The sequence below is a fragment of the Maylandia zebra genome, linkage group LG2 (genome assembly GCF_041146795.1).
Source record: "Maylandia zebra isolate NMK-2024a linkage group LG2, Mzebra_GT3a, whole genome shotgun sequence".
NCBI lineage: Eukaryota > Metazoa > Chordata > Actinopteri > Cichliformes > Cichlidae > Maylandia > Maylandia zebra.
The window spans coordinates 46,064,082-46,331,869 of record NC_135168.1 but is presented as its reverse complement, the minus strand read 5'-3'; the positions used below and the strand labels follow the sequence as shown (position 1 = coordinate 46,331,869).

Genomic DNA, 267,788 nt, shown 5'->3' with positions numbered 1-267,788 from the left:
TCATCGGCTTGTTGTTTAGCATACTGCCACATTCAGAGCTGAAGGTTGTCATAGCAGATTATTATATGTATCAAATTCTCTTTATATACAATTTTTTGGATTCAAATGTTGCTGCTGTGCACACACGTATACTCATGGTGACCCTGAAATTATGGACCCACCCGACATAAATCCTTGTTTAACTCTTGGTTAGAATTATCCATGAATATGAGTGTGTATTTGCAGATGGACAGATGGAAGCACTCTGCAACCTTATAGTTAGGTATTATGAGACAGAGCACAATTGCTGTTGTCCCATGGAAAACCATCATGATAAAGCATAGAGTATGGCCCACTAAATTGCTATCCCCGTGCCAAGGTCTCCTTTACTTTTTGGCTTTAGTGTCGTGACAGACTGAAAAAAATGTTTCCTCAAATGTACAAGTCATTTAAACAATTCTGTTATATAAAGAAATATATGAAAGGGTTAATCCTACTATGCAAAATAAGGCAACTAGCAAACCAAAACAGCTACACTCTCCAATATGTGGTTAGCTAATCAGTTATTTAAAAGCCAGGTCGAGTCCATTAATATGGACATAAAAAAAGTTGCACCCATATTGACAATAAGTCATGGCAGTAACAACCAAGCTCAAGATGGTGATTTGGCTAATCTTAGCTCAGTTACCACTGCACTTCATCTGGACACAGTCGCCTGCAGTGATGTAATGGTGTAACTCAGGATACTGGCGATGCAGGTGCTAAGCGGCTGATGGAGTCTGAAATGTGTTCAGATAAATTAGGAGCTGATTTGCAGGTCAGTGTAAGTAATTAAAGTTTTGTGGCTTACATAGTTTTCACTAATTGAGTCATTGTGATACTAAACGCTCCAAATGCCCCCTCACCCCCGACCTTTACCCCCACCCTTTCAAGGTTGATTACCTGTTAAGTCACAGAGTTTGTATTTTGGTTTGTTGTTGCACTTTCCTCGATTAGTTCAGTTTTTATCCACTTTCTGCTTCTTTTTTTTGTTCAAGGACTAAATACTACTCCTTGGGTTTAGGAAAAGATCATGGTTTGGGTTAAGCTATGCCCAAGTGATGTGGTCCTGAACAAGCATACACGCTGGCTGGAAGTGAGAACATTGCCTTGACCCACTGCATCACAACAACAACTCCAAAAGCAAAGGACACCTTGTGCATTTCTCTCTGGAATGAGAATGGGCTGGTTGGTCTCACTTGAAAAGCTGTGTTGGAAAACAAATACAGACCTTGCTCCTTTGTATTGACAAGGCGAGTTTCAACTTTTTGCATACTGATGAATTTAGGATGAAAGACTCTGTTTGGAAAAGAATATTTTAATAGATGTTTGTTTTTTTATGCATTGCTATGGATGCATCATTTATACTACTTTTTAAATTTCTGTATTGACTGAATATAAATATATTGGACAGTATATTTTCAGATTTTAGTAAATAATGCTTTTTTTAAGTACAAGGTAAATAGCATTAAATACTGACACATATTTTGATGCTTATGCATTAAAAACAGCATCGGGATTTCATGCGTGAGTGTCGCTTCTTTTCTGGACCTCACCGAGCATTTTTCTCTTAAGATTTTGCAGCATCATATCAGCACAATGTGTCAGGCGTTTTCTACAGTCTACTGAAGAGCCAAGTGACTCCTGGGAAACAGAGTGCTGTGAAACTTCCTGTGCAGAGGTGCACTTCCTTCCCAAAGTCAATGAAGCATGAGGAGAATCCTGAAAGATGACGGACGACTGGAAGCGCTCAGATTTTTCATCTAGACCAAGTCAGAAGCCGTGACTGCCTCTCCACGATGAACCCGGTCTGCCCCACCTCTCCTTCCTCTGAGGTGGTATAGCTGCATCGAGGCAGGAGGCAGATAATGAAATCACACAGGATTATGTGTCACAATTGACCTGTATGGACCTCGTTTCTGTACTCGAAACTAGAATTGAATCCGTCGAGGTGTTTTTGCCTGTGTGAGACAGAGAAATGGAGAACACGAAAAGGGAAATCTCAGCCCTGCTCATTTTCCCCCTACATTTCAATCTCTCTTCAGCATATTCTTTTTGCATCTTTTTCTCCTTTAGCTGTGACAGTCTCTCTTCATGTGGGAAGAGGCTGCTAATGAATGTGGATGTGTGTGATGGAAATGTGTAGGTCTCCAACACAGCTTTCTCTCTGAGTGACAGAAGCTCCACAAGGGTTTAGAAGCTGGCTTAAGAGTTTTTTTTGTTTGTTTTTTTTAAAGCAAACAAGGAACATCTTTTTTCCAGATGGCCACTGCAAAATAGAGAAAACTGTACCAGTGGAAGCGTCTGCCTAAAGTACAAGTTCTTTTGAGCAGAACTATTGCTGTCTGACACAAAACAGTCCATTTATACGAAAAAAAAAGCCACACACAGAATAAAACAAAACTCCCAGAATCCAGCTTGGCCTGTTGGTTTTGTAACGGGCCTCACTGGTGGTTACGGCGCTCAATCTGTGTTTGGAAAAGTGACAAATACAAAATAAAATTTCTATCAAAGCTATCAGGATGGAAGCATGAGGACAGAGTAAATGTTTATTTTGCAAGTCTTACCGGTTTGCTAAGGCTGCTCCTATCAACCTCTGCTCTAATCTTTGAGTATCTGGTGTATACTCCAAACTAAATTGCTGTTTATTCTATTCTGTGGGTGTCAAAGCCTCCGTCTGGTGCTGAATGCTATCAGGGGAATGAGGGTCCCAGGATGCTCAACACTGCTGCTGACACAACACTATTCCTGAAAGCCCTGCCACTTGATTTGCCCAAGCAAAATGTCACAGTAATTGTGAAGATTTCTATCAATGGGAAAGAGCTGACGAGGTCCCACAGCCATCAGATCTGACAGACTTAATATGTGCTCAAATGTTGTCTGCCACACTAAAGGCTTGCAGGTTGACCAATTTTACCCGGAATGTTCCACCTCAGCTGGTATTGACCGAGCCGACGGTTTTCACTTCTGTAAATCTAGTGTGAAGTGGAGCTTTAAGGTTGTGAAATTGTGTTTTTAATAAAACGGGATTACTTCAAAATATTTTATCACACCTTTTAGCTTTTGCTTTGTATGCCATCTCAGATGGCATGAAAACAGACAGTCAGTTCATAGAAATCCCCAAATCATGGGTGTGCTTTGATCCTTCAGTCCTGCAGGATGAGTTCATATAAAATTAGTTGCTTATTTTACATTTTCTGGCATAGAACTGGGAGAAAACATCACTTCATAATGGCAGCGAAATGATAATAAAGCTGAGAAATTTGTTAAAATGTTACTATAAATATCACAACCTGCTGAATAGTTGCTAAGAAATAAGTGAGAAATCGCAACTGATTGGTTACTAATAGGCAGTGTTGGGTAAGTTACTTTAAATTAGTAACTTAGTTACATTACTAGTTACTTCTATCAAAAGTAACTCAGTTACTTCAAGTTACTCGTTACTTTCAAAGTAACTAGTTACTAGGGAAAGTATCTTTGGTTTTACTCAGACTTCTCTTGTTAATGTGTTGCTTCCGTAACTGGATACCCAACAAGATTGCCAGCTTGCTTACTTGCCACAAGTGCACTGTGCCACCTACCAATAGAAAGGAAAAGATAATGTGCATATTTCCACGAGAGAAATCCCACGCCTGGACCGTCGTTGACTGTTGCCATGATTCTAGCCTACGTCACAGCGTCACGTGCGCTTTTTACATCCAACACAAAAACTGCAGTCGTGGTGCTTTCGATTGTACTCAGAACTCTGAAATTCTGCCTTCTGAATAGGAAGATGTAGGCAACACCAGACTGCAGATGAGCTGCTTACAGAGCTGGACTGGGACAAAAAATCAGCCCGGGCATTTTGACTAGAGAGCGGCCGCCATTATAGGAAAAATCATAAAGCCTTTGAATGAAAATAAACACTGTTGTGACAGTGATGTACACTGTTCTGATGCATCAATCTATCAATCGTTTTTTGTAAGATTCAGATAATTATGTTTTAAAAGCAAGACATTTTAAATGAGAATAAGAAAGAAAAGTATTTCTTTGTGCCCCCCTCTCCCTGTTAATACCCTACCTGGCCCCCTGGCAACACTTTGCTAGACCCGCCCCTGCACAGTTACCAGCTGTCAGCTACGTAAAAAAAAGGATCCTGGTGTTATTTGTCTCTCAGAAACAGTTCATAACTTCAACTCATTCATGTCACCTAAAAGGTAAACCTGTTTCTCCATCACCTGTTCAGCTCTGATGGTTCAGTAAGGACATCTCCTGGTTTCATCTTCATGTTTCCCTCTCACCACATATCCAAACCGACATCATGACCAGCAGCTTTACAGCTGTGGCTCCAGCAAACATCAGCTGATACTAGAAATTAATATTAAATCAATTCTAACAACAGCTGATCAAGCTTAAACGTGCTGCTGTTGTTTAACGCGACCGCCACTGGTTTCTTCTTTCTGGCGCAAAGTGGGCGATAAACAAACAAGAGAGAAAAGCCGATCAGCTGATCATTGATCAGTCTCATGATTGAAGTAGAAACGGGAGAGGGAGGGGGAGAATGAGAGAAGAAGAGGCAGCTGTGCAGCTCCAGCTTTGTGTCTTTTTTGTTGTAGCTGAAGTACGGGGCAAATTGTGTTCATTTTCACCTCAAAACGAAACGCGTAATATTTTCTCTGAATATGAGACGATTCTGTTTTTTAGGGGACGGTTGGCAACTTTAATAATTAACCTTATGAACAAAATAAAGTTCAACATCAGTAACATCATAGCACCCACCCAGCTGTATAGAAACTCCGTCATGCTAGCTAGCACGCAGTACGAAAAAGTCAGCATAACAAAAATAAACTCCACCCAAACTTGGTTTATATCTGACCCAGACAGACTGCAGGTCATAACTTCTTACCTGAAGTTCAGTTCACCTGACACTCGGACCGGCGGCCGCCTCAGGTCTCTGCTTCTCCTGCCTCTTTCCCTCATCCACCTGCTGGCCTCCACCACTTACTAATGTTACTGAATCTGTGGAAGCTCCGCGATGCCACCACACGAAGTAACGAATAACGAGCCTATCTAAATCCCAGTAACGAGTAACGCGTTCTAGCATCCTCAGTGATGAGTCCCATCAGTGGGGTTTTGAAAGAATATGCTGTCCTGTAATCAACTGCGTACTGCCACTTGGATTAAATCATTTTTAAAGTTATCCCGACTGTCACAGAAAGAAAAAGGACAGTTTGTGTCTGTGTATGAAAGCAAATCAAACATAATCACAGTTTCTAGGGGCCTACGGGAGGAGCAGGAAGAACAGTCTAAAGTTAGTGTTTCCAAATGGGAAATGAGTCATCAGATGTTACAAATGTAATAAAATTATACAAATTATGTTTGCTGTGTAACAGAAGGCACGCAGCAGATTATTCTGTTTCTATGTGTTCACAGCTTTCCATGTGGATTTGTTGTTGTTGTTGTTTATTTGAGTTGGTTTGTTTTTTTGCAGCCACAACTCTGGAGCATTTTTTTCCACACCGTTTGTGGTTCATCTCTAAGGTCTACTCTTACAGCAATGCAGCAATTACAGAAAAAAATCAAACCATTAATATCCTCTTGCAGTATCATTAGGTCAGTTTAATCAAATATTCAAAACCAATGTGCATTAAGAGCTTAGGTAACTCTTAAATTCAACCATCTACAAGGCTAAATGCATTGAATTACCACCAGCTGGTTATGATATTTCCAAAAGGAGCAATTGAATAGGTGTCACTAATAAAATTCCTGATAAAAAGTGTCACTACTGGACATAAATAAACACACATTCCTGTAATGCTTCTCTATGTTTATTTAGGAGTTGAAACTGTTTTGTTTCCAACAGACTTTCAGTGTCATCAAATAATGGTGCTTACACCCAAGACACCTAAAATTGCATGTTTGAGTTCCAAGACTGAAGCAATAATGGGTAATAACAAAGCAAAAAGCTTTTGGTTTCATTTTTAGACCATAAAAAATGGAAAAAAAGTCAAGTCTAGTCAACCGAACTTACATCCAAACTAGACAAGTAAACGATTTGTGAGTGTTGTTCTGTAGAAACAGAACTGAATGTGATGTTGCACAACTTAAGGTTATTTCTGTCCTCTCATAGACCCGAAATTAACTATTTTTATTAATGTTATTAACCACAGTCTTTCCCAAACAGTTTTGTAATGACAAATTCCAAACTGCCACTGAATGAGTTTGCAGAATACACTGGTTGGGATGGTGTTTTGTTCTTTCTTTGTGTTTATTTGAAGTAAGAACGCAACTAATGGTAATTTTAAAGATAAAAGCTGGGTATTGTATATGCACTTAAGCTCGAAACAAACCATGAATTACAGACAGGAAACTAAAAACCAGTGTGAACTTTTGACTCAAATTAAGTATTGTGAGCTTTTCCACCACAGCACTAACCAGAAAGCCAAAGAACCTGCAGGAGCAATCGCACACAGTCGCAGTGACACTTTCAAAAACAAATGCTATGGTGAGCCAAACGGCTGAGAGAAATAAATGGGTACATACACGATTATTAAGCACGCCAAGAGCTGTATAAAGTTCTAGGTCGTCCATATTTGAGTAGCTTCAGTTATTCAATAATGTGGCATTTTTAAAGGTGCTTAGTTTGTTATGTCACTAGCTGGAAAGTTTGTAAAAAATTATTTATGAGCAAAGTTTTCAGTGAAGTAAGAGATTTTGAAATGAACAATATTTGCATTTTTATAGACTGTGACGATTTCTCGGATGGAGGAACAGAAGTAATGCAGTGCAGCATGTCTTAAAACATGCCTCGAATCGACCTATGCCTTTGCTTCCTTCCCACTTTCTTTCTGTATGTGCACAAGTGCAAATTATTTTCATTTTATAGGGCTGATTCTTTCGTTATGCTGCTATTCAGTCAGCTCAGCTCTTGTTTGCTAAACCTGAAAAAAGCAGAGAGAAGGTACTTGAACTCTGTTTGATCCTTCAGACAATAATACAGAAAAAAATATAAATTGTACCAACAATTTACCTACCTACACACATACATTTATCGCCTACAAACTCTATGTCCTCCAACTAAGAATGATTTGAGTGAAACATCACAGTATTTTTCATCCCAGTGTAGTATGTAATTTATTTAACAGAGGGTTTGTGTTTCAGCTTGAAATCTTTTGTGGTTCTTCACCTTTGAAATGAAAAAGGTAGGGAGGAGAGACATCTGCCTTGCTTTTAATGGGTATCACAAATGTTTTAGTAATTCCACTCCATCTGAAACTTCCCTCCCCTTCGGCACCCTCCCAAATTATAGCAATGGAATGAAGCTGAGACTCTTTGCCTTACAGAGCCTTAGTGTTTTCCCCAGCTAAGAGGATCGGAAAGATTCATCCTGTGGCTTTGCATCATGGAGGGTAGCAGTCAATCCAGCAGTCAACAGCTTCTGTGGAAAGATGTGAGTCAGATTTCTTCTTGTTATTGGTTTATAGCAATTAACTGATTATGTTTAATAATTATTGATTTTTTTTTTAACCCATGTAGAATTTGAGCTCTCTAAAGTCCAAAGAAAAGTTTTATTAGTGACTTCAAAAAAGTAATATAATCATTCAGTATTTCAGATTTAAGTTACCTTTTTTCTTTTTTTTATTCAAGAAGTGTGGCTTGATCTCTTGCTGAGTGATGAGAGTTTTGCCCTGAATATTAAATTTTTCATCTAAATCTTTTTGGATTGGCTTTTCACCTTGGCTTTCTTCTTTTATTTCCACTCTCATATGTAGTCTCATCTGGACCATTTTATTTGCTTTATATCTATAATATCTTTGCCTCTCAAATGAAAGGAGCATACAAATATACACCAAGAAATGTCTTTATTTCAGACTTTATTATAAAGGACCAAGACAGGCAGGATTTTCAGCTCTGAGATCTTTTTTTCTGCTACTTTTTTCTCACACACTTAATTTGTTGGAGAGAACTTGCAACAGAAAATGAGCACAGGGGTAAATACATTCATAGCGGTGTAATATTATATTTTTTTCTATATGTATGACAAAAGTAAACTCTTTTACCGTGCATCAAAGAAATGATGACATTTTGTTCTGCAGATATTCATGATGAATACACAGTACGTGAATAGTTATGATTAAAAGAAATCACCTGTGGCGTCTGACTTGTATTACAGAATTGCTTTAGCAGGAATTAAAATGCTCATATGAGTGTGGCCCAGTGTGATAAACCCCTGCCTCTGCTTGTTGCTTACGTGAGCTACCTTTTCTGTTGTTGTTGTGGGGTTTTTCTCATGAAAGTGCTCACTCTTTGCATGATAACAGCAGGGGGCTCCAGGCACTCTTCCTCACAAAGCTCAAGAGGAATTGCCTGGCTGATTCTGAACTCCTAAACCTTTAAACACTAGTTGGCGGGTGCTGTGCGCTCAGACTGCTTACTCTGTCTCCATCCGTGCCTTTATTTCTGTCTGTCTATTCAATCCTACATTCTTCCTCTGAGTATTCGATATTCAAAGCACAGGCAGAGAGGTTTGTCCTCTTGTTAAGTTTCCACTGCTTATGCAACCTGCCACAGGAGACCAGACGATTTCAGCCACCGTTTTTTGTTTTTTTTTCTTTCTGAGAAATTTATATTGCAAGGAATTTCTGGCTCCCTGATAGTAGCCCTCTGCTTTTCATCATGCCCTAGGAATGTGCAACACTTGCACCTCACATTTTTGTGGCTACTGTTTCTAATATGTCAAATAAAAACAGTGGCTATTCAATAATAGCAAAAGTATAATTTAGGTTTATAAGTTATCTTGAATAATGATTTCTGTGTCTTTCCTAAAGTTAAGCTGCTAATGCATTTAGCTACCAGAAATTCAATTCGTCTTCCCGTTAGTCATGCCACATGTATCCTGCAATTTAAAATAAGGAAATAAGACCAGAACAAATGCATTATTTGGAAGAATTGTGGCTAATCTTTTATCAGCATACCAGTCAAAGGTTAAAAAAAGCCATACCACTGTTATTTTTAAATAATTCCTGCATATTATACAGAACCCTTGTATGTTAAAATGCTACCTAATCTGCCAGGGTTAAATGCTATAACAACCACAGCCACAATAGAAAAAGAAAGCTGCTTTATCATCATTTAAAAGACAAGATAAGCAGGATTAATTTTGCAAACTGAAGTTGGTTCTTTTTTTTTGGACATATCTGCTTTTCTGTTGTCCTCTGAGACCTTCAAAAGGGCTCCAGTGTGAATGAGTAGCTTTCATTTTCTCCCTGCCTGAGCTCTGGTGGAACAAAAGCCTGTCTTTATTAATTTGTGGCCTTAAGCTTGGGGAATTGACTACTACAGGCAGAGTTTTAATTTGAAGAAAAGTTTAATAATTGTAACCTTTCTGTGACATGTGTAGCAATCTGTTCTTCCCTGCGCCTGGCACAGGGATGGCTATATGTTTTTGTCATCAGAATCCTGAGAGGTGGATACATTTTTCGGAGTAGCCAGATGAAATGGCAGCTGTTTGGGTTAAATGCTGTACTTGTAAATAGGAAACTGAGACAAAGAAATGATAGTGGAAGTAGCAAGTTCAGGCATTAAAGCAGACAAACTGCTTCAGAAAATAGCTAGTTCTTTGACAAAAAAAAAGGTTTAATGTGCAAACTGTGTCCATAAAAATATTAGCAGGAGAAATCAACTCGAGTCCCAAACAGCCTTTTGCAAGAAATATCCAATTGCAGAGCTTCAGCTTATGTTATGTACACCTATAATAGCAGGTTAAAGTTAAGTGAAAATGAGCAAGGCCAACCTTTACAAAACACAAAGAGTGATCTGTTGATCTCAACAAGCTGCTGCAACTAAAAATTTCAGATGTGTTTTCCACCTGTGCTTGTTTCCTGAGCACTGCATAAATTACAACTCTCCCGAGGCCCACCTTGAATTTACTAACTGTTGGGATAAGTAGCTGCAGATTTTCAGTCAGTGACTAAAAAAGCATAGTAGGTAATCCACACCAACCACATAGACATCTCTTTGATCTGTACACTAAAGCAAACACTCTATCACATTTAGTCATTACGAGGGGTTAAAGTGGGATTTGGGAGGCGGGGGGGAGAAACCCTAAGATTGTGTGTGGTGGTGCAGCGTGGGAGAAAGAATCACTTAGAAATCATTCACATTGTAATTTGTGCTGTGAGCTCCAGTAGATTTGTGTTCTGTACAGACAGGCTGACCTGTACTGCTGCTCTGAGGTTTCCTGCTCTTTCTGGATTTAGGCAAATTAATTCAGCGAGCTATAAGTTGAATAATAAGCTGGTACATGAATTGTTATTAACTAATTAAACAAATCTAGCATGAGCTAGAAAATTATGCAAATGCAAATGTCCAGTTCATGAAATAAACGAGCTAATCGTTAAAAAAACACTCATCTTGCTCTCCTGTCATCTCTTTCTTACGTGTTCCCTGCCTCTGAGAGTGAAGTTATTACATATTAACTTCTTTTCTTACAAGCTGATATTATTTGAACTGTTTGCGATTTAGCAACTAGTTCGATGCTGAAGCACAGTAGCCACAACTTTATTGCCATCTGCACCATGAAGGCATGGCAGGGATAAGAAGAAAAAAGGATTTCCTGAAAGTGGGTGAGTCACCACTGAATGGCATTCGTTTATTAATGAGCAAGTCATAAGTTAGTAACTGAGCAGCAGACAAAAAATTAACTTACTCTGCTGTACTATGTATACAATCTGTCTGTCAGATTCAATTACGGATTAACTGAAGGTGCAGGAACAGCATTCCCTTTTTAACCCCCGATCATTAGAGACTGAGCTCAGCTAGGGCACATTTCAGTCTGTGTGTTCTCCAGAAAAGACATGTTATTGTTTTTATACTGTTTTTGACTAGAGTCTGTATTAATATCAAGTAAAAGAGGAGGTTATTTTCAGCCTTTTTCATTATTCTTCTTTTTTTGTATTATTTATATTATTTGTGGCTTATGCTTTGTATTATCAATGCTTCAGTGAAGCTCTGCTCAAACCGGTTTGAGTGGCCAAGTGTAGTGCTGTACATGCTTGGCCGGCCACAGGCCGGGGCTCTTTTGTTTAAAAGCTGGATCCAGGAGACCAAAACAGTCACTGACCTTCCAGCCTACTGGATGATGCCCACTGATGTGGACAAGGTCTACACTGAGGTGGACTACAAGACAGACTCGTCCTCAGGTACAGCTAAAAAAAAAAAAAAGGCACATGGTAAGTGCATCTGTGTAGAGAATTGAATGTCAGGGATATGTGCTGGCCGCACAAGTCCGTGTGGGCACAAGCCCACACTTTCTGACCTGTCACCATACTTCAGATTTTGCTCACTCACAACCAGGCTGTTTTTCATTTAAGCCAATGTCCCTACTGCACCTTTGTGACAGTAACAGAGACAGAGGCAGGTGTGGTGAAAGCTCAGAGACAGGTATTCATGCCCTGTTTGGTGGAAATCAAGAGCTGGAATAATAGCATCTTCAAATACCCAATTATATTTGTCCACCACTGTTTCCAGAACTGCTATTGTTAACTGTGAGGAGGGTGTGGGCCCCTGTTAAAACAGCAATTGCTGTCACATTACCATTACATAGAAAGACAGACCTATGTTAGACTAAAAGCTTCATTCAAAGAAATTCATGGTATTTCAGGCATTGTTTGAGAAAGGCTGTTTTATTTAGTGCTGTAACAACTGCATTCTGCAGGCCCGTGCAGATAACAGCGACTTAAACTGGATGCAGAAGTACTACAGCTGTGCCCAAACACAAACTTGGTCAAACTGTTGTAACTTTGTAGTTTGGATGCCGACTGAATGTGTTGTGGTTTGTGTCTTACCAGACGTGGACTTTGACAGCAGCTCTGTCAGAAGGAAGCGCATTTTCACCAAGGTTTTTCTACAGTCTCCACAACACCACAGTCTAAGCCTTTAACCAAGTTACAACTGCAGTGTGCAATTGAGAGGTTCCATCACCTGTTCATAGGACCCAGTTATGCCTCCTCAACAAATGGTTCTAAGCCACATTCAGACTGATGAACTTTTGCATAGTTTGTGTCTTTTATACTTCTTTTGACCTTTTTTAAATTATTTGCCACTTCTTTTATTTGAATTGAAGTGGCATTATTAACCTTTCCATGTAGGTTGCTTTGTAACTTTAATTAAACCTGTTGTATATGTACTATATCAACAACTATAAAAAGATTCTTTATATGAAGGTACTATATGTAGCCTCAGTTCTTCAACCTAGTGATGGTTTTACAGCTTTTGGTTGCATTCATCCATACGTAGAAGAAATTTGATTTTTAACAATATCTTTATTCTTTTAACTAAAGCGAAACTCACCAACAAACTCTTCTCAGCTGAAAAATCACCACACTTCCCTTAAAACTCAAGGAGAAAAACGGGTTACCCCATATTGGACCACCTGGTTTTTTGTTTTTGTTTTTTGTCTTTTTCTTTTCTTTTATCTTTTGTCATGGAAATTGTAGTAATGTGTCTGACAGTTTCTAAGGGGTAGAATTTCTTAGAATATGTCCAATAACAGCCAGTTATAATTTAATGATGATTTAACCATTTATTACCTTTTTTCATAGAAATGATTGGCAGGCAGAAACACAAAACGCGGCCATGACAGCGCTGAAAAATTTGTCTTTGCTCTCAGTGAAGTAAGTCAACAAACCTGCTAATGGGATCCCAAACTTGTACTACATTGTTGCCATAAACCAGTCACATATTTGCATTTTCTGTATTTCATAAGACAATAATAGCTCCATGAATATATTTTCCCATTCCTTTAATATAGAAACACAAATGTTGCATAATGTTGTTAATGCAGCATATGCAGGTCACATTCATTCATATTTTATGTTATGGTTTTTAATTTCATAACAACACTGGAATATATATTAGCTGTTGCACAGCACAAAGATAATCCCTTCAAGGAAAATCAAAGAACACCATACTGACTTGTAAGGCCACGCTTGTATTTCCTGCATATGCATCGAGTCACCCTCTTTTGTTACTTCTGCGCACATTACTTCTACGCTCTCGCTCATGTCAAATTCATAATCTGCCAATAAAATCTCCAGGTAATAGTTTATGAAGAAGGCCACTGTTCTTAGTCACATGCTTGCCAGTGATATGACTTCCACAGCGTTAGGATGTGATGTCTCCTTGTAGTGTAATGCCAATAAGAAACATTAGGATGTATGTGTGCTTGTAGTGGAAAAAAATCTCTGCTCTAGCTTTCAGATCTGATGCTTTCTAAATGTAAATTTCAAGACAGTCCACAATAACTACTACATGATTGCCAAAAGCATCCACAAAATGATTTGATGTCTGTGTAGCAACTGCACCAGAGTTTCACAGCTGTAGCATCTCTGAAAGTGCTGGACACACTCTTTGTTTCAAGCATAATCCAGCATAAGGTTCACAGAGGAGCATCTATAGAGGTGTATTTTTGGGCCATCTGTGGTATGCAGAGAAGTGCAAACTTGATCTTGTCAGCTGTCAAGAAATACTCTTTATCTACTTCTGGTTGAACTTTTCCTTCAGTATCCTTCTCTCTAACAAGTGATTAATTCCAACCCACCTGTGGCTACATAAACTGTATTCCTGCTGTTCACTGGTGTTGCTCTTTGGTATAACACCCAACTGTGACTTCTGCAAAGATTCATCTGCCTGTGACCTCTGTACAGCTACATCGGGTGGCATGGCTTCATCCATCTTTGATCTCTGGCCAGCGATGTCTGGTGGCATAGCGGGTGCAGTGTTGTTCCCTGGGAGAGCTTGCTATGTATTTGTCCTCCAGTTAAACCGCTCAGTCTGTGTCGCTTTGATTTCTGTTACGCCAAGGTGCATTTCATCGGCTGGTTTGCTTTAAAAAGATATATATATATATTTATGTAGCTAAAGAAAGACCCAGAAAAAACAATCTGTCAGCAAATGTTGCTGAAGTTGATGTTTGATCTTATTACAGCTGCTGCCCACGTTATGTAAAACCTCCTTGTTACTCTCTTACTTGCAAGAGCATTTATGGCATTTGATAACAAAATAAGTATTAAACACTCACATTCATTTGGTTGTTGTTTGTTGCATAATACAGGCAATACAAAAATATGGAATATATATATATATATATATATATATATATATATGTGTGTTGCTCAAGGTTGCTAGCTGTCACCCTGTGAACTCCATCCCAAACAGGTTTGCATGGAAGACACTGAAATGTCTGCAAACACTCACCATTTACTCTCGAGTCTGTAGTGAAACTTGAAAGCGTGTGACTCAAACCAAAAATGGAGAATGCTCGTCTTCAACCAAGATGATGGGCTTCACCGCTGCAGCCATGTTTCAGTAGACACAACTTTTAGGCTGAAGGCCCACCCACAGCTTCACTACATTTTGCTGAGGAATAGTGGTGTGTGTTTGCAGACAGGTCTGTGTGCTCCATGCAATTTACTTTGAGCTTAGACCAATACCTAGGGCTTTGTTTTTATTCCAAATTGATTTGTTATTGTTCAGTTACCATCAGCAGGTGACTAATATTGCTAATATTTGGGGCATTTATAAATGCATCACATTAATAATCTTAAGTTGGTCTTTTGCAGGTTGAGGCTGGAAAAGGGAAGAAGGCGAAGTACCAAACCTACCAGCGAATTGCTCTGATTCTCGCTCTGGTCTTCCTGGTTTTGGCTCTCTGTGTTTTCAGCCTGAGATATCTGTGGGGCCCCAGCCTGGGGAAGGTAAGACTAAATATCATCTCCGTGATATATGCCAGTCATTAGCCTTATTGCCACCATCTGTGGTAAGTGGATTCTTCATGAGAGACAGATGAAAGCCGCCCTGAGTTTCCACATCAGGTTACATCAAAGAAAAAAAAAACTATGTGAGAAAGGAAAATGGATGGCCACACAAAAGAGCTCGAGGCAGTCTCTGCAGTCTGTATTGTATTCTTGTAGATTAAAAGATGTGTGGGCTATGGAAAAGACAGCTGTGTTTCGCTCTGCTCGTGTTTTGGCTGTCAGATCTGTAATTTTATGAATTCTTGGCCCAAACCACAAACCACTTTTTACTATTGTAAATGTTGCCCTGTTGCATTTATCTGCTTTCTGCTCACACTGTAAATATGGTATCACAATGACAAACCGTGATAACTCAAAGCTGACCCTAATTGCTGTTGACCAGAGTGGCTGCAGCAGGACTGAAGCCTCTTGGCAATGTAATTGGGATAAACTCTTGTCCTGGCAATTCATCTTGTAAAATCCAATTCAATCACACTTGATGGAGAATATTTTTACTCTCCTCTTTTCCCCTGATTTTCCCAAGGGACCAAAAAAGCTAATTTACTCGGGCTAGAAGGAAAAGTACAGTACATCAATAATTTCACATCTAGAAATTGGATGCTCTATACATTCTGAGCTCAGCTGGTAACGAGACAGAATGATTTAAATGAAATGATGGTTAAAAATTAGTACATATTTCAGACCTGAAATCATAAGGCTGCTTTGTGTGAACTCTAAATGGCATGAAATGAAGAGAGGGATGTATAGTCTGCTGCTGTTATACCAACATCTTTGTTGATAGCTAATAAACATTAATTCACAACATCCTTTGCCACTGTTCTTCTATGTCTGCTTCCATTGAGGTACAAATTTCAATTGCAGACAGTCCCTTCTAAGCTCAGGTTAAGCAATGTTCAGCTGCACTTCCTGTAAAGACGGTGTTGTCCACGTTCTCTCCTTTCAACATAGATATGAATCACCTTTGAGCCATCTCCTTTGTCCTTGTTAAATATTTCATGCCGGAGGTAGAGCAGTCATTATTTCCACTTTAATAAGCTGTGATCATTCTCACGTGGCACAAAATGTGTTGATGGTAGAGGTTGCCCAGGCGATGAATATCAAACCTGCGGACCCTGGGTTTTGCTTTAATAGGGTCTGGGGGGAGGCTCATTGTCTGGCCTCCGCATCAGGGAGTGAGACACAGTTACTTCAAAAGAGAGTCGCCTGTCTGTCAGATAGGAAGGAAGCTCCCTCAGTCACAGTACAACTCAGTTATGTGTTCATAAAAACAAAACTACAAACACTGCGCTGGAAATAAAGAAATTGATTGAAACAGTGGATTGATGGATGGATTGATTAATTCTCCTGCATCCTCGTAGCAGCCAATGCCTCGGTTCGTGAAAGGGTGTGAGATCATATGCAGCAGGATGCTTTTTGACTCACTAGCTAATCCTGAGCAGCGTCTGGCAGCTATGTGTATAGACCCTGGGCAGCAGAGCACAGCATTAGAAGCCGAGGGGAGGGATCCTAATCTATTTTAGGAAATAGTTGTGTGTGGGAGGGTGGGGAGGTTGTCTTATATGGGGCACAATAAGATCAGCATTCTGGGGATAGCTCAAATTCAGCTTAAGCATAAGGTTTATATGAGAGTGCCCATTTGAAATACATAGGTTTTGATATAGACAAATGCTGCACATGCTTGTACATGTAACTCTGGTTCCCCAGCTGCATGCATATGAGTTCAAATCAAGATTGGCTACAGAGTCTGCACATGCACAAAATTCGCCTCATATCAAATATTCGTGTTTTACCTCAGGCCCAATTTTGTTTTTATACACCTTGATTATTTTGTTGTGAGTTCCACATTTTTGGAAATATTAAATGTAGTGATATCACACACCTCAGGAATGCTGAATGCCACTTGCCTTTCGGTGCTCAAGTAACTAGAACATGCATTTGAATCTTGTTTAAACTCAACAGTGAGGTGAGCATTATCATGTAGGGTCTATTTACTTCTGTATCGTCTGTACTACACCTGCTCTAGGCAGAAGAATGCATCTACCCACAATAAGAGGCTGACATTCAAGACAGGAAGACAGGTTGTAAACAGTGATGGTGTCCCTCTCAGCTGTGCTGTAATGTAAGCTACCTGCATCCTTCTTTTGATTCGTTCTGGTTCGCAACTGCTCACAACTGCTATGGGTTCTCAGGATGTCTGCTGGAGACAGCAGCCCATAGCACCAAACTTTGACAACACACACAAAGCGAATAAATAACGCTTTAGAGCATAGCAAAAACATCTGTATTTAATTTGGCGGCCTCAACTGTCAATAGTAGGTGAATCAAATCCCAAAGTCCTCCACAGAGATATAAGATTCCTTCTTACGGGCTCATTTTCCACTAATCAATGTTTTCATTAGGAATGTCTTAAAATGTTTTGGAGTTCTTTATCTGCCAACAAAGATACCAATATACGAAATATTAGATAATTTTTTCCGTAAATATTAGTAAGTGACATGTCTTATTTTTCACTATGGGCCAAATATCAAAAGATAAATAAAGCCAGATCAAATTATTTTTTAGGAAACTAGAGCCAGATATGTATTTCGGGTGCAAAACAGCAAGAGTAAACGACTTCCACGTCAACAAAAAGACAAGCATATGCAACTGTTTGACCACAAATTTGTCCTAATAGCTTCATAGTGTGTTAAGTTATCATCAGCTGTTGTGTCAAATATTCAATTAATGTAATTACCCAGTATGGGGGGGATTAAATAAAAAGTCTGATTGCACAGTGTCACCAGAAAACAGAAGTTTAATAATTACTCAGTTTTAAAGTGAGTACAAAACACATTTATGAGGAACTCATTAAAAAAAGATAACACTTTAAAAGTGTAAAGCAAAAGATTCACAAGCAGAAAACGAGTTGGTTGAGAACATTCCTGATGTGGTCTCTTCACAGTTTGAAACCTGTCCTCACTGTTTCCTCCAGCTGTTTTAACAGATCCTGAATATGAGAGGTGCAAAGTAGATGCTCGAATAGCATCTTGGCGACAGTTAAAATTATACTCGAATGAAAAATACGGCGGAGCACATGATTAAAAACATGTTTTTACTTTTTAATAACCTACAGTGGATGCGCTACTCTTTGTTGGTCACAGCAACAGCTTTGCATTTAACCACCAAAGGAAGCTGAATGCGTGCTCAGATCTTATTGCTATAATACTGGGTAACGTAACTCCCTCACTGTATGTGCTCAGTCGGTAGTGCAAACTATGTACCTTTATTAAAAAAACAAATCCAAAAAGCTACTAAAACACGCATACTTATTACACACCGCATATTACATAGATCGCTGACCTTAGCATTGCAATTAGAAGTCAAAACCACAGCACAGCTTCAGCCATGAACGCTTATGTTGTCACAGTTCACCAAAGGATTGTGACCTTTATGTGGTATAAATAACCGCATAAAGGTAATTTGCTCGGTGCATTGTTTTTCAGTATGACATGATAACCACTGGAGAGCTTCTTTTAATTACCTGCAAACATATGTTATTACAGAGGCCTGGGGAAGATACCCTGCTATCATTTTCTCTGCCTGTGTGAGCTTGTGTTTGCGATAGAGAGGGAGAGAGAGAGCGAGAGGGCGTGGTTGCGCTTGTCTACATGCGATTGTTTGCGTGTCAGCGTGCATTGTGTGTTTCGGTGTGTAGATTAGGTGCCTCTGCATTCTCTTTTGGCTTACGGCAAAGTTCTGTTTACTATGTGCTCATTATTGTTCTGGGCCACAAGTCTCACTGGGGGATTTTGCCTCCTTGTAAATTAATCCTCTGTTATTACCAGTTTACATCAGCAACTCTGTGAAAATGAAATCTGGCGGTGAATCCAACAGAAAAGTGAGAATAATTTGCCTTAATTAAATTATTTTTATAAACAGTTCCTCTGACAAGAAAAAGGGATTAAACCTAGACAGTGATGTATGCTGTGCATAAAGTCTGTGGCACATAGTATACAAAATCCACATTTTCATGTCATTAAAAGTGATATATTTGGTACTATTTTTAATTCATGAACCACTTTCAGGAAGATTATTTGCAGCCAGCAGCAGACCCAGAGTAATTGTGAGGCTGTAGACATTGTAAACCAGTTTTTCCTGGGGAACCTTGAATGGCTCGCAGGTGCTATTGGTCTGTATGGCAAAACTGCCTGAGAAATACATGAATGTCAAACCAGAGGAAAGTGGTCCATTATTCAAGCTGAAATTGCATTGCTCACCTTGATTCCTTTCCCTCTCTGGTCCCAAGGTAGCTGCTGAGTTGTCGCTCCTGATGGCCTCTTAAAGGCCTCACTGTCAGGACCGGCTTCTTTAATGAACACTGCTGTGCCTGGTGCTTTTCCACTGGTCACAGGTGTATGGCTTTTCAAGGCTGGCCCCCAACCCCCACCCCCTTTGTTTATTTATCGTTCGTAGGCTGTATACACCCAGCAGACCCCACAGTGTCCAGCTGTCAACATGCAGCAGGGGAGGACACACAAGATTTGATCATGATATGTTTTTGTCTTTCTGTCTCGCTGCTGCTTTTTTTCTTACATTTTCTCAATGAATAAAAGAAGACGATGCAAACTTCTCCTCAGGAGTGTAAGGAGTTTGTTTACTCAGTCTGATGCGAAGGAATTATTATTCAGAGGAAGCAACAGGGCTTATCTAAACAGCTGGTTTGGCAGGACCTTTTGGGAGGGCTGCTTCTCAGTCAGTAATCTTTTCTGATTTTACATGTCAGGCTCATTCATTCATTAGCAGGCCAGTGTCCACTGGTGTTTCTCCCTGGCTGTTAAATTAGGCTGCAGTGGGCTCCCTCCTAAGATGATGCATTATGCCTTCTACTTGGGTAAGAGGCGGAGGGTGGGAAGGGTGGCAGACCAGGAAAAACAAAAGAGAGTTGTTTTAAATTGTTTCCAGTGGAGTGCCTGAGGCTTCATGGCAGTTGTTACACATTCCTTTCTTCTGGGATGGTGACTGCAACAGAGAGCGTGACAGCATTGCAAAGCCCACCGGGAGTCATTCATTGTGCCAGGGAGCATTTTAGTGTGTTTGTGATTTCATTTTTAGACGCCTGAATAATATTTGTGTAGGAAAGATCAGCATCTTAATTGTCAGCGCTTTATTTTGCCAATACTTCAGCAGCTCATGTGCAGCATTTTGCATGCGCGCCGCGGTGAGTTAACAGACATAAATGCACGCCTTCTTTTTCCACACTCTGTTTCCCCTTCCTCCCTGTCTCACTAGTGTGACTGCCAAGTAGACTCTCTGCTCTGTTGTACAATTTAGAATGTGATTGAGCTTTCACATCCACTTTCAGTCTCCCGGTAAGTCTGCATCTCTTCTAGGCTCAACGTGCATTCACAGCCACAATGCTAAAGCAGAAGCTGCAGACTGGAAACACACTGTTCATCTTTCCTTTCGTGATATATTTGAGACTGCAGATAGAGATGTTGCCGTTGTGTCATTACATACTCTGATGAATCATATTTTTAGAAATGAGTTAATCTCAAAATGTCAGCGTGCTCCTCTGTATTTCTGTCAGTAATTTAAAAAGTTGCATTGACTTTTGTAAGTTTTCCCCATTAATCATGCTCAATATGTGAAGAGAGAAGCAGCACCTTTAGGTCCCTGCCTGGTGCATGTCTTTATGTTAAAGAACATTCAAATAACATTAATTGATTGGACCTGTGAAGTGTGTGGAAACATTCAAAGTTGCTCATTTTAATTACATGCACATCTAGATCCACCAGGCTTGCTTTTCATTTTTATTTCGTTTTCCTTCATTGGTGGAAAAAAATGTGTAAAATCAGCAGAACACATTTTTTTTAAATTAGGACCTTTCATCCTGTGACACTTCAAGTGTTGACACAGAAAATGAGTAAAGTAAACCAGGCAGCTCAGCTTTCAGGAATGTAATGAAGCTCATTATAATTAGATATTTATGCCAGATTTTATGTAGCCATAAGTCTCGATTTAAAAAACTAATATGCCATTTTACCAGCGGTCTTATGGGCTAACCTATTGTTACAGCTTTAGTTGCATATCTGACAGTTTGAGACCTTCATCTCCAAGGATGGCAGACAAAACTATGGAAACACACACACACACACACACACACACACACACACACACATATATATACATATACACATACAGAGAAAGAGAGAGAGAGAGATACGTAAACTTATATATATTATAAGGACATATATATGGGGAGCATGTTAGCAGCAAGCAGTCCAAATTAAACAACACAAATTACTTCATTTGTCAATGCCATCTAGAACAACACATCCAAAAAATTTTGTGATCAGATACTATGAGGAACATCATTTGTCTGTGCCTTCCAAAACCATTACAAATCACAGCTGAAGAATGGATCGCTTTTATGATGTGATAATGCAGTAGCTAAGGCAAGACACTTCAATGGAAAGCAGTAAAATTTTAAAGTAGTATAACACTTTCGCAGTTCGTTATTTGCCTTGAGAGAACATTTTTAGCATGTTTTGCACGCAGTATGAGGTACTAGATCACATGCATTTGCACTTTACCATTAACATTCTTAACACCAGGTTCAGGATACTGGTTTGATTTAGCTAATATGTATCTATAAGTGGAGAATTTGGATTAACAACTTGAAAGATGCTGTCGCCAGACTCAAAAAAAAATCAATCACAAGTTTGTCACAGAGCCAACACATAGCTATGGACAGCTATTTACACTCACATTCAGACCTACAACAATTCAGAAGCACCAATTACCCTAACGTGCTATTTATTGTGAGAGGAGTACCCACAGAGAACCCACGCAGGCACAGGGACAACACGCAAACTCCACACAGAAAGGCCCTGCTGGCCTTCAGATTTAAACCCAGGACCTTCTGTGGAGGCATAGTGTGTTTGCACTGGTAAACAGTAGTTAGCACTATGCACTATTTACAGTAAATAATGTATATATAGCAATAACACAGTGAAATTACTCAGTTGCTTACATTTTTTATCATAATTCTTTTTTTTTCTTTTTTCCACACTCTGATAACTTTGGCTGTCATTTTTCTCTCTGTCCTAGACAGACTCTATGTTGTGTGTGTGTGTGTGTGTGTGTGTGTGTGTGTGCTTGCACAATTTAGCTTTGAAAGACTGCGCCTGCAGAATAGATAGACAGATATCTGGTAGACATACTTACTGTATTTATGTAGCTCACTATTGCTGTAGAAACACCCAGTGTCATAGGTTTGTCCCCATTACTGGTTAATTAATTATAATTGATACTTATGAAGACACTTGTAAGTATATTTATTAATTAAAATAAAGACGTAAGTCCTTTTGTGAATAACTAGACGTTTTCATACGTTTTATTTTGTAACATGAGGCTATTTTCCAATTCAGGGTCCCAGTAGTGATGAAACCTATCACAGCTTTCACACAGTAGGAGGTGGGTCATGTCATCAATCCATCACAGGACTGATGATATGACCTACGCATCACAATTTCAACTCATGCATTAACATGCATGTCTTTGGACTGTGGGGGGAAGCACACATGGAGAGAAAGGCCCCAGGCAGGCCTGAACCGGGAACCCTCTTCTTTTGAGGCAACACTGCACCACCTGCTTGCTGTGTTTTTTTTCCTAACTATTAATTAATTAAGTAGTAATGAAGTGTATTCATTTTAATTTGAACCGAGTGCAAAGTTCCAATATTCATTTCTGAAAATAACACCTTGATAAAATTTTAATCAAGGGTACTATCTTTAGATAATTGCCTGGAACAGTGGCTGCAACGCACTTCAGTGGTTGTTTTAATAATAGCCATCATTAACGCAATCAGTGACACCCGTACTTTCCCCACAATGACAAGTCAAAAGTATCTGGTTTAAAAAGCTCTGTGAGTTATGTTTAATTTGAAATGATGTAGAAACAAAAGTGTTCTCATGCTAGCGAGGATTTAAAGATTTGAATGGGCATGATTTATTCACAAACCAGAATGACATGTAAAGTACGAGATGAGCAGATCTTTGACAGTGAAGGAAGAAAAACTGGTGACGCTCATTAAGCAAACATGTCAGTCAAATCCAGAGGATGAAGAAGCCTATCTTTCTCTCAAAACCTCTGTCAGCCCTTCGTCAGTGTACTGCCTTTGTCACACACAAAAAAGAAGTCTGGCAGTCTGGCCAAAGTTTAACATGTATTTTTCATTTGTAAAACAGAAAGTAATGAGTAAAATGCATAAAAGATATAGTTGTGCTCTCAAATTCGAATTTGATACTTTTGTTACTACTTTGTTTTCTTTCTGATTGCTCAAAAACCTTGTACATTGACACATCGAGGGCCTTGATATCCATTATGCTTCTAAGGGCTTGGGAACCTCTTCCCTTTCAGTTCATTAGAAACTAAATGAAAACAGCCTTTAGTAACCTCGGACAATCCCATTTCATGCTATATGCACTGTATTTTCATGCTGTTAATTCCTCTCGAAATCCGTGTTTGACACACAGCATGCTGTCATTTTAAAAGAGCCATTAAAATTTAACATGCATTATATATTTCAAAGCATTTAATGCACTGAAGTATTTGTGATTTTTTTTTTTACGCTTCTGAATGTATTCACCACAAGCATGATGGATGACATCTGCTGCTAGGCTGCTGTGTCTCATTTGCCCAGAAATTGTACTTTACTTTGTCAGCTGATGTTGATAGAGCTTGTCGAGATCCTTTTCCTGCGGCAGCAGGACTGACCCACCGACCTGCATGAGCAGTTGCAACATTAGTGGATGAAATGGAAGGTGACTAATTCATGTTAAATATTGGAAGAGTGGGATGGTTGTTTAGACATTTCTGCGAGTACAAACTTGACAGTTCTTTTCTAACTGGTTACACCAAGGCTCTGAGGCTTCTTAGAGTGCGGTGTGTCCTTTTGTCTCTTGCTGAGATAATGTGGCTCTCATTAGCTGTCTGGTAGGAGCAAATAATAGCCTGGGTGAAATGTTGCAGGGTTTAATTAAAACAATGCTGTCGTACACTAAACATTAATATCAAAACTCATTCCTGCTGTGAAAGACTTTTAGGCATGTGCACATGGTCAACTCAAGCTGCTGAAGTTCAAATTGAGCATCAGAACGGGTAAGAAAGGTGATTTAAGTTATTATGAATGTGGCATGGTTGTTGGTGCAGCACTAGCTGGTCTGAGTATTTCAGAAACTGCTGATCTACTGGGTTTTTTCCTGCACAACTGTCCCCAGGATTTACAGAGAATGGTCTGAAAAACAGAGAAAATAACCAGTGGGCTGCAGTTCTCTAGCCAAAATGCCTTGCTGATGCCAGAGGTCAGAGGAGAATAGCCATACTGCTTCTAGTTGATAGGAAGGAAACAGTATTACAATTTATTACAACCAAGGTATGCAGAAGAACATCTCTGAATGCACAATAGCTTCCTGCTGTGGTGACCCCATGTGAATAAGGGAACAGCCAAATGCAGCTTCTAGCATCATTAAAGCACCACAGCCTATCTGAGTACTCTTGCTGAGCGTCTCCATCCCTGAACACATGACCACAGTGTGCCCATCTTCTGACAGCTGCTAGCAGTAGGATGTGTCACAGAGCTCAGATCATCTCAAACTGGTTTCTTGAGCTACCACAGTCACCTGATTTCAGTCCAATAGATCAGGTTTGGGATGTGGTGGAAAGAAAGATTTGCATCATGACTGTGACGCTATCACGTCCATGTGAACCAAATTCTCTGAGGAATTTTCCAGCACCTTTTCGAATCTATGCCATTAAGAACTTAAGCAGTAACAAGGTATACCTAATAAAGTGTCCAGTGAGTGTATTTATAAAGGTATCTTTAAACGGCCTCGAATAAATCATCAATCCATGTTTATTGATAACTGAAAGAGTGGCCTGTCTGTGATTTAGACTCATGCTTTGAAGACGAATCCAAAGGTCGCTGGCATTCATTAATAATTCTCTCTGTCTGTGAAATCAAAGGAAGAGAACAATTAAAAAAACTTTGTAAAACTTGACACCATGACATTTTTCTATCCTAAATTTCAATAAGCACCTTCATTTTCTTTCAAACCATAGCCACGATCCAGGGTCCAGAACACAAGTGGTTATTACAGCACCGATGGCACTGAAGGTCTCATCAGCACAGTATTAATTTTAATCCAAACTGCAATCATTGCCTGGTATTTAGCACTTGTTTCATATGACCATGAGCATTTTCCATATTCTCTTTTTTAAACTTCCATGTCCTACCATGAACAAATGAGAAATACAAGTTGAAGGATAAGTTGTTGAAAATAGGATATCATATCCTCTTCAGGATACAGCATTCTTCCAAATTATACGGAGTGGATTCAAGTTCTGCTTTCAGCCTTAAACAGACAGACTTTTAATCAAGCATTACATGGATTTACTCTAAAAAAACAAAACATCTTCAGATTTACTATGTGGGATTTATCATCTTTCTGTCATTCTCGACAAACTATCAGTGAACCTACAATAGGTCAACACCAAAATCCACATCGGTGCACGACTCAGAGTAATCGGTAAGTTGTCAGCTCTAATTATTGTAAAACTATTCAGTAAGTCTCTAAGTAAATTGCCAATAAGTGTCTCCAATACTTCCAATACTTGATCTGAACTGGCCACAAACAGGTGGTTAATGGAAATGACATTGGCTGTTAGTCAAGCAGAGGCTTTTAATGTTTATACTTTAACCAAAGCAGCCTTTTTACCACAAATGACACGGAACAAGAACCTGATCATTTACCTCAGTCAGAGAAAAACAATCACCTGCTTGTTCCCATATAAGCACATCAAATTCTCTTATTTTCTGCTCCCAGCCAGTGGTAAAAAAGACTAAAAAGTGACTAATTTGCATGTGTTTCACCAGTGGCTAAACACGATTTGGGTTTGATAAAAGATTGTGCTGAAAAAAAAAGGCTGGAAAAAAAAAAACATGTCAAATGATGATGCCCCTGAGTTTTGTGTGTGTGTGTGTGTGGGGGGGGGGGTTTAATAGCATGAGACAATGTTAAGCTGTAAAATCACAAACCCACACCATTGGGAGCATAATGTGTTTTGTTCCCCCTGTGGGTCTTCAAAGTATTTTTCAGTGTTATTAAAAAGAAGGGCAGACCAGCACTGACATGCAACCCACACAGGGGCCATGGCAACAGACCAAGAGCTTCTCATCAGTACCCATAGTCTCAGTGTGATAGCCCAGTGTCTCTGCATAGGACTATCACTCCTTCTTTTATTGTGTCTTCAAGGCAGAAGCATGGTGTAAACAATGTTTGAACAATTATGAGCCTCTGTATCTCCCAGCAGCTTTGTTAGGAATTGTTCTAACATGTCTACCTTGTTACAGGCATAGCTAGCTTGATCTGTATGTTGCAAGGTGCAGATGAAGTAGTGCTGGGGGGATTGTGAGTATGTCATATGTGTTGTGATCATTAAAGAAAAGACATGGCTGTGCTCTTGTTGGCAGCACCAATTTGATCATTGTGACTGAACCACAAATGTCTGCCCGACTTTATGCTGTTACTATTTGTAGGAGAAAGAGTCTCTTCGCATTTTTGCAGTGAGCTGAATGTACACTGACTTCTTATTGCTTTCCATGCACTTTTTATGCATAAGTTTGCAGACAGATAAATGCACTACACGCACTACTGATAAATAGCAAGGCGACTATCTATTGTCATCAGCTGGTAAATTGCCAGTGAATTTAAATGTGTCACAACCTCAATACTGGGTGAAGCCGGGCAAATGGAAAGCATTTTTGCTCTTGTGTACAACAAGAAGTTTAGCCTTCATTGACTTTTAGTAGAATGCTATTTTGACTTTTTTTTAATGGCTTAAGTGGGTTAAAAACTTTCCAGGTGCCGTTAATGCCGTTCATCTGGCCAAATTATTGCCCTGCGTCTAAATGATCCAAAGTGCAGCTTTACAGCTCTCACAATCTGTTTCTTAAATGCCACTTAGCTGCTGGATCCCAGAGTGCATGCTTGTTGATTTATTAGGAGGTGGAATGGCTGAAAACCAGCAGGGCGACAAGGAGACGTATCCACTATAGAGGTCACTCCCCTTGTGACTGTCTGCCGTATATTCCAGAAGCTTTGAGTCCGTGCTCGCAATCTTTTGTCTGCCGAGGTCTGTTTCAGATACTGAGATATGCATCTGAATGCATCTGAGTCTCTAGGGGATACCTTTGATGAATATTTCATAAACCACAACAGCCCTTTTATTACAGGAGATTGGTCGTATTCAAATAATGTGTTCACCTCAACAATAAGCAACAGGATTCATTCAGCGCTCCTGACAAGCAGCAGATTGTTCTTCAGCTCGCCACAGTGGTTACTTGGCAGGGAAAGACATAAAGGGAGGATGCAACATTGAACAATGACAGGGAAAAAAAGAGTAATGGCACGATGCAGTCATAGCCCAGGCCTTTGTGTTGTTTAACTTCCTGTCTGTTTTTTACTACTTTTTCCTTGTTGCTGATACTGTGGAATCCATATCTATCTCATGCTGGCTTGTGGAATGTGGAGAAGGTTTCATCATTTGTCATGTCCCACAAAGGTGGTTGAACACAATCATTAAAGGCTGTGTGAAATCCGTCTATTCTCTCTACCATTGGCAGTTGCAGATAAAGAAGTACACCTTTTGGACTTTTTTTTTTTGTGTTATTAAGATGAAGAGAGAGGAAAAATGCAGCATCTTCCTTCTAGTTTCAAGTTTTGCTTTAAAGGTATTTTCAAAGTGCATCAAACTTCGGTTTAATCTAAACAAGGGTAGGGCTGCTGTTACATTTCACAGAACATTCGAGTGTTTTTTGAAAACCCCATGTATGCGGCATATTTTTAGAGCAGTAGATTGGGTGTTGTGGATTTTGTAACTGCAAAAACATATGAAATAAGGAAGGAAAATGTGCACTTTTATCAAAGAGTCCCGGAAAAGATCATATTCCCTGAGCTATTGTGCAAGGAAAATATAACCCTTTGTTGTTTTCACCTTGATTTTTATTGAGATCATAGAAACAAACAACACATCGAACAACAATACGTCCCAGTCCCCGAGTTTGTTTCACAATAGTGTGTTGACCAATACTACTGAATAGCTCCCAAAGTCCCCCCTGCTCTCTTCCCTCCTGAATGCAGCTCTACTATGGGCACAGTAGCAGGCATCATGGTGATTTATTGCCAGAGAGAGCTCAAGTTGTTTAAAATGACTGGTGTGATTAGTCATATATGCTTCGGAGCTGAAAAGGGGGGAGCACAGTGCTCCTGTAAATTAACAGCAGCTGCAGACTGTAGTGGTCCACAGCAAGGTGGTCAAATGTGGTAAGCATCAGAGTTGCTGGGGGGACAAGGAGAGAAAGTGGGTCATTACATCCCTTTCAGGTATGAGTAGGCTGACAGGAGCGAGGGGTAGGCTCCGTTCAAGATTCACAGGCTCTGCAATGGATTAAATTTCAGCAATGAAAATAAAGCAGGAGAAGTATGATAGTCTTTGACTTCTGCCAAAATTCCGCTTGAGGTTCTGCTCAAATACTCTCCATGAACTATATTCCACAAGCCCTCAGATATCTTTACGCACCATTATTCCTGACAAAAAGGTGCTCTTAGAAGTACTTTTCATTTGGTAACCACATTTTTACATTTTCTTTAAAGTGTTCCTGTTTTTTGTTTGTTTTTGGGGGGCAGTTCAGCCTGAAAATGGGTCTAAAAACATTTCTTCTTCTAGCTGCCTTTATGTTAAATCAACAGAGAACAATGGTTTTCATTCTGCTTGCAGTGTTTCTCTGGAGCAAGTATGCTTATTTACTACATTTTGAAGGTTTAATGAGAAAACTAATACCACTCTTTTGTCTGTGGAATAAGTATAGATCTAATTGCAAGGAATTAGTTTAGCATGAAGACTAATGGCAGAGGGAAATCTGCTTTCCAGAAACACTGGTCATTGTGCAGTCTGCGAAAACAGGAATGTTGTTTGTTGTTGTTTTTACAGATTTTTACTACTAGAGAAAAAGTCATTTGTCTGCGTCTTTGTTTTACAATGCTATACGGCGTAAACAAACAGGATTTACTGGTGCACAAAGCCTCTCAGTATATGATTAGGATACCTATCAAGTTTTTCAATAGTATCACATCTAAGCAGATATATTTTTAGACAGTAGGTGTTGGCAGTGTGATTGGCATTGGCTTTGGCTTCACACTTTTTTACTGATTGACAGTTGGAGGCCCTAAAATTTGCTGTTGACTGTCATGGGATACCAGCTAAAGCCCTTTCATGTAGGATTATTGTAACTTGGGGATCTTGTGTGATTTACAAATGACCCCATATGTCTGTGTTTCATGCAGGTCACTTGCACAGGATAAGCAAAGTCTGTGATTTACTCAAACCTACTGACACTATCCATATATATATATACACCAAATACTGACTGGAAATCGTCTGCTATACTTCTATAGTATCTTACTAATAATAGGCCGCTACATAATCACTGTTGAGTCTGCTGAAAGACAGCAAAATATTCCTTAATACATGCATGTCATCCATCTCATGGTTCACTCTTCTCATAGATTTGAGCTTGTGCTGTTTATTGATATGAGCATTGAATTTGCCACCAAAGTGCTTTGCAAACTTTCATTTGTAACTGCGAATCGAGCCCAATGGAGCACAAATGAGGCAGAAGAAAGGTGCAAAGAAAACAAAAGAGGTGGGTAAAAAAACAATCCCCTAATTATATCACCTCTGTGTTTGCTGCAATATGATAAATTCATTTGCAGTAGGACTTTTACTTTAAGATTACATCGCAGAGGACATATAATTGCTAAAGATGCCCACTTAATACTAGTCCTATGCAAATAGGAACAATGCACAATTTCAAACAAAAGAAAAAACCAGTTTTTAAAGGTTCAGCAGAAAGTTTTATGAAAAAGGAAATGTTTCATGCCGATAATCTTTTTTCTTTTTTTGTACAAGAACGCTCAATAGCACCCTTTAATTCCAAGACAAAAATTGATTTCACATTTTTCACACCAGCACTCACCATCTCTGCTGTTCTCTTCCAGTATGATATAAACTGATTACGGACATGATCTTGTAAAGTTTGAGCGTTTTTACTGCGAGTGTAAAAACAGCTTATTTCAAGGGGCTGTCTAAATCTTCCCTCAACCTCACACCGTTAAGTATCACAAGTTCGTCGTGTTTAATGACTTTCAGGAGTGTTTCTGCGACAAAAAGCCATAACTCACTTTTTGGTAAATGCACTTTCTATTAACCTTTACTTACACTAAGGTCTGGTTTGTTGAGAATCCCCTGAACGAGATGTATTTCATATCTCTTCTTCTCCCGCAGTGGATTTGTGTGATTATTGAACATCAGTGCAAAACGGCGAGACCAGACAGAAGCTTTTGCTCTTTTCTCCTGTGAGACTGACATTTATCACTTGTGTTTTTGGTTTTCATACACGTGTCTGTGATTAAGCTCCAAAGTAACTCTGCTGGAAATATCTCACAGTGGCATCGCGCTGCCTGTGCTGGCAAGTTAAAATGAGGAAAATGCTCTATCAGACAAGAGACATGTGAGATACATTGCCAGTAGCTGTTTGTTTTAATAGTGTTAATGTGCTTTGGGAAGATGGCTCCATTAAGCTGCTGCATCTTGACACATTGTGGCTTTTTCCTTTGAAAGGCTAATGACCTTAGCATTTTGCTTAACTGGCCTTTGGCACTGGCACCTGTAAAACATTTTATCATCAAATTGATGCTTAAAGTAATTGCTTGGGTAAATTCCCAAAAGCACTTAACACCTCGCGTCAACCTAGTTTTAGCTTTCGGTTTAGTGTTACCTACACCACAAAGCCCAGTGGTGATTTTTGTTTGGAGTAAAATAACATATTAAGTTATGAGTTCAAGCTCAAATAGGCAACAGCATCTAAAACTTCTGCAGAACCAAAGGGGTTATCATCACAATCTCATAGTAGTGAGGACAAGTTTAAACCTCCACTGGTGTTTGTTGGTGCTATTGATAGAACTTCCTGCCGATAAAGAGAAGGCAAGCATGGGCACTGTTACCTAATTACTAGCATGCCCCTATTTACCTCCACATATAACAAAACCGCAGAAAGGCCCATGCTAATTACAATGCAGCAATGTTGCAGTGCCTTACACATGTTTATATTTAGAGCCAGGCCCTAATTTTGCATCCTTTCATTACACACATACTGGGCACACGGATACGGCTTCCAGACAAAAATCCAGACTACATGCTTTGGTTTTCTAATTGGAGGATGGCATTCCTCTGATTTGGCTTCCAGAAAGCTCAGTGTGGCAAATGTTAAGCATATTTTAGAGACTAAATATAAAAACGGACAGATTTGCAACAAACACGCACTTGTTCGAGCCTTAAAATGTGGACAGCTCCCAGGGCAGCTTTTGTTTTTTGTGACCTGGTTTCACAGCACCTTCATAACACCGAACCGCAACACTTGTGCTGCTGATAATTGCTGCACATTTGTGGAGCATTTAACCAACGCTGGTCCAAACTTACTTACTGAAAGACAAAAAAATCAATGAATTAACTGGAAAATCTGCATTCTGGCAACACAAATGCCTTATCTCAGCTCTGGTGATTATCAACACATGATAATCTTAAGTAGTCTTTGACAAAATAGTCCCTGTCAATTAGGATTGTTTTCTAATCCAAAACTATGTGATTTAATAGTAATGTGTGTTATAAAAACAAAAAAGGTTAGATATTGGCTACTTGCTTTCCTTATGCATTTTTAGCTTTTTATATGAATATACATAAAAAGATTTAACAGAGGCAGTGCTGATGTATTAATTATCCAATGAAAACAAGAACCTAACCTTCCCTTCAAAACAACTGATACGGCCAAATATTACTTTTTTTCTGTGAGACCAACATTTATCTTTCAAAGGGAATTACATCATATATCAAACATTACAGAGACATCAGAGTCAGTGTTAAATTACCAACAGGCTTTCTGAGATGAGACCGCTCTCCCTGGGATAACAACGGATATTGACATCTTAGGAGGCGGGCTGTTGGCTGCTAAGATGACCAGCTGGTCTCACCCGGCAAGTGAGTCCCTACATCTCATGTCAATGAGACATTGACCACAAATTTTCACAACTAAATGGTTTCCCTTTCTTGTCTTTAGAAAAAGCATTTAAAAAGTATGGTAACCACTACAGAAACAGTTCAATTTTTAACAAATCTTACACTTTGGCTGAGGATGCAAAATGTCCACATCTCTCATTTGAGGATTGTAGAATTTTATTTACAGAATATATTTTTCACAGAGAAAAATATATTTCTATTCAAAGAAATGAATAGAAAACCTATCTGTTGTTACATTTGCATATGCAAAATGTACTTTCCAGTCCCTGGGGTAATTTGATTGATTGCAGTTTTACTTTAGGGTTACAGGCATCAACCCGCAAGCAGTCCACATACAGTGTGTCATGTATTCAGTGTAGCAAAAGTTAGATACATCCATCATTTTGTCCACCATTTCAAGTTTCTAGCTGATATTTTTTCCAGGAAATTACTTTTAATTTCCTCCCTACACCTCATGAAAAAATGTGTTCCACTGTGTATATCCCAAATTTTTAATTCATGATGTTCAGCAAATATCTGTCAATAAAAATAGAAAAGCACAAGAGTGACTGAGCCCAGTGGCACTGGAAAAATGTAGCATCGAGTAAGCTGAGAAAATACTCCATCAGTACTCGTTTCAGTTTGAAGTTCATTCTGTATATCCCCGTCATCCACTCATATTCACAACCTGGAATAGTTTCTGTCTTCAAAAGCCTAAAAATGAGAAGTTTTCTTGTTAGCTGTTTTCTACTACGCAAAAAAAAGTAAAACCCAATATTACCAAAGTGGTGATTAGGCCAATAAAGCCCTATATGTGGTGATTTTAACACCAGTTATTGGCCTTCAGATATAGCTTTTGGCTGCAGCAGCCGATGTTTGTCATCAGCCAAAAGTGACTCTCAAACAGCTTCATGTTAAAAGCATTTACCTGCCAAAATACAAGGGTTTTATTATAAAGTAATCACAAGATATGCAAGGTGTTTGTCAGCGAGCTTGGCATTTAGGGCCGTCATTAATCAAAAATGCATCTACACAATAAGGCGAGAGTCATTTCTGACAGATCAGTTCATGAGCAATAACACAAGAAGGAGTGGTCACAGCGAGCTGTTAAATAAAGAGCGGCAGGTGACGGGCCTTTACAAAATAACCAACTTTTCCTTTTACTGTGTCCTGCTGCTTGTGTCCTGTGCAGCATAAGATCAGATCACAGCTGCTCAAAGGATGATGGAAAAGGCCAATTATTTTCTAGTTTCTTTATTAAAACAACATTAGTTTGTCCTTCCCTGGATCTCCGACACCTGAAGTGCAAGTGAAGCCATACTCTAATTAATTCCTGTCAAATTTCCTGCTTTTGGCTTCTGGCCCTTTGATTTGTTTCTCTGCTGGTTGCTTTTTTAGTGTAGGTATCTTTAGGCTTCCACCAATTAGAAGGTGTTTCATGTCTCTACACGATGCCTGAGCTCATCTCTGTGGTATCCAGAGTATTTCCCTGATCTGGCCAATATCTAGTAGAGGGGATTAGAAAATCTTCTCCAGGGGGGCAAAATTGACAGGAATGACAACTGAGTTGAAGGAGTCGCTGATTGATGTTAAATCCGATATTGCTCTAAAGTACAGGTTTGCAGAGATGCCGGCAGCTGAATTTGGATATCACTGCGAGGTCAGTGTTGAGGACTCAGTCGTGAGATATTGAAAAGGAGAAAAAAAGATGACTTTTTGAAATGGATGTAATTTTGTGAATGCCAGACTCTGGTTTTATGTAGACCCAAACTTTGTCATAGCTCAGTCATATTTTTAACAAAATATTTAATAAAGAATGGCTCCTTCTTGAAACGCTGACCAGTTTCATAATATAACATAACAACATGACAGAATGACAGCGATGGAAGAAAATGACTCTCTTTTCAAAGCTATCTGCCAAACACCGGCTGCTGTTTACGCGGCTGAACTAATTAAATCAGTTCACAACTCTGGCATCGGCGGGTCACATTTAATGTTATAATAATCACAGCAGCAACTGATATTGCTGTCATTGTGTCGGTATTTATGCTCACTGTGTGTTTTTATCAAAGTGACAGAAAATCCCTTTTGGGTAAATTAAATTACCCAACTTAGGCGATTGGCGTTGAAATATAATTCATGCATAGGCAGTTTGGGGTTGTTTTTTTATGTGATCTCTGTGGTGGATGTGGTGGTGTCTTCAAAAAAGTGGGGGTGCGCTCCCACCTTTGAACGCTGTACAGTAGGCTGCATAATTTTAATAATTTGCGTTTACTGTAGTGGTGCTCACATCCTGTGTCTTGTGTGGTTAAGACAGCACAAGAACCGTGGCTGAGGCCAGTAATGAACAAGAAAACCCAGTCTCCTGCTTCATGTCACTGTTGACTATTTTTAATAAACTCCAAGACCTCCAGTCCTTCCAAAAATCTAATTATCAAGTGCAGTGAGCAACTAAACTCAAGCATAAAAGGCTTAATCATGCTGTTGTTTCCATGAGTGGAGTTTGTATTACAAGAGTGGATAATGGGCAGAAAGCAAATGGAATGCATTTCCAGGAAGCATGCGTTCAATCACATTTTCAATATGCTTGTAGAATTTGAAGCTTTCATACAAAAATACAACAGTAATGGTTGTATTACTTTATTGGGTTGGGGCTTTATTTTGAAAAAAGTCAAGTATGTAAAGCGCAATATAAGCTGCAAGCGAGGAATTATAAGCACACTGAGAAAAGTGTTTCAAAATCATGATTAAGAACTGAGATGATCGGCGCTGTAGTGCACATTTTTGCTTCTTTTGTGTAAAAAGTAGGCACAGCATCCGTCAGCCCACAGTATTTTCTCTGTGTTTAAAATTCCTCTGCTGTGTTTCATCCTGATTGTGCTGGTGCTAAAAGACTTCTCTCTTCTCTTCTCTTTCAACTAAATTGTCATATACAGCATTAAGTGATTCCCATTATTTGCATGTGAATGCAGTAGGGACTGTACACCCACATACTGTATTTCTACTGTTTGCAACATGTTGCACTGCATTGTGCTGTGCTCCTTGTCAGGTTGTCTTCAGCGAGATTAATGTCATGCACTGCCAATGGGCTCATTTTAGCCTGTACAGACTAGGTTGATGACGCATTAGTGAGTGACCAGTATTTTCTAAATTGAATTTATTTTCTGTGCTGGCGCCTGTCCAGAACACGCTGCCTGTACTCGGCAGGCATCACCAAACAGCAGCCTGCATGTGTTTGGCAGCTGGAGAGCATTCCTACTTCATTTATCCAAATTCTGCAGACCTTGGGAGTTGACAGGCTTGCTAATCAGTGTCCACAAGCATAATCCCCATGGTCTCAAGACACCATACAATCCAATCCCCCCCTTTCTCTCTCTGTCTCTTTTCCTCCTTTCTCTATTTTACATATAAAATCTGTTAAAAATCACCTTGCGAGAGGAAATACATCCATAAATATGCATACCGCACGGTGTCTGTAAGAATGTGTTCATATCTGTGAAGGCCATCTGCACTGCTGTTTCTGGGTGAGAACTCCATAGCAGCTGTAATTACTTCCTTGGCGGATCCTCATTTTCAAGTAATATTTCCATAGGAACCAGTTTCTGCTTAATGTGTTTCTTAAGATTCTCCTTGGTTTCCTTTCAAGCCTTTAATTTTCTTTGGCTTCTATAAAAAAAACTTCAGTATATGTATATTTATGGTTCTCTTTAATTGCCATTATTCAAGGGGAGGAGTCATTTTTCTGGCAATAACTGTGTTCGCTGTTTGTGAAAGAGGTCAGTTTCTTCAGTTGCAATTTTAAATGTATCTGAGATGTTCCTTTTTCTTTATTCCTGAGGGGGGGAAAAACAGCAGACATTCAGAGTGCTTGGAAGACATTAGCTGTTCTCACGTGATGGCCCCTGTGAGGAGATTTGAGCTCTAAAAAAATGTGTCTGGTGCAGGCTGCCGGAGGACAAAGACCCAGCAACAGAGACAAGGGAACCAGTGAGAGAAAGAAAGCTTCCTCTGCATCACAGAAGAGAAAGCCGGGGTGATCTGGCTCTGCTTTTCTATGCCCAGCTGTTCGAAGTTAAAGCTTTGCAATAAAAAAGACGAGGAGGAAGCCAGATGATTCCTTTTATACCTGAGACAAACACTGCTGTGAATGTTTTTTTCACTTCTGGTTCTTTTAAGTGTTTGCAAACTACTGCAAAAAATATTGACTAATGATAAGAAAATCCTAGAGATAAAGGTACGGACAAAACTTATATGAACTGCAGTGAATGTGTGACTGAAATACTCAATCGTTTGACATTGTACAAACAACAGCTACAACAGAGAAGACCTAGAGATGTTAAAGTCTGTGTGACTCAGCGCTCATACAGAACAACTACGTGCAGTTTCATTGAGAGTGCTGCTCAGGGATTTTCTTAAGAATACTTCAAAAAATGTCAGCTTCTTTCAATAGTGAACAGTTAAGTGTTCCATTCAGAGTTTAAAGCAAGCACGGAAAGCATACCATCATTTTTAACCAGCTATGGTTAGGCGGTGATGTTACGACCCAGTTCAAAAGGCGATAAAATGAAGACTGGCACAAGGACTTTATTTAAACCACTAGTTAGAATCCAGAGGCAATGTGCAAAGAGAAACACAGCTATCCATCCATCGAACCATTTTATGTCACTAATCCAAGTCCAGGTCACAGGAGCAGCAGTCTAAGCAGAGAAGCTCCCTGCCCACCTCTTCCAGCTCCCCAGGGGAGACACCAATGCGTTCCCAAGCCAGCCAACAGATATAATATCTCCAGCATGTCCTCTGTCTGCCCCAGGGGCCTCTTCCAGGTAGGACATGCCCTGTACACCTCACCTAGGAGGTGCCCGGGAGGCATCCTAGTCAGATGCTCAAACCACCTCAAATGGCTCCTTATGTGGAGGGCCATATGTGGAAGAGTAGCGGCTGACCGAACTCATCATCCTATCACTTAGGGAGGCCCAGACACCATACAGAGGAAACAAATGTTTGGTTTCTCCTACCCACGATCTAAGTCACTAACCAGAGCTTGTGAGAGCTATAGAGAGGGTGGGAACATAGATCGATTTGACACAAAGCTCTGTTTTCACCACAATAGCCTGGCAGAGCGTCCACATTGCTGCAGACGTTGCTGTGTCTGAAAACACAGAACGCCTATTTTCAGGACTTTTTCTGATGCTGATTAATGTTTGTTTACTCAAATAATAATGTACATTCCTTCAGTTCAGACAAAGAAACTAAAAAAAAGTCAAACTTTTTTTATCACAAAAATTGTACGTTATATTCTTTAAAAAACACATACACTCAGCAGACACCGTTGAAATTCTGACGTCATCTCCCTGGTCCCAAGTGGTCATAGTATAATGTCAAAAACTGATGGACGTGCATCAATATTGTCTCCAGGCTGAATGGAGGTTGAGACAGATTATCGAATCATCCATCTTCTTCCATTTCACCGTCACAGTGGGGGTGGAGCCTATGTGAGCTGTCAGGGTGAGAGGTTGGGTACACCCTGTACTGCACATAGAGACAGACAACCGTACACACTCACAGCCAATTTAGACTCACCAGTAAAGCTGACATACATGTCTGTGTGCTGTGGAAGGAAGTCACAGTACCACACAGGCACAGGGGGAACATGCAGAGCCCCAGAAGGCGAGTGGATTCAAACCCATGATTGAACGCACACTGTCAGGCAAAAGTTCTGTCACCCCCACCATGTGGACCACCAACACTGCTTTTTATTTAAAAAACACACTGGTATCCTGTCATCTGCTATTAAAGGCAACTTATTATGCTTTTCCTTATTTTTTCTCAAATAGAAATACAGTGAAATCCCATATTAAACGTGGCCAAAGTTTCAAATAATGAGGACGGCATGTGTGCAAGTAATCACTATAAGCCAAAATCCCAGGATTCAGACTGCCCTAAAAGCTCTGTTTCAGACAGCCTTAATAATAATAATGACTCTCCAGAACCATAGTGGCCAGATATTAGAAGATTATAGACTTGAGTTTAAAAGTTTTAATTACAAACCGAACTTTCTGAAGTGAAATTAAATAAATATAAAACATTTTTGCAAAACGGACATTAAAATGTATAATTTTTTGTAGCTGCAATGTTACTTTCTAATGAACTTTTAAAAATGCAACATGTAAAGTCTGCAAATTCACTAATTTCTTGGGCCTTAATTGACTCTTTAGGACCTGTAAGGCAGGTGTTAAAGAGCTGATAAATTCTTTTCAAGCCTTAACACATGGGCCCCTCACAGCAGCTGACTGAAATGAAGCTAATTGATGCCTACAAAGCAGAGAAGGACTATAAAAAGATATCAAAGGGCTTCCAGCTTGCACTTTCCACTGTATAAAATGTCATTAAGAAATGGTATTGAAGAGCAACTGTGGATATCGAGGCAAGATCTAGAGGAGCAAGGAAACTGTCAGATAATACTGCTCATCTGAAAGGCAAAGCAAAACCCTCATATGGTGGCAGATGAACTCCCGTGTCAAGAAGGTTTAGCTGGCACAAAAGCGATGATGCACAAACAGCATCTACATGGAAGAGTCATCAAATGGAAACGTAACGAGTGACCTCGTCACAAAAAGTCAGCATGTGAAATATGAAAAGCAACATCTGGACATGCCAGAGAAATTTCAAAATTAGTTCTGTCGTCAGAAAGGTATGCTTGAAATAAATAAGTAGCCGTTTTACTGAAAAGAACACCTTGCCAAGTGGTGTGGAAATATGCTGCTTAAAGGGTACGGTAGTAAGTCGCTCAGAAAAGACGGCTGATGGAAGAAAAAAAAGGAAGCATGGAAACTGGCTGGATTTGAGTATGCGGCCCATACTTCACTTGCAGATCGCAGACTATCTCGAATCAACTTTGAATAATGTGTTCTACAGAAATGTCAAAGGGGTTTTTATGAGTTTGGGGGGTTGTTGTTTTTTTACTTTGAGTTTTAGTTTGAGTTTAACAGTAACTGTGACCGGACAAAGGCAGCAGCTGCTTTGCTTTCTCACTATTTTACAAATCACAGCCACATTAGTTTGAACATGATTCCACATCTCTACTCATAAGATTAGATTTAGGAAAAATCAGTTTAGCCAAGGCTTTTAAATAATGACATTTCTAGTGAGTTGTGGATGAAATGCACAATGTGAGGGGGGTTTTTTTTATTTCATTTTTTTATTTTTTTTGGTAATTGGTAATATATCTTTTGAAAATATTAAATATAAGATATATATAGATTATTTTTCATTTTACATGATTTCTTCATAAAGACCCATCAAACTGAAAGACCGGTTGGAGCTGCACGCTCGGTTGTGCGTAACTATTTTTAAATCTCTGTAGAACTGGAACCACATAAGCTAGCGCAATAATCTTTTTTGCATATAAAACCGTGGAGTTGTACTTACATCTTATGTATTCAGCTTGTCCTCGGTCACGGTTTCCTTCCACATATAGCTTTGCAAAAATTGCATAAAAAGCACTTGAAGCAACAAAAATATAATATTCCAGAAAAAGGCTTTGCCGATCCGATCAGCTGTTTGTAACACGTCCTACGTTGGAATAGACGTCAGCGCGAACTATCGCATGTCCGCCATTACCTGCCCGAAACCGGAAGAGACGTCATTTTCACATTTTTTTTACCTTCATGGCCTTATAAGCGTATGCTGGTGTTTTTAAAAGTCATGTTTGACTTTATGCTTTTCTGTATCATTTGCTTGGAACTCAAATTGCACTGCTGGAAATAGTTTATTTTGATGCACATGCTGTTCTTTTGCAAATTTGCACTATAATATTTATTTTCATTTTTCCTGCAGTATATAAAAATTGGTATCTCAAAAATAAAACTATGAAGAAACTCAAAATAAATTTCCTGCTGTGGGAAACTATTTTGTGCAACTTTTTTGTATTTACAGTTTTGAGGGATAAGCCTCTTAAATTTCTCTAACTAGAAATATATGTTAAAAAAAACCAAATTGTAGTTTATTGCACTTTTTTGCAATTTATGTAGTTATTATGGACTTAATGCATACATATTATTAAAATTTGGGCTATAATGTACGTTGTATTGATAGCAACTTGAAATGCTCCCAAAAATGGCACTACAGCATGTAAAAATATAAAGATAAGCCCTGGGTTTTAAAAGCAGAGACATTTGCGGTCTTGCTTTAACCAAGTGCATTTAATAAACTAAAGCAACCGATTAAACTGTACTATAGTGGTTCATGTATGTTTTATATGTGCATTTCAAATTTTGTCAGAATAACCAAATATTGTCAAGTAACATTTACATTATTTTAATTTTTGACATTTTTAGCATTTAATAGAAACCACAAAAGGACAACATTGCATTTCTCAGCACATGAATATATTACTATCACATGGACCCAGTTGAGCTCAAAGAAAGCACATGTCTGAATGCATATTATATAAAACACAATTCCATGAATTGCAGTCCTTGTCAAACTGAATTTTAAGCCAGCAGTCTGCTGGTGCTTTAAAACCAGCAAGGACTTTATAAGGTCCAGAACCAAAAGGACACGGTGTTCGCTGGTGTGAGTGTCTAAGCTGCTGCCCACTTCGATCTATCACTAGGCAGCCTATGGCTCCCAGGAGACCCAGTGCACTGTGCAGCCCCCGAGCCACCTTTCCCTCCCCGTCCCTCACCACCCACCAACATCACCACCCCGCCATGAGTGACAGGCATCCAGTTCCGCCTGACTGGAGCCCCTATCTTCTAACCCTCAAGGACAACTGAGAGGACATATTGTCATCATCTCATCTTCCTCATTCCCACGGCTGCCTCCTCCATAGGTGCACATATGCTTATGCGCTCTCTTCCCACGCATGCATGCACATACACGCACACGCACGCACACACAGAAACAACTGCAGCCCACTCACCTGTAACAACATCTACGTGACCTTTGCTTAATGTCCTCGAGTGACACACAAGAACCCATTCACACAAACAACCTGCAGGTCTGGCTGTGCCTGCCGCTTCTCATTCACTCCTTTCACTGTGAGTCTGTGTTTGAAACCATCTTGGTGGAGGCTGTTAAGAACCACTTCAGACAGAAACCTTGAACAGAGGAAATAAACAAGGTATTGTCTGTGAAGGCTTCCTCACAGATCGCCTCATGCTCTTGAGCTTGAATGTTTTTCTTGCTGTGGAGATCTGAATTCTTTATCGCTTACTGTACAAGAGTGTAAGGCATCTTGTGAAGTGAGAAAAGACCAGCTGGTTTGGAGGGATGTCATGCATAGTGGGGGGCTGTTTTTCAGATAAATAACAAGGTTTGGTTTGCAGTAATACTCCTTTTGCAATCAATGTGTATTTCACTATAGTACCATTGGGTTGTTTGCCGTGTAACCTTTAAGGGTTCAAATGCACGTCTCAGTTTTGAAAAATAACATCCAAAGACGTCATCGTATTGTTGTCTCTGCTCCGCGCTCTTATAAAGTAACTCTGCGAGTTGTTTTTGCACTTTAGTGTTCTCTTAGAAGTTGTAACGCTGGTGAGACAACAGGGATTTGAGACTGAACTTCAGATTAGAGGTTGTTGCTTACAGCCACAGAAGGAAACTTCACATGATGACAGGAAACTCTTTTATATTTGAAAATGTCAAATCCCAGATCTCATGAAATAGGATTTCAGAGAGCTCTGTGTGTTTCAAAGAAAAAAAACTGCTTCATTAAGAAAGACAGATTTTTTTAAATAGTGGTCATAACATAACAGGGTAAGGAGAAATATGCTTTCTGGGGATAGATGTAAATACACAGCCACATACACATAGACACAGACGCTGCTGTGCAAAAGTCTTGCACCACCCCTCATTTCTTTATATATTTTGTTTCCAGGGAGACAGACTTTCTTGCATTTTTTCATGAGCAATTGTTCCCGGGTCTTTTTCAAGTTTTTCTTTGGGGTTTTTTCTTTCACATATTCTGTTCAGTCCTTCTACCTGACCATTTCCAGAGGTATGTTTTTTGTTTTGTTTGTTTGTTTGTTTGTTTGTTAAGCCACTGTTCACACTGACCTATGAATCATTCAAGCATAAAAATGGCACCTAACTCAAGGGACGAACCAGTGTTGTATCTGCATGTAACAGACAACCAATTTTAAATTTTATCTTTAGACACTTGCTAACAGCTTGCTGCAAAAACATATAATTTGTTCCAATTTCTTAGTTGAATCAATGAAAAATGCCAAAAAATAACAGCTTTACAGGCAATAGACATACGTATTACAGTATTTTTGTACCAACAAGGTGATTTTCAAACAGCTTTTAGCTCAAAACTCAGCATGGTGTCCAGTGTGTCCTTAAAATTTTTTGTGAAAACTGAAAAAGTGAAGGAAAACAGAAACAGTGGAAGGCATAAAAGCCCATCAACACTATGTGAAAGTCATGTTCATCAGCAAAATCCTGCCACGTGACCTGAGAGATGCATCTGGCTCTTTAGTTGATCCAGCAACGGTTTGCTGAAGCCTCATCAGATAAGGTCTCACTGGAAACAGGTTGGAAAGGCCAAATTGGTAGAACTGGACTGAAAATCAGTGGCTATACGTTTTATGGAGTGATGAATCCAAATCCAAACAGTATGCTAACGCTAAACTACCCAAGAACCCAGAGTGAGGTTAAAGCTGAGCCCCAGCCCAACAGTCAGACAGACCCTGAACTTCAACAGCTAACAAAAGGATGAGCAGTCAGGCCGCAGCTTCCGCTCCTACCTGTTCATGTTTCTACAGTAGAATCATTGTAGCGATCACTTTGAAGTCACTTTGTGCTGGTTTTGTGCTAAGAGAGGCTTTGTGTAATACTAATAGAAAGATCACATGTGTGTCCTCATCAGGATAGGGATTTGTGCTGGTGTCAGGGGCTGTAGCTTCAGGTTTATGTTTAATGGTAATTATAGAACAATGCATTTCAGGTCATTAACATAAAAATATTGTAATGAATAGTATAACAAATAACTTTTTTCTGGGAGAAATTAAGCAACAACATTACTTTTAAGAAAAGTGTTCTGTGTAACCTGTGCAATAATTACTTTTTAGAGTAAGACTGAAACACTGATCAGGACAAAGAGGGGAAATACCTCCAACATGCACAAACGTTTGACCAAACAGAATGCAATTAATTTTTCTTTCTTTGTGCTGCTTAGAGATGGTGGTGGCTCTCAAAGCAAAGTCAGTGAGAACCCATAAGAGAATCGATAAGGAATCAAATCAATGAGTGATATCCATAATGGAATTAAATTGCTGAATTCTTATCAATTCCCATCCCTGAGGAGGTCAGGGGAGCAGAAACACATGGTCGATGCTCTGTCATGGTGTGAGGTCGCTTTCAGCCAGTCGTGTTGGGGATCTTGTCAGAATTGATGGAATTACGAGCACGACGAGTGGCACTGACTTCATTTTTCAGTTGGATTCCTAACACACTGCCACTGCAGTATTCCTGGATAGAAAAAACATAAAACTCAATCCTTCCACTCAATATCAGATCCTGAATAATCAGGGCCTACCTTATTTTTAAGACCTCATAGTCTTGTCACCCCAATAGACCAGTTCACTCTCAAACTGCAGGCTTACTTGTGGTTCCACGGATGGTTAAAAGTAGAATGAGAGGCAGAGACTTTAGGTTTCAGGCCCCTCTCCTGTGGAACGAGCCCCCAGTTTGGATTCAGGAGACAGACACCATCTCTACTTTTAAGATTAGGTTTAAAACTTTCCTTTTTGATAAAGTTTATTGTTAGAGCTCGATCTAATATCAATCCAAATCCAAAGAAGAGCTTTCAAAAACTAATTTTTGTCCACTGATATCTTGTTTTTTGTTGTTGTTGTTGTTGCTGCTGCTGTTGTTGCTGTTTAGCCAAATTTAGCATATGTGAAAGAAAGGGTGGACTGCTGTGTAATTATTTAGCTTGATTAGAAAGGTGTAAGGAAACCAATACCTTGTAGTTAGAGTTCCTTATGAAAGCAGTGTTCCTTTCTCCTGTTGACAATACCCAGTTCCCAAACATTATCAGCAGGGGTTGGGGTTACTGATTACATGATGAGTTTCTGTTGTTTATTTTGGTAGGTGAATCAGTCTGTTAATTAGACTGAGTTCAATTTTTTGATGATTGTTTTTACTCTTCACCTGTGTTTTTCTGGGAATCAGCTGTTAATCAGAGGCAGTGAAGACAGCTTTGCATGATTGAGGTCTGAGTAGTTAATTGAGGCGCAGTAACGGAGACCATGGAAGAGGTTTCTTTTAGTCACTGGCATTCTGTGAATATATGGATGTATAGAGTTATATATATTATAAATATAGCCATCTTTTGATCATGTCTTTCCGTTACAGGTGGAAGTGATGGGGTTCATGCAGGTGCGGCTGGAAAGGCATTAGTAAAGGATCGAATAGCAGCAGAGAGAGGAGGTGGCAGCTTGCTCCGAGGCTGTGTTTTGTTTTGTTTTATTGTAGTTTCAGTTTGTTTGGTTGAATTCCCCAGGGGCCTTTTGTTTCATTAAGATTTTTCTTAATAAATGCCACCTTTTTTGTGCACATACTCCAGCCTCAAGACCTGTTTCTTAAGTATCCTTTGAAACTTTCCGGTGCCAAACAATAACCATCGCCCCTTGCATGCAATCTTGGCAGAATACATAGACTTTTTGGCCAGTCCATTAAAACAGTTAATTCCTCTGCAGGGCATATTGTTTGTCAGATAATTTCACTAATATGCACTGAAAGGGACCAACACCAGAAACAAGGCACAGTTCAGTGCCTCATATTTGTTGAGGTGATGGCTAGTCATTTGTGTTGACATCGTCCCTTCATATTAAGCAAACTATATCCCCAAGTTAAAGCTCCAATAATGATTTAACAGTTGGAATATATGCATTTTAAACTGACATACAGTTGTCTAAATGGGGTTTGAGCTTTAGAGCCAAAACTCTATTTTTAGAAGGCTATAAATATGTTTATTTTTTTTTATATAAATTGAGCTTTTTAACATTGAAGCCTGTGATAATTAGCCTCCTAGCATACTGTACTGTTGTGGAGCTAAACAGTCAACAATTTTAAATTCAATATTGAATGCTAATGTTGTCTTGTGTCTGCTGGGTGTTCTTAGACCAGCAATTTTCTTTATGAAATTAAATGAAGTTAACAACATTCTAACTTTAAAACTTGTGCTGTCCCATCAGGCTGAAATGTTAAATAGTGTTCAGTTTAAGGTTAATCTCAAGCAACCAACAGTTAAACAAAATAACCAAGGTTCATTGTTGTTTTCCACACCATGTCAGATGGAGTTAGCTCAGACAGCACTGAGCTGAGAACGCTTATGCGATGTGGATGAAGCAAAGTGGAACGTAGCGTTGTTCAGGCAGATCGCTGCAGTGGCGTTTGCATTAGCTGATGTGCCTAAGTTGGATCGTTCATGCGTCAGAATCGCTGTCTCACTCACAGAAAGCAGTAACAATGTATCTATAATAATGTATCATTTTCATGCAGGTGTACAGCACAAGCGCTATGAGACGGCAAGTCTCGCTGTTTCTCTCCTCGTGCACGTCCTCGATGTTCTTCTTATATTTTTGCTCCTTTTCATTTATTGTACATCTTTGTTGTTGCTCATTTTCTGTGATATTTCCTTCAGAGCAGAGCCATTTCAACTAATTGTAACAATATAACCGTTTGCTAAAAATGGTCAACTTTGACAAGTGTCTCTAGCTCATGTAGTAAGACATCTTAGCCTCTTTTTTTTTCAGTCGAACTACGTGCCTTGCGTACTTTTGAATAAAAATCTTTCCCACTGCAGCTTTAATGTCACACTAGTATAATTGTCGAAGTGTTTCAAGTGCATTAAATGTCTTTGAGACCAAAATAGTCACACAGAGTGTAGCATAAATTGGAGCTTTTCCTATGTGCTGGCATTTTATCTGGCTGTTCAGTTTGACATGAAAAGCTAATTAACTTTCACAGCCTTTTTTTTTTCTATGAGAGTTGCTAAGTGATAGTTTCTATGAATTCATATTAGTCCAGAATTGAAGCAAGAAATTATGAGGAACAAGTTTTCTTTAATGCACTTTTGCTTTTTTATTTTTATTTTTTGCAACTAAAATAATGAGAGTGATCTGAAGCACTAATTATAAAGATCACCGTTGGTACGCTGAGGTGAAATATTATGTTGTGCTCCACAGTTTTCCCCTTATTGCACCATGTATCACACTACAAGTTTCCCAATGTACTGGAGCATCTATAAGTATCAAAGAAGGCCATACAGGGGCAATTCATTTCTATTTTCAGAATGCCAATTATTGTGCACAGCAGCAGCTTTGGCTATTGAGCCAGCCGAAGTCAAACTGTTGTAATACATTATTATCTATTTCAACCTGGTGCGGTGGGGAGATTCTCACTGCTGGATTTTCATCAAAAGAGATAGCCTGCTGAAAATGTAATTCACTGTTTTAGTATAAATCAATAAGCCTCGAGAATCTATTCCCCCATTCCACCTTTATGTTAATATAAAAGAAATGCTCAAATAGAACTTTAATTCACCACATGGACTTTCAGACTGTTTAATAGCCCCAATTTTATCCATAACTGCTCAATTGACACTTAAATCTCAAGCCCATCTTAATTTGGCTTCTCCTGACAATTAGAAGTTCTACTTCTCTTTAGCGCCAAGGCTACTGTGACCCATATTAATGGTGATTTATAGGCTATGCCAGTCTAACAGTGATCCATCTATTAAGAATTATATCCCATTTGATCCTTATTGCTCTGTTCTTCCTCCAAAAAAGAAAAGTCGTGCCTACATGTAACGCAGCATATTTGAATATCCTGGAAGCTGTGTATAAGTAAGCAGATGGAAAACATGTTAAAAAATGAACATGTGAAAGAGCTTAAAGTGAAAGCTAATTTTGTTAGAGCGTTAGAGGACACTCAGATGGTTCTGATGGGGGATATAAATCCTGATGGACTCCCATCTGAGTGTATTCATTAATCATGCGTCTCATTGGCGAGGCTCTGATTTGCCACTGAGACAGATGAAGATGAACTCAGCAATATATTTCTCATCATAACACAACCCTCGCATAAATATTAATAGCATATTTTCAGCTGGTGGGCATGAATCATTTTTCAGACAGGGAATTTTAAGAGCTATCCATGCGTGTCCAAGAACAGTATATAAGCAAGCAGTTGTGATAAACAACGGCGCTTTAAGGCAACAATGAAGCGAGAGTCCTAACTGTAAGGGAGATTTTAAATCTCTTTATCGTGCTTACTTCAGACAAACTTCTGTCGATACATTTTTTTATTTAACCTTACAGCTTGTCAACATAAACATCTTTAATTGCTCGAGTGCATGCTACCACTGAAGTTTAAGAAGCTGTCATTTTGAATCAGTTAGATATTGTTTTTGTTTATTTTTCAAGATATCTGGAAAATATTGCAGCCACTGTTTTAAAACTGATAACAAATGAAGCTAACTGGGAAGCTGTGATAGCTTTCTGCTACAGTGGATATTTTTATATTAACAATGGCTTATCAGGGACTGCGTAATGTAAAAGGAGTCATTTAAGCAGTTCTCTTTGGCCTTGCGGTTTTCATTCGGCACTTTTAGTTCGGTTTTTTTGGTTGCTGCACATTTCCTGCTATTTTGGTTGACTTTAATTGACCTCTTTTTCAGGCACAGCGGGCAGCCAAAACAGCACATTTTACTCCACCCAACACCCCCCTTCTCTCTCTCTCACATACACGGCCAGTTTATTAGATACACCTTGGTAGCACTGCTGCCGTCTGCTGCACACCCATGATACAAAGATCATCACAAAGGTGCTCCATTGGATTGGGATTTTTGGACTGTGGAGCTCATTTAAGTACAGTGAAGTCATTGTCACCTTCAAGAGAGCAGTTTGATTTTATTTTTGGCTTTGAGGCATGGCGTGTTATTCTGCTGCAAGCACACTTCTTATGATAGGTACAGTGTGATCGTAAAGAGAAGGACATGGCCAGCAACAACTCCAGGTAGGCTGTGGTGCCAAGAAAATATCCGCCAAATCCTTACACTGCCAGCCTGACCCACTGATAGACAGAATAGAGCCAAATGTTAAATGTCACCTCAGCAGACCAGGCAACGTAGTTCCAGTCATTTGTTGTACAGTTTTGGTGAGCCTGTGTAAATTGCAGCCTCTGTTTCCATTTTTTAGCTGACAACAATGACACCTGGTGTGGTCTTTTGCTGCTGTAGGTAATCTGCTTCAAGGTTTGACATGTGTTCAGAGATGCTCATCTGCATACTTTGGTCGTGGTTATTTGAGTTACTGTTGTCGTCCTATAGAATGAAGGCAGCAGTATCAGTATGTTAGCCTCACCTCTAACCCAATGGCAAGTGGGATAAGCTCATGATGGATGGGTGGATGGGTGGATGGGTGTTGTCTTCCTATCAGCTTTAAGGAGTCAAGGCATTCTCTTTTGATGTCTGGCATCCATAACAACAACAATTTAAATTTTATCGCACTTTTAAATTAAAAAGTTTTTCTCTTTGCACACAATAACAGATTGTTTTCATAAAAAATCATAAATTACCAGGGTCAGTATTATTAGCCCTCTGAAAAACTGATCCTTTTATTGAGCCACAGCAAAAAAAAAACCCACTGCTGTGTAATGATGTGCTTTAACGTTGCAATGCTCAAAGTGTGTAAAACCAAGTTAAAACCGATGGTTAGCGATCAATTTAAACTATAAAAGTATAAAAACTTCAACAAGCCATTTTGGACTTGAGAAAAAGAATTGTTGATGCTCATGAAGAAGAGATGGATATACAGTTATTGCCGAGTTTCCAAGTGTCAAGAACTGAAGTGAGAACTATCATCAAGAAATTCAAAGAGGGCCACACAGTACAGGATAAGCCTGGCAGAAGTAGGCAGCAAAAGATTTTAAAGATTCTGGAAAACAGCTAGTGAGAGATGTGTCTAAAGACCCCAAATTAACTTCCAAGACATTAGTGAATGACTTGTCTAAGTTGGGAATCTTAGACTCAAAGAAGACAATTGCTAGAACGCTGCACAGGAATGGACTGTGAGGTTGCAGACCGAGAAAACCTTCACTTGTGCAGAAGACTGAAGTACAATATGAATTAATTCAATTCAATTCAATTCAATTTTATTTATATAGCGCCAAATCACAACAAAAGTCGCCTCAAGGCGCTTCATAGATACAGAGAAAAACCCAACAATCATATGACCCCCTATGAGCAAGCACTTTGGCGACAGTGGGAAGGAAAAACTCCCTTTTAACAGGAAGAAACCTCCGGCAGAACCAGGCTCAGGGAGGGGCGGGGCCATCTGCTGTGATTGGTTGGGGTGAGAGAAGGAAGACAGGATAAAGACATGCTGTGGAAGAGAGACAGAGATTAATAACAGATATGATTCAGTGCAGAGAGGTCTGTTAACACATAGTGAGTGAGAAAGGTGACTGGAAAGGAAAAACTCAATGCATCATGGGAATCCCCGGCAGCCTACGTCTATTGCAGCATAACTAAGGGAGGATTCAGGGTCACCTGGTCCAGCCCTAACTATATGCTTTAGCAAAAAGGAAAGTTTGAAGCCTAATCTTGAAAGTAGAGATAGTGTCTGTCTGTTAAAATTATGCATTCTGTAATCGTGTCCTTTGGTTAGATGACATGAAACTTGAGCTCATTTTTGTGTGTATAACCCTATAGTGAAACACGGTGGTGGTGGTATTATGCTGTGGGCTGGGTCTGGAACTGGGAATCTCATGAAGATGGAAGGAATCACAAAGAGAGAAGGATACGTGAAGACTTTGAAAGGAAACCTCAAGCATCCAGTAGCAAAACTGGGTCTGGGTCGTCGCTTTGTCTTCTGTGACGACAATGGGCCAAATATACGTCACTCCTAGTGAAGGACGACATCCAGAAGTTCAAAATGAATGTTACTGACTGGATTGAGCATCCAACGTCCGTGCCAGAGGACCATCAAAATTGAAGGAAGTTCAGAGATGTGTTAGACATGTTGAAAGGTACAACAAATGACTAAAGGTTGTTATCCAGCAAAAAGGATAAACAACTGACTGTTAGCATCAGGGGAGCTAATAAGCTCGACCCTGGTAGTTTTTGGTTTCTGTGAAATCTTTTTTTGTTTCTGTGTGTAAAGTTAAATGATGTAATCCTCCGAAATAAAACTGGGATGTTTGGAAAAGCTGTGTTACCTTCCAACCCTTGACTTTTAACCCCCTCTGATACTGAGCCAGCTTACTGCAGCTTCAAGTATTTAAAACTCATATTTTTTTCTGTTCTTATCCTTTCTTATGGGAGCTGGTTTGTCATTCGACCTCATTATTCAGTCTGATGTTGTAGTCGCGTCACATGTTTTCTGCAGGTCTTTTGTATTCATCTGTTGGTTTTTTGTAATTATGGATCATTTTGATCTCCGTTCAGATGCGGGTGACATATGAAAACATATGTTTATTTAACGGTTGAATATTCTATAAACCGGCGCTCAATAGCCTGTAAATATGTGTCAATCTCATTCACACTTCTCACCATTTTGTGACAATTATTCTGCGGCTGTTGTGTTTTTTCTGGTTTTGGCACCCGAAAATGAAATTCCAATTCATAATCCTGCATTCGGTGCCACCATTGAGTCAATTGTTTTTTCCTTTCAGTGAAACAGCTGTCAATGAGAACAACACCAGACCTGCTTGAATAATTGAAAAAACTCTGAGATGTTGGCAGCGCAGCATTGTTAAATTGTAAAGCACTGTTAAGCCTTTAAAGACGGCTGAAAAATTCAGAAAATTGCTTCATTTTTGATGTTTTCACTGATCTATATTATTGAGCGATGTAAGGAATGGCGAAAGCATCGCTCGTGCATTGATCAGAGGGGCGTGTGGTTGTTTGTGTCGTTGCAGGTGTATGACCACGAGTACAAAGCTGTGGTGGATGGCGTGGAGACAGACAGTACAATGGAGATAGACCCAGTTCACCGCGTTGAAATATTTAAGATGGGAAATGGGAGTGAGGAGATTCTCGAGGTCCACGACTTCAAAAATGTAAGTAAAGGTTAAACAAGGCCATGTAAGCTATTTTTTTTCTTTTGATGAAAAACTGAAGCTGTACCCATGTCTTCTCGTCAGCAGAGGATGTTGTATGATGTTCACATCCTGCCCTTTTTTAAGAGACAATTGACAACATTTATCCTTTCTTGAAATCCTATTTTTCTTATTTCATCCTTTGTCACTCTGGATGGGAAAAAAGATGGTACAAACCTTTGAAACATCACACAGACAGAGTGATGGAAATCATTCTCACTGAGGTGTTCACGCGAGGATCAAAAACACAATTGCAAAAATACAGCACTTATGGTATCAGTAATTGATACTAAAGCAGCAGCGCACAAGGAGATTTGTTATGTGACTTTGTGCACACACACAGCAACCCAGAGCGAAGAATTCAGACCCCCATTAAAAAAATCGCTTTCTTCCCACTAATTCTATACACCAACTTTTTCACAGTACAGAGACAAACGCTATTAAGAAACCCGTCTCTATTTGTTTCTCGCACCTTTTTCAAATGCAATTTTGTCTCCAGCCGAACTCATTACCTTACCTTTCATTCCTAAATCCTGCTCGACTGTGCAGGAGGTTACACATGCTGCACCTCGGAGTAGAGAGTGTGCTGCTTGGCTGGGTAATGAATGCTCTTACTCTCACACCATTATTTACTGTGAAATGTTGAGTTGCCAGGCTGAATGTTACAGGATACACCTCATCCAAAACAAAAACCTACGCTGAATCGTTATTGTTTTTGTTACAATGGGCTTTGTGAATCTAAAATGGCTATATGACAGAAACCAGCACAGCACCGGAAAACTTTAACCCCTGCAATCAGTCTCTCTATTTCCTTTTCTCCCTCCCTGAGCCCACTCTGTGTTTGCGTGTGGGTGTATGTGTGTGTGTGTTTGTGGCCCACATACATAAACATGCGTGCCTGTTGCTTGTTCCACTTCCTGTTAGTGAAGCACATCCCCCGAGGAGATTTGTTTGATTCAGTGCTCCACCATGGAAGACTAAGTAACAAGCGAGTGAGCAGAATAATTCAAACCTCATTGTGACAAAAATCTCAGAGAAAATTTACAATTGGTTATACTAAGTGGAAGCTTTTGCACTGATGTTAGAATTGATTTTGTTTAATACAAAAAAGGGGAATGTCACATGTTATTACACAGACCAAAGCCACCTTTAAAACAATCTCCATCAAGCCCGAGGGCTGTGTGATGAATGGAAAATGAGGGGATTATACCACCAGGACTGTGAACCATTAGACTCATTTTAACAGGAGAGGAAGGAAAAATGGAGAAAGAGACATCCTGAGAGGGAATTACCAGGGTCGTTTTCACGTTAAAACGAAGTGAACAACTGAACCAAAGAACATTTAGGCAAACAGAAATTTGTTTCTGCACAAGGTTTCAAATTGGTGTTTCAATTTTATCTGCACAACAAAGCAAAGGCATAATAAAGTGAGAACAGAGTCAAAATTGGAGCATGTTAAGTAGCCATTGTGTTAAAGTTAAGTTTACTTTCTGTTGGTGTGTTCTGTTATCTCTCCAGTTGCATGATGTGTGATTGCTTTCCTTCAAACTCAACGACAGAGTTCCTTAAGAATTCTCTAAATTTTTGACATAATGATGCAAAAGTCCATCCATCCATTCACTTCCGCGACCCTGAAAAGGATAAGCAGATGGATGATGCAAAAGTGAGGCTGCCCAAGTTTTCCAACTACAAAGGCTTCAAACAATGCTCAGGTAATGTGGCCTTTCCTGTAAAGAACAAAGAACCACGCTTATTGTTTCCTGACATTTAACAAGAAATTTCAACAAATCTTTAATTTAATTCATGGAAACACGTGTGTGTGTGTGTGTGTGTGTGTGTGTGTGTGTGTGTGTGTGTGTGTGTGTGTGTGTGTGTGTGTGTGTGTGTGTGTGTGTGTCAGATTGATCCTGTTGTTTGTTAGGTGTAGATTTACAAGAATAAAAAGGTTTTGTAAATACATCAGAAAATATCAGCAGCAATGTGAAGGTCAAGCAGTTCAGCAGTTCAGCACTGCAGAGACCTCTACAATCCTTCTTTGTTAAAGCACCTTTGGCAGCAATGGCAGCCTGGAGTCTCGTTGGAAATAATCCTAGAAGTCTGGCACACCTTTCTGTTAAAAGTCACTCTTATTCTTGCAGGCAGAATCTTTAAAGTTCAACCAAGTTGGATGGAAGGAGTTGGTGCGCAGCCATTTTTCACGTTTCTTCATAAATGCTTAGTTCTATGCGGTTCTAGCCTCAGCTCTAGTTAAGCTACTTCAGGACTTTCAAACTCTTCTTGAAGCCTGCTTCAGGTTGTTGTCTAGATAAAACATAAATCTTCGCCCAAATTTGAGACCCTGAGGACTCTGGAAAAGGCCTTCACTTAAAATTGACCCATATTTTCTACATTAACCTTTTCCTTTTGCCTGACTTGTGTTCTACTCCCAGTTGCAGCACAATCCTACGACCACTGTGTTTGATAGCAGCACGGGCAGGTGTGCGAATTTTCTAATTACGTCGATTTAGTTCACAATTAGTTCAGGTAATTACAGTGGACTCAATCAAACTATTGAAGCAGCAATGATAAAAGTCAACTGTGGAGCTCAACAGTGGTATTACAAAAGATCTAAATGCTTAAGCAAATGGGATATTGTGTTCTTAATTTTATTCTCGTGGGATACTGTGTGGGGAACTGAACAGAGGTGGGACCAAGTCATTGTTTTGCAAGTCTCAAGTAAGTCTCAAGTCTTTATCCTCAAGTCTCAAGTCAAGTCTCAAGTAATGTCAGGCAAGTCAGAGTCGAGTCTCAAGTCACTGGTGTAAAAGTCCGAGTCAAGTCACAAGTCTGAAACTTTGAATTTCAAGTCCTTTCGAGTCTTTAAAAAAAAAACGAAAAAATAATGTTGCAGTTATGCTAAATGTAAATATTAGACCATGTAATTTTAAAATCTGTGTTTTTCTCAACACATGACAAAATAGTGAACTTAGAAAATATACACAAATTGTGAAATTGCACCTCTTTAAAATGCAGCTCAATTAAACCTAGCTCCAAGAATAATTTTCACCGACAGTTCTGAGATAAGCTGCATGTTATTCTTGGATGCGGTTGTAGGACCAGCTTTAAAATCGCATGACAAAAATATCATACACATTAAAAAAAACTGTATCACCAACGTAGCCTGGAAAACATTTGCTAGTTAGATGAAGTCAGCTATCTCATCGTAGCATATTTATATGCATATTTATAATTATACGGTTCTTGGAGTGAGTGCATACACTCATGAAGTTTAGTAACTTCAGGTCACTGCAACAAGCCCAGGTACAGTTTACCGACGGATGGGTGCAGGACCTTGAAATGCACCGTGTAGAACGAAAGACCATCGTACGTATCATAAGTTTACCAGTCTCACAAATTGTCGTCATAAATACACATTCGTTAACCGTTTATTAATAGGACCTTTGAGCTCAGCGGTAATTAATTAGCAGTGGAAATAATTTCTGGTAGCGTTACAGAAATGTAGCAGTGACAACAATATTGTATGCTGTAATCACCGCGCGGATAGGAGGCGGCTGGCTTGACCGCGGCTCACAAATGACGGCTCACTTTACCGCAGTCTGTAATCGCACTGGGCAATTAGTGATACAAAAAACCTGTTTTATCCTGTGAATAAAAGTATATGTTTTGGTCAATGTACCATAATAACAGAAGCGAAACGCAATATTGTGTCAGGACAATTCACTATTTATGCACAATAAATAAAGGAGCATAGCGCGACAATTTCTGTTCAGCGCCAGACTTGCTTGTAACCTATATCACCAATTATGTTAAGAAAAATGACGTATTAACTACTAAAAAACACTGACCTTCATGTAAATGCTTGGAGCAGACTAACATGTGAGCTGGAGTGTTCTGGGACGTTATATTTGATCTTTGAATGGCTGCAATCCAGTCGCGTCTTTGTTACTTCGGAAACATGGCTCGAACAATTTCTCTTCAACGACGTAATCCGATAACAACCGATCTCTTTACCCGTCGGCTTCCCGTGGCTGTCATGCGACCGGCTATTGCAGTTAATAATACAACGGCTTCTTGACATTTTTGTGTTTCTTTTTATCGCTATGTAACTGATTTTAATTGAAAGCCTGCGTGCGCTAGTACCGCTTGCCACGAGTTCCCAGAATCCTTTGCGGTTCTACCCGTGAATGACGTCACATTTTCAATCTCCATATAATATGCATGTTAAATTTTATATTTGGGGTAAAATATCAAGTCTTTTCAAGTAAACCGGTTCAAGTCCAATTCAAGTCCCAAGTCATTGGTGTAAAAGTCCAAGTCAAGTCACAAGTCTTAGAACATTTTTTCAAGTCAAGTCTAAAGTCATAAAATTAATGACTCGAGTCTGACTCGAGTCCAAGTCATGTGACTCGAGTCCACACCTCTGGAACTGAATTCACTCTGAGATGATTCCGAGCCAACAAAATAATCTGTAAATCTTCCAAGCGTCAGAAAACTTTAAGAAAGCACAATATATCCCTAGACTGTGAGAGGAAACCATAAGCAGAGCCGTCTGAAACAAGGGTGAGCAGCGTTTTTCCCTCATTTACCACCTGACCTTCATCAGGCAATGCACACCCTAAGCTATAACTCCCGCCAGCTTCGCAAGTATTTCCACATCTGACTTGGCTCAAGTTCAGACTGCAGAAGTTGTCAGTCATATGTTTTAACTTCTTATTTTCAAATAGTACTACCCTAGTTCAAGGTTGCCAGCATCCATAAATCACCACAGATGCTGGAAGCAGCAGCTGGCGAGTGCAGCCATTCTGTAATATTTATGTTAAAGTTGTGTTTTTAACAGACACTTTCTCTCAGTGTTTACTTTTTCTTTAATTCCTCTGCAGTTAACCATCAACGTCCCAGTCAAAACCTAATCTTGGTGACACTGTCCAAATGACTGATATATTAATATCTAACAATAATGCCAGGAAATCAGTACCCTCCATCAAGTCTGATGTGGATGTCCTTGACTTCACTTGAATTCGTGCTGGCTATGGCAACAACATGACTGTTTCATTGCAAATTTGGACCAGTTTGACAGAAGTGTTCTTATTTGGACAAATATCTGCAAAACATGTGTTATTGTACTACTGAAGGCTGAATCACAAAATGAGTCAAATGGGCAAAAGCAACAAAAACGATGGAGAAAGACAGATCAATCATAACTTGTTGAATTTGTAACCAATTTTCGAGAAATTTGTCAAAAAAGTGTCAGATATATATTTATGCTAAATGATCTATGTGTCGTCATACAAAAATCTTAACTTGATAGTAAAAGTAATATTTCTCTAATGTAATCCTTAAAAAAAAAATGTTCCGCAGCTGCTTATTTTTTGTGATATATTTCTGCTTCATCAACTATAAAATGTCCAAAAAAAAACCTGACAACATCAAGCCCCTTGTTAAAAATTAGTTCTCTTTTTCAGGTTCGACTTGAAAAGGCAGCTTTAGACGAGCCATTTGGCTCAAAGTTTCGTGTCCTCACTGCTGCTGTCCTTGAATGTCTTCTAACGTCTATCTTTTGGCAGCCTGCACACAGCAAGTCAGCCTCAACAGTCCTGTAAAGCTTCTGTGGCTAAACTTCAGGCACATACCACAGTCAACATTTTGACAGATAATTTAAATAATTTAGGAGTACTTTACACAATAAAACACGGAGCAACATAATCACATCCAACCTTTCTGTTTATAAGATGCTGTTTTGTACGTTTTTACTTCTTTTGTTTCATGTTAGCCAGTCGTCTTTGCAGATAGCCTTTAACCACGAGGATGTGTTGGTCAGAGGGGAATTTAGAAGAAAAAACCTGTCTTTTTTTTTGCTATACGGTCTACTGCCTCCTCTTCTCACAGCAAATAAAACGGAAGCATCAAACCTCGCCTCCAGCACTCATCCATCGAAAATTTCTTTGGAGCACTTTTGAAATTCATGACTGCAGGAAAACTTTTGATGAAGTTGAGGATAGCCTACGGTAACATAGCATCCTGCTTGGATTTCTGTGATTGACTGTGATGTCCGGATATTGTGAGGTGGACTATCAGTAACAACAAAACGTGAAGAAATCTTTAAAATTTAGAGGTTTCTTTGTTTTAGACTCATACAGGTCCACCTTGGATAGTGCCACACTGATAACGTGTAATGTATTGTGCAGGCTGTATTTAATATTTTAAACGAGATATAATTGTCATGCCGTTTAACATTTTCATGTTCCATCTCGTAAAAGGAGAGTTGCATAGTTCATGGGTAAGAAATGTCACATAATTACAGACGTTTTTGCAGGTAATGTGAAGGCATCGCCCAGACTAATGCCAGCTGACATTTGAATGAGCTGAATGATGCATGCTGTTACATGTTCTCTATTCTCTTGATAAAACTTAGATGAGCATCTTGCACGTGGATACACCAAGTGGATCTTTCAATGTTGTCTGTTAAAATGGCATTGCTTTCCCATTTCTCAGCCCTATGTTAATGTGTCTTTCTTCATTTTCTGGTTGACCAAGCCCAGTAATCTGTATCTCATCACAACATCGCCCTCTTTTCTAGCGCTGCAGCTCCCCAACACAGTAGATCCAAATTAAACAGAGACTCATCACAATAAAGCCCGGCATAAACATAATGCTTTTGTGCTTGAGACTATTATTGCCCCATCCTTTTTCCACACAGATGAAATTACATGCAGTAGATTATGACAGCCATCACTTTGTATCGTGTCTCGTACAGCTGGTATCTGGCTCTCGGAGTGACAGCACCGCTGAAAATATAGAAATAGCACCCACATGGTCAAGTTAACCAATTCAAAGGAGATGTCATAGCAATCACCGTGTAAGTGTAATTAAATTTAGATTGAATCAAGTCCATTTTCATGGTACGGCTCATACAATTTTTACTTGATGCGAGTTTAAAGCAGCTGTGGCAGATGTAGATCCCGCCGTCTGTTCTAATACTGTGTGCTGAACGAGCAGCTCTCTGCAGAAAATAAATTGGATACAATCTGATCTACTGAAAGTCTTTCAAACTTATTCCGGCTGAATATCTTAGATTAACATACAATAGCGGCGAGAGGGAATTAACAGATCTTTCTCGCCTATTGAGGCTCTGTGTGTCAGACTGAAAAGAGCCACGGTCCACATGGTGGAGGATCATCAGTGGAGCTGAAGAGAGTGACTCCACACTTGACTGCGCAGATTAAGAGAGTGACAGGGACCTATGACTGGCTAATTCAATGGGGGCAGTCTCTGTAGAAAACACTTCATTCTCAACAATGTCACTTGGCTCTCCTGTGCGATATATCCTGCTATAAAGCATTACCGAGCCACAGTGGAACACCCGCTACCTTTCTATTTCATTCAGCTTGAAAGCAAAAGCTGCGTTGCAAGAGCCAAGCAGACATCAATTTTACGCCATGACATAAAAGTTAAAAAAAAACATGAAGAAGAAGATCAAAACACACCTCTTCGTACTCATTAGGTTTTAACTTTTTAACAGCTTTGATTATCGGCAAAAAGCTGAGCATTTTAAAATGATTGCCTCAGTTCATATGAGATATCCACATCACAGACGGCTACTGAATGATACATATATCTGAATTCCTGAGTATCCCTTCATTTCTTTTTCTTTTTCAAAGGGAATCACTGGGATCCGGTTTGCTGAACATCAGAGGTGCTACATCAGGGCCCAAACTAAGAAACTACCCGCAGTGGCAGAGGTGGAGACTGAAGACACGGAGTTGCTGGTATGCCTCCTCTCTCTGTTGCATGTAGCTCGGACTCTCTTCGGTCCCGCAGAGGCTGTCATGCATACTGCAGGGAGATAACCAGAGTTGAGCACCGCAAGCGCCACACAAATCCTCGGCCTGTCCATCTTGTCCTATCTCCCCCAACCCTCTCACTGAAGAAAAACCTAGGGTTTGTGGTAACTGTAAAACCGCCTGAAAGCTACCCGAAAACCCATAGTCTCTTTGTGGCTCACATCAAATGGTGTTTGCTGTCAATCCTGAGCCAAATATTAATTTTTAATCATCTCCTCCAAAGGCTTTACCCAAATAGCCTAAAGGGGGAAGGGTGGAAGAGAGGTCTGAGGGAGAGGTAAACCATTAAAATTATATATTTTTTAAAGCTGTTTTCTTTGCAAAACTCACAAGGCTCCCTCTCCAGGTTTAGAGTGATTTATTTTCATTTTCGGGATTCCTACAGTTGTGTGTGAACTTCAGAAAAAGGAATGGAGGAAATTCAGTCAATCAAAATTCCCATTTTTTCAGTGTCACAGTGCAATTCACAGAGTGGGCTGCATGTTCAAAGAGAAAATCCTCCTCTCGAATGTCTCTACTGCTAGCATACTCTCATTTACATTTCACATTGTAGCTGAGAAGAAGTAGCTGGCAAATATCTGACGCACCCCACTCACTGCCTTATTTTAAAAACACAATAAGGCAATTGTCAGACCACTATTGGTTTTAACTTTAAGAACACAAGCTGTTACACCCCAAAAAAACCAAACACTGTTTTGTTTTAAATTCTTCTCATCTTTATAATGTCTGATCTACGTTTACAGATACTAATTGCCCAGGCAGCACCATATGTCCGTGCCATCTCTAGCTTCTTTTGTGCACTGTGAAGCCTAATTGGCTTAATTCACAGCTCCAAAGTAAATCATCTAAGGCCAGCAAAGTGATAGGACACATACCAGTAGTTAAGGAAGCCTTTCAATAAAGTAATGATTCGTTTCTAAGCTGCGGCTTGCATGAAGGTCTAATTGTAGTCTGTTCCAATCTTGCCGTAAGAGATGACACACAAGAAGAAAAGAGCTTTGACTCAACTTTCTAAGTAGTGTTAACCTGGCAGCAAACACACAGCCCTGCCCCCTACAAAGCGTTTTTCTAAACTACAACCACAGCTAACTAATTTCATATTGCGTGTTTTGAGAATGCATTATTCTCGCTTTGATTATATGAAAAGGAAACATTTATAAAAGTAAACACAGCATATCGCTGCACTGCAGGTGGTTAAGGTGGACGTTAGTATCGCAAAATCCAACATGATGCCATGTTTACTCACTGAAAAACCCCTGAAGGAATAAAGATTTAGTTCCTCCCTATAGCTTTTGAAAAACAATTGTAGGACAATAAATTAAACCGTTTTTCTTACATGCTGGTAAAAACCACAAACAAGCTGAAAACATATTTAGTGTTGCAAAGTGGCATGTAAATATAATTCTCTTCAGCCGTGGACTTCATAATCTCTAAAGATTCTGGTGTTTGAAGGAAGATTATTGTGCTGAGAGTGAGCAGAGGAGACTGATTCCAATCTCATGTCTGCGCATTTAAATTGATGCGACAGCCAGGCGCTCGTTAGCTTACCTTAGCATAACAACTGGAAACAGGAGGAAACGGAGAGCCTGTCTCTGTACAAGCATGCAAATGCCTGCACATTCAGAAATGTAGAGCAGATTGCAAACATGGCACGTTTTACCTGGAGGAACATTTTCTCCTTGTGCTTGTGCTGCTCGCCTGGTTACCTCAAAGCAATAACTAGAAGACTCCGGGAAGGTCACGGAAAACGTGTTTTTAGCTTGCAAATTTGTAATATGTGTGTAAACTAACATGATAAGATGCCATAAACATTCGTGATCTGATATTGCACACTGATCTTTTCCAGCTCACTGAAATGAATCTGTAGCTGCACACTCTGGCACGTCATCAGCTGACAGACACGACGCCGGGACTCAGCTTATCTAACTCTCTGCAAGAAGCTGCATAATTAGTCAATTCACATACATATATATATTCATCAATCAATACCACATAAATGCGATACATTATTCTCTTTATGCTCTGTCCCCTCTGTACTTAAACCACTTTACACTGTGGCTAATATTTCTGCAGGTGATGATTTTATCACAAAAAAACTAGATTACACAACAAAAATACAGTAAATACCAGGGGGGCATATTGAGGTAATAAACAGTGACCTTGGCTTGACCCCACCAAAGTCTATCCTCACATTAGACAGCAGCCCCTGCTCCATCCTCTGTGAAAATCCACCCACGTGTGACCCTGGAAAAGATCAGCACAAGTTCCTCCTCAGGTGGTGAAACACATGAAGCTCACAGGGGTGAAAGCCAGCTGCTAATGGTTCCTAGCTTAACCCCACCACAGGCTTTTAGGAAAAAGGGCTCAGAGCAGCCGTGGCAGGCTTTAGAGCTGAGGTGAAAAACAATGGAAAAAACTGCGGTAAAACTGCAAGCGGCTGATAAGAAAATGCAGCCCCTGCGAGGGAGAACCAGGTGACAAACATGAATTGTTTGCCAGGATTTTTTCCTTCCCTTTTCAATTTGCCTTCTCTATGAAACGTCTGAGGGAGTAATCCCTGAGCTTCATTCCAGTTCCCCCAGTCTGACACAGGAATCGCCATCAGCCTCCCTCACTCCCCTTAAAATTGTGAATGGATGCCGTTTGCTCCATTAAACAGCCACTTAATATGGATGACCAAAGCTCGCCCAGCAACCAAAAACCTCCCACTCAGACGACAACTACAAACAGAAAAGCAGTGTGATGAGGAAACAACACCGCTGCAGAGGCTGCGAATACGCCAAAGTCCTGCGAGCGCACAGTGCGGACTGTTTTGTGTCATTTTTGTCAGTGAATGGCAGGGTGGTTTTGTGGCACTGCAACAAAACGTTCGGTTCCTGCATTTGCTGTGTTCAGTAATAAGGTCGTGTCAAGCCAGAAAATGGGAAAGCAGAATTCATCCTTACGTCTTTGCAAAATATGGGACTCGGTGATGCTGTAACAACTCACATGGCTACTGTAGTTATAGCTGGTAAATGAACCACTAACATGCTACCCAGCCGGGAACTCGCTGACACAGGAGCTTCCTTAGTCAAAAGCTGTATCATAAAATCTACTACTGTGTCATGACTTTCCTCTTTGGGCACACTTTTTTCCCCAGCAGAGAAATATTTCATATTGCAAAAATCTCCCATAGAGGCCATTTTGGACTCAGGGTTTCGCACTATCAGGACCGTTTTGTTTGTCAGTGGCGCAAAGTTGCATGGCAAAATTCCCCAAAGGTGAACAAAGCTGAATTTTTTTCCACTCGTTTACTTTGCCACATCTGCCAAAGCAAATCCACCTGGAGAGTCGTATTTATTATTGCTGCAGAATTAGCATTTTTAAATGTTGGTGTGATCGGCACCTTTAGTGCCCTTAAGCAGGCAGCAGCACAAACATGGTAAGCTGCCTGAATATGCCTGTCAACTGAAATTCCCCACCAGGTATGTTAGATTAAAAAAGAAAACTGCCAGTGTTAGGTGCAGCGTGTGAAAGCCATTGGGTATGGCGAGAAAATCTTTGTTGATCTCTGGCAAACATAGCACACACTTTAAACAATGTGTCATGTCAACAGTGTTTCCCCCCCTTGGGACACAGTGGCAGGAGAGGGTAAATTCATTAACTACAGCACAACTGGTGTATAATTAAGTTGTGCACTGTAGGCGAAAAGCATACATACACCAGGAGAGGGCTGAACAAAACAAATTACCATCATTCCCAAGGTCCAATACTTGATAAAAAAGTTGCTTGTGTCCTAATAATATATCATTTGTCAATAGCAAAATGGAAAAGCCTTTCAAAAGTGTGTATAAACTGGTGGACTGTAATCATGTTGTCTTTGTGCTTGTCAACTGGCATTTAGAAATCCCTGCCCCATGCTAAAATGCTGACCTTTACTACCTCCCCCAAGGCGCTCTCTCCTACAAGTTATTGGAGTCGTTTCTCAACTGTGAAGTCAAAGTCATGTTGCGGGCCCCGTGTCGTGACCTCCATTTACTTTCCAGAGAAGTCTGACTTGGCTTCAATGGTTAAGAGGTCCAATTAGAGAGGGCTGTTTGTGTTGCTCGAGTTTGATTTTAATTTCTGCAGCCACAGGAACGGTGAGCACACCAGCTCTGCGGCAGAGCAACCTCTCTGCTGTAACACCACCACCCCGCTACACCAGTCTTCCGAGTCATCATTAGTCTGCTGGCCGGCGCTTAAAAGTGAGGGAAAGTGTGTCGAAAGCTTGGCTGAGCACCTCCCGCACCCAAACACATTCTTTGATGTGACAGAATGCGCTTAAGCCGCCTCTTCTTCCTTCTCCTCTTCTTCGTCTCCGCAGGTCACAGCTGTGTCGTTCGAAGACAAACAAGAAGCAGCATGAAAAGCAAAATTCTAATTCATGCGAGAGTGACAGGGGCAAACATGAGGGAGGGGGCACGACCCAATATAAATGATTCTCGCTCCCACTATAGCCCCAGGATTCTACATCAAGCTTAACTAATGTGCAATTAAGCTTTAGACTGGAAGAAAATCACCTTGTAAAAACATTTGTCAAGTGAACAGTTTTTCTGTTCTGGGCTGCTAATTAACAAGGGAATGGGAAGAAGGGTTTGTTTGTGTGTGTATTTACATATACATGAAGAAAATAAATATCCTCACTGTTAAGGGAGAGCATTACCAAATCCCCTTCATATGTCTCTATTAGACAACACTGACATGTAGTCCCTATCATTAAGCAATAATAGTTTACTTTACAGCTCATGAACTACAGTATCAACAAATTAAGCCCAGTGATAGTGCTTGGTGCCAAGCGAAGCATTGTGGCGGAGGGGGAGGGAGTAAGGGAGCATAGTTGGAGGGGTTGGTGAGGTCGTGATGTGGGGGGGGGGGATGCAAGGCTTTATTGTGTCTGTCACATTAAACGATATTGCAGCCACACTCGGAGTAATGAAGACCACTTCTAAAGTCATTTAAAAGTCAAATCATCACTGTCTGTGAATTTCAATGTATAATAGAAAGAGCATGCCGGAGGCTTGAGAAGAGGGTGACAGAGAGCAGGAGGAGGGAGTCGGGGCAGTGGGAGTCAGGAGTCGGGAAGTTGCTGTCCTCTCAGCAGACACAAAGGTGATAGATAAAATGACAAGGCTGGAGCTGCTGCTGCATGGCTCAGGGGAACAGAGTGCAAATGCATGACTATACATCGAGTGGGGCGCAGACATTTTTGCAGGGTCCGACGTGCTCTAGCTTGTGTATACATAACATATGTGTGAGTGTGTGTACTGTATGTGTTGTTTTCTAGCAGGTGGATGAGACTGGGGCCATGGATGTGAAGGTGGACGACTCCCAAGTGTGGGTTCCTGCTGAGGAGCCCATCGTTAACCCGGACTTCCTCCTTGACTCCAAGATCTGGGAGATTTGCCAGCAGCTGCCCATCCACTGGATCCATCCTTCCCCCCTGAGCGGTGAGAGCAGGGGGCATCTCTGCCTCTAAATGCAGACTATTAACACTCTCGCTGGAGGACATCTCCACAGGCCATAAGCAGGTCCATGGAGACAGCATGAGTTCCTAACCATATGAGCAGGCAGCCCAGGCTTCTCTGTTCGTGTTAGAAAAGTAGAGAGGCTGATGGTCGTGGCAAAAGGAATATTCTGATACTCTGTTTCTACAAAATTATCAGTGCAAACACAGTTTATTAAATGTATGCACTTGAAGTCTTACAGTCACAGAAAGGCTACTTTATATGATATGGTATCATACTTTACATATAAAGGTTGGATTTGGCCACTGTGATGGCACTAACTGATTAATATTTTGAGGCCTCGAGTTTGGCATTTTGCAATATTTGGGCCTTTTGGGATGTAATGGTGGACTGCTAGGTCCAGCTGTCTTCATACACTATATAAGTGCACTGCATGGCTACAGAAGCCTGTTAATTAGTGCTAACATAAAAAATAATACTAGCATTTCATTCACTAAAAGCAAGACAGGCTTTGCACAGGCTTATCTGACAGTCTGTTGTTTTAATTAATAGCACAACAGACCACAGTTTTAACAATGCTCCAAAAGAAATCAACACCACATACATCATCGTCAGAAACTTTTCACGTAATGTCATACACACCTTTCTTGAGATTTGTCCATCCTATTGGACATGGCACAACCATTGATAGTGAGGGGAAAAGCATGCCTTCTCAAATTGGTTGGTGAGCGGTTTCTGGAGGTTGCCTGCAGTGACTAGACCAAAAACATCCTTATCATTGCCTTGGTGTAGCAGGTTGCTGCGGTGATGTAGTTTTGCTGGAAGACACTGATTTGTCTGCAAACACTTGTTAGCTGATAGTCTTGCAAGAGTGTTTGTCTTCAGAGTAAAAGCTGTGCCTCTGTGCTGCAGCAAGCACATTTTAAAAGTTTTACTGAATACTGACGGTATCCAGTTCTGGTTTCTTTCACACTTCAGTTTCCCAACTGCTTGGAGAGTAGTTGGCAAGTGTTTGCAGACAAGTCAGTTTCTTCCATGCAAATTACGGGTAACTGCAGCAATCTGCCAGTGCAGCTGTGGCTCAGCAGGTAGAGTGAGTTATCTACTAAGATCAGTGGTTTAATCCCTTGTCTGCATGTCAAAGGAAGATACTGAACTGAACTGTCCCTGATCCATTCACTGGAGTGTTTGTGTGAATGTTAGATAAAAAGCACTTAGGCAGAGGAAAGAGTTGAATGGGTGAATGCGGCTCGTAGTAGAAAGAACTTTGATTGTTCAAATAAAGTAGAAAAGTGCTATGTAAGTACCAGTCTATTTACCAATGCAATCACAAGGTTTTTGCCAACTAATCAGGGAATATACATTTTTTTCCCTAGTGACCAGTGGTTGCCAGGGAAAGGTTCTTTTCAGTGACTTAAATTAGCAAATTGACGGCTAGCAGACAACTAGCAACTGTAGCAATCTATGTTAGCATCAGCTGGCCAGTGACTCTAATAATGTCATTTATATACAACTTCACCCTCTACAGTTCAACATATGGAGAAAATTAACTTCAAAGGCCTAAAATGTTTTTGTGCCTGGCTGTAAACATGTTTATTTCTGCTTCAGCATAAAGATGGACTCACTTTCAAAGCCAGCCCCGAGAGGCCATTACAGGAACTGCATGTTTTTCAAGCTTCCGACAGGTTTATTTTAGGCCCTGGAGATTAGTCTACATTGCAGATTATTTAAATGTAAATTAATGCACTGTTAAGCTCACACGTAACATATATATATATATATATATATATATATATATATATATATATATATATATATATATATATATGTATATGTCAAAGGAAGATACTGGTGCAACCACCAAGTACCCGCAGAGGGTCAGGCAAGTCCTGAGGAGTCAGCTGAATGGTAAGAACAAGATCCGGGCCATCAACACGTACGCCCTGCCCGTGATCAGGTACCCTGCTGGACAAAGGAGGAGATAGAAGCCACTGACATAAAGACAAGAAAGCTCCTTACCATGCATGGAGGGTTTCACCCCAAGTCCAGCACCCTGAGGCTGTACGCTAAGCGGAAGGAAGGGGGCCGGGGACTGGTGAGTGTCAGCACCACAGTCCAGGATGAGACAACGAACATCCAAGAATACATTGGGAAGATGGCCCCAACTGACCGAGTGCTCAGTGAATACCTCAGGCAGCAGAAACCCAAGAAAGAGGATGGAGACGAGGAACCATCATGGAAGGACAGGCCCCTGCACGGTATGTACCACCGGCAGATAGAGGAGGTGGCTGATATCCAGAAATCCTACCAGTGGCTGGACAAAGCTGGACTGAAAGACAGCACAGAGGCACTAATCATGGCAGCACAAGAACAAGCTCTGAGTACAAGATCCATAGAGGCTGGGGTCTATCACACCAGGCAAGACCCCAGGTGCAGGCTGTGTAAAGATGCCCCAGAGACAATCCAGCACATAACAGCAGGGTGCAAGATGCTAGCAGGCAAGGCATACATGGAACGCCATAACCAAGTGGCCGGCATAGTGTACAGGAACATCTGTGCTGAGTACAACCTGGAAGTCCCGAGGTCAAAATGGGAGATGCCCCCAAGGGTGGTGGAGAATGACCGAGCTAAGATCCTGTGGGACTTCCAGATACAGACGGACAAAATGGTGGTGGCTAACCAACCGGACATAGTGGTGGTAGACAAACAGAAGAAGACGGCCGTAGTGATCGATGTAGCGGTTCCCAATGACAGCAATATCAGGAAGAAGGAACACGAGAAGCTGGAGAAATACCAAGGGCTCAGAGAAGAGCTCGAGAGGATGTGGAGGGTGAAGGTAACGGTGGTCCCCGTGGTAATCGGAGCACTAGGTGCGGTGACTCCCAAGCTAGGCGAGTGGCTCCAGCAGATCCCGGGAACAACATCGGAGATCTCTGTCCAGAAGAGCGCAGTCCTGGGAACAGCTAAGATACTGCGCAGGACCCTCAAGCTCCCAGGCCTCTGGTAGAGGACCCGAGCTTGAAGGATAAACCGCCCGCAGGGGCGTGCTGGGTGTTTTTATATATATATATATATATATATATATATATATATATTTATAAAAAAATCTCTACCTATATAAAACAGTAACTTCAAAATAATGTGAAAGACAGCAATTTTCATGACAAGCATACCTTTTCAGCTTCCCTGCAGAGCTTTATAGCGAATTTCAGCTTGTTGTCTGACCCGCAAAGTTTCTCTTACATGCTCCTGTATTGTCTTAAAACTCAGTCTATCAGCCTTGAACAACATAACAGACGGGTACAGACAACAACCAGCAGCTGCTCATAGTAAAACATTCAGGAGCTATAGAGCCAAGCATTTACTTTCATTAGCTGGTAGAGGTCAAAAACAATGTTAAAGATGTTTAAGAACACAACTCAATGTGAAAAGTAATATTAAACTGCAGACTTGATGTGTAAATAAGTTATGTTAGTATAGAAAGTTTTCTATACTAACATACAAGGTAATGTCAATGTTATATCAATCACTGCTGGTTTAAAAAAGGAAAGATGAATAGTTTTAACCGAGAACACGAACACGTACGTATTGAATAGTTTGCAATTATCTTACTAAAGCGGCAGTTTTCCATGTGCTTTGAAAAATAAGCATTCCAAGAGTCGGGCTTTCATGTTAAGATGAAGATATTTGCAGCATTTGCAGTATATGAGGTGTCTACAAGGTAACAATCAGATAAATGTAGTAAAAAAAATAATATTTTCTGGGAAATGTAGTGGAAACAAAGCATGCTTTAGTCGCAAGTACAACACCTACATATATACCTCAGTAAATGTAGCCGGTTACATTCAGCCTCTTGTTTTGGTCATCTGGAGAGGGGGTTTTGGTTTTTTTCTTTCTCATAAAGATGCCAAGGCTTTATGAACTGGCATCTGTGTGTTAGTATCACAAAAGCAATAACACCATTGTTTGACAGAAGCGTGAAAAAAGCCTGGAATTAATTTCTTTTGAATGCTAGTAAGTAACATCAAGCCACTGGGAAAACACAGTGTTCAAGCCAAAATTGAATCTAAGAGCTTTCTTATTTTAATTCAAACAACAGAAAACAGTTGGAAGTATATACAGTAACATCTCTCTCTCTCGCTTTTATTCTCTCCTGCTCGTTCTGTTACTCAGATGCTGAGGTTGTAAATGTGGATACACCCGATGCCGAGGTCACAGGTCAGCGTTTTGCCCGCGACGTCCTGGACCACCTTCCCGTAAACGACTATGTAAGTGGGGCCCTCTCTGCCACGTCACCCAGGGACCACACCACGAGATACAGTAAAGTCACTTCAATCAGCCGCAGCTCTTGCCTCAACTCTTTCTGCATATAAATCGCTCACTAATTGATGTTAAAACTGACTTTGTGCACCAGAGGGCATAGCAATTGCTCTATATATCTGTTTAAGTAAGGCCAGTTCAATGAAGACTCCCTTAATGTCTCTCCATTAATTGAGAGGAATATCCAGCCTTTCAAAGGCAGCAACTTGTGCCTTACAGCCCTAGTTAGAGACTTTTTTTCTACTTCCTTTTTTTCTGAGGCACTGGAAAGCACAGTACAAAGCAGCACTTTCAAGGTCACTCATCGCTGCACAGATAAGTTACATTTATTAATAATGCTTTAATTATCAAAGCGTATAAAATAAATGGAAAGGCCAAGTGGCATATTTTGGTGTACAGCATGTAAACCACTCAATACCGTATGATTAATTATCCCTGACTCTAGGGGAAAATCACATCGCATAGTATATTACACAAGACTTATACACTCTTATACCAGCACAAAAAGCTGCAGTGTCACACTAAGAGACACCCTAAGAACAGGTGCAAGGATATATGATATATGCATATACTTGCAGTGAGCACTTACAGGTGAACAGCCACTAAAGCTAAATTCAAGGATAATGAGTCAGGCTCAGTCTCCTCCGCAGGGCTCGGAGAAACGGTGTGAGACATGCAGAGAAATGAGACATCCTATAATATTGACGTTTATCAGGCCCATCCCAGAAACAGCCTCCTGCTCAACTCTTCAATTCCCCCCCCCCCCCCCCCCAGCTCCTCTGTCCTCTTCCTCATTGTCTGTGGCAGGAGATGCAGTGCTATGCAATTAAAACATACCAGGGGATGAAAAACTCAGCTCCACTTTTGAACGTTCTGCCTCTATCAGCGGAGTAATGCATACCATTGCAATCCATTCCAGCAGCACGTCCAGGCGCTGTTTGTGGGTCCAGTGATAACAACGGCCTTTGTGGCCGGGCACAGGGCAGGCAGCAGTCTGTAATTGGGAGTCTGAACTCTCACTGCTGCCAGTGGTATGCCACATGTGTAAGTCTATTTTTTTTTCTTCATCTAAAAGTCATGCAAATGGGCACAGTATAAAAAACAAGGAAGCTCACCCGCAGAGTCTGCTACTCACAGTTTCTCTGCATTCACTTCATCTGCATTTCATAAGTCTGAATTTGAGCACCAAGCCTGTCCACAGTGCACAGAGACTGGCAGATGTATATTATGCTGAACTTTAACATGGCTGCCATGTCAGAGTGCAGTGTGTATCAGCGGTGGCCCTGGAAATTTCAAACTGAATAACGACCGCCTGACAGGCCTGAAGGGATTGCACCGCCGTCCTTGACCCACATAACAAGGATGGGCTTTCTATAAGAATTGACCTCACTCATACTCATGTAAATATGTTTGTACGTGTTGCTGCTTGTGTCCTGGGATTTGTCTTGTGTCTGGGACCTATCCTTACAAACCTCTGGCTGCTACATCCAGGGTCAGGCTAAGTGGCTGTTCATGCATAACACAGGTGCAAAAAGCTGAAGGAATTCAAATTCCGTGAATGCAGAAGTTGTTTGTGCCTCCAGAGGAATCTTTACACTGAAGCTAAAGCTCCTTATCACTTTGGTAAAGCAGCAGAGTTTACTGAAATACATGACTATCTGCTTATTCAATTACATCCAATTTCATTGTCATTCCACGTCACTGTAGAGAACAGTAAGATGAAAATCAGAGATCAGGACACGCAGCAAAGAATTTCATATGTTCCACTGTCCTGTGTGTCTACATAAAAAGACCCTTTTCGAATACAAAGCAGAGCGTGAAACAGAAATGTTATCTCTGCTGTTTTGATCCCCGGATGAATGTGATGAGCTCTGCTTTGAGATTTAATAACACATCCAGGCATGTGCTTCAAGCTCATGAGGAGCGGGGATCAGCGTGTGTGAAATAATACCAACAAGTGTGGAGATTAGAGGAGTCATGCTTTGATTCGTTACATCTTATTGAATGACTGACGCAGTTTTCTACTCTGCAGACTCATTCACATCCAGCTCCTCATAATATGCACAGAGGTGTCTGTGTTTGTGTGCAAGTTTGCATGTGTATGTGAGAATGTGTGTGATGAAATCAGATCCAGCAAGAGGGTAATGGCTTTTACTCTTCATTAATGCTGCTTGTTTGTGAGTGACTGCCTCAGATTTCCCAAGGTGAACCATTCTTATCACCGCGGCTTCCCACTAGAGACGGCGACTCAAAGCCAGAGTGATTAATATGTACCCTCCGTTTTAAAAGGATAGCTCTGATTAATTGTCTTTAAGGTACAATGCTGCCTATTGGCTGTTTGTTTTGATAAACACCGGCGTCATTTGAATAAAATATTTTCTTCATTTTCCACGCCTGAGCTCCAGATTTCGTAACACCCCAGTTTGGGCTGTGAGGAGCTGATAAGATTATCGTTGGTCCATTGACAGGTTTCGTGTTGTTCATATAACCGATTGTTGCCTGGGAGCCGATGACCTGAAACCTGCCTAAAGCAATAAATCATTAAAAGCCTACCTGTGACTGTCATAGTAATAAATCAAACCTACCTGGATATAATGCATTGCACTCTATGTGTTTTGAATATGTCTAAAGAGCAAGTAATTTGACTCAGTTTACATCAGGTGCATAGTTTTCACAAGCCAGTCATGTGGTGGATTTATTGCAGTGAGCTGCTACGTACAAGAAAACAATGTGTGTAAAACCACCGTGATTGAATGCTTACTGACGAGTGGAGGAGATGCAAGAAATCCCCAAATTCCCTAACTTAATGCAGTAGGGGACCAGAGGGACTCAGCCATGTGGTCCAGCGGGTCCTGTCCTCTTAAACAATTCACACACATTTTCTTTTCCCAGCTGCGGATGTGTTTTGTTCCGCACTATTGCACGTAGCTGAGTCATTGTAAGTGCTCGCGTTTTTTCCTGAATGTGAAGTCAGCGGAGGCCGTTGACTCCTGGAACCGAGCAGTTTAACAAGATATCACCGGATTGTCTCCAAGGATTCATTTACTAAAAGAGACTGAAATGTGGTCAAATGCATACTGAGGGCGGTTGCTACTTCAGCTCACACTGTGAGTTAAGTGGCACTTCTCCGAACCCCATTTGGAGTTGCTCTTGATCAAAGGCATGGCACTCAGCCCCCACGAGTCCATGAGGGCATGAACCAACCAGCACAATGGAAAAATCCAAGGGCCATTAATTCTACCCAATTTACCTTTCGTTTGGGTTTCATTTGGCCCCTCTATAAATTCAGAGGCAGCCAGCAAGAGCAAATGAAAGAATCCTTGTTAGGCGATCATTACTCTGCTAATTGCTTTAGGAATGTGCCATGCACTTAAAGTCAAGGTCAGGGGGAGGGCGCCAAGATGTGAGGAGCTCTAATTTGAATGCTCTATTGGAGGAGGGGCAGTCATTTTAGTGCAGAGTGTGTGCTGGGGTCGAGGGAGTTAAGAGGTCAGGGATGAAAGAAATAGTGTAATTATGCTGGTAACTTCGACCGGAGATAGTGACAGTAGAGAGGTTGCGAACGCTGGATTCAAAGTAGGGGCAGTGTGCAGCCTCCAGTCGTGCTTTTTGTGCTGCAGAAAGGTCAAGGGTATTATATCATGTTTTATGCTCCCGAGCTTAAATCAAGCTCGTTCAATCTCAGCTCAAACCGTGATCTCTTTGGCACTGCCATCAATTGATGTCACCGTTTTGCATTTTTGCAGACATCAATTCACATCTTTTCACTTTTGTTTTTGCTTTTACATATATTGCGATGACCCACAATCAAAGCTGCCTCATCAATTCATGTCAGCCCTTCCTCTTCCTCCTCTCCTGCCCTTGCCTCAGGAGGACTGGCATTTGTCATGTGTGTGATTGTAACCCTGCCCGCTCTTGTGTCCTCTGCAGAGAGATGTTGGAATCGAGCTGGATAACCGTCTGGATGAGGGCGGCTACTGCTGCCAGTACTGTCGCCGTGGTTACCGCTTCTGCCGCCGCTACCACGAGCCCCTGGGTGGCTTCAACCCCTGGCCATACTACTACCAAGGAGGCCGGGTCATCTGTCAAATTGTCATGCCGTGCAACTGGTGGATCGCCCGCATGCTCGGGAGGATCTGAGGCGCTGAGCGTGCTGTCTGGTTTTGAATCTGTTTACGTTGTAGGTGCAAATTTTTCCTTTTGATAAATATTCAAGACCACTCGTGACACCAAAGCAGTCTATTGCAGGCAACTATTAGGTAGCACTTCTAGTCAGTGTGAGTCAGTGTAAACAGTCTAAATTATGTTTGAAGCATTTTGATTCCTTCTTAAAAAGCATTGGTTGTTTACAGGTGTCTAGTTTTCTCTCCTTGTTATTTGATCCTGTTCAATGAACGCATTTAGTTTGGAAACTGAGCCACCCTAAAAAAAAACACACACACACAATCTGTCCTTACCTTACCTATTATGTCATACATTCATTTTTACTTGTATGTGTATACATATGAAAAGCTACAGCGAATACAATGCAACAGCAATTAACTATGTACTGTATGTAACCATCTGTGTGGTGCTATCACATTAAATGTGTAACAAGACATACACTTTATTAGGAAAATCATCTAGTGTAATTTAAAGCAACAGCATGTTCCATTATTGCATTATTATGTTTTCGCAGTTTTTGTTGACATCTGTTGTACTTTATGCTTATTATTGCCGTCCTGTCTGGTATTGTTGGTATGCTGGACTGCGTGACATTGAAAAGTGTTCTTATTAAAGTGGCAAAATTGTTATTAAATCACCACGTACCTCCAAATAGTGTAACCAAATGGGAGCTTGTGAGCCATTAATGCTTAGAGGTAATTTTTCCAATTTACAAATTTGATCTTTTTGTGCAGTTTTCCCAACACACTTATTAATATAATAAGCATGGATTGAAGCTAAACTTGTGTTTTCCCTTTTTCTTTGGCAATAACGATTAAAAGAATGTTAACTGTTGTTTCGCCTTTCAGTTCTGGCTGGTGATCATCTTTGTAGAGCAACACAATGCTCTTAAAGCCAAACAGGCTTCTTGTGAGAAGCACTTTAGTTAATTTTTGGAAACTAGAACTAATCAAAATGTGAAACGGTGTCTCAATATGTGACAGTGATACATGTTATGTGTAGCCCTGCATAAACTGGGACACCTGATAAGCCTATTTCTGAGTGAGGTAACACAGCTGATTGAGAACGTGGCCTCCAAATGAAAGTACTGAACTGGGCGTAGTAACAGTCTCTGGGTAAATGTTGTATTGAGTTTCTGCTAATGCAAACCAAACATTTCCTCCTGCTGCAGCATCGCATTAAAGCTGAGAAACACGAGCCATCTGGTATCACGATTTAGCTTAGCACTTATCAATTTATTCTTGACAAATCGTCTTCAAAACAAGACAATGGCTATTTTCAGCATTTTCCCCTACAGCGAATCAGTTTGAAGCACTGCAGGGAGTGAGCTGCAGGAAACAGGCTGCATACCTCCAACTTCTCAGCAAGGTAACCAACTTTCACTTAGTTGTTGGCAAACCCGTGCCATTTGCATGATTAAGCTGCTTGCACAATGATGGAAAAGACCAATTATTGCCTGATGTCTTTAAACAGCAGTTTGTCTTGTTGCTGGCCAATTTCTGTGAACTGCAGTATTAAAATGCATTGGCTATTACCACCAACAACTACAGGTGTTATCTTAAATACTGTAATACTGAAAATGTAATGCAGTATATCGCACCTAGTAAACTGATTGTCTTTCCAATGTCAACAATAGATGTACGAGCTTCAAAAAGCCAAATGTATGGCAGAGCTTTTGTATAGGATTGCGTTAGATTGCACGGTTTTCGTGCTTAGTGAGTGTTTATGTCTGACTTTTTTTCATAGCCTTTATCTTTTTCCTGCTCACATACCTACAGATAAAAGTCCATTCTGTGCCCTGTACTCCTTTGGGCCCAAAGGACAAAGCACACAACAGTAAAACAAAAACATCAAGAGAAACACATCCATACACCAAATCACAAAAAATGAAGAAATACACAGTCAACAGGGAAAATGCTACCTAAAAAGTTGCTACATCAGAAGTGCTCTGCTCTGCTTGATTTTAATAAACAGCAACACTGCTGAAGAGATCAAATCAAGAGCTATTGTGTTGCTATTATGCAAGCGACTTGTGCCACCATACCAAATATAAGATCTTCATAAAATATGTACTTAAGCGCTGATGCAGTGGCACGAACCAACTTCATAGATCCAAACACGGACGTACGCACAAAACCAACTTCAGAAAATTTGATTATGTGAGGTTAATATTCACAGTTTAAAAATATTTAAGCAAAAAAAGAAAAAAAGCAAATTATTCCAGCACGCCAATACAGAAACACGAGTCTAACCGGCACTGAAAGTTCACGACTCGCTCTGCGTATTTTAGTCACTCTTTTCTCTGTTATTTGTATCATGTAAAACAAACATTGTTTAATTAAAGATTCACAGACCTCAGCAGTCACTTCTCATGTGCTCACTGATGTGCTATCCTCCATTGTTTTCACCACTGTTGCAGTCTTCAAAATGCTTTAAATAGTGCGGCTGTTCAAACATTTTCTTATTTGCCGAGGCGATTTTAATCTCTAACGCCTCATCTCAGTGTGTCGAGCTGAAATAACTCTCATCTGCAACTAAGCAGGCGAGATAGGCATTTGTAATTGATGTTCTGTCATCACAATAACAAGGCGCATAAATGCCCAAGAGTATTCAAGCTATGTGAGGTACTCAGAAGTTAAACAGGGAGACAAAAATGGAACACTCGTGTTGTGGTAGTTTGCGTTGAAGCCCTCTGTATGTTTCTTTCTTTACTTGCTTTTTTCCAATTAAAATTTCATTGTACGAATAATCTCCGTTGTCCTATCATATGAAACAATGTGATTTCCTTGAAAGACACTTAATGCCCGGAGGGTGTTTGTCGGAAAGCTGATAGCAGTATGGGTTTTGAATCCAACTAATGCAATTGAAACAGGCAGGTCTCCTTCTCTACTCACCATTACTCCCATTCCTCATTAGCAGAATTTTTTAGCATCACATCTTGACAAGCCAAAACAGACATATATGCTTTTATTGTCCTGATTTTATAACCCGAGACTCTCTCGTGTATCGGATGTGTAATAATGCTTTGTTTACGCTAATATAAAAGTATCTCGCCTACAAAGTAAATATAGATCTTGACTCATGTTGGCTCACTCTGATGATAATGTCAAAGATATCAATAATAATTGACAGTGAAATGGATTTTGTTGAAAGAGAGGGCGAAACTTGCTATATGTAAATGTTTTATGAATATGCTCACAAATGGAGTTCAGACTGAAGCCATATTGTTATTTTTGAATCAATAATGTCAATGGCCCAGAGCAACATGTCAAGTGAAAAATACTGGCATGAGTTAACAAATACAATAATTGCAAACATACTTCAAATAAACTGACAAGTGTACTGCAAAGCCCTCGAGGCGGTTCTGAAAAGTTCATAAAATCAGTGTTTATATAATTCATTTCTCACTACTTCCTGCTAATCACATCAAATAGGCATCTGTTTATTAAAATGGATGCATTCAGCATTCGGCATGCTGCTGCTGCCGCCGCTGTTGTTGTCATTGTTGTTGTTGTTGTTGTTGTTGTGGAGCTACCGCACTCACTGTGTTAGGAAACAGTATAAAGTGTTATTTTTTCATAAGATGCTGTTAGTTGTCAGTTGTCTATCTGGCGAGGTCTCTGAGGACTCTGAGGACTCTTTTGTGTAGTCGTGAGAGTAAATTGCCATGGAAGCCCAGAGAGTCGCTGTGAATGGGATGGTTCACCCTGACTGGAGAGGCTGATACAGATATTACAGCGGGCTCCCAGAGAGCTCCTCGCGCCTGTTGGGACAAAAGTCCAATATTAACCATGAAAGTCAAATTTTAAAGTACAGATGTCTCACAATTAAAACTCATTGTAGAGGAGACCTTGAATGACACCGGATGGTGGTAATACTGCCGATGGAGGATTGCAAGAGCAAAGGTTTTAAAAACAAATAAACGGGACAACAGTCTAGTTGATGCCTTCTTATCCACATTTTGTTGCCTAGTACACACATCTACTTGTGTTGTTTTATTTTTCCATTAGACAGTCTCATGATGTAAACATTCTATTAGTACAAATTATTAAAATTGCACTATTTTCTGTTTGAAGTTAAAAACCTAAGAAATTACAAACAGGGCCGACAGACTGCAGTGAAATTTTTGCATTTTCACAGGAAAATGTCAAAATCCCAACAACTCCAAATCAGATGGTATTTGATTGTTGGCTTTTTTTAAACCCTGCATTGAGGTTAATTTGCATTCCTACTATCTATGAAGAGGTTTAGCACTGCCTGCATTAGATATGAGCCAAATCTGCGAGTGTCTGACAGTGAACTCCTTCCTTGTAGACCAGAATTAAAGAATATATCGTTTCAGCCTAAGCCCTGCACTATTTTTTCTCATGCATTTTAAATAGGAAAGCCCGCCTCCAGCACTTGTTTATCCCCGTTTAGATGGGGAGAGGAAACAAGATCGACTGCTCTGCAGGATGAACAGAGATACCGAGCATTTACCAGGTTATCACAGTTCAAAGGATTTTTGCCTACCTGGCCCGAGGAATGGCCACTTCCATTGAAGCTCACATGTGAATTAATTCTTTTTGTTACTTATCAAAAAATGCAGGGAAACTTCCCTCCCAGCTGCTTATTTTCATTTCAAATAATCGCTCCTTCGTTTCGAGACGTAAGTTGCTATTCTGGGGTGGAGGAGAGTGAAAACCAATGTATGAAGAGTGTCTGTATTTAGATTAGTGACCTGAAGGAATACTTCTCTTCGATCCAGACTGAGGCTCGGGCTCTGATGAGGACACGTGTATTACCAGTGCCATCTTGTGTAGACAAAGGTGTACTGCTGTAATATCAAAGGTTAGGTGAGGTATTTTCAACACTTTTTTTTTTTTACATCTTAAAACACGCTGTACCTCGCTGTCCTTAATACATCCACATCTGCTTCTGTGGAGTAAAGTAAAAATAAAAATGGGATCCATTTGAATCTAACTTTACCTGCATGTTGTTAATAAATTGCACAAAGCTTCAGCAGCCATAAGACAGCAGCCATCAACTCCTTTTCTTTGTAATGTTGCAGTCAGTCTGGTGACCTGATGGTTAAATAAGCTCTCCCTGTACTGTTCCTGCTACAGGCTGGAGGCACAATAATGTCAGCCGTCATCCCTCAACTGCTCCCACTGTGAGAGGCAGCATGGCACAGCAGTAAACACTCGCGCTGTGTCAGTGGCTGCAGGCGACACAGAAATAGTCCTCCTCTCCCAGGACCTGGCTCTCACTCCATCTTCAGGGTCTCTGACTCACTAACCAAAGGAATAGCACAGACATAACGGCTGCTAGTAGCCTTTCATTATTTTAGTAATCCATAAGAACCTCCGCTTACCCTATGGCAGGCAATCGATGAACCGCTCAACAGAAAAGCAAAGTGTCTGCTTGGATGTAATGGAGGGCTGTTTGTTGCCGAATGTGGAGCTTGTGCGATGATTTCATTCCCATTTCAAACCATTTTTTTCATCTGAAAAAGGTTCGGGTAGCTGTTCAGTGGCGTGAAGAAGGTTGTAATGGTGGCTGCGGCTGAACTTGGTCTTGTTTCTATGTGTGTGTGTGTGCACGCGTGTGTGTGTAACCCTATGGCAAGATTGGATTGTGTGGTACACAGCTGTGTATGTGGGTGTAGACGGAGCAAGGCACGGTAGGCAAGCCCCGACGCCAGAAGACTTCCTCAACACCACCCGCCTTCCTGACCCTGCACACACGCACACACACACACACGCACACACACATGCACAGTCACTCCAAGCCAATGTAAACCCCAAACACACAAACACTCCATCCTCACATATATAAACACATCAACATTACACATGCTTGAAAAGAATCAACCCACTTCAGTGTAACTCATTCTCGCGCCAACCACAGCTTAAACGTGCACACACACACACACACACACGCACACACACACACTTTCCACTATGCAAACTGTGATGACAGACTCGTCTGTCTTCAGCTCTGGGCATGTCACATGCTAATGTATTCATCCACCCACAGCAACTGGAGAAGCAGAGCTCTTAAGTACAGTCCAATCAGTCTCTGGCCCGCTAATGGCTCCAATCCAGTTTTCTACAGTAGCTTTTTCTTTCTCTCAAAATACCATGTGATCAAATGTCCCCCAAAGCTTAAACAACCCAACAATACAACTGAATTTTCAAGGCAGTTTCATTATCGCAACAGCGCAAATGAATGGACTTAGTAACCGCTTGGAAGCTATTTGTTTCCAAGTTTAATTCGGTTTTCTGTTTAATTTTTCCAAAAAAAATAATTTAAAAAAAGCTTGTATGACACTTTATCTGCGCCTCGCTCTATTTCCAAATCATTCTGCCAGCAAAAACAGCAACAAATAAAAAGAAAGAGAGAGAACAGTCAAAAGATAAGATTTTGCATTTAATTAGCATATTGACTTTTTCTTAAAAATCTATTCTATATTCAGCATAAAGGAGGCCATTGATAACCCAAGTCATAAGAAGCAACAAAAACATAAGCAGTGGACATACCTCAATGTTTCACAGACAGTAAAACAGTGCTCTGAGAAAAAGGAAGGGTAGATACAGGAATATATACAAAGCAAACAAGGCAGCAAATCCCCACCGAAAGACTGACAGATTTTAATGCAAATGTAACCCAGTGTACTTATTGGCTGCATGTACTTTAAAAAAAAAAGCATGTACTTTAAAAACAAGTATACATTCAGAGTGTCTTTGCAGACCCAGAGCCCTTTTGGCTGATGTGAGGTTGTAAAGTAGCGTTTAACACCTGTCCTTAGGTGCAAGTGCAGATGGAGGTCAGTATGTCTGAATGTCCTCACTCTGCAGCTACAGTCCGGCTGGAAAATACAACCAATTTAGCCGGGATACCACTCAGGATCAATATGGCTTCATCCCCGGCAGGACCAAGGGGCCAATCGGATGGCTGGCCTGAGAGGTTCTTAACCAAGTGGGACAGCAAATAAAGAAGGCACAGACTCGACTGACCCGAGCCGAGAGCAGTCGAGGAGGCGGTGAGGAGAGAAAACCAGACAAGAGGTAACAAGGTGACAGGAGTGGAGAGGAGAAAGAGGAAGGAGGGGAAAAGGAGCAAAGCTTGAAACAAGACACAAAAAAAAAAAACAGCACTGGTTCCTCTTTGTACCAAACAAATGACGAAACAGAGATAGGATTTCAAAGGCATGTGAATTGTTACATTTGATACTTTATACAGCACATACACAGCGAATATATATTTGAATGCATAGTTTCGCCTGCTTGACTGTTAAAAAAGATAAAGAGGTATGTCCGCTGATAAGAAGGAATGAAAAGAACATTCAGTACATGTTTAAATCAGAGGATATAAGAGAATATAACAGTGGAGTAATCATGCTGCACTGAACACTCGAGTCCAAAACTCAAGGAAATACCAAAGCTGATTATATGGAAAGCTATACACGTGAAAAATGTTGGTCTTACAAAAAACTACCAAATAAGCCTCCTGGTATTAACGTTCATATTCTTTGTATTTCCCCTCAGGTTTTTACATGTAAATAGAAAACAAATGTGCCTGGTTTTTACACAGAATTTAGGAATTCACAAAATAAATAAATTCACCGTGGCCTTAAAATTGAATCTCAATTGTATATTATATGTATATATATATATATATATTTATTCATTTTTATCAATAGATTCATATATATTCCATTTGATAACAACAGGATTTAAACCTCGGAGCCTCTGAGGCAGAGACTGATAAAATCTGTTTTATCTCGTGTATTCTTTCTCTCCATTTGTGCCTCCCTATCCTGCTGTGCCTTCGGTCTGCAGCTCTATACAAACAGTTTTGATGTTACACTGTCCTTGATAGACGGAAAATGCCCATTTCCATAGTAACACAGTGTTTTAAGGCCAAGGGTATTAGAGAGTGAATGCATACCTATTTTGTTTATATGAAAATAAATGCGTAATAACTTCTTGGAAGTCTGAAAGTCTGTGAAGGTATTTAGTCTGTTTTTCATCTCTTACACAGCTGCTTCCAACAAACGGTCTTGAACTGTTCTGAACTTCCGGTAAGGCACTCTTCAATTGAACTCCGAGATGTGTGGGTTTTCTTTTTTCCAGCAAACACAACATCCGTGCGAAAAGTAACTCGTACCCGATGTAAAGATCAGGTACGCTCACACATTGCCAGATGCCAAATGGTCATTGCACCATTTGGCATTCAGTCCCCGGTTTTTGGTTTCTTGCATTTTTCTTTAAACACGTGAGTCCAGTGAGATGAAAAGTTAAAAAAAAACAGCTAACTGGCACATTTGGTAGACAGGGATTCCTGGTTTATCCAATGGCTACTCTCCTAGAGGAAAAAAAGCATTTTGTGTTTGTGCATGTGTGCATATGTGTGTATTTGTGTGTGTGTGTGTGTGTGTGTGTGTGTGTGTGTGTGTGTGTGTGTGTGTGTGTGTGTGTGTGTGTGTGTGTGTGTGTGTTGGGGATTGTGTCTACAGAAAAAGAGAATCCTAAATCTGAAAAGTTACTTCTTAAAAAAACTAAACACTCCCTTGATTTTTAAAATTAGGCACATGGTCACAAATATGTTGGTAAACAATAAATCCTGAGGCTGAACTGACCAACCTTTAAAAGCTGCAAGATCCCTCGTTCTGATCTTTGATCAGATCACTGTGGTAGGTAAAGAAAATGGATTCAATTTTGGTTCAGCTTTTGTTGAAGAGTCCTGCAGCACTAAGCCTCTGCAGGTTCTGTCTTTATCTGGATAAAGTTTGCAGGCAATTGAACAGACACTGGCAGCTCCTGCAGGCCTTTGATTCCCTGCTCAGGCTGCAGGGACATCTCTCCACGCACTTCCAGCTCCTCCACAGGGGTCAGACCCTCACTAGGGCTGCTGCTCTGAGAAGAATGTCCATTAATTATAGTTTCACTTGCGCCCTCTGGGCCCTGGCTTTGACTGGTATCAATGATAACAGTCCTGTACTGCAGCTCCGCCTCCCCTGCTTCCATCTCCTCTTTTTCAAAAGTATGTGCGGCCAGTGATGGATCGCCGTTCACCATCGACTGAAAGTAGGTGGGGTCCAGCATCTCCTCTTTCACCTGCAGCCCTGAGAGGTCGCTAGATTTGAGCACAGTGGCAATTACGGTGCCGGGCTGCTGTGCCACCATGGTCTGCCCGCAGGTGGTGTTAATGGTGACAAGGCGGGGGAGACCATTGAGGTTGGAAGCGGTGGAACTAATGACTCCTGGAGGGGAAGTGCAGGAGGAGGAGGCAGATGAGCCCAGACTGGTGACCAAGAGCTGCTGCGGGAGGCCATCCTGCAGGCTGTTAGCCCCACCTGCTATGGAAGCCGTATGGATGGTAAGCACATCTTTACCACCTGCCGTCGTGGAGGGCATGGTGTGGAGGATAACCCGAGAAGGGGAGTGGCTGGAGTCCCCGTTGGCTAGAACAGTGAGGGGAACAGACTGAAGCGAGCGGGAAGATGTCAGGACCATAGGAACTGATGCAGGGGTGTTAATGGTCCTGATAAAATAAAAAAAACAGAAGATGTAGGTGAGTCTCTTCACTGTCTCTGACAGAGTTGGTGTAATTGAATATTCTCTTTATATCTTTGCAAATATATACAAGGTTTGTTTTTAACGGACACCTACTGTGAAAATTAGCGACCGCACAGCTATGAGCCTAAAAAGCACAACTAAAGCCTTTATTAAAATAACAAATTGTGCTGACAGCTGTACTGTGGAAATTATGAGTCTCTTCAATTTCTAACAGCAGACAATGTTTAACCACTAAAAAAAAAAAAAAAGTAGAATTTTGTGATAAAACAGGCAGCAGACTTGGCAACAGAAAAATAAAATGCAAAGTAAAGCTGTGCCAGAACGCAAAAAACAGAAGAAGAAGAAATGCACTTTATAAAAATCTAAAGGTGATCTGGCACTTTACTGACATCAACAACAAAAAAATGAATTATATAAAGTAAAGATTTACTTCAGCTCTGCTGGGTTGGCTGTTGCTGTGCTCACCTCACAGTTTTATTATGTATAATGAAACTCTGCATCTCAAATTCTCAAAAGGTGACATTTTGTACATACGAGGCTTCGAGATGTAATTGAGTTCCCCCTACAAGACGCCGCCACTAATATAAGAGCGATAAGCTTTGACTCAGACATTTTCTGTGAATATCAGGTCCAACGCTATGATGCATGCATGTGTGAGTATGAGTAAGATTTAAGCATAAAGCATTTAACATAAACTTAGTTTAGAATAATCAGTTTATGTATCATTTGAGATTAATAATGACATTTATATTTTAATTACCACGTTTTTTATGTTATTGGTAAGGATACCTGACTGACATGCACTTTGGTGGATGACGATTATATGATTTCTTACTTCTTACTTCATTTGTTTTACACAAAAATCACAAAGACAAGAAAGCGTGAAACACATGCGTGTCTGAAGAATTGAATGCTGGGCATATTTCGTGTCTAAGAACAATGGCTTATAAGAGTCTTGCATTTAATGCTCTTAAGAGGCAATCAGCAGAGACAAGCTAGCTGTTACCCCTTTTCTAGCCTTTGAGATTACCAGCATTTGGCACATTTTCATCACACACGACAACAGCGTCAATCTTGTAGTCTAGCTCTTCGCAAGAAAGTAAATAATCATAAGATCTGACTCAGTGTTATCTGTGTTCTCTGGTGGATATAGAGTGTATTAGAGACACCGACTCTACCATATATCAAACTCACTCTTGGGTTTTCTGTATTGCAAATCTGTTACTTTTGCTGACATATGGACAGATAGATCCAGAATAAGCTAATATCAGCCCAACTGATTTACCCATCGAGCCCTAGTTTGAAAGATCATTAAGCAGAGAATGATTTTCTGGTATCCGCTGTGGAGTAATGAAACAAAAATAAAACTACTCCTCATTTTGCTGTTGGTTCCTCTTAAAACACCTCTGGTGTTTTTCACAGTCGCTCACCTTAAAGCTTGTGCTGTTTCCTGGACTCCGGCCCCTTGGTTGGCTTGCAGCATATGAACAGACTGGAGGAGCTGCTCAGCCTGTCCACCGTTAGCTTGCTGGTAGAGACATTCATTGTTTGGCTCTTTCTTCATCTGTTTTACCGAGACGTGCTGCTGACCATGAGCTCTTCCGTGCCCTTTGGACCCTCCACGAACCACAGACCGCCCGTTGGTCGATCTCTGGTTTCCGTAGCCGACATTGGTATCAGAACCCGTCTCTTCATCCTCAATCACCACGAGGTCAGCTGGCATCTCCTTAAACTGATAGACCAGCCTCTGCCCCTCCACTTTAGCCAGGATGCCTCTCTGATAGTAGTATCTAGAAAAGAAAACAGATGTCCAACACATTATAATCATTCCTGATGGGCATTATGAATACATCTATGGAACCATGTCTTTAGGTTTCAGAGCAAAATAAAAGCTCATTTGAAGCACAGCGTTGCTCAGAAAAATGATGCTCGTATGTTCACCTGAGAGCTCTTCCCATGGTCTCATAGTTCATGTCAGGTTTGTTCTTGTGTTTGCCCCACAGCTTTGAGACAGCCTTGGAGTCCACAAGCTTAAAGATGCCTTTCTCCCGCTGTGTCCACTTGATGTATTTGGGACAGGTGTTTTTATCCTGCAGTAAGGCCAGAAGGAATTCCCACAGGTAGATGGTATTGCCTGCAAATTGGGGGGGAAATAAATTTAGTCTTGTTTTTAACTTTCAAGTGAGTCAGACGTTCGCGACGAAGCCTTGGAGCTGTGCTATAGACATCTATAATTCATTTAGTAGTACAGTTTATGAATATATGAACGCCACAGGGTTACAGGAGGAGCTGCTCTTTTATTCCAGCCATTGTATGTGTACATGCGTGCCTTGGGATGACATTAATTATATCAAGTCTGGGAGTAGATTACTCTAATTCATGAAATGCTTCGGCCAGAAGTGGTTAAAAACAGCAACGCTCCCAGTAGTCAGATGAATCCCAGACACCATGACAGGGTGATGTATATGTGTGCAACTGAACCTGCTGTCCCCAGTCCCCTCCTCTTTGAGTCACACTGTAGGGTGCAATGAGGTTTTACATGGCACACCACTAGTCTCCTTCTATCGGCAGAGCATCAACGTGCCCTCCAGCCTGCAATCACTTCTGTTTCCCTGTGAAACACAGCACTTTGAGATCCCCTCATCCATTAACTCTCCTAGATTCGACCCCACTGGACTGCAGGGGTTGAGGACTGCTGTTTGCACACTCCACATGAGGAAATGGAGCGTACACAAGAGGAGGACAGACCTTGATTTTTATTGGCTGATTATAGAAAAGTGGACTAGTTAGTGAGGCTTACCTTTGCCCTCTTTGCTCTTCTTCCTGAGTGGTAGGTTAGGGGTGGTGATGGGAGAGCAGGGACGGACCGCCCGCGGCTTTCGCACTATGATTCAAATTATGGAGTAGTGTGTTATAAGGTGAAAGGCCACAGTGAAATCATCTAATTACCTACAACAGTGAATTTTTAGTGAGGGAGTTCTAACAAGGAGGAAAAATGTCTTACCTTTGGTTTTTTTCTGAGGTTTTACGGGAAATTTTTGGGGAATCTCATCCATAGATGAGGTGTCCTCGTCTACGGACATGTCAAGGGCAACACCGTCCATCTGGTCAGGCCTCAGTGGGGCATATGTCAGGTCTGACTCAAGCAGAGTGCCATAGGTGTGAACTTAGCATAAACAAGAGATACAGAAAAGTGTTTCAAGCTGCAATTATGAACAGCGTTAGATCAAAGCTGACGTTTTTGTCACAAGCTGAAGGAGTGGAATAATAAGCATGCAAATTAACTTACGCATACGCTTCTCATCCAAAATGTTGTTCGGAGACTCCATGTTAAGAAGAGCCGCCGCTGCTTCATTTGTCTCCATGCTGTCCTCTGTGCCTGAGACTGTTGTTTCTGTCCACCAGATGACAACAAATTCATTAATAAGAAATACTCGGAGGCTAATGCTTTGCATAATTTACTTTTTTGAGAAGTGTAGGTCAAACACAGGTGAATGGCTACAAAGGTTCTTTTTTTATGTCAGCTTTCACTTACGACAAGGAGAGTACATTTTTAAAACGTTTTTCATTTTAAGGAGAAAGACTTATTTTTAAGTTAATATCGCTGAATGCATGCTTGCATGTTCTGAATTTTCAGGTAACTCACTGTTCAGTGAATAGTTTGTGGGTCAGCCTACAGATTAATTGTAATGAATTAATTCGAAGAGTACCTAAGAAGGCTGTTTGTGCTGTGCAACGGAGCAGGAATTAAATGTGTAGTTTGTAATTTTCTGGCTTTGCATCTTCCACTTGTGTGCTTTGTTAGTTTTGTTATGTCTCATTAAAATTCAGCGTTTATTGCATGTGCACCTGTGAGATCCACCCCTCCTTCCAAGATGGATGGTTCCTCAACCACATGGAGAGTGGTATCCACCATGATACCGTTGGTCACCTCATCGGACTCGAGCCCCGAGTATACTTGCAACAGATCGGCTGCGGGAACTTGCTCAACAATCACCGCTGGGAATACTGACGGGTCGTCCAGCTGCACAGAGAGCAGACACACAGACACAGAAAGGTTTGAGATGCTGTAACACTAACGATGCCCCTCGGAGGCAGAGGACCGTGGATCTTTGTACATACGTCTTTGAGTGTATATGCAATAAAAATACAATCAATCCCTCTGCTGCACGTCATAAATGTGATATAAAAACCACACGATATCAAGATAGTGTTAAAACACTGGTCTCTTATTTTTACTGCCTTGTGAAACACTGTAGATTCACACTCATTTTTAGCTAATGTGTAGGCGCATAGCATGGAGGAGAGCTCATTTCTGTGGTGCTGTATTGGTCCAGAGGAGCCTGCTGAAGAAGCCAGGAAGCAGCTGTTTGTTCTAGCCCACTTCACCTGAAGAGTTAATCTTATGTTCAGAAATGATATAAGACCAAATGAATGTTAATGCATGAAGTCATGAATTGCAGGCAAGCACACCCTTCATCATCTCCTAAATGTGCTTTGGGAATTCGCTATCTCATTTCAGGCATGGCACAATCTGATGCAGGAAGGAGCGAGGGGAAAGAGGGAATTACCAGAGTGTGGGCCAAAGTGAACTCCACCAATAGAGACCATGTCAAAAGGGCTCACTGGGCACTTGGTTTGTGTCGGTCAGAGGCTAATTCAGTCCTTTGAATATGTGCAAAATGTGGTTCTCAAAACCTGACAGTACTTCTCAAATAGTATAAAGAAAATGCAACATGAAAATCCAGTGGAATGCTGACTTAATAATCATTCAAATAAAGCATTTTATCAGCATTATATAAAGAAGTCAACTTGATGCAAAACATGTAGTCACCTGGGCACCAGCAGATGGCAGCACACTACACTTCAAAATGCTTTGAAATCATTTCTTCTGTGCCGCTGACAGGCAGACGAAGCTACTATGTTTAGCTTCGTGAGAAATGGTCTCTAAATGACAATGTGTCGGAACCTCGCTGAATTACATCAAATGATTCATGTTGTGATTTGTTTTCATTTTAGACAAACAATGTTGATCAATGAAACACCTTAAATCACATTCCTAGAGTGATGACCTGATTAAAAGGAAAGACAAAAAGGTGTGGTAGGCGGAACATGAATAAAGGCTTATCTGTCTCTTTGCACAAGTGTCCATTGTTGGTTTGGCCCTCTGGGGCATACCAGGTGTCCAGGCCTTGAGCTGGGGGGAGGCTGGGAAGAGGGGCATTCGAGTGTGCGTGGCTGCATACCCATCCCGGCTATAGTTTAACCAGGAGCCTAACCGATTGGCTCATTATTTGGACACAGTGTTAAACGGTTAGCCCCCCTTAGCAGCACTAGCGCTAATTATTCATGGATTCTTTATTAATAAGGTGTTTATGAGTCGAGGGAGGAGGTGGCCCTGCATAATGTCTACCATACCTCTACCAGATACAGACAGCTTGTGCCATCTAAGCAGAAAAACCACAAGGCTTCCTGGGACTACTAAAAACCCTGGATTTTGCTATGACTGCGAGTGCTATCAGTGTCTCACTGACATGCACTGAATATTTCCCATTAATCAGACTCTTTGGTAGACATACTATCAGAGTGCGAGACAGTGAGGCTACCCCATTTTCCCGGCTTGACTTAAATTAAGTTTTCTGTCCTTGAATAAGAACAAAGCGTGTGTCAGGAGATAAAACCGTTGCGACTATTTGTCTGCGTCTGAAACAGCAGCCTTTCCCACCCTCTCCCACTAAATGCAGACAGCCTGTGATCCCACACAGTTTGCTGACAGAGCGGCAGACACATGTTGCTGCCGTCTCCACTGTTGTTTTGATGTTAAATTGATTCTGTTTTTTTCTGTGAACAATTCAGAGTTGCATTGCTGTGCGAACCCGCTGATAATCCGGCAAGAACTATGAAAGAGTGAAACTGTTGTTTAAAGGAGTAAAACGATGAGAAGGTGGTACAAGCACCCTGCATGCAACACAAATTATACTGCACATACAACAAGTATCCTAACGGCTTCTTCCTCTTTCTTGACCTAAATAGTGTTTCTAGTAGGGAAACACAGGCGATAAAGCTCCAACCAATTTGCATTTCTGAGTTCCCCATTCTGCTTTGAAAGCACAGCATCTGTGCAGCCTGTTCCCCCACACCCCACTCTCTTCTGCTTTACCTGCCTAACCACAATGTAGTCCAACTGTCTGTACACTTTCTGTATCCGCATCACGATATTTGAGAAAGTGTAGCTGGCGTAAGTAAGAGATACCATCACGTTTAAAAGCTGCTTGTTTGCCTAAAGCCACATGCCTTTATAATGTAGCTTAAAAATGGAGGAAATTTTGGGACCCTTTTCGCGTCTCCCTACCCTCAGCTGAAGCAGATCCCGACTGTGTTCAAACTACACATTGGCTTACAAACCAATATAGCAAGGCTAATCGTTACAGAATCTACTTGGTGATTTTACTCAGCTCCGACAGCTTTACTGTGGCGAGAAAATAAAATCTTTAAATGTCTAAATGGCCGCTGCAGAAGTGCCATTGTGAGTTGTTCGTTTCAGTGTGAGTGTGGGGGTATATTCATGAGTTAGTAAATAGAGGCAAACTGCTTGTCTAACAGGCCAAGTGGGTGCAGCAAGTCACAAAACTGTAGCACTGGAACAATACAAGACCTTTTGCTGGAATTATCCCATCCCTTCTAAACAGCCTTGTAACTGGTCCATCAGGTTAGGCTTGAACTGGTGCTATTCAGGGATCCAATGACAGCCTGCCACTCTAGATACACACATACAAATACTAGGACACATAAACACACATACATCTCCACACTTACAATCAAGCCTGCTCCACAGGATTCAGACCCGGGTGTGGGGAAGAGATAACTGCACACCTGACCGAGCAATGAAAAAACACACAGGCACAAGTTGACATCGAATGCACACAGTAACCTTTGGGTAATAAACACATTCACGTCCTAGCCCCACCCTCTGCCTCCCACACACCCTAGCCTCACTGCAGGTTTTTCAGTCTTTCCATTTCTGTGCTACCGGCAGCCCGCACTCTTCTTCCCAGACCTCCTCTCGGCTCCATCCTCCTCCCTTTCTGTGTCGTCAAACTTAGAGATCACAGGCTAATCCTACCCCAGTGGCCATGCTGTTTACACTAGTTTTGTTTGTTTTGAAATGTATTTCATTTTTCAACAGGATTTCATACAGTGTGTCATGTAGGAAAAGACAGACGGTCGGCCACTGAGCTCGACGGGTTTGAACGCTAATGCAGACCCTATAAGTCGAGTCATGAAAAAAAAATCAACAACAACAGAGAGTTGCATTTGAAAAAGTGATTTCTCTGGTGAGATTGTACCTGATTGATTTCGTCCATCCCATTGCTGGCAAATTCAAACACCAGTTCACTGGGTTGTACTGCTGTCGTCATGGTAGTGGAGTTTCAAAGTCGAAGAGCAGCCTAAAAAAATCCCAGCTATAACTACTCCAGCGCAGACAGACTCAGTTTCACCTCACAAAATGGCCTCCCTGTAATCCCGTCTTTTTAATCTGAGCAGTTATTGCTCAGAGAGAGACCATGAGCCAAGTTTCAGAGGAGTCCTGTGGCCCAGGTGGGAGCAGCCTCGTCCCACTCTGACACGGAGGCTGGGCCCTGCTGCGCCTGAAGCATCTACACCTGGAAGATGGAGAGACAGAGGTGATAGGTCAGCAGTAATTCTAGTAATTTTACTAGAAAATCCTCATAAAGTGGAACTCCTGGGACTTCACATTGGTTAGATCTATAACCTGCTCAAATCTATGCAGTTTAGGCATTATCTGGGTCATGCCTAGTTTTGATCTGATGCTGAAAAATCAGATCACTGACTGGTTCCAGCCTAAAAACCTTTTTTTTAAAAAAGTCACTAATTAACAAACGTTAGTGTCACCAGGTTTAAAATTTCTTATTTACAATCTGTGCAGTTACTTTTACTGAAAATATCAATGTGAATACAAACGGTAGAGATACAAAGCGCAAATACTCCATTTACAGTGTTAATAAACAGACCGTCAACACTTGTTTAATGATCAATTAATCTGTCAGTAATGTTCCAGATTGACTGATTATGCTTTAATTAAATGCTGGAAAAAAACGTGAGCATGTAGAAAAGTTACATGCTCTTGGTGACATCATCAGACAAAAAAATTCAGGACCACCCCCCAAAAAAACAAACAATAAAAATTACTGTGATAGAATTTTCTGCTGTTTTTGAACTTGTAGGGTCGAGACCTACTTTTTTTAAACAGGATTTCTGGTAGTATTATGAGTAAATCTGTTTTCTTTTTCACCGAACTACTGCACAGTTCATTCTGATTTAAACACAGATGCCTTTTTCTGCCCCTCAGTGTGAAACACCCCTCAGCACTCTGCCTTAGATCATAAGGCTCAGCGGGGTCGATATTATGATCACATGAGCAGTCTGAGCAAACCCTCCCTTGTTTACACACACACACATGCAGACACACATACTCTCACATACACACACAGGCAAAAGATCACTCGTCTGATGCGGCTCTGGAAGCCCCTCTGTACTGACCCTCAGGGAGTTACTGTGATCACAGCCTGTGTTGAAGGGAAACTGGTGGTCATGTACTTCTTGTTGTGTATATGTGTGTGTGTCTTTAGGTGTGTCCCAGCAATCGATACCCAAAGGCAGGTTTCGGGAATGAAGGGTAGGAGGGGCTGATTTTGGGTTAAAGTATAAGTATAAACCCAGGGGCGACAAACACAGCCCCTCCCTCTTGTTTCCCAGAGATCAGAGCTGGCAGGAATAAAGAAGTAAGTTGGAAATGTTTGGTACCTTCCCCCACCTCCAAACACTCGCTATTCCTGCTTTTGCCACTGCTTCAGGGTGGAGCTTATTTGCTTTTAAATGCCTGTATGAGTGACAAACTTGCATACGAGGCCAAACTGTATTTTAAAGGAACAGAAGAGGAGGTGATAGTGAAGGACTTCTGCAGCTCATAGGGCACAGCCAGCAAACACATTAAAGTGTATTTCTCTGCTAAGCATCCAAACAGACCAGTAGCATGCAGTTACTGTCTGGAAGGCATTGCTTTGGGAAACAGAAGAGAGACGAGGAAACTTAATCAGAAGGCTAGTGTTTCACTCCAGTCAATCTTTCATGCTGTCCCTGCTGCAGCATCCATGCCCACCTCCGCCAGGGCTGGACGCTGCCGCCATCTGTCTGGAGCTCAGTGTGCTGGACTTCTTGGCATCTTTATGCTTGGTACTGTGAATTACCAGATTCAAGCCGAAGCGATATACTGTGTGAGGCTTCCAAATTAAACACATATGTCTGCTTTTTAAATCATTTGCAGTTTCCACTGGTGTACTCGTACACGTACAACAGAAGCCTTGATCCATGTTTTGCAAACTAAATGTGTGTTATCTGTATCGCATGCAATCACTCTGACAGAGCCCTGCCCAGCTTCGCAGCAGATCTGAGAAGACACGCTGCTAATCTAGCAGATGTTCTCCGCTGCAGACGTTCTTGGTTCCCCTTTTGTAGTTGCAGTTTGTGTTCGATTTATGGACGTTTATCAAGCTGTACATTTCAGCTATCAAGGACTGTGCCTATAGAAGGGTAAATAATCAGCATCCAGTCACTAGCCACTTATCAGATGACAAAAAAAATGGCTGTTATCAAATCAACAGGCATAAAGATGAAAGTAAATATAATTTATTTATTTCTCTGCTTTATGCTTGTGTTTATGTGCAGTTTGCTACAATGTACCAGACTATGTCAGTGGTTGCATGTACTTTCTATATTCCTGTCAGAGCTTCATTGATCTGGATGACCCAGTTGGCAAAGTGCTAACAGCAGACTGGGATACAAGAGAGCCAGCCATTAGTCAGACGCAGCCTGCACATTATCCCCCAGCACATGATAACAGCTGCCTTGTCCCAGCACAGGGGCAGGGTTGTAACTGCATTTACTACGTCATAAAGAGGAGAAGACGAGGACAGTGAAGGGAGGGATTTTACTGGGATGTTAGTGAATGCATAATAGTCTACAGAGCAAATAGACTGCCTGTGATTCGCTATGGGTGGGGCCTTCTTTTGCCAGACTTGAATTTTTCTGCGTGGTTACCAGGTGGGGCGTTCTGGTGAGGTTTAATGGCTTAATGCTAGTGTGTGCAAGGTTTGACTCCAACCAGACACATGTGTTTTTTTGGTTTTTTTCCATGTCATCCTGTCTGAATATGTCCTTGTGAAAAGAAAACTATATGCTATAACATATTAATAACTACTTAAAATGTGCACTCATTTATTTTGGAGGGGGATGGGTGGGTGGGGGTTCTGGGGATGTTATTGGGGTGTTATTAGCGCAGAACTACCCATTAACACCCAGCAGACAGAAATAGTTATCTTTGTAAGATTGTGGTCAACAGCTACCTTCTTCTGTTTGTTGCTGGTGTTGGGCAGACATCTGTACACAAGTGTTTTTGCTGAAAACAGCTGCCTGATGCAGCTGGAAGCAATGGTGATGTGAGTGATGTGACTGAAATAATAAAGTCTGATGCCTAAAACCAAAATAGTAAGCCTTAGGGCACTACAATTCTAGCAGACATGGGGAGATCTATAAAGCTGGGCGCTCAGGACTCCTTTCACATTAAAGCTTTCTTTCACATATTCAAAACCCAGCATTGTTCACTTTAGTATTCTAAAAGATTTTTGAATGTTAGAACTCGGCTGAAATTACATTAACACATTTTTGGTTATCCCAAGTGCATACTAATGGTATAGCTCATTGGAATGTAGCATAATGAGCATTATTATCAGTTACAGCTGACATTTTGGCTCCATTGTGGCCCCTGTCAGGTGACACAACGATGGGAGTCTTTCTATCACTCAGCTCTCCTCAGACAGTTATGACTGGCTGTTATATATGGCAGTTCAGTGTGCAGCAGACTGAGGAAGCGTATGAACCAAACACTGGCGTACTCCACCCCTACAGCATGGTGACTGCCAGTCCCAATAACAACCAATTAGAGTCAGGATTCATGAACAAATGGAGCATTCCCAGAAGGCCCTACTTCCCCCGCTTTCGTCTCTTCAGCTGAGCTCATTGTTGACCATGAAAGGAGGTAATTTAAGCCAATTGAATGACTGTGCAATGAGTCACCCTGCATGTGGTGAGTGCAAACATTGTGAGATGCAAGAAAAGGGCTAAGCAAACTTTACTTATCAATCCTTTTCAGCTCAGGTTACAAAAATACAGGTTTCCTTAGGTGGCTGATTGTTCAGCAGTGTACTGGGGTAGCTACATAACAACGGTCACAGGATGGATGGTGCCAGAGGGGCAGCGGTATTAATTAAAACCTCACAAAGGTATAGAACGCTGCAGAGGTAAAAACTGAAAGAGAAATAAACCAAGAATCGCTCTACACTCATTACACCTGCAAAGTTCAACACCAGTACAAAGAAATCTTTACCTCACATGAAAGGTTTAATTTTCCCCGGTCGCCTGTGCAGTGATACACCTATGTCTGACATGGCACATAGATGAATGAGAATGCACTGGCTTACTTACCACTATGTTATTATATAGCTGCGAGCATGCTGTTTTTGCAGGAGCCTATTGGTTCCTGTTAGGGAAATGACTCAGTTATATGAGGCCCAAGTTCATTCCTGGAGCTCTGTGATAGCCCACATGGGCATCAGAGGATCCTGATCATCATTTCTGGACAGCAGTTCCCCTTTGTTTTTCTCAGTTGTGGCTAACCCACCCACATCTATGTAACAATGCCACTTTGGACGCCAAGGAAAATTCCTTAAGCACAGCAGTGTTGCAAACACAGCACAGATCAGAGCGAATAATGAAAGAACAGCTGGATGTATATTCTACATTTTGAGACAACAAAGCACTAAAAGTACAGGCAGTGTGGATGAATTCAGCAAAGTAAGAGAACAGTAATTAAGGTCTTGCATCACAAAGGCAGACAAAAAAAAACACACTAACAGGGCGGTTTCATCACTGCCATTGCACTATGTCAGCAACATAATTGTTTTGTATACAGCATTTTCTGCGTATTCTATATTTTACTCAACACCTAGCGTTGCACAATACAAAATGCCTCACCGTGTTTCAAACTCCAACTCCACTTTATTGACCAGAATAAAGCAGCACTTTCACAGCACTCCAGGGGCCACACCAAGCGTGTAGTGATAAAATGGCTGGAATGGGCACAGAGGCAGGCATAGACACCGGCTAATGGCATGCAGCTGCAGAGCACCAGGCATCAGAAGCACAGACAGCAATGCATCCGAGCCAGCACTCGCTGTGTCTGTGTTACACTAGTAGGCAATTGGTTCTGCCGTGCCAGGGCCAAATGAAGACTGAAAGAAAAATGTCACCTCGCGCACAGGCTTTCAAAAAGCGAATGGAATGTAATCTCATCTCCTGCGAACGTTGTACTTTTCCACTCAGGCTTCAAGCTCTGGAAGAAGGACCCATGCCTTCCTGTGACAACGGCTGTCCGTGCCAGCTAACACACTATTCAGTATAACATTAGGCTTTTTTATGGAAGATTGGACATTAGCTTTAGCAGGATAATATGGTCTGGAGATTAGGGATGAAAGCCTAGTGCTGTCCCCGGAGATGACAACTCAGACATGTCCACAGAGACCAGATTCCATTTCTGTTTTGGTCACATTTTCCTTCCAGTAAAGACATGAGACACAGGCTATTCTTGCTCCTAACGTGTGCTTCATCACAGCGTAGAATACTGGACGTTTCTGTTTACGCCATTCGACACGAAGAATGACAGACAAAAATAGAAATGACTGATTTTAAAGCCGGGTAGAAGAAGAAAAACACCCACAAACTGACCTGTGAATTTTGCACTCACAGGAACAGCATCACTGAGCACTGGGTTTCTGCTGCTTCCTGTCTGTTAAACCACACTCAGAAGAAAATTTCTTCCTCTGTGTAAGAGCGGAAAGTTCTCAACTCCCCCTCCTTCCTCCTGAAACAACACACTATCACGCTCGTAGACTTGAGTGTTGTCATACAGGTACCATTTCTTTATAACTACTGCCAGAGTGACGTAAAACATGAAGGTGATTACACTGCAGTTGGACTTTAGATAAAGACTAAGTCTGACAGTGTAACATATAATTGGATTTTAGAAGTTAAACTAGTCAGAAGTAAGAAATCTGTAAATATTGTATATTCAAAATATTAAGAAGCTAATGAGTCATTTCAAAAATTTATTCTGCAGATGAGACGCTTCTCAGCTTTCTTTTGCTTTCTGACATTTTCAAACCTGCTACTGCAGTCAGGGCTGTTTAGTGATTCAAAAGGATCACACCAGAGTTCTCAAAGCCACACCTGCCATTTGCAGACATCTCTTCCCCACAATGCTGACACAAGTCATGCACAAGCAGATAGCATTACTAACCCACCCACCCCTCAAAACAGACACACATCCCTTATTTGGCCCCGTGAGTTGGTTTTGCACAAATTCTAAGAAGAAACTACAAAGTTCCTGTCACACAGTGTTCTCTTATTGGTCATACAGTATTTCAGTGTGCGCAACGACAGCACAGCAAAATGTTTTTAGAAGACACAGAGAAGAACTTGCCTGAAGCCCAAGTCATTCATTACAAGTGTGAAAATATTCGGTTTTGTTCTTAACTGAACATGAACAAATATTAAGCTTAGAAATACACGGTAAACAAATCTAACCACAATAAAGTATCAATAAAATCCATCTTGACTCCAGTACTGTTGTCTTGCCTGATACGCAACAAATCCAAAGAGAGGCCTTTTGTAAAGTAACAGATGTGGGCTTTTAGTAAAAATTACCACCAGCAGCCTACTTCTATAATGTGGCAACCAGCCACATGTCACAGATAGGAAGAACCACTAAAGTTGTGAAAACAGGACAGGAAATTGCAGCAAAGTTTTAGAAAAGAAACTGCACCAAACATAACAGTTTGATTCGCTGTGTGCTGCTGTGACCGCCACACTTCTGCCACAGTTTTATTTAAAAATGTGATCTTTGCCATCCATGCAAGTGTAAGCCTGTGTGCAGCGCCATATCTTTAAAATATTGTTAACATATATATTTACAGCACTGCCGTGAATGTTTTTCGAGACGTTCACAGCAGCGCTGCGTGTAGTCGGATCTGTAGGCAGTAATGCTTTACATTTATACACCTAAAATGAATACTCGAGGCAGTAAAGCATGTAAAGCTTGTGATTTCAGTTTTCTATGTTGCTCTTTGCCAGTAAGAAAGAACAAGAAGCAACTGAAGTTTTGATAAGAGCAATAAGATATATCCAAGCTTTTTACAAACCAGAGCTGGCTCCAAAACTGTACTGGCCTGTTTTCAGGGAACTATATAAACCGTGTTGTTGCTTTTTCTAAATGCTCTCACATCTGAGCTCAATGACATAATTTCAAAATAACCCAAAAAGATCTCTGAGTAAAAAGAACTCAGAGAGCACGGATGAATAAAAAGCATGCATGTCTGTGCATGTGTGTCAGGAGTTTCATCGCCCTGCTGATTCTTTTCTTGGAGACATAGCTGAAATGTTTCATCTGAACTTCTAGGCTCTGCTGTTGTTTTGGCTGCTGAGTGGGAGCCATTTGATGCATGACTAGACTGGAAAAGTCAAAGTTCTCTCTTTTTGTAGACAATAAGCAAGCTTCCCACAAGCGCTAGATATATACAGGAGGCTAGTACATACAGAGTCACGTCTTTGTATGAACCAAAAGTTGGAAAATTGCTTTAAACCTGTCCTTCATCACTATAATCAAACTAAAATTCAAACTTTAAAGTAATTATAAAATTTGCACTACTGTACCACTCACAAGCACTTACATTCATACCAACACAAAGATGTCATTTCACAGGAATACTGACAGCAGCAAGGGAGGATACTGTACCCAAGGGAAAAATACCAGCAGCATACTATCAACTGAGTTTAAATAAAAACAAGTTGAAAGTTGACATCCTAAATTCCTTCTTACACTATAAACATCGATGCCAACTTTATCTCTGATAGCTGCCACTCTTTTACGCAACTTTCCACAATTCCTAATAAACTCAAGGGAAGAAATCCACAAAGCCTATACTGTATGAACTTTGCCAAGATACTTCCTAGATTGTCTCTTAGCGTAAGTACATGTTACGGATGGAGCCCAGACATTTCAGGGCTGACTGTGGAATATAAAGGGGGACCTGGCTGTTGCAAAGGAGGCTGCATACCAAACAGGTCTGGACACAAGCAGGCTGATGTGTCCACCTACAGTCAGGCATGCAGTAATACCTAACAGGCAACACACCTACAGAAGGCACATAGTCAGACAGAGACAAAGTAATCTTTGTCTCGTCATACAGTTTGACTCTACCACTAGTTCAAGAGACAACATGGAAGCTGAGAAGATTGATGTGACTCACAGATCTGTATGATAAATATTTACCTAATGCTACAAGGGGGGAAAAGCTAGCTCTGTTCAAAGGTAACAAAACCTGCCTACTATCTGATAAGTTAACCTACTTTGTGAAAGTACAGACTTTACAAATCTTTGTACAAATTATGCAAACAAACTATAACATTCGAATTACATTAGATTTAGCACACAAACATAAAAGTGCCTTAAATCTCCTCATCATTATTGTGCTGGAAGGCAAATAAATTTATTTCTCAGAAGTATTCCTTTTAATGCTCACTGTCTTTAGAAATAAGTACCATATAATACGAGTACAGCATGTCATACTACATCCTATTACATTTATTATGTTTTCATCAAAAGGATAAAACCCTCTCAGAGATGCAGATTTACAGCCCCGGCTGTTTTTGAGACTTCCAGGGATCATGCTTCAGTTTAACAGCTAATAACAACAAAATCAGCTCTTCTCATCTGATCCCCCATAAAGCCTCCCTGATAGGACCACTCACACTGAGTCAGCTTAGCCCCTTCAAGACAGCTTATCTGATTTCGCACAATTGGATACTGGGTCAGTGTGGTATTGGATACCACTGGCCAATGTTTCTATCTAATCTTGCAGCCAGTAAACGTGTGCCCATTCCTGGATCGAAGGACAGAAGTGCAAAGTCATTGCTTTTCAAGATGCCAGGTGCATAGTTCAAATACAGACAAGGGAAAAAGTGTTAAGCTGTGTGAGTGACCTAACAGGCCTAAGCTACAACAACTCATGGACTCATGACAAATGTTTGGATTGCATGCTTTAGGTATTAGAGCATTACTTGGACTTCAAACGCTTGAGCTCGTCATCTTAACAAGTTTTCTAGAATCGTGTCCGCCCTGTGCTTTCACTACTCATAACATTCAAATTAACATTCCCTGCTAATACCACCCTCTTCCATCCACTTCGTATATTCCAGCTGCCGCAGATGTGAATCTATGGCGCAGCTCATACATTTGGAGAGATGTTTGACATATTTGCAAGGGACAGAAGGACTGTCTGCTCAGGCTGGTCAATATTTGAGAAGGCTTTATGAAATACACTTGTTTATGACAGTCACCTGATGAGGAAGGTGCAGCATAGGTGCATGAAATGAGGACAATAAATCACCTGGTTAAAGAGACAGCTGTGCTCAGTACTGCTGTATAACAAAATATTTACACGGTGTGATTGCTTTACCATATTTGGGATCAGTAATAACTACACGTGCAGAGAAAAATGACGAGTTTCTAGGAAGATACACACACTACAGGCTCATACAAATGCTAATCTTTGCTTCATGCTACTTTGAATAAAAAAGCCTGACAATCAGTCTCCAGAGGGGCTGGGGCTATGTTGTTCTGATGAGAATCACAATGCAAAAACGCAAAGGTAAACAAGGAGTGGCTGTTGCCTAGGAACACGCAGAGGGAGAGGGCTTGTAAAGTAGGCTCTGTGGAACAAGAACAGAGCAGGTGGGCCTCATTCAGCTCAGCAAAGGCACACTGTGTGTTTGTGAGGATACATGTTGAAGACCAAGCATAACAAGCACAAACACACAACTGAATGGATTGCCAAGCTGGCTGAAATAAAAAAAAACTGAATTGTAAAAATTACTCCTCTGATTTTTCTTTTCTTTTCCCCAACAAAGAACTCTTCCAGCTAAGAAACATTTTGAAATTGTCCAATCTGTAATAGCAGCAAGCCTCACAGTGCCTCAGTTCTTTATATACTGCACTTCTACAGTCGTGCATTTTAAAACAATGACGTCAAACTCCAGGCAGTGGAGCGTTTCCACACCTGAGTCACATGACAGACTTTTTTCAAAGTGCTTTCTGACTCGGTGACATAAAACCATTAACAACTAAAAAAAATTGGACCTACAAGCAGAAGCCATAATCACTTTGGCATCAACAGAATCAAACCCATCCATAATCTTTATTCACTGAAAAAAACCACTACATTACTATCATCCTAGTATAGCCTACAAACTTCAACAGCTGATTAGATTAACTTAGAGCAGCGACTAAAAACATAGTAAATCACTATACTTAGCTCTAAATCTTACCTACTAACCCATGCTATCTTGGATGTTTCATCCCTGGCAGATTAAACAAACATAATATTGCATGTTAATCACTGGCCTATTGACTGATTCTAGCTAAGCTCAAATGCTGCTATTAATTATGTCATCAGTATTCACATCTAACATCCTGCAAATAAGGAGATCTTCTGAATTGTCAAGTTATGTAATGAGAATGCAGTGGGGGGTTTTTTACTTGTGGGTGAGGTGCAATTGAATACGCAAGAAAAAAAAGAAAGAAAGAAAAGAACCAAAGCGGTACTGTCACATAAAATCAATCATCTCTGGATGTAGACCCAAATGTGTGGATGCAAGAACTTAAGAGTTACAGATGTAAGAAGTGATGTTATTATTGATTTTTATACATCGACCATGTCACCACAAATTTTTAGAAATTTGCATGCAGCAGTCATTCCTTGAAGCCCTCAGGCATTCGTTTTAGCTAAATTAAATGACTGAGAGTCTGTTACAGTCCTTTTATATTTGGACACTAGCACTCAGACAAGGGGATCCACTCAGCAGATCATCTGAGAACTGCAGTAATTATGGGCATGGCCAGTTTTCCATATGAGAGAGCTTGCTGCTGAAAGTTTCAAACTCAGACACCACTGCAGCTGGGTGTCTGGGACCAAAAGCCTCCTAAAAACATGTGGCAAATCAATTTTCCTGGGTTAGAATGACTCTTTGTACCAAACGATATTGCATTAAAGCAAACACGATGTCTAAATTAGCACAGCAGAGCTGGGAAACTATAGCAGCTAAAACTTTTTTCAGACTGTGTGAGTTTTATGTTCATATGCATCTCACACAGGGTGAGTCTACGTTTTTGCACTTTGTTACCTCATGAAGGGTGGAACCCACATAACTGGAAACAAAAACACTGCACTGTGAACTTGCTTTCAGGCCTTTATATAGCATTAGCAATTTATAGCTACTGCATCAAACTGCATCAGAAGACATGGAGTTTTCTGTTTGTAAAGTATACAGTCCCAAATGACTGTGTTTCAAATAAATGCAGAGCACAACAGAAGGTTGTAATGGAAATTTTTTTCTGATGTCTGTATGCTGTTTTTATCTGGAGGAAAAATAAATCTGCACCTCAAACTCCGCCCACACAACTTCAGTGAACAACGTCTATGAAAGATTAACTTTTATCAAGATAAATGAGTTATCATCATTTCCATGTAGACGCTTTATATAAAATGTATATCAACCAACACTAACTTAATAGTAGGTCTCTTTAACTGCATGATAGTAAAAGGGAAGTAATTTCTAAACAGCATTAACCAAGTCACACGGCTTCCAGTTCATTATTTTATAGATGTTATATTTATTTTTCACTGTTTCTGCGAGTCTGTTGGTTTTATTAGTACTAGGGATGTGGCCAAAAGGTCCTATCACAATCCTTTTTGGGTAGAATCGATCTCTAAATGACAATTCTCCCCACAGATAGTTGATCTGAAGCAATTAGATGATTAGTTGTGCTTCTGATTGCCTGGAAACAGAGCCAAACTCTCAAATCTCTGCATCCTTTTCCTGTTGTAATTTAAATCTTAGCATTAGTCTTCGTCTTCTTTTTTATTTTTATCTTGTGTTACAACTAGTCACGCCCAGTTCATGTGAAGTAGGAAAGTTTGGACAGGGAAGTTATTAATTTGATTTTTTTTTTTTTTAATGGAGCATTTGTTTTATTTATTTCACTTACTGTTAACCAGCTAGTTCCTTGTCCTGTTACATGTCCATGCCTGCGTGGTGGCGGTTAGTCCCTATCGTGGCAGTTGCTGATGTCAGTACTTGTCCAGTGAGTCTCAAGTCCTGTGGGTTAACCCTCCCCTGGTGAATCCAAGTGGAACTGGTTCATGTACTGATACGCTAAGTTCACCAAGGCCTCAAAGCAAAAGGACTATCATCTCCGCCAGCTGCAGTTGAAGACAGAGGAAGTAGAGTCCAACCACAGAGCAAGAGACTCACAGGAGATAGCTGAACTGCATTGATAGCAACTGAACTTTCACATTAAGATACGTAAATATAGCACCTTTTAAATATGTGACGCCATTATTCCTTTGAAAATCTATCAAGGATGCAAACTAATCCATTGCTAAATGCCACCTGAATTTTATGCCACTGAGAAGAAAGCAGCAGGATCAACCTTTTATTCTAGAAACATACAGGAGGACTTTGCATTACATTTCTTTGTGTCCGAAATGGTGTACGGAGTACTCAGATCTTTAACTTGACCAAAGGTTAATCTTACTTTCCTTAACACGCAACTGTACAGCGCATAGATATTCATACATCATCATGAGGCAGCGCACTAGAACCATTAATGTTCTCTATTCTTTTAATCTGAACAATAACTACTAAGTAAAGCTTTTGAAGTAATGTAGCAGATGAAAACATGCAATACTTCCATCTGAACTGCAGCAGAATCCCCAAGTTTCAGTACCTCAAAACTATGACTATGTATGGTACTTGAGTTAACAGAAGTTACATTTACTTTTTCACAACTGACCGTGATGCCATATGTCATGCCAAGACTCGTGTTATGTTAAATACTCCCAGATAAGTATGCTGCATTACATAAGCAGGAGTGTTGTGAAAAGGTGTGACCTGATATTCCCTCTACTAGATCATTTCTCTTGTGCGCCCTCTTTCTTTGTGAGAAAACATGACCTACTTCACTTATTTCAGCCTGGCTTATTATACCAGTACTTTTGTAACCACGAAGTTAATGAGTACACACTGGAGGGGTTAAATCTATAGGATTTACAGTATTTATGTGAGAAATTAGCCTCAAAACATGTAGTAAGTAAAACGTCTAGAAAGTCTTTTTACTTCACTACACAGTAAATCAACTCCAAATAAAAATGACTTAAAGGACTAACACAGACAAACAATATGATCATCAGTATCTTAGAGAAAGCATCACTGAAAGAAATCACAGACGAGTTCCCAGTCAAGAGAAATGCACTGAAGAAAAGAGACAAAAGAAAGAATCTCTGCCCCTCGAATATAAATCAAGATCGGGGACTGAAATGAAATACACCAGGCTAGAAGAACTTCAAACGGTTTGGTTTTTGGGCTCTGTGGTGAGATGTGATGATAACAGCTCTGGTTCGGTATGTACTCCAGAACAACGGCCAGTCCTAGCACGCTCCGAGCATGAGACGGTTGCAACACAGGGAGACAGTTGCTCAATCGATTTAACTTTATTTATCAAGGGAGGGTTCTTGAGCACCGGCAGCATATTAACAGAGATACACAACCAGCTTACAAACTGAATACTGAATGTGCCTTGCTCAGTGGCACAGTAGCTATTAAGCAGAAGAGAAAGTTATACATTAACTTTCCCCACCCAGGTTTTCCCAACGGGTCACAGGAGTTCAAACTTCCCATCACAAGTGTACTTCTCTAACCTTTAGGTCTCCATCCATCCCATAAAAAGAGAGCAATGGAAAATAAAACAGCAAAGAAGAAATGGGGGAACTGACGTGGAAATGTGATGCAAATTCATCGTTTAGCAATACAAAAAGGGCTCTGATTGTGCTTTCTCATATGAGACATTTTCCAGTTGGGCTTACTGAAATACAATGGCTGCGGGTGCACAAGCCTTGTTTATTCACTAGTTTCACTATGAGTTCACTGGTTTTCCGCAGCGGCTTCAATAAATAAGGCGGCTGAAGGGTAGTGGTAGAAGTCATGGTCACCAGGCAAAAAGGAACACATGAGAACGTTGATACTTTAAGCAAAGTTGTTTGTATAAAGAAATAATTCTTGCCAAAGCCATCATAATATTACTAAGAAAATATTTCATTACTTGAATCATGGAAATTATGGCACCATTTTTGTTTTGAATACGCAGTCATAACATCGACAATTAGGACTATTTAACAACCATTTCTCTACTGCCATCTGACCACACAAAGGTGATGTTACTCTCATTTATTCTATTCAAATCATAACCAACAGTTTGTACCTGACCATTCACAGTTGGCTCTGTGTTTTCTTTTCTTCTCGTGATAGCATGCACCTGCAACATGGAGCAACACAAATCCTCGATTTTTACATATCTCGGCCTGCCCGAGTTGTAGTAATAAACTAAACCCCGCCTGCTCCTGCTCTCGTCACGTCCTTATCTTGCACCACCTCCGTCATCTTGCCCAAGCCTAATGATCTAATTACAGGCTAAGACCTGTTGACACTGTATTGAAGGAAGAAAGACTGCAGTCAAGCCGCCCTCCTGTTCTTTCAATGAGAGGCATAAAACCTCACTAAACAGCAGCTTCACTATGAGTTCAGCCTCTGAGGCAAGAGGCCCTCATTTACAATCCAAATCAAGGTGGGCCATAGGTTATGATGAGAAAGTAAGGCAAGTTAGGTCAAATGCAAACTTCTACCGGCTCAACAACAGAGCCATTCACACACTGAATCATGTGTTGATGGTACAACACATAAAAAAAAAAAAAAGTCCTCTGTTTTTCAGGGCCAGCCCACCTGACCCTCACCCAATAATACTCAATATTCAGTCTAAAGTATAGAGATATTTATTTATTTGGTGTCTGTAAGATGACCTCTTCTACACTGCCTTTAATGGGCCTCAGCTGTTATGCAAAACATTACATCAACAAGATAATTTCTGAATGCCAAACCAATGAAATAATCACACGCTTGGATATTTTGTGTATAATTACATTTTTTAAAAGCCAGACTAAAAATTAGACGAATATGTTTTGTGCTTGTTCGGGGTTTCACTGAGATAACTGCACAGTTCTGTGCATCTTCAATGAAGCAACATTTAAAAGCAGATTCAGAAAAAAGTGCATGTGAAGTCAGAATGTTACTCAGACTCGGAGGCATGTTTATTCAAACATGTATTGCATGCACACTGTGGTGCACAAAGTGCAGAGTAGATTTCTGAGGAAACAGGAAGTGTGCTTTTATCTCTGCTGCTCTGTGCAACTTTTAGAAACAGATACTCAACAACTTTAAGCACAATAGCCTGGTTGACAGACTTTACACAAGGTTAACTTTTACATGCACAGAAAAGGAAGCAAGGCACTTCAGGGTCAGACTTTGCTGTGAGCTGAAATGTCAAACATCTGGGCATCTACATTACAAGATAAGCAGCATTCTGTTCTAGTGATCAGAAGATTTTGAAGAAGCTCTGCATGACTGACTCGATGTGGCTGTGGCTAAGAGCTCCAACAGCGAAACCACAGCCGTTCCTTTACTTTTTTTCTTCTCTACTCTAATTGTGAATGTAGCAACTCACAGTTTTTAATAATAGCATGACATTTGTGCAGCAATTATGGATCAAAATAATCACAGAGTGTAATTACTTTTTAGTAGACCATTACTACACAGTGAAAAATACATGTGGGCTTGGTCAGGGGACTTGCAAAATACTGTTCCCGCCCTTATTTCAAGACGCCATATAAGGCAACAATTCAGAAAAGAAATGCAACAAACACACATATAAGTTAAAGATCATCCTTATTATATCTACACATGGCAGGTTTTAAAGTTAAAAGTGATTACCTTATCTGACAAGTTTTCAGGCACTAAAAAGTTTCAACTAGGTTTGAGGAAAATGGTGAGATATGGGCAAGAAGGTGATTAGAATAAATACAAATGCAGGTTTGTTGTTTTTTGAAGTGACATTTGATTTATTAGTATGCCTCCAAAGATGCAATACAAGAGAAAACATGCTCCTAAATGTAAGATGAACTGGGATGACTTGTTAAAGCTCTCTATTGAAAACCTTAAAACATGTCAGCGCAACGATAACGAGAGCCATGCACAGCAGAGCAACCAACTACCTGACTGCTTGTCCGCTTACTCACATACGTCCTAAATATATATTATTTATGTTTGTTCATGTAAAATGTATACCTTTCCTTTAACACACTCAAAAAAAGCTTAAAACAGGTAACATGTGGAGAGGAGAAGTATCTGTCACTGACCTCAAAGACACAGGATTCGGGTGACAAGGTCCATAATAACAACCAACCAAGTGTTGATCTCAGCAACCAAGAGAAGAATCGGCAGCAAATGGTGAAACTGGAAATAATCCAAGACGTGTTCAAAGGAGGACAATGGTGCCTAAAGACGTGGACAGGCCCACACCTTTCTACAGTGACAAAACAAAGCTGGAGATGAGGGGGGGGAAAGACAATGCAAAGGCTGCTGGTTGAAACAGAAAAAGGAGAAGTGTAGTGAAGCAACTTGTCCTCTCCCTATGAGTCACGCAGCACTGTCGCCATTGGTAGTGAAGCCCTGAGGCAGAGTGCCTTCACCTGGCCAATCAGCGACGAGTATCGGCCCTAAATACAAATCCTTTCAGGTGAGTTCTCCTGGTGGCGGGGATTGGACGGAGCTGAAGGGGGGGGAGGGGAAACCAGAGAGGACCAACAGTAGGGCCACACCTTAAACACCATGAAAGACGATAGACGGGTTTCACCTGCAGAGGCGGTGGAGTACTGGATGTGTAAGTAAACAGTTGGACAGGTATGCACTTCGTTTAGACTTTGACCATGCAGTGTGGGCGATTAAAATCTGTGTGGCACCTTAGAAGTTAAATTCACCTGTCTTTGTGGCCCATTAAAACACTTGAAATGAATTGTAAGCCTATTAGGCATGCCACACAGTTAAGCAGCTGACATATGGAGTTGTTCTCCCTGCACTAAAATGCATCATAAAATAACTTCTAGCAGTGGGAGGTACAAAGAAATCAAAATGTAAAGTCGACTGCGTTTAGTATGAGCAAGTATGACAACATTTTTAGTGACACACATCTTGTTAAGTTCAGCAAATGAGAATAGATAGGAATCTTTATCAGAAATGACACTTTAGCAAACAGGAAGTGGTGGTCTGTGGTAAATGCTAAGCACTCTGTCTTCACACCCTGTGCACCAATTTGTACATGTATTCCACTGAAAACCTCCACGTAGTATTTTTAACAGAAGCAAACGTCAAGTGTTAGTCACTGGATAAAATTAGTTTTCAATTTGGATTATTGTGAAAGAACTTAACATGATCTATCATAGGACTTAGTATTCAAAAAATTGGCCCATTAAATCTACTGCAGCCAAGTCTGTTTGTCATGAACCTCCAAATCGCCCTCTCGATCTCCACTGAGTGCCCTCATCTTCGCATTAATTCTTCCTGGCCTCCGTTCGGCACAATACAGCTCAGAGTAAAAGCAACTGTTTGCTTGGGAGCGAATTGATAGCCTTGTTGTGAGGGAAAGTTATACCAAGCAAGCTCCATTTATCACTCGCCTTTGGAAATACTGTCCACAACCTCGAAGCCTTAGAGGAAGCTGTTCACTTCTTGTGATATAAACTCTTAAGGCTAATGGACTGCAGCACTGCCCAAATCCAGGACAACCATGTAAACATAGAAAAAGAGGCAGATGTATGCAGACAGGCAAACTTTCAGACATGACAATAGCTCTACAAAACACCAACAAAAGCAGAAACAGTGCGTGAGGCCTAAAGGAGAGCTACGTGCATTTTGATCTTCCTCTAAATGTTAAACAACAAGCTATAATTCTAGATATTATAATTTGGAAACTGACTAAGCTTTTCAACTAAGTTTTTATTTTTACCTAAATTTTCCAAAGAACAAATTCAGCATAGAAAGCTGATAAGTAGTAAATTCAAAAAGACTCCAAACGGAGAAAATGGTTAGATAACGAACCACACATTCCAGCCTTCAGTTAACACTTGGGAGAACATTTATTCCCTCAACCTCTTGCCAGTATAGTCAGAGCCAGACAGACCATTGCCCATGGAGGAATTATAAGAGCAATGCTCAAGGAACTGGACTTATCTGTCCTGGGCAGCAGGCATATATAACTTGAAACTGGTGTCTGAACATTTTAAAAGGTTCCCAGCAAGAAATGGTAAATGGCCTGTATTTGTATAGCGCTTTACTAGTCCATAAGGACCCCAAAGCGCTTTACACACCCAGCCATCCACCCATTCACGCACACATTCACACACTGGTGATGGCAAGAATTGACTAGTTTATCAAATCAATTTATCATGTATGATGGATCAAAGGGCATTAGAAAAAGAAATCCACTAAAATGTACTGAATATACAATGAATAGCACAGATAACAAAAACATTCAAACGATAAATGATTGCATCACTTTAAAGTTTAGCGTTTGCTTCTGAAATGTAGAACTTGGATGATTAACATATTTCCAACAGAACGTTATCTGACTGGTTTCGAAACTGGCTAATGGTTTAAGTCACTTTCTGAACATGCGGCAAAATGTTCTTTTCAATATAAAACGACTATAAAGGAAATCTTTTGATATGAAGTCATTATTACTTGGTTACCTGAAGTAAAATACCAAATAATTAATACTGAAAATTACTGAAAATTTCTAATCAAGTTGAAGTGGAAACAGATTTTTATATTGCATTTCCAAGCGTTATTACAGACTGTAATCTTGCTGCAAAGGAGCCCTGTCCACACATGAAGTGCCTACCAGTGAAGTGGCAACCAGGCTCTATGGAAAGTTGATGATAATCAGCAACTTGAATCAATAAGGGGCAATGTGAAGTAGGTGGTTACCAACTTTTTCTTTTCTTTCCAACTGAGAGTAATAAATACTGTAGAGGCTTATCTCAACAAAGAATGTCTGCTAGCAAACAGCCATCAGCAAACTACCAGCAAAACAATCAGCAACACTTTAGGCATGTTGACCCAGAATAACTTATTTTTAAGCAACACTTTTGGAGCTAACAGCATGGTGGTTCGTTCAGTGGTTAGTGCTGTTGCTTCAAAGCAAGAGGGTTGTTGCATTAAAACACTGCTTCTGTGTTCTCCTGCATGTGCTCTTTATTCTCCCACAATTAACCCTTTAACCCCTAAACCATGAAATATTTGCCATAAAATTAATTTTTTTTGAAAATCGAGAGTTTATTGAACCACCTGACAAATTAGTTTAAAAAATGAATTCAATTTTTATTTCCATATATGACTTTTAATTTGTAACGTATTTGTAACATGTGGCTTTTTGTAACTGCTTAAAATTGTATTGTGCAATTTATTTATGTTTTTACGAGGGGAAAGAAATCACACTGAAGTCTCACATAAAAACTGTATGTATCAAATAGGATACACTGGGCGTTAAGGGTTTAAATTCTAACTCCTTCTAGCATAATGCTGCCCGTCTTAACTGACAGCATGCTTGTAAAAGACATGTTTAATCTCAAGGATGTCACCTTGTTACTGGGTGAACACAGAGAGACAGACATCAAACACATTCAGCCTATAGAGTATCACCAATTAATCTAAGGGGTAGGTCTTTGGACTGTGATAAGGAGCCAGAGTATCCAGCGGAAACCCCTGAATGCAGAGAAAGAACATGCAAACTCTACAAATAGAGACCCTTATTGACCAAATACTTTAATCCAATAACCTTTTAATCTGCACATCCTTTAAATCCGTCAAGTATTAAAAAAATATATACATTTTAGTCATAAATTTCCAACCAAAATTAAAATGTTCAGTTCATGATGATACACAACAATACAAAGCATCAATCTTTACATCTGAGCATCTGAAACCAGCAAAAATTGTTCATCTTAAAAAGATTCCTATGATGCTTCACGTCTCAAACTAGTTGATGATTCATGCTCAGAAAATCGACTAAACACCACAGAACTAGAGTCATCTTTATGTGGAAAACATCTGGGTAGCTGTGAGGTGACATTTTTAGCCACTGCATCACCGCACTGCTCCGTGTTGTACTGTGCTTTAACAAAAGAAACAGACAGCAAAGGCAGACAAAAAAATTAATATTTTTGTCAGATTCTGCAGCTATTGCATTTTCTTTATGCAGTAAACCTTTTGCATCCTGTGGCAGACAGACTGCATAATGCAAGTAAGGTTAATATGGAACAAAATCTAGAAGGATGTGGTATTATTGCTGTATTGCTAATATATAATCAACTTCTAAGTGCAATAGATGTCATATACTCACTTTACATCTTTAATGTATGGCAAAACAGACACTAGATTACTGACTGGGCTGTGGACTGGATTGGCTATCTATCTATCTCTTAAAGTGTTTGGAGGAACATATTTGTGGCCTTAAATCTAGACTAAACTGAGAAGGATGGTGTGTGAATAATTTGCTACAGTGTTTACAGGATTTTCCTTGAGTACAGGAAGGAGAAAAAAAAAGGTCTCACTTATTCTCTCCAAAGAATTTGCCAAGCTTCCAATTATCTTTTGTAATACTGAATGCAAACTCACCCAAATTTGCACAACAAATCACATCCACACTCTGGGGAAAAGCAATAACAGCGAAGATGTTTAAATTGCTGTTGCTTGAAGACATGTCAGTGGAATGAAATTAAATTCAACCCACAGTGTCAAAACACAAAAAGCCTGTCTCACACACAGCTCTGTGTTCTTGCTTTATTCCTACAATGGTTGTGTATTAACTAGAGCAGAGGGGGGAAAAGAATGCCTTGATGTGTGATCAGTGCAGAGCCACGTGACCATGCACACTATCTGGAAGGACACACCTTTCCTTTTGCAGCCCAAGAATAAAAAAAAGGGTCAGTGATTACTGTCGTGTGCTCATTCTACTTAACAGAGGCCAACCACAATAGAAGCAGGCCTCAAAGCCCACATTTTCTGCGGTATGTCCCCATTAAAGGCAGAGCACAACACCAAAGTCTGTCACTGAATTGCTTTCAACCCCGAAGGAGAAAACTAGATGACTAATTGCATGATATTAATCTTATAGCTGGTCTAAACTCCAAAGCTAGCGTCACCGTTAGCTGCTTGAATCGAACTGTGACACAATCCTCAACATACTTAAAATGTAGCCCTGAAATAGGTCTAATTCTCGCATTTCTCACCTTTTTTCACACTTGCGAAAACACTTTATGCTCTGCAAATTTGCACCGCACAAACTTTCACCACAAATTGCTACAAGAAAATTCTGATCACTCAGCCGAGAGTCAAGATGGAGAACTGTGGGCCCTGACAAACATTTTGAAACGATCCTTGACAATGTGAGATACAGGAGCATTTGGAGGGCATGCAGAAATATTTGTGTAGCTTGGAGGCAGGCCTAACACTGGCGGCTCCTCTAACACCGAATCTGAGGCAGTCAGATGGTAGCTAACAGAACAGATGAGCACCCTGCAGGAAATGCAGAATGAGGTAAGCAAGAGGGCAGAAAGGCATTTTAATTAACTCCCACTGAGATGTTCAGTGAATTACTGGACAAGATAATACTTGAAAACATTTCTCAGGTGTGGATTATTGTCAAAGATTGAAGGCAGCCAGGGTGATATGCAAATACTGCAGTAATTTTGGATTTATAGCACACCACCTGGTTGAGGTCAGACTTTGTTGTTGCAGCAATCTAACCGGTTCAGTAAGCTGACGGCTCACAGCGCTATGAAAACGTTCTCGTTCTCGGACAGTGACCGACCTGAGCTGAGCCGGCATCTATGATGACTCACCATGCTGATGAAGCATGACTGCATAAAGACTTAACAAAGAGCTGTGCATATACAGCTATAAAGACAATGCAATGTGGAACTTCTCAGCCCATCATATGTGAATGATTCATCAGAAACTGTAAGCAGAGAATGATGGAAGATTGCAGGTCTCTATCGGAGAGTGTTCAATGTGGTACTCAGTTCACCCAACTACACTCACGCTAATGTGTAACATGAACCATATGCAGCTGAAAATGACTTGTGAAAGAGATACTGTGTAGCCTTCTGGGCCTGTCTTCTAAATGATAAATTCAAACACTTCTCTCTCCCTCTCGTGCCTGCTTTCTCACTGCGAATGGGCATAAGCCAGCCACATGAAACTCTGCGAATGTGGAAAAATGTGTTAAATAAAAAGCTAGTGTAACCCACATTTTGCTGACTATCATGGGAAATGTAATTATCATTTATTCAGAATTTTAAAAAGGGCTTTAAACAAAAAGATCTTTAAGAAGAGATATACTTTTGTTTTTTCTGAAAATATACTTCAGGCAATTAAACTATGTCACTGAAATGTAAGATCTCATCTTAGGCTTTCTTCTGACCTAATTCTCAGTGGTTGAATTTTACATCAGGATTGTTATTGGTTATTTATTGGCAGTGGGGGGAACAAACTACCTGTAAAATATTGGGAAGTTTTTGCTGATATTTTGGATTTCCACAGCTCTGGAAACAACCAGCCTCCTGGGAGTTGGCGCAGAATGAACAGAGACCGTGCTTAAGAAGATTAAACCTCATTTTGTTAAAGTTGAGTGTCGTAAACATTGCTCATGTTGTTGCATATAAAAGTTTAAAAACCGACATATCATCTAGCAGTACATTAGCTCTAACTTAGATTCTTTCTAGTGCCAACCAGGATCATCTCCTCTGGTTGTGAAAAGACTAATTGAAGATTATGTGAACATCTATGGGAAAACAACCTTGCTGCTCACTTCATCTGTCACCTCAGTAAATGCTTTGCTGCTAAGTTTATGACCTCAGTTACTAATTTCAAGGTTTTCTGAGTACAACATGTTGTTTGGTTTGTAAATCGTGTCCCCAGTTACAGTCAAACAGACAACAAAAGAGTGTATGCTTTAAAGTGATCATTCCTTGTCATTCACAAGTTGCTTCTGTAGGAATAAACATTGTGAGATCCACCCCTTTCCCCATCACCTGACTTCACTAACCAGTGGCAGACGTCACAGTGGCTACGTCCATCTTTAATATACAGTCTGTTATCCAGCCACGGTGTCATTAGCATCTTGCCACAGCATGAATCAGGCCAGGCTGCATGTGACGCCACCTCTTATCAAAATGGAAACATTAGATCACAGTGGGAACTGTGGAATGTATTGCGCAAGACATCAATCAGGCTGTTAGCGTTACACAATAGCTGTTGTACGGGGATAACCGGATGACATCATATGTGTATGGACAGGTGCAAACTGAAGCCTCAGAGTCTATTTTTTTCACATTTTTGGTACATTTTCGCATCTATTGGGCTCAGTTAGGCTAACCAGGAGGAGTGCATACAGTAACAGACTTGAAATGTCCATAAGACACTAACTACAGCTGTAAACTGAAGCAAAAAGCTTGTTTCCTGCTAACTTTAGCATACAGGGAGTGTTGTAAAATTGCTTCACATGCTCCCACAGCCCCAACGTATAAGAGATAGGCTGAGTTATCAACAGTTTTAGATTTATCTTCTGGGTATGCTAGCAAACAAGGCAGGGGTGGTATAAATATTTTACTTTATTGTACAATATAATGTACGTTTTTATAAACAGGGAGTGGATGGAGTAGTAGCATTAGGTTCACTGCTGCTCAAGCCACACACACAGACTGCAGCTTATTAAAAATTAAATACAGAGATCACTCACATCACACCTCGGTTACATGGGCTATTTCAGCTTCATGCAGTTAGATATTTGCAGAAAGGATTTATAACCACATAGGCTGATTCTCACACAAGCAAGTTATGATGAAAAACAATACGGTTTTGAGAAGTCCACCTGTGTCACACCAGCTAATTCAAAGTTAAGCACATGTTCGCCCCGATATAGGCAAATACAAAGTAGTTTTTAACCCCAGAGCCCTAGCTCATCATCTGAAGCTTATTAATAAAATACTATGAGAGCTTTAGAACATATTGCACCACCACTCAGGGCCTTGATTATAATGCCAATAGGCTGCATGCAGTTAAATAATTCAGCAAGGCTGAGAACTGCCACTGTCACTCTGAAATTAACCCAGAAGAACAAAACCAAACCCCAAATGCACGGATGGCGAAGACAGACAATTGCGTTTCAGTGGATGTAATGAACCGTCAGAGAACCCTGTAAGTTCTGTCAGCTGTGCCTCTCCTTGTGTATGTTACATTTAATGAAAGTTGAATGAGGGGAGATCATTTGGCCTCTCTGAGCAGAGCTAAATCCAAACCACACTGGCTAAGCTGACTCATGAAAAGCGTCTGTGAAGCACTTGCTACTACAGTACCTCGTTAGCTCTAAGAGACATGAAAAATGATAGGATGAAATAGCATTATATGCCAAAGTTGCAGACAAAGCCAGTTTCTATTTTTGTGAGGAACTACTTCGTGTGGTCAAAGCTAGAACATTACAAACTAAGCCACTCCTTAATGTAATTACACATACATCAGTGATACAACATGCTACACTGTGGGTCTACAAGGACCTCAGTTGGCACCATAAAAAATATAAGTAATATGGTTAACTAATCTCATGAAGTCAACATGCTGCCAGAGCCAACAACCTACAGCAGTCATACACTGAGACTGGATTGTGTGCTCTGGCCAAATATTAAATTATGTTATTTTCTTAGCATCTGAAGGGTTTTAGTTTTCCCAGCTGCATATAAATTCATTATATTCTCTTGATTTTTTTACTTAAAAGGAACAGTAATGAAATATACTTATTTAATTTCCTGCTAGGGTTCAGATTAGAGGATCAATTTTGCTACCCGATCAATATAAAGTTAGTGCAAATAGGCTTTTAGTTTGGACTAGAAATGAACAGAGGAAGTAGTTTTGTCTTATGGCACCAAACCCCATAGTGCCTTTAAAAGGCAATAATCATTAACACCAATACACAAATATATGTGATTTTTCAATGTATGCTTTTTAATAACAAACAAATTAATCATATAAGTTTTATGATGCACCCAGATTCAAAGCTTTCCTCAGAGTAAAGCCAATAAACCCAAATAACTCTCCCCTCCCATAATTTCAGCTAGTCTGTATAAATGCTTTACAGGCCTCGTTTTTAAAAGACACGTAGCCAATGATAACAAACAACCTTTATGGGGGCACATTTAGCCCAGTTCATTAGAGTTGTTACTGTGTTATTATTAGCATAGACTTAGCCTCCCCTTTAGATAGAAAATAAAAATAAAGCTAATTTGGAGATTTATTGCCAACTTGCGGTAGAAATATTTTGACCTGGCACTTGCTAGTACTCTGTTTAGAGTTCGATCACCTTTTGCCTTCAGAGCTGCCTTAATTCTTCATGGCATATATCCAACAAGGTGCTGGAAACATTTCTCAGAGTTTGTTCCACGTTGACATGATAGCATCACACAGTTACTGTAATCCAGGATGTGAATCTCTTGTATCATAAGGTGCTCTATTAGATTGTGATCTGGTGACTGTAGAGGCCATTTGAGCACACTGAATTCATTGTCATGTTCAAGAAACTAGTTTGGGATAATCTGAGCTTTGTGCCACAGTGTGCTATCCTTTAGTCGCATAAGAAAATGGGTACACTGTAGTCATAGAGGGACGGACACGTTCACCAACAATATTCAGGCAGGCTTTAACTGATCTTCAATTTTCACTAAGTAGCCCAGAGTGTGCCAAGAAAATATTCTCCATACAATTTGACCAGTACCCCCAAGGCAGGATGCATTCATGTTGTTTACACCAAATTGCAACCCTACCATCTCAATGTTACATCAGAAATTGAGATTGATCAGTCCAGACAACACTTTTCCAATCTTCTATTTTCCAATTTGGGCTTGCTTTTTGCAAATACATGGTTATAACAAGACGTTTTCTGAGTTACTGTTGCCTTCCTATCAGTCCAATTGACCGTTCTCCCCTGACCTCTGACAAGAACAAAGCATTGTCACCTAGAGAACTTCTAGACCATCCTATCCCATCTAACACTAACAACCATGCCACATTCAAAGTCACTAAATCACTTTTCTTCCCCATTCTGATGCTCGGTTTCAACTTCAGCTGCAGATCATCTTGCCCATGTCTACATTAGGGCTGCCACAAACGATTATTTTGATAGTCGACTAGTAACCAATTATTTTTGCGATTAGTCGACTAATCAGATCATCATCCATTGGAGTAAAACGTACAGCTTATTGCACCAGCAGCATCTGCTCTTATATAACTATCATTAGCTTACAGCTTTAAGTGTTTCAGGTCTGTGCTAACTAAAAATAAAGACAAGATGATAGTTTATTAAATTTTAATGAAACTTGCAGATTGTCTCGGTGAAGTTTAATAAACTCCTTGCTATCTAAAATATAACAGGACACTGGAGTAAATTCTCGAGCATCTCACACTTCTGATGATCAGCTGTCTGCTTGAGGTTTATTCAGCTGTGTAAAAACTATAACTTTAATCTCAGCCAAACCGATTTACTCAGGAACAAATAAAATACTAAAAAAAGCCAAACAATAAAATTTTAAGTTATCTAAGTGACTCATATATCATGTTTAACCTGAGTAGCGAAAGACGGCTGTGGGTTTGAAAACGATTTGCCGGGAGTCCGGTGTTCTCACGGCTCTAGTGAGCCTAGCCCCGGCTAAGCTAGTGGGTAACAGACGTCTCCGAAAACGTCGGAGCGCTTTTGAAAGTATGCGGCGTCTTGATAAACTGAGCAGATATTTGAGGTTTACACAGCTACATTCTCGCCTGAAAATATGTTAAACGTTTATTTTATGACCCAGAAAGAATAATAAGAGTAACATTAAAACTAACTAGCTGCCACCATTGTTGGAAACTGAGCTGGGCTGCGCTATGAATTCTGGGACACAGCTTCTTCTTCTTCGGGGTTTAACGGCAGCTGGCATCCTTGTACATGCAGTGCTGCCATCTTCTGTTTCAGTCCGTTATTACACTCTTAAATCCTGCTACTTATTCCTGCGTCTTTTGTGATCTTACAAAGCTTCAAACGACGCGTCGACTATTAAATCAGTCGTCGACGATTTTGATAGTCGACGTAATCGTGACTAGTCGACTAATCGTGGCAGCCCTAGTCTACATGCCTAAATGCATGTAAATACAAACCTGAGTTTCTGCCATGTGACTGGCTGATTGGATATTTTGTGTTAACAAACAGTTAAACGGATGCACATCATGAAGTAACAAGTGAGTCTATCTATCTCTTTAGCTATGTGGTTACATTCACCTGTCTGCTACTGATGTTGACCACATGTGCACAGTATTGTTTTGGCTGAAACACAAAGGATTTGTTAGTGCCCCAATGTGCATTTTCATAATTAACAAATAAGCTAAGCATAGGTATAGGTTTTACAATGATGCTTCATGATTCAAGGAAGGAAACTTGCCTCACAGTAAAGAATGGCAGAATTCACAAAACTAACCCATCCTAACTTCCAAGTATCACAGCTAGATACTTGTATTACACAATCTAGTTGTCCTCCTTTACATGCTAAATATAGTTCTAGTCATTATCAGTGCTTTACGTCATAAAAAAAATATGCAGATCCATGAAGAAACCAAGGTCTAATGACTAGACCGAGTCACATGCTTGTGAGGCAAGCAGCATAAGAGCAGAACGAGGTTACAGGTGGAATTTCCCCTGTCTCTCCTTTCTCTCTGACGTCATGTCCAATGGCAGTGGTTCATTGCTGCTCCTGCTGCCTAGCAATCAAATGTGTCTGACAAGGTGATACTCAGGTGTCAACGGCTTGGGCTGGTTCAACAGTAGCATACAATTAAGGAACTTTGCAATCAGCAGTTCCCCTGCAAGCCTTTAACAGAAAACAGACAGACGTGGGTATTTTTCTACATGTGGAAAAAAGGGGGAAGTTCAACAGTTTTGTTTCTCTTTTCACAAGTCAGTTCCTGCATTTATGCAAGTCATTTGAGGTTTCAGCCTTCCCATATGATTGTTTGTTTAGCATATGAACATTGCCATCTTGTGGTTATTTCTAAGGCATTAATTTACACCTACAAGCAAGGATCATTGAGCAGATTTGGTGGCCATGTGAAATTGTGAGTCATTACGCAGTTATTGAGGTTGAAATTGCATGTGTGGGCACTAAAGCACCAGATAACAGAACTTCATATTAGCTCTTGATACTCAAACATCTCTGAGATTTGCAAGAAGTTTGACTTGTTTTCAAAGATTACCACATACACCAACTTGCAACCAAAAAAAGCTACTATATTCCCTTTCTGCAGCAAGGCTGCTCTGAAAGCTTATTATGAAACTGGAGTGCTGCTTTCTAAATGGGATAAGAGCTCAGTTCTTCTTTTTGTGTAGTTAAATCAATATCCAGAAGCCCATTAAGCCAGGCGGGTACATCTTGGGCAAGGAGACATATCTGATGTCTGAGGAGCCCTTCAACACTTAAAGAAACACAAGGACTCTCCATTGTTGTCCTCGGTCATCTTCAGACTCCTCAGCTGCTCAGGCTGCTGATGGTGACATCACTGTCACAAGATAAGAAGGCTAACAGGAACTGCTTTAGCCTAAACCACACAGTACTCTATCCACAGAGTGCTCAAGTCCACACAGATGAAGCCTATGCAACATTAAAGCAATGAAAAGCAGAGAGGAAAGGGGCAAAGTGTGGGCAGCAGCGTAGCAAGATGTTCCTAAAACAAGGAGCACATGTTTGAAACAAACAAGACTCCACACTGGAGTATATTTGGAAAGTCTTGTTCTGGATAATTGCTTTCAGTGGATTGAAGTTTCCAATTATCCACAAGCCTCTCTGCCAGTGTTCCCACCATGGGAAGTCTAAAGGGGAGAGGGGTGGGTGAAGGACTGGTGGGTCCAGCTGTTCCCGTCTCTAGTGGGGCCGTCAGACTAAAAGCTCTTAAATCCCCCCACCTCTTCCCTCTGCGTCACGGCCTCCTGCTCCGAAGGGCCGGCCAATCAGACGGTGTTTGTCGTTCCCATGATACAAGCATCTCAGAGCAAAAATGTAAACATCTGGCAAACATTTAGACTCACTACAGAATAGGGCTGATCAACACTTCTGTCAAGCATGCCGGATCTATATTTGTGTAAATCAGTAAACATTCATTGATCCTGCAGAGACAGAGAGACCCCTGTGAGGAAACCTCAGGGTGTTTCAGTACAACATACTTTCTCATAGCATATATTTGTATTTTATTCAAGAACATTTCAGGAAATTATGAAAATTGTACATAATTACGTAGCTGAAGTTGAAAATACACATTTAAACAGCTCTGATCTAATGTAACAGAAAGGCCAAAAAAAGACAACCAGCTCACCATGACTGCAGACATGAAAAATGACATTCATGCTTAGAAAATTATTCAAATGAGCAGTCATTTCATCTGTAATCTCACTTAATTGCAGTCAGAGATAGAAGATATGCCAATTTGAATATTGCTCTAACTGGCTAGTTATGCACAGACTCTCAATTTCCACACTTTCTAGGCCTATAGTTAGTGCAGCTGTGCAGGGGTCAAGGCTATATTTTTCATAATGGAGGACAAAATGAAAGCTCTCATCTAGTAAAACAAAAGTGGAGACAGAAAAAGTGCCTGGTACTCTTCTGTTATAGCTGATCTGAACTATTTTTCACACACTCATACAGACACACACCATCACACCATGTAGTCACATGCCAGCTGACTGACACAAAGGGGAGTCACAGAAATCTATGGAGTAGTAAAGCAAGGCAGAGCAAAGCCCTGCAGGTCGTGTGGCAGCTTCTAGTACATCATATCGGTTCAGTCGTGTTTCTTTAGAGTGCATTTAGTATATAAATGCTTACATGTGGTGACAAAACACATTATTTCCTGTATCCATAAAAAGAAAAATGTACATTAAGGCGATCTCAACGTTAGCACCCACGCTGTTAGTCACAAAAAAAAAAACAAGCAATTACTGTAAAACATGCCTTTTAAATCCCAGATGTACTTACCCCAGCAGAAGTTATCAGTACATTATATTCCCCGGCTTTGTATAGCCAGTAAGAAGCTGTTCTCTTATTTTTTAAGAAGCGGCGACGTTAGAAAAACATCCCTGGAGCGAGTTGGAGACTTTACGGTGCTACAGCTACATCATCACACAGTCACCGGTCAGCTTACCCTCCCGCTGCTTTCGTGTGCTTGCTGACACAAGGTCGAGGTTTTCTCCGGCGGGGGCTGATGCGTGGGGAATTCCTATCAGTCACATTTTCCTGGGAAATAGCTGGCCCGGCACCAAAGTTTTCCCAAAGCGTGGTAGTAGTACGCGAGTCCGAAGCAGACGGAAGCGGTTTAAGAGCTAAAAGGCGTTTTTAAAAAAGTTTCTTAGTTTAAAAAAACGGCAAAAAATGGTTCATAATTTTTATACACGTCATGAAAAATTGTCATTTGCGTGTGTCATGCGCAGCAAAGTTGGATTTTTTCAAGTTATTTACACGTTAAAAGTGAATTAATTTTACTTATACCGTTACGAAGTCGCAGGTGCGATTTTTACAGACAACCCACAGCTTCAGACACAATGTACTTAAAAATTAAGTTGAGAAAAGAGAAAATGACGGTGTTACACGCGAAACTTGGGGTTTAGTTTGAGCAGATTTTGTTCCCCTGTACTCTGTTAATATTACGACAGGCGTCATGGAGATATAAAGTGGGAACAGGCATCTTCCGGGAAAGTCCAAGCCCTTGTGAGATGAGAGCAACTGACGAAAACTCCCTGACGGGCGGGGTCGATTCCCTGGAAATATTGACCGCATGCTGTGCCAGACGTATCAAATAAGGAAAAAAATTACTGAATGGTTTTATGTATTGCTTGTATTACTGCCAATGTCAAATCATCATTAAAAGCCTAAATACTAGAATTTGAGACAAAAACAGCAGTTCCCATACCGGGAGTCGAACCCGGGCCGCCTGGGTGAAAACCAGGAATCCTAACCGCTAGACCATATGGGAAAGTCATGTCAGCCAGGAGGCAACATTACTTTTTCACTGGTTTCCAGATTGGTTGAATCATGATTGTTAGCTATTATTATCTGACCTTACAATCTTTTATGGTTTCGCGTTATACATTACACGTTTATGTTTATTTATCATTTACATATGTTTAAAGCTATCCTGTTTTGGGTTGCTGTAGCGTATTATATACAACACTTGGGAACTAGGCACCATCTAGTGGTGTTTGGAAAGTATTGTACATTAAATCTCAATGTCTTAGGCACGGGTTACACCTAAAGTAACAGAGCTAACTGGGTATGCATCGAATAGATCAGTAAATTAATAAAGTCAGTACTGAACAGGACGACAAACAGAAGATAGGCCCATTTATGAGGCGTTAGCGCGTCCTAATCAACTAATGTGGGTGCAAACATATGACGTAATTTTTGCTGGGATAGTTCAAGTGTAGAGACGGGTTCCACCAACCTACATAAAAACGCTCTAGCGATAGTAAAAACGAGCTTCAATATATTCGTACAAGTACAGGAACATCCAAAAGTTTTATTCTGTATCCACTTTTTAATTTGGCTTTATGTGATTGTACAGTTTACTAATTTCAACGCAAGCGGCGTGAGGTCTCCCTTTTGGGTATTTGGTACAGTCGTTATACTGGCGAGGGGCAGCCAAATATTTGACAAACTAGCCGCAAATCGTTTAGCTTAGCCAGCTAAGAGTTAAAATAATATACCGATTAAAAAAAGAACACGCATTTCATCACGTTTGACCCGCTTAGGTATTTGTTAACGATTTGGGTTTCCATTTAATCAAGATGTCAACTCCAGCAAGACGACGTTTAATGAGAGATTTTAAACGGTAAGCGAAAGGAAAACAACAGAGAAGTAGCTAAGGTTAGCCTCCTGCCGCTAGCTTGTTAGCGTTAGCCCAAACGGCAATCAAAACTACAACACCGCTATTAAACAACAACAATAAAATTCAGGGTCTTAAAAACACGAGATGATCATAAGTGGGTGAAGATTCGGGTAGTACTAACGAATGTTTGACTGGTAAGCTACTGATCTGTAAAGATAATTACGCCGGGGCGCTGACACCGGTGTTAGCAAGGCATCCGGGAGTAGTAACGTTCAGGTAGTGCAACTTAAGAGTCCCGGCTTATTTTAGGTGTCGTAGTACTAACTGAGACGATCACCGAACATTTAGCCTAAACTGTAAACAGCAATATTTCAATATGATTTCAGTTGGATGTGCTTCTAACTTGTAATTAAGGTTGTAGTCAAAGCGAGTAGCCAGGTGGCCCTTCAAATCCAGGTGAAACGTTTAGATAAACTGTTCATATACACACTGATCTGGGAGACCTTCTATCCGTGGGCCTTGACAGAGGGCTACCTGAACCCGAAGATCAGAAACCATCTGCTATGCAGCCACTAAAAACCTGCACAGTATGTTCCAACCACACAGTACTGGTGGTCACAAGGTCCAAAATCTAATCTCTTCTGGGCCACTGTAACACGATATTTATAGTATTTCAGCATACTTCAAGAGCGTGACTAATAGGATGAACTTGAACTGGTTAAATCAGACAGGTAGTGGTTGTAATGGCCCGTCAGATGTGTTTTTAAAAGGACTCTCTTTTTGTCTTTTGCCTCAAAACATTACTCTGAAAAGTTTTAAGTTTCTGTCTTACTGCAGGCAGAAACATTAAACATCATCATAAAAACATGGCTTAAATAAAGCCGAGTAGCTCTGTAAAATATCTCATTAAGGTAAAGCTACACAAAAGAAGAAACACAATGAAACGGAAAATAGTGGAATAATATATATATATATATAATTGCCAAGCACTAAGTGTATGTTATTGGTAAATATGTAAGGCAAGTTTGGCAAGGCAAGTTTATTTGTATAGCACAATTCAACAACAAGGTGATTCAAAGTGCTTTACAGAGACATTAGAAACAAGAACAAATAAAAAGCATGATTTAAAATTGATTAAAACAAGCAACTAACTAACTAATTAACAAACAAACAAAACAGTATATAAAATCAAAACAGATAAAATCAGAACAGATAAAATCATGTAGTGTCAGAGTCCTTTTAGGATTAATACATTAGGAGGTTCATTTTCAGTTTTAAATACTTAACTCGCCTGCCCTAATGACCAGCCTAAGAGGTAATAATAGTAAAGACTTTGACAACTGACTGTTTCAGTCATTTTCTTTACCTGTGATATAACTGTGTGTCCATTTTATCTGTCAGGCTGCAAGAGGACCCTCCAGCTGGAGTTAGTGGAGCCCCATCAGAAAACAATATCATGGTATGGAATGCTGTCATTTTTGGGTAAGTTGCTCTAATAAAAGCTATATCAGACTTTTTGTGGCTGTTTTGAAAAGTGCGTTTTTGCAGGTGATTTATCCCCTTTACTGTTTCCTCTTTTGTAGACCTGAGGGAACACCTTTTGAAGATGGTAAGATGTCCATAAAGCCCTTTGCATCCACATAATGCATCTTCCCAACGCTGACCTGACATTAACTCAGCAATAAACCATGATGACTGTTAAGCATAGAGCTTTCGTAGTTGGATCATATCGATTGGTACAGTTTTGAGTATATTTTAGTGGAAGAATTTTTTTTTGTTTTTGGCCAGAAAGCAACAACTGCTTATCGTTATGCATTGATTAATGTATTTATTAATCTTAAACTTTTTAATATTTGAAAAACATTAATAACGGCAGAGAAGACACTGTCAATCACCATCAATATACATGGTACTCTATATCCAAACAATTCTGTAATTTAATTCACGTTGTGCCGTTCCTTCTCTCTCTCAGGAACCTTCAAACTTACCATTGAATTCACAGAGGAATATCCAAATAAACCTCCGACAGTGAGATTTGTCTCCAAAATGTTTCATCCAAATGGTATCTACCAACATACTGAGTTTGAGATATTTATTGATGTTAAAATAATCACGCCCTAAAGTTTTAACATTGTGTGGTCTTCAATGCTCTTTTGCAGTGTATGCAGACGGCAGCATATGCTTAGATATTCTTCAGAATCGTTGGAGTCCAACCTATGATGTGTCTTCAATCTTAACTTCAATACAGGTATCCTGCCGCCTTACAGTAATGAGTACGCAGCTCTGACTCTTACGCCATAAAATGTTATTAGAAACCTAACCCACAGGCATTCTCTGTTGTGTATTTAAAGTCTTTACTGGATGAGCCAAACCCAAACAGTCCTGCCAACAGCCAAGCAGCCCAGCTCTACCAGGAAAACAAACGGGAGTACGAGAAAAGGGTTTCTGCTATTGTTGAACAGAGTTGGCGTGACTGTTGACCCCCGTTGTCGTTGGGAGTATGAACAGTGTCCAGCCCAGAAACAAGAAAACACTGATCAAGAAAATTGACCGATCTCACCAAAATGAAATGACACATCTTAATAAAATCCTTTGGTATATTTGTCCCCCTAACTGTTGCAAAGTTTGTATGCCGTTGTGTTGTGGCATTCACTCCTGCTGAATGCTGTTGTTGGGCAATAGCGTATGTTTGGTAAAAGTTAATGTACCTTGTTATATCCGGGTTACTTGCTACATGCCCCAACGTTTTGTTTCTCTCTTCTCTCAGCCGTCACTTTTCTACCCATTTATTCATACATGAAGTAATGTGGTCGGATGATAGGGCGACAGATACTTAGATGTGCTTGCTGTGTGGTTTGCTGTGTAGATACTGGCAGTTCATATTTACAAAAAGCAAAGCTGTTCTTGGGTGTTTTGGGGCTCACTCTTCTTGGTTTTGTCTCTGCCTGTCAAAAGCCTTTAAGAGGGATTGAAAATTAACCTGGCATAGACATCTATCCCTCTAACAACTCAGCAGATGCCTTTTGGGGGTCATTTTCTCTCTCAGCTTTTCTTGTAAAGCCATGCCTTTGATTTAAAAGGAAAATAATCTAAACACAAATGTCCCTCTTCAATACAGAGAAAGGATATTTCGTACCCTGTCCAAGCACTTAACTTGGTTTCATAATGCTGACTTTTTAAAGCTGTGTAAACATTTCTATGCTATTTTACAATCTTGGAAATCAGCTGCCATGAAAAGCTGATTACACTGTTTTAAACAGGATGGTGTCCATTTTCAGATTATAAACCTTTGCACCGGTAACCCATGTAACAAACTGTACATTTTCTTGTAAATAAAAATAAATATACACCATTTGTTTGCTACTTATTTCTTAACCCGGATGAACAAAATATTTGAATTAATTTCAGCCTCTTTGATGATTCTCAGTTTTAATTTATTCAGTCATTACAGCTGTGAAAACAAGCAGACACGACTGTACTCACATAAACCAACACATCTGACATTAACAAAGATCACAGCTTACAATGTGAAGATTTTCTGCTCATGGATGCAGCTCTTGTACTTGTAAAATGATCTCCATGTTCTGAAATAGCAAACAACATTGCAGGTATTGCTGAATAGATGCCTTATTACTACAGTGGGACTGGTATGAGCACCTAGCTACAGTTTGATGTTAATGCCGTTGTAATCCTTGTCTTTGATGAGTTAACTGTCTACCAATGTTCACAAACAAGCAGTGAGAAAAGCTGCATATTCTGCCAGGTTTCTTAAATAGTCACAGAACAAAACAAAAGGTGACAAAAGCCTAAATGTGTTTTTTTTTTTAAACTGGAAAGAATTGCATTAACAGGAGCGTCATTAGGAGATGATAGCACAATGCACTGACCACAAGCTCATGTGGAAAAGCAGGAGAGACAAAAAGACAAAATCCATCCTACAGCCCCTGTTAGAGCTAAAATACAGTTCATGGCAAAGGAATGCTGAAACCACCAGAGATACCTGAAAGATTCTCATTTATTAACATGTGCTGGAAATTTGTAACATAGTACAAACACAGCAGGTACGCTTGAGTGCAGTTTGCCTTCAAGTCCAAGACGATGAATGCGTCCTTTAAAAAAAATATATACGATTTTTCCTATCATGCAAATTCGTGTGAGGTCTGAGGTTTCACAAGCTCATATCGGCCCACCTGTCCTTCCTGTAGAAGTTGACCAATGAGCTGGTCTTTGTGTACTTTGCGGCTGACGACGAGGAAGCGTTGCCATCCCTGTCCGTACGACTTGCTTCGCAGCCCGTATTTCTGGGATATCTGGTGGATCTGTTTGCGTTCGTCATTGGTGAGGTCAGTGGAGAAGCGGAGATCGTCCTGGCGGTCTGAACTGGCGTAGCTCCGAATGATGTCCTCGATGTCGCGCTTGCTGAGCTGATTTGCGGTTTTATCCGTGTCCATACCCAAACCCTCTCTCGAGAACTGTTCCTTCACTCTGATTGGCTCTGCAATTCCATCCCCGTCGCGGCCCAGACCGCCTCCTTTCCAGCCCATCTTCCGGAGCAGCTGGTTTCCAATGTTGTCTTCCTTTATCTCCTGCCTCGTGGCCTCTTCGCCTGAGCGACCCATGATCTGAGAACGTGATATGGCGTCACTGTGACCCTCCTTTCTTAAGTTGGATTTGACCACAGCCTGCGTCTGTCTCAGTGTGACTAAAGCCTCCATCGCTGCAATGTGCTTCACTATTTTCTTTGGCCCAATTCCTGCTGCGACATACTGTCCTTCTAAGTAAACTTCACACTTCCAGCGATGATCGGGCAGAACTGTAAACTTGTAGTCAGCAGTCACTTTATTAAACTGAGCGGTATCATTAATAATGCAGATTGCATTGTCAGAGTTTTCCAGGATAACCAGCTCGCTCAGCTTCTTTTTGCCACCTTGTTGCCCGAATCGTCCACCAAAATCTGACTGAATATTTCCTCTGGAGTACTGAGACTGCGGTTGACGTTGCTGCTGCATCTGCTGCTGCACCTGATGCTGCATCTGCTGCTGCATCTGATGCTGCATCTGATGCTGCATCTGCTGCTGCTGCTGTTGCGCTTGGTTCAGGCGAAGTTTTCTGACCGCCTCCTGCGCTGCTGCGTGCTTAGAGCTCTTTTTGGTGCCCATCGCCTGTGCCACCAGCTCGTCCTGCAGGAAAACGCTGCACAGCCATTTACTGCTGTTGGGCAGCAGATCAAATTTATAGTCTATCTTCATGCGATTAAAAGCTGCAGAGTTGTTCAGTATGCAGATAGCGTCGTGAGCATTGTCCAACACCACAAACTCTGTCCAGTGCTTATGCTTGTCAGGCTCGTACTGGCCCTTGGAGCTAGGTGTCGGCTTATCTTCCGGGTTGCGGAGTGCAGGCAAAAATGCTGGTGTTGGGCTGTGTAGCTGGCACACAACCATGTCATTAACTACAGTGTGTCTGAATTTACGCTGCACGACACGAACCTCGACTGGTTTCAGGAAAAGTTTTACAGCCTGCTCAGAGGCTCTGTCTCTTGCCCCGTTTTTACTTCCGGAGTATCCAGTAGCGAGATACACACCCTGGCATCTCAGTTCACAGGCGTAGCCGTCTGTCGGTACTTTCTTGTTCTTTGGTAGATCAGCCTGAGGAATATCCTTCAGGCTCACATAAATATACTCAGGGTTGGTTTTGCAGGCCTGGATGCTACGGCTCAACATGAAATTATAGTTTGGTGAGTCACTTCCAGTCATGTACATAGGGTCCCTAAAAGCAACAGCCAGTGCAGATGCTACATTGGCAATCAGCCTTTGCTTCTCATCTAATGTTGGCTGAGATATTGGAAGAGGCTGCAATGAAGAGCCCGACTGAGAAACATTAGGACTGCTCCTCCCCGGGCTATTGTAGACTCTGCTGAACAGCCTGCTCGATGACGGTCTGTCTTGATGGCTGTAGCCCAAACCCTGACGTCCCGAATCCCAGCCTCCTGATCGCCCCCCTCCCCCGTACCCATTGTACCTGGGCGGCTGAGAGTAAGAGTCTGAACTCCGAAAGTTTTGGGCTTCATATTTTGCTGTGTACTCCTGCTGTGTTTTTGCCAAGAAGTTTGACGACGACCCACGACTTCCATAACCCAACCCACTACCTGAAGAAATGTCTCTGTCTCTTTCTCTGTCCCTGTGGGAACCCCAGGAGTCAGATGTGTATGCTGGCACTCTGTCAAAAGCGGGCCTCATTGAGGAGGATCCCTGTGCTCTGCTGCTGCTATTGTACGAAAAGTGTTCAGAGTCCCTCGGACTGTACAGCTCGCTCCTCCTGCGCTCCTTATCGTTCTCCTTCTCATCAGTGTAGGTTCCTCCACTGCTCCCGCCGCTTACGAAGTGCACAGGCTCAAATCGAGGTCTGGAACCAAATTTTGTCAAAGGCATTTTTCTCATGGGCTCCTCTCCTGCAATAAAATGACACAAGTAAGCAATTAAGGAAAAACAAAAGGGACCCATATAATCACAGATGTTTACAAAAAAAGTAATAAAGACATCTTTTATAAAACAGAGAGCTAACTTATTTTTATTACAGTGGCATTTATCGTCAGGTTCATAAACATATGAAGAGGTAGTGCACAACATGTTAATGGTGTGAGGAGCTGAGCCATATTAGCTTTTCAGACTAACTGTAGTTTTGACACTCTACATTTAGCTAATGATTTCACCAAATGATTTGGCCTTTTAAAACAAATGCCAACATTTTTCATAATGGATTTTTACATGTGCATGTCAGATGTATGCTGAATAGTGCTGTGTGATCTGACTACATGTCTGTCTGCATCTTCAAAACTAAATGATAAAAATTAAAGGAAAAAAAAACCCACTAGCACCTTATTTACAGATAGTGTCATTGCAGGATATCGACATACACCTATTGCATCCCTGGTCTGTAAACAACAACAACAGCAACACAGAACTGTCTTTATACTTTCAAAATAGAGAGCTGCAATGTTGCTGAAACCTGAAGCGTTAAAACACACCTCTGACTCAGGCTTCCTCTGCTATTCCCTGGTATATGGAGACGTATATTTAATCTTTTCTGTCAGAACATAAGCTGTGTGTTCAACTGCTGAACTTTGCATTTATCTAAACAGTAGTGCTAGCAGCTGTGCAACTGTGTGTACATTTTCTTATTATTACTATTAAACACAATTAATAACAGCAGGTCCTACTGTCCTGAATTTTGGATGTGTGCGCACTTCAATGTCGATGATTGGATACAGGAACACTATGAAATTAGAGTGATCTTATTATTCAATTCATTATTGTTAGTTGTAAGAAGTCTGTAAAAGTCAGTGCTAGCTGAACCACTGAGGCTGCCACTGTAGTGCAGTGGAAAATAAACAAAAGGCTAAATTAAATTAGAGCTTAACTGTAATGTATTCAAACTAATAATAGCAAAGATAACAACCTGTAAACTGGTATTAACTCATTCACTGCCAGCCATTGGCAGTGAATGAGTTAAACCCATTGACTCATTCACTGCAATTGACGGCTATAGAGGTCAATGGCAGTGCATGAGTTAACAATGAAACATAGTTGGGATGAAGACCATGCCCAGAATGACTAGAATGAAAGAAAATACATAATTCACACAAACACATATTATATAAAATAGAGAGATGCATAAGGTATATTAAGGTTGTGTCATTGTTCAGCCAAGGAAAGCATGTGAAAAGGAAAATGTCTCCAGCTTGGGAAAGGGTGAAACTGCAGATCACCTGCAGCCCTTGGTGGATGCAAAGTAAAATATAAATAAAATATTGTAATATACTATTGCTGTTATATAAAAAAAGATAATAGCATTAATAATGAAATAATATTAATATGAAGAGGCACCTCAGTCAGTTATGATGTGAGGTGGATAATTGTTAAAAGTAGTCTGCATCAAGCTTAAGGTTTGCTCAAATTCAGTACAATGACATATGAGATGAAGAAAATAAAGAAAATATCTAAACTAATTATTATATATATATTATTAACTATTGTCAGTGCTGAGTGGTGCTTGGAAACATATCCTGATGACCTATGTGGGATTCACAATGCCACATTTGTGTCCACCTGAGTGGGTATTGGGCTATGCAGAGTGAAGGATTATGTGTGTGCAACCTACAAATTTTACTTCAGCTCTTTTGTCTCCTATGCGGCGATCTAAAGGGCCCAATAATAGCCTAAACAAGAATGGCGCACAGACCAGTTTCCCCCGGTAAATATAAACTGTGAAAACTTAGGATCTGCATGGGGCCAGTGCACAGCTATGAGAGCCCTATTATAAAGGACTGAGTAGGCTTGCACTGACAGACTGTCATGTCCATAGTGAGGCCATTTTGCTAGAGTTGGATGATGGGAAGATACAGAATAAATCTTAAATTAGTAGCAATATTACATTTATTTTACTTTCTCATCAAACGTTTTGACTGTGCATTATAGCAGCTTGGTTTGGTCTTGTTGATGAACAAAACTTGACACTGTCTTTGTTCCTGTTTTTAAGATCATGTTGCTATCAAACACAGAAAACTTGCTGTATCTGATGATCACATCCTGGGGAAAACTATGAATTTAAGTTCCGCTGATGTCCCGGAGTAACTTTGGCATGTTAAAACAGAAACAGAAAATGACAGCAACCCAGATAAACACTCACTGCCATCAGAAGAAATATGTCTCTTTTTTGCTTCAGAACTGGGACTTGGCTCAAAGGAGGGCATCTCGCCAGTGTCCGTCCCTTCTGCCATAACCAGCACCGTCCAAGTCAAATCCAGGCCATACCTGTTAATGGGGCCAAGGATTTCAGACAGATTAGGCAAATGTACGTGTTACAGTTTCAGCATAAAGAACCAGAGGTCATCTTTTTCTTGCTGCATTAAGGGGTCACCACAGTGGATCATCTACCTTCATCTCACACTATACCTGCCATCCTCCTCCGTCACAACAACCTTCTACATGTCCTCCTCCTTTCTCTTATCCTCCTGCCTGGCAGCCCCATATTTAACATCCTGTATCCAATATATCCACTATCCCACCTCTGCTCATTTTCAAGCCATCCCAGACTTGCCTCTCTAACGCTGCCTCCAAATCGCTCAGCCCAAGCTGTCCTCTGATATACTCATTTGTAATCGTGCGCATCCTGGTCCCTCCTAGTGAAAATCTTAGCATTTTCAGCACTTCCACCTCCAGCTCCGAATCCTGTCTTCCTGCCAGTTCCAGCGTCCTGAACCATACATCACAGCAGCTCTCACTACCATCTTGTAAACCTTGCCTTTCACTCTTCTTACTATCCTTCTGCCACTCATCTCTACCCTCTCCAGTCTGTCTGCACTCTTTTCTTCACCTCTCTTGTGCACTGTCCATGTGGGTGGTTGGCCTAAGTATTAAAGCTTGTTTGCTTTCACAACCTCTACTCCTTGTATCTTCACTGTCTTCTTCTCATTTACACACGTGATGCTTCTGCTGACTTTCACTTCTCATCAGTCCATACCTCCACATCCCCAAACTTTCCTCCACTCGGTCCCTAAAGATAACAATGTCATCTGTGAACACCTTATCCAGCCTGGCCTCATCTGTTAACCTGCCCACCATCACTGTAACCATGAAGGGGTTTAGAGAAGATCCCTGTCTCACTGTCCTCATACATGTCCTGCACCATTCTCACACACTTCTCTGTCACTCCTGACTTTCTCTCACAGTACCACAGCTTCTCTCCTCGCGCCCTATCACATGCTTTCTGTAGCTCCACAGACACAAATAGCTGGAGGTAACGCGTTCATTCACACTCCATGCGGTTAGCAGAGAAAACGGTCTCCCAGCAACACGTAGAGTCTAAAATACAAAATCCGTGAATGGGCAAAATGTTAAAATACCGAAATTTATATTTTAAGCCTATTATGGATGTTAAAGTGTGAGAAAACAGCTGGATTTCATGCCATCACAATCGCCTCGACATAGTGACGCAGTACACCGACAGCTTCCATCCTATGCAGGGTCCATCCCTCACAAGCAAACACGTTGGACAAGCTAAACACATTTATCAACATTTAAGTTTCTCGTTAGATATCAGTGTAGTGCTCTTACCTTAAGGTGTAGCCTTTGATCCCATCTACATGTACACTTGTCTTTTAACTGAACTGGAAACAGCGCATTTATTCTTACGATCAACCGGCAATTATTATTATCGTGCTAGCATTAGCCCGCTAACTGATTCTGTAGCTTCCAGCTAACCCAGCCCCGCATCAAAAACTTGATCACACTCTTTGATAACAGTTAAAGGATCAAAACAGACCAAAGAAGAAACCGTCTGGTAGGTCTGTTCTCTTACTAACTCTTTCCTGAAAAACTGTAGTTGAAAATGTTACAAAAAACCAGCTTGCAGCTACAGCTACCCATTCAGCTAGCAGGAAGCATCCATTTTCTGGTCCAGCTACAGCAAAATCATGGCGTCTGTCACCGCACTGCCCCAGAATGCATTGCGTTTGATTATTAGAGAGCACATGTAGCGTACAAAACAGGCTCTCGTGGTTTGTGTTTGCAGTGCTTTGCCACAGTCTTGAGCCTCCTCTCATTTCTTTGTATTTTGCTTCCAGTGATCCAGACTTTCTTGGAATTTTTATGGTGTTCAAAAGCAATAGTTCACCAGGCTGAAGAAAACATTTGATTTGTTTACATTTATTTAGTTTAATCTACAGAAGTGTCAAATGTAACATTATGACATAGGCTACCTATACTAGTAGTTTTGCAGAAACAAGGTGATTCCCAAAGACTTATTAGCTGAAAACTTGGCTGGAAAGTGGACAATTAGTATAAGACAAATAACAAGTAGAAGGCCTTTGGGAAGGAAAATAATGAATAATCAATAGTATCTGAAAGTCACGCAGGAACTGAGAGACTTCCAATTTAATTTAATGTATCACCTTAAGGTGCTTTATATTGTAATAGAAAACCCCCAGCCTCAAATGACCTTCTATGAGCAAGCACATGGCAACACTGGGAAGGAAAAGCATCCTTTTAACCTCCCACAGAACCAGGCTCAGGGACAGACAGTTATCTCCCACAGCTGGTTGGGAGTCGGGAGGAAGACAGAGATTAATAATAAGTAATGATTTAATGCATCAGATGATCGGTCTGCTAAGTGAAACAGGGAAATGACACAAGAACTGGTCTGAAAACCTCGAACAGGGATTTATGAGTCTAAATTTGAAATCTTTGATTCAAAGTTTGATCACTATGTTGATGTACAAATTACTTTTTAATACACAGTGTTAATACATTTGTTTTTGTCAAATGTCATACAGACTGCCGCGATGTTTTGTTGTTGTTTTGTTTTTCTTGTTACTGTTTGATCTCTTTGCAAAGGTAAATGCAACTTAGGACAACCTGGTTGTGTGTGTCTCAGTTTCTTTCAGATTTCCAGAATGAGCTTGGTTGGTGTCAGAGGTGGGATCTCTTGGCTTTTACTGATCTTGAAAGAAGGCTTTCCAGCCTCTAACCTCATGTATTTGAGAGATGGAGAGCCTGACTATTTGGACCCCAGACCATCTCCATGGGGATTTCTAGGAATGGAGCACATTGTCCTCAAATGGCGAGAGATCTGAAATAAACTGTTAGAATTTAGGGGGACGAAACAGGAAAACAATTGTTTCTCTGTGTTCACATCTGGTCAAAAGGTGATTTCAGGGATGAGTAAATGCTGTGTTCCAGGAACACTGGGAATATTTTTCAAAGAAAGAGAGTAATTGAAGACCGGCTCCTCCTTGCTGAATTGACTGTCCATCAAATTATGGTGAAAAACACTTTGGATTTGTGGTGATGATTGCCTCTAGAATAGAGATCAGGCCCGTCAAATAGACAAAACTGGACATTTGTGAGCGTGGGAAACAAGTCTGATAAAGAAAAATACCAATCAAGAGTTGGATTGTCTCCAAATGTGGTTTATGTGAATAGGATAGTGATCAGGGCTTTTTGTGTTTGGATAAAACATTCTGGATTTCTGCAAGGACAGAAATTCAAGAGATAGAATACAAGAGAAAAAACATGTACAAAATCACCTGAAAGCATTAAATATGTGGAAGTATGAGAAGCTTTGTCAGAGAAAGTTCTTGTCTGTATCTCTCGTTAGAGCCTCAGTCTATTAGAATGGACCATGACCCTGACTCTGGCTCTTCAATGGCTACACCTACTCCACCTCCACCCCCACCATTTAGCAGAGATGACGAGGAGCGCACAGTGCCTGCAGACTCTTCCAGTGATTCATTATCAACCACAGCCTGCCACCGGAGGTTTCATATCCACAAGCTGACTCATCAGAAAGCATGATCGCCTCCACAGCAGAGTTTTCTACCACAGTAAAGTACACCCGACAGCTACACCCAATATGTCCCTTAAATGCCCACAGTTTAAGTGACAAGCACCAATGTACAGCCCCTATTAATCTTTTGACTGTGATCAGAAGCTCATATTAAAGAAGCCAGGAGTCATGACTGGGGAACAAACTATAAACTTCTAGAAGCATCTAGGATCAGACTTCAGCAGACATCACGAATGGGATGATTGTGACAGTGAGGCGCACATGGAGGCCACAACAGCCCTGTGCAAGGTCATGCTGACAATCTCCTCAGAGCCCTACAGAAGAAGACAAAGGACAAGAGCGAACCATTTACCAGTCTATCATTAGATGCTACAGCATCTGGGCCCACACCCCTGACTGCAACTACATATCAAGCTGCTGCTGGAGGAAGAGGTGGCTCCAGAACGGGATGATGTGAACCAGAGAGCTGTTTCAAGTCCCATTAGAGGGGACATTGTGCCTCAGCAGGGACAACCATGCTAACGACAAGTATGGAAATGTGGACTGAGGCTGCTGGGAAGGCAAAAGAGAGATGTGCAGCTACTCTGACTCATCTGACGCTTGAAGATGACAGTACCACCTACAGCACGCATATTAGTATACAGCCCACACTCACACACAAGTTTTTCCCTACCTTCAAGACAAAATTGAGAATTGCCAACTTCTGCAAATCAAGACAAGTGATCCCAGGTAAGGGAGCAAAGTCTCAGCTCTGCTTTGTTGCTTAAGGGGAGAGAGAGAATGCTCAATGTACTCTTCCTGTTTGAGCTTCAGCCATCAACCAATCCCAGGATCAACAAAGCAGTGAGGTGTGATGGACTGACTTACCTGTGTGCACCATGGAAGAAATAAATATCAGTGGACTTTCTATCAGTGTTTGGGTCTAATGTTTATGTCATAAATTTCATGTGTGTGATCAATGAATCAGTGCTAAAAACAAAGGATTGTAAGGGAAAATAGTAGGATTCTGCTGGATTCTTGGAGGATTCTGCTGGATTCTTGACTATACCAAAGACGCTGAATAAAATAAGGATGTGCATAGTTTTAAGCTTGGCCAAAACTTTGGACTCTTTCTCCTGTTCTTGGAGCTGCTACACAGGTTTTATTCCTGTGTTGCAGGGTGTTTGCTGCTCCCGAGGGAGACAGCTGCCATCGAGGAGTGTCACCGACTTAATTTATCGTTGTTCGCTTTATCTGTGTGGTTTTAATGTTGTTTTGTCCACTGATAGTTAAGACTAAGTGTGTAATTATAAGTCAATATGATAATAATAATATGAGAATTTTAGTGTTTTTCATATTTATGTAAGTAGGAGTATTATATAGAAATTGTAGTTTTGTACGTCTTCTAGTTAAAACATTTTTTAATATTCAGGGAGGGAATAAATATTCTCTCTTCTTCATTCAGATAGTTCAGTTGATACAAGCAAAACCAAATTCACCATGTTAGACATATAGATAAACATAAGTATTGCAAAAAATACATTTATAGTATTGTGCAAAATGAATAATTTATAAAGTCCAACCAATAGCAGGCAGTCAAACTTTAGGTACTTGACAGGAAGTTATACTTGCCATTTCTCTGGAGTTAGTCTGTCTTGTCTCCTCTGTCTCTTCACATTATCCTGGATGGACTCCATTATGCAGACATGATCTCTGTGGCTCTGTGTCAGACTGTATGAACCAGTCCTGTTTTGCTTGATACCGAAAACAGTTCTTTCTGACTCCGGTTGCATTTTTCATTTGTTGTTATGTTGCAGAATGAATTTGGGGTTGATGGCACACCTCTCCGAGAACTGCAAGACCAATATGAACTTGAAAACTTAAGACTGTAATGTAGTTGGCTCATTCCATGTTGGTTTTGTCATGTCATCTCCAGATTTGGAGGACCTTAGAAAACACAGTTTTGCAGGTAGTGAGCTGGAATGAGCAGCAATTCAATGCTGCAGGTGGTCAACTATTTTAAAAAGATTAAATAATTTAATCCATAGTATAATCAGTAATAAACATACTGGTTCTTTCTTTCTTTATATGTGCACATCTTTGCTTACACTGCCTCCTTCAGGACAAAGTGGGACAGAACAACTTCTCCATCTGTAAGAGTGGGTATTACCATTACGTTAAGTCTTGGGACATTAAATTTATTTAGCTTATGTCATTTCCACCAAAGCTCCACCCAACTAAATATAGAGGTCTAATCAACCAGTGATAACAACATCTTATATATGCAAAGCTATTGGTAACTGTAGCTGATAAATACAAGTCATAAAGTGAGGCAAACCAGGGAAAAGTGCAATATTTTCCTCTGAATTATATTCTTCCATCCAGTATTTTACAATGTGACATTATAATTTGCTATCATTGTGTATGTAGGGCCTGATAATAGCCCTGGGAATGTTACAGTAGATATGTTTAACAGCAGTTTTAGAATTTATAAATGAAACAATTCTTTGCAAAAAGATTTGTCTCTAATAGTTAGGCTTAGTTTTTGCATCTATGTAAGTTTTCTTTAATTAAAATCGAACATTTCTGTCCACATATCTCTCGTAAATATATATAATAAATCCAGAGAAAGACTTCGAAGCAGATGAACCCTATGAAGAGACACAACTTTAGGATTTGACTGTGGTCATCAAAGAAAGTGAAAATAACAAAGACAAAAACCATTAATGTCACAAAACCCAGTTTGTATCAGTTATTTGTCTTAAAAAGGCATCTAAGATGTAGTTTAGTTTCATTCATTTATAAGTAAATATGTTTAAATAAATTGTGCAATTTTACTTTCCCTTAAAAAAAAAACCTTCATTCATTTTAGTTTCTTTTTTTTTTTTCCTCTACTTGTCTGTGCCTCACAGATTGAGAACCATCTATCCATTTCCTTCCAGTTATCCAAATAGGAGTCACAGAGAGGGCTGGAGCCTACTCCAGCTGTCACGGGACGAGAGGCGAGGTAGACCCTGGTCAGGTGATCAATCTGTCACAGAGCTAACACTTAGAGATGAGTCAATTTAGAATCACCAATGAACCTAAGTCCATGTAAAAAACTCTGAGAGAACATTTACATTCTACAACGAAAGACCCTGTGCTGGATTTGAACCTAGCACCGTCTTGCTGCGAGGCGACAGCCAGTGCTAATCGCATCAGTTTTAGAGCCACTGTTGAAAATGACAGACAGAAGCGTCAAATGTTTGGATCACCTTTTTTATTCAAAATGTACATCAATGGAATCAAACTAAAGTAAGATCCAGAATCATTTGAGGTGTGGGAGAGGTTCTGACTACAAGAGGTGATGACTGATACTAGAAAAAATGTATGGCAATTCCTGACACCAAAATGTTACACTCAGAGTCACGTCCAAAGATCATAGGTAATAAACAACAAGTCTCCACTTCGATACACAAAATATATCCTTATAAATTATATAAATGCTCGAGTATTTTTTTAATACTCCTATCTGGGGTTTCAATTCAACTCCGTCTTATACTAACATTTGGCAAAGTGGGAGCTGAAATCATAGAACAGAGCAAATGTACATGAATTATATGCACCGATTTGAAGAAAACAGCAATGAAGGAAAACAGATAGCAAAACTTTGTTATTTAAGGGTTAAAAACAAGCAGGTCAAAGATCACTGCAGTAATGAAAAAGAGAGAGAGAGAGATGCATGCAAAATATAGAGTAGGCAAGTGAATATTAAAGCACAATGTGTAGTAAAAGGCCATGACATGTGACCTCCATGGTATTCAGCAGTGACATGTAAACATGGGCACCATAAACATTGCTTTGGCTCTTGCATGATTATGACTCTTAATTTAGATGTGCAGAAAACAAGGGAAGAGGACATCCTCATTATACTGTATCACTTTAACACATTACACATAGTTTATTAAGTGCTTCTGTTCTTTTGTTTAAAAGTAAGTCTCGATGATTCACTTTCATTTTATCCTAATGCCTCTGGGTTGAGAATTCTCTTGAACAGATGAGTGCATAGTGCAGGTCACAGCAATTTTATTTCAACTAAAGGTCAAATAATGACTTCCTCTGTGAGTCCTAAAAGTGTGCGAGTCCCACCCGACGACTTCTATGAACTACAAAGAGTCTCTCTATACATTAAGACATGAAAGCAGATTTAAATTGTGCCCGGTTCCTGACCTGCCCAGCTTTTAACCATCCTTAGGTGGTCAGAAATACCATGCGAGTCCACATTAAGGCCGTATTCAACCAAAGGAGATGCAATGGGGAGAGTAAAAGGTTCATACAGCGAGAAAAACAGGAAGAGGTAAAGGGTGCTTAGTTCTTGCTGAAGCTGCAATCCCCTCTTCAGGTGGTCAAGACAGATTAAAAGAAGCTAAAGAGACAAAGAGAAAAGAGCAGGCAGTTAGAGGGAGGAAGCCAAAGCAGACACGCTTACAAATAAAAGATTCAGAAGTGCGATTCATATCAAGGAGAGAAAAACTTTAGGTTTTGAATTAAATCTTAGTGATCATAGTTATTCAAACAATACACTATAGACATAAAACACCCGATTATATTGTGTCCACACCATGATTTTTTTAAAACAGTGAAATAAAAGGTACAGCCCGTGTTACGATCCCACGACTTGTCTGTGGTCATTCAGGTGCACAGAAATTTAAATAAATGAACAGGTGCATGTCTTCTCCATCACAACTGAAGTGGAAAAGGTATTAGTCACAACAACACAAAAAGTAAACATGTAAGCATAAGCAGAGGCAACATATCGTGGATTAGATTGCTCAAAGTGAGTTTAAAGCAGCATTGAAGCACATACACGTTAACACGTATTATAGCAGAGCAGGTAATGTATAAGAAAACCCTGCAGGGATGGGGAGGGGGGGTCCACAGAGCCTCTGGTCACATTTGAGGTACTCAGTACCCACAAAGGCTGGTCCCTTAGCAAAGCTTGAGGGCTGAGGACCTACTCAGTGCAGAGCCAGGGATTACTGCAAAGGAAAGTGAAACCACACAGACCAATGAGCTGAGGATTGCAAGGAAGGAAAGGATCTTCTGTTGAAGTACTTTGACCCTGGTATCATGTGGAATTATGTGAGTTAAGGCAGGAGTACTTTCAACCCAAGACAATTCCCTCTTTCAAGAGGTGATAAAAGTAACCCTGAACCTTGAAGTGGTAGAACAATAAAGTATAAACTAAGTCAGCAGGCGCCTATTTGATCTGAGGGCCATGAAATAAACACACCTAAAGATCTTCTTTCAATAAAAAATGTTAAGCAAAGCTAGGACAGCAGCTGGCCAATGAACTTGCACAAGTACAACCTACTGGCACCAACATTTGTTCACTGTAAGCCCCTGATAAATGAAATATAACTATTTCATCCATTTATTAAATAAACCTTGATTTAATTTCCTAAAAATAAAGTAATGTTTGTCATAGACAATGATTATGTTCACAGGTATAATATATGGTGAAAAATTGGCCTTTATTTTATTAAAATTTTCTTTAATATATGCGTAACACTGATACAAATAACACTGGTCCCTGCAGGACAATTGACATTAAGATGATTGACTTTTAAAATGTGCCTTCATATTGAGAACAATAAGAAAAAAGAAAGTTACAATTGCACTTACAACATTAATATATAGTATGTAAAAAACCATCACATTCAGGTATAAAATATTAAAAGTGCAAATGTGAAAGCTAATACAACGATGCACAAAACACATGATGATGAATGAGGTATGGGAGAAGTGGCAAAGAGAGGAGGCTCACATCTGTTCATGCATGAGGCTGAAGAGAAACAACATCAGCAAGGGGACATTAAGAAAGTAAATCTCCATTTTATTTTTTATTGTTTAAAATGTCTTTATAATTCTTAAAGAAAAACAATGTAATGTGGTTACATTCTGCAATTAATTTACAGTGCCGGGAAGCACCTTTCTTATCATTCAAACTGCTTTTACAAGCAAGAAACTGTAATACAGTATGAATTTTATCTAGTTACAGCTGAGTTGTTGACTCTTGTATTGCTGAAGCTTCACATAAAAACAAACAAACAAACAAAACTTCACTTACTAAAATTATAGACTGTATATAAAAGAGAGCCATAGCTGCTGTGACATCAGTGGTTTGTAAAGCCCCGCCCACAAGAACTGGGATTGGAATTTGGAAACTAGCAATCGCAAGAAACTGCAACGCTCATACAGTAATAATTTGTTGCCCTAAAGTAGATCTCACTTAACCTATATTGTGATTTATACCGTAAACTCGTAGAGAATGTTTTTATTGAGGTATTAAACATTTATGCAATTATACTTCTTTTTATCAGCAGAGGAACTGCCCCCTAATGGCCATTGAAAAGAATGCAGACGTAATCCACTTTCGCTTTGACTTTACATTTTAAATCCTGAAGATACACCTATCTTTTATATACAGTGTATGATGAAAGCACACGGTGGCTTTTATTGTGAAGGAGATTAATCAAAGGAGACTAATCAAAATTTTATCTACAAGAGAAGCAACTTTACTCCCTGCTAACAATTTGAACAACATAACATGAGACAAATTGACAGATTTTAAATATCTACATCAAGACAAGGTTTTTTGGCTGCACAATAACGGACACAGAACGGACACGGGCTGCTTTTCTGTCGCACTTCTAAAAAAGAAGGTGCTTGTTGTAGCACAAAACTCTACTTCCTGTTACCACTTTAACCACAGGTGTCACCAAATAAGCAAGAAGTGATTAGCCTATCAGAAACCCAATGATTAACTACTTGAAGTGTGCTTTTCTTCAGCAAGACATTTTCTTGAAATGCAGCAATTTCAGACACCACAGTTTCATGGAGGCGGTTTAAAAAAAACAACATTACTAAGTCTACTGCTTTTCTTCAATCTCACAGTCAATCTGCCTTCATATTAATAACAGTCTATTCTTGTAAAGTCTGAAATCCAAAACAGATTTCTCATCCTTCATGCTTCAGTCCCATTGTTTTAATGCATGTTTCCATTTAGCCTCAGTACATTTCTGCCCATCACTACAGTAGTCATGTATGTTAATATCTTTTTAAAAGCTCACATCATGCAAAAAGTCACTAAATATTAAAAAAACAAAAAACAAACATGGAATGCATTTTGTAAATTTGCATAAAAAGAGAAGCCGAATAATTGCTTGTACAACCCACACAACTGACAAGCATCATTCAGCATGAAAAAAACAAAAGAGTAAGTCAAACTGATAGCAATGCCCAGCGTCTTCCACAGAGCAGGGAGGGGCATGTGGAGGGTTGGATTATGGGGTAATGTGAGGGTGAGGAAGGGGTACTGTAAAGGATGATGGGGTTGGAAACTCATTCACAGCAGGATGGCCACAAGGGAGCACTTTTTCTACAGGAATCCTTAGCTGGAAATAAGAGAGAAGGGCTGTTATTGCTTTCTTGGAGTTAAAACATCATCACAAGACAGTTTCACACAGGTGACATCACATCAACATTAGTTATCAGGGGGCGCTGACGGGGAAAACATGCTTCTTAAGGCAACTCAAAAGGACTGAGTGCAGAGGTGAGGATGTGAGTACAGCTGTCTATTTGTTTGAATCGGACAGTTAAATAAATCTTTTTCTTTCTTTTCAGGTTTTCCTCCCTCCCTTGAGTTTCAAACAGCGGGTCTTATTGTCTTCCTCGAGCCTTGCTCGTCAAACACCATCTTGTTTCCAGCTTTTTTAAGAGCTCTGAAATGCTTGTGGAGTTTACAGATTGCAAGACAGATGTCTTTATTCACTTCTACCCTCCCCAGTGGTTGAGTCTTAACAACATGTCCCTCTGTGGATTTGGCTTTTGAATCCACAAAAGTGGGGTGGGGTGGTGGTGGGAGTGGGGGTCGTCATATGGCTCTGGCTGATCAACAAAACATGTCATCTCTGTAAACAGAGAAGGGCCCTGAGGCTGCTAGCTGCTCTGGTGTGACCCGTTAGTTTCAGTTACTCTTCAGTTCAGCCTTGAATGAGTCTTTGTGCAAAGTCAGGGAAGGGCCACGAGAAAAAGAGACTGTTGTGCTTTTTGGGAGGCAGATGGAACAGTACATCAAATGGATGGGTGGGGATCTAATAAAGTGGCTGATTTAGAAGCTGGCAGAAGGACGGTAAACACTGCCAACTCAAGGATAGGATCGGCACAGATGTTTCCATGAAGTACTGCAAATCTGTGGCAATAAAATGCTACATTTGGATTAGCCATTTCTCAAACAGTGACGTGCTTAAATAACTTAAATGGGCAAATTAAATCCATGCAAATTAGAGGAGATTTAACAGCTTTATAAATCTTCAGATTGTGTTTACATATTCAGATTCAGAGAAGTATTTGGCTGCACAGTTTGACAGCCACTAATGCTTCAGTTTCATTTCTGGTTAACTTGTACTACTTATCAGTCAATCGTCTGAAGTACAAAATGTCAGATAATGAAAATGTTGCCTTTTCAAAGTCAAATAAAATGTTGCGAGCTCCATCAATGTTCTGTTAATCTGGGCCTGGGTCACGATGGCAGCACTCTCAGGAAAGATGCCTAGACATTCCTCTCCCCAGCCAACAATTCTAGCTACAGTAGGGATGCAGGGGCATTCCCAAACCATCCAACAGACATAATCTCTCCAGCATGTTCTGGGTTACCTCCCATTAGTACTCAGACACATCTCCTATGCGGCGTCCAGAATGCCTTGTGATCAGAAGCACAAACCACTTCAACTGGCTCCTTTCCACACAGAGGAGTTGCAGCTCTACTCTGTGCTGCATCTTCCCAGACATCCAGACACTCTTGGCTGCTACACACAGCTTGTGGTCCTATGAAGGTGGGAAAGTAGATCAACTGTCTTCACTACAACAGCCAAGTAAAGTGTCTGCATCGCTGCAGACACGCACCAATTTGACAGTCTTCTGTTCCATTCTCCCCTCACTCGTGAACAACACCCCAAGATACTCAAAAACTCTCCCACTTGGGACAGCAACTCCTCCCTTTTGCCCAGAGTGGGCACTCCACCCATGTCCAGCTGAGAACCATGGCCTCAGATTTGGAGATGCTAGATGCTCACACTCAGCTGCAAAGTGCCCCGGTGCGAGCTGAAAATGATCAAAAGCTGAGAGGTGATCCTGAGACCACCAAACCAGAGAACCAGTGTCATAAAAATCTATGAATCAGTGACAAAGGGCCGTTCTGGTGGAGTTAATAATGATTCCCGAATTGCAGAAGCTTCAGAATTTTATTATTTATATATATTTTTTCACATCTGTTGGCGGTGTAACTCAAGAAGGGGGTCTTACCCGAAAAGGTGCCTCACGCAGCATGCAGCAAGTGTGGGAGGAGTTAACTGGAAAACATTACGGATGCAACATAGGTGACACATGCACTCACAGGACACATTCAAAACACAACATTCATCATAAATAACTGTCTCCCGGAGACTGAAAAGAACTTGATTATTAGACCCCGCTAGTCAGATTTAATTTGTGACCTTGAGACAGAGCCTAAAAAAGAAAATTAGAATGGCTGTGAAGAAAATCAATTAGCAAGAAGGAAATAAAGCAACAAGAAACCTCTCAGTGCAAGTGTCTTCTTCCTTTTCCAACGGGCACATCAGCTTTAACACAACCAGGAGTTGATTAGCACCATGAAGGGACCAACAATGTCAATAACACATCAGGCTGCACACGCAATACCAGCCTCAGCCTCACTAAACTTGTGGTATAAGCAAAAGCATGTCAGATCTATTACCAAAGCATTTGGAAAAGTGTATAAAGTATTGGCACATGTGTGTAAAGTTGTTTACACACATGTATTGAGAGCGTTTGATTCTGTGGTGAACCAGCAGCAGCGCTTAATTGCAGAGCAATGATTTCTGACTGAAATTCATTCATCTAACTCTGCTGACAGTTGGCTACTTTTCAACTATTTAGATGAGGACAGATTGTAATTTTCACCAGTCTCCCTCCCCTCTCTTCTCCTCTTATTTCTCCACACTGGCGATGAGTTATAGTCAGCTCACTTAGCGTGGAATTTAGTACTAACTACAATCTCTATTATTATATGGAGGGAAAACTGGAACATTCATCTGCCTCTGTGAATTAAAGAGCAGTGTCAAAGTCTGCTTATAAGGGTTTGCCTGAGCCTGTCAGCTATACAAATCTAATATGGATTAGCATCAAATTACACAAATCCACGGTGGGTTATTAACCAGTGGTGGCAGATAAACCACTGAGATATTGATATGACAGTTCCAATACATACTGATATAAAACCTTGAAGTCAGTTATTTTATCACTGGCTTGTCAACACCCTCCCAAATTCATTTCATACTCCATTTCCTGTAGTCACACAGCCAATGGTACACCTGTGAGGGTAAAGCCACAGAGCGGGATAACAATACTCACTTTTTCCTCTCTTTGTCCCTCTTGAGTGTGGTGGAGCCCCCTGCCTGCTGGGCTTGATTCTGCAAGAGCTCTGCAGCAGTCTTTTTCTGTTTGAATGTGTTGACCTCATCGTCCAGAGTCTTCTTCTTTTCTTCCAGCTTCTTTTTCTCGTCCTGGTGGAGTTTCTTCAGACGGTCGAATTTCTCGTGCAGCTACGTGACAAGAAACAGACACAGTTGTTTTGTGTTTTAAAAACAAAGCAGAAATATATCTGGCTCACATAAACACTGGTTATGCTGCTGATACTTACCTCTTTCTCTGCTTCTTTGAGCTCAGCCTCCTTCTCTTTAACTCTTTGGACAAACATTTGCCTCATTTCTTCTTCCTTCTTTTGCAGTTCTCCCATGAACTCGTTCCTCTTAGCTTCATATGTTTCCTGCAGACTGGCAGAGGAAAATGACAGAGGGAAGAAATATGAGCAATAGAAACAGTAAAGCAAATCTCTTATAAGATAAATTTAGCATATTTTATAAAACCATTCAAGATTTTAACCTCCATACTATGAAAACTTTCACAGTTACAGGCCCCCAAAGTGTAAAAAGTAAATGGGAGGTTGGGGGTAGAAATAAGATGATGAATGCAAAAATCAGCTGCAATAAAGGAGTCTGCTACCTGAAGGGCTTGCTGTCAGGATCCGTGTCCTTGAACCCCATTTCCTCCAATTTACATCTCCGATAGAGTTCATAGTGACGCGTGTGAGTCTGCTCTCGCAGGTCCTCCATGTTAACTCTGATCAGCATTTCCCGCAGTTTGACAAAGTCACAGTGAGTCTCATTTTCCACTGTGAGAAACAGAACACAGGGACTTAGTGCATGTCTCACAGAACAAACTAGAACGCATGCTAAAGCTACAGTATAAAGTAAATCAAACAAACTGCAGCAGTATAAAAAGGCAGTGTTCATGTCCTGTGTTTTCTGTATTGATTTTTGGTGCTGGACTGAGCCGAGCTGCATGCCTCCACAGGACATGTGACACCATGTGAGTATGCATGAAGACAGTCTGGGGTAAACAGACCCAGTGTTTGATAAAAAGCCTTCTTCAGTCATAAATATTATACACTGCAGGCCATTCGCATTAAAACGGCGGTGTGGGTTTCATTGTTTTGGCAGCAATCCAGCACACTGAATTTTAAATGAAGTGTTAATGATATGGGAAAAACGCTGACTTTAAGCTTTGGGGTTTTTTGATGTAATCCACATAAATATTAGACACACATCGTGGGAAATGCATCTCATATGGCTGCTTGTATAAAAGGATAGAATTTCTAAAGGGATTACACCAAAATTAAAGCAAATTTAGCAGAAAATTGTTGTTGTTTTTAAAATAAAGACTTCAGGGTGTTTTTTATGTTTGATAGCATTATAAAGTAGACATAACAAGAAACGAGAAGAGCAGTCATACTGCAAGCATTTAAGCTGCGTGTGTTGAATAAGACCGAATCATATAAACATCTGCCCACATGCATGCATACACATTTGATAATAACAGCAAGCACGTGTCTGTAACAAACGGCATAGGAGCAAATCAGTGCAACTGGAGTTAAAGTATTGACAGTTCTGTCTACTTCACATACATTAACCACACCATTGATCAAGGAGGTCAATAAAAGCGACATAAAATTCCTTTATGGGCTAAAAGCTGGTGCTGCAATGATTTACAGCGTGATGGCAGTGATGGAACTGCAGGTTATATAACGGGTTATCAGCTAGTCTGTAGCAGCTATTTGAGTTGAGCAGAAATATAAGGGGAGGGAGTGGCTAGAGCAGCTGTGATGAGAAGGAGCATGCTCTCATTTCCTGTGCAGGATGTAACCCGGGCTTACCCTGCACCGTTCCCCAGGGGTACTGCCGGGCCTTCACCATCTTGTTCCCAATCTTGACTTCCTCTGTGCTCCCCACCACGGCAAAGGGCAAATGGCTCTGTGAAGCGTAAAGAAAAGCACGGTTGGTGTGCTGCCAAACACACACTCTGCAAATTCTCCACAGCTTCTCTCCACACACAAAGTAAATAAATAAATCAAACACCTTTTTGTTACCAAGAAATCCAGAAGTATTTGTGCTGCCGGCGTACGTCGATTCCATTATTTCAACTTACACAAGCTGATCATTAAGAACTTGTTTTTCCAGACAGCAAGTACTACAATAAAGATTTATGATGTCTCAGAACAGAGTTGAGGTCAGGCTGTGCAAACATGAGAGGAGAGGCTGCAGTTTAATAGAATCAGTTAAGGATAGTTAAGGAATTTGCACAGATCAGGACTAATAAACATCTAAGTGAGCCTTGAATTATCTGTCAGTGCACACAGGCCCTTTCCCACACTGCAGGTTTCCTGCAGAGCGAACTGAACACTCTGCCGTGCTGCGACAGCGGCTTCCTGACAGACTAAGGAGACACGTACAAAATCTGCCCCGACTCCACATCACAAGTTGTTACGCTGGTAAAATAAATTAGAATTAAGCAGCGTAGCTACATCCGTCTGCTCCCTTAGTCACACAGGGTCGCCACAGCAGGTAGCTCCACACGTTTGATTTGGCAGACTCTTTAATCCCAGATGCCCTTCCCGACACAACCCTGAAGGCATTCGTGTCCCCCTCCATGACTGAACTGTGGATCTTTTGCTTAGGTTAGCTGAATGTGTAACGCACAACAGTAGAAATGAGCCTTACGTTCATGGTGGAGTTGATCTCGGCCACGGATTCGTCATCGGTGGGGAACTGGTAGATCTGCACTCCGTTGCTGACCAGCTCACTGGTGATTTTGATTTTGAACTTGGCCAGCTCACTCTTCGAGATAGCATCTGACTTGGCGATGATTGGGATAATATTGACCTGCAGTTAAGAAATGAGGCGAGCATTCATGTAGTTATCACAATAGCGCAATAAGGTGAAGTGAAATATTTCAGACATTCAGCTAAATATAGTTTCACAGCTAGTTTCACAGCCTTTCCCCTTCTGTAGTCCAAATTTAGAAAGTAGTTGATTTATTAAAAAAACTCTTAAGCTGTAGCTAGAATTAAGTAATATTACAGTTTAAGAACAGAGTGCATAACACTTTTTCTTATACATGGCTTCCACTCATATATTCCCAAAGACTGCAGTAGTAATTTAAAAGAAAATGTGAAAAATGATAGGGGTACTGTTTGCTTTAACATTCAGAGAGTATAAGCAAAGTCAATACAGACAAAAGCTAAAACTCCAATCAAGAGATAAACAGAATCACTGTGGTTGTCAACTTAACTCAGGTTTCCTTTATATAAAAAGGGTGAATTTGATGCTTCATTTGATTCTTCTGCACAAAATGCACTAATCACATGCTTCCTGTTTCATTTAAGACGAACATACCACAGAGGAATACAGAAACGATGAAAATAACTTCTTTCATCACATGTGAATCTCCATTGCTCACAAATCAGGAGATCAATTAGTGAAAAGGTCATGATTTTTACACTCGATTTAAGTCAAAACAAATTTGCTGTCCACTCATGTGATAAAGCCAGGTTCAAAGAAAGCATCTTTTTGACATTAAATGCACTGGCTTTAGGTTTTAATATATAAATTATAAAATATCATCTCGATTCATACTTCCCCCTCAGAGAGGACAGAAACATAATCTTAAGTACAGAGATAAAAATAGTAAAAGCAGCACAGAAAGTGAAAGCTTTCGTGTTATGTCTCAGATCACAGAAAGTTTCTCCAACCGTGGACATATATGTTACCCAAACAGTGATAATTCTAGGGAGGTGGGGAAAAACAGGCACAATCACCGTCGTATATAAATTACAGCTGACAGGTGGAAAATAACATTTCACTCCTACACAACTATTTTACAGTGCTGTGTCAGCCCACACAACCCCTGATTTTATTTATTATTATTTGAATGTGGGCCCCTTTCACTAAAAGCAAGGGATGCTCCGGGTCATGTGAACAAAAATATCTTAGTGCATCCCTTCGTCTGGTGAGGATTCAAAGTCTAGCTCGAGGACACTTCAGCAGAGCGCTGTTTGAATGTGCTCCTAGGTGAACGTGTAAACAGAGGAGGCTCTGCTCTAGATCACGCTGCTGTGAATGCTTGCTGGAGGGCACAGCTGCTCTGGCAAACGCTAGGCTGGTTCTTTGTGCAAAAGCCATGAGGGCCATGCAAATAAGCTGATGGGAAAGGACCTCACAAAAACCAGGCTTCAGTCACTGAGCAGACTGCATTTCACAGCTGACCTACACCGACGCAGCAACAAGCCCGAGCCAATTTACATTCAAGCAGATGGAAAGGGTTTATGGCCTATGACTGAAGAAGGCAGATTCAATGACACAGTCATGCAGTGTCAGAGCACATACCTACAGCATATCTACGACACGCTACTCAATAAACAGATATTCTGTAAGATCATTCAGCTGCAGCACAACTGTTACATAATAGAAACAATCCTAAACATCTTCTAGTGGACTCTTTGACACAAAAACAACTAAAGATGACACTCAGTGAAGTGAAGCTGACCTTGCTATCAAGTTTTTTCATGGTCACCAGATCCAGCGATTTGAGCGAGTGTCCCGTTGGAGCGATGAAGTACAGGCACGCATGGATGCGGGTGTCGTGGTAGCTGTGTAGCGTGCGCTTGATTTTCAGCTCTTCCTGTAGATATGCTTCAAACTGGGCATCAATAAACTCCACAATGGACTTGTAGCTGTTAAAAGATGAGGGACAGAGAAGATTTTTTCAACACACCACAGCATCTGAAACCAGCAAATATTAAGCATTTTTTTCAAATATAAGCTACATTTCTTATCTAAATAGTAAGGTATTAATATTCAGGATATCAGCGAATCATTGCAGCACTAGAGTCACTGTTATCTGTGGAAGGCCCGAAAGTATACTGAGAGTATAGCAACACAGAAGACAACTGTGAGTTCTAAAGACTTTGTCTCCTCTGGGAAAATCATGTAGGAACATCTCTTATACTTTTATTATAATCATTATCCAACAATCTGCAAGGAACCTAGCAGAGTAAAAGTCCACTACAAAAAGAGTCCGATCAGATTGGGAGATTTGAGTTGTCACATGTTTCTCCTCATGGTAATTTCAACAAAACTTTAGGGCTGCAGTGCATGTGTGAAGACGCCTGCAGTCAGAACATGTGAGAGCAACTACCTGGTAAACATGATTAATTTTTAACTAACTTTACAGAAGCAATGATCAATTTTGCCGTGTGTTAGGACAGACCGTCTTATCTGAGGAGGTTTAGTCTAAAGCAGGGAGATTTCAAGTCATACTTTATACTCATGCCAGGTCAGATTCTTGATGTTTGTAGTTTTAGAGTATTTGATTTATCCAATAACTAATTCAATCTTATCTGCAATGACACATGCGAGAGAAAATGAACAAAAGAGAAAGATGTTGGCCGGTTTATTGAGGACTACAGGAAGCTTCAAAAGGCATCCACTCTTTCCAGAAAACAGACCCATAAACACTGTGAAAAAACCCCCACAGCTTATGTAGAAAGTATAGGATATTCTGCCTGCAGCAGTGTATAAGATAGTTTAACCCCATGTTACTTCCCCTGGGATTTCCAACAATTGCAGGATTCCCATTGTACAGAGCTTACAAAGTTCACACAGTCTCCTCCTCTTCCTCAACTTACCCTCTGCATCACACTTAAGGTTTGGTAACAAAATCGTGGGTGTACACAGCAGCTTAAGTGTCATATCCTAAGGCTGTGATTTGCTTCTCATGCCAGACAGGAAAGCAGCTACATCTTAATTTCTGTTTCCCAAAACTGATGAGGAAACTACTTCACTTTAGACATCTGATGAAAGAAAGTTAAGCAACGAATGACACATAAGCTGCGGAGAGGCTTTAAGTACTCCCAAGATGTCAGGTTTGTCTGGGATGTATATTGCTCCCACTGAAAGATCCAAATAAAAGAAAGTTCTGGAGTTTGACGTCGCCCTCTCTCAAAGATGAAGCAGCTAAGAGTGGCTGACTTACCTGTCTTCTTTATTGATCTGGTCTCCAAAGCCCACGGTGTTGACAACAGTGAGTTTGAGGCGCACGTTGCTCTCCTGAAGTTCATAGGTGTTGGACTTGAGTGTGACTCCCGGCTGGTTGTGCTGGGTGGGCTCACCTTCAAACTTGGTGTTGAACAGCGTATCCATCAGAGTGGACTTACCCAAACCCGTCTCACCTGCACAACAAACAGAAAATACATCAAGTTACTATCTTCATCTTACAATTACATCATTCAAATCACATAAAAAGGACCTCTTCATCTTTACTTACAGGGCAGTTGCTATTATTTCACTAACTGGAAAAAACTCCCAAACCAAAAGGAATTTAATGGCAGGCCCTTTTCTTTGATCAGCTTTTGATATATTTCAGCTCAAGCCACTCTCTCTGACACTACAGTTGTGTAACTCAAGCAAAAAGAAAAAAAAATGGTGCCTGATAATGTTAGAGTACATTAAAAACAGCATATTGAATATGCTTAAAACAGAGTGTATTACTCTCAAATGCTTAAAGCCACAAAAACAGCAGCAGTAGCTGCTATGTAATGTACTGACATCCATTTACTGTTAGATGACTCAGATACTGAGCTCCATCTGTAAGAAAATCTATTTTTATTCATTATAGCCTGACCTACAGTCCAACCATGTTAGCCCATTTTTGTGGGACATCTTACAACATCCCTATTTTTCTCTGATAGCACAAGCACACAGACACATCTTTCTGAGCAAAGCTCAGTTCACAACAGTTAAAATTTTGCATCTTGTTTGAAGAAAGTGAAGAACACATAGAAAGGACAGGATGGGTCAATGTGTGAAGTAAAGGTCAAAAATAACACAACAGAAACATTCTGCAGACATACCAGTCATCTTTGAGGCACACATCGTCACATTTTTGCTTGAGTCATACAGCAGTGCTTACAGTTTGGAACAAAACTGGTTTTTCTGCAGCATTGTCTTTGCATCCATATTTTGATTGGATTGTACTAATGTTTTTATAGATTATTTGGAAAAACTGGCAGTCAAAAAGCATTAAAAAGTAACATTATGAGAAAAAACACACATTTCACTCCACTCCCGAGTATAAATAGAATCTAGAGGATGTGTTTAGCTCGAAACTCAAAAGCCTGTCGCTCGTGCCCACCAATCATTTCATCATCAAAAAGTCTTAAGTGGACATATTATGCTCATTTCCAGGCCCATATGTTCATTCTTGCACTTTACTAGAGTATCTTTGCATGTTAACAGTTTAGAGTAATCCCTCAGTTTATTCTTTGTCTGTATTAAATCTTTTTAACTCCTCCCATGTTCCCTTTAAGCCACCCCCCTTCTGATTGTTTGCCCCTTGCAAGAAAAAAAACAGCAGGTTTGAACAGCAGATGGGCTGTGTGCCCGAGATAACCACATTACAGATATCCCCTTTAAGTGACATTGTAAAGAGCCGAGAGTTTATGGACATGGATTACTTGTATATACAGTGATCTCATGATCTGAAACCTTTGCCTGGTTTAATATGAACATGCACCTGTAGAAAATATGAGACAAATGCATAACAGGTCTAGTTTAAAATATATAAACAGAGGGTAGTAATGTAACGTAATCTAATTTGCAGCATATCACAAAAACACATTGTATTCAAGGTTAAGGGGAACTATCAGAGTTCCCACAGCTTTCTATGGTTTTAAATGTTATAGCTCTGCCATCAGAGATGTTTAGTTAAATATTCAAGCAAGAATGCTGAAGTTAGTCACAAAGCAAGTTCCCCCACAAAAGAAGATCTCATTGTTTTACTGCTATTACATCCACTGCAGTTTACCTTTTTTGTTTTTGCTAACTCACTGCCGAGCTGATGACTGATGAATATTTTTGAATGTTGTAGTCTGCTAAGACTCATCTTTCATGTTACTTCCTGTGCTGCTCTGCACATATTTTATTGCTTTCTGGACATTTAACATGTTCCAGAACGGAAACCCTAATGAAAAGATGTTTGTATTTTCAAACAAAAACATAATATGAATACTTCTGATTTCTATAAATACAGTATCATAAACTATGACCTCCACCTTTCTCCCATTTTATTACTTACTGTTTTTCTTCCTGCCTGTCAACTCTGGCACTGACATATTACACATGCCTAACCTGAACAATAATAGAAACGATTAAATAAATATATAAATAAAAAGGAAAAGACAAACAAGAGGAGCCTATACAGAGTTCTGAAAATGCAAATACGTTTGACATAATGGCACATTCAGATCCTGTTTCTGAGTGCAAGTACTGCCAGACATGACAGGCCTTTACAAAAATACTATAACCTCCACAATTGCAACAAAATGCCATCTAAATAAATTGAACATTATTTTCTCCATTCAGCTAGGGCTGCTGAATGGCTGTATTAGATTAGTTTTAGTGGGATGCTAATAAATTGGCAACTGAGTGCACATAATTGAATACTTCCAGCACTTAATAAGGCTGATGTGACTTGGTTCTCCAGTCTAAAATTAAACTTGTAGGGCATCATTTCTGACTGTCCTCTACATCCTGGAGAAGGCTTGTATCCTGCATTCAGTGTTGCATTTTTTTTTTTTAAACAGCCATGCATATTCAAATTAAATAACCACCAGCAGACACTTGACTTTCCTGAACTGAGAGCATCTTACTCATTACAGTAACCAAAGCAAGCAAAAAGGAAACTGAGAGTCAAACACTGAGCAGCTTTTTGTCTTGTGGAAACACTTGAACTGAAGCAAAGACATTGTGCCTGAAGACATAGAGAGGAAATCTCACATGACACACTCACCAACACAGAGGATGTTGAAGCAAAATCCGTGGTTGACAGACTTGTTGACCAGCTGGTCAGGCATGCTGTCAAAGCCGACATGGCCCGATAGAGGGACAGCACGAGCTCCTTCACCCTAAAAACAAAAGACATAAAGCAACAAGTCAGTGCCTTTCGATCACTAAACGCCTTCCACGTCTGTAAGCACGTGCAGGATTCCTTCTAACGTGCTGAAATATGCATCGTAACGACAGCTGTCCTGTGTAAATAAAACCGTACCATGCCTTCGACCATTTTTTGATCACGTTAGTCTTTGACAATGAGTTCAGGTGCAGTGCTAACTCACTTCCTGCTTCCTGAGCTGTGACTTTCTTCCACAGACGAGACAGTTAGAAACCACAATGTACATATATGGAAAGGTACTGCTGTTTGTGTCAAGACAGAGCGTTTAGAAAAATTTGGAAAAAAAAAGCTTACTGTTTAAAAATTAAAAAAAGAAAAGAAAAACGGATAAAAGCATTAGCATTACTGGCACTGAGTTTTTTGGTTTTTTTTAAAAACTTCCTCTTCTGAGCCTATTTCACTTCCATTCACTCTATCACACTGTTTATAGACAACCTGTATCTGGACCACTAAACACAACAAGTGTAAAAACACTGTTGTTACATATGTGTGTGGGTGTGTGGCTGCTGGTAAGCATCTCCATCAGTGTGAACCTCCTTTCTGCAGCCTACGTTTTGCAGGAAAACAAAAAATGTAGATTATATGGCAAAAGAAAGAATATCTCAACCATCTCAACCTCAGACAACCAGCTATTATGTGGCTTAACATAACACACTGTTGCAGTCCAATGTGGTGAAGATTTCTGGGAGGAAAAACACTCTGTTTTAGACTCAATTTAAAATAACTGAGCAAGCTGAGGGCACTAAACAGTTGTGGATTATTTGGATGGCTGAAATTGGGTTTAAACAGCTGAGGGAGTGTTTGGAAAACTGGACAACCAGCCCTATACTCTTCAGCTGCAAGTGCAACATTCCTGAGACCATTCCCGCTTTTCATGACACTCACAGCCAAGTTACACACAGTGAGCGGGTTTCCATTCACTAGATATGGATATCAAACTGTAAAACCTTGTTATTCTCAGCCCTCCCTCTGGGTTACGCGGCTTCTTTCCAAGCCCCCCTCCCAAAAAAGGCAAACTTAGACCACGATTTGTACATTGCACGGCCAAATGTCTACAAGGACCTACGATCTATTTGTCCGTAATATTCATTAAGACAACGCCCGGAAAACAAAGTTGACGGGTCTTGCATAAAACAACATAACGGAAATGAGCATCGTAGCCGTGCCGAAATGGGGGCGTTCAGAATGAATGGCCTACCTATGGCTCTGTAACAGCCTCTCGTTTTTATGTGAGATAATAGATAAGTCGGTTACTTTAAATTTTAAATGTCTTAATCTGTTAATTCCGTTTACAGGGTAATTTAGGTTTTTACCAGTACAGGAAATCTGCAGGCGTTAGCATACCAAAATGAAAATATTCTACCGTTGAGCTTCGACTGTTGAGTGCTGGGCCTTAATTTGATATCTGGTTAAATTTTGTTTTTATACCGTGTTTAGGGACGCATAATCAGATTTCTATTAGCTCTAATTATAATTGATCTAATTAAGCCACGGTACACTGGATTTGGATGGAATAGCCACGAAAAACGGATGGTGGCTGGGTAAATCTGCTTGAAATTATACACTCTTCTGCGAAACGCTTGATCCATAACAAAAATATATAAGATAAATACATGAATTCCAGTGTGAAACAGGCTACTTACCGCTTGCCTTGCTATCTCGGTTGACGCCATAGTAGCTGCTGTTAGCCGGAGGACGAAACCTCTGCTGCTCTGTTTAGCAAAGGAAGCTGCACCGTTACCGTTACACCGAAAGATGGCCTAGCAGGAATGTACCACAAACCAATGCGCTTTTAGATATGATATTTTTAAAAACTGCACCCATATTATGTATTTCTTACTTATCAAATATAAGCTACAGGCATACTCCAAATGATTTATTTAGAATTTTGCTTCGTAAAAATAATAAAGATATAAATAAAACTATTTACTGTACCCCCTCAGGATGTCGCCATGGTTCCGTCTGGTGGTAGAGACGGCGATCTGCAGTCAGTAAACGACACATTCGTGTCAGTTAAGAATAAACGGTAAAACCAACGCGGCAACGACCAGTCAAGGAAACTTTTTAAAGTGTTTATATAACTTCAAAAAATTAAGCACTGTCTCAAACACACTTAGGAGATGTATGTAAGCACGGGAAGTAATGTTTATGGGTTTTACGTGAGAACTAACACGAATTCCAAATAAAGATCAGGGCTGTATTTCCTAAATACGTAATTGATTTAGGGTTATTGTTGTTTTACCATTAATTAATACATGATTATAAATATGTGCCGTGCATGATATAAATATGATAGCAATATTAAAGCATTTCTGTTGGCAGATATTTATTTTTTTAGCGTAACGCCCATTTCAAGTCATGTGTGCTACATCGACCAATGGGAGGTGGACCGTGAATTTAAAAACGATTCGCGGTAGCAGCTGTACAAGTTTTCGTACCAAAACAAGTTTGTGATCTGGGAGCAGCTAGCGGCGACTATCACAGAGGACTGAGGTAATGTTGGTGTTAACGGTCTGTTAAAGCAAATGTTGACTTTATTACCAGCGACGGTAAGTTTATTAAATGGCGAAGACGCTTTGTCAATGACGTGAGCTAGCGTGCTAGCTAGTTAGCGCACTAAAGCAACATTTTGATTCTGTATCTCCCTTTTGTTTTAAGACTACCTCAAAATCAACCTTTTCTGTTCACCAGAAGTTTTATTCGTTATGGTGGAAGTGTTTTGCTTAACTTTACTAAACTTACTACTACGTGTTGCTGTTTGGCATCCAATAACATCAGTTTGTACTCGTATGTATTTGCATAAACTGGAGACAAGGATTCACTCATTTCCTTAATGAGTTTACCCGTGAACACTACATCTAATGTTAATCGATGCTATATTATTTCTACTTTATCAAACAAATTCTTTTTTTTTTCCTTTAAAAAGAAAAGCCGCTAGGAGGCAGCACTCTTTATTTTGATTGGGAAAATGATTTGAGTTTGTTTTTCAATCATATGGTTAAAAGGGTCCGCCCGAGCTATGCAGTTACTTGAAATTTAATGTAAATAACAAATTGTCCCAAAGTGTTTTCTCTTTGTGCTGCTCCCTTTTAAAGACCACCACAACAATCTCAGTATCCCTGTCATGCTCCCCTGTCAAACCAACCCTCTGCAAGTATCCAAACCGTCTCAGCCTTATAACTTTGACTCTATTGTTCCATCTGAACTGTCCCTCTGATATACTCATTTGGTCCTGTCCATCCAGATCACTTCCAGTGGGGGGAAAATAACCCTGACACCTCCTTTGCTAACATCTCCAAACTGTACATCACAGCAGGCCTCACTGTTTTCATTACACTGAGCTAAAATAAATTGACTAGTTTTACCAATTTGTTTTGGTCTTTCCTTTCAGTGCTTTACTTTCCAAATTCATTCTATTTTGCAGACTTTTATTTGTTTTGGTTTGAATTATAATTGCATTAGAAACCATCTGCTGCAACTTGTTGGAAGTTTAGAGGGAGATGAATGAATCTGATGTATGTTGCAGAACCTCAGGGTCGCCTCAACTCTAACTAGAAGCTTTAGAAAAAGGATTTACACCTAACTTTTAACAGAGCTGTTGTCAGTTTCCGGACCCCAAAGTAGAAGCTGGTTCAGTACGAGCAGGCTGAAGGCACTGCCTCCCATTCTACTTCTGGAAACTCTAGGAACTGAAATTAAGCCTGCACTCTGGGAGTGAAGTGCATTGTTGAAATATGGTGCTAAGAGGTCTTTAAGGTATGATGAGTAGAAGCATATTATGTTTGCTGCAACAATGCTGTAGCCTGTAATGCTGCCAAACTTGCCATTAGTTCCAGCACTGTATTCATAAAAGGGTACTGAACTTAAAGCAGTTGGCTATTAGGAGTTGATGCTCACCCAACTCTTTACTTGGGGAAAGTCTCATTCACACACATACAAATGCTGATTGTATTCAGTTTAGTACTACATGACAAAAGCAAGAAAAGGGCTAGCCTGTTAAGAGGCACTCTTTGCTGTAATGTATTAAACACTGCTATAGAAATTCTCCCTACATAAAGCTGCAGTAGCCAGTGTCTTCTTGTTTTCAGATGGCCAATATAATCTTTGCAGAGCGGGAAAATGCAGGTCTCCATGCACCTACACAGAAAATGAGGCAGCGGCTTCAGTCTGCTCCAGGTATGAAAATTATGTCTTTGGTCGACTTTCTTTTTTTTCTGCTCTTGAAACACTGATAACGTTTGCATAGGTGCCACGTTAACATTTTTGTCCCTGCATTCAGAGAAACTAGTCAAATCTCCTACAAAACCATTCAGCACCCCCTTGCCATCTGGACGTAAGGCTTTCGGCTGCCTTAACGTAAAAGTCTCGACCCCTGCCATCAGCAAACAAGAGAAGAAACTCCTAAAACAGGTTGGACTATATAATTATTCAAGTATACACTAAATGCTTGGCTGTATTCTGACTTATTTGATTTTTCTCTGCCACAGCCACCAGTTTGCCTTGAGGAAACAAAAGCCAAAAATGCACCTCAAGCCAATGTGGAGTATCCAGAAACTGAGAAGTTGTTCTCTTATGACCCACTAGGTAACTGATGCTATAAGTTGTAATTGTCAAGTTCTGCTTGGTGGTTATTTTAAAAGGGCAAAAACAGTAAGGCAGAATTTGGAAAGTTGTTGCATATTTGACCCGTCAATTTTAAAATGCTGCTGCACTGTAGCACAAGTTTATGCTTTCATTTGAAGCTAATTTGATTTGGTTAAGTAATCGGAAGGTTTGCCTCAAACTTGTGAAATCAAAATATGATTCGGGTGTACTTGAATAAGGCCATGATGTGGCTTTTAAAATGTGTTTTAAAATTATTTTTAATGAAGGTTTTACACTTCTTTTTTTTTTTTTTTTTTTTTTTTCCCCCAAGACCAAAGAAGGAAGCAGTCGACGGAGGCAATTTTAGTAGTGAAAACACAGCATTGTATTCATGAATTGACCACATGTATACAAATGTGGGTGAGACATATACAAGGCTCTAGAGTGCAACCAATTTGGTCGCACATGCGTCCTAATTTCTCAATGGTCCAACTTTAAAAAAAAAAAAAAAAAAAGTTGAGTAGCTTAGGCCCAGTAGAAGTGGATGTACAGTGGGGCAAAAAAAGTATTTAGTCAGCCACCGATTGTGCAAGTTCCCCCACTTAAAATGATGACAGAGGTCAGTAATTTGCACCAGAGGTACACTTCAACTGTGAGAGACAGAATGTGAAAAAAAAAAAAAAATCCATGAATCCACATGGTAGGATTTGTAAAGAATTTGTTTGTAAATCAGGGTGGAAAATAAGTATTTGGTCAATAACAAAAACACAACTCAATACTTTGTAACATAATCTTTGTTGGCAATAACAGAGGTCAAACGTTTACTATAGGTCTTTACCAGGTTTGCACACACAGTAGCTGGTATTTTGGCCCATTCCTCCATGCAGATCTTCTCGAGAGCAGTGATGTTTTGGGGCTGTCGCCGAGCAACACGGACTTTCAACTCCCGCCACAGATTTTCTATGGGGTTGAGGTCTGGAGACTGGCTAGGCCACTCCAGGACTTTCAAATGCTTCTTACGGAGCCACTCCTTTGTTGCCCGGGCGGTGTGTTTTGGATCATTGTCATGTTGGAAGACCCAGCCTCGTTTCATCTTCAAAGTTCTCACTGATGGAAGGAGGTTTTGGCTCAAAATCTCACGATACATGGCCCCATTCATTCTGTCCTTAACACGGATCAGTCGTCCTGTCCCCTTGGCAGAAAAACAGCCCCATAGCATGATGTTTCCACCCCCATGCTTCACAGTAGGTATGGTGTTCTTGGGATGCAACTCAGTATTCTTCTTCCTCCAAACACGACGAGTTGAGTTTATACCAAAAAGTTCTACTTTGGTTTCATCTGACCACATGACATTCTCCCAATCCTCTGCTGTATCATCCATGTGCTCTCTGGCAAACTTCAGACGGGCCTGGACATGCACTGGCTTCAGCAGCGGAACACGTCTGGCACTGCGGGATTTGATTCCCTGCCGTTGTAGTGTGTTACTGATGGTGACCTTTGTTACTTTGGTCCCAGCTCTCTGCAGGTCATTCACCAGGTCCCCCCGTGTGGTTCTGGGATCTTTGCTCACCGTTCTCATGATCATTTTGACCCCACGGGATGAGATCTTGCGTGGAGCCCCAGATCGAGGGAGATTATCAGTGGTCTTGTATGTCTTCCATTTTCTGATGATTGCTCCCACAGTTGATTTGTTCACACCAAGCTGCTTGCCTATTGTAGATTCACTCTTCCCAGTCTGGTGCAGGTCTACAATACTTTTCCTGGTGTCCTTCGAAAGCTCTTTGGTCTTGGCCATGGCGGAGTTTGGAGTCTGACTGTTTGAGGCTGTGGACAGGTGTCTTTTATACAGATGAGTTCAAACAGGTGCCATTCATACAGGTAACGAGTGGGGGACAGAAAAGCTTCTTACAGAAGACGTTACAGGTCTGTGAGAGCCAGAGATTTTCCTTGTTTGAGGTGACCAAATACTTATTTTCCACCCAGATTTAAGAATAAATTCTTTACAAATTCTACCATGTGGATTCATGGATTTTTTTTTTTTTTTTTTTTTTTTTTTTTTCACATTCTGTCTCTCACAGTTGAAGTGTACCTCTGGTGCAAATTACTGACCTCTGTCATCATTTTAGGTGGGGGAACTTGCACAATCGGTGGCTGACTAAATACTTTTTTGCCCCACTATAGCTGTGGGCAATGAGGGGAAAAAATGAAAAGAACGATTGATAACTTTCCTGTCTAACACTAGTCCAGAGATAGCATCAGATAATTAGCCACATACGATCAACTGAGCCAGAGCCCGCTGATAGTAAAATGGGGAAAGTGTATACATTTCAAAGCTGGCAACATGATCCAGTGCATTTACTGTCGTGAGTGTGGAAAGACCATGGCTGGCAATACTGCATTTGGAGTTGACCATCTGAGGGGCATGTGACTGCAATGGAAGATGGTCCATAATATATCAAGCTGTTCAGTTTGAAGCCTTTGAGGCACTTAATGTAAAATTTCATTTAAAATATCTTGACGTTTTAAATTTCAGCTCAGTGCAGCACTTTAAGCACAACCACTTTCTCAGTAACTTATCTTTCTTGTAGAACTGTGTTCCAAATAAAGAACTTTGTGTTGACAAGATTGATTGTTTGGTTTGTAAATTAACTAACAATCAATCTTGTCAACACAAAGTTCTTTATTTGGAAACCACTTGTCCCATTTTGTGATAGAAGTATTAGCTTGTAACCTTAACAAAAGGTAAAAATTTTCAATTCCATGGATCTCCTCAACAACCTTTCCTTGTTTTCTATTTGCATTTCCAGAGTACTTGAGGTATGACGTACCTGAAGACTTGATTCCTCTAAGTAAACTTGCTTTACCTGGACTCGCCTGTTTCTCACAAGTACCTGATATGTGTGAGGATGACTTTGAAGAGCTGGCACCACTCCCAAACCCACCAGCTGTGACTTTGAAACATTCAGGTATCAACTTTTGGTCAGGGGCAAAGAACCCTATTTCAAGCACCTGGTTTATTCAAAGAACCACTGCAGTGGTTAATAATAATCATGCATATTGCTGCACTCTAACAAAGCAGCTTTGTAAGGTTTAGTTCACCTAAATGAGTCATTCTCCTAGCTTCCTTTATTTATTTTAGATAAGTCTGCTGGCTGCAGAGCAACTGATTTTGCAGGAAAAGATGAAACTGAAGGGGGGGGAGATTAAGCGCACAATACAGGTGTGAGAGAAGCATGGCACAATAGCGCATTAAACCCTGAATGTGTTAAGGACTTCTGGTCAGTAATCCCAGATTTGGTCTACTGCAGGAAATCTGTCATAACTTGCGACATAACCGGAAACGCCTTTCAACCATACACCGTAGCCTCCAACATAATTTGGTCATTGCAGGTTAGGTCAGCCTGAGGTGTAGTTGCATTTCTCGGGAGGTGTACATCAGGTTACGTAAAAGGCTATGATGTAAATGGCTTAAAAGGGGTTTGTGGTCAAATCATAAGTAACAACGTGGATTTCCTGCAGTAGTCTAAATCGGACAAGACTGAAATGACTGCTTTATTACAGCCAGGAAGGAAAGGTGAGAATAATAAATGCCAGTTAAGACAAACAGTATCACAGCTGTCTTTAAGGCATAGCAGAATTTAACAGACTGCAACTGTTATTAAATTAATGTTTAGATGTGCACGAGATGGCTTTTTAGTCTCTGTGGCAGCTCTGGTGTTGAACAGTCTGAAAAGATGAATGGAAGTAAGAAGTGAATTTGATTAAAATTAGGTGTCCTTTTCTTAGATCACTGTTTATAGAACAATGAAATGGTTTTTATTGGCCAAAGGGAAACCGGTAACTGAGGAATAATTTTAAATCCTAAGAACCTGTGACAAATGCAGATTCTTATCACAGGTCTAAGGTGTCTTCCAGGAATGGTGATGACTTTCCAGAGAATTTGCTACAGACTTAACCTGCTCTACAGCATAAGTTACCATGGTGACATAACACAGAAAACTCGGGAAGTTTGAAGTTGCCTGTATAAGCTCAAATCATGCCTTAGGGAACAGGGCTGGGCTCTGTGTAGTACAAGGGGCCCAACGAGGAAAGAAATGTGGCTGTACAGTTCATTTTCACTTCACGTAATGCTGGAGATGCATTGGTGGTTTTTACACTTGAATACATTTTGCCTCTTACCTGTGCAAAATTGATGACTTGAACCAAATACCAGCCTCTGACATAAACGCTACTGTCAGCAGGGCCAGTATTGCCCAACATAAAATTAGGGCAATGATATTAGTGCCTTCCTAAGCTATGATTCAGGAGCCTTTGGGAAATACGACTAATACATTTTCTTCAGTGTCACCCCTGGGCTCTCTTGTCCGTCACTCTAAAACAAACAGGGTTTTCCCAGAGCTTTCTTCCTGGAAAGCTGTTTAATTCCTATCAGCCCGAAATCATCTCATGTTGGTTCTGTCTTGCAGTATGGCGTACCCTGTGATGGCTGTTAACTGCAAGAGTAAAAACAAATTTAAATTCTGTTCCATCGTAGCAAATTAAATCTTCCCAACTCTGACAAGTGCACCTAGTATCAAGAAACCTCGCCTCAAAAACGGTTAAAACTACACACAAGCACAAAAGTGACAGCTGCCACTATAAACAGACTCTGGAATGAGACATTACAAACATGGCATTTATGTGGCCCTCAATTTGACCTCTACTTTCTCAACCTCTGCTCTAATGGATTAGATGTACAATTTAGGACTTTGGGATTTATAAATGGTATGCAGCCCTCAAATAAAACTACTTTTATCAAGCAACTGTAATTGTATCTTTGCATCTGAAGTGCAAGTTTGAATCTCCTGGTATAATTAACTACAGGTATCATTAACCTTCTGTATGATTAAATTCCCCGTATCTCTCTTCAGATTGCCGTGTGGAGCTGGATGCCTTTCTTCAGACGCTCGAGGAGCTAACAGTGGAGCTTCCTCCAGAACCTGATACTGATTAAAGTTGTGTTTTTTGTCTGCTTTTAATTGAAATAAAGTTGTTGTTTTTGTTTTTTGTTTTTTAAATCGTGCATGGTGTGTTTTATGTGCTGGAGCTCCACTTTATAATTGGTGACTGGCCATGAAAGTATGCCGGATATTACTTCCTGCTTTTAAAGTCCATCAGTGGTCATGTGAGGGTTTCCCGCTATTGGGAGATGAGTGGACTTTGTCTCGGTTCCTCTTGCAAGACTAAGAATAATCTGCGTCACGTAACTTTTTGGGGGATGAACGGTTAAAATTACTCGTGACGTGTTACGTGATTTTTAGATCACCTATTGGGTGGCACACCTGAAGAGTCGGTGTGTGCGGTTTGAGTGCAGAACAGGTGAGTGGCAGCCGTTTTAGACGGAAACTTAAGCGTAGGTTTGGCTTCTTAACATGGCAAAATGAGGAACTTCTGTGTTCGCCAATAATCGCGTTAGCTGAAATGTTTTTAAAGAGCTTTTTCCTCCCTTACACAGGGGACCGAGTCCAGTCAAGCGGAGGAAATGGTTTCATGTTTATAATTTGACATATCTTCGGGTGTTGTCTAAATAAAAAGGAAGTAGCCTTGAGCTCTGCAGAAGAATTCAGACATGCTTGGGCGCAGCTCGGATGAAGCTATGTCTGAACCAGCTGTCAGCAATACCGACGCCCACGGCGGCAGGGGGTCTAAAAAGGGCACCGTTGTGGAGCGAGTGTCCAGATACGGCATGCAGGTCATGCCCATGCCAGTGCCCGGGGGTTTCCAGCGTAGGACGAGGCTGCAGAGGCAGCAAGAAGTCTGTGACAGCGCCGCTCCGGAGAGGGAGTCTATCACACCCGCTATGCGTAAAAAGTACCTGAAGGAACTGCTTCTGGGGAACTCGTCCAACAGCGGGTTTAGCAGCGTGCTGTCCTCGCAGAATTACAGCCGCTCCGGCGAGGAGGACACGGATTGGGCTTTGTATCCGATGGAGCACGCGTGGATGCTCTCAGCGGTGGAGGGCAGCTATGAAATCATCATGGATTTTATCTCAGAGGACCCCCAGCTATTAACCAGGAAGGATTTCATCAGCGGCTACTCGGTCCTGCATTGGCTGGCCAAGAGGGGACAGGACGAGACTCTGATCAAACTTTTGCGCTACGCACAAAGCGAGGGCATCCCCGTGAACGTGAACCTGAAGGGCAGCGGTGGGCTCACGCCTCTGCACCTCGCCAGCATGCACAGTCAGTACATGGTCATCAAGCTGCTGGTCGGAGCTTTCAATGCCAACGTGGACGCAATGGACTACAACGGAAAGAGGCCCTGGCAGTATCTGAGGGAAAACGCCCCGCCGGAGATGAAGGAGCTGCTGGGGGCCTGGGATGAAGAGCACAGCTGGGGATGCACGCAAAACGTCAACAAGAACGGCAACAACAACTGCGCTGGCGCAGTGAACTTGACCGCATGTGAAGAGGACGATGCTGTGGAGGCAGAGGAAGTGAAGCACTTTGACCGGACTAAGAGGAGACGCGGCTGGAGGCTTCGGTCTCTAAAAAAGCTGCTGCCCTCCTTTCCTCCTTTGCTTGGAAGCAAAACATGAGTGGGGGATGACACATACTTTCCAATATGTGCATCATCACTCCACTATTTTTGTTAGTTTCAGAAGGGGTCGTGAAGACAGTGAAAGGCTAGTTTGTAGGCAGTGGTGACTATTCAAGCGGTAAAGATCAAGCTAAATGTTAAGGCAGCAAGAATGTGCAGTTTTTCAAGTATGCTTTCCAGAAACAAAATACCCATTTATATTGGTGGATGTGCTTCACTCATCCAAGACCAGCAGTGTTTACATGACTGATTTCTAAACTAATTTCAGTAAAATAGCCAAACTTTAAAGTGTTACTTTGTCTTTCATAAGCTGCTTTTAATGGACTTTTCCCGCTTCCTGCCCAGACTCATTTGCGCTACTTGTGTCAACTCCAATATTAGTAATTGGCTGTGTAGGAGCTTTCCCTGCAGTGTATGAGCTCTGAAATCATTTTTTCCTAGTTCATCCTGCTGCTTATTGAGGCTTCCTTTAATACCTCTGGTATTTATTCCAAAGACTACAAAGTCAGAAGTCAAATTCACACTAAACAGCAAGTGAACAGTTTTCCATGAAACTGTGATTCAGAAGTGTTAGCTGTGTGGTCAAACACAAACCCCCTTTCAGTCCAAGTGCTTCTTTTTGCCGAGCTGTGTCAGCATGGCAGCTTCTACATATTTGATTTTCCTGAGAAAAGTAAACACTTTGCGGGAGAGAAAAAGACGCCACTCAAGCATTTCACATTTGATCAATGATCTTTTATTGTCAAACATGAGTATAACCAGAGTATCTGTACAAAATGATTCCTGCTCCAGATAACATGGCTTGTCCCCTGCAGTCAGTCCATCAGCTGGAGTTCCTGGCGCATGTTGTGATGCTGGGATCCACAGAGCCTCATGTTTACAGGCCAAGCTTGGTTCTCCTCCAGTGTCTCCTCTTGGAGTTGTACCTAAAATGAAAGAACAAAAAATAAATCCGTCAGGAGGAAAACACTGAGATTCTGATGTTGGCAAACTATTAAACTGTCACGCTGTCAAACCCTGAGTGGAAAGAATTAAAACCTCTCTGTACAAAAACATAAAAGGCTAATATTATCTCTGTTGCTGATGGTTTTACTTGGTGTCAAACTGCAAATAAACTGAATTTTTTGGGGGAGCTTATTATAGCAGGAAAAACAAACACCAGTGTAGCTAATAAATGTGATTTTAGTACAACCTGCCACCGTGGAACACTTAATGGATTACTAAATGCACCTAACCATGTGCTCTTCCTAATAAATGTATACCTTTAAAGAGATTTATTTTGGTAAGTTAATTTATGTGTGTGCAAAATGGGGGTATGCAAGTTTTCACAAAAGTCAAACTCACAGGCAGACAGTATAAAACGTGGAAAAATGCTTCAGGTACTGAAAAGTGAAGCTAAGTACCTTAAACCTGCAATCCTTTAAATGACCACAAGGGGAGTACTTTTCTGCTCACAAGAAGACTAAAGGTCTTTTTCAAACTCGAGACAAACGTCTGTGACCTCAGTAAAGCCTTGCAAGATTACGTTTTGGGCTCAACAACCAGTTTCAGATCATATTAAAAGTTCATTATTTGTGGTCTTCTTCTTTTTTTTTTAAGTCAAAGGAGGATCATCCAATGTTCATTGAGCAAGGATTAGTCCATCACAAATCATTGGGTAATGAGAACAGTCTCCCATGGTGTCAGATCTCTTGCATCACATGAGCTTTCAAAACACTAAGATGGTTTTACAACAATTTAAGTGGTCAAAACCATGTAAATAGTAGCTTTAACAGTCTCTATTGAGTGGTGAGAGCTTCCTTAATAATGCTCCACACCAAGGAAATATTCAAATGAATCGTTGGTTCACGGGTTCAGAGTATGCAAAGTTGTTTGATGTGCGTCTAGTTTCAGATTCTCCAGCACAGCATGTACATTGTGTATTCTTCAGTGTGATAAATATTATAAATCAATACAAAGCCCTATAGTGATTTAGTGAATTTAAATTCCCCTTTGAAGAGATAATTAGAAATAATGTCACTTTTTACAGGCACTAAATCACTGCAGTATTCATGGCAATCATGGCATCCACAGAGTTTATACAAGATGACGGAGCCAAAGAACAGCAGATCGGTCATTAGTGTTCGGCTACAGAGTTTCCTCATCACCGGCACAGCAAGTGAGAGAACAAGCTCTGCAGCAGAAACATGCTCTCAGCAGGGTTAATGACAGCACTCCACTGTAACTAAGTGCTGCAATTGCAGACCTGCTTTACATGAGATGATGTTCCTCCCTGCAATTACACTCAGGTGCGTCAGCACTTCCTGATAACACGTGCAGCTCAGCAATGAAACTGAATGTTGACAGCCCATTTAAACAGACACTCAGCTTCACTAAGATTTGAGCCATCTGTGAACCACCTAATCGCAACGCTGACATCACAAAAACCTGAAATTATGGAGTTCTTTTCAAATTAATCTATCCTCCCTGCAGTACTCTTAACAACCCGCACGGTGGAATTACTGATTTCCACCTTTAAGGAAATTTCATGAGCACAAATATTTTCGACACCAAATTTACAAGTTAAATTCAAAACCACTGCAACAAGGGGAAAAGAGGCTTAAAGGCATCTCCGATGATATACACTGTGCTAGAAATATTAGGAATACAGTAGAGCTGTGCGATATGACCAAAATCTCATATCCCGATATAAGAATTATATTGTCCCGATAACGATATAAATCACGAAAATTTAACATTTTCTGTAAATTCTGTGAATCTCTGGCAGCTCGACTTGCGTGAAGTGTTTCCAGCTGCGCCTCATGTAGCTGGAGTCGAGTGTTTTAACTGATGCATGAAACGATACATTTTTAGACATAAGTTGTAACGGCCGCCGTTTGCTTTGTGAGTATTTATTACACGGCGTGCTGCGGGGGAAAGCCTGTTCTAACGTTTGAGTCTAAGGTTTATTTTTTAGCACCTGACGGCTCTTTTTTTGCTTCTCATCTGTAAATACTCTGCATACTCTTTTACGTGATTCGGTTTATTTTGAAAAGTCTCAACAGGATCTTGAGCTTTATTGTGAAAAGGTTTATGTGGAAAATAAACAAGCGGACACGCGATGGTTTTACCGTCGTTGTTGATAATGACAACGCATAAAAACAGTCGCTTGTCCGTCTGTAGTGTGGTTATATTAAATATAAGAGAAAGAGAGAACTTTAACAAATGAATATAGTCACTACAGTGACCATCAAAACCATGAAAAAAATATTGTTGTAAACAGTTTATTTTGCGACACCACGAAACAAACGATAGCGTAAAATGAAACGATAGACGTTTTTACATCGTCATCCGATATATATTGTTATATCGAACAGCCCTAGAATACAGTGTGATATCAAAGTTCACCAACAACATCAGCTACATCACTTACTGCTGCACCAGCTACAGCAGCCTCAACGGGGTCATTATAAGCTTCAAAGATACATTCATTTTACAATGGCTGCAATATGCATTAAAATGCTACAATAAAATTAATCTAGCATTGAACGGGACTTAAGTGAATTATCATTATTTATTTATTTACAGAATATTAAATATATTCATACACTTCTACTTTTTCCACAGCAAAACTAAATGATTTATTTAAAGTTTATTATTAACTAGAAACTTTCTCTCCTTAAACGGCAATGAGGCCGCACTTCATGCAAGAGTATTCAAATCTCTCCTCTCCCCTTGCCTGCCTTATGACTGGATTACAGAGAACTGATGAATTCACAAATGGAAAATAAAGGAAGCAGGGATGTGCAGGACACAACAATCAAATGATTACATTGACTGACAAAGCTGTTGATGTGGACAGCAAGGAGTCCTAAAAAAAGGTATAAAACCTAAAAAGTGACTGGCCCTTTTCCCATTAGTACCTACTCTGATCAGGGTGACTCGTTTTCTATTACAGCGCCACCTAATATGTGTGGGGTTGTTTGCTTTTTCAGATCGCTTGGACCCTGGCGAAGTACGTATTGAAAAAGTACCTGCTATCAGGTACTATGACCCAATGGAAAACCCTGAAAACCAGCTGACCGGAATAGGTTCTAATGGACCTGATGTTACTTAAACGTTCTTTCAATCTGGTCTGACCGATTCTGAGTTGGGAACAAATAAGCATGTTTATGGGTGAGAAGGATGAGGCAGAGGATTCCAGTGGTGGGGGAGACATGATGAAAATAAATATACTAATCTTAAATGGTCATATGCAGCTTGAAAGAATGTTTGAAACTAGACACTTTACAGCTTTTTTTTGAAAAAAAAAAAAAAAAATCAACTTTCCCTTTTCTGTCTTGGTTCTCATAAGCCTGCAGCACTGAACAGAGGTGGATTGCATGACTACAATAACGTGTACAAATGTGGGAACCCGTATACCGTCAGCTCTCGGCCTTACAAGATGCACAGGGCAGGTAAAATCAGTCATGGTAAGCTCACCTGATCTTGTTGCCGGTCTTCATTCTGATCCACTGAGGAATCGGCCTGTTCTGTTTCTGCTTCTTGGCGAGGAAGCGCTTGATTCTGAAAGTCTTGTGGGACGACTGGAAGACGTAAAAGACACCGTATTAGCACAATCGTTTAAAACACCAAGTATATACATCTTTAACCAAATGCTTCTGGTTTAAAACTAATTTTTTAAAGCTTTCAGTGCTAAAATAAACAAGCTGGCCGCTAGCATGCGCAGAACCACCGTACCGGCTAGCATCACTGAGCACTTTTAATATGCTCCATCTCATTTTTTTCGTATAACATACACATTGTTATCGTGACAATAATTTTAGTTTTAAATGCTTAAGGTTTCGGGGAACTTTAATAAGCCATGCTAGCTCGGATGTTTGTAGATTTTCTATTTACCATTTTCTCCACAGTCCTTTCCCCACTATGGCGGTGGTCGAAAAGAACGAGAGAAGTGACGCCACGGCTTTTTGACCAATAAGCGTCCAAAAAACTGTTCCACGTCCTACAAACAGCGACACCAACGTGTCATTAGAGGAAGTACATGTCATAGTTTTAACGGTTTGCCTTTCATTCAAGAGATAGTTCACACAGAGCCGGAGCCTTGAACTAAAAAACAGGATAACTGACTTCAGTTTTTTTTAGTTTTACCCGGTAGTCACTTCACACCAATATGGTCACAGAGCATCTAAAGCATCTAAAGTCTTTGAGCACCATAGCTGAATTGATCAAGAAACACAAAATCACAGGAGTTAATGTATTTCTGATATACTTTCCAGTTTTTAACTTTTTTCCCTATAAAATTGCAATATATGATTTTAAAGCAGAGTACCTGCTTTAAAATCCTAAAGTCTAGGTTTTAGTCATTACTTGACCTTCTTCTTCTTCTTCTTCTTCTTTCATATGGTCTCTGTAGGGGTTGCCATGGTAGCTCATCTGCCTCCGTCTCATCTTATTCCTAGCATACTCCTCAGCAGGCCAGGCCTCCTCAGAAACTGAACTTCTAACAGGAGTACACTGGAATCCATCCTGATAAATGGTGAACCAGTGTGGTATGCCATCTGCACTTCTGAAAGATCTTCACCAAGTGGTGAAAATGGCAAAGCACATTGTTGAGATGAAGCTCCCACATCTGGACTCAATCTGTGCCATCATCATGGAGAGAAAAGGCAAGCAGACAGTATCACTAAGGACAGTACACACCCCATTCTGTGGTTGAATCTCTGCCACCTGGCCAGCTCTTCAGAAAGATCATTCACTCACTACATCCACAAATCTTGTCTGTGGTCTCCCATGTTTCCTTCTGCCTGGCACCTCCACATTCAAGATTCCATGTCCAGTATATCCACTATCCCTCCTCTGCACATGTCCAAACAATCTCAGACTTGCCTCACTAACTTTGTCTCCAAATAGCCTGACCCGAGCTGTCCCTCTGATGTACTCATTTCTAATCTTGTCCATCCTTGTCACTCCCAGTGAAAATCTTCAACTCGGTCACCTCCAGCTTTGCAGGTTTCACTTCCACCTTGTAAACCTTCCCTTTCACTCTTGCTGTGATCCTGCTAACAGAAATGAACCCTGACACCTGTCTCCATCCATTCCACCCTGGCTCCACCCTCTTCCACACCTCTGTTGTGCACTGGATGGTTGATCCATTCTTCACTTATTCTAATTTGCCAGATTCACTGTTGTTTTAATGGCATTTTTTTTCTTCAGTTTTTCTTCCTGGCTTCCGCTTGGATAGACATGCTACATGCTTCCAACCTGCACTGTGTTTAACCTCTTAAAAATTTTCAAAGATAAAAGTTGTATTTCCTTTTGTAATATGAGCCGCAATGCTGCCAGCAGACACGTCCCTGTTTGTGTTTGGTCATATTCCACCATCACCGCCTCTTTCATGTGAAAGCGTCATTGTGAGATTGGGAGTTGATGACTGCCTTTGTGTCATCGCTTAGCCTGATTGCTGTTGTTAGCCTCAGTGAAGCCATAGTGCTGGCCTCAGGTGTCTATACTCAGTAAACCACAGACAACATAATACAGATGCTTGTCACTCACCAAATCCTAAGATGAATTTTAGAGAAGAAACAGAAAAAAACAGAAGTAGGAGCATAACTACAAGTGGAGAAAAGGAGTTTTATTTATATTTTTATTTATTTTGCTATGCTACAGTGGAAGTCATTGTGAATGTCATGGTAATTTGAGCTTTTAATGATTTCTTGATCTGTTTCCAAGGTAAAAACATTGTACAGCATCTTTAATGATCTTAAAAAACAAGAACTGGGTGCACGGGTTTGAATTTATTTTGGATTTTCATTAATCCTGAAGTATGCAATATTAAGTTAAATGTCCCTTAGCAAGTTGCATCTCGAGCAGATGCTTCTGGCATTATTCTGGCTGGACATTTGATTACTCTTCTTAGGAGAATTGATAGAGTTCACTTAAATTGTTTGGTTTCCTGGCTTTTAAGCATAGTCCACAAATTTTCAATAGAGCTGAGGCCCAGAAGCTTAATGTTATCCTGATTTTTCCATTTCAAAACGAATATTGATGTGTGTTTAGAATCATTGCCCTCTTGGAGCACCCTGCTGTATTCAAGTTTCAACCATGTAGCTGTTGATTTGAGGCGAAGTTGAAAAATAAGTAGTCCTCTCCTCCATTATTCCATCCACTTTGTGCAATGTACCAGTATCACTGGAAGCAAAACAGCCCCAGAGCATGATGCTACCACCACCATGATTCACATTTGGTACAGCTGCTGTTAAGCAGGTTTGAAAACATCACCTTTACTCCTCTGAACGTATTTCTTGTTACTGTGGCCAAATAGTCAAATCTTGGTCTCGTCTGACCATGAAAAAAACTTTTCTCCGGAAGGCATTTGGCTTTTCCACGTGGGCAGCTCCAAATTTTAGGTCAAACTTGAACGTGTCGATTTTTGGAGCAGGATGTAGATGTAAAACTTGACTGTAGTTGTTTAGAAATTATTCCAAGACATATTCCCAATTTGTGCAAACCTACATTTCTCCTTTTTAGATATTCACTGAGTTCTTTGAACTTTTTAATTGTCCTGAGTATTGGTCCACCCAGTGAGTGCTGTCAAATAAATCTCCAAAAGTCCAGATGAACAGAATCAACTTTTGGAGATTTACTTACCTGGATGATTGAGTATGCATCAAGATGTCAAATAAATCCGCTTTATGCTGGCAAACAGAAACTACCAGTTATTACTAGTATCATTAAAAGATTTGAGTGTATCTACATCATTGATCCTGTGTATACCATATAGTTGTTACTGTGTGTGGATTAGAGAAAATCCCAATTCCTGTTTTTAAGTTATTAAAGTCGTATGCTGTACAATCATTCCACCCTGGAAAAAGAAACAGCTCAAGAAATAACAAAAAGCCCCAAATTACCTTGACATTCATGACCACAATGAACGAAGCAAACTTCTGACTTCTCCTTCACTGTGATATAAATCCTCTAAGTTTTCTCTGCCCTCCCTGTTGTCTCTGCATCCAACTGCCGCTTTGCCTCATTTACTGGTGAAAAATTCTCAGTTCCAACTGAGCTGCCCCATTGAATGAGCATTTGTTCAATGGCACAATGACAACACCACCTGTTTGAAAGAGCACCAAAGCAGTCTTGACAGTCATGTCTCTAACATAACCGCTGATGCCGTGACATTTTTTCCACAGGTTGGGAGCACCTTGGCTCTTTGTTGTTCTTTTTTGACTTTTCAAATCCTCCTTATCCCATTTAAAGGTTGTAATTTTGCCTTCACCTGCATCCATCTGGTAATAATCATGAAGAAAAATAAGATAAACAAAGAAAACGAGATAAATGCAGTGTAACACTACAGAATGGATCGTTGTTATCTATCCATTTGAATTGCACTAGTCTGGTTTTATTTCAGAGTCCCTGGGCTCCTGCAGGCTCATTTATAGGCGCACTACTTTCTCCTTTTTCCGCCCCTTTTCACACACCTCATATGAAGCTCCGATACCAGACAGGTGAGCTGAAATAATATGAATCCAGCTGGAAACAACACATTATGCTGCTGTAAGTGTAACAATAGCTTCCGAACACCGAGCCAACTTCCTTCTGGTTCGTACACCATGCATAGTAGCACCTCTCTGGCTGAAGTGAACATGAACGGAAGAAGGAAAGAAGCCGAAGCACATTCTCACCTGAGCCTTTCAGTCATGTCACATCACTAACCCACAGTTTGAAGTTCAGCTTTAAAAAAAAGAAACACCCAAAGAAAAACTGCTGCTGTAGCATTACCTCCAAGTGCTGCTGCTTCGCTTTTATCCTTGCTTCCTGCTGCTGATGTCCACAGCAAAGTCCAAGCACACCTACTTTTTTTTTGTCATGCAAATCTATTTCATTTAAATGTTTCACGGCAAACCGCGTCGTTATGTTCCAGGTCCAACCTGCAGGATAAACGAAATAATAACCCCCCCAAAAAAGGCTTTTGTTTATTCTTACTTTTGTTTTGTCTGCAGACAATAATCTGGGATAGATCTGCATGTAAACTGTGTCATTACCACGAGTTTATAATGTGAATATTTTACTTTGTACTGAGTTATGCTGATTCTGTAATATCCAAGCACAAGGTCGTGAGTTCCTTATTAACATTCTTACACTTCTTTTGATGGACAATTGTTTATTTCTTTAGTTCAAAGGACTAAGTGTGGCGTCTCTTTCTACTGCACACAAGCTAAAGACACAGCTCAACATCAAAGTATTTGCTAGGTTGTTAGCTTTTCCCCCCACTTATGACTGATCAACAATCCAGATACTGGATCACTTCATACCTTAAAAAAAAAAAAAGATACTCAGACTTTAGTGACGATCTCTTTTATTAGTAGTCAAAAGAGGCTACAGTATGTTAGCATCACCAGCAGTGATATGTTTCCATGCTGCATTCAGATTAGAGCATCGCAGATGAATGTTTTAAGGACAGTTTGAGATTAGAAAAAGAGGAAAGGCCACAGATTGGTCGAGTCAGCTCCAATTTTACATGCCAGTCTAGTCAAAATGGCTGTTTCTCCTTTGTCACTGACTGAATGAAATGAAAACAGTTGATCCCAGATAACAGAAGCGCAGATTATATCTGCCAGTTCATGTTATATATGAATTGTACGGCTATCCAAGCAGAGTAAAGCCGAACCCTATGCCCTAAACATGAAACCCTCAAAGCAGTAATGTGAGTGTGCGAGTATAACATGGATCAAAATGGTATAAACAGGAACCTTAAAGCCAGAATAGGTTTTCTATTATTGTGGCCTAGGGTCTGTCTGATCTGTTGTGTTCCAGGCTCCCATCTAACAGAGGAGACAAGAGCGACCTGTCATATAATGGATTTACTTGATTTAGTCGAAATATAATACGTTTTTAAAAAGTGTAATAAGGCATATAGTGCATTGCGTTGACTTCTTGGGTGGCTGCTCCTCTCACTTGCTGGCTTTTCCTGTGAACTGTGAATAGTTCCCTAAGGTAAAGTCTGGAGAAACTGGGCTTAAGGATGGTGTGCATGGAGGAGTTAAAACGTGTAGCCCTCACACATTTAACACAAGCACAACTCAAAGGTTTGTGAGCATGGACGCTGGGATTGAGCCAAAGGTGTCATTTTTATGTGTACACTTCAAACTGAAAGTGCCAATGCTACAAAAGGAAAATCATTAAGGAGTGTAGAAACTATGCTGTAGAGCTCTGCAATGTAGAAATACTGACTGATTGGAAAGTTTGAGTGAGTTTTAGATGAAAGACAAGTTGAAAGCTAAAGTTTTCAGCGCCTACCACACATTTTCCATCAGAGAAACGCTACTGAAGTAAGGTCACTTTGAGTTTATGTGGTCCAAGAAAGCTTTGGCTTCACTAATGTGCCCTACAGCCAAACTCTTTCCAAAGTTTACCTCTTTGATCAAACAAAACTAAACAGGGTCACATTTAGGCACTAACAGGCTCCACAATCACACCTCTGCCTCTGAGACTGGGAGACCCTGATGCTGTGCTGCACGTGGCCTCCAGATGCCACTCTGCTGCTCTGAGCCCCACAGGCCTGTCTCCTCTCTCTTCGCCAAACGTAAAAATGCTGCAGGTAGAAATCTGCTCAGTCGTCTTCTTTCTCAGCCACTTTCCTAGCCTCGGTATCTGGCTTTCTGTCAGCGGAGTTGGATTCAGCTCCTCCTCCTGCAGCACGGTTGCGGCTTCTTGCACCTGGCTGGTACAGCTGAATAGCAGGCCGGTCCTGATACAGACAAAGAACAGGCTCAGAAACACAACTGGATGAAATCGTGTGATGATTTAAGACCTACGGGCAGTTACCTTATTCCGTAGCCGCTCTCTTTTCCCACCGTCCTCCTTCTTGTTGTCCTTAGCAGGCTTCTCTGGCTTCTCAGTGTGTGGGGAGTCTGGCATGTTTTCACCCTTCTTCTTCTCCAAGGGTTTATCTTTTTTAACCTCCTCCTCCCGCTTCTTGAAGGAGTTATCTCCATCCTGATGTTCCCTTCTTCTCCGACGTTCCTCATCCTGTCGCTTGAAGCGTTCCCTCTCTTTCTGCCGACGCTCCTTCTCGCGCTCTCGGTCTCTGTCTCGATCCGTGTCACGCTCCCTAAACTCCTTCCGCCCATCTTCGTCCCCTCTGTGGGAAAAGCACAAGCTTGACTGAACCTATAAGGGACCATTTTCATTATATGAAAGTAAGTATTGAGCCACCTCTTAATTAAAATCAAGTAGCAATCCATGTAGTCTGCCTTTACAAACATTTATTTAAAAACAAACAAACAAACAAACAACCAACACACATAACAACAACAGTCTTCCTGTGGAACTCCTACATTTTCCACAATCAACTGTAAGCAGTGCTATTGCAGAGTGGAAGTATTAAATAACCACATCAACTCAACCACAAAGAGAGATCAGGTGAAGTCAGAGAGAGCTGAGGCTAGTAGAGTGTCAACAATGTTTTGTTGGCTCAATACCCACAGAGCTCAAACCTCCTCTGGCATTAACATCATTCCGGTATTAAATATAATGGGGTCAACCTAAAATAGCTTGTTCACTTGAGGGTTGAAGGTTAATGTATTTGGACAATTAAAAGAAGAGTGATGAACTAACTTCCTTCCTCGATCCTCCTTGTGCTCGATGTTCTGACGTCTCTTATGATCAGAACCTCCCAAAGATCTGTCCTCTTTATTTGGCTTCTCTGGCTTCTTGGACTTCTCTTTTGGCTTCTCCGGGTTGCCTTCATCTCCTCTCTCTGGCTTCTTCAGGAGCTACAACAGAAAAAGTAAACACGCATCAAGTACTGAAAGTTGGACACAGTTTTGAGCTTATTCTTTCAACTACTGCACACACACACCTTTATCTTTGGCTCGTCTTTAGCTTGGTCTTTGTCCTTCTCCAGCGGTTTCTCGAGCTTCTTCATCTTCTCTGCCTCTTTGCGTTTCCTCCTCTCCTCCTCCCTCCACTTACGACGCTCCTCATCGCGCAGACGTTTGCGCTCGAGTTCCCTCCTCCTTCGCTCTTCTTTCTTCTCCTCCCTGAGTCTCTGAAGAACATTAAAACAAAATGTGTGAGGCCAGCCTTCAGCAATGTATACACATCTCGACCTGAACTTATTTACCTGTTTATTCTTCAGGAAGTCCAGCAGAGGAGTTGTTTTTTTAGCTTGAACAAAGGAAATGATAAAAATTATTCATTCTGCAGTGCGTTTGTTTGAAAACTATCAGTATTTGACTGCGAAACATACCAACGAGTTCCTTTGATTTAGCCTCAATCTCCTCCAACAGGATCTCAGGTGTAGACGTTAGCTTCTCGTCGTCCCCGTTGTAATATTCAAGGAACCTTTTGTAATCTGGATCTTAAAGTCAAATGAAACACAAATAAACACATTAATGATTATAGCAAGACTACTTTTTCTGTATCTTTATATGTGTTCCTAAATTGCACTTAAAGTGGACCTATAATGCTTTTCCTTATTTTCTGACATGCTGTTTTACAGTAGATGAATTGTATTTATCAAGGGGTGAATATATTTACCTTCGACAATTGTTCCACACTTTGCATCCTTTTTTTTACTTCTTTTCTTGGCAGTTTTTTGAAAAGGTGAAAACTCCACAATGGCAGGATACTCCTGACCTGTTCGTAAACATCATGTGGAAAAAGATGAAACTTCGGGTCCTTCCTACGGAAATCTTTAAATCAGTTTAGTAACTTCTTCCCTATATATATATATATATATATATATATATATATATATATATATATATATAAAAGCTTCCAGGCCTCTGGTAGAGGACCCGAGCTTGAAGGATAAACCGCCCGCATGGGCGTGCTGGGTGTTGTTACCTCTGCTGTCAATGAATACATATCCATCAAAGCGATCTCTGAAGAGGACTATATCCTCTTGGTTTCTGAAGTTGATATAAGCCCTTGCAAAGAGGTGAGGGTAAAGGCTGAAAGAGGAAAACACATGTGTCACACATATACGAGTATATTTATCTTTTGTTAACAGTGAGGGAATCTTTACAGATAAACTCACCTCGTGTCGTTAGAGAAGAACTCCAAATAGTCCACCTCTGGGAGCGGTTGCAGTTGCTCCTCCAGCTCCTCTTTGGTGAGACTTGGTGGTAGTCGTCTGATCACAATCTATTTTTTTTTTTTTAAATCATAGGTGAAGTTATTGTCCGGAGAACAAAGTTGGGGCTGATAAACAGATTTCTTAAGTTCACGCGCACTGTATCATTATACACGTGAAAGATGATAAAACACTACAACATAAAAATATTGCAATTTTATCAACCTGGCGGTTTATAGCAACATGAGCTAACGCAGCTAGCAAGTTTTACCTTTGTCATGGCCTCCTTCTTTTCCTTGGACTTCTCCGTCTTTTCTCCATCTTCACACTTTATCTCCACCCTTTTCTCCTTCGGTCGATTGTTTTCTTTGTCTTCCTTCATTGCGGCAAACTTTACTTAATCCGGGACTTGGGTCTCATCTCATTCAGCTGACTTGTTTACCTTTCAGCGAGTTAGCCTCTGCTAGTGAACGAAGTAACTAGAACTTCCTCACTGACGGTTAGCGCTGCGCTTCAGTATCAGCGCCGGAGTGGGGCGCTGCACATGAACTCAATTGTGCCTAGGCAATTAATTTAATAACTAAAATATATTTTGTGTTGTTTTATTTACATTCTTAATTAGTTTGTCCCTGAAAGGAATTATTCGGAAAGGTTAGTTAATGATGTTAGAAAGAAATAATGCTAGCATGAGCCAAAAAGAGCTTCCGCCTTTCAGATACACTTCAATTTAAAAGCTCACACGGTTGAGTTCGTGGGTTTTTTGTTTGTTTGTTTTAACAACGTCGTGTTTGGGGATTTCTAGACAAAAAAAAAAAAAACAAAAACAAAAAAAAAAAACAAACGAACGAAAGGAAATTAAATAAATCAGGATTTTTTTTAAAAAAGAGTGCATAATTAAAAATTTCGTGCTTTTAAGTCGATTTTTTTTGGGGCGGGGGGGAGACAGACTAACTCTAAACTAAAATTTTTGAGATAATAAAGAAATAGCGAAACGTTGACCTATAAATAGCTAAACAAACATTTGTACGTTTTTTTTTTCCAATGACAAGTGTCCATAAAAAACAATTAACATATAATTTGAATTATTATAGAATTTTTACCACTATTTTTCCTCCCAACATATCCATGTCCGATCGGTTTCGTCTTTTGACAGTAAAAGGATAATTTAATCAAGTAATCATCGATTTAAATTTACGATCAAAATGAATTGTTGAATTGAAGTATTTTATCTTGAAATTCTTCAACAGGAAGTTATTGTCTTGTCCTGGAAGAGGAACGTAGGTCGTGCTGACGGTCGACATTTTGCTACTTTCTGGGATAAATAAACAGCGTTAGGTAGGTTTGGGGCAACTTTGTTGTCCTCGAAGTTGCTCTTTGTCCCCTGACAGTTAGACGCTGTAATCATGTGGTATGAAATTCTGCCCGGACTCGGCATCATGACCGTGTGTCTGATCATCCCCGGTGTCGCCACCGCGCAGATCCACAAGTTCACTAACGGAGGAAAGGTGAGGACGCAGGCGCTGCCAGCAGGTTCTCGTGTTGTGTACCAGACTGCTGGATTATAAAGAGTGTGTTTTTCCCCCGCAGGAGAAAAGGATTGCTCGGGTTCCGTGGCAGTGGTATCTCATGGACAGAGACAAGCGAGTGTCAGGAACCGGACGCTACTTTGACTCCAAGGTTAGCTTCCCTCTGCCCATAATAAGTAATGCTAATGAATAGCAAAGTGTGCAACTTACAGCCTTCCCCTGAGACTACAACTGCATATAAATATAAAAATCGCTTAAACTACCCGACAGTAGTGTGCACAGTTTCATAAAAAACAGTATGTGCAAATACGGTGCACTTTCAAAACCCTAGGTTTGTTTCAGTTAGTCGTTTCATGGAGGCACTCTTGGTAGCACATTTGCAGGATCTGGGGTGCATCTATACATAGGTGCGTTTTCAAATGGCTATAACTTCATCACAGAAATAATTTTTATCCAATTGTCTCCTATAATGATACTTTAACCTAAACTATATAATTATGCAAACTGATCATCCCATATGCTCTCTGCTAAATAACCAGATGCCATACTATAGCCTCATATAGTACCACACGGTGGTCTTCTTTGTTCTCGGTCATCAGGTATCACCAAAATCCATCAACTTTGTAAAATACTGAGGATTTACAGGCAGCGATGGGGGTGTTAGTCATGTGTAGAGCATAAAAGGAGACTTAAAAAGTCCACAAAATGAGTTATTAGCTTAAATGAACACAATGGCTGCTCATGTATAACTACGTTTAATCCTTATTTGTTTCTCTTTTTCTCACCAGGGACTTGAGAACATCCACTGACGAGGAACCCGGAGAGACCCGGGAGAAGAAAGTTCTTTGTTGTACATTAAAAGATTATATTTAACATTCAGTTGTTTGTGTTTTTCAGTCTTTTAAGATGGGTGATTAAACTCTTCCACACACTGGGAATCTTGTGAGGCTTCTTATATTGATTTCTACCAGTAACAGAAGGAGGAGTGCAGTTACTATTATTTATTTATTTTTTTATATCTGCTTAAATGTTGACAGGTTTACTGGACTTGAGATGTATAACAGTACCTGCTGTTATCATTTAGCTGTAATACAATTCCTGCAGCATCACATTAACTGTAACTAACTTTATTGTTCTGAGTGGCTTCAACAAATAACTGTTAAACAAAACAAAAAGACGTGATCTTAATCCATACATTTTTTTCAATACAGTTCAATTATGTCTTTCAGTTTTTTACAAATATGTTTTTAAAAAAAAACTTCTATTACTGTCCTCCTTGTGCTTACAAAAATGTTCATATAAACAAGCAATAATGAAACGCTGTGGGAAAAAAATCCCCTGTAAGAAAAAAAATACAATAATTCTGTATTAGCAATTTTTAGAAATTGCACAAGTGAAAAACATCTTAGAAGTCACAAGACTTTCAACTCGTAAATAAAGGTTTTAAAAAACAGATGAAGTAAATGTACATTGACCACTGATGTACTATAATGACGTTAAAGAAGCTGAAACAATTGCATTCGCTGTGGCATTGTTTTGATAAGCTTCTGCAATGTCACAAGATTTATTTCCATCCAGTTTTGCATTCATTTTTCACCAAGAACTTGCATTGATGATGGTAGATTGTGACTGCTGCGCTAACCCTTCTCCAGCACATCCCAAAGATTCTCAAGGAGGTTAAGGTTTGGAGTGGCCAATCCATGTGTGAAAATGATGTCTCATGCTCCCAGAACCACTAATTCACAATTCAAGCCAGATGAATCCCGGCATTGTCATCTTGGAATATCCCCGTGCCATCAGGGAAGAAAAAAACCATTGATGGAATATCCTGGTCATTCAGTATAGTCAGGTAGTCAGCTGACCTCATTCTTGGAGAACATACTGCTGCTGTATGACCAACCGAAGCAACCCCAGACCAAACACTGCCCCCACAGGCTTGTACAGTAGGCACTAGGCATGATGGGTGCATCACTTCATCTGCCTCTCTTCTCACCCTGACGCACCCATCACTCTGGAACAGGATAAATCTGGACTCATCAGACCATGTGACCTTCTTCCTTTGCTCCAGAGTCCAATCTTTATGCTCCCTCGCAAATTGAAACCCTTTTTTCCAGTTTGCCTGACTAGTGGCTTTCTTATGGCTACACAGCTGTTCAGTCCCAATCCCTTGAGTTCTCTTCGCATTGTGCATGTGGAAATGCTATTAAACATAGCCCTGAGTTCTACTGTTGTTTTTCTTTGATTTGATTTCATCAAACGTTTAAACGTTTAAGTGATTTTTTTTTTTGGCCCGGCAGTATATATCTGATACATATTTTGAAATGAAAAAGAAAATGCTTGGAACAAAGAAGCAGACTTTTGCTTTAGACTGTGGTCTTGGAGTGGCTGTAAAATTGATTTGGCTGTACTTTACAACACAGCTCAAACTTTTTTTTTAAGTACTGAAATTTTCACGTGGTTCCTTTCTGTTCTTAAGAAGCTATTTGCTCAGATATTTGCTCAAAAATACTGGCAAATGTTTATTTTAAATATTCAGAGTTTGAAGGTAACATTGTTGCCAAGCTTTCTTAAATATGCTACAATTAACTCTTCACAAAAAAAAAGATCAGTTACTTAGTTTTAAAAGAAAAAGGCCTTATTTAAGTGGTTCACTCAGTCTGAGGACCTCCTGCACTTTAAAAAACAATAATACTACAAACTGCTCTTTTTTTCCTAAATTGTTTTCTACTCTTGATGCATTTATCACTTATAGTAGAACTCCCGGCAAAAACAGAAAGAAATATTAAAATGGCAACAAGATATGATAGTGAAAATTTATTTAACATTCTTGTTGGGAGCATTTGAAAAGATTTACAAGAGATGGATAGAAAAGGGAAGGAGAATACAACTGAAAACTTCTCAGACACAATTTTTACAGTTAAAACACTTCTGCACTGTACACTCAGTTCAAACTGAGAGGGAAAAAAAAGCTTTACACCTCAGGTCACCAAACAAAGAGTAAAGGTTCCAATAACAGGAGACAAACTGGTCGTTCACTTCTCCTCCTTGCCTTTGGTTTTCCTGTACACCATCTCCCTGAAGCTCGACAGGATCTTGCTCTCTCTCTTTCTCCTCTCCTCCTGGTTGAACGATGCCAGGGCTCGCTTTTCGTCTGCGCTGTAGATCTGGTTTTCCTTTCTCAGACGCACGGCCTCCATACGACGATGTCTGCGGGGCGAAAAATTTGTCAGTATTACAGGAAGAAAAGCTGAACACGCTTCTGGATCTGCTCAACTCAACCCAGCCTAGAGCACAAGCTAAAGCAAATGTTACAATGTGCAGAGATTAGTAAAGAAATTAAACAACATTTAAAGCAATCAGCTCTTTTTCCCCTCGGGGAAAAACAAGTATGTTTCTGTAAAAGATAAGATGTAATGCAGATCGTGGAATATCTGTTGATAGAAAAACCTGATCGTTCAGTATATTCAGGCAGTCAGCTGACCTAATTTTTCATGAAAAATTTCCATTTTCTAAACATTACGTACCTGCTGCCACTCATGACGTAACCAGACTTCTCGAAGTTTGCGATCTCATCGCTGGTGAGACCAATCTCTCCTCTTCTTGGGATACGTTTGCCAGCTTTCACGTACTCTGCCATGGCAGCACCTTCACCTGGCAACAGGGCGTGACCGAAACTGGAGGAAGGAGGAAAAAAAAGAAAAAGAAGCTTTTATCAAAAATTCTGCCAAATGATTTAGACAAGTTGTGTGGTGGAAATGTTTAACAGAGTCTGTCTTATTTTGTCACATCTGATAAACTGAATCACGGTGATTTCTATTTTTTTTATAGCCTAAATAAAACTGAAAGACCCAATCAATTATCAGAAATCTTCAATAAAGTCAACTCTACTATCACTTTTTTAAAAAAAATCCCAGTCTTCAAGCTCACCGTTTAGCAAGCAAGTTTGAAAATACGTAACCTCTGTTATTTTTTCTGTTTTCAGACATTTAATCAGTTTTCTGTACTGTGCTGTACAGGTACACTCCACTGTAAACAGCAGTTGTGTTTGGGAATTCAACACAAACTACATTAGGGTTAGATGCTTTTCTCTTTAAGTTTGTTAATGCAGGAATTAACCCCGAACAGTGACTCACTCCAAAGGTCGATCGTTCTGAGACATGTGAGTGAGAGGAGCTTCGGGGCCGACCACATGCTCATCCATGGAGGTTTTCTCCACCCACATCACCCCATTGGGATCTTCCTCCTCTTCGTCCTCTGAGGCCTCGCTGCTGGAGTCGCTGCTGGACTCCTTCCGGCTTTTCTTCGCCTTCTTCTTCTTGGACTTCTTAGACCTGACGGGAAACAGGATGCTTGGTTAGTCAAATGGGCTGTTACCACGTCAACAGAGCTGATGCACAGCTTCGTATCAGAACTTACTTTTTGCTCTTCTTTTTCTTTTTCTTCTTCTTTATTTCTTCCTCTGAAACACAAAAACAAGACAGTTAAACTGATGAATCTGATTAGAGAAAAAACAAAACAAAAAAAGGGTGCTTTTCGTTCATCTTACCATCCGAATCTGATTCAAGCTCACTGTCCTCTGAGTGCTTTTTGTTCTTTCTCTTCTTGGACTTCTTCTTCTTTTTCTTTTTCTTCTTCTTCTCTTCTGATAATAACAGACAGAATGGGTTTGTTATAAATTCACAGAAAATGTTGGATTGCTGTAATTTATGTGTGTCCACACTCTGTGTACCTTCTGTGCTTGATTCTGAACTGCTGTTTTTCTCGTCTTCTTCAACTGGTGTGAACTCATCGGAGCTGATGGAGGTGAAAAAAAATACAGAAAAGAATTTTTGATACCTGAAAATAAGACAGAACAACGCCTGATGTCTCTGCCAGGGCGCCAACAGGTATGACACATCAAGACCTTTTAAATAACTGCTTAAATAAAATTTAACAGGAAAAGTAAGATTTAAAAGGTGGAAAAATTGGTTAAAACAAAGTCATTGCGAAACAGAAACTCTTACGGTGATGAGACTAAAAACATCTAAGACCAAGACACACAGAATTTAAGACAGTTTTAATTAAAAAAAATCTTTTACAAATAAATGCAGTTTTAAAGACATGTGTCTCCACAAACCCAACACAAAATTAACAGTATGTTCCTCACTTACTCTGGCTCTTTCACTCTGGGTGAATATCCCCAAACTTCAGGACAACCCAGCTCACCGATCCTCTCCCTCTCCTGCAGGCGCCTAAAACACAAGTTTGCAAAAACGTGTTTTTAACTGAAATGTCAAACTACACTTAGATTAGCAGCAAATCAAAAGAGGACGGCTTCCATCCGTTTGGTTTTTGGTAACAGATGCATTGACGAGCCCTCCACCTCCAGAGGACTGTTCATCTGAAGTGGTGGCACGTCATAAAATGCACCAATAGGCTCGTGTACCTGAGGACTGATTTGTATTATGGGAATTGCAGGGTTCAGGCTTTGATAGCTTTTCACAGTGATGTTAGACTTTTCATACCTGGCGATAAAAGCCTCTTGTCTCTGCCGCTGAGCGTCGTCCCTCTGCTGCTCGTAGTAATAATCATCTTTGAGGCCGCCGTGTTTTCCCGGAGGCTCGGACCAGTGGTTGCTGTGGTTGTGGCTGCTGTTGTTGTTGTTGTTATGGCGCTCTCTGGATCGGGACCTTGATCTTGATCTGGATCTGGACCTGGAGCGGCTACGATGAGGACTTCCTATGCGGATCCGTCTAATGTTTCTGGCCTCTTTGAATCGACGCTCCCGTTCCTCTCGCTCCCTCTCACGGTTGCGTGGCTTAGGAAGTTTGGGTCCGAAGCTGTCCGGAGACAAGCTACGGTCGCGGCTGTCGCTGCGATGGCGACTGCCGCTGCGATGGCGACTGCCGCTGCGATGGCGACTGCGGGAGCGGGTCCGAGGTCTACGGGCCCGAGGACTGCGTGGCTCCCCGCCGCCGTCAGAACTCGATCGATCCGACAGAGGCATGCCCTCTGACCGTGAGAGACTCACTACAGGACGGGGTAAAAAGTAATTAAGTAATTAGTATCTAAGTAATCAGTATCTAAGAGGAGATTTAAAAGATGTCGCACACAGTTTATCTTCTTTTCCCTACGCAGAGAGCGTTTAATAACAGGAAGTACTGGTTGGTCCGTCCCAAAAAAGAATCCGACGTCAGATGTCATAGAGAACAGTTCCCAACATATTGATATAACACAATTTTCTTGCATTAAAATAATGTAAAAAAGAAAAAATCCTCAAAACTTGCATAATTACTAGCAATATGTATGGAATAAGTCCCAGTAAAACCAGTCAGATTAATTTAGGATATTTATCTATGTTTCTTTGGCTTATACTTTCTTTAAGTTTTTTTTGAATAGTTTTATAGGGAAATATTCCTGCATGTATACTTGTAGACAGTTTATGTGCATGTCAGTATTTTCAGATGACAAAACTGAGAAGGAAAGCATAACTAATTTAATTTGTGTATACTGTGTACTCTTGATAAATATGTATTGTGAAAAACGAAATACGGTATGAATTATACTGAAGTGTATAATATAATCACTATGTAAAGAAAAAAAATAGGCTGTTCTTAATTTTTTTTATTCTAAATTCATAGCAACAGTAACAACTATAAAAAATATATAATTTCTTAGGTGGTTTTGATATCTTTTTTATTTTTTTCCAAATGTTAAGCTGGAGTTTACTTTTTATTACTTTCTGTTTTAGCTTTAGATTAATTAATCACTAATATGAGGGGAGATTTGTCAGGGGCAGATTTAATCATTTTAGAGTAGGCATTACAATTTAAACATTTAACCAAAGAATAAAAATAGAAATTTCCAAAATGTTTGAAAATTTTTCTTTGTACATTTTTTTTTTCAAATTCAGTAATAATTCTGTTTTAGTTAGCCTATTTTTCACAGGTAAACATGGGATGAATAAACAAAAAATCATTAATTTTATATCAGGTCAAAAAAAAATATTGATTTATTTTATTTTGCATTTACAAGGTCGGGCGGGGGGTGGGACGCGGGGTAGTCCGAGAGTTTTGTGGCTGTGAAAAACTGTGAAAAACCCAACTTCCGGTTTTTCGCAACGCGCTCACGCGCCACCGGAACTACCGAGGTTTAACCGACCAACACACGGTCGTGTCTCCTACTGCTCAACTCAACATCTCTGGAAACTGGACTGCGTGTTCACTAAATTTGAGTCTTTTTAGCAGCAAAGAAACAGAGCAGCTTGGCACGTCGAGATGTCGCTCTCTATAGTTCAAGTTAAAAGAAAACCGGAACCCGTGAGCAAGCCCGTGGAGGAGAAATGCGCAAAGGAGTACTTTTTCACGGAACTGGAAACCACTGCTACATGTCTGATCTGCAAGCAGAAGGTTTTATTCAAGGAGTTCAATATGAAGAGGCACTACGACGCAAAACACGCGGAAAAGTATAACCCATACCAGGGCCAGAAGAGGAAGATGATGTACGATCAACTTCAGAGAGAGTTCAACGGCCTTTCACCGCCGGCTTCCAGCCTAAAAAGAGAGGATGAATTCAAACGCTATTCTGCAGGTACTTATTCAATTGACCGTTTATTCACCCGTGACCGTTGTGAGCTTTTATTTTGAAGGCGAGACTTGTGAACCGGCAGTTATCGCGCTGCTAACCGGCGTGCAAAAAGTAAACAGTTTCCAGTTGAAATAACCTCAGAACTGAGCTTTATTTGTATTTATATGAAGCTAGGACGATGTTTTTAAATGTACTTTAAAGCCACATAGTTTGCATTTGAATGCTTATAATCGCTTACGACTGCGACTCCTGGTGGCTGAGAATGAAAAGTGAGGCTCTCTGTTGTTGTTAGCCATTGTTTGTCGTTCATTAACATATCCGCCGGCTGCCACCCTGCTCACTCCTGACAAAATCATCAAGGTTTGCAGGTAAACCTCATCAATTTAACGCTGCTGTTAGAGAGGATTTCGATTTGGCCTCTATTCTACTAGAGGCATGCTAATAGTATGCTAAACAGCGGGCCGCGATTCATTAAGGAGGAAACGGTGCTACCTTTGTTAGCAATAGATGTCTTAAAAGCTTCAGTAGAGATAATAATTGCGCTCTCAGTGTTGCATTAATACCCCCTTAATGTCTTTTTAATATGTTCCTCAATCTGCCTTGGTGTCACAAGAGGCTAAAAATGTCCCGCAAATTAACGTTTACCTAGCGCCAGCTAAGGGACGGTTTTGTTTTTGTTGCCAGGCTAACGTAATTAGCATGTCTGACATTGTGTGCACAGAAACGGAATTATGCTGTCCAAGGTTATAATTAACAAAAACTAAACTAAAAACATACAGATGATCACTTTAGGTTTAGTCTTTGCTAAGGAGAAGATGTTCACTTGCCTGTGACTGAAATTATAATACATGATCTAAACTGCCAAAATGTATATCTCCTATAATACAGTGAGTAAAAAAGACACAAACGTAACACTGAAACCGATAATAGCTAAACTAAAAAACCCACCCTGGATACCAAGAACTATATTAAGATATTTTTTTATGTGCATAAATAAATCCGCTAACAAAAATATAGGAGGCCAAGCTGGAGGTGGCAGAGTGGAAGATTTTGCCATAATTAGAAATTAGTATGTCAGAGGGACTTGTGCATAGGAAGGTTAGTGGATATACTGGACAAAGACTGCTGGATGTGGAGCTGCCAGGCAGGAGGATAAGAGGAAGACCACAGAAGATTCATTAATGTAGTACAGGAAGATGCAAGGATACAGTAAGAGTGGGTCATAGTGACCTCAAATGGAATCAGCAAAAAGAACAAGATGCCTTTAGTTTGTAATATTTGGAAGACATTGTAGTAGCAGTGTAAAGTGTTAGCTTAAACATTAGTTTTTCAACTATACTCTTTTATATTATACAGTGTCCCATTGAACCACTTTCTCTCCTTTTTCCATTATTCAGTTTATCAAGCAATAAACAATTTATTATTATTTTTATTATTATTAGTTGAAACAGTCGCCTGCAGATGCTGAGTTAACAGACTGACCAATGAGTGAACTGTTTCTATCCAAAAAAAAGGGCCCTATAGCTCCTAGACCACCATGACTCTAGCTATACCAAAACATGAGCCATGATTCAGGCTGAACCTCCTCATGTATTGTTCTGGGTTGTTTTGATGTTCCTGTTAGAACTGGAAATGCAGGAAATGGCAAAACTGAATTTGAGCCAGCTCTTTTACTATCTGTTGACATAACTTGTGTAACTCACATTGCTCTGCATGGTGGCACGTTATAATTAAGACATGATATAATAATATGATAAGATCAACTTTATTTATCCCAAAATTTAGGAAGAAAACGGTAAGAAACCAGGAAAATAAAATAAAAACCGACCAAATATAGTTGCTTATTAAGTTAAAAATTACTCAAAATGTGAATATTCAATTTAAATCTAAAAATGAACCTGTACTTTGTTTATCTTAGTTTCATTTTTTTTAATGCCACTTAACTTTTATTTTTTAATTGTAGTTCTATTTCTTTAAATAAAAACTTTTTTGTGCATTTCCTTTTATTTAGTACTTAGTGATTGTTGACTCTATGAAAAATGCTTTGGATATGAATAAATGTTACTTGCTTCACGTTGTTGTGCATTCACAGGTTTGATTATGATTTGCTTTTTCTCTGTAGACATGCCGAGTCTGAAGCTGATATCTGCGACCGACACACAGTACTCAGCAGCTGTGCTGAAGAACATGAATGAGCAGCGGAGCCACGGATTATTTTGCGATATCACCATCATTATACAGGACAGGAAGTTCAGAGCTCACAAAACTATCCTGTCTGCCTCAAGTACGTATTTCCACCAGCTGTTTACCGTGGCTGGGCAAGTGATTGAACTAAGCTTCATCAGGCCTGAGATCTTTGAGCAGATTCTCAACTATATTTACAGCTCTAAGATTGTCAGAGTCCGCTCTGACATGCTCGAAGAGCTCATCAATGCCGGGCAGATACTGGGAGTAAAGTTCATTGCAAACTTGGGTTCACCATTATCACAAGTTAAGGGCCTTCCTGGTTTGTCTAAGGAGGCAGAAAGCAAAAGTGACTCATCTACAGAGATGATGCCGATCATCACAGAGTCCTTCTCAATATCTGCGGAGGAGTTCAATCAGGTAAACAAGCCTGCGGATAACGAGGAGGACTCGGACAGCGACGTTCTGTTTGTCTCGAAAACAGATAGTCAGAACAAAGTGGTCGGCTGTGGTGAAGTCATTGATTTGGAGAAAATGGATTCAGAAAATGTCCCGTCAAGCCAAAATGTAGAATCAAATCATGCAGTTTCAGAATGCAAAGACAAAGCTACCACTCCCTCGAAACCATCTGCTTCAAATCCTCCCAGCATCAGCTGTCCTAAACCAATTTTAATAGACAGCAGCCCTCTACAGAGCCCGGACAGCAGCTCCAACAACTCGTCTTCCCCTGCCAGAGTTTACTCAGGAAGTGCTCCCACAACACCAGCCAGAACAAGCAGTTTGACCCCAGAGCCATCGAGTGCCTCTCAGCCCCCTGAAAACAGCGACATAATGGGAGTCCACAAGAAGCAAGTGTCTACTTCATCTCAGCAGGGGGACTTCAAAATAAGACTCTCTGATTTATCGGAAAGTTCGACACTTCAAACAAATGTTCCCAAATCTGCTATAACGGGTAAAAAGACAGTGACGCTCAGCACAGCCACGGAAATCGACTCTATTTCGTCAGGCTGCAAGGTGTATGCCAATATTGGAGAAAATACGTATGACATTGTCCCGGTGAAAGAAGATCCAGGCGAAGGAGGCTCCAAAGCCAATAAAGGGAAGAGAGCTTTTATGGCGACACCATTGAAACCCTTCGAAAAAACACCCGTGTCACCCAAGGCAGGACCAAACAAGAAGAGGACCAAAACGGAGCTCGAGGACCACTACGAGCTCATCATGGATGGAAAGACTTTCTACGTGTGCATTGTCTGTAAGCGGCCCTACGTGTGTTTGCCAAGTCTGCGCCGTCACTTCAACACCCATTCGTGGGAAAAGAAGTACCCGTGTCGTTATTGCAACAAGGTGTTTGCCCTGGCCGAGTACAGAACTAAACATGAAATCCACCACACAGGAGAGAGGAGGTACCAGTGCTTGTTGTGCAATGAAATGTTTATAAACTACCAGTTACTCTCCGCTCACTGCAAGCAAGTTCACAATCAGGATCCTTGCGGGAGGAAGGAGAAAGACGACGGCGGCAACAACTTGTACCGCCTGCTTCCGTGTAAAACAGTGCAGATGAAGTCGTACTCGTGGACTACAGATGGGCCAGGGGTCCCAGTAATATCGGAGGACGGCAGCGTGCATCACATAACCTCAGTCGGCGAAGCAATGCACTCGTCCACCCAAAGCAGGATGTTGAACTGGGACGACATTTTCGTTGAGCCCGACGCTCACATGGCGCCTAACAGCCGTGCACAACCGGAGACAGCTATGAACACGCCTCCACAGGGTCCAGCAGAGTACTACTAAGCACAGCTGACACCACTCCTTTTATTATATGTGCCTTTTAGGTGCCCCTCTTTCTCCTCGGTTCCACATCAACAATATTTTTGCGCAATTCTCAATAGTTTCAGCTGTACAGTGCGGTCTCATTAGTCTGTCAGTTGAAATGAGTGGACTAATACTGTAGTGATAACACAGGTACTAGTTTGCTGGTGGCGCTCAGTTATATGGTGAACAATGTAATGGGACCGTACCTCTCATGTTCCTCTGCTTTTTTAAAATGGCCATGATCTTTTACATTAGGTGAGCACAGAAATGGACGCGGTTCAAACATGATAGAAATGAAGAGTTTTTATGAATGAAAAGGCAAAAAAAAAAAAATGAAACGGCTGTTTTGTTTTTCAGTTTTATTTTTTCAACAGGCTACATTCCCTTAATCGTGAAATGACATTAAACGGAGGCCTGTTTAATGAAATGGAAATGGGGTTACCTATTTAAAGTGATGTATGAAGCCTTATTGTGTGTATGTGCAGCCAGTTTTGGTTACATTACACATGAAATGATGAATTTTCAGGACCGATCATTCCCGTTTCTTTTTTAAATCTCATTCTGTGCGAGAGAATGTTGATTATGAATTTCATTATATTTGTATTTTGTCATCCTGGGTATGCAGTTATTTAATTTTTGTAGCAGCCTGGAAAAGAAACTTTCTGTCTGTTAAAGGGGACCTGTTAAGATTTTTGAAAATATACGGTTACAGCAGGGGATGCTCGTATTAAACAGGGTCGGTATGTAATCTAAGGATCTCATTCATTCATCGTTCACAGTCCAGTGGGTCTGTGTCTCACCAGTGGGGCTCTCCCCAATCTTAATATAGGAGGAGCTTAATCAGCTTGTTTCAGACTAAGGCCCAGTATAAGATATGTGAGTATATAAATAAGGATTATTTTGTATCGCGAGTCATGCAAAGCCACTGTAGCATGGAGCTGGAAATGAGCTTAATAGTTCCCCTTTAAATACATTGTTTATGTTTATTTTTATTTCTGTTACTTTGTCACTTCCCTTTATTTAAAATTGCAAAATCTGCCCAGCTACATATAGAAGGCTGGAGATTTCTCCTACACGTGTGACGATAGGATGGAAATAAACTGAGCTTTATTACAGTCAATAGCTGTAGCACTTAGCATTCAGGCAGAAAACTCTTTGTTATAACTTTTCCGCTCTGTTTTTCACTGTGTCAGAGGGTAGTGATTGGTTAGTACAAGTAGTACTAACAGGGGAAACTGTACTTTGTCATGTCATCGTGCAGGGTTTCTTTTTAATAAACAGATTAACATCAGTATGTGATGTGTGGTGTGTTTTTGTGCTTGCTACACTCCAGTTTGGGCTCTTGACAGCAGGTTAACATTTCTTATAGTTTAAATTGGTCACACTGCCAGTATAGAAACAGAACAGCGCCTGTTTATTTCTTGTTTGTGCTACTGCACATTTCTAGTTTGTAGCATGTATTCTACAGTGTTTTATGGATAAATCCTGTAGTTTTGCTCAAAAGGGAGTGTATTTACTTGTTGTTTTTGTACTGAAAGGTTAGCAGCTCAGCTGTGTGAGGACTTTGGCTTTAAATCTTGTTATAAAGGTTTATTTTCTTTTGGTTCACCTGTAAAAATGTTTTCTGGGGTGTGATTTAGCATTTTTATTCCAACAAAACCAGTGGGGAACATTTAAATTTACCACAGTCTTTTTTTTTTCTTTTTTTTTTTAAACCATGAAGGTTTTGCTTGAGAAAGTAAACCCCATGTTTCATTAGCCCGTAGAACCATCTCTAACAGCAATAACTTGTTTTCGCTTTCTGTATGACTTTATCAGTCTCTCACATCGTGGAGGAATTTTACCCTTTTCTTCTTTATTGTTTCTTCACTTCATGGAGGTTTGCACACATTCACGACTCTCTTAAGGTTCCACGACAGCATTGAGGTCTGGACTTTGACTGGGCCATTGCCATTCAAATTTGCTGCTGTGCTTGGGATCATTGTCCAGCTGCATTCCCCAATTTGGGCTAAGCTCTAGCTGTCAGACAGATGGCCTTACATTAGAATACCACGCTGTACAGAGAAATTCATGGTTGATTCAATGACTGCAAGGTGCCCAGGTCCTGTGGCTGTAAGATGAGCTCAAGTCATCACTCCACCATCGGGCTTGACAGCTGTTATAAGGTCCTTGCACTGTCCTGGACTTTTAACATTTAGCATGCTAAATGAGGCCTGTCTGAGATGTAGCTCCGGGGTTTTTGCACTTTCTCTGAACATTGCATGCTCTGACCTTGGGGTAAATTTGCTGGGATGTCCACTCCTGGGGAGATTGTGGCGTTATGGTAACACTCATCTGAATGCTCCAGACCTGCAAGGTGCCAAAACCTCACCAGACTTGCTGATTATTTACTACTTACCCTCTTAATTTTGATGGAAGCATTAAGAGTGAGCTTAGTTTTTCAGTTTGTCACACACATTGTAAGACAAATCTTTTGAAGTGTTAACCATGTACAGCTGCTCTAGTTGCGTCTAACAACTATAAAGGTGGAACCGAGCGTAACGTCCGCTTTAGGAAGTTAAGTTCAGAGCACTGAATACAATTGATCAGTATGGGGGACGTGTGTACCAAATTAATAGCAAACCACTCAGCAGTTGTTCACAATGACCTAAACTCACAGTGACCTAAAAATGAAAAATTACAGGGGGTAATTTTATCCCCTGCAAACCACGAATACATAGCACCATAGTGCAAAAGATGTCAAACCTCCAGCATTAGTGTGTAAAACAACTGCTGGTTTCCTTTATCACGTCAGAAAATATACAATTACAGAAGTATGAAGCAGAAAAAAAATATAATCTGCCTCATATGTAGTAGAGGTGCTACCGGTGTTGTTTGACCTCTTGAAAATTTTACATCTTACTCCATGCACCTCAAAATAGGTGAAGCTGTGGCAGAAGTTCCTCCTTTGCTCCTGTGACCTACTGGAGAGGTAACCAACACCGAGTAGATAAAAAAAGAAACAGCACTATGTGAGTTACATAAAACAAGTTTTAATGACGTGACGAAGAAGAATGTGCAGTTTAAATTTGGAAAAGCCGTGATCAAAGCTGACAGTGACTGCTTTCTTGGACATTGACGAGGTTTCATATCAGCGAATCCAGCACTGACTGTTCACACTGAGCCTCACAAACTCCTGGGTCATTCCATAGAAAAAGAAAAACCAGAGTGAGGCTCCAACCTGAACCCCTTAAGAAGAGGATAGTTTAATGTGCACAATAACTTCAGGGGAAATGTTTCCTTTGTACTATAAAATGTTCAGATTAACGTACATGAGGGCAGGTCGAAAAACTGGCGCTTTTTAAGTGAACGAAAAATCGGATTAACGGGTGCTGAGCCACTAAAAACTCAACAACAAAAAATATATATATACATGAATGTCAGCATATGTGTCATGTGCTGGGGATTTTGTTATGTGGGAAGGCTAATAGAGACTGAAAATGGCGTGCAGGCATGGAGGCTTATTGGTCATTGTATCTGCAAGCAGTCTGTCCTAGAAGATTAAATTAGATTTTATGAATCTGCCAATTCAATTATTTTAGTTGTGCATATTACAATAATCTATAAACATTTTAATGTGTATATTAATTGGTTACTGTATGCCACACGTTTCTATCTATAACCATTAACTGCTGAGTGTTTGGTTTTGTGTAAATGAATTCAAGTAGACTTAAACTTGCAAACTGATTGCTATTGACCACAGGCTTTAATGATGGCCACACTCACATTTGTATTCTTAGATGGGCTTATTATTTCACTTCTTAAGTACTGGAGCTAACCAGGTGAAATTTCAGTACAGGATCCAAAGCTAAATTTACATTTTTGGTCTGATCTATTTCTTTATAATCAATATACCTAATCAGTATCATGTGATAGCTCCAGTCCAAATTGCACGCGAGGAACAGAAACAAGTGTTGTTGGTATCCTGGATGTTTTCTGAGAATTCGTTGGAGAAAACCTCAAAAATGCATTGTGGGTAACTTTTAAATGGTCATATCACTTTGTAGGATTTCAAACAGGTAATAGCTTATGAAACGTTTCATTTTTCCCTCCATTTAGTTCTCAGCCTCAGCCTCTAGCCGTGATTCCTTATGTTTGAAAACTGACATCTAGTGTTGTATAACACCTGTGAAGTTGCAGCCTTTGGTAGGTGTCTGATAATTTTAGATTCTGTCTAATCTACTGAAATGATCACGCTGGACCTTTTTTGCTTCTTGAAGATGGATTTCACTTATTTTTCTTTGTCTGCACAACAAACCCTCAGCAGATTCGGTGGATCAGGTTTGACTGATTTTATATGGAATGACCCTTCTGACACAAACGTGCTACTACTGCTACTTGACAAAGAGAGAGACACATATATGATGCTTACCTGCTTTGCTGCTGTTAGTGGAAACACAGTAAATGAGGTTTGGAGTGTAACTGGTATCTGATTATCCTCAACAACTACTGTAGGTACAATAGCTTATTTCTTCATTAATGCTGCTCTGCAAAGTTTGCCACACACTGATCAGGATATTCTTAAACATAACGTGAAGATTTGATAAATAGGAATCTTGGTCTGTTTGTATATGCTAGGCCTAACTGCATATTATACTGCTGCACATACATTATGAGCATGTAATACCTCCAGTTCTGCTAACTCTGCCTGTAATAATGCACAGGGACACTATTGACTGCTACAGAAACAAACGCCCGGGCCTACAATTTTTAAGTTTGGAATTATCTAGCTGATTCAGATTTTAAGAAATATGCCAAAGCTTTCACCTAGCTCAACGTCGACCTTGCACATGTAGCTGTACTCATCCTCCCAGTGAGGACGGGATCTCCATCTTGATGGAGGAAGCATTTACAGTTTCTGCAAAAGAGAGGTGAATGTAAAGCATGAGCTCTGTCGTTTTGTCCTTTTACAGAATACATCTAACACTGGAAGTCTGTTTACGTTGCATAAGGCAGATAGATGTGTAAACAGTCCTGGCTTTGACCAGGTTGTCTCTCTCGATGTGCATGTGCACAAACACACACAGTGCAGGCCAGAAGAGTGTGAGCGGTGCCCGGGGAGACGAATGCTTTCTCCCTCGCCTTGGGCTGAAGTCAAAGTTAGTGTGCTCTGTGGCTCTCCTCCCCTTCCTCGCCTCTTTTTCTTCAACACTCTTCTGAAGGATTATGAAGAAAAGTCCAGAGGAACTGTGCAAACACCCGATGATGTTTCAGGTGTTTCCTTTTCTCGCAGCTGTCTTACGGGCTGTATGGTGGGGGCTTCTCATCTGGAAGGTTGTGAGGAGGGGAGTAGCGTGGAGGGATCATTGTAGGCCAGAGGTGGCTGGCTCCAGACTGGGAATCGTCTGACAGGCCTGAAGAGTCAGGGAACACATAGGAGCCCTGCGAATAAAGGAAAACATTTATTACAATATATATATGCTTTGAGCTATTGTATGCTGGCATCAAATGCGTGAGGACCATGAGATACTTTATATGGATCCAATTGGTAACCCTAGAAACAATCGTCATTAGATCCTACTAACACAAATTTCCTGATAAAGAGCTTGACTGTTGTCCATAAATAATTAGAAGCACACACTTCTCAACTGCACCTTTAAAGCAGCTGCATACCTGCAGGTCGTAGGCCGAGTACGGTGGCAGGCAGGGGGCGGTGTTGTAATATGGGTTGAGAGACGTGACGGGCGGGGGAATCTCTGAAGGGACTGGAGCTGTGATGGCCTCTGGTTCAGATGTGCTCTCTGAGGCAGGAGCAGGTGTCTGATGAAGCAACAGAGTGCATTGATGTAACAGTTAGAGAGCTGCGATTACAGAGAAGCGGCTACTGATAAATCTGACATGCTCGTTCAGTGCACGCACCATGTCTTTGAAGCCTCCCAGCACTGCTGCAGTAATGATGCCCAGGAAGAGGGCCACGATGTTGAGGATCGTAGCCGACCACAAGAGGTGGTAGAGGTGTATGACGTCCTGGCAGCTTTTCACATCTGTATATTCATGGTAGCCTCCCATTAACTCAACACGGCTAGGCCAGTGGGGTAAAACAGAGAGGGTGAAAGCTTATAGTCAAGCCAGAAAAATCACTGACAGTGTTTAGTAGTTTTTAAAGATGCACCTACATCAACAAGACACAGAAAAACAAAACTGGGGTTGATTTATGGTTATAAACATTCAGAGGTTGCTGCTGGAAAGCTGGGAGGAGACACGGACTGAGGTTGGTGACACACAAACATGCAGAGGAAATGACAACCTACAACACATTTCTATGATGTTTTCTTAAAAAATAAAATAAGACAAGACAAGACCGAGTTGATCAATACTGGGCATTAATAGCCTAGAAAAAAGGGACCTACTTCCAAATCATGGATGATTTCTTAAACTTTTTCAAAACATCTTTATTCTGAGGTCCCATAAGAGGATGTTCTCTGAAACAAAGGTTAAAAAAGAAAAGAAACATCCTGGTCTGATACAATCACTGCTGCAGTGCAAATTAAAATGACACAGGAGCGCACATCAAAATATAAACACTGTATAGCGAGTAGGCACAGGTTCTGAGGGTGCGCGACCCCCTCGGCATACTCACTTCCCGCAGTTGTAGAGGTCGCAGCAGTAGCAGGTGTTGCTCTTCACTCGCAGGTTACAGGATATGCCTGCTGTATGACATGGCACCTGAAGTGCAAAAATTAGCTTATGTCTCTTCTCGTTGAGCCTGCATGGATTATTCAGCCCCCCAACAATTCAAGCCTATACAAATAATGATCACACTGACAGACAGCATTTAATGGCTCATTGAATATGAGTTAAATGTCTTTCTTACATCATGCTCAGACGCCGTGTCACTGGTGTGATAAGCACAGCGGCCCGCGTACAGAGGCTTGAGGTCCTGCAGAAGAAACGGCATAAAAGAAAGAACTGATGAATATGAAAATGCTGGAATAGTCTTATTTTGTTTGCCAACTAAAATTAATAATAAAGTTTTATATTAGACCTGCTATGGACATTTCCAGCTCCATGTTGGGAAGTTAAAGAAAAGCAAAAAACAAAACAAAAAAAAAGCTAATTTATCTAAGGGGCCTCAATTCATACACTCTGTGAAACAAGACTTTTCCATCCATTTAAACCAACTTTGTTCTGATTGGCTGCTTCTTGTAAGCAAAAGATTTGAAAAAGCAGGTGGGCGGGGATTAAGGATATCCTATCTCTTTTACATCATACAGCAACAAAGGGTAGAAAAAACTGTCAGAAACTGAGCTTCTACAGCCGTCTTCAGGCTCACAGGGATTACATGCACATAAACAGACCATTTTATAAAAAACTTTGGGCCAGTTTAATATAACCAGCTACCATTTTAACAGGAGAGATTTTACATAATTCTGTCTTACATGTTTTAAAGCTTTATTTTGTAAAATTTGTCTTCTTTCAGCTGCTTCCTTTAGTGATCCCCACAGTAGCTTTGAGTTTATTCTTCTTCAGGTGGAGTTTTAAGTTACTGGTTACAATTTAGTCCTTGAGATTCAGTTAATGTCTATTTTCTATAAGTATTTTGCTTTAGGTGTTTTGTTTTTGTCTCATAGCTTTTATGAGCCTGCCCTGTGTTTCCTGGGTCCTGTTAAGTCTCTCTCAGTATAGGTGTTGTCATGTTTTGTTACTTCCTGTCTTATTTTGCCAGTCATCTCGTGGGCTCTATGTTCCTTTCCCCCCTCTGTGTCCCCTCTCCCTAAAAAACTCAAATATGGATTTTTTCACATTTTCTCACTTCTTTTTCACTTTCTAGTACATGCTGCTTCTTCATTTGTTCCATGTTTCCTCTCTGGTCACCAAAGCTTGCACTTTTTCCTTTGTTTTGTCTTTTTTTTGTTTCTGGATAGTGACCCCAAATCTGCCTGACAGCATCATTTTGCCTTCATCTCTAGCATCCCCCTCTGTAACACAAACCCTTTGCATGTCCTCCTTACCTACATCCCACATGGAATGCTATATTAAGATGGACATCTGGTCTAAAATCTTTGCTAAATCAAACATGTGGACCATTTCTAGTGGGAATGCTTGAAAAGCATTCACAGTATTGTTCTTCTATTCTTTATTATTTTCTTTTCCGTACGTTTTTGGCATCTAACTCCTTCAAAACCATTCAACTTAGAAAAACCATTCAAACACCGTTAAATTCTCCTTTTTTGGACATTCTTCTTCTGTGTGAACGTCAGCTTTTAGCAGTTCAGCACTTTTGTTTTCAGGTTAAAAATTCATTTTTTTTTCTTTATCTCCTTCAAACTTTTTAACTTAAAATTCATCAATTATTTCATTTCAGCTCATACATTCAGATTTAAGCGTTCACGCTGCAGTTTCTTCAGAAAATGCACAAAGGTAAAATCGTCAGGGTGAATTATTGCTACATGACCAGGCGTCCAAAAGTAACACTGCTTGGGTCAGTTTATTTTATGGCCCTGGGAAACGTATATTTGGTCTGACTTTGTTTTTTACTGGGAAAGAAAAAATACTGGGGTCAAAAATAAATCTACTTTGAAAGTTTGACGAGGACAGCAAACTGTGATCAGGCCATATTGAGTTTTATGGTTTATTTACATAATTTTTCCCCTGTTCAAGTTATTTTAAAGTTTAAAAAAACAAAAACAACCCTGGAAGAATGACAGACGTTTCAGAGGAAACACTCAGCATACTTAAATATATACTAAGATTATGCTGAGATTATATCTGTAAACCCTCACTACTTTTATATTTAATTACTAACAACTATGTCCCTACTCATTATTACAGTTTAATAATAAAAACACACATACCAGCAAACATTTTATATGAGGTGTCTCCTTGGGGACCAGTGCAACACTACTAGCACTCTGATCCAGGTGCGTTTATTTGAATTTCTTTTTAGAAAACAGGAGAAAGTTGCAAGAAGGTGAGAACTGAAGACTGCTCTCATCAATCACAAGTGATGATCCTTCAAGTGAATGTCTGGTCAGACAGCCGACGTTAACTCTCAGGCCAAGTTTGAAGTTGTGACTGCACGTGCAAATACAGAAAACAGCCAACCAGCCACTTGATGACACTGTGTAGCATACTCTGGATCGTTCAGTATACGCTACGATAAAAAGGAGCTTTTATGTATTACCAAATCAATAAGAATAAAACTGACCTCACTGTTCTCTGATGCAAACAAGAGCCTTTTTGAGCAAGCACTTCAGATGAAAATCATTAATATCACAAATAACACTGACATTCAATCAGCTGTAAAAATCAAGACTGTGCTTTCACTTTCTGTGTCCTCAAAGAACAAAAAATGAACGTGTGGTTTAAAACTGCTACCAAATATAGCAAAAATAGATAAGTTTAACGACCATGCTCCTCAATTAATGCTCCTAAATTCACTTGATTCAACAGTGCGCCTCTTCAGAGTCTAGTGTACCAAATGCTGTTTGAAAGGAAAATGTTCCACTTCACTGACGCCATTAGTGGCGAACGAAAACCTGCTAATGGGAATCTCCCTTTTCACACTGCCCTAACTTACTTCAGCATAATTGTTTTAAGAATGCATTAGTGGTTACTTGTTGTTTTCTGTGCTTTGCATCATGGAGAATAACAGTCTTCTACCACAAAATAAATCATCTTGTGAGACACCCTTCTGTCTCACAAGAAGGGTGTGGCAGCTACCCCAGCCTGAAAGATGTGAGCAGGACGTCGAGGAGGGGATGCGTCTAATGTAGCCTGGCGCCCAATAAGAAGCCCGTTATTAGTGTGTAATTAGAATGATCTAAATTTACAGGATAAGTTAAATAAGCTTTTGTGATACTTACAATGTGCCTCGCTGCAAATACTCCATCGACGATGGCACAGCAGAAGGCAGCCACCACTCCAAAGCTGATGAAGACAATGGATGCCACTAACTGTGGAAGAAGATGGAGAGGCCCGAGCTTCATATTTGGGTTTTCAATAGAAGGGTAAATCTTAACATAAACGTGCATCATTCTCATTTTCTTTTCTCACCAGTGGCCTTAAACCAGCTGAAATTGCAGTACACTCATGTATATCAGTGTGCAGAAGTACAGTTCAGATCCAGTTAGTGGAAACATCTAGCACTCGCAGTGCAACCCTTTACCTAAACCCATCCACAGACCTCTTCTCTTTTCAGTCTTCGGTGAAACACAGCCAGTATTCGGTTACACATCACCCCACTCCTCTGGAGCCGCCCCACCACAGAGGAGGGAGGGAGTGTGAAGTGACACCACAGACTGAGCAGCTTGAGGTACAGTTTCCACAATCAGATCTGAGTCCAGATTGAAAGGCTGAAGCTCCTCTGACCTTTTAAAAGTGGACGTGGTTGTTCTTGGAGATTACTAAAGTAGCTTTTCATGAGTCAAAGTTCAAACTAATCTCTTGTGTACCTTGTGCAGAAACTCTGAAGTCCCCCCACCCCTCTTTTTTTATGCTGCCTATTCTCTGATTGGCTGCCCCTCACACACAGAAGGTGGGCAGACCTCCTGTGCTCACACCCAGAGCTGTATCCCTGAGATCACCATACTAAGGGGAAGCCTTCTTTCTTTTATAATCATAAAAATCCAATAGTAGAAAAAAGGGAACTAAATGTTCAGAGCAAACTGAAGCCTGAGCGTTTAGCTCACATGCACCACTTATGTGACCTCATTATCTATCACTTTGTGGAATTGACCAATATGTAGAGTACGTAAACAGCCTCGTCTCATAGCAGAATGTGAAATACACAGGAAAAAGCCATCGATTTGTTAATGAATATGAAATGTTACATTTTTGTCCACACTCTTCAGAGGGGAAGTGTCAACATGGCAGCCAAAAAAATTGTGTTCAGGAACACGGTAAGAAGGATGGACAATTTATGTCTGCAGAAACATGGATGAGTAGGTCAGCTGTTATCACAAACTGCTATGAGACTGTCTTGTTATATATGTCAGAGAGTAAAAAAAGGATGATTGGTCAGCTTTAACAATCACATTTAAAAACCACCAAAGAGTTAATGTTTTTAGTAGCATTTGTGTGCGTGTCATTCTGTCTGTAAGCATGATAGCTGGAAAAGTTTTGAATGAATTCTCATAATGAAAATTTAAATAAGATTTGGCTTACAGCCACCAAATTCTTCAAGGACAACTTAATGATGTATTGGTTGAAAACTGACAAAAAGCCTCAGTAACTTAGAAACTATGTCTCAGGTGTGTATTCTCAACATATAGAAAGAACCACATAAATGGTCACTTTCAAACTGTCCTTTAAGGTCAGTAAAAACAATCTGAAAAAAAGTCTGTGAAGGTTCTCAGTCATCCAGGCCATCGTAGTCTAAGGAGCTTGGAAAGAAAAGCGTCTGGACTTCTTTAAGTTGCTTGAAGACGTTTCACCTCTCATCCGAGCAGCTTCTTCAGTTCTAAGGTCAAATGGGGTTAAGGCATCTGGGGAGGGAACTCAAAACTGGATTATAGATGGCAGACAGTTGGTGTCGTAAGCCCCGCCTCTGTTCAAAGATGGTCGCTCACAGTGGACATAGATGCTTCTTTCACTCCTCTTTCAAACCATCTGTCCTCTCTGTCCAAAATGTGAACATTGGCATCCTCGAAAGAGTGACCTTTGACCTTTAGATGCAGATGAACTGCTGAGTCTTGTCCTGTGGAGGTGGCTCTTCTATGTTGTGCCATGCGCTAAGGAATTCGCATGATAAGGTGGGGCCAGGTTTCACAATGAGCTCACCCGAAACTCTGGCTGATTGGGACCCACACCCAGTTTCCCACCTTGGCTCAGGCGATTAGAGGATCATCAGGGGGTCCTTTTGTCCCTCTGTGGGGGAAACTCCCACTAGGTTTAAATCTGGGACTCTCCACCATTTGACCTTAGAACTGAAGAAGCTTCTCGGATGAGAGGTGAAACGTCTTCAAGCAACTTAAAGAAGTCCAGACGCTTTTCTTTGCAAGCTCCTTTGAATCTGAAAAAAAATTTGTCTTTTTGTAATTTTTTTGGTTTCTTTTGCTATTTGATGCCTCAAAGTTACAGCTGAAGAAATGACACTGGGGCTTATTAGACCTGACAAAACTCAGTTAAAGACAGAAAATTAAAGACATCTAAAAAGAATTCTGACCTATGTCTTTAAATTGTAGTTTGAGTGCTGTACTTTGAGGAAGTTTGTTATTGCATTTGTACATGTGGACATTGCATTCTTTTTGGGAATCATCTGATGGTGTTGGATATCGGTCTCACACTGCAGCTATATGTATACGAATAAGGAACATGCCCTTACTGAAGTCTGCTTCTTCACAGGTCATATCACAACGACTGATCGGAAGGTTTTTAAATGAACACTTAATACTTCACATATTTCTCACTGTGAGTATCAGTAATTAGCGCTTTACTTTTCTACTCAGACGTCACTTCACAGCCCCAATGAAACGTGTCAGCCAAGCAGTGAAGCTGCTCTATATACTGCAAGTGTCGCTGGAAATTTGACCCATTTTGATATGTCACCACAGACTCTGTGATATTTTTATAATTATTTTAGCAGGTCAGTTCAGTCAGGACAACCGTGGTCAAAAGACGACTGTTTTTCCATCTGCAGTTATTTATATTTGACCTCTCTGCCCTTCCCACATGCATACATGGACAGCGTAAGGCACAGACAAGACCAGGCATCAGTGAAAACAGATACTGTGCTGGTTAAAATCAGGCACACAATAAAAGAACGAGCTGAGGTAGAGGTGCGTTGCAAAGTGGCTGGCAGTGCACAGCAACTGTGGGAAGGTTAAAGCAGCTTAAATAGTGTGCTCTATATGGGATTTGCCAATTGAATGCATAAAAAGATATCAGCTTAGGCACCAGCTGTTGTGGGCCGGCGATGTCAAGACTGCGGCTGAGTTTGACTTTGCGGCCTCCCCGAACAAACACTATACTCCCTTTAAAAGGGTAACCCTACAAACAAAATTTGTTTGGGGCTATGTAGTAGTAGTTATAAGTCTGCTTAACATTTCAAATTCTGTAATACTAATGTGGGAATCTAAGCCTAGAGCCCCTCTCATAGCAGCTGTCTAGGATATACTTTCCTCTTGCAACATGGGCGATAGAGTATGCTCGCTAAGTGGTTAAAAAAATACATCGGATTAGTTACTCTCTTTCTTTCCGTTTTAAGTATAAAATATGTTAAATAATTCAAGGATTCTTCAATAAAAACTCATAACAACAACGACTCAGCACAAAGTGGGCCATGTAAAATCAGAATCGGAATACTTTATTAATCCCTGAGGAAATTATGTGGTTACAGTTGCAAGACAGCAAGAATACGCTAAGCCATCTGCAAAGGGTGACATCATATTAACTCTATGGATCAAGAACGGGATGTCACTCAAGTTCATGCGTGTGAAGCCAGACACGCAAATGCTTTTGGCAACATACTGTAGCTGAACTCAGTAACCTCGCTCTACGAACCGAGAGGAAGCTTGGACCACAAGCAGCTCCTCGTGCACCCACCGTGACAGTTAAAATAAACAGAATAAAAGCAGTGCATGAATGTAGACAACTAATACCAGTGCAGTTACAACGTCACTAACTAGTCACGCTATAAATAATGTCAGCACATGTTCTGTGTAATGAGATTTTATGGTGGTAAACAAGAGTGTGGTGTAATGTGCCAGGGCTCATTCAACACACACGCCTGCTGACTGGAACTCCAGGCATCTAAATGCTGTTGCATGATGGGAAAAAGTGTCACGACACAAACACATTCTTAACTCCAGCTCTGACAGAGCCTGCCCGGCTCCTCCCACCTGCTCCGCTCATCTGAAGTTTCCTTCCCCACATTCCTGCACGGACATCTGTCTTCCTCCACTTACACCCTATTTCTATTTCAGGCTGCGTAACCCCGACCCCGAAATTCAGGATAGTTTGTCCGATACTCAACACATGAAGCTCCTCGGGATGAGTGGGACTGCAGCTCCCATAATCAAACTGCTTTGTCTGCTGCAGGGTAACTGGGACTAATATTCAGTTTAATATCAGTGATGTTGAGATGAGGTGACACGAAGCACTGAAAGAGATCTCAGTGCACAGAGGTAATATAAATCCTCTTACCATCTGCCTCTTGTTCTCTATCAAATGAGCGCCGATAATTCCCAGAAAAGAGCCAAAGCCCAGCTGAAAGGAGAGAAAACAGCTGTTAGGGCATTTATCTAGCTTTGATTTCAGAATTTTGATTGCACAGTGCAAGCTCAGCACAAGTCTGATATATCAAGTATTAATAATACTTATCATAATCGTACAGTTGTTGTGATTTCTCTTTATCTTATGATGCTCGCTTTGTAAGTAAATTCCAATATGTTTTATTAATTTATCAATCGGACTAACGTGGCGTAACCTGCTCTACAGTAACCATTTATGTAAGCGAGAATGCTAAAAGCCAAGTACTGTGACGAACAGGTTTAGAGATTGAAACATATTACCTCATTCAGTGGATAATGACAGTGATGCTAAATAATAAATGTGGGTAATATTTACAGCTCAAAGACCTTCGGTGATGAGGTTTATCAGGGCTAGTGAGCAGTGGCGAGTGTGCTGGAAGCACAGCGACTTCACTTATCATGCAGCCTAAGAGAGAACAGGCCTGCTGGGCCGCGTCTGTCGATGGTAGGCGCCGGTGCGAATGTGTACTCACAATGACTCCTGAGTAGTAGCCGCCCACCGTGATGTTCTGTGTCCTGGTAGTCGCTGCCAGGCCGAAGATGAGGATGAGCACAGACACAATGAGCAGCATCACCGTCACAATTATGGATTTCCTCTTTCTTCTCTTAAAGGATCCTAGAAGAAATAAGTAAACATGAACACTGGCACAAGCAGTAAAGAGATTCAGGCATTTGCTTCAGCTCTCATATGGTCCTGCCACAGCATTTCATGCAGGTTCAGGTCTGGACTTTGAATAAGCCATTGTAACACCTTGATTCTTTTCTTTTTTAGACGTTCGTTTGTAGATTTGCTGCTGTTCTTGGATCACAGTCCTGTTGCATGACCCGGTTTCAGCCATGCTTTAGCTATCAGACTGACGCCTTCACATTTGACTCTAAAATACTTTGGTATCCAGGGGAGTTCATGGTGGACTCACCAACCCTCCACCACTTTGCCTGACAGCTGGTATGAGGCGTTTTTGCTGGTATGCTGTGTTTGGGTTTCTCTAGTGTGGCACAGCGGGTAATGGCCAAACACTCTGGTCTCTGTCAGAAGTCTTGTGGTTTGTTCAGATGCAACTTTGCAAACCTAAGCCATGCTTTCATGTGGCTTAAGGTGAGAAGAGCCTTTCTTACTCTGCTAAATTAACTACATTGTCCTGTACTGCATAGCCATTTCTGGAAATGTAAATCTTTTTAGTTTATAGCCTACATAGTTTTTTTCTTCACAGACTAAGAATTAAAACTACCTGCTCCTGATGCCAGCATCTGAAAAGTATTCAATTTGATACACAAAGGCCATCAGTTCTACTCAAACATAACAATTTGAAACAGTAAATATTCCGTTTCAGAGAAAACAAGGACACAGCTTTCAAGGAACAACAGCTGAAGCAACACATTTCTTCATCCATTCTGGCAAAATGACTACTTTACCCAATGTCGGAGGGATTCATCCCTTTTAGCAGCAATGACTTATTCAGTGACTTAAAAGAAATTTGATAGAATTACCTCCTTAACTTGCAGGTTTTCTGTATATTTTTGTGAATCATCAAATAAGCGCTGATAATTCTGAACGAGAACTTTGCAAATGTTTTGAGATAATGGGTGAAAGCAATTGAGAAAAACCACAAAGGGACTCGTGACTGTTCCTTAGTATTCTGCCGCCCTCGCTTTGACCATTAGTGGGCACTTCTGTTGATGTGTCTCTGAGGAAGTGATAAAACCTGAAGTATCTGAAGAGCTGCTGCATGTGTGAATGTTTGAAATATTCACAGGGACCTGACTGAGTTTCAATTTAGCCCAGTTAATGATTCAATTCTTACCTAAAAATTAGGAAAAATTTACTACTATGGTTAAAAAAGATTTTTTCTTAACGTCAGCACCTACAAGTGATATGTTCAGATTCTTGTCTCCACTCACTCCACCCTGCCTGCGGTCTCTTCTTCACCTCTCTCGTGCACGGTCCATTGATTTAGCTGGTTGACGTCAGGTATTTAAACTTGTCACTTTCACTACCCTTACTCTTTGCAGTGTGACTGAAACCCCTGTCTCCTTCTCATTCACACACATCTGTTCTGTCTTGCTTCTACTGGCTTTCATTCCTCTTCTCTCCAGGGCATACCTCCACTCTCCAGGCTCTCTTCCGCCTGCTCCTTATTCTCACTACAGATCACAATGTTGTCTGAAAACATCATAGTCCATGGAGACGCCTGCATGTCCATCATCACTGCAAACAAGAAGGGGTTTAGAGCCAAGGCCTACTTTGACTCAATCGAAGCACCACCCTCACATACGTCTCTGCGACTCCTGACTTCCTTCTTCAGTACCACAGTTCCTCTCTTAGCACCCCATCATATGCTTTCTCTAGACCCACAAAGACACAGTGCAACAATTGTTAAAACACTGCATCTGCAGTGCTCGTTCTCAGCACAAAGCCATACTGAAGATCACTGAAGATTATCACCTCTATGATCACTGCAGCTCTGCACATCACTTTTGTTCTTAAAAATCTATTTCTCTGGCATATTCTCACTCTCCAAGATTGGTTAGCACATTTCCATCTCTATCCTTAACCACCTGAACCTGCTGCGCATTCTTATCAGCTCAAGCTCTCAGCCTAGCCAAATCATTCCTTCCTTAGTGTTCTGCCTCTCATAAACTCACTATAAGCCTTTTCCCATACTCCCATCTACTTTCTTCATCTCCTTGACTTTTCAAACCTCTTCCTACAAATACTGTCTTATACTTCCTGATTCCACGATCGAATCTCCTAGTTCTCGTTCATCTGTTTAGAGGATACACCAGACACTTCCTTGGCAGGTTCGCACGCCACTGAAGCTGCTCTCTGTCTAAACTCTTGCCTGAACTCTGCACAACATTCAACAAATGAAAGTTAAACCTCTAAATGCAAATAAAAAACAGTGACAGGATCCAGTTCACCCAATATGGACTCAGCCAAAATGGAAAACTGTCCTGTGGTCCATCCAATCAAAATAAAGCTTAGACCCTGTATCCGCTGGACTGAAGAGGAGCGGGACCAGCCCACTTATTATTGGTAAAAGTTCAAATGCTATCATGTGTTAATGTGCCGTTAATGCTGAGCAATATCTACAAATTTCAGAGCAACAAATGACATCTATAAAAGTGATTTGCTTTTTTCAGTGAAGGACAGGGCCAAAGCACGTTCTACACGTATTCCAACAGGGTGGATCAATAAAGAGCTTGAGCACCTGCAGCATTGAAGAGATGACCATAAACTATAAATAATATGTACATCAATGTGCCAAAGATCAGCCTTCAACGGTCAAATACTCTAAGGTGATATTCCTTTAATTTGCTAAAGCCAAACCTCATCAATGTAAGAAAGGAGAATGGCAGAGAGAGGCAGTGGCTGGTAAGTTAAGATGCAGTCTTCAATATCTACTCTCGTGCATTTGTTTCAGTCTGTGGTTGCACAAAACCGCTCTTTCTATATCCTCGGTGATTTATTCTGTGGTCACAGCCCATTTTAGATTAAGCCGAGTCACTTCCACACTCAGTTTTATCAATACATGAACATGTCAAGGTCAAGTCTGCTGCTGAATACTGATGCTCCAACCTGGAGATAAACAAGAAAGCACACTGAGCTTGTGTGACTAAAACATATGGCTACAGTTCATTTCTGTCTCCATGGTGCCTGCGTAGAGAAGGACGCGGCCTCTGAGATTAATGAGCCAGAAATACATGTGTGAGTTTGCAGAGCTTAGAGTTAAAATAACAGTTCTACTGTGAGAAAACTACTTTTCCAGCAGGCAACAGAAGGAGTGAAATGACCATGAGAAACTTGGTGCTGCCATCAGAACAGTTCACCCAGCACAAGTGTTACACCCCGGCCTAGGCAACCGGGGTGCAACGCAGGAAAATAAAAATAAGGAAAATAAAAATAATCCCAAAACGAGATTTAAAGCAAAATACCACATTTATTTACATCACCAAACACCAGACGTCAAACTATTTACAACGGGGGGGAAGATCGCGACCATGACACACTGAAACACAAGGCTTAAATACATAGAAGGGCAATCAGGGAATGGACAACAGGAGGGAAACACAGCTGGGGCAAATTAGACCTGACGAGACAGGGAAACGTAAACTGAAAACACTAAGATAACACAGACTTTCAAAGTAAAACAGGAAACACATAACAGTCACGCCAAAAGCAACACACCGACAACACCAAAACGTAACAGTTCCCCCCACCCAAAAATCAAACATTTAACACCAAGTGAAAAGTTTGATCCAGACAGACGAAGCCGATGAAGGCTGGAGCGGTCCCACTGACCCTCCAGCAGACGACGAAGGCTGGAGCAGTCCCACGGACCCTCCAGCGAAGGCGGATGAAGGCTGGAGCGGTCCCACGGACCCTCCAGCGACGACAAAGGCTGGGGCGGTCCCACGGACCCTCCCCTCAGCGAAGGCAGACGAAGCTGATGAAGGCTGGAGCGGTCCCACTGACCCTCCAGCAGACGACGAAGGCTGGAGCGGTCCCACGGACCCTCCAGCGAAGGCGGATGAAGGCTGGAGCGGTCCCACGGACCCTCCAGCGACGACAAAGGCTGGGGCGGTCCCACGGACCCTCCCCCCAGCGAAGGCGGATGAAGGCAGACGAAGCTGATGGAGGCTGGAGCGGTCCCACGGACCCTCCAGCAGACGACGAAGGCTGGTGCGGTCCCCCGGACCCTCCAGCAGAGGCGGATGAAGGCTGGAGCGGTCCCTCGGACGCTCCAGCGAAGGCGGATGGCTGAAGCGAAGGCAGACGAAGCTGATGACGGCTGGAGCGGCCCCACCGACCCTCCAGCGGACGACGAAGGCTGGAGCGGTCCCACGGACCATCCAGCGAAGGCGGATGAAGGCTGGAGCGGTCCCTCGGACGCTCCAGCGAAGGCGGATGAGCAGCCCACCAGCTGCACACACGGACACGCAGCCCACCAGCTGCACACACGGACACGCAGCCCACCAGCTGCACACACGGACACGCAGCCCACCAGCTGCACACACGGACACGCAGCCCACCAGCTGCACACACGGACACGCAGCCCACCAGCTGCAGAAGGCTGGAGCGGTCCCTCGGATCCTCCAGCGAAGACAGAAGGCCGAAGCTGTCCCTCCTTCGGACCCTCCAGCGATCCCGGACGAGCCCCCATATGTTACACCCCGGCCTAGGCAACCGGGGTGCAACGCAGGAAAATAAAAATAAGGAAAATAAAAAATAATCCCAAAACGAGATTTAAAGCAAAATACCACATTTATTTACATCACCAAACACCAGACGTCAAACTATTTACAACGGGGGGGAAGATCGCGACCATGACACACTGAAACACAAGGCTTAAATACATAGAAGGGCAATCAGGGAATGGACAACAGGAGGGAAACACAGCTGGGGCAAATTAGACCTGACGAGACAGGGAAACGTAAACTGAAAACACTAAGATAACACAGACTTTCAAAGTAAAACAGGAAACACATAACAGTCACGCCAAAAGCAACACACCGACAACACCAAAACGTAACAACAAGATTAACATGTTACCATTCAGCTGGTGCTAGGGTGAGGCCTGGGTTTTGCTGCTGACACATGATAAAATGGCACAGTTTCAGAAACTAGAAGATGTTACCTTTAAAATGAGAAAACTCAGCATCACAATTTTTCTGCTTTTTCTCTTTTTTGGGGGAAAAAACCCAAACAGTTTTTAAAGAGACTCTTAAACAGTTTAGAAAAAGGATGCATAGATGGAGTTCCAAAGAGGCTGGAACTCTGAGGGTTTTATTCCTGAATGTAGCTGAAGAAAAAAGAAGAGGATTGATAACTAAACTGGACTTTAGTTGTTGTTTTATTAAACTTTTACCACATTTAAAACCGACTAGGCTGATATTTTTTGTTTCTTGTCAAACTGATACTTTTAATTGGACTCATTTGCACAAACACACGGGACACAAAAAGGCTGCGGCAGAGATCATATAATTACCATTAAATTTCAATCATTAAATGTTTACAATCGAAAGGATTAAAAATTAATAAAAGAAAAAAATAGATTAATACATAAAGTCAGTCTAACTTTATCAGGCCAGGTTTTGATCTAGCACAGTTTTTCTACTGATCATTAGCTTGTGGAGGGAAATTGTATGGTGGCTACCAAATACCAAAAGAAATCCAGTGAATCACCAGAAGAACAGAAATGGATTTAAAGGTTTGGGTGGGCCACAGAAGATTTTCAAATTAAAAGTGATACATGGTGCTAGTTTTTGAATGGCAGATCTAATATAAATGATTCAAGGTTTATTTAATTTAACTTAAAATTCTGTATAAAAAAGCCAAAAGTAACAAGAAAATGGAAAATTTTCTGTTAACTAAGGAGAAACGTTTAGGTAGCTTAAGCATACTTTACGTTATTATTGAGGTAGGATTATGCCTTTTTTTTTTTTACTTATGTAGTCTCATTTGAAACTTTAAATGCTTGTTTTTGTATTAAATAAATGTTTCATAAACTCTTCACTTTCTATTTATTTCTGATCAAATGTCTTTGAGTAAGGTGCCACTTTATGAAACAATGTCCTAGAAACGCCCCTGCCCAACATGCCTTACAGGGATTTCAAAAAACAAACAAACCAAACAAACAAACTCCAAGGCAAACTTCTATTGTTTGAATAATCAACGATGTGCTGCCATCTGATGAGAATTACCCGCATTGCCAAATATATTCCCGCGACTTTTTTTCTCGCGGTATTTGATCGTTTAATCGATTTATTTTTCATGGTAGCTGCCCGGCATCCAGCTGACAAAGAAAGAGAGAAGAAGAACACGAAGAAGAAATGGGTGTGCGGCAGCCAGCAGCCATCGGAGCCAAACCTCCAGGCTGCTCTGGTTACTCAGCGCCGCCGCACCTGCAGTGACGCGCTGCGGCCTGGGAGAGGAAAAAATAGTCTGCCCGGTGATGCAACGAGTGTTTCAGGCTGCTTTTAAAAGACATGAGAGAAAATCATAAAACGATTTCATTTCTCTCATCCGATGTAAATAACAGGTGTGGATGAGCATTTTAAGGCTCACCTGGGTGTTACGGAAGAGGTAAAAGACGCATGAGAAAATCCCCGCAGTGTAAGTCAGTTTAACGGGTTTTAATTGACAGAAAAACCTGCTGCAGACACGCCGCTGACCTTGCTCGCACACCTACCAATGCTCGTCTCTGAGAGGGTCAGACCGCTGGATTGGAGGCTCTGAGGAGGGGGCATGCTGGCTGGAGGACGTTTTACCGAAGTCCAATCCTCTTCCAAATAAAAATAAATAAATAAATATATATAACTATTAAACAATCACGACTCAGTGCTGGGTGATGTAAATCTGAGGGCTAACGGTGGACGAGCTGGGGCATTCTCTGACGAGCTGTCCTCCGTCCCGCTGAAGCCCGGGCCCGTCTCATTTACATCCCCGCGGCTGCGGAGACCTCGCTCGGCGTCCGTCCTCTCGCCGTGTCGGTGTCGGACAGCAGGTCGCTGGTGCTGCTGCTGGTTGTATGTGCGCATGTCACACACACACACACACACACACACACACACACACACACACACACACACACACACACACACACACCGAAAAGCAGCTACTCTGGATGCCGTTACTATTTAAATAGTAATATTCGTTACTTTGCGTTACACTCGCAAACCGGTTAGCGTGGATCTGTTTTGCTTACCAGCTGCTGCTAGTTTATTTGCTGAAATATATAAACTGATATCAAGAGGAGCAACTACAAGCCTCAGGGCAACTTAAATTAAAAATCTGTCTAATTGAACCTTTCAGATTAAGACTGAAGTTTCAAAAATGATGTTGATTTAATAGAAATTACAAATAAATAGGAGGTATGAGAGTGAATTAACGAAGAAGCTTCTCGGATGAAGGTGAAACGTCTTCAAGCAACTCAAAGAAGTCCAGACGCTTTTCTTTCCAAGCTCCTTAGACAGTGAATTATCACCGAAAACAGGGATTAAACATCCTACTGAGCGCCTGTTTTGTGACAAATTGAGTTTAAAAGGGTTTTAAATCTTTTTTTAAATTTTGTTTGATATTACGAAGATTTAAATTCACACTTCTAGAGAAGCTCATAAAAAAGTATCACCTTGGTGTTTAGTGAGCCTCAGGACGCGCAGCGAGCGCCACCAACCGTCACAACTACAGCGTTGCGTTCAAGAACTGCGAGACGTTCTGGGAAACTGTTAATCATTTATTCACAGGGATGCTTTTGAGTGCATGTCGAAATGTGAGGAAATCTCAGAAGTATCATGAACAGGAGCTGTTTTTCTTCTAGTGTGGCGGGTTGGAGGAACAGCTGAAAGAGGACTGGAAGAAAGACCAACTTAAAAAAAGCCACCTGGGAATTCCATCCCTGGAAATGTACTCAAGTGGACCTTAATTACAATTTATCACAAAAGCACTCAGACTTGGTTTCTTTCAATAAATTTCTAAAACACAGTGGAAAAATAGCAGCTCAGCTAAAGCAACACATGATATAAGTTGCCACGTCCTAATTGGACAAACATAGCGGTGTCCCTTACACCTGCGTCCCAGTGCTTTTATTCACAAATGAGGAGAGAGGACCTCCCCAAAGGTGCCCGCAGCTTCTCAAAAAAGACCTTCTGCTTTACTAAAAAAGAAAAAGTAATCAACAATGAAAAGACCAGGCAACTCACTTGAACTAGAAACCACTGTATATTTCAATGTATTACCCTAAAAACTAGAATGAAATACAATAAAACCTAAACAAACAGCAGCAGGGGAGTAAACTGCAATTACTCACCAACGACTACTGGGCAGCCAAACACATACCAAGTGAAATGCACCAGATCCACAGACATCACGATCAGACTATAACAACTCTCAATGTAAGTCTCAACACATTAAAACGAATTTCTACATACCTGTATCCAAAGATGAAACCCCCAAAAGACCAGCTGATCCTGAAAAATGGGCTATAATCGAACTTTGATGGAAGGGCTAGAGGAGCACGGTTAATGATGCATTCACAAACACTTAGATACACTAGTTTAACAATTATAAGAAATATGTGTTAATATAATTAAAACAAAAAAAGTGGATTTATAACTTCTTCTATTTGACATGAAATCTGGTTATCAGTTGGGACAAGAGAAAAAGGGCATTTTGGGGGGTTCTCAGGAGCTATTTTGTATTTTAAATGTTATTTGAGAGCTACTTTTTCAACAATTGTGTTTACACTTTGTCTCAGGACAACTGTAATTTACACACACAAACAAAGAAACGAAATGAAAAACAGCCTTATACACTGCCTGTGCACAGACCCTGAGCATGAAATGTGAATGTCCCCCATAAGTGACATTGGAGTATTTTTTAAAATAGTTACTCAATACAAATTAATGTAAAAAATGTCCAGTGTTCTCCAAACAATTTTCATTTCTGATGGAATATTCTGATTTTATGGGCCCCGGCTGCCCAGAAAAATCCTGGAAGCACCCCTGCTCGCTTTTCTTTTGAAGGACATGTTCAGGTTATTAATCTGCACTGACAGGAGAACTACTGACAAATATATTTTTGTGACTTTTAGTTCTCTGCAAACATCCTTATTTGGCTTTTACTGTAAAAAACGCGAGCTCTAACACACACGCACGATTTGCCGCGCATATCTCAAAGAATTGCTTTTTCCATGACGCAATTTCTCTTTTCATGTAAAAGGAGGAGGGGAACTTCTTAGGGACGTTCCCCCCTTCCACTTTAGTATGGGGGTAACAGAACGGTACGTGACCGGAGTGCTAATGGGATCAGGGATGAGGACTACTTCACCAGAGGTTAGTTTATGGTAATCCGTTGAAATTGTGGGTGCTGACAGCTGGATTAGTGCGCATACACGTGCGTGGAGTGTATCTAATGATTGATTTACTTTGATTTGATTTGTGATTTAAGTTAGATAAACACCCGAGTCAAAGATATTTAACTAAGAATTGAAAAATAGTTAATTGCTGGAAGATCTTTGCGCATTTACAGTACGCAGCCAGGCGCTGATTGAGTGTCTTGTGCTGGGAGAGGCTATAAATATTGTATTCACGCTTTGCTTCAGCTTAGCAGACAATGGCTGATGGTGTGCGTGTACAGCATGCAGTGCTGTGATCCAGGCCGCTGCCAAAACGTCTGTGGGACCCAAAAAAGAAAAAGCACTTTGCATCCCACCCCCAGCTTTTCTCCGGCCAGCGCTCATTCACTATGATGCGCGCCTAGTTGAAGGAAGCTCTCCACACCCGGTTCCCCCTGCACGCCTAAAACTTTCTAATGAAATCCCCCAAAACTTTTTGACAAATAATATTTTTTTTCCTCTGGGGGCCAATAGGGTTTTCGACTTATTAATCCGTGTTTTTTTAATTGAAAAGAGAACTTCAGGTATGTCCGACTTTTCATTCATCGATAGAGCACAGATTGTGTATTTCAGATAGCTTGGCTTTGAATTGAAAAGTAATTTAATGGACACCGTGGATTGTGGTTGGTTTAACTGGCACCTTTTCTTTCTGCGAAGAATATGGAGCCCAGTTCCACAGAGGGAGGAGCTGAGGAGAAGCTTGTTAGAAGTCTTGTGAGTGCTGAGATTATTTTATTCTTTTTTCCCTCTGGCTCATGAGCGTTTTTGATGAACCTCAAAGTTATCAACCCCGCTCCCATCCTCCCGTAGCAGCAGATTCTTATAAAGGCCTCTCTCTCGCAAATGATGTGTCCCGTGGCTCCTCTGGGATCTGTGTGTCCTGGCCTCTGGATGCTGAGACTCAGTAACAGCTGGCTGTCAGAGTGACCCTCCAGTTCTGCTGTCTGCAGCTGCTGCTCCAAGCAGGAGGGTCCACTCAGAGGAGGTCAGCTCTCCCAACGAGTGCCACAAGGTCACCAGCGGGTTTATAATTTGCAGAAACGGAGGACAGGACCATCAGTTCATTAATATGCAGAGCGCTGTCTGGCAGTTTATGTTATCGGTCATACTCAGATCAGGAGGCATGCCATTTTTTTCCTGCAGTAATTTGAAAAGCAAATAGGTTTCACTGTAGAACTCAGCAGTTTAGAATATGTGTGGTGAGGGCTTTTTCTCTTCTTCTTTCCACCAGCCTCACAAAGTGATACTCAAGCATGGCCAAGAGCTGGAGGAAGAGCAGGAGGAGCTGGCCGAGCATCAGCCTCTAGAGCAGGAAGACCTCAACTTTGAGAGATGGAAGCGCAGGCCGATTCCCAAGAGGACGCTCCACCAGAAAATAGACGACCTGAAGACATACCTGTGGAATGCAGAGACCAACGAATTCATGGGTCGCTCTGGGAAGAGCTGGAGTGAGTTGATGAAGAAAGAAAAATTCTCTGCTGTTGGGTTATGGGGAAGGGACATTTTGTATCATATATTTTTTAGTGCATATGACCATAACGACACTTTTAATGTTGAGTGCAACACAGTTAATCATCCTAAATAACATGCAAATGTGATGGTTCAGTGTGTGTGTGTGTTTTTTAAGATGCACTCAGCGATAGTTTTAGGGTGAGAAATGTCTTTCCAGTCCAGTGACTGAGCTCACTGTGCTGCGAGTGTGTGTGTGTGTGTGTCCTCATGCTCAATGTTTACATAGGTGCATGGATGATTCAGAGTGTCCCGACAAAAACAGACTGCCTGGGGACGATTCCCCAGCGGGACGCACTGTTCAAGGCCTCACATTGGCCAGGAAACACATTCCTCTACATCTTACCATGCTCTCCACAGCCTCTTTCCCAAAGCCTTGGCGACCTCATTGCTGAACTTAACATGCTTGTGGCCTCTCAGTTGCAGTAAAACACGTAGAGGTGTTCATGTTCTTTTCCCCCGCCCTGTAAATCTAACTGCCAAATCGAGCTTTGGGCGCTGGAGAACTTTTTTGGCATGAGCGACACACTGGACGAGTTTGTTGAGTCACTGGTGATGGAGCAACCTCTTGGTATAACCAGGGTAGTTGCTATGTGATGCTGTTGAGCCCCCTCTCTTTTCACACAATGGCAAACATGATCCAACTGTGTGCAGAAAGAACTTCTAAGGAAAGTGTGTGTTACTTGCATAAGCTGCAATGCCGGATCCCCGGGCCACATAACCAGTGTGTGTGCACACTTGTGGAAGAGTGGGGCCCATGTGTCTGCTGAAGAAAGACCCCGAGTTGAAGTCTGTGCTGCGTGTCCTGTGAGACGAGTGTGTAAGAGGGGACACAATACCAGAGTGGGGTGATTGGGGTTCCTTGGAGCTGGCTGTGCCTCTATGGCTGCAAAAGGACCTTCACTACGATGGCAACCGGAGGTTCACTGTGTTCCTGAGTGAAAGGACAGCTGGGAGAATTCTCACTGAGCTCAAACAGAAAGGCCTTTGTGGCTCAGGGGATGCAACGCTGGCTACAGCTAGTCCCCTGTGAAATTGCCCACACAGCAAAAGCCATTTTATTTAGGACACGTTTAGCTTGATTAGTAGCTAATGGACTGTTAATTGAAAATTGCAGACCAGTGCTATTTCTCAGGATTTCTTTGGCACAAGGTCCGTGCTTTAGCTAAGTATGGGTTTCATACCAAAGCCAGTGGAGTTATTCGCAAATGCAGACACGAGGGGACCACAGTGCTTTTTTTATTCCTAAACAAATTAGTGACCGTCCTGATCAAGGACAGTAGCTGGAGTCCAGACAGACCAAATGGTTTGCCTGAGCAAAGTGGGAATTGTTCATGGTTCGTTATTCCCCTTCACTCAGATCAGATGTAATTTATCAGGAGCTGTGTTGTCTGTTATGTAATCCACATTTGTGCAAGTACTCCCTAATGCCTCTTTTTATTTTTTTCCTTCACTCTCACCATTCAGGCCTCATCCTACTCTTCTATGCTGCACTTTATTTGTTTCTTGCAGCCATGTTTGGCGGCTGTTTGTTTTGCCTCATGTGGTCTATTAGTCCCTACCACCCCACCTTCAACGATAGAGTGATGCCACCAGGTAACTATAACTCCAAACTCAAACCACCTCCTCTGTTCTCTGTCCCTCTAGCTGTCCTTCTGTCTGTTGCTTCTCCCTGAATCTCAGCACAGTTGACTGTCTCTGCGTCTCCACTGGCAGGTATGACGATGGCCCCGCACCTAGAAGGCCATGAGATTGCTTTTAACGCATCTGATCGCAAATCCTGGAGGAAGTACGCCAGGTCTATGGAGGAATATCTAAGACGTGAGTGATGCGATCGAGGTGGGGTGGTCAAAGCTGGGAGGTCTGACAAGGTTGTTGAGTTTGTTTAAAATGAAGAGACATGGAATGGGTTAATCCTCATCTTCACTGCCTTTGTCCCTCTTTTTTCTATTTGGTCCTTGCAGGGCATGCTGGGAAGGGAAGCCTCTTTGTGGGCAGAGGGTTGCTATTCAGTCCTGGGTGTTTTTTTTTTCACAATCATCTTTTGTCAGGCTTTCTTAATCAGAGGCCTGCGCCTGGCAGGGCACTGCAAAGGTTTATTTATGCCCTCCTCTCTCTCTCATTCTCCCTCCCCCTTTCTCTCTGCTCTGTACTTTCAGCGTATAACGATGCTGCTCAGCAGAGGAAGAATATTCCCTGTGATAAGGAGACATACTTCATGCAGGACGACTTGGACGAGGCTGCAGAGCGGAAAGCGTGTCAGTTTAAACGGTCCTGGTTGGGGCAGTGTTCAGGGCTGCAGGACGCCAACTTTGGCTATTCTCAGGGAATGCCATGCATCCTCCTTCGAATGAACCGGGTAAAAAAAGATGGATTTTAAAATATCAGAAATCCAGATTACTGTACTGTGAATCAATTTTACTATCAATTTACTGTGTGAGTGACATCTTGTGGTCATTCTAGGTAAGACAGAGAGAAAGCCTTTTGTCATTGGGTGCTTATTTCATGCCTAATTAGAAACATTTTTGAATGTTTTCACATATTTACTTGTGATTTTTCTTGCAAACAGAAACAGTCGGTGCCCCACAAAGAGGGCAAAGGAAACTCACCATCAGCTGTGCCTTAAAAAAAAATCTACTTATCTAATTCAGTTTGGGACAAAGATGATACATAGCGTGTGCATGCAAACAATGCAGGATGGAAAAACTACAAGAGAGAAAATGAGGCTTTGGCATATTAAAAAAAATGGAATATTTCACTTTTAAATGTAAAGACATTGTCAGATGAATCCACAAAGGTGCATCTTTACATTTGTGCTTACAGAGTGAGACATTTTCCCTCTTACTCTTGTTCTTCTTTAATAGATCCTCGGTTACTTACCTGGTCAGGGGAAACCGATAAATGTGACCTGTGGCGTTAAGGTAAAGTTTTTCTTTCTTGATTCTTTGACTCATGACTGAAAGTGTATAAAAATAAGTAAGTCTGTAAAATAGACTTACTATTTTAAGTTTCTCTCTCAGAAAGGACCACCAGAAGTCTTGGGAAAAATTGAGTTTTTTCCCAAAAGCATTTTTGAAAACAAGTATTATCCATACTACGGGAAGCTGAGACATGTGAGTGAAAGTTTCATGATTGTCGGGGAACTGCTGCAGCAGCAGTCGAATTTAAAACACCCGTCGGGTCTTAATCTTCTGTCTCTCGTCTCTCAGGTAAACTACTCTTCACCAGTCGTGGCTGTACGTTTTACGGGCGTGCAGCAAGGCGCTAACATCCAAGTACAATGCAAACTGAACGGAAAGGGCATCATTAACGATTCTCCCACTGACCGCTACCTGGGCAGCGTGACCTTCTCCTTGGAGGTCGGAGCGTAAGGCGAAGGTGTCGCAGGACGCTCACAAGACGAGGCAGGAAAACATTCACGAGACAAGATTTATACTGAACCGTTATTTTCCATGAGATATGTAATTTGCCCCTGTCCTCGTCTTTCACTTAAATATCTTCTGCTGTGAAACAAAATCCTCAAGAAGTAGGTATTTACTCGTGTTTTTTGTTGTTTCTTTGTACCACGAGTGTGCTACTGGCACCTGCACCCACAACAAACAGTGCTGAGCACAGGAACGAGTGCCTAGAGCGAGTTATTCCTGTTCGATTCCTGATATTTTGTAATGATTAGTGAGATTAACCGCACTAAATTACACTCTGCCCATTAGTTAGAGTTTCTGGCTATGCAAATCCAATTATGAATTAAACATTAATAGGGAACTAGAGTTCTTTCAGGTTAGATCGTACGTTTTTGTGCACATTTTTGTGCGACCAAGTGTACTAATTTGTTTTGCATTATATTTTTCAAACATGTATATTGTAAGAATTCAAAGAACTATCATGCAAACACTGAAAGCAGGACTTGTACTGTACTTACACAGTAAAAAAAAAAGACATAATAAATGCAAATACATGATTACTATATTTTTGTTGAATAGAGCAGTATTATACATTTATGATAAAGTATCACTTCTTCTTTTGTAAAAAATATTCGCTTTGGAAAATGAAATACTATACATGACTGATCAATAAAGAGACGCACTGTGCTGTGAAATAGTTTGTCAAAGGTCTGCACCGTTTTAATTATGCTATAACTATTTTGTGATAGTATTAATCATGCCTGAACTGTGCTACTAAACTTGGTATCAGTGTTGTATTTATTCCTATTATAGCTCTTACAATAAATACAGTGTTCTGGTATGTACTGCAAGTTTTCTTCCACATCACTAACAGCCTGCACAGACTCTGACATGTTGCTACAACATCCAAATTGATTTACTGCAGAAGTCTCATTTTTTAAAGAATGTCGTATTATACAGAGGCAGCTGCTATAAAACAAGGTTATAAAGTAAACACTTAATGCTTCCTTAAGAAGTAAGAGGCTGCTGCTCAAATGCAAAATGCACTTGATTAACCACAAACCAAGCAAGAAAGACAGCAGCAGTGATCTTAGAGAAGTAATTATTGCTGCCCATCAGTTTGGGAAGCGTTTCTAAACAACTTTAAATCCATCATTCTAGAGTGAGACTGATTACGTACATTCAAATTTCTAGTACCAACTTTATTGGCATCTCAACAGCTGTGTTTTATGCTGGTGTCGAACAAAGAGGCCAATCAACACGCTTACCATCCACTGGAGGGTAAGTGTAAGGAATCGGTTCTCAGACTTTTTGAATCGTTAACCACAAAAATTTAATTCTAGTAAAATGTGTAATTGGAGGTATAATGAGGACCCAAGCACAGGACATGGAAGCAGGTTGAAACATTGGCTAAAGAAGCCCTGGAATGGATAAGGGTAATACAACTGCAGGCATCCAGGAACTGAAGAGTAATAAGAGATTAACACGAGGGGGCTCTACCAAAGGGAGGATCGTGTTTTCATTTTATACTTCGCTCTTAGCTTTTCATGCCCCAGTGCAGCAGCTCTTCGTCTCTGTGTTGTTGACAAAAAGAGGGGGTACCACTCAAACGCTTTGTCTACATTTTTGCTTCAAGTTCAGATAAACTGTCAGAAACCCATTTATACAAAGTCAGCATTGATACTCGTCTCCATATCAGTTCAGCATTGTGCAACTCCAGGGTCAACTTGTTTTCATGTCAGTAGCTGGCATGAGAGTCACGGCTGTGCGTGCTTGTTACAGGTCATAAAAAGCAGGTAGCCAATCAAAGTCAAATGCACAGTTTAGGCCATTTGATCGTTCAGCAGTGTAAATGTTTACGCCCGTTAACCTTTGACTCTTGAGCTTGTAGGGAAAGTTCCTACGACACTGGCAATAGTCACCTACAAGTTCTAATGATGTTATCGAGCACATGTTTTAATGAATTATTCAAAGAACACAGAGAGGGTAGATTTTTTTTTCTTTATATAATGTTCCTGAAACGTTAAAAGTTAAACTAAGACATTCTCCCTGCAGCATGTTGAGCATGGCTTGGAGTACCAGATTATACTCTAATCTTTTATGAAACATTCCCACAATGATATTAAGGTGGGAAAACATCCTTCAAACAACCTTATGAAATGAAAATGAAAATTAACAGATTGCGTTAGAGCAGTGGTGTCAAACATAAGGCCCAGGGGCCAGAAATGGCCCAGCAAGAATGCCAATCAAGCCCACTAGATGGCTTTCTATAGCATTATAAAACATTTTAAATTTTATAACATTTCTAAATGATAAAGGCCTCCACCCTTACTACACCAAAGTAATTAACTAAAAGATGATCAATTAAAGGAAAGAAAATTTCCAGTTTTTCTGAAAAAATAAACATTTTTCTGTCTGTTAACAAAAAAAACCAAAACAAAAACGTTCTATTTTATGACAGGACAGTCCGGTGAATGAGCAATTTCACACATTTATTTCTTAGCAGCAGAGATGATTTGCATTTCTTTTTCGTGTGTTAAGATATCTCAGGGATTACATATTAAGGTAAACATCTTAACCTGACAGAAAGGAGTGTTTTGCTGGTCTGGCCCACTTAAAATGAAAGTGGGTCGTATGTGGCCCACGGTATAAAATGACTTTGATATCCCTGCATTAGAGGTGAGTATTAGAGTAGCAGCTCATCAGGTTCACAGGTTATTTTAATTTCTTAAGTACTAAAAGTAGAGTAACACGTTTTCTTGTCACTGGTTGACAAGAAACTAAACTAAGCAAAATTACAATCCACTGACAAATGTGACCTTAAGCACAGGTTGGGTGGAGACCCATTAGGTGTTCAGTGTGTCCGAGGTTAAATGAATCCTGACCATGAAGCTATGGTGGTAGACAGGTTGACTGATGAGGTCAGGCATGAGTCTGTGGACTATGATGTTTGCAGATGACATTGTGGTCTGTAGGGAGAGAAGGCAGCAGGTGAAAGAGCTTGGAGAGATGGAGGAATGAAGGTCAGTGGAAGCAAGACAGAATACATGTGTGTGAATACGAGGGAGACAGGTGTAACAGTGAAGCTGCAAAGAGTAGAGGTAGTGAAGTATTTGAAATACTTGAGGTAAACCATCCAAAGCAATGGGCAGTGCATGAGAGAGGTGAATAGAGTGCAAGTGAAGAATATCAGGGCTGATTCATGACAGAAGAGTAGCGAGACCAGCTCTGATGCATGGTTTGGTGATGGCGGTACGGCCAAAATGACAGGAGGCCAAGATGAAGGAAAGCGCAGGGTGAGTGACTCGGAGACAAATTTAGAGAACAAAGCTGAGATTGTTTGGATGTGTGCAGAGGAGGAACAGTAGATATATTGGATAAAGGGGGTTAAAGATGGAGCGACCAGCTAGGAGGAAACGAACGACCACAGAGAAGATTCATGGGTGTAGTGAAGGAGGACATGCAGAGGGTTGGTGTGACAGAGGTGGAAGATGCTCAGGTGATCCGTGGTGGCGATCCCTAAAGGGAGTAACTGACAGGAGGAGGTAATGTTTGGCAATGTTGTGTGAACATTTTCTGAAACATTTTTAGTTTTGCATGATTACGATGGGAAACCCCCCCCCAAAAAAACCCAACTCCCCAAACATTTAGAGGCCTGATGTTTATGAAATGCTCCTCTAATTTAATATTAACCTAGGTAGAGTGCTTCACCTGAAGTATTCTGAGGATGCTGTCAGGCTAACAAATACAACATGATCTGGTTTCACATCCATCTTTTAAAAGTTTTGAACTAAATGGTTTGATTATCATAAAATGTGGACTACCAATCCATCCAGAGGGTTTGCAAAGTCAGCTGATAAAATGTTAAAACCATCAGAGCATAAAGTAGAACAACATTATCACTGAAGATTTTTTTAAAGCAGGTTATCAAAGACTTTAAAGGGACCCTGCTTTAAGCATCAATAGGACAGCAGTCAGGAGATGAGTTTTTCTAGCTAAGTCTGCACCTTGACAAGTAAAGCAAAGTAGAAACAGTTAAGAAAAAAAAAAAATAAATGACAATGATACAAAACAAGAACCAAACTTTATTTAATTTGTTCCCCACTTGTGTCAAACAAGCTCATCACATCACATTCTTCATCAGATGGAGACAAGCTTCAAGCAAGCAACTCGAGAGGTGCACAACAGAAAGGCACGAAACTGTCGGGGAGTGACCGGACGCTCAGAATCACATGAACGAAACGTTGCGACTCGAGGAAACGTCGTCTTCACACCTGAACTTCACCTGTCGTTAGTGTACTATGACATGGATGGGGTAGTATGCGGTTTGATCCGGGTGATCGGTGTAAGCCTGAGTCTACTGCGTTTGAGCTTTTTCAAATATCACAGGGTTACGAGGGGACACCACCATGATTAACTCACCAAGTACTCATGTGTAAACAAATGTTCATTTCAGGAAAATATAAATCTCCTACCGTGAGTGAGAAACAACATTAAACCAGAAAAAACAAAAACTAAACAAAAGGTGGTCCCAATGCTGGTTAAGTGTCCTGTTATCGTCCCTTTAATTGAGCTACAAGTGACCAAGTGTGTGCATCAAAAAGAGGTTCATGTTACATGGAGCGTAATACAATTAGAGACTCAGTGGAAAAATATGAATGTCTGGGAAATTAATGACAGTGGCTCTATTAGCTTGCTTGTACATTCATGTCATCAAAAATCAGTGTCATTCATTCTATACAAGAGTAATTTACACATATACTATTATACAGCACAGAAACCGAGAGCAAAAAGCCTCTCTGGGGTGGCGGAGGGAAGGGAGGAGGAAGTGGAAGGCTAATCGCAGCCATAAATTTAACTTTTAAAACATGCAATCTATAATCAAACGATGCAATATCGATCATAAATGTTTTGGTACTCTATTCAGTCACTGGCAATAAAGCAAAACGGAGGGGACAAATTTGAAAGGGTGTTTGCGAAATAAGCTGAAAGGTTATTTTATTTTTTTAAGACGCTGTCTCACGGGAAACTGAAGAGAGCATAAATCTGGGCAGGAGAGTGCTGGGAAGGTGTTTTGTTTTTTTTAAAGAGCTGTAAGGGGCAGAAGACGCAGCGGGGTTGAATTATACGGACTGGTAGCCAGTGCGACTCTTCCTCCGACCAATCAGGTAAGAGATAAGCACAAGGATGATTAGGAAGCTGAGTGCCACGCCAACTGCGATGGGCACCAAAAAGCTCAAATCAGAATCCAGGAAGCACTCTTCAGCTGACAGAAAGAGAGACACAGAAAGGACAGGTTAGTGCTTTAGGAGGAAAAACACTCAGAGGAAGTTTGGGTTAGAAATGCAGCAGGAAGCAGTGAGAAGAGGAAACAGCAATCAGCAACATTACAGTAGTGTTGATTTTGGTGGTTGTGGGGATAAATAAGTCAACACAAGGATTTGAGTCAGTGTAATAGTTATTAAAGTGAGTGATGGAGGTTTGGAAGATGCACAAAAACGCCTTTTTGCCAAATCCAATTGATGCCGCTCTTATACAAAGCTGGTCAGCACAGCTTAGCATAAACACTAGAAACTGGTCATGTCAGCATCTTTAAAGTCTGCTCATTAACAGGTTAATCTGAAAAGACCGTTAATACAACCTGTGGATTTTAATATGTACAAGTTGTTTGTTGCCATGAAAAGAAAAAACAAGATTTCTGAATCTAACCACCGCCAGCCAAGAAATTAGTTCAGATTTATTCATTCTGCTTAATTTGTGCATCTTAAACATTTAATTTAAAAAACATTTTCTGCAAGAAATGGTGGCACTACTGTACTGCCTGGTTTACATGGCACTCATGGTTACATTAGATCAACATCACAGCCTTTATTCTAAGGAGCTGGCAGTTTCTGTATCAGCCGAAGTGCGGCCGAGTTCAGGGTAGGAATCGTGTAGAAAACCAGCTTAAGTGATCTTTTGAGCTGCTGGCACAGACTTCAGTTAAATCTAAAGATGCAGTCTCAGCGTTTCCAGTCTTTACGCGAGGCTAAACTGTAGCTTCAAATTTACAGACAGAACAGCGTCAATTTGGCTCTCAGCAAGAAGAGAATCTGAACACCTATCAACACTACATAAACACAATGATAGTTTTTCCCCCACAATTAGTCAAAGGCAGCAACTATCCTTTGTATAGCTGAAAGCTCTAAATGAGAAATTAGAAAGACTGATAGCCAGTGGCCATGCTTCTCCTTCTTCCGATGAAGTAGGCCAGCAGAACAATAAGAATGAGAACAAGCAGGGCAACTCCGACAGCTATGGGAACAAGGAAGCTCTCCCCATCAGCCAGGCATTCCTCAGCTAAACAGGAGTGAAGAGAGCAGAGAGGTGAATGTCTCACAGGCTTAACATAGGACATAAATATAACATATGGTTACTGAAAGGACAGCCGAAAGATAGAAGTGGTCTGACAAGTAAATCTCCCAGGTATTAAAAGCATAAACATTTACTCAAGTGGTTCAACAGCACAATCTTTTATTTCTGTAGAAAACACTAAAAAGCTCAGTTGACACAATTTGAAATCCAATTTATTATAGCTAACAGCATGAGAGAATGCAGAGGAAATCAGTTGCATCCACATAACACACAACAACTGAGATTGTCTTGCAGCACAGATTCCCTTTATGTGTGTGCACGTCTCCTCCACGAGTGGAGGGAAATTAAGCAGCCAAACATCACGCAGCGAGTAAGCAGTGAGTTACTGAATGCACAGGACAAAGTTATTGAGCAAAGCTTGTTAGATGATTTGACAAGTGTCTAATTCAAACTCTTAATGCTGCAAAACCATCTTCATCATCAAGGCAACTTGTACAAAGCTGAAATACAAACTGCAACAATCACAAGCAAAAGTCAAAGCTCTTAAGTGCCATTAACTATACGCATATACAGTGACCTGGAAAAAGCAGAATTTCACAAGCATCTTGGGAAATAAAAAAAGTAATGATTTGTGGCTGCGACCAAATGAACAATAAACAGTACTCTGCTTGAATTAACATACAGCTACTGTCGTGTCACACAGCCTGCCTGTCATTACAAAGAACACATTCTGTGGCCTGCAATACCCGACTGTGCTACTCTGATCCAACTCCCTGATTCGAAAGGTCCTGAAAACTTACTTTCAGCCTCTTTAAAAATCCATTTAATGTCAAGTTATCACTAATTTCAGCACACCAATTAAAGTTATCCTGGCAGTTGTGTGGTTGTTTGCACATTTATTAGAATAATCGGATTAAACTACAGCCTGAGGTCTTAAAGAGACAGGTAAGCTGAAACCTAACAAACAGTTTGGCATTTGGAAAACTGGACTGACTTTAAGAGTTGTAGCACACAGATTAACCAAACATGATATGAACGTGTCAAGTTGTGAGCTAGAGAGATGCACGAGAATTGTGCAACACGTCAAACCATTCCTGCACCATTTGTCGTCATTCCTACTCAGTTTCGTGACATATCTAAAGATGCAGAGCTCTGAACCCAAAGTTTTCAGGGGCTTTAACACCCACTGATCCAGCAGCAGCCACCTGTAGAGCTCAGGCCAAAGCCCAGAATTTTACACAGGTGAGATCATGTGACAGCAGAGTCAACGTAAGAAAAATATAACGAGTGTTTAAGTGCATTTACATGCAAATATCCCCATTTCAGAATCATCTGTGCTGAAAGTGAATATCTACATAATAGTATGATCCCTTTTCTAAACATAATGCCAAAATGTCTTCTGAGTGAGGAAGAGAGAAAACTGCCCCACACAACTTCCGGTTTGAACAGAGCATGTGCAAATTTAATGACTAATGATGGCTTCATTACAGGTTTGTCACTCTGGGGGTCGTCACAATAATCTGTTGGTGAGCCATTGTTAAAGTAATTAGCGCCATGTGTGCTTTTATATGTTCAATGCCATAACCAGGACAAATATCTTATGTTTCTCCTGCTCTACAGGGGCAAACATGGACTAAGGCATATTCATCTACAGCCTTTTAAAAGGAGCAGACATTCATCTGTGTTAATGAACTTCCAGGGAGGGAGGAGGGGAGGGGACAAAAAAAAAAAAAAAAAAAAAAAAAAAAAAAAAAAAAAAAAAAAAAAGCTGCTGTGACATTGAGGTTTTCAATTGATTTCCACAAATTCTCAATGGGGGTTAAACAAGAAAACAAATGTTTTAAAGACAAAAACAAAAAGGGGAATGTCTGCTGAGCGAGTGCAGGATCCTAAAGAAACCAATTACATGGTCACATCTTGTGCTAGAAATGTGGAAGACGTTCAGGGGGCTTCGTTTATGAAAAGGTAGACTTTGCATGACCAGATATCCAATTTGAACAAATGCTTGATAGATCTTGCACTTGCCCATTAACCAATAAAAAACAAAAAAAACCAAAAACAGAAAAGACATTCAGGTGAAAACAAAAACATGAGGAAAACAAAAAGACACCACAAACACTTGGGGGGGTAAACAAGTCTGGTCCTTGAGAGAAAATCCTGCATCGTTATGAAAACCAAAACTTTACACCTCAATGATCAGACAGTAAATTTTGAGTCCCCTCCACACTGATGCCATTTCACAAAACTGTAGATTTAGTTTTAGACCAACTCCTGAATGTGAGACCATGAAGGCCAAGGACCAGGCTTGGGAACCCCCATAACATCACAAGATCGACTGCAATATGAATTTAAAGAGTCTGATATCCAACGTAAGTCTTTCTTCGACCAATCACGTAAGCAATCACTACAATGAGAATTAAGCCAGCCAGAGCAGCGCCAACAATGATTGGGACTAAGATGTTTGGGTCGTCCACTGAACATTCATGGGCTGCAGATAAAGAGAGAGTCAGTCAGCAGGTAGAACAGTGCGTTTGTGATTTAACAAACATTGTGAGACAGACATGTGACGCAGCAGGACAACAGGTCAGATTATCTGTAGTTTGTTTTTCGAGCACACGACACCAAAATCTCATCTCTTTCAACTCAAGACTTAATGACAGATGTTATTGCAGATGTTTATGAAGTAATTAGGTGGATGAACCAGACCTCATTTTCATGATGTTTAGTGCTTTAATTTAAGACTACAAAGGCAATAAAAAGCACAGCTTCCTTCAGTGATGTCAGTAAACTGCTTGCATGTATAAAACTCTGGGGCAACCTGATATTTAAAGTGCTAGCATGCCTGTAGTTCTCAAAAAGAACCGATATTGATAGTATTTACTATTCGATATTGATTTGCAACAGCACAGAGCTTTACCTCCTCCATCTGGAATTTCAATGCAGTCACACAGATGTTAACCTAGCCAGTGCACACATTAACCATCAACTATAAAACATAAGTCATTCTGTTACAATGAAGAGAGCAGCAATGGCTAATCAGCAGCAAACATGTGCAACAATGAGTGATAAATTAACAGGATAACACAACTGTGTCTAAAGGTGCTGTGTTTCTCCTAGATTGGATATGATAAGTCTTCCAGCAATTACATTACCTCAAACATTTTATCAGCAACAAAAGTGCAATGCACCAAAAGAAAAGAACTACACGGGAGATTTGTCAGCACTATGAAGAGAACCTTACAGAGGCTGCCCCTTTTTTTTTTTTTTAAATTATGCAAGACAACTTTTGTTTTAAAGTCACTAATCTTATGAAATTGAGGTCTGGGTCCAAACTCTAACAGGTAAAACTAGCATGTCACAGATCCACAACTATGCACAGTTGTGTGAGCCTGGTTTGGGAGAGGATGATTACTGAACAGTTTAACACCAAATAGAATTTCTTTTTTAATGTCTTCCCTAAATAATAACCTGTTAACCAGCACTGATAAATCCATTAAAAAAAAATTCTTGCCTTATTCTGATCATGATCAGAGCCACTGTCTGTACACTAGGAGATTTCAAAAATAACCTACCTGTACTGAAAACACCTTTGTTCACTCCGAAGGGCTGCACATGCAGGCTGAAGGTGTGGATGGAGAGTGCGTCGGTGATGTTGAAAGTCTGCTCCTTGTTACACATGTAGGAGCTGCCGATGGATGCCTCCCACAGATTGAGGCTGGAGTTCTCCACAGAAAAATTACCTTCAAGGAAGAAAGACAGCACATAGTTTGCCTTCTTCTCAGTGCATTGCCTGGTGTATGTGATTATACGAGAATAGTTTAGTTACCAGAGCTCGTGCTGACACTGATGTTCAGATCATGCAGGCGGAATTTCTTTGTGTCCTGTAAAAGTTTAGAAACAAAACGGGAAACTGAAGACTTCGTTTAAGTCAACGGCATTACCCGTCACTGACACGGAGATTTAAAATAAAAGCATTTTAAAAGCATTTTTCCTCTTTAATTAATGAGCTGTATAACTTTAGGTTCTCATACCTCCTGTCTGAAGTAAATACTCATAATACAAGGTTACATAACCACCTTTTACTTTTTTGTTTTCCTGGAAGTGGAGTTGTCATGTTAAGGACAGTAAAATGGCTAAGTATGTGCAGTGTGACCCTTGGTAAGTTTGGCAACATTATTTACCACATGGATAAATGATTTTACCTCTGAGGACTTACATTGGTAAAGGTAAACCTGATAGTCATTTTTTTAGATGCCAAAGTAAGCTCACTGCTGTTGACACCACATGATCCAGAGACATTGGCCATATTGGGATCCAAATTCATTTCCTGTAAATTTTAAGCCAGACAGAACAGAAGCAAAATCAACAAATGATAAATTATCTGTCAAGGGGGGGGGGGGGTTACAAATGTGAGTATATGAAACCTACCTCGCCCTTAATACCAATGCGCAGGCCAAAGTTGGCCAGCAGACAGACTGTGCCATTTTCAGTCCTGATGCTGTAGTTCCCAGTAGTGGGTACAGGGAGAGTGGGTACTGGGGTGGTAGTAGGGACAGGCATAGTTGTTGTGTTGGGGGCAAGTGTGGTTGTATTAGGGGCAAGTGTGGTTGTATTAGGGGCAAGTGTGGTTGTATTAGGGGCAAGTGTGGTTGTATTAGGGGCAAGTGTGGTTGTATTAGGGGCGGTGGTAGGGATAGTTGTAGTTGTGGCATTAGGGGCAGCAGTTGTAGTGGTATTGGGGGCAGCAGTTGTACTTGAGATGGGTTGATCTGCAGGACAGGAGCTTACTGTGCGAGGAGAAAACAGAAGAACACGTTAACAGAAATGTACAAAACGCTACAGCCAGGATGAGCTGCGTCACAGCTCGCGTACTTACTTTCAGAACTCTTGTTGCCATCACTGATAAAAGCCTGCATTTGCACATCCCACAGCGTAATGTTGACGTCACCACTTTCGATCAGGTCCTCACTTTTGCATGAGTAGCAGGTATCCATGCCTATGTTTTTAATGTCAGGAAACCCTGTTGCCACAGTAGGTTCTAACAAATCCAGAAAAGTCCAAAAAGTCAGCAAGAAGATCTATCGCCAAGTTTTTTTAAAAAAAATAAATACACATCGAGATGTAGACGTTACCTTTTGATTTAGAGTTGGGGAAGTGGACAGGGTCGCCGAGATTGTAGGTAAAGGTGACTACGTCCGCCTCGTAAACTTCTTCAATCTTGGAGAAGCTCATACTGAAAGCGTGACCCTCTCCAAAATTAAGTATCAGCATTGAGTGCTTGGCATCACATGTACTTTTAGTTGAATTGGCGTCATCAGTTAAAGCAAACACAGCTGTCTGAGTCTGAAAGACAGTGTAAATGATCATAGGAACTTAATCTGACACACTTGACAAGTTTAACATTTAACTTGTAAGATGGGCAAAACAGAATACATTTCAAATTAATAACAAAATGGATCCACAGCTAATCAAGCAAGGGGTACGCTCAGACAGTATAAAAGATGGATGCAGGTAATCAGAATGGCTATTGTGAATCCTCAAGTTGAGTGCTGTCACAGTCACAAGCTAGGCTGAATAGTCATTCTCCAGGGTTCGGTCATTGACTAGCCTTTTGTGACCAATTACCAAAATAAACTTCAATCACATGACATTAGTGTTAGAAACCATGAAGTTATCATGAAAGCATTTCTTGATGTCACTGAGCAAAGGACATGTCTTCAACCAGGAGGCACCCCCTGCTGGTCATTAAAGAGAAAGCTGTGTCAAGGCATTTCTGCTAGGGCTTCACTTTTTAGATTCAGAAGCTGCATCCATCTTCTATACAATCTATGAGCAAAACAAGAAAGCTTCTAATTTTCAGTCCGTGATTACCGACCACCTCCAATCAGCTTTAGATTTTAAATTATGCCAACATGTCCATATTTTTTCCCCTTTTTAAAAACACAAATACAAGTAAAACATACAGTCAATGCCAATGATCAGCACAAAAGCAGATTCTGAAAACCACAAGTCAAAATTAAGGAACCAGTTCTGTCGTGTGTTCATAGAGCTTAGACATGAAGCTTATTTAACACTTGCAGCTACTAGCCAACAGTAGCCTAGTCTATTAACACTTGACAGGAGTTTGTGATAGCAGTTTAACATTGGTTAAATCAAGACTAGCAACATGCCTAGCACCCATCCTTCATCTTGCAGGCTTCAAGAGCAGTGGAAATTCATTTAAATTTCACCTGCCCTGACAAGCCCGAACAGCACAGAGTTTGTAAATGCTTCTTGATTTGCAAACAGGGTCTCTCCCCTCCTCATGTTGATTACAGTCTTTAGAGGCATTTTAATGGACTGATGTTGACAAATGTAGGAAAAAGTACAAGTTTATTTAAAAAAAAAAAATAAAAAAAAAAAATAAAAAAAAAAACCACACACATTTGTGGGGATCCGTTTTATTATAGCTTGTCTTTTTAATTAAAAAAAAAGTGTGCGTACCATGTTTACTTATCTTTGTGGGGACCGGAAATTGGAATGTTACTATACTTATGGGGACAAAATGACTGTCCCAACAAGGTTGAAGGCATTTGAAACTCAATAGGGTTTTAGTGTCAGGGTTACAATTGTCCTAAACCTAACTTTAACCTAAGGGTTAAGATTAGGCATCCTTTTTATGGTTAGGGTAAGCAGCTAGGGAAAGCATCATGTCAATTAGATGTCCCCACTAAGATATGAAAACTGTTTAAAAAGTAGCATTTTGATAAACAGATCAGATTGTAGGGTTTAAAAGAAACAAAAATTAACTTTAAGAGATTACTTAAACAACACCTCACAAGACAACACTGCAAGAGCAGGATATCCACCAGGAAAACACCAACTAAATACTGAATAGCAAAAAATGTGTTTTTTCAGGGAACCCCTCATTTCCTCTTCACATGACTGGAACAAAAACACTGTCACAGCTAAAGTGTCTGATAAGAGCCAAGCTGCTATCACACGTCAGCACAGTATTTATATGGACTGCTGTAGACTTAAGAATCATGATTCACATCGCTAAGACAAAAACACCTACCTGGTTGTCAAGATCTTCATAGGTGACCGAGAATGTGAGCTCCAGATTGGCATAGAGGCATAACTTTCCATCTTTTGTGACATTGAACTCAATGCCATGTGATAGCTGGAACACTGGAAAGAAAAGGAGCATACTTAGTATTTTTTTCTTCTGTACATACAATTCTTACTCATAAGAATCATTAATTGTGACATTTTATGCTTTAAAAGGTCGATGAGGGGATGGAGTCAGTCCCTGCAGACCAACAAGTGGGCAAAGTTATGAAGATGACATCACTCACAGGGTCTCAGAAAAAAAAAAAAAAAAAAAAAAAAAAAAAAAAAAAAAAACCCCACACACAAACAAACAGAAAAAAAAAGTCCAATACCAAGTGTGTTGTCACTTTCATGTGACTGGTCATGTGTTCAGGAAGCAGAAAGCTGTAGCTCATGGAAAATGACCAAAAAAAAAATATATAAAGCAAAGCACATTGCAATAAAAGTAAAGCAAATGTGTAAGAGCGCCATGGAGCACACACTATAACAATTTCATAATTTAATGATTAATGTTGATCATGTATGTCTGCTGTGGTGGAACTACAACACTGATAAGATGGACTACAAAATCACCATGTTGTTTTATGCAGGTCATGTAAACAACTTTCTTATCAAGGCTGGGATCTCAGATAAGACGTTTTCTGAGTAAGTCGTTCATCCTGTCCAACCTCATTTTGTCATCCTGCTGGAGAGAACACCTATAGTAGGTCCTGCCATCATTACAGCCTTCTCTGAATGAGGTTAAACTCATGATGACAGATGTACAGCAACAGATGTTACTAACGCAAGCCTAATCATGGCAAACCGTAAATAATAATAATAATTATTATAATAATAATCACCCTTAGAAGCAGCCAATTTTTAGTCACAGTAGCTTAGGCCACCAAGCTTGAGGTTTAACACATCCTATTATTGAGGGCTGAAAACCTATCAGCAGCTTATCACATGACATGATCCCCCCCTTAAAAAACAAAAAACAAAACAACATTTGAATTGAGACTTGCTTAAACTTGTTCTGCGTCACCCATCAGTTAAACTGAGTTTTCCTTTCTAAAAGATGTTCCAGTTTAGTATTTGTTAAAGCAAACAATTTTTCTTTAATATTTAAATGCCAACAGCTATTATTGCAGGGTAGCCAGGAACCTTCGGAAGCACATAAAAATTTAACTCCAACCTAGATTTTTACCCCCCCCCCCCAAATCATGTGACTCTAGTGCAAAGGAGTGTCAGCATTATTGTGTCCAAAGGTCTCAGTTTCCAGTCCTGGCCTTTTCAAAAACACACAATATAGTGGCCTTGAGTAATATTTCTCCAAGTTTTATAAAAGTATTTCAAAGTTTCTCTTTGGACATATCATTCATGTTTAATCCAGTTCTTAAACCTGACCATTTTCAGAGAAATGCTTGTCCTTTGTGAAACCAACTGACACTGACCTATGAATCATCCAAGCATGACAAACAAGTCACCCGACTCAAGAGATGAACCAGTGTGCTGTCTACACTGACAACTTAAGAGTTGCTTTGTGAACACATTACTGGTTTACAGTCATTTGAAATCATTTTATGGTGAATTAATGAAAAACCAAACTCCTCCCACACAACTACAAATACAGACTTAAATGTTCAAGATACTCCGGACCACAAAAATGTGCGTGCAATTAAACAAAGGCCGAAGTCCAGTTATACGCCAGCTGTGGTTTTAACCGCATGCTCTCATCATCTCAGGTCTGCAGTTAATGTGATAAACCTATAGAGTCCACAAGAGTTCATGAAATCTCTTACAGGCAGATATACAATCTCAGCTATACCTTAACAAATTTCAGGGCACTGAAATACCCCCTTTATTATCAGAGTAAAAAGGTACACAGCATAGTTGCAACAGGGCCCGATAAGGTGGCATATTTTCGTATCAGCCTGCAATAGATGAGAACTTTCCAGAAAAACTATTAGACAAACAGCGATCTATCCAGCTAAGCCCAGTAATTAGAAGTTATCGTCACTTAATCAAATAAGCGTCTGTAAAATCAAAGACTCTTCAATAATCCAGATCTGTAGTTCTACTCTGCATTTGCTTAGCTTTTTATGCTACACTTTAGCGCTACGGTAAATCGTTTCAGCTTCACGGTCACGTGCCAATTTCCAGCAAACTGTCAAAAAGCTAATGCTAACTATCGGACCCACGGCTCGTTTAATGTCGCACTTTCTATTCATTTCTGCTCTTGTAACCTTGATCTGTTTTAGGCCAGTATTATTTAGCAGAGGATAGGACTCCGACGGGTTTAGGCTTCATGATTAACTGGAACTTTCGCTTCTAAACCTGGTGTTATCTAATCACCAAGCCATCAGACACTAGCAATTGTTGTCCAAAACATTAGCTGCAAAATTAACGCGGAAATAGCTACTTTTTATTTTTGAGTTTTTTGTTGCCGTTTTTTGTTTTTTTCCCCCTGGTAATAAAGCAGCTATATATGTGTAAATCTGAAAGCTACATGCGACCGCTTGGCTGCGTTTCAGTTTAGTGTTGACGTATGTAACAATTAGCCATGAAGCTACGACGGCTAACCATCACGACTGAACCGCTTAAGGCCTGTACTTTATACTCACTCTAAGCAAACACGTTTGTGTCAGTGCAGTTGAACACATCTTCAACTACGTTTATACTCTGCAATTTTCCTTTCCAGAACAGCAGTAAGATTTAGCCCTGAAGCGACAGGCCCGGCGCGTCCCAGAAGTTTAATCACGCCACTTCTCAGAAACAGTGAGCGATTTTTCCCCCCAGCCCCCTTCTTTAAAGTTAAGCTATTTTGAAGACACTTACCGATTCCAAACACAAAAAAGAAAAGGCAGCGAGACATCATGGCTGGGCAGTTTGCAGGGTCAGCCGCTGGAGAGAAAACAACCGACGGAGACGCTCAGTCAGTGGTGTTTGGCTGCAGCTACCACCGACGATACCAGGAAATGACAGTCATATGACAGACGCTGACGTGCCAGCCCTATAAGAGGTGTGGAGCCAGGCCCACACCTAAATCTCGTTGATGGACTAATTATTGGCCCGTGTGCGTTTTAAAGCTCACACGAACCTAAGTGTTTAATAGCGCCTCATAAAATCTTCACCAATGATTTCATACTATTATAATTAGGGTGACTAGATACCTCCCTTTATGCCGGACTCGGCTTCTCAGTTAACGAAAGTGAACTTTCACGAGAAATACGCTGCTGTGCAAACGTTTTGAGCTAACCTGCATTTCTTTACATTTTGGAAGTTTTCAGAAGTGGTCTTGAGTAATAGTTTTCCAGGCTTTCTGAAGATCTTTCAGAGTTTTTATTTGGACATTTTGTTAAGCCACTTAACACTGACTTATTAATTGTTCAAGCATAAAAAGGGACCTAACTCGAGGGATAAACATGACAACTTGGAAAAGAACCAATTTCAAACTGTCTTTAGGCAGCTTGTTATTAGCAGCCTGTCAAAAAATGCATATCATTTGTTTTCGTGTCTTTAGTTGGATCTATAAAAAAATATAAAATTGGATTTTTAAACCAAAAACGACATTCCAATTCTCAAAGACCTGTTAGCTGAAAAGTTGGCATATCTCGACATGGTGAGCAATGACCTTTGACAAAGATTTGAGCAAATTGGACTAGTGCAGGACTAAACAACCTGGAGGCTTAAAACTATCTACAGTCAATGGTCACAATCTGAAACTCATGTCCTTAAGAAAAGGAAAAAAAAAAATCCTCTTATTAACTGTATTTCCATGTATGTTTACTGCCTCAATAAATCACAGCACCTATTTATTACCATGCCTCAAGACCTTTGCGCAGTACTGTATGGCTCAAAAAAGAGATGTTATTTTCTGTGGATTGATGGATAACCATTATTGCAAAACAAAAAAAAACAAAAACGTGAGCAGACAATATAGAAAATGGGATTATAGAAGCCATCCCATTAAAAACAAACTTTAGCTTATATTTAAGCTTACAAGGTGTAAATTGCTTTAATATAAAATATTCCATCTGTCCATCACATAATCAGCATCACACCGATAACATCTGTTTAACTTAGACTCTCTTTCCAGCTTTAGTACCCAGCCTCACATAGTCATACGCTGAAATAGTTGGGATCTGGTCACCCTAAATATAATTACACGTGTTTGAAAACCAGTGATTGAACATGACATAACCCACTGAAACAGTTATTTTAATCTGAAGAAATCTAACAGACTCATACAAACAACGGCATATCTGATCAATCATTGTCTGCCTCATATGTTGAGGCGTTTTCCATCCACTTTTCAGTAAGCCTGATAGGGAGACTTAAGAAAAAAAGTGTGTAGTAATGACATTGAATGTGGACTCTCATCGTATTGTGCTTTTACTAAGGGTCATCAAAAACCTAACACAAAGTGGACTGCCATGTCAGATTTTTTAAAATGCTTTGTGGTGCATGTACAAAAATGACCTTCAAAGAAAAAGCAAAAGAGAAACTTAAATGTGTTTACTTATACAAGTGGGCTGCCTTAGCAGCTTCATTATAGCCTATAACAACAAGAAGTGCTCCATTTTTGGCACATTTTGTGTGATTACAAACATCGCTATATCACTGGGCTACATGGCCTTGAAACTGTAAAACTTTGCTGATGCAGGATCACACATTTGCCACAGAAATTCCCAAAATTTCCAGTTCCCTACTTTAAATGTTAGTCCCACTTTTGACACTGACAAAAGAAACAAGCATCAGTTTAATTTTTATCCTTTTTTCTCTCTCAAACATGTGGTACATTTAGAGCATTGTTAGGTGTGTTAGCATTTGCCTGGGATACTGGATGAACAAAAAGGAAGAAAAAAAATAGTGACTTGATAACAAAGAGCATATTGATGCAAACCAAGGACAAAGAAGAATCTAAGTTTGAAAATAAATACTTTTCCTCTCCATTTAAAAAAAAAAAAAAAAGAGCAAACTGAACAATATCTGTGTGTCTTCTTTGTCCCAGCTCTCTCAGAGGCACTGACAAATATGGACAATATTCTCTTTTCAATAGGCATGCAGTCCACAGGATCACAAGACCCCTGACGAAAAACCCTGTGGAGCTATAGCCATTCAGTTGTCGGTCGCTGGGTTGAAGATGATAATGGATAACATCCACTGGAGCAGACGATTTAAGAGACCGAGCACTCAGAACGGCTTTCATCCTGACTGGACCACCTGCATCCACCTTTCTTTCATCTAAGCCACATAGTTGTACTGGTTGGAGTTCTCCTTGTCACGCTCCATGTAGTCCCTGTCAATAAGAGACTCTATCCTCTTTTTCAAGTCAGCAGGCTGAGAGGAGAGGACAGACAGGAGGCACGAGTTAAAACATGAAAAACATGCCAGCATTTCAAGCTATATTTTGAGGTGTGATATAGAAAAAAAACAGAAGTGAAAAGGCAGATTCATGTTAGTCTTCCCAAAATTTATCATAAAATAAAAAGTAAATTAAAACATCTTCTCCTTTTCCTCTAGACCTGCATAAAGGTTATAGTTTTTTTTGTTAGTTTCCCCCCTATTTGATACACGCTGTTACACTGGAGCAGGGGTCCCCAATCCCAGTCCACGAGGGCCGGTGTCCCTGCAGGTTTTAGATGTGTCCTTGATCCATCACAGCTGATTTAAATGGAGAAATTACCTTCTCAACATGTCTTGAAGTTCTCCAGAGGCCTGGTAATTTCATGTGATCATGTGATCCAGGTGTGTCGACCCAGGGTGAGATCTAAAACCTGCAGGGACACCGGCTCATGTGGACTGGGATTGGGGACCCCTGCACTGGAGGATGCTGATATTAAACACTGCCAAAGTTTAAAACCCCGATCCCCTAAGAGTCATATTCTAAATTTGGTCAACACAGCGTAACAGCAGCGTCTAACATTGTTCCTACACAGAGCTATGGAGACCATTATCTATAGCGCTTTACTCAGTCCCTAAGGACCCCAAAGCTACATTCAGTCATTCACCCATTCACACACTGGCAAGCTACATTGTAGGGGGCGCACTGACAGAGGCGAGGCTGCCGGACACTGGCGCCACCGGGCCCTCTGACCACCACCAGTAGGCAAACATGGGGTTAGTATCTTGCCCAAGGATATTTGGCATGCAGCTAGGAGGCAGCCTGGGATCGAACCACCGACCTTCTGATTAGTGGCTGACCTGCTCTGCCGCCTGAGCTACAGCCACCCCATGTTTTAGCAGGATCAAAAACATGTGAGACAACTGGTCTCTTGACACTCTTGTTTGTGGCGTAGCTGCTTCTTTAAAAAAACAAAAACAAAAAAAAAACAACCATGGAAATTCCAGACTGTACAGTTCCTCTAGTGGTCACCTGAGGCTGGCACCCAAAGCAAGCCAATTCCTATAGAGTCACATCTTAAAATGCCCAACTTTTCAGCATTAAAAACAGATTTACAGCCTTGTAGATAAACAAACAAACAAAAAAATTCTCATGTAGAACTATTTGTGTCTGTGCGGCACACTGGTACTGCATACTGCAAAAAAAAAAAAAAAGAATAAAATGAACACTACAGTGGACAAAAAACACCAAAGTTTTTAAATGCAAAACTCAAAACCAATGGGTGGCCTGACAATCATGTGAAAAAGTGCATCTTTATAGGAATGGAGAGAGTCCCCTGAAAACTTTTTCACATGACTGCATCTTTTATCCTGTACGTGAAGAGCAAACGTGTTAAAATACAGAGAACTTCTTTGCCGTGAAGTGAAACTTTCAATGCAGCCACTATCTCGGCTTCTCATTTTGGCTTCTTGATCTCTGACTATTTTTCCCCACTCCTTCCTCTTTGTGGTAAACACTGAAGTCACCCCCTATCATGTCCAAGCAAACTTTTAAACCGAATCAGCAATCTGTCACATCGAAGCGTCACTGCTGTCTGGCCAAGTCCTAGTGGGTTTTTTTTTTTGGTTAGATCTAGTTTAGCTGAAATTGTCGACTGTGGAAGAGCGGGGGTCTGTCCAGCAAATGAAAGAAACTTCCTTTACTGGAGGACTGAAAGTAGACGAAAAAGGAGAGGGACTGAAATGGTAAGTGAAAGTAGTGAATACCCAATACAATATTCACATGTAGGAAGCCCCACAGCTTGGAAGGTTTCAAAAGCTACATTCACTTCTCATTATTTCTACTACTAGATCATGCATTAAACCCAGTGTAGTCCTTCTGTATGTTAAAAATACTGGCAACTACCAGTGCTATTTCAGCCTCCTAGTGGACACACCTATCAACTTAAAATTGGCTTATTTTCAAGTTATTGCATTTACAAGATTTTCAGAAAACTAGACCTTCAGTTCGAGGTCACTGAGATTCAAATTCATCTGAGACTTGTAGTAGTTACACCTATGGTATCAATTTTAAAATCCTACGTTCTCAAGTTATTGCATTCACGAGATTTTCAGAAAACTTGACCTGAGGTCAAGCTCGTAGATACACTTATGGTGTCAATTTTAAGGCCCTACGCTGACTCATACTCGAGTTATCACATTCACAAACTTTGGTGTCCGCACCTGGTGATGGCATTCCCCATCAGCTTTTACGACCGAGTGGTAAAAAGAAAAAAAACAAAACAGAAAATCATTTGTGATTATCACCTTGACGGGGAACTTCAGCTGACTGTACACTTCAGACATCAAAAGATTATGGGTCAGAGTCTTCCTCATCTTCATGATCCGCACAATGGCAGCATCGATCTGGTACTGACGATCCTGAAAGACTCTTTCTGTGGTGCTGGCTTGCTCCTCCACCTGAGTAAAAGAGGCGAGTTAAAAATAATTTTCCGATCCTTGAAAGATAATTTAGAAAAATACGGTGAGAGCAAACATACTGTTTCTTTCATCTGGATCTGGTTTATTTTGATCCTGAACAGCTTGTGTTTGAAGTCGTCATTGCAGGAAAACTTGTCCCCATCTTCTACATCTTTGCTTTTTGGGATTTTGGTGAGGACACGTGCTTTACCACATGCAAGTGACTGAAGAGTCCGCCGTAGCTCACTGTCCTCTGTGGAAAGGCCCAAAGATCAGTGTGGCTGGGAAAAAAATAGAGGATGCCATTTCTTCATGAAAAAGTGCTTTAATGTGTTAATACAAACCTATTCCTGTTGCCACTTTGATCTCTTCCAGGGTGAACTCCTCTCCCTCATTAAACATCAGTAAGACAAGGGTTTGGAAAAGTGACACCTGCAGCTCCTTCTTGCCCTTTTGCAAGAAACATCAAGACGATTAGCATTAAACTTGGCTCACTGAGTGAGCAAAACACACAAGGTCATTCTTAGAAAAGAGTTCAAACCTCTTTAAATTCAGCTTTTAAGACACAGTGGCCTAACGTCGACTGCCACTGCAGCTTCCTGCCACTGTGTTTGCCCAGGTAGAAAGTCTTGAAGATCTCCTGCAGTCGCACCATCTGGACAAAGATAAGAGAGGTGTTACAAAGCGACGCTCGTTATATTGAAAAGTACAAAATCAACCCTCAGTATTTGCTCAGGACTAACCTCAGGTGGCAGGTGCACTTCCATAGGGACGTACGTTGGCCAGTAGCCCATAGTGAGGATATTCACTGTCAGCTCGATATTGCCGGGAATGTTTTGGCACTGCATATACTACAGAAATACAAAGACATGAGTTTATCTACCCACAAAGAAGTTTTAATCTTAGTAAACTGAAACTAGCAGGAAACTGAATCCATTAGCAGGATTTTAGACTGAAAACAGGCAGTGTTGGTGAGGGTCCACCCTTTCAGTTTTATTGTAATTACACAAGTCTGAAGACAGAAAATCAAACCAGACTGTAATTATATGAAGAAACTGAATTTTACAACACTGGAAACTAATTTCACCAAACCCTCGTTTACAGAGCTATTTTAGTAACCAGGTATTACAGAGATACTTCTATTATAAATGGCTCTATTTGTGTTTATCATCCTCCCGCTCTGTTTCCTTTATACATGTCAGATACTTTGCAATACTTTAATGTTAATACTTTCAGTTTTTATTCATCTTTATACATAGTTTTTTCCCCTCAAAAAAATGATTCAGTGCGCCTTATGTATTAATTCTGCATCAATAGCAGGGAAAGTTTGTTGTCTGCATTTTAATACGTCAGAGTTTATATGCACATCCGTCCTGGCTGACTGTAGTTGGTGGTTGTCTTTCTGACGCACCCACAAAACAAAACGTACATTAAGCCAGCTGCCTACTGTCTCACACCTCTTCCATGAAACACGTTGTTTAACTGGAGAACTGGTGCAAACCAGACACTATTCTCAGACTGAATGTGCCCCAGGTTTTATGTTATGCTGACAGTTGAATTACATCTTACAATGTCTATATTTCAAGCCCTCAGGGAAAGCAAAGGTAGGCTAACACTTTGGTTGCATTGCCAGCAATTTTTTTCTTTTTGATAAAACTTCAATGAAAAGATTTGTCTTTTTTCACCATGTAATGCTTCAATATGTGTGAACAAAACCTTTTCCAAAATGTCATTTTTGCCTATTTATGTAGGCAAAGTGTTACCTGTTTGAACTGCACCATGATGTCCTTAGAAAGCTCCATGTCCTTGAACATCCCCTCCAACTTGCTGGTGAACGCTGCTCCACATTCTGAAAAACAAACGTTGTGAGTCAAAGTTCAATCAGTCACTGTCAGGATTCCATCATGTAGCGCCTGTGTGCACACGTGCTAAGAAATGGCACTAAGCTATGAAAACTGACCGTGTTTAAGCTTTGACAGCATTGATTTTTCAGCATCAACAGAAGCACTTTTTCCAACCAGCAACCTCTTAGCCAGGTCCTTTTTGTAAAACGCCTCGAAAACATCTTTTCCTGCAAGGACATCAAAGTCTCACAATAAAGGCCGCACAAAGGACAAAGTACTGTACTTACACAACTGTTACAGTAAACATTACCATAGATGAATCTAAAGATAATCATGATCTTATCCAGCATCTTCTCCAGCTCTTCATCCGTGGCCTCTTTGTTTCCTGCCCTCAGCTTTGAATCCACATGTTTTGCTATAGAGAAATGTTGATTATTATCATGTTGGCAGAATTATTGTTGTTGATTGTTATTATTTTTCTCTTCACTGTGTGGCAGTTATGAATGGGGAACATGCTTAGTTACAGACCTATGAGCTCTGCAGGTTTATTTGGCCGTTTGTTGATGAATGTTTCAAAAGCTTCCTTCATGGCATTAACAAATTTCTCATTCTTCATGAAACACACGTCGATGATTAGATCCACTTTATCTTTAAAGTCCAGCAACTCCTGCACCATGGTTTTGTCTTTTTCCGGATTGATTACGATCGTGCTTCCAAAAGCCTGAATTTGTATTTTCAAGACATTAAAAACAATTAAAACAGTGAATTGATTCTGTCTTCTCTTCAGTCTTTCATTTAAAAGCTGCCATACCTTTATGTATTCTATCCAGTGCTGCAGGAGCACGCTAACGCCACCACGCACTCGACTGAAGAGCTGATAGAGGAGAGACAGATCCTGAATTCTGTTCTCATCCAGCAGGTTGGTCAGACCTGCAAGTTTCAAATAACAGCTAGAGGTCAATCAAGACTCAGTATGAGGTTCAGACAAGACAGTCACATATCAGGTACTTCCAGAACAGTCACTTATGCTTCACTAAGAGTAAAAAAACTAGGACAGCAGGTTGACTTTAATTTCATTCCCACCGACTGGATTCATTGGAATCACTCTCAGACTGATTGCCAAAGGTTTACAAATAACTGCAGTCTAATTTTTCATGCAGATTGCAAACATGTTGCAATCAGTATCAGTCAGTCTGCGCAGATGAGTGAAAATCGCTTGAGGTCCATCTATTTGCAATAGAGGACTCGACTTAACTGGTTGCATTCTGGTTATATTCCCAGAATTCCGCATCAAAGTTACTCGGCACCGATGTCATTCTGCATTTAAACTGCCATCCTGCAGTAACTAGAGAACTATTTGTTAAGGAATTTTTATTTTAAATTCATGATGTTCTGGCTAAACTCTGAATGTAAGTAGTGAATACGATTTTCTTTGTATGTAGACGACAGCAGATTTGATTTTTTCCCTCTTAACTTATCACAGTTCATCTCTGTATTATCACAAGCAGATTGCATGCAATTGCTAACTTGACTCTGTTCAATTGCATAGTGATAGTCCTGTTGCCATCTAGATGCACGAATGTTGTTTTGAAGACACTGACTGATTGGTCAGAGTGGTCATAGACCTGGGGTCCGTTCTTCGTACCTCGCTAAGTAAGTTAGCTGGATTTGATTGTTGACGATTTCGCGTGATCTTGGATCGTTCGGTTCTCTGAAGCTCATCCGGGACTTGCTGTCATAGCAACAGATCCGTAAGCGTAAACCTGCTCGGGAGCAGGCTTACTTTATGTAAACAGGATTAGATCGCGGCCACGCAGGTATGTCCGCTTCATTTATACGAAAGCAACAGCGATATTTTACCACTAAAGATATCAATGTAACTAAAGATAATGCAGTACTTGATTCTTGTATTGATTCCATACAGATACACACAGGTCATTTCCTAAAAAAAGGGAAATGTACTATTAATCATTCTATTTCATGTATTTGATTATTTCAGATGTAATTCATATTTTAGAGTAATAATAGTAAATTACTTCGTGTAATCAAGATGAGAGACCACGGCTATAAAAGCGAAGGTGGATTTGGGAAGTCTGTCGCAGCCATGTCCTGTCCGTATACGCGAGCCACCCATTGCGGAAGGTGCAAGATTGATAATGAGAGTTTTCAGAATCCAGCGTATATTGCGGGATAGACAGGATCCTTTAGCTCAGCGCGACAGTGTGCTCATTGAGAGATATCGATTTTCCCGTGAGGGTATAATTTACTTAACCAACTTGTTGACGAGGGGGTGCAGGACCACCACCTGTCTTCTTCTGCTCTGCCCTTTTCTTGGTTGTTGTTATGAACAAACAAACAGATTATTTCAGGGTCTCTTTCCAAGAGACTAAAAGCAATATAAGTGATAAATATTACCATTCTGTAGAATATTCTTATTCCACTTTTACTTGTTCCCATGTTCTAGTGGGTCCTGTTGTGGCTCTAATGTGAAAGAGGATATAATGTAATATAATATAATATAATATAATGTAATATAATATTGGATAATATGGTGTGATATGATAAATCTACCCTACCGCCTACTGGTGTTGGCCAGAGGGGCCGATGGCGCGATATGGCAGCCTGGCTTCTGTCAGTCTGCCCCAGGGCAGCTGTGGCTACAACTGTAGCTGCCTCCACCAGTGTGTGAATGTGAGAGTGAATGAATAGTGGCATTGTAAAGCGCTTTGGGTGCCTTGAAAAGCGCTATATCAATCCACTCCATTATTATTATTATTATTATTAAATTACTTACGAGTTTAATTTGTCAGCAACTTTCTGCCAGCCCTCTCTCCTTGCTTTTGCAGCCTTTGCAGTGTTCCCTTGCGTTTTAATTAAACTCTGAAACTCCTGAAATCCCTCACTCAAGAGTTCTTGCTCTGCTGCCGAAAAATACCGAGCGCGCTCCTTCGACATTTTCGCCGACCAATCAAAGGGTTGCCGATCAATGTTTCTACTATCGATGCATAGCCCCTGTTAAGCCACCCAGTGATCTCACATTACTTCATCCAGCTGTACTAATCGTCAACAACAGGTGTGTTCGGAGAACCGGAATAGCGAGCTCAAAGTTGGCGCGATGATTTGATCTTGGATGTAGTAAGCGAGGTACGAAGAACGGACCCCTGGTACCCATTTTTGAAGCTACCATATCGAAGCCATGGCATCACAATCACTGCACACAGTTACAATAGGTCTCTTTCTATACAAAGCAGTGAAAGACAAAGAGACTTAAACAAAAAACTCTGGTTTTTGCATTTATAAAAGTTACAGGCCACTAGATATCTGCCTTAATGAGGACTTAAGATTTGCCTGCTTTTTTGTAAACCTTGTTGTTCATTGACTTTAATTCAAATTCTTCACAATGGAAATTACTGTCTGTTACCTATGTAATTTATTTAAATTTGACAAATATTGTGAGCTAAAAGGCTGTCTTTATATCCCAACAGCCTTTTAGGACCTAGAACTGGTCCAAGTTTGAGAACTACTACTCATATAAACAACATAAAAACAAAAAGACTAATGCAACATTATATGAAACTAAAAATGTCTTAAATCAGACACACTGAAGAGAAAATCTTGTTAAAAAATTGCCATAATTTAAAATATGCTGTAACAATGACAAAAAGGTACATTTAATAAGCTAAACCCTCATTTGTTTTACAATAATTTATTATTATATAGTGACCGCTTATATTAAGTGTTTACCTTTTTGCAGAGTTGCTGTGAGATGTTCACCAAGCAGCTGCTTCTCCACAGCAAGGATGAGCGGTTTTCTGAGAGGAGGAAAAAGCTCAGGTTACGCATCGATCTCTGTCACCGTTTATTTGCTAAGTGAACGCTTCAGTCCGACACTCACTGTGTGCTCTGGTCCAGGTACGTGATTACTCTGTCAGCCTCCTCCTCCAAGCGCTTGTTAACATGATGGAGATATTCTGGTACCTAAAAAAACACATTTACATTCACACCACAGCTTTTAATGCTTATTCTGTAATGCAGATGAAAACTACCCATCGAAAGATTACATAACATCATAAAAAGTTGTTTTTCTTGCATAGAGGATAATTTGGCAGTCTTCACAGAGAGGTTTGTAGTTTTATTTTCCCTACAGTTTCTTCAAATTAAACTATAAGAATTGAGCGTTTGCAAAACAAAGTCTCTGCGCTTCACCTTTTGTATAAAAAAACAACAACCAAAAATCCACATAAACTAAGCTTCCAGTTGCAAAGTGAACGTTTTATATACTTTCTGCTTCAACCAGGCAAATGTTTTTTTTGCTGAGCTAAAAGCTTCACTCAAAACACGTTTACGGTGCCAGACCTGCTTTCTGCTTTACTAATGCTTAGTTCAGTGGCTACATCTGTGTTCCTCCTCTTCTATAATGAATTTCCACATGTGGTTAAATGGTTGGCTTTTTGTAAAATTTCTAACAACATCAAAAAATATTGAATCCTTTCTGAGGCATTAGTTGCTTATTTATTCCTTAGAAGAACCAAATGTGACAAAAAAGCTTCAAATCCTCACATCTGACAAGACAAACCCAGGGAATGGTTGGATGTTCTGTTAGAAGTAATTAACAAGAATTCTAAGAACAGCTGCCAAGGATTTTTCATGGGTTACTAAACTAATGACTTTAAGAATTGGTTTAGTCAGCTGATCAATGAATCGTGGATAACAGACGACAAAATAAAAAGAATGTGTTCCGAGTATGAGGTTATATAAATCACCTCTCTCTCCTGCATCAGCCTCTGTCCCTCTGCAGCGTACAGTCGATTAGTTTCCTCCAGAAAGCGTTGCTCAAAGGACTCTTGATAAATCTGCCAAGGAGGCCGACAGAACACAGGTTTCATTAAAAATATCTGACAACAGGAAACAGACACTTTATCACACCCGTGTGCAGGTGAGCCATGCAAACAACACACTTTTGTTGTGGTTCAAATAAACGGAGGAAATCCAAACAATCTTCAAAAACACATTTAGACCGTCACTACTTAATATCTGGGTTATTATTTGAAGAGTTGCCCTATTACCTGAAGGTCAGAGAGCATGCTCAGCAGGCTCCTCAGCAGACTGCGGTCTATCGCCTCTCCGTTTCGCTCCCTCTCAATGAGCAGCAGAATCCCGTCGATGGTTTTGCTCTGAACCTTCAGATCGCTGATGATGTAGAACCGGAACAGCTCCAGACCCATGTCCCTGAAGACCACAACAACCCGTTCACCATACAATAAAACAGAAATCAGCCCGAGTACGAAGCTAAAACCACAACATGGCTGATCACTCACCAAATCGATGGCAGCATGGAATTCTGTAAAACGTAGGTGCGATCCAAAAACAGGAATATACTCCTAATCATGATCTGTGGAACAAAGATACACAATTAATCACGCTTTCAATGTTCAGATGACCTCCTCCAATCTTACATATGAAGTTTAAAGGTCCTACAAAGCCTGCTGAGATTTCTCAGATGTTGCAGCTTCATTTGTTGGTGGTTAAAAAGTTAAGAAATGGAACAGAAATCACTTTAAGACGGAGAACAGATCGTTAGCTCTTTCAGTTTGGGGGAATTTTAATTCCCTGAATATCCATGTGTTGTTTAGGATGTGAAGAAATCAGTCAGAAATCAGGTTGTGCACATATTTCTATAATCATTGCCTTAGCTGCAAGCAGACTAATGTTGCGCATAGTCTGTCCCCAGAGGCTCATTCTGAACCAGAGAACAGCAAATCAAATTGATAACTCATAGGCAGCAAGTTTAAGACACACATATGAGACAAACATAACTTGGCTCAGGATAAATACTCAAATAAATGTATATGTTGTTCAGTTAATAACTCACTGATTGAATTTCAATCAATATAAAATCCTTCGAGCAATAAAATACGGTATTACAACCTTGGGCCGGTAAATCTAAAAAGTGGGTCTGTGCAATCCTTCTTACTGTTTAGAGTAGTAAGAGCGCTGCAGAGGCAGTAAGAGTAATGTATTGTGGTATTAGTGTTAGTGGAAGGATTTGATAACCTGCAAATAGTAAATTTATGGAGAACACATAGGTTAACTGCTGCTGACTACCCGAAATGTCTAAACTATCATTATGGGCTGGATGGTCTGTTGTGTGGTGGCATTATAGGAAAATTCTAATTTTTAACATTACATTTGTTTCTCTCTCTTCGCTGTCAAATACTCTAGTTAGCACAGATGCATCTGCTCCATACTGCTGTATGTAAATTGCCTACTATTATTGAAGTTTCATATGCTTGTTATGCTAGTTTTCAGAACCACACCCACTTCCTTCGATACCTGATCACTTTCACTTAAACAGCTTCTTTATTAAGTGTGTGATTAAGAAACCGTTACTGCGCCAGCAAGCTGGATGCCCTGTAGCGATTCAACTTTAAACACTAGCGTAGGTAGCAGACTTGAGATATTCTATAGTAATGTCGTAAATTTCCATCTCCTCTAGCGTTCCTCACTCTGCTGGACTGGCTGCTTGCAGGCATTGCACAACTAACCTCATACAAAACCCAAGATAGTGATATTTGCAAAACAGTCCATTTACAGGGCCGGGGTGGGGGGTGACTAATGACAGATGCATTTGAGTTGCACTACTTGGAATGTAAGAGCCAGAATAGTTTGTCTCTGTTTGTAATATTTCATTTACAAGCCCCCCGACCAACTCTATTATAAATCAGTTTTAAAAAATTGCTATGTTTAACAGTTTTTAACAGTATAAAACATACCATTTGTCTACAGTGATCTTGCCAGCACTTGTCAATTTTCTTCAGGAAAAGCACGCTGTCCAGGGCATCCGTGAGAACAAAGTTAAGGCAACAGTGGACACAAAATAACAACATCTTCTCTATGCGATTCAGCGAGCGAGACCGTGAAAGGATATTCTCTGAACTGATCAATTTGTGCCTTGATGTGGTCTTCACACACGGCCCTCAGCTGTTTGTACAACTTGGCAGAGATCTTATGGAAGCAGAGGTTTTCCACAGCCTGAGGGGAGAAAACAGAGCTGTCGGAATAATGATAACGGCACAGTTGCTGTTTGCAGATGGGGGAATTCAGCGGGTCTGTCTGGATACCTGGTAGAGCTCCTCTAGATTGTATTTGATTGACGTGCTGTTCTGTATGGCCTCCACCGCCTCCTTCAGCTTCTGCCAGGTCTCCTGCGTGTAGTTCTCGGGCAATTTGGGCTTTTCTGTGAGAAAAACAAAAACAGAACTGTGTTACCAGTCTCACTCATACTTAGAGGACTGATTATGAGAAGGCATAATCAGTCTGTCTAAATGCAAGTGAATACGTCTGTGATAACTTTTTAGACTGACTGTAACTTATTTTTGGTAAATTCCCAGTTAACTAGAATTACTTAAATTCCAGAATTTTCATTGGTGAGAGAAAAATGCATTTACCAACCAAGAAAGATAAACTCATTTGTGAAATAAGTCACAACCAAATTTGGGTTCCTCAACACAGATGTCCCTCTCTTGTTTCTATGTCCGTCTGCATGTGGTCTCTCACGCAAAATTACCATTTTCCCCACTCTTGTTTTGGAAAATGATTCACTCTGCTCAGCTCAAGTTGCACACATGACAGATTTTTACGGATTATTTTTAATATACATTTAAAGAACGTTATCATTATGAAAACAATCTGGTTTAGTTTTGGGGCAAAATACCGAGGTTGCCACGGTGATACGAACCCCACTTTGTAACGTACATGTTGCTAAAATGAGGAGTACCTCTAATTGAAATAAATGTTACAGTTCATGTTCACAAACGCTAACAGACTTTTTCACATTTGCTGAGACCACACTGCAATACTCCTTTTAAATTTTTCTCTTGATTCTCTCATTTCTGTCTTATAAATATATAAGACATCCCATGAGAGCACTTTAAAAAAATATGCTTTTTTAAATGTTTGTGCAAGATTCTCACAGTTTAAACTTCTTAAATTTTTTTTTAACTCTGTGGTTTGATTTGCTGTTCTTGTGTTTTTGTCTGGTCACCTTAAAGTCAAAGATGGTTTAAGTACTTATCACAGTATTAATCTGTTTTTTTCCCCACATACTACACCCGGTCCCAGTCTTCATTTACTCATTGTTGGCCATCTATAACAACTGTACCATACAAGCTGAAACCACAATATGAATTTTAGTGTATTAAAAAAAACTGCACCTCAGTTTTTCTCAGTTTACTGACACTCGGCCAAATATTGTATCATCGGGTCTGTGACACACATTTGCACCAACAAAATGTCAAACCTAAAGACTCCAGATCAGGTATCTTTAAAGTGAAGATTTCTTTGTTCTCATGGAAGAAAAATGGGTTGGGGTGAGCAATCAATAACGCAGTTTACAGTTTATAGGGCTGACGCAGTGTTTACAGAGTAAACATCTTTACTAATATATATACAAATATATTTCATATATACAAAATGGGTAGTTTTTTAAAAAACTTTCCAGCAATGTATCTGATAACTTAGTTGCCTCAGCATCACTGTCTGTAATAACTGAATAAAATAAAAAAGAACAATATTTATTTATTTGATATTTGTCTTGGTTAAAACTTGCTGCCTTTGTTTCTACAGCTTGAATTATTTGTTTAACACGTGTAAGGTAGGATGCTACTCTAACACTGGTTACTTACTGGTGTCTTGTAATCCAGTGTGGGCTGAGCCTGAAGACTGCAATAATAAAATACAATTAACTGATACTCTGCTATGTGTGCTGCAGCCCAGATTTCAGGGTTTTTCCTGGCTTAGAAAAGATCATCAAGGGGTGACAACCAGAGCTATTACAGTGTTGTATTCTTCTTATTAATTTATTATTACTTTTTATTCCATCTTGAATTTTCATTTTAAATTTTTGTTTAAGCTCACTTAGTTTCCAGAGCCACTTTGCTTGACTGTATGCCATTATTATTATTTGAGAACGTTTAGTTTTAGTTCATTTTCAGTGTTTGTTTTAGTCTGTTTTTATATATTTAAATTTATATATATATATATATCTATATATCTCTATATCTCCCCTATCATACATGACGGTACTGCACGCATAGGGAAAATATGGCCCGAGGACAAAAACTGCTTGGCTCCTGATGTCTTTAAAGAATAATCAGACCCGAAGCTTCTGGGAAACAAAATACAAAAAAGATTTATGTTCTTGGATTTCAAAACAACGACTGTGAGAAGTCAGTGCTGTTATTTCACTCATGTTGAACAGACGGCACTCCACTGCAAACAACTGCTCTGTGATGAAAAGCAACACCTTCAACCTAATGGTAAATATATCAAAATACCAGAAGGCCGTACAGCCTTTAAGTGGACTGTTTTATTTCAGATCTAATACTTTACTTGAATCCATTAATAGAAACGCCACCAGTGGCCCAGATGGACTTGAGGCTGGCCTAACATAGTTTGTTTTACAGCCCATCGATGGCATTGAACCCTGCAATAATAGTCTGTCAATGTTTACTATTACTTTTTTCCCCTGGCCACTTTATAAACAAACGTATTTTATGCTCAGGCAAATGAAACTTTCAAAAAACAGTTAAAGAACATGGTACACCTACAGTCATTAATAACTGTCGTTTGGTGGGATGTCCACATACCTAAGTCCTCTTTTTTTGGTATGTAAGTGGAAATGGGCCTCTACTTAAACAAGTGATAATGTCCTCCAGTGTTCAACTTAACAGGCCAACAGATCAGACGATTACTGCCCCACAAAGAGAAGCCAATTTAATTATTTTAGTGGAGTACATGCTTTCCCTCTCTTTAGACTCACCCCTCCATGCTGCAGGTACTGCTGTTGGAAAGAGAGGATGGCTGCTGTCAGCTCGCAGCAATGTTTACCAGAAATCTGGCATATTTAAAGATCTGGCAGCTTTAACTTTAGCTCCTGATTTTGGATAGGGGCAAGTGAAACCCATTTATAGGTTTAAACTATCCGTACAGGTGGTTTGATTTAGCAAAATCAAAGGGACTTATTAACTTATTTATAGTTACCAAGATTACTAATCAAGGAAATACACATTTTTCCCAAGTTTGCCAAAGCCCGTGATATCTTTGTCCTATGTTATGGTACAATTTTTAAGCATTAAACTCATAGATAGCTGTTTAAAATGAGCTCTAGTCTCTGTTAAATGTGTCGGCCAGCTGGGACCATATCATTGTGATATAGCAGGGATTTGTAAGTTTAAGGTGTGTTTTTTTTTTTTCTTTTTAGGAGCTTGGACCCCATCATCCACCAGTGTCTACCTCTGAAGTTCTTGATGACTAGTTTCTTGGCAGCACCGGGTTTACTGTTGGAGAAGGTGGTGGATCCTGCAGTTTTCGTCAGTCCGTTTGCGTGGTGCCCCACGCCGCCGGGCAGGAACATGGCTTTGCTTTTGTTATTGGAGCACGAAGCAGCAGCAGCAGCAGCCTCCTCAGCCATTTTCACATCGAGTCCAATGAAATCCACTGAATCCTCAAACCTCAACTTCTTCTGAATGTGCAGCGGAGTGGGAGAGGAAGAGGAGGAGGAGGAGGAATTCAGGGTCTTTGGAGGCGAAGAGGAGATCGTGTCACTAGTGTCTTCCCTCTCCGAGCCGTTTATTTTCCTCTTTTTCGTAGATGTGATGTTACCGCTGTCGGTTTTGACATCAGTAGCCGCGGGTCTAGCCTCCTGGGTTGGCGGTGGTGGGGGATTAGGGGAAGATAAACCTGTTGGAAACATGAAAAAACGGGAATACTAATTCTTAACAGCCAGTCTTCTGATCGGAAACTTCCAGGGTCGCCGGGAGGGGGGAAAAGCTCAGCGTCCGAGAGCTTTTATCTGCCTTAACGCGGAGAGGTTAAACCAAAGTCCTCTATCCTGTATAAAACAGACAATAAATCACAAACTACAGAAGCTCCACTTGAACCTAGCCTCGTCGCTGTCTTGTTATTGCTGGCAGGAGACGAAAGATGGTTGGCTATTGCTTCCTCTTTTGCCTCGCTTGTCTAAGCGCGTCGTAAAGTCGTGCAGAGAGTGAGCGGTTTGAGGAAAGCGGCTGTTAATGAAAAATATTTACAGGAGAAACGCAGAAACTACGAGAACACGCTCACATGGGAGGAAAACAGCCGTCGGCGAACACGGGAAAAATCCGCTCAGAAAAGCTAGTCCGTGACCCCACCGGAAGTACTTTGTACAAAAGTAGTTTTTGCACAAGCGTGTTTCTTTTTTTCTAAACCAACCCAAGCGCTGTGACCGTTTCGGCCACAAGATGGCGCCCAGGCTAGACGTTTGACGTAAGTGTCACGCAAACAAATAAATAATAAATAAATAAATAATGCAATCGATGAATGAAAAGGTTTTGTACCGAGTCAACCTTTTTTATTATTTTTTTTTTGTTTTGACCCATGACAACTAATTTTCTTGGTTTGTTTGCCCTATATGTTTTGAATGGTCAACTACTTGTAATAAAGTTAATTTCAATTTAAAAAACCAAACAAATCAACAACAACAAAAACAAGGACAGATAAGTTTCAAACTTCTGCTTCTTTGTTATCCGATATTTTTTTCTTTATTTAGAAATGACGTCAGTTCAAACGGCACCTTCTGTAATTCCCACACTGAGTGCAGTCAATCTTTTCTGGGAAAGTACCCATGAGTTTTGGCACGGGATTTGTATATTTATCTTGGATTGTATTACTTGCAGCTTTAACTTTGGCTTGAAAAGCTTACTTTGTAATATATCTCACAATATTTCTGGCAGGATTTTATATCTATAAATGTACAAATTTCCAATTCATTCATTTTGGTTTTGGGTTTCTTTTTTTCTGTCTTCCCTGATTTTCTGTCCCCCTTATATTAACAAAGTTAAATATTTTAACTACAATGTTCTTTTTGCACTGTGGTGCGAATGTTAAAGTAACCAGAGTGAAGTATATATAAACTAAATTTTTTTTTTTTTTTTTTTTTTTTAAAGTTGAGATGATCATGGGATTTGAACCAGTAACCTTTGGCTAAGTAACCATTGCACCAGCAATACTTTTCCAATAGAATTTACTAAGAAAGACTTGACTGTATTCAAAATCGATATTGATTATAGATTTTACCGCGCAGAAACTCTGGATGTTCAGATAAACATCTGTGATACAATATTTTATTATTCAAGATGAAATTATGAAGAACACACCATTTATCATACAACTATTTCTTAATGAGGGAAAATTACAATTCATGAAAGACTTTCAATATAATACCATCGCCATCTTAAAATTCAAACAACAAACATTGCTTTATTAAATGATTATAATATGCTACAATATGTGGTAGGTGACTGGCTTTTCTTTCATTTTAGCAACAGGTATTTCACAGAAAAGAAGATCAGACACCAGCTAGGCAGGATAAGAAAGACAAACGCAACAACATTGTCATCCCCTTTGTAGCCGGTGTATCAGAGAAACTCGGGAGAGTCTTCTCCAAGCACGACATCCCAGCTTACTTCAGACCCAGCAACACACTCAGACAGAAACTGGTTCATCCCAAAGACAAACTTCCTAAACACAAACTTAACAATGTAGTGTATGCTGTACAGTGTAGCGAGGAATGCCCAAATCTCTACAATGGAGAGACCACCATATATATATATATATGTTTATAATATATATATATATATATATATATATATATGTTTATAATATATATATATATATATATATATATATATATATATATATATATATATATATATATATATATATATATATATTATAAACATTTTAAAAACATTTTAAAAACTGAGTATGTGTATAGTTTTAACAACACCTATATATACACACATATATATATATATCGGGACTTTGTCGTGATAAGAGAAACGGTTGTGTTACGAATATTACCTAGGTAACAGGATGACGCGCCTTTTGACCTGACTTGCCGTGTGACGTGAAAACTGTTGCAAAGTGGCGCAATCCACGCACCGCTGGCCCTCCACTGCTGAGCAGGCGTGGGGTTGCATTAGCTTTACTTGATAGATGTTCTTGTGACTTTTATCTTATTTCCCTGAACGTAGTCTAAAGCAGACACCGTGACATAATTTCACCCACTCGAGGAACGCTGTAACGACGACCAACGACGATGTTTAAAAAGTACGTTATTGGTTATTTTAAGTGTTGTAGTTAGCAACAGCTAGCTCACTGATTAGCATCCTCGAATTTTTTAAGTGGGCTCAGCTAATAAGACAAGCAGGCTCGACTTATGATAATATATGATATATTTTGTTGCCGATATAAAATTTAGGCTGCGGCGGACTAACAGAAAATAAAGATTGTTTAAGGGTGCTGTGTGATGTCTGAAAATATGCAGACGCATGTGGTTTGCCTCTTATGACTGAGCTAAATGAATTACTTACAGGTCCTACTTGTCGCTGTGTACTGAAAGAACATGAAAAGTGACATTTCAAACACTGAAACTAGAAGTGTTTTGAAAATATCCATGACCATTATGTTAATAACTTTAAGCAGATTTAAGTCGAATTTTTTTATTTGAGCTTACACATATTGGCGACGAGGGAGATGGATTGATGGACAGATCGAGGTACAATTACGTTATATGATAAAATCAGGTGTAAGTCGTTGAAGTAAACAGGCCAAGCAGGACGCCTCCTTAATCACTTTTATCTGCTCTCTTCTCATGCTGACTGTGTACTGGGGGATAATAGGTTTACTGTTTATAGATGCATTTGGAGTTTGAAACATACCTCCTGTGAGGAATGCATGGAAAAGTTCAGGGCTGGGGTGTAATCAGCATATGAGAACATTTGTTGCCAACTTTTTTTCAGTTGCTCTCTTTTAGGGATTGAAACGGCACGTCCTCCTGTGTCACACCAATCCTTTGCATGTCTTATAGTATAAATCTATGAACCTCCTATGTGGTCTTGCTGTTTTCTTTCTACCTGCCAGCTCTATATTCAGCATACTCTGACCAATATATCTACTGTTCTTCCTCTGCACATGTCTAAAGTATGCCAGGCATACCATACATCATAACCTCAAGTTTACAATCCAAGATAGCGGCAGTGAACGTAGTAAAAGTGTAAAACTTTCAATCTCCCACTACCCCAATTTCCCCCCCACTCCTGCCTCTTCTTCAGTTCTCTTGTGTACCGTCTTTAGTTTATGGTGATTGACTCCAGGGACTTAAACTGATCCACTTAGTTTTAGAGAACTCCCAGCTATGGGGACCAAAAGCCAGCACACTCAAAGGGGCCATTCCAAACCTGGATAAATGTGGGTTGTGTCAGGAAGGGCATTCAGTGTGAAATCTTTGCCAGATCAAAGATCACAAAACAGCTGTTGTGTTGACAGCAAATATTTTATTCAACACGATGTATATCTATAATAATGTGTAACATGGGTTGAGAGATATTGGTTGTTTTCTAAAACCATGTTTAAAAGGTATAAATCAAATTCTTAATGCTTGCATACGTTCCTGATGTTTGCTACAGCACATTGACTAAATACTTTAACTTAAGGCTCAGTTTCAGTGTTTTTTTTTTCTAGTGTTAAACATGTTACCTTTTCTCCTTTCAGATTTGATGAAAAGGAAAATGTGTCCAACTGTATCCAGCTGAAGACATCAGTGATCAAAGGTATCAAAAATCAGCTGTTGGAACAGTTCCCTGACATCGAGGCATGGCTCAATCAGATAATGCCGAAAAAGGACCCTGTGAAGATAGTGAGATGGTATGATTGCTCATTTTAATATCTGTTATTTTTATATGTGGTGTATTTTTTCTAGAACACAAACCCAACTGTAAAAAAGTTGGGATGCCTTGTAAAATCGGAATAAAACAGAATGCAGTAATTTGGAAATCTCATAAACCCATATTTTATTCTCAATGGAATATAGAAAACCCCAAACTGTTGAGGAGGTAGAATTCTGTATCAGACAAGAACGGGACAGCATTCCTCTTCCAAAAGTCCAGCAGTTCTCAGACATTTAGAGACTTGTTAAGACAAGAGAGGATGCCACACATGGTAAACATCGCCCTGTCTCAACTTTTTTTTGGAATATCTTGCTACGTCAATTCAAACATTTGATGTTTTCTTTTCTCTGTGGTGAACAATAAGATTTCCAAATCATTGCATTCAGTTTGTATTTACTTTCACACAACCTTCCGAATCCAAACTGAGTTTGTAGATTCATCCCTACATTTGTTTCTTTATTTATTGCAGCCATGAACACATTGAAATCCTGACAGTGAATGGAGAGCTGCTTTTCTTCAGACAGAGAGAAGGACCTTTCTACCCAACCCTCAGACTGTTGCATAAATGTATGTGAGACCTTCTAATGCCGGCTTATTGCTCGCTGTATTTTAATTTCCGCCTTCTGATGACCTTTCTGTTTTTTTTGTTGTTGTTGTTTTTCCTTCTTGTAGATCCTTTTATTCTTCCACACCAGCAAGTAGACAAAGGGGCCATTAAATTTGTCTTGAGTGGAGCCAACATCATGTGCCCTGGGTTGACATCGCCAGGCGCTAAACTCTACCCAGCTAAGGCTGACACAGTTGTCGTATCCTTTCAGACATGATGCTCTGTCTTCTAGGTTTAAGCATTTATTCTATTTCATGTGAACTCCCCCATTGGTTTGTCTTTAATAAGTGAATTCAGGCAATCATGGCAGAGGGGAAACAACATGCACTTTGTGTTGGCGTGATGAAGATGTCTACAGAGAACATGTAAGACTTTACTGAGTAAATCCCTCACTAGTTGCTGCTGCTTCTTTTTCCTTAAATGTGCTCAACCCGCCCTTTTGTTTTGCAAACAGAGAAAAAGTCAACAAGGGAATCGGGATTGAAAACGTCCACTATCTGAACGACGGACTGTGGCACATGAAGACGTATAAATGATAACGCCAGCCATTTGGAAGATGTACGGAGCTCCTGATAGCGAAGCATGAGCTGCCAGTCAACTGTTTACACCTAGAGACTTAGCTGTGTAATCTACTGGAGGCTTTGAATCAACCGTCACTGTCATGCAAAAATAAAAGAAAGAGCTTGCTTTAAAGTGTATCTCAGTTGGCATTTTGTATTGCGGGAAAACAAATTGTAAAATGAACCACTTAAACAAAACTTGAACATGTCAACATGCTCTGATGTGCAGTTGCAAGAAAACGTTTGTGTGAATGCTTTGTGATTAATAAAGGTTTCTTGATTTGATTTCTCATGAAAACACAGTCTGCTCTTCATCTAAAGCCGTAATTACGGACAAATACAATCTGATTAAAAATGCACAAACAGTTGGACTCTTCCTGTCTTTATTAAACGGGGCTGGAAAAGAACGTTGAAATTAATAACTTGAAGCTCCACAAAATTTTTCTCATCCCCCAACTGGTCAAAGTACATTTCCTTCCTACTGCCGCCCAGTGCTGTGGGTACTTCCTCTTTAGCTGTACTGTTTACTTCTGTATGTTTTATTATATTACCCGAGCCCCTGAGCATCAGATAGTGGAGTGTTGCCACATGCATAAACATTGTCGTTTTAAGCATGCAGACCCTGAAATAACCAGGAAGCCCCATACCATGATGCTCCCTCCACCGTGCTTCAAAGCTGGTATGAGGTCTTCCTCTTTGGTCTTCCATTAACACAAAGACGGATTTTTCCAACTTCTCTAGAAAAACAGTTGTGATTGAAGACAGGTCCACATAAACCAGACTTCGTGAGTGCGGTCTTTATTTTTATGGATTGGCACCACTACAGGGCACAAATCCTATATCTCCTTAACTGTAATGCCTGACTCCGAGTAGCATTGGGAGAAGCGATTAGCTCAGAGATTCTTACCTTTCCCAGCCTGCACGGAGAGCATTTTAAATAACAAATCTGCTTAAAAAAATATTGAAATGAGCTATTTTCAGTTGCTTCCTTGTGGCAAGTAGTCACCACAACATGCAGAACATGCCAAATCAAAGGTTGTGTTTGATTTGGCATGTTTTGCAACACACCCTTAAAGGGTATTTACACTTATTTGATTTACTGGAACTGAACCAGCATCACTTTCGTGTTAACCATTACAGCATCGCAATAAAGAAAGAGAAACTGGAACGAATTATGTGTTATTTCTATCATCTTTATTTTCTATTACTGCGACTCTGATAAAGATCAGACCACAATTTCTTAGTAACCAATTCAGAAATCTTTGGAGAAACTCACCTTTTCATAAAGCAGCATTTAGTGATGCAGTTTGTCACCTCAGGGTACAGGATGTGAACATATTTACATATAGAGCAAAGGCGTGTCAGTGTGCGCAGACGTTAGACCTGTTATTCTGCCTCTCTTTATTGCATGAACCTTGCCATATCTACATGACAGATCAAATAACATTCAAATATCCACTTAGAACTGATACTGTTTACAGCCCTGCAATAAGTGCTACTTTAAAAGATCTAATAAAAAAAAAAAGTTTAAAAAAAATATAAAGTTCTTTAATTTAACATATGCTCTATTTCAATCCATCCAGTGCTGCCATCTAACTACCAACACTTTCCAGTTGCTCCAACAGGTTTTTCCATCTATCTCCAGTAGAGCGTACCTGGAAAACTTAAAAGGAAACATTCGGATCAGATGCCCATATCACCACAAATGACTGCTTTTGACATGAGGGAGCAGCACCTCTACTCTGAGCTCCTCATATCCCCAATGCTGAGCGCAGCAACCCTACAAAGTAAACTCACTTTGGTTGCTTGCATTCAGGTCACCAAGGAGTTTGCATGTCCCTGTGATCCAGGAGTTTGTGTTGTCAGGAGAGATAAACCCTGGTAAGCTTTCCCAGAGCAAACTAAGAGAAAACCAGAGTAAGAGCAATAAAAGAAATTGCCAGTTTAGCCAGACCTGCCAGGATTTGTGAGGCGTAGCAAGATAAAACCCAGAAGAAATAACATGGATCTGTTGTCCCGGGGGGCCCACGAAGTGTGGTTGCAGGCACTGAGGTCAGGAGCAATCAGGACTGTCAGGGGCCTGAGTGTGTTGATTCCCATTCCCACAAATCTTTGCTGGCCCATACAACACAACAAATCAAATTAAGTTTCTCTAATAATTATTTTTTATTTTGCTTTTATTATACAAAAGTCACCTTATCCATTCACCTTGACTCCCATGTGATTTTAAAAGAAATGTGTTTTAACACTAAGATAGCCTTTAATTTGTTTATTTACAATGTCTTCATATGTTGAGATAACCAAGTATAACATTGCCAAAAAAGAAGAAGAAAAAAAAGTGTAGTAAACTTATGGCTGGACTGCACAATAATTGATTCAATACTGATTATTGGTGCTCCAATACATTCTTCAAATCAGAAAGATGATTCTTAAAAAAAAAAGAAAAAAAGAAGAGGTTCACTTGTAAAGAGTTAAATAATTAAACTCTCATTACTTCATACCTTTAAGACCAAAAAGAAGACATACATAACCATACAATGGTAACTAAGCTATGGAGAGGACACATTTTTGATATGTTACCTGTCTTGGTTGCCTTCAAAGGATGAAACTTCTATTCAATCACACAGTAAAGGAATGGGCTGCTGATTGTGCCAAGTGCAAAAGGTACAAATTTACAGAAAAAGGTTAATCCTACCCAGGATCCAGTTTTATAAACAGCTTTAGAAAAACATCTCCCCAAAGTTACGTGTGCCGTCACAGAAGCACCACAGTTAAAATACCACGTAAAGCTTGAAGAACTGAAGCTCTAATCGTTGTCCGAATCTTTAGGGGGATAAAACGTTAACCAATCGTGAAAGTCGTGCCCGTAAGGACGAAGTCTGTAAACTCCAAACATCATAACGTGCATCTGATTTGGGGACATCCCGCCGTAAGTGACCGCCATGTCAGGGCAACAGCCCTCCACTACATCAGTGGGATTGTCCTGCATGCTCTGTTTTATCATGTTGACCACATTCTGCTTGTTGAACAGGCCCTTGCCATGTCTATCTTCGCCATTTTCCGCAAACACACCGGCATATTTCAGGCACAAGGCCAGCTGCTTGTCTTCACCCATCTTCCACAGTGTGTGGGTTCTTTCAGGACATTGGCCTTCATCTTTGAACATGGTCATCAGCCTTTTCAGAGCTTCATAGCTTAGTACAATCCCACTGCTATACTCCACATACTCGAGCTCTCCTGACTTGACAGCATTTCCCAGGTAGAAAGGTTCATTGGGATCCTTTGCGAGAATGAGATATTTCAGATTCTCAATGATGGCGAACGTGGTGGGTTGGGCCACAAAGAACCAGCGCAGGTCCCCAGCATTCTCATACGCATGTATGAGAGCTTTGCGCAACCTTGCCCAGTCATCTTTTTCATTCAGGTCTACCGCTTCAAGTGCCTTGGAGCCCTCTGAGGTGTAAAACACAGCATTGTCACAGTGTTTGCTCCAAGTGTCCAAAACGGTGGCCCAGTACACAAGAGTCTTGGGCTGTACCATGATGATGCAGTAGACCCGCACTTGATTCTTCAACTCCTCCACTCGACTGTCAGAGAGGCGTTTCAGCTCGTCTTTAGAGGGAGCATAAATATGGTGATGATGATGATCTTCTGTCGACGACTCAGAGCTGAAATTAAAGCTGCCCAGGAACGACAGCACCAAGCAGAAGACGCCTCCCAATAGCATCCCCTTCATGAATGAGCACCCATCAGACAACATGATGGCAGACACTGGAGGAGTAAGAAAATTCATTACTAGGGCAAAGACAAGCGTTTAAATATTATCCTGAAACCTAAGGGCTGTTATACAAATGTTTTTAACCATTTTTTTAAAGGAAGGTTTAAAGCATAAAGCAGACTCTTTAAAAAAAATCAAATGCACAAACCTACTGCTTTAAATATTAATTGTGCTTGTTTGAGTAGTCACTGCCAAAGACCCATTTGAACCAGGAAATAGGCTGTAGATTGTGTTTAATTTTTAGCTGTAGTAATGAGGATTTCTCCACTTTTGGGATAAATATTATATCTATCTTAGTCATCTGTGATGCTAACTAGGTTTTTAATTGTTCAGCAGACAAAACAAGTGAGCTGAACAGCTTTCATTTTATTAAATTGAGCTTCATCTGGATAATAATAAAACTTCTGATGCCTTTTTGGTGCTTGTAGAAAAACCATACTGAATGTGGCAAACCTATCTAAATGAGTATAAATCTGAAAATATACTCATAACTGTAAAAAAAATGCCACATAGGGATCACTTCGGACTCAACCTTTATGACTATCCTATTGAATTAAATCGACAGTTTTGTTCTTCTCCTCTTTGTGTCTGTTTGAATACACGCAGTATGGTATAACGTTACAGGTTATTCAAAGGAATGGGAGTGGTTCCTGGACATTCAATCATATCTCTGCCTCAAAATTGTGTACTGTTGCTCACTCCTGCCACTTTATCTCATGTGCAATATCCCATCGTATGGAGGAAAGACCTAAACAACTCTATCAAGGCTTGTCAAACACATTGTGTGACGCAATCAGCTTGCACTTCTAGTTTGACGTGTCTTCACTACATAGAGACTCTCAGCTTTACATTAGGTTATTTATAAATTAATAATAAAAATGATTTAAAAAACAAACAAACATCATATTTGTTTAGAAATACTTCGAGACAAACGACAAACACCCAACAGGCTAGCAGTGTTGTTGTCAAACTGCGCAAAATCATTCTAAATCGCTGATTCAACGTCGATAACTTTATAACAGCACTGGGAACCAACTGTTAGCTGTTAGCTCCCTGCCTTCTCAGTCTTACACTACGAGGCTCACTCGGGGGTCTTTCTAGCACCACCAGGACAACAAGCAGAAGGAATTTACTGTACCTAGAAACGTTACTACTGTCGTGCTTCCTGTTGTTCTCCTGTTTGTCCAGTCTTTATTCAGCCAGCTGTCCTGTTTGGAATGACTACAAACGTCACCCAGCAGTAGAGCCAACTGTTCTTCTTCTACGACCTCAATAAAGCAGACTAGACGCTACAGCTGCGTGACACTGCCACCTATTCGTTGTTCACTACGCGTGTCACACTCGTCTTCTTCTTTGGTGGCTTATAACCCATATAAGGGTGTATTACGGCAACCCACATGGCGGCAATTTTGCACTTAATTTCAAAACCCAGTAGCAGACGTGGCAGATTAAATACTGACAGTATCAATACCAATGACTGATGTTGAGAATAGCACAAAAAAGGAAGCTGATGACAATGACATACAGTATAAAAAGTGGGGGTTATTTTAGTATTTATTTACTGGGTCTAAAGAGCTGCATGCTTGTAGCACGAGGCAGTCTCTGCAAACTTAGTCTACAATGCTAAGAAAATTCAATAGAGAGAGGAGGCATGCAACTACAGCGACATGGTGTTTCTTTAAGAAGCTTCAAAAGTGTTTTAATCAGCAGAACACAAAGACAGTATTAAGGAAAATGAAGACATATGATCGAGAAAGGCCCTACACCAGACAGAAGATTAGGGACGTGACTAGTTTCAAGAACTCCTGTTAGTGTTTGTAAGGACAGCACTGGCGTTGAACATCACATCCACAGCTGCAGGATCCAAACTGCAGAATGTGCGACGGTGATGCTGAGACCACACCTTGCAGCAATCTGTTGACAATGTAAGTACAGTGTACTGGAATAAAAGTCAGGAAGATGGTTGAGAAGAAAAGGGCTAAGGTTCAGTGGGACTTCTGAGTGAAGGTTTCATTTGGCCTTTTGAATCCCAGAGAATAAATAAGATAGCTTCCAGGTGTGCTGGCTGGAACAAGTGGCAGAAGCAACCCCCCTATCCAAACCTGCGAAGAGGTGCAGAAAAGGAAGAGAAGGAGCAACATGACACTGGTGAACTTTGCACCAGTGTCCTTTTGCTTTTGTTAAAGACTAACATAGGTGTCCTCTTTGCTTCCTTTTATTCCATAGTTCCTTCTGCTCAAGTCTTCTTTAATATTGCTTATGACGCACATTGACATGAGACAAACGAACACTGGAGGAGAAACATATAAAACAGAAGCTTGACATTAAAAACAACTGGATAAACTCTGGGGGAACTGAACACACAAGAAATGAACTTAAAGTAGAAACTGAAGCTAAATAAACACCAAATATTTAAGACCTCTAGAATGATAAATTATATAGACTTCATGAGTAGTTAAAGTATAGAGGAACTAGAAATGAGGTAGGTGTTGTCACTTGCTGCACTCTTCCCCCCAAGGGGACACCACAGTGGACAATGCACATATTTAAACTGGAAAATAATTTATGCAACCCTCCTATTTATCCAGTTTTGGCACCTTCACTAAGAGTGTGTCTGCTTGTGTTTCCTCCCAGGTGCAAACCAGGGCCTTTTTGTACTCGAATGTGATAACCACTCAGCTGTGGAATCACCAGATAGAAAACCAAACAATAAAACTAAAACTCAGCTTACTGTAACCATGAAATCATGAACCAAAACACAGAAGTTAAAAGTCCCTAAACAGGTACCAAATTAAGAAAATGCATTTAAAGTTGCTCCTGTTCAGCTGTTGACCAGCTATAAGCACTCAGATGCCTCTCATAAAACATTTTATATCCTCTCTCTGGGACACATCTTCAGTGATACTCCTTGGATCATGCGGTGTTCCGGGTCTTTTGACATCAGACATCATGGTCCTGGTCAGCCAACCAAAGCCCTGAGTTGTGTCCTAGTGGCTTTCTCTGTGGCTTCACAGACACCTTCTGGGCTTTCCTGTAATTCACGGTTGTTTAAGGACTTAGAGTGACCATCCTGCAAAACCTCTGCAGCCAACCCTCTATCGGCTCACTCAAACTCTTCCAGCCTGCTATTTCTTCATCAGCTCTGGGTACTTTGCATATTTCTTATTGTTTGCGTCTTCCAACCTTCTTCCCAGATCACAATAAGCTCCTGCATTATCGGGGTTTTATTGTCTTGGAGGTGATGATCATGCCTGGGTGGAGTAATGTCATGACAGTGTCTTGTGGAGATTTCATCATGATCAAAACTTCTGAGTTTTTCACGTTAGACTAGGCTATATTTGACTGTTTCCAGTCAAATAAAGATGTAAAACAGTGATCTAAATTCCACATTATGGGAATTAACAGATAACTGATGTATTCGTTTTTACAGCACTTATCTTTTATTTTTTCTTTACCTTTTTTTAAAATAATTTGATTTATTTGTGCATTTGAAACTGAGCTTTTGACCTTAAACCTGAACCTTTGCTGTGTCTTTGCTTCTTTCCATTCATTGCTCAGCTGTCAGATGCATCAAATGTTGTTTTCAGCTGTAATTTCAGAGGCATGAAGACAATAAATCACCTGAGGCCATGCGCACTCATCTCAGCATGAGGAATCTTTCAGTTTGACAAAAGCCACCAGGCTCCTCAAACAACAGAAAACTCTAAATGTGCCACTCTTGTTGAGTTTGCCTTTGATTTACAAACTCAAATATATTGTATTGTAAATTTAAACTTATAAGTAGTAAATAATTTATTTATAATTTATTTATTTATAATAATAATAATAAATAATAAATAAATAAATTCTTTAATAATTTATTTAATTTATTTATAATTTAAAGTTTGATTTAATATGGATGATGCAGTTTAACCTTGTTCTAATGCAGACATCCGTTCATTTTATTCAGAGGTGCAGGGGAGGCTAGAGCCTATCCCAGCTGTCACAGGGCAAAAAGTGGTTCACAGCCTGAACAGGTGGCCAGTGCATTGCCAACCTAGCACAAAGAGACAATCATTCCTGCCAATAGAGAGTCACATATTAATCTAACTCTATTTCCTTGGACTGCAAGGAATCAGGAGAACCCAGAGAGAACCCATGCATGCTCCACAGCCAACCAGTGGATCTGAAAGACCTTCTCACTGTGAGGTGACAGTGCTAACCCCTGCATCGCCATCTTAACATAGGCTGTGACATCCAATATGTACAAGTATTAGTTTACATACGGCAGATGCAAAACTATAACTTAAATTAAATTCCCCCAAATCATTTTGCTGATCTGAGTTGCCTTTAGTCAGGGTTCACTGTGAAAGACGTGCTGCCTGTGATCAATTTCATTTCCCCTGCTTGTGTTCCTCATAGATGACAAGTTGTTTGTTTGTTTTTTTCTTCATCATAAAAACAGGAATGAAATCTTTATTACACAAACCTGAAACTACAAAGTATTATTGACTCAGGTAAGTGCTGCTCTGCAGAAACGGGTCCAGGTTTTCAGAGCGAGAGAAAGACATTAAAAAAAATCGAGTGGTGGAGAGCCAGCAGGCAGGTGAATCAAACTGTTCTCCTTCAAGCAGGAGGACTGCTTTAAAAAAAATATTGGAAAAAAATGTTAATTTTTTTTATGTGTGTCCATTAGAATGATTACTGTCCTTTTTTCTCCCCAAAATAACTTCTAGTGATTGCCAACAATGCATATTTAATTTTTTCTAATGATAATTTCCAACATTTTGGCATGTTGCATTTTATAACGCATGCATACAGAAGGGAGCAGCATTGTATTATAATTTATATCCAGCACTTACAATGTCACTTCCTAACATGAGCTGCACCTCATATTCACACAGAAATGGGAGAAAACTGAGTTCAAATACTTTGGAAGAACTTGAGTTGAAGAACCCGCAGTTTTGAAACATCTACATTTTCATTATCGGTCTAGATATAGACCGGTAATGAAAAGTATGTTCTTTTGTACACACAAAAATATTCAGATCACAGTAAGATAGTCTGTTTAAAGAAGAATGTTATGTGATAAGATACACTTCATTTATCCCAGATTTGATACATATCTTTTGCTACAGTACTAAAACCCCCAAAGCCAAATTGCTTAAATAAATTAATAATAATAATAATAATAATAATAATAATAATAATAATAATAATAATAATAATAATAATAATAATAATAATAATAATAATAATAATGCATACATTTTAAAGTTTATACTTCACAATAAGCTGGACTTAGTTTTCTTTATAAGTGACTTTTATTTTGAAAGGGTAGCAGTGCACATTGAAGCCTACAGAGATTAGAAAT

The 267,788-nt window shown here is 40.5% G+C and overlaps 18 protein-coding genes, 1 long non-coding RNA gene and 2 other non-coding genes across 36 annotated transcripts; 9 read left to right on the top strand and 12 right to left on the bottom strand.

Moving 5' to 3' along the window:
• Positions 1 to 7,340: 7,340 nt before the first annotated feature.
• tnmd (tenomodulin) lies at positions 7,341 to 73,722 on the top strand. Its single transcript, XM_024805255.2, has 7 exons — positions 7,341 to 7,447; positions 14,619 to 14,753; positions 50,898 to 51,038; positions 58,736 to 58,843; positions 64,224 to 64,386; positions 68,578 to 68,672; positions 72,655 to 73,722. The coding sequence occupies exons 1-7, from the start codon at positions 7,400 to 7,402 to the stop codon at positions 72,862 to 72,864; spliced, it is 900 nt and encodes a 299-aa protein (XP_024661023.1). The 5' UTR covers positions 7,341 to 7,399; the 3' UTR covers positions 72,865 to 73,722.
• Positions 73,723 to 79,286: 5,564 nt separating this feature from the next.
• Positions 79,287 to 120,406, bottom strand: elf1 (E74-like ETS transcription factor 1). Of its 6 annotated transcripts, none has more exons than XM_004545778.5 (10): positions 119,853 to 120,406; positions 89,798 to 90,115; positions 89,268 to 89,324; positions 86,301 to 86,475; positions 85,741 to 85,845; positions 85,456 to 85,617; positions 85,252 to 85,335; positions 84,393 to 84,585; positions 83,882 to 84,241; positions 79,287 to 82,416 (listed from the first exon to the last, which is right to left on the bottom strand). In XM_004545778.5, the coding sequence occupies exons 2-10, from the start codon at positions 89,867 to 89,869 to the stop codon at positions 81,624 to 81,626; spliced, it is 2,001 nt and encodes a 666-aa protein (XP_004545835.2). In that variant the 5' UTR covers positions 89,870 to 90,115; positions 119,853 to 120,406; the 3' UTR covers positions 79,287 to 81,623. The 6 variants fall into 6 exon arrangements, with proteins under 6 accessions (XP_004545835.2, XP_004545834.2, XP_004545833.2 ...); XM_004545777.6 differs by lacking the exon at positions 119,853 to 120,406 and adding an exon at positions 119,687 to 119,846; XM_004545776.4 differs by lacking the exon at positions 119,853 to 120,406 and adding an exon at positions 105,947 to 106,240.
• A 202-nt stretch (positions 120,407 to 120,608) lies between these two features.
• trnae-uuc (transfer RNA glutamic acid (anticodon UUC)) lies at positions 120,609 to 120,680 on the bottom strand. The gene has a single exon. It is a non-coding gene; the product is annotated as a tRNA-Glu (tRNA).
• Positions 120,681 to 121,320: 640 nt separating this feature from the next.
• ube2a (ubiquitin-conjugating enzyme E2A (RAD6 homolog)) lies at positions 121,321 to 124,884 on the top strand. Its single transcript, XM_012917689.5, has 6 exons — positions 121,321 to 121,535; positions 122,934 to 123,014; positions 123,116 to 123,141; positions 123,505 to 123,594; positions 123,692 to 123,780; positions 123,884 to 124,884. The coding sequence occupies exons 1-6, from the start codon at positions 121,492 to 121,494 to the stop codon at positions 124,010 to 124,012; spliced, it is 459 nt and encodes a 152-aa protein (XP_012773143.1). The 5' UTR covers positions 121,321 to 121,491; the 3' UTR covers positions 124,013 to 124,884.
• Positions 124,885 to 124,942: 58 nt separating this feature from the next.
• nkrf (NFKB repressing factor) lies at positions 124,943 to 132,016 on the bottom strand. Its single transcript, XM_004545775.3, has 3 exons — positions 131,645 to 132,016; positions 130,218 to 130,342; positions 124,943 to 127,980 (listed from the first exon to the last, which is right to left on the bottom strand). The coding sequence occupies exons 2-3, from the start codon at positions 130,306 to 130,308 to the stop codon at positions 125,672 to 125,674; spliced, it is 2,400 nt and encodes a 799-aa protein (XP_004545832.3). The 5' UTR covers positions 130,309 to 130,342; positions 131,645 to 132,016; the 3' UTR covers positions 124,943 to 125,671.
• A 5,079-nt stretch (positions 132,017 to 137,095) lies between these two features.
• Positions 137,096 to 155,274, bottom strand: septin6 (septin 6). Of its 5 annotated transcripts, none has more exons than XM_076875608.1 (12): positions 155,235 to 155,271; positions 154,943 to 155,059; positions 153,138 to 153,252; positions 150,324 to 150,519; positions 148,836 to 149,022; positions 147,011 to 147,172; positions 146,167 to 146,263; positions 144,957 to 145,125; positions 144,595 to 144,727; positions 144,306 to 144,496; positions 143,199 to 143,245; positions 137,096 to 138,258 (listed from the first exon to the last, which is right to left on the bottom strand). In XM_076875608.1, exons 2-11 carry the CDS (start codon positions 154,970 to 154,972, stop codon positions 143,242 to 143,244), a joined length of 1,284 nt encoding a protein of 427 aa, XP_076731723.1. In that variant the 5' UTR covers positions 154,973 to 155,059; positions 155,235 to 155,271; the 3' UTR covers positions 137,096 to 138,258; positions 143,199 to 143,241. The 5 variants fall into 5 exon arrangements, with proteins under 5 accessions (XP_076731723.1, XP_004545829.2, XP_004545828.2 ...); XM_004545773.6 differs by lacking the exon at positions 137,096 to 138,258 and adding an exon at positions 139,348 to 141,289 and having other exon boundaries at positions 155,235 to 155,270; XM_004545772.6 differs by lacking the exon at positions 143,199 to 143,245 and having other exon boundaries at positions 155,235 to 155,270.
• A 360-nt stretch (positions 155,275 to 155,634) lies between these two features.
• Positions 155,635 to 162,901, top strand: pttg1 (PTTG1 regulator of sister chromatid separation, securin). The gene is made up of 6 exons (XM_076875627.1): positions 155,635 to 155,792; positions 157,388 to 157,475; positions 157,579 to 157,709; positions 157,787 to 157,883; positions 160,691 to 160,849; positions 162,794 to 162,901. The coding sequence occupies exons 2-6, from the start codon at positions 157,388 to 157,390 to the stop codon at positions 162,874 to 162,876; spliced, it is 558 nt and encodes a 185-aa protein (XP_076731742.1). The 5' UTR covers positions 155,635 to 155,792; the 3' UTR covers positions 162,877 to 162,901.
• A 15-nt stretch (positions 162,902 to 162,916) lies between these two features.
• Positions 162,917 to 165,735, top strand: sowahd (sosondowah ankyrin repeat domain family d). Of its 2 annotated transcripts, none has more exons than XM_004545767.6 (2): positions 162,917 to 163,241; positions 163,378 to 165,735. In XM_004545767.6, the coding sequence occupies exon 2, from the start codon at positions 163,492 to 163,494 to the stop codon at positions 164,458 to 164,460; it is 969 nt and encodes a 322-aa protein (XP_004545824.2). In that variant the 5' UTR covers positions 162,917 to 163,241; positions 163,378 to 163,491; the 3' UTR covers positions 164,461 to 165,735. The 2 variants fall into 2 exon arrangements, with proteins under 2 accessions (XP_004545824.2, XP_076731735.1); XM_076875620.1 differs by lacking the exon at positions 162,917 to 163,241 and adding an exon at positions 163,257 to 163,275.
• Positions 165,176 to 169,446, bottom strand: rpl39 (ribosomal protein L39). Its single transcript, XM_004545768.2, has 3 exons — positions 169,341 to 169,446; positions 168,924 to 169,027; positions 165,176 to 165,388 (listed from the first exon to the last, which is right to left on the bottom strand). Exons 1-3 carry the CDS (start codon positions 169,341 to 169,343, stop codon positions 165,340 to 165,342), a joined length of 156 nt encoding a protein of 51 aa, XP_004545825.1. The 5' UTR covers positions 169,344 to 169,446; the 3' UTR covers positions 165,176 to 165,339.
• LOC111501408 (small nucleolar RNA SNORA69) lies at positions 166,580 to 166,714 on the bottom strand. Its single transcript, XR_002721488.1, has one exon. It is a non-coding gene; the product is annotated as a small nucleolar RNA SNORA69 (small nucleolar RNA).
• A 4,336-nt stretch (positions 169,447 to 173,782) lies between the features above and the next one.
• Positions 173,783 to 178,246, bottom strand: upf3b (UPF3B regulator of nonsense mediated mRNA decay). Its single transcript, XM_004545766.6, has 10 exons — positions 177,794 to 178,246; positions 177,487 to 177,593; positions 177,294 to 177,400; positions 176,985 to 177,083; positions 176,695 to 176,805; positions 176,569 to 176,612; positions 176,305 to 176,493; positions 176,061 to 176,218; positions 175,269 to 175,584; positions 173,783 to 175,191 (listed from the first exon to the last, which is right to left on the bottom strand). The coding sequence occupies exons 1-10, from the start codon at positions 177,902 to 177,904 to the stop codon at positions 175,054 to 175,056; spliced, it is 1,380 nt and encodes a 459-aa protein (XP_004545823.3). The 5' UTR covers positions 177,905 to 178,246; the 3' UTR covers positions 173,783 to 175,053.
• A 527-nt stretch (positions 178,247 to 178,773) lies between these two features.
• ndufa1 (NADH:ubiquinone oxidoreductase subunit A1) lies at positions 178,774 to 179,986 on the top strand. Its single transcript, XM_004545765.5, has 3 exons — positions 178,774 to 179,027; positions 179,110 to 179,199; positions 179,837 to 179,986. The coding sequence occupies exons 1-3, from the start codon at positions 178,926 to 178,928 to the stop codon at positions 179,855 to 179,857; spliced, it is 213 nt and encodes a 70-aa protein (XP_004545822.1). The 5' UTR covers positions 178,774 to 178,925; the 3' UTR covers positions 179,858 to 179,986.
• A 1,861-nt stretch (positions 179,987 to 181,847) lies between these two features.
• On the bottom strand, positions 181,848 to 185,214 carry nkap (NFKB activating protein). The gene is made up of 8 exons (XM_014412590.4): positions 184,553 to 185,214; positions 184,199 to 184,279; positions 183,778 to 183,842; positions 183,595 to 183,690; positions 183,465 to 183,507; positions 183,182 to 183,379; positions 182,573 to 182,722; positions 181,848 to 182,255 (listed from the first exon to the last, which is right to left on the bottom strand). Exons 1-8 carry the CDS (start codon positions 185,032 to 185,034, stop codon positions 182,081 to 182,083), a joined length of 1,290 nt encoding a protein of 429 aa, XP_014268076.2. The 5' UTR covers positions 185,035 to 185,214; the 3' UTR covers positions 181,848 to 182,080.
• Positions 185,215 to 186,126: 912 nt separating this feature from the next.
• zbtb33 (zinc finger and BTB domain containing 33) lies at positions 186,127 to 191,901 on the top strand. Of its 2 annotated transcripts, none has more exons than XM_004545761.4 (2): positions 186,127 to 186,617; positions 188,737 to 191,901. In XM_004545761.4, the coding sequence occupies exons 1-2, from the start codon at positions 186,305 to 186,307 to the stop codon at positions 190,587 to 190,589; spliced, it is 2,166 nt and encodes a 721-aa protein (XP_004545818.3). In that variant the 5' UTR covers positions 186,127 to 186,304; the 3' UTR covers positions 190,590 to 191,901. The 2 variants fall into 2 exon arrangements, with proteins under 2 accessions (XP_004545818.3, XP_004545819.2); XM_004545762.4 differs by lacking the exon at positions 186,127 to 186,617 and adding an exon at positions 186,700 to 186,982.
• Positions 191,902 to 193,626: 1,725 nt separating this feature from the next.
• tmem255a (transmembrane protein 255A) lies at positions 193,627 to 212,373 on the bottom strand. Of its 2 annotated transcripts, none has more exons than XM_024805237.2 (10): positions 212,032 to 212,373; positions 205,315 to 205,457; positions 204,735 to 204,797; positions 200,456 to 200,545; positions 197,464 to 197,529; positions 197,230 to 197,315; positions 197,000 to 197,071; positions 196,509 to 196,677; positions 196,263 to 196,409; positions 193,627 to 196,031 (listed from the first exon to the last, which is right to left on the bottom strand). In XM_024805237.2, the coding sequence occupies exons 1-10, from the start codon at positions 212,087 to 212,089 to the stop codon at positions 195,888 to 195,890; spliced, it is 1,038 nt and encodes a 345-aa protein (XP_024661005.1). In that variant the 5' UTR covers positions 212,090 to 212,373; the 3' UTR covers positions 193,627 to 195,887. The 2 variants fall into 2 exon arrangements, with proteins under 2 accessions (XP_024661005.1, XP_024661006.1); XM_024805238.2 differs by having other exon boundaries at positions 196,509 to 196,671.
• A 2,163-nt stretch (positions 212,374 to 214,536) lies between these two features.
• On the top strand, positions 214,537 to 220,485 carry atp1b4 (ATPase Na+/K+ transporting subunit beta 4). 2 transcript variants are annotated; one of them, XM_012917594.4, is made up of 9 exons: positions 215,070 to 215,258; positions 215,392 to 215,448; positions 215,966 to 216,182; positions 217,711 to 217,839; positions 217,960 to 218,064; positions 218,403 to 218,602; positions 219,108 to 219,164; positions 219,264 to 219,356; positions 219,453 to 220,485. In XM_012917594.4, exons 2-9 carry the CDS (start codon positions 215,395 to 215,397, stop codon positions 219,612 to 219,614), a joined length of 1,017 nt encoding a protein of 338 aa, XP_012773048.1. In that variant the 5' UTR covers positions 215,070 to 215,258; positions 215,392 to 215,394; the 3' UTR covers positions 219,615 to 220,485. The 2 variants fall into 2 exon arrangements, with proteins under 2 accessions (XP_004545815.1, XP_012773048.1); XM_004545758.5 differs by lacking the exons at positions 215,070 to 215,258; positions 215,392 to 215,448 and adding an exon at positions 214,537 to 214,672.
• Positions 220,486 to 223,709: 3,224 nt separating this feature from the next.
• lamp2 (lysosomal-associated membrane protein 2) lies at positions 223,710 to 236,072 on the bottom strand. Of its 3 annotated transcripts, none has more exons than XM_014412622.4 (9): positions 235,908 to 236,072; positions 233,056 to 233,168; positions 231,131 to 231,341; positions 230,875 to 231,036; positions 230,427 to 230,785; positions 230,215 to 230,325; positions 229,825 to 229,879; positions 229,571 to 229,738; positions 223,710 to 224,910 (listed from the first exon to the last, which is right to left on the bottom strand). In XM_014412622.4, the coding sequence occupies exons 1-9, from the start codon at positions 235,945 to 235,947 to the stop codon at positions 224,768 to 224,770; spliced, it is 1,362 nt and encodes a 453-aa protein (XP_014268108.3). In that variant the 5' UTR covers positions 235,948 to 236,072; the 3' UTR covers positions 223,710 to 224,767. The 3 variants fall into 3 exon arrangements, with proteins under 3 accessions (XP_014268108.3, XP_014268107.3, XP_004545812.3); XM_014412621.4 differs by lacking the exon at positions 223,710 to 224,910 and adding an exon at positions 225,081 to 225,983; XM_004545755.6 differs by lacking the exon at positions 223,710 to 224,910 and adding an exon at positions 226,141 to 228,486 and having other exon boundaries at positions 235,908 to 236,068.
• On the top strand, positions 235,239 to 236,048 carry LOC143413126 (uncharacterized). Its single transcript, XR_013093709.1, has 2 exons — positions 235,239 to 235,674; positions 235,771 to 236,048. It is a non-coding gene; the product is annotated as an uncharacterized LOC143413126 (long non-coding RNA).
• Positions 236,073 to 237,271: 1,199 nt separating the features above from the next.
• On the bottom strand, positions 237,272 to 253,968 carry cul4b (cullin 4B). Its single transcript, XM_004545753.5, has 20 exons — positions 253,013 to 253,968; positions 249,841 to 249,956; positions 249,648 to 249,751; positions 249,493 to 249,562; positions 248,038 to 248,111; positions 247,786 to 247,948; positions 247,483 to 247,572; positions 246,615 to 246,697; positions 246,464 to 246,531; positions 243,531 to 243,649; positions 243,248 to 243,440; positions 243,030 to 243,134; positions 242,836 to 242,946; positions 242,639 to 242,724; positions 241,619 to 241,726; positions 241,417 to 241,530; positions 241,220 to 241,325; positions 240,956 to 241,128; positions 240,723 to 240,875; positions 237,272 to 238,412 (listed from the first exon to the last, which is right to left on the bottom strand). Exons 1-20 carry the CDS (start codon positions 253,470 to 253,472, stop codon positions 238,317 to 238,319), a joined length of 2,592 nt encoding a protein of 863 aa, XP_004545810.2. The 5' UTR covers positions 253,473 to 253,968; the 3' UTR covers positions 237,272 to 238,316.
• A 1,708-nt stretch (positions 253,969 to 255,676) lies between these two features.
• mcts1 (MCTS1 re-initiation and release factor) lies at positions 255,677 to 259,025 on the top strand. Its single transcript, XM_004545752.6, has 6 exons — positions 255,677 to 255,871; positions 257,315 to 257,467; positions 257,960 to 258,057; positions 258,163 to 258,296; positions 258,395 to 258,462; positions 258,552 to 259,025. The coding sequence occupies exons 1-6, from the start codon at positions 255,861 to 255,863 to the stop codon at positions 258,631 to 258,633; spliced, it is 546 nt and encodes a 181-aa protein (XP_004545809.1). The 5' UTR covers positions 255,677 to 255,860; the 3' UTR covers positions 258,634 to 259,025.
• Positions 259,026 to 260,799: 1,774 nt separating this feature from the next.
• c1galt1c1 (C1GALT1-specific chaperone 1) lies at positions 260,800 to 263,759 on the bottom strand. Its single transcript, XM_004545751.5, has 2 exons — positions 263,574 to 263,759; positions 260,800 to 262,428 (listed from the first exon to the last, which is right to left on the bottom strand). Exon 2 carries the CDS (start codon positions 262,415 to 262,417, stop codon positions 261,464 to 261,466), a length of 954 nt encoding a protein of 317 aa, XP_004545808.1. The 5' UTR covers positions 262,418 to 262,428; positions 263,574 to 263,759; the 3' UTR covers positions 260,800 to 261,463.
• Positions 263,760 to 267,788: the final 4,029 nt, after the last annotated feature.

What these genes read in the sequence shown, in the direction of transcription:
- tnmd (XM_024805255.2), top strand. Translation starts at nt 7,400, where the DNA reads ATGGAGGGTAGCAGTCAATCCAGCAGTCAACAGCTTCTGTGGAAAGAT. An exon ending in GGGGCCCCAGCCTGGGGAAG is followed by an intron (nt 14,754 to 50,897) that starts GTAAGACTAAAT and finishes GTGTCGTTGCAG; the next exon opens with GTGTATGACCACGAGTACAA. An exon ending in AGGTCCACGACTTCAAAAAT is followed by an intron (nt 51,039 to 58,735) that starts GTAAGTAAAGGT and finishes TCTTTTTCAAAG; the next exon opens with GGAATCACTGGGATCCGGTT.
- elf1 (XM_004545778.5), bottom strand. Translation starts at nt 89,869, where the DNA reads ATGACGACAGCAGTACAACCCAGTGAACTGGTGTTTGAATTTGCCAGC. An exon ending in CCTGTGGAGCAGGCTTGATT is followed by an intron (nt 86,476 to 89,267) that starts GTAAGTGTGGAG and finishes CTCTCTGTGCAG; the next exon opens with CTGGACGACCCGTCAGTATT. An exon ending in TTTGGATGAGAAGCGTATGC is followed by an intron (nt 85,618 to 85,740) that starts GTAAGTTAATTT and finishes GTTTATGCTAAG; the next exon opens with TTCACACCTATGGCACTCTG.
- ube2a (XM_012917689.5), top strand. Translation starts at nt 121,492, where the DNA reads ATGTCAACTCCAGCAAGACGACGTTTAATGAGAGATTTTAAACG. An exon ending in TTAATGAGAGATTTTAAACG is followed by an intron (nt 121,536 to 122,933) that starts GTAAGCGAAAGG and finishes TTTATCTGTCAG; the next exon opens with GCTGCAAGAGGACCCTCCAG. An exon ending in GGGAACACCTTTTGAAGATG is followed by an intron (nt 123,142 to 123,504) that starts GTAAGATGTCCA and finishes TCTCTCTCTCAG; the next exon opens with GAACCTTCAAACTTACCATT.
- nkrf (XM_004545775.3), bottom strand. Translation starts at nt 130,308, where the DNA reads ATGGCAGAAGGGACGGACACTGGCGAGATGCCCTCCTTTGAGCCAAGT. An exon ending in ACATATTTCTTCTGATGGCA is followed by an intron (nt 127,981 to 130,217) that starts GTGAGTGTTTAT and finishes ATTTTATTGCAG; the next exon opens with GAGAGGAGCCCATGAGAAAA.
- septin6 (XM_004545771.5), bottom strand. Translation starts at nt 154,972, where the DNA reads ATGGCGTCAACCGAGATAGCAAGGCAAGCG. An exon ending in CCGAGATAGCAAGGCAAGCG is followed by an intron (nt 153,253 to 154,942) that starts GTAAGTAGCCTG and finishes TTTTGTTTTTAG; the next exon opens with GGTGAAGGAGCTCGTGCTGT. An exon ending in AGATCAACTCCACCATGAAC is followed by an intron (nt 146,264 to 147,010) that starts GTAAGGCTCATT and finishes TACGCTTCACAG; the next exon opens with AGCCATTTGCCCTTTGCCGT.
- pttg1 (XM_076875627.1), top strand. Translation starts at nt 157,388, where the DNA reads ATGGCCAATATAATCTTTGCAGAGCGGGAAAATGCAGGTCTCCATGCA. An exon ending in GCGGCTTCAGTCTGCTCCAG is followed by an intron (nt 157,476 to 157,578) that starts GTATGAAAATTA and finishes CCCTGCATTCAG; the next exon opens with AGAAACTAGTCAAATCTCCT. An exon ending in TGTGACTTTGAAACATTCAG is followed by an intron (nt 160,850 to 162,793) that starts GTATCAACTTTT and finishes ATCTCTCTTCAG; the next exon opens with ATTGCCGTGTGGAGCTGGAT.
- sowahd (XM_004545767.6), top strand. Translation starts at nt 163,492, where the DNA reads ATGCTTGGGCGCAGCTCGGATGAAGCTATGTCTGAACCAGCTGTCAGC.
- rpl39 (XM_004545768.2), bottom strand. An exon ending in AAGACCGGCAACAAGATCAG is followed by an intron (nt 165,389 to 168,923) that starts GTGAGCTTACCA and finishes CTTTCATTTTAG; the next exon opens with GTACAACTCCAAGAGGAGAC.
- upf3b (XM_004545766.6), bottom strand. Translation starts at nt 177,904, where the DNA reads ATGAAGGAAGACAAAGAAAACAATCGACCGAAGGAGAAAAGGGTGGAG. An exon ending in AGAAGGAGGCCATGACAAAG is followed by an intron (nt 177,594 to 177,793) that starts GTAAAACTTGCT and finishes AAAAAAAAATAG; the next exon opens with ATTGTGATCAGACGACTACC. An exon ending in AAGACGAGCCAAAGATAAAG is followed by an intron (nt 176,219 to 176,304) that starts GTGTGTGTGTGC and finishes TTTCTGTTGTAG; the next exon opens with CTCCTGAAGAAGCCAGAGAG.
- ndufa1 (XM_004545765.5), top strand. Translation starts at nt 178,926, where the DNA reads ATGTGGTATGAAATTCTGCCCGGACTCGGCATCATGACCGTGTGTCTG. An exon ending in AGTTCACTAACGGAGGAAAG is followed by an intron (nt 179,028 to 179,109) that starts GTGAGGACGCAG and finishes TTTCCCCCGCAG; the next exon opens with GAGAAAAGGATTGCTCGGGT. An exon ending in GACGCTACTTTGACTCCAAG is followed by an intron (nt 179,200 to 179,836) that starts GTTAGCTTCCCT and finishes TTTTCTCACCAG; the next exon opens with GGACTTGAGAACATCCACTG.
- nkap (XM_014412590.4), bottom strand. Translation starts at nt 185,034, where the DNA reads ATGCCTCTGTCGGATCGATCGAGTTCTGACGGCGGCGGGGAGCCACGC. An exon ending in CCCAGAGTGAAAGAGCCAGA is followed by an intron (nt 183,843 to 184,198) that starts GTAAGTGAGGAA and finishes CACCTCCATCAG; the next exon opens with CTCCGATGAGTTCACACCAG. An exon ending in TTCAGAATCAAGCACAGAAG is followed by an intron (nt 183,691 to 183,777) that starts GTACACAGAGTG and finishes TGTTATTATCAG; the next exon opens with AAGAGAAGAAGAAGAAAAAG.
- zbtb33 (XM_004545761.4), top strand. Translation starts at nt 186,305, where the DNA reads ATGTCGCTCTCTATAGTTCAAGTTAAAAGAAAACCGGAACCCGTGAGC. An exon ending in ATTCAAACGCTATTCTGCAG is followed by an intron (nt 186,618 to 188,736) that starts GTACTTATTCAA and finishes TTTTCTCTGTAG; the next exon opens with ACATGCCGAGTCTGAAGCTG.
- tmem255a (XM_024805237.2), bottom strand. Translation starts at nt 212,089, where the DNA reads ATGCCCCCTCCTCAGAGCCTCCAATCCAGCGGTCTGACCCTCTCAGAG. An exon ending in CCTCTCAGAGACGAGCATTG is followed by an intron (nt 205,458 to 212,031) that starts GTAGGTGTGCGA and finishes TATTTCTTCTAG; the next exon opens with GATCCTTTAAGAGAAGAAAG. An exon ending in TGGGAGGCTTCAAAGACATG is followed by an intron (nt 196,410 to 196,508) that starts GTGCGTGCACTG and finishes TTGCTTCATCAG; the next exon opens with ACACCTGCTCCTGCCTCAGA.
- atp1b4 (XM_004545758.5), top strand. Translation starts at nt 214,604, where the DNA reads ATGGGGGTAACAGAACGGTACGTGACCGGAGTGCTAATGGGATCAGGG. An exon ending in TATGGAGGAATATCTAAGAC is followed by an intron (nt 218,065 to 218,402) that starts GTGAGTGATGCG and finishes CTGTACTTTCAG; the next exon opens with CGTATAACGATGCTGCTCAG. An exon ending in TCCTCCTTCGAATGAACCGG is followed by an intron (nt 218,603 to 219,107) that starts GTAAAAAAAGAT and finishes CTTCTTTAATAG; the next exon opens with ATCCTCGGTTACTTACCTGG.
- lamp2 (XM_014412622.4), bottom strand. Translation starts at nt 235,947, where the DNA reads ATGATGTCTCGCTGCCTTTTCTTTTTTGTGTTTGGAATCG. An exon ending in TGGCAACAAGAGTTCTGAAA is followed by an intron (nt 230,786 to 230,874) that starts GTAAGTACGCGA and finishes CTCCTCGCACAG; the next exon opens with TAAGCTCCTGTCCTGCAGAT. An exon ending in CAAAGGTGTTTTCAGTACAG is followed by an intron (nt 224,911 to 229,570) that starts GTAGGTTATTTT and finishes TCTTTCTGTCAG; the next exon opens with CTGAAGAGTGCTTCCTGGAT.
- cul4b (XM_004545753.5), bottom strand. Translation starts at nt 253,472, where the DNA reads ATGTTTCCAACAGGTTTATCTTCCCCTAATCCCCCACCACCGCCAACC. An exon ending in AAGATCACTGTAGACAAATG is followed by an intron (nt 248,112 to 249,492) that starts GTATGTTTTATA and finishes TTTGTTCCACAG; the next exon opens with ATCATGATTAGGAGTATATT. An exon ending in GGCTGATGCAGGAGAGAGAG is followed by an intron (nt 246,698 to 247,482) that starts GTGATTTATATA and finishes GTGTTTTTTTAG; the next exon opens with GTACCAGAATATCTCCATCA.
- mcts1 (XM_004545752.6), top strand. An exon ending in CCTGTGAAGATAGTGAGATG is followed by an intron (nt 257,468 to 257,959) that starts GTATGATTGCTC and finishes TATTTATTGCAG; the next exon opens with CCATGAACACATTGAAATCC. An exon ending in CCTCAGACTGTTGCATAAAT is followed by an intron (nt 258,058 to 258,162) that starts GTATGTGAGACC and finishes TCCTTCTTGTAG; the next exon opens with ATCCTTTTATTCTTCCACAC.
- c1galt1c1 (XM_004545751.5), bottom strand. Translation starts at nt 262,417, where the DNA reads ATGTTGTCTGATGGGTGCTCATTCATGAAGGGGATGCTATTGGGAGGC.